The sequence below is a fragment of the Tachysurus fulvidraco genome, chromosome 4 (genome assembly GCF_022655615.1).
Source record: "Tachysurus fulvidraco isolate hzauxx_2018 chromosome 4, HZAU_PFXX_2.0, whole genome shotgun sequence".
In the NCBI taxonomy this organism is placed as follows: Eukaryota; Metazoa; Chordata; class Actinopteri; order Siluriformes; family Bagridae; genus Tachysurus; species Tachysurus fulvidraco.
This window is the reverse complement of record NC_062521.1, coordinates 13,821,943-14,065,735: the sequence shown is the minus strand read 5'-3', so window position 1 is coordinate 14,065,735 and position 243,793 is coordinate 13,821,943. Positions and strand designations below refer to the sequence as shown.

Here is a 243,793-nt window from a genome sequence, read left to right as displayed (position 1 = left end):
CGTAATGACCCGTTACTACTCACGTAGGCATCAGTAAGCAAAACGACGGAGAGATGACTTACTACATCTACATTCAGTTATAAATAACCCTTTAAGACTAGTGTAAGATACAACACATCCAGCAAGACACCGTCTTCCACAGGAATAGCGCAGATGTTTATAAAACTTGGTGAACAGTCAAATGACCTCCTTTTGGAGGAATTCTGAATGAATCCTGCGGATTTAATTCAGAGCTAAAAAGTTTTCCAATCTTTTCCAAAGGATTTATTAATTACTCAATTAGTGCCAATGCGTTTCTAAATAAATATATATATATTTTTTAATATGTCATATTCCAACCACCTCTGGAGCATATTTGGGGGCTTTTGCTCTATTTTGCCCCTCAGCAGCATCAGTAGCATGAGCCTGCCTCCATCGCCTGTACACTGCTACTGGCTCCAGTTTGCTATCCTTTTTTTTTTTTTGTTTTTTTTTTTTTTTGAGAAGAAGAGGAGCTCAGCATAAGGGCACAGAACACGGATAAGAGCAAGAATTGCTTGTGGGAGCGTCAAAAGAAATATTTGTCTTTTATATGTCGCGTTAAGTAGGAGACAACAGGTAAATTCCAGCAAATAATAACCGCCTGTGTGTTTAATAGGGTTGCGATACAGGGACTACTTCCACTTTCCGTGTGTGCAGATTAGAGCCTCGGTCCTACGTTACTGTACACGGTGGTGGCGGAGAAACAAAATGGGGGTTAGTTCGTGGGCGGAGCGGCTTTAAAAACAAACGCTTTGGCCTCTCTACAGCCTATCGCTTTGATCAATCCGATAGCGGACGGTGTTGTTTGCCATGTAAAGCGGTTAAGTTAATAGGCGAGGCCTTTTTCGGTCCGCGGTTATGTGCGCACATTTCAGCCGAGTTCCTACATGGCGCCCACGTAACGACTGCAGCTCGAGGAGGCGCCTTTTTCTGCAGCGCGCGCGGTTTTGGCTTTTTTGTTTGTTTTGTTTTTTGTTTTTTTTTTTGTTTTGTTTTAATCTTCTTTTTTCCCCTGGAGACAGGATGACACGATTTTTTTAGCGCGTTTAAATGCATTGGTGTTTTGCCGTTTTAAAGAGGCGATTTTCCTTTAAGTGTGTGTTTCTGTGTGAAGCCGCAATAGATGTGTGTTATTCGCTCGCGCATTAACGGCGTTGCACAGCTCGGTGCTTCTTACGCACGTTTTTCCTCAATAATATATATATGGCATTTAGACGATATGTTTTTATTGCATGTCGAACTGCTGATTTGTTGCGGCAAATGAAAGAAAACGAAAAAAAAAGCCCATATGCATACAATGTCAAGATCACTAATGAATTATGTATTGGCTGTAAGGAGAGATGACAGCTGATGTGCTGCTGCTGAGCTCCTGCCACTCACTAAATGTCATTTCTAATTCATTTAGTGAAATTACAAACATAAAGTGTCTCAATATTAGGAAGTCTTTTTGAAAATTTCCTTGTAAAATCATGGACTATTTGTACTCATGTGTATTATCATTTTATTTTATTTCTTGTAATAGGGAAAATTATAACTTGTGCAATGGAATTTGATTTTATGTATTTTGTTTTGATTATTGTTTTAGAATAGAAACGATTTCAGTATTTTGTTCATCCACTGACTTATTGCATGTAACCATATTTCAAATAGGTATTCATCCAGTGACACTGTGAACCAAAAAAAAGGTGAGGTCACTGCCTGATTAATGTGAATGTTCAACCAATACATTTACATTTGTGCACCAACCCTTTGATATTTTTAACCCTTTTATTGCATCTAAACCAGTATGTCAGCCAGAGGAGGAAAAAAGAAGACCACCAAGCTGTCACGCTCAGCCCGGGCTGGCGTTATCTTTCCTGTAGGGAGGATGATGAGGTACTTACGCACAGGGACTCATAAGTACCGCATCGGTATGGGAGCTCCTGTCTACATGGCAGCTGTCATTGAGTACCTGGCAGGTGAGAGCAGGCACACAGACACAGAGTTATCTTTCATTATATATTATCATTACACACACACACACACACACACACACACACACACACACACACACACACACACACTACTGCAGACACACACACACACACATATATAAGTGTATATAAAAAGGTGTTAATATAAATACAAATAAATAAAAATACATTCACATGGTTATTAATTGAATATGTGATTGTGCTAAGAATGAATCAATCACCTCATATTTAAAAAGTAATTCTCATATACTTGTCATCAATTATATAAATTTTATTAACCCCAAATATGCTGTTTCTGTAGGATATTCTTGGATGATCTTGGAGTTGGTTCAGAAAGATCTTACAAAGCATGTATGAAATCTTAATGTCAGATACTAATGAAGTAAGATGTACAAAATAATGTGAAAAAACATTAGGTTTTACCATAAAATACTGAGGACTTATCTGGAACTCCCAAGAGACCTACAGCAACATTAAAGGAGCTGCAGGAACATCTGCACGCTCATGAAAAAAGAAGAAAAAAAAAAAACGGAACAACAGCAGCCAAAGTACCTTTCTAAATCATCTTGAACTTTGTGGCTGTGCTATGAAACCAAGGTAGACGTTTATGGGCATAACTGTAAAAGTTGTGTTTGTCACAAAAATAGGACATTTTATCATCCAAGAACATCCTTCATGTCCAAAGATCATAAAAATCATTCTCTGAAGTACTGTATGATGGTGGCAAGATCATGCTTTTGAGGTTGCGTCTCTTCAAGTCTTCAAGCAGGGCTGAGACTCTACTAAAAATAGAAAGAATCATGGACATCTCCATACGACAATGTATTTTGGTACAAAAACCAAAGACGAAGGAAAAAATCACCTTCCAGCATATGTATGTATGTGTATATATGTGTATGTGTATATATATATATATATATATATATATATACATATACATACATACACATATATACACATACATACATATGCTGGAAGGTGATTTTTTCCTTCGTCTTTGGTTTATATATATATATATATATATATATATATATATATATATATATATATATATTGTACTTTTTTATTTATCTACCTACTTTTGGTTATTTTTTATCCCAAATTGCAATCCTTATGTTTGAATACCGGACAGATGCAAAAAGCATTTCACTGCATGTCATACTCTGTCTGTATGTGTATGTGACAAATAAAATTTTATTTGATTTGATTTTTTAATGTCTTAGAGCACAAATCCAAAACAACATAGGAAGAAGACCAATGTTTTTAAAGTATCTACATTTTTCTAAATCCTATCAAACCTGTAAAACAGACTCGATAAGGGCAGTGCACAGGAGATCCACGTGTAATATGACAGATCTGGAGCATTTTCAAGGAAGCATTGAATAAAATTGTCAAATCAAAATGTCCTAAGTTGACAAGCAAACAATAATTTGACAAAGTATTATTCGAGGATTGTACACAGTTGTACAACCAGGTTATTGTATGTTTATTTTTCATTTGTTTCCCAGTAAGTCATTTTTTTATTCTTGTGTTTTACTTGAATTTGTTGTACTTACTGCATCTGTTGGTTGATATATCACATTTATCAAAACTTGTCATTTTAGTTTATACAGTGCTGTATGAATGTTTATTTATAGTTGATATGGATACACAGAGATTAATATGAATACTTGTGTTATGTTTTCTATTTTTCCATCATTTTAGCTGAAATTTTAGAACTAGCTGGTAATGCGGCCAGAGACAACAAGAAAGGACGAATTACACCACGGCACATCAAGCTAGCAGTGGCTAATGATGAAGAGCTTAACCAGGTACAGTACACCTTAAAAGAGATGGTCTTAACTCTGGACAAAACATATATCCTCCCTCCTGTGAAAGAAGTGTTTATTTATTGCAGTTCTACTCACTCAGATTTATAATAACCTGGTTGTACAACATCCTGGTGCACAGGAGAATTTCAGGATGATGTAGGTTTTTACAGACAGACAGACTTTATTGATCCCGAAAGAAATTCAGGCATCCAGTAGAAAAATACAGAAAAACACAACACAAGCAACACACATTGTACATAGGAGTGTACAGATTAAAATGTCGACCCAAGTGAGTTAAAAACCTACAGTATGTTACGTAGTAGCATTGTCTATAAGGCACAGCAGTGAGTAGGTAGTGTACATTCAAGCAAGTTCTGTGCAAACATTGGGGTGATGGGTTCACAAATTAGCTCATTTAAAAATGTCCAGTAGCAGCAAGTAAAGACAGATGAAAAACTAAGATACTGAGTCACTCACTATGAAAGCTGTTAGTCATGATCTTGTTATATTTCTTTGTTTATTATCATTTAGAGTCTAAAATTGTATTATTATGGACAGTTCTGTCGCTGAAGGATTTGCAGGTGGTTTGAACAAAGAAAAAGCAGCATAATGTAATTTACAATTGATGATGGAGGAGAACATTATTGTTAAAATGTCAATCAATTCACGTATCAACAGATACTATTACATTGTATACGCACAGTTCACACTTAGCTTTGTAGAGATACAATTGTACAAGTCTCTTTATAAAAAAGAAAGGATTGACAGCATGTCATGTAATGTGTATGTAAGACAGTCTATAATTATAAGCTGGATGTCAAGGACATTAAGTGAAACAGGTGTCTTGTTCTTGTTCTTAATCACAGTAATGCTGTATACATACATACACACACAGATGTGACTGACTGAATAGCAGCAATATGCTTTTCAAGACAAAATGTCACTTGTATTTTGATTGTGCAGCTACTCAGAGGGGTTACCATATCAAACGGTGGCGTCCTGCCTCGTATCCACCCCGAGCTGCTCTCCAAGAAGAGAGGAGGGAGAGTGAAGGTGGACTCGCAGATGACAGCACCAGAAAAAACAGACAAAGAAGTGAAGAGCAGCAAGAGGTCCTCCAAAAAGAGCAGAGGAAAACCAGGCCGTAAACCAAGGGTCAGTCCAACGCTACTTCCTCTCAGCAAGACCATCTTTATATATGCACACTGGTGATTTCAGGAAACACTATTTATATTGCCTCATTCCATTTCTTCATGACATTTAGGCCTGTTGTGTTTTGTAAAGAAGACACTTGTGTCGACTTTGTTTGCAGAAGAGTGCAGAGAACGACAAAGACGGAACCAACAGCACAATGGAGGATGGACCAGGAGAAGGATTTACTGTTCTCGCAGCAAAGAGTTTGTTCCTTGGACAAAAGGTATTGAATTGACAGTTAATAGACTTTTCAGTTATTTACAATGTCATTTATACAGTGGCACAGTATTGGTCAATGTTTTTTAAAGAAGCTTAAAAACTGACAAAATCCTGCTTGCATAAGTATTCAAACCCCTTTTGTCATCTGTTACAGCTATCTCTTGCAGAAAGTGACATCGGCAAAATTGGAACCATTAAAGTTGAGGGAATTATTAATCCCACAAATGCAGAGATTGATTTGAAGGACGGAATTGGTAAGTAGATAACATGAAGCAGAGATGCCAACATCTATAGTTTAGCCGTTGCAAATTTTTTGATCCCTTGTTAAGATGCGAGAGCTTCTTCAAAACTACTCTGGTGTGCTGTTATTCCAATCAAGAAAAAAAAATCCGTCCATCAGAGAAGCCAATTCACTAAAGACTCAGATGCTTTTAGTTACTTTAGATTCATACCAGCTTTATCTAGGTTAACTTTGACCTGTAAGTTCATGAGGCTTAGAAAGTGTCAAATAAGGAGGAGGTCCTACTGGAGGAGCTGCTTAATAATAAGTAGAGATTACACCAGTCAGTCCAGTGGCACATAATGGGAAACTAGAATCCATCTCATCCTCTGGCGTTGCTTAAGAAATGTGTAATTCAGAGTAAAACATGATTCCTATTGATAGATTGATTCCTTTTTCTGTGTATTATTAATAATTTCTTAGATATTCTTTAGCACCAGTTTGATCTATACATAAATCTACTATTTACTACATAACACAGGTAATGCACTGGAGAAAGCTGGAGGAAAAGATTTCCTGGAAGCCGTAAAAGAATTGCGGAAAACACAAGGTCCCTTGGAGGTTGCGTCAGGTGGGATTTTAAAACCAGTGGGAGTGCACTGCCTATTTTTACTTCCCATCTACTGTTTCCTCTTTGGAAACTTATAATCTCTGACTTTTTGCTTTGCTTTCTTCACCCCAGTTGCAGTTAGCCAGGCCAGTGGGATGGCAGCACGTTTCATCATCCACTGCAACGTCCCTCAGTGGGGCTCTGACAAGTGTGAAGATCAGCTGGAGAAGACAGTGAAGAACTGCCTGTCTGCTGCCGAGGAGAAGAAGCTCAAATCTGTAGCCTTCCCTTCTCTACCAACTGGAAGGTGAACCTTTATACAACACGTTAAATTAAGTATTATGATGTACACATAAACTACAGGACTGTTGTGCAGCACTGGCATTGAAGAATTAGTTTTTATAACTGCGGCTCTATCAGTAGTGCAAACACCTTTTTTTTTTTTTTATTTAAATAACCACTCGTATTTGAATATTTCTATATTTTGTATAGTCTGTTAACATTTCTATTTCTCTACTCATTCACAGGGATTATTTGGTGGATGTTCCATGTAATTCAAGTCTTCTAATACACTTTAAAGAGAGTTATTTAACAAAAGTGTATCATTTAGGGGAATCTCCTTTTTAATCACAATGCTAAAGCTTCTTTTCTGCCATGGAAGAGTAAGAATGGTGCTGTTTTGTGGCTTTTCTGTAACATGACTAGCTGAGCGTTCTATATTATTAACTTCAAGAGGTAGAAACTAATACATTTAACACGAGTTATTTTGCACAACTATTAAACTAGTCTGTACTATTAATAGCATGCACTTCTTGGTTTATTCCTTATATAAGAACATTTACTGATTTACAAATGTGTTATAAGCTAAAATGTGCTACATGGAAATAGAAAGAAAATGAAACTATATAAATGTTTATCTTTAACTTATTTAGAGGAGGCCAAGTTATTTTAACATTTCATTTTGTATAAAAGTTGATTTAATCCTTTTTATTTTTATTTAAGCTAGTGTTCCTGTGTAGTTTCTGGTACACAAAACAAGTATTACAAACGTCACAATGTTACGTGCTCCCTCAGCATGCCTTTGATTAGAACTCTAATGTTCTATATTTATCATCTAAATAGAATCAAGATGACACTGTTTGATGTGGTCATCTCACTTAAATCAGCATGTGACATTCCTAGACAAACGACTCTTTGTCTTTTAACAACGTTCTTTTTCAATCTTTTTCAGAAATGGATTCCCAAAGCAAACTGCAGCCCAGCTGATACTGAAGGCCATTTCAAACCATTTTGTTTCAGCAACCACATCCTCTCTGAAGAACATTTACTTTGTGATGTTTGACAGTGAGAGCATTGGAATTTATCTGCAGGAAATGACCAAGATGGATGTCAAGTGATGATTGCACAATGGTTTTTTTGTTGGTAGTTTGCATAGCTCGGATGCTAGTCTGTTTTATCTGGTGAGTTCTGTGTAGGCCATTTTTTTTATGGAAAACTGAACTGACGGATGTTAGCATCCAGGCTAACAGCAGAATTTCGGCTCGTTTTCCAGCTGACGTGCTGTTTGACTAAAGATGCTGTAGTTATTTGGATATCAGAACAAATTTGGAAGGTATATAACAAGGGTATTTGTGAGTGACGTACTATATGCGTTTATGTTACACTGTTACCTTCATGACACTCATTTAGAGTAGGCCAAGATCATTTGTTCCATTTTTGTTCTTAGACTGAGCTTGTTTTAACATTCCTTGTTGTATAAAGATTTTAATCACTGTTTTTCAGCTAGAGGTCCTGTGTAGTTTCTGATACAGTTAGTTTATTAAGGGAAAAATGTGTTTGTCATTTTGATTTGAAATAAAACAGATGTTTTACACTGTATATCAAGGCTCATGTCTTCAAAAAGAGGGTTATATTGCAGTTCATTACACCATCATATATTGTACCATATACATTATATACGGTTTCTTTCATAAAAAATACTAATTAGATAATTATGTTCAACAACACGTATGCAAAATTCCTGAGACAAAAGCACGGCTACAACACAACCAGGAAAAGTCAGTCCTCTGAATAGAGAGAAGATAAGAGAATGCATTGCTTTCTGAAGTTTGCATGTAATTAGCTGTTTTCATTTTCTGAGTTTAATTATGTGAACCTTCCAATATAGAATTACGATACAAGTTACTTAATTTGTCATATATTTATTAGATTGTAAAAAGTACATTTTATTAATATATACACATTTGTATGTTATTCCTGTTGACTAGAGAATTAAAAGTCCATCATAATTTTAGGTGATGACTCATTTTCTGTCACAAGGCAGTGGCATCCCAGTTTCCAAAGTTAAAGCAACTGATTTCTGAATGATTCTGAACTTTAGCAGCAAAAGACATGGTCTTCATTACTCCAACATGTTCTATTTTCATAACTGGGCACCACTTTGTGTTTCTCTGCATTTGATATGAACCCCATTAGCAAAAAAAAAAATAAAATAAAATAAAATAATAATAATAATAATCCAGAAGTCCTGGAGCAAAAACTAGTCTTCTCTACACATATTTTGGGAAAAATAGGTACAATAATACAGAGCTCTTGTAGGTATAACTGATTTATTAAACAAAACAGACTTTTTTCTAGTCTTGTAGTATATATCCATTCTGAAGAATTGTCTTTGTATATATTTTTGAAGAAATGTGATTTTTAAACTAATTACACCATCATCAGAAACAGTAACACAACATGACCCCAAAACTCATTAAGACCCATCAGGACTAAAAACAAAATAAAACCTGGCATGCAGATTTCCATGGACAGCACATTCACCCATTTACACCACCTCCGACTGACTTGCCAAACCTGGAATGTTCAACTTGTGGTGTTCACTGAATAAATGGATCTCCTTTGTCTTTGGGTTACATCTCATCAAAAAGACTACATATTGACAGATATTTTCAAATGATGAAATGCAGGACATTTCCGAAATTATCACGGTCAATGTAGAACACAAAATAACTACGTAAAAGCCTAAGAAAGCAAATGTGTTTACATAAATTATATTTGTTTAATGTTACTATACAGTTTAAATTATATTGAGTGGCGTTGACAGTTAGTGCTAGATCCATTTTGATGGTTCTATTTTCTTGCAGTCCTTACACCCCAGAAATAAAACGCTATTCAGTAAAGATAATGTTGAAACTAATCCAGATAATATAGTGATCTATCTGTTCTAATAATTGTTGTGGTGTGGGTGTGTGGAGGGGTGTAAGACACTGTAGCTTCAATATATTAAATCTGCACAAACGGGTAGAAATATAAACCTGAATCAGTGTCATACCTGGTCCCATCACTATAGGGATGTCCTTCATGTTCCAGTTGTACATTGCTAATCTGAATAAATATTTGTGCAAACTGGTTTAATGAAGGCTTGCATGAGCAACAGCACTGTGTGTAATATACCTTAGTGTGGAAATGGGTATTTTGGGAAAATAAGGAGCAAGGAGTCAATTGTACTCTCTCCCTCTCTCTCTAGCTCGCCATCACTCTTTTCAGGTCCTGGCCTTATGTAAATGTATTCGTTTGTGCTGATTGTGCGGCAAGTCGAAGCATGTTAATGCGGAGAGAGGACAGCAGCATGAGAGGGTCTCCAGTGTCCTCTTCTAGATGTTCAAGGACAATCTTGCATGCTCTATTTGACCTCTGATGTCTCAGTAGGGTCAGTTGGACGAGGTGCAGAAAGCAGGGGTACAGGTGATGTGGCTTCAATGAGGGCGGGATTTAGAATGATTGGTAGTGTCATAGGGGGCACGCCCACCTGCAGTGGAGAGGCCAGGGGCTGCAGTATTAGAGGAGACTGAGCAAGAGTGGGCGGGGAGTCAGATGACATCTTAACTGGAGTGGGCATTGGAGGAGTGGAGGGGGGCACTGGAGATGATCTATCATGTCCTGTATCGGTTAGAAAGAAAAGATTTTATGCACGCTTGTAAGCACGATATTATATTCATTCAGTGTAACATGCATGGTGGGTTCTGTATGTAAAGCAGCAAGCATTGTTCCAGGCTCACCGTTGGCACTGGGTGTTTGTATCTCCTGAGGAGATGCAGGTCTGCTGGGGGTCTTTGGCTCTGTGGGGGCAGATGGCACTGCTGCAGGGGATGGCACAGGAGGAGAGGGAGAAGTGGGAACAGAAGCAGGAGCAGGTTCTACAGGAACACTAAGGACAGGTTCTGCACACAGTCAGGGTACAGTGATAATTAAAGAGTGACTATTACAGGAAGAAATACACAGAGAATCACTGAGAACCTGAAAACATAAGCACTCTAAAGACAGGGTTTATTACAGACTGTGATGTGAAACATTAAATCTCTGCATTGTGATACCTGGCATGACTGTTTGTTTAAAAAGCTCCTCTCGAAGGTGTGGCAGGAAGCAGTCAATCCTCTCCCATGTAATTTCCCACAGATCAGAGTAGCCTGTACGCGAGTCTGCACTGTGGAAGATCCCAGCTGTGTCCATTACCAAAAGCATGTTCTTCAAAGACTCAGGGATCGCCTCCAACTCAAAGCAAAAAAAAAAAAAAGGAATTACGGCATTTTATTTATGTCAACGGTGGACAATATGAAGATATTGATTATTTGGCTTATTATTAAAAAAACAAATCAACTTATGTAATGTTCACTCGTGTTAAATAATACATTAAATAATGCCAGATAATGAAATCTAAAAGTAAATGGCTACTAATAGGTACTGTGGCAAAGGAACAGAACATGATACAGTGCAGACTATGTAACAAAGTAATGCATACATTACTTCCTTTTTCCTTCTTTATAAAAAAGAGAAAACTTTTTGCCTAAAAACATAGTATAGCTGAAATTAACCCTATGCTTTTACCTCACAGGTACTGTATTTAAAATTAAAACGCGTACAGTGCACCACAAAACTGTGCCTTTGTTGGTACTTGCTTGCTTTATTGTGCACAATACAACGTCAGAAACTATGAATATTACTGTGGCCGTGTCTCACCAGGAGGTCACTGGAGCCAGCATGCATGTATTTGTCCATGAAATCAAGGATGGTAAGCCAGAGTGCAGCAAATGTGGGGAGAGAAAGAAGTGGCGAGAGATGCTGGAGGAACACCTGAGGAGGCCAGTGCACCAAGGGTCATTGAACACTTTAAAGCAGATTTGAATCATCAAATTCACTTTTTTTATTTACAGTTCACAAAATACTAAATCTATCAGACCTTAGAGAGCAGTGTGCAGGCCCTCATCCTGGTCTCTTCCATGCCCCCAACATCTGCTGGGCTGATATTGTCTAAGAGCTTAGTCAGCAGCGGAAACAGGACCTGACATAAAAGGGGTTAAGCTCTGAATCAGCATAAATTGGTGTTTGACTTGTATTTAACTACTGTGTCACATGAGATTGTCTCACCTTGTTGAAACAGGATTCCCACTCCACAGCATCCAGTGTTTGCAGATCATGTACAAGTAGCGCCCTCTGGAGGTAAGTGAGAGCGTGCGTCCGAACCTGTCTCCGAGCATCACAGCACAGCCAGGCCATACCTGCAGGGGTTATATCAGTCAGTGCTCTATTCTGCAGGCTGACACATACGTTATTGGCAGTAAAATACCCACAAACTCAGAAATGTGCTTCTTAAATGTTCTTCACTCAGATAGCTGATTCACTGCTTTGTGGCTGTATTAATATAAACGTAATATATTAATGTATCAACTGCATTTTATTAATTAATCTATCAACATTGCTTTAAAAATCCAAATGAAAAATTCTGTATGATCTCAGTTTGTGATCGCAAATTAGGCTCCACAGCTCTGAACCCTCTAATCTGAATATAACTACACCATGATTAGGTAACTGGAGAAGAAAGCACATGCTTGACAGTTTTTTAGGGCATGGGGCAAGGTATAGCAATGCTTCTATTCCATTTTAATATTTAGTATAAAAAAAGTAATGACTTCTTATACAATGTTTTAAATGAATTCTAATGGCTTAAAGAATTACAGATCATGCATACTTTAAGGGTTTTCTGTTGATATTTAAATCTTTCTCAGTCTGATGTGACAAAATGAGAGAAATAAAGTGGCATGAGTATTGAATAGGGAAACGACAACACAATCTACTACAAGAAAAACTTGATGTGTGACTCATGGCGTGGGAGCTTCATAATACAGCTCAAGAAAGTGAGAGATCTTTATTTTGTAAGACTGCTGTAAACCTGACCTTGAAGCAAAGGACACCAGCAGCTTGACCACAGCGTCTGAGAGTCAGCTTCAATCTTCTTTTCACTTGCCTCCAGATGGCGCTGTTCTTCTGCCCATGAGCTATAGATACTGGCTGCCCTCGTGTGCAGCGTATGCATCAGATCTAACAACTAGAGTGGAAAAGCACCATTAATTAAGTATTAAGAACTAATGCACTTGCCTTTACCATCAATATTACATGACAAATTCCCCTCTAGGACATAGCAAACTGAAAAATATACCGATATCTGCTAAGTTGATTAACATGCATCTTGTTTTATCTAAGTGGGTGAATGAGCTGCAGTCAACAGTGTGGAATACAGGAATACAGGCAGGGACAGAAATAAGCAGCAGCCTTATATTCCAAAGGAAATCTGGGTGGTGAAGAGGTCTGAATGAGTTGTAATGTATGTATTATTTTTCTGTGATTTATTAAACAGGGTAATTAATTACCTTTGGATTTAGATTAGCCATTCGATATAAAATGTACAGCAGTTATCACCAATTATTGTACCCAGTAATTTCAGCTGCAATAGAAAAAGAAAAACAAAGCAATACTCCTACCCCAAAGGACCTCACCATCACACAACACTACGGCAGCAGGCATGTACACAGCAAAGGTAGTAGGGAAAGGGCTGCGGTACTTACGTCCTCACTAACCTGTAAAGACACCGTATGGTAGCTGGCTGGCACCCCCTCATCCTCCTCATCGTCACTGTAGGAACGGGAGGGCCGCTGACTGGTGGGTTTGGCTCGTAGGGACATACCGTCTTTCTCTCGTGGCTTCCTCCGTAACCGACTAGCTTTTGAGTCATATTTGTGGCTCTTTTTTTTCTCATGGGTGCGATAACCTGTTTAAGCCACAGGAATGCAGTGAAACAAAAAAAGTTAACAGAGTTAAACCTCATTTTGTCAACTTGTCTACCAGTCTTTCCTGCCTTTTCAATCATTTGACATAACAGTAACCTCATCTTTTATCTTTCACCATCGGTGCATTTCAGTAACAAAATAGTTTCCCTTGGAAACATATCAAAATATTTTTTTTCCTGTTTCTTGATGTACAGAAAACAAAGAACTATACTGCATGTTTACAGCACGATTTCCATTAGCTTTTTACATGTTGGGACTACGCTCTTTGATCGAGCTGCTTTCAGAGTGAGTTCGTAAGCCCTGTTGACAGCAGGTATCTACGAAAGTGCATGGAGTGCTCTGATGAATAAGAAGCCCATGTCTAATCACAGAGCCAAAAGTGCTGAATGTCTTAACTAAGCCTACTGAAAATAGCTGGATTGAAAAACTGAGGGATAAAACAGAGCAAGGGTATATAAGTCACGCAGTTCGATTGCCCCGAGTTAAATGACTCACCCTTAGAGCACAGCTTAAGATACCCAACCAAAAAGCTTCCAGGCACTGACACATCCAATTACAGTGCTATAGAACCAGCCCACACAAAGTCTTCTTTAATCCCAAAGGAGTCAATCTGCACATACGAGGTCTGAAAAGGAGTCGGTCTACACACATAAGGCTTGCTATAGTGGTTTGATTAAGTGCAAACCCAAGGAAACAGAATTATGATGTCAGTTCAAAGTAAGACAGCACTAGTTTTGTTTTTTTTATTTCGTTTTGCTATTTCCACTACGGTTTCTCTAAAGCGAGGGCACCAAATCCCCTGAAGCAACATATTTTAGTGAGACTCAAAGTGTGGTTTAATAAAGGAGTTGACGTAAATAAAATACTTTTTGTTGTTTCGATATCTATGTCTTGTTTCTAAATAGAAAGCATGGATGTGATAAGTGAGCCAAAAAGAACAGGTGTGTACTTAAATTCACTAACCTCCATTAAGACTGGCTTCCACAAATACTCGAATGGCTTTCACACAAAGCTCAAAGTTCTCAGGTGTGACATGTGCAGCATCACGTACGATAAAAGAGAGTGACTCCACACACTTGATGAGGGACTTGGTATCATGCAGGCCCATGTCCTGACCCAATGTTAAACTGTACTGGTTTATAAGAGGAGACTGAGCTGGAACATGTGGTGCCCTACTGCTCTCCAGGTCATCCTTACCAACCTTACAAAAAACACAAAGACATAGTACATTAAGTGCAGATGACATGAATTCACGTTGTCTCCTCAGATGAAGAGTGTCAAACTCATTTAAGATTGACGGCCGGACCAAAAATAGAAATGTTAATTTAACCTTTAGCATGTTGAATGACTATGTTAAGCCTGAGTGTGCTGAAAATTACATTTATATTATCTGTACAATACTATATCGTTTACAAAATTAAAACTAGAACACTTCTATTAAATGAAAAACGTATACAAATAATCTCACAACCATTTGTTTTACTCCGCATAGGAACATCAACTATTTTCCCAACATTAGTAGTCACTATAGCCTGTTAGCTATGTGAAGAAAATACTAAAGATTGCATTTGTAATGAATTACCTAAAATTCATAAGAACTTGAAGTCATGAAACACATTGTGCTTTTAAATCCGTTCTGCTTTTAAAGCTTTTACATTTTTATAATGTCATTTAGATGTCCAGGTGTGAGTCCAGAGTACAGTTTAGACTTGTTAAAGTGTTATGGAAAAAGTCTGCTCACAGATATACTGTATAAGCATGAACATGTGAAGAATTTGGAGGCAAAAGCTGCCATTTTGGGGAACATCCAAGTCCTAGGTGTTAGTAAACTAATACTCGCTCATTATTGCAATTGTTCCAATATCACATCTGATGAGCTCATAGTAAACAGTGAGCGGAATAATGAGAAGCCCTTCCTTCCCATGCCTCAGGAGAGCTGTATCTCACACAGATCTAGTTTTAGCTAAAATTTGCAAGTGTATTCATAGCATTAAATAATGACTTATGTAGCCATGAATCTTAACATTTAGTGCTTGGTTATGTTAAAAAAAAAAAGGAGTATCAAATTGCAAATGCTTGAGAACCATGCTCTAATGATATGACACGTCTTTATCACTACACTGCTGACATATTTCGTTTCCCGGCTACTGCTACACTCCTTAATATACAATCATAATTTCTGAATTCTCACTCAATTTCATAACAATGCCTCTAATTTCCCCATTGCACCCAGCCTTAAAGCATCATTTATTTTTAAAAACTACATATAAAGTGTACAGCAAGCACTTTAGATGTCACGACTGTGTGATATCTGAAAGAGTTGAAGGGTTACACATTAAAGAATTCTCATAAGAGTGCATGATGTTCTACTGTACAAAAAAATTACAATACAAAACTGAAAAAGAGATCTACAGCAGATGTAATGTTAAATGTATGCAGGAAAAGACGAGGGTAGAGTTTTTCTATACTCACCACTAACCATCCCACTTCAACTTCAGTTGTAGAGCGCGGCATTCTGGGCTTGCTATGTTCAGTGTAGACCTCAGAGTCAGAGGTATAACCTCGATCCAAAGTCACTTCGCTCTGGTGGTATGAGCTCACTTCACTATCAGACTGAGCACCTAGAGAACCCGTGAATTTAAATTTCAGTTATCACAACACCATTTCACAGTCAGGGGTGTCGGATGCACGTCATATCTTTCAGACATACTCTTTTACCTGTGTCACTGTCAGGGCTGCTGCTGGTGATCTGCAGTGCAGCCGGAGGTTTGATTCCGGCACCGATGCACTCCAACAGCGTAAAAAGTGTGTACCAATCCTCAGTGCAGTGGATGTTGGCAGCATTGGTTTTGAGAAGCTCATGGAGACCATAAGCAACCTCTCGACTTACTCTGGACAACACATGAGGCTTCATCATCAGGAGCAAGCGCAAAGAGAGCAGCACCTGTGCAAGGAGTAAAGCAAGGGGAAAATCATGTTTCACACTTGGCTCTAAATTCACTATATAGTTAGTCCGGCGGCGTCTTTGTACGCTTTCAACAACAAGTAACTAATGTCACCAAGTTTCATGCATGTCCCTGCTGTTTCTGAATGATCATGTGTTGTCTAGGGTGTGTATGTGAGACTTGATGTCAAATATTTTCTATACAATTGTATGAGAAAAATAAAAAGGTACACTTGATTTTTTTTGAAAATTAAAAGCGATTGGACATACCTGTGAGCTGATGTCCTCTCTGCGCAGCAAGCGTATAGCAAGTCTCAGTAGACCCACTACAGCTCTTTCCACCAGGAAACAGCTCTCATTGGCATGCACACACAGGTGATATAAACGTGCACGCACAGTCTGCCACACACACGTCACCCGGTCCCTGTAGGTCACCAAACACAAGAAAAGTCAGTCGTTCTTTTCAATGCTTTAAAATATACCCAATAGCATCACAAGAACTAACGCATTCATACGTTAATCTTTGGAACTACGACAGTCCGCGAAAACATCTCTATGTATTAACATGATATTTTAAGTCATAGTACCTATTCTCTAGAACAATGCGCAGAAGCATCTCTAGACAGAAAGCAGCATCTTCTTCATCGTAGTTCTCTTCATCGGGAGTCACTGAGATGAGGGCCTGGAACATATTGGTATATCTATTATAAAAAATATAGATTACCCTATACATAATCAATCTATATAAAAAACTGGGCAGTATACTGGATTAAATCCTTCAATTTCATATGCTGATAGAGAAAGTTATTGTAAACAGACAATGACTAATGCTGCTGAAAAAACTGGCCTCACCTTCATAAGCTCTTGCAGAGATTCCAGCTGCAGAAACTTGCTTTCTGTGATCAGTTTCTCAGGGTCACAATGCTGTCAGACGGCGGTTAGAAAAGTGTAAGAAAAATCAAGAACTGAATTCAGCAGCAATAACAGAAAGAAAGCACAAATGAAGGGGAGATATTTCGTATGTACAACGTGCATTTACCTTTATACAGAGCAGAGCAGCCTGCTTGGCCTCCTGATTTTCAGTAGAGGGGCCTCGCTGTCCGGACTGCTCCGCTCCCCCACTCAGTGTCAGCCAATTAACAAAGCTCAACACAGCCGACTCTCCCCTGAGATAGATACGACCTTTAGTGAGCGTATTGATGCTGTAAACTGCTTTAACTTTTTATCAACTATTTCTCAAATGTAGCTTATAGTACTGAGAAAAACCCAGTTAATTTTATTCCAGATGTGTTTGTAAACAAAATAATGCTTATTTTAATATGTTCATGAACCCACATAGCTTCAAATTCCTTATTGTTAATTTAATCAGGATTTTTTTGTCTAAAATCTATTATAAGGACGTCAAATAAATTGACCTGTTTGATGGGGTCTCCTCACGTTGTAGAGAAATCTTTCCATTAGGTTCAACAAAGTCCTCGACCTTTGAAGAAAACAGGAAATGATTACTCTTTAAACAAGCTAAACTTTTATACTCGTATTGAGATCTGCATTACGGATATTTAATAATGAAGCAACAAACTTCAAATTCCCCCCGAAATTGCGTTTCAACTCTGTGCAAATGTAGCAAAAGGAGTAACAACGCATCTTGCTCTTTCTCTCACCTCTACCATGGATTTGGGTAAGAGCTCAGCCCTGAAGAGCTGCAGCATCGCATCCATGATGTTTTTCCAACCCTCTCGCAAGATATCACCATGGCGATGGGCGAGGCTAAATGTGGTCTTTGCTGCTATCTGAGCTTTGGCGTTGCTGCCAAAAACTGTGGGCAGGTTTTCTACAGACTGGCCACACAAAACAGACCGTCACATATACAGCATGACCTCAAATGGAGAACTAATTGAGACGGACATTGTACATTGTTATTACCTCACTGTTGAGTGTGGTAAACTTGCAAAGAGAGATGATTAAATTGTCAAAAACATCACTAAAGCCATAGTGTGCTGCAATCATTGCACATTTCCTGGAAAGGGTACAAAGTTCAACACGATTATTGTGGATTGATCATCATCAAAAGACATAATTCGTTAGTTTTCAAGATTAACATTTTACAATGAGACATCTTCTATTCTATAGCATGTACCTAAAACCTGCAATGGCTTTTTGGATTATGGTTTCCTCTAAGCTCTTGTCAAACACGTAGGAAAGGGCAGCGATTGTCGGGCCCCAGGTCATAGTGAACAGGTCGTGATCATAGCTGCCTGCAGGCACATTAAGGAAGATCCCTTCAGATGTGGCTCCTCTGTGCAGCAGCACACTCCACATATAGTTCTCTTTTACCAGGCCTTTCTGCTCATCAGGCATAACAATTTCTTCATTCCTGCAGGAAAATCACAAACACCAGCAACTTCATTTAAAAACACTTCTTGGCTAATGGTATGCTACAGTGTGAGGAAACAAAGATGGTCTGACGTACATCAAATGTAACTAACTAATTCATATAAAACTATATGGTTTTGCTATCTTACTTGATGGCATTGTAGATATCTTCCAGCATGTCCTGATCAAAATCTTGACCACCATTCATACCTTTCAGATTCTTCCTGAATTGCTACAAAAAAAGGAAAGAAAAAGAAAGAACCAATAAAATCCCTTCATTCGTGCTAACTGCAATAACATCTCTTTCTTATCGCCCTTCAGATCTAATATTGAGCCTCAGGGTTACTGCTTCTGCTGTCCCTTAAGTGTTAAGAGTTGGGCAGACAGGTCTAAAGCCAAACACAGCCCAAATAAACACACACATCCGCTGCTGAGTGATGGCGTTAGGCCACTGTTTTACTGCATGCCTTCTTAATGGCAGGTAAAACAAGGGAAAGCTAAGCTCCCTGGAGAGAGGGGTGAACAGAAAGAGAAATAAACAGTGGAGTAAACAGGGAGAATGGGGGAAGTGCCAGTTAGGCCTATGTTGTTCCACACTGGAGCTTTGGTCCAGACATTTACTATAGCTGCCTCAGAGACGGGACAGCTGCAATCACATACGTCAGACCAAACAGCACTACGACCTCTCAGCTTCAAGAGCTCCACTTTCACTTAGAACTCGGCTACAATAATTATCCCTGAAGTATGCAGTGTGGGCATATCCCAGGACTAACTTCCAAGAAATTGTGATCCATTTTACACGGTCTGTAGATGGATTTTCAAAATTATTATGGTACTAAAATATTATCGACACGCCTGGCTAGAACATAAACCTCTAAGAGTGTCAAATGCAAGTGTGTGTGTGTGTGTGTGTGTGTATACTTAAGTCTAGTCAAAAGTGCTTCTGAGAGTTGCCTAAAATTATACATTTCTGAGGGGGTTTTAAGAAGTTAGAGGTTTTAAGCTTTCTACATTTGGTAGGGTGGTAAATCTGAAGCAGCCATAGTTAAAAGCACATAGTTTTGTTGTCATCGATTCAAATAGAAATTACAGCTTTGTACAAGTTATGCAGTCAAGGAAGTCTATACATTCTTAGAAAGCAGACAAGAAAACACACGGTAATAATATTTAATAGAGTAATAGGTTTATAACGTACAAGGTAATAGAGCAGAATGCAGACTTACAAATAACATTCCACTGATGTATAAAATCTATTCTACTTTCATCATTAAACATGTATGGCAAAGATATAAATACATACGTCTGCTAAAAAGCTGTTAGTGGTTTACTGACAGTGAATGCTCTTAAAGAATTCCTTAAAAATGGGTAATTCTGTAATGTAGTGGAGATGTCCGACTCACCTCTATAGTCATGGGGATATTCTGCTTGCGCACGTTGTGGTTGTGTTGATCCGTGTTCAACATAATGACTGCATAGGCCAAAGCAAAACCAGCATCATTTGACAAGAAGGGATTCCCGTTCACTTTCTGCATACAGAAAACAGAACTATACAACGGGCACAGAACGAAACATCGAATACAATCTAGCAATCTACAATCTAGCAAGAGTAGAAATATTTTTGTAAATCCCTTTAATATAAATAGGTCTCAATAATTCCTCTGAGACATGCTTGTGTCTACAATAAGCTGATATAAAAGGGAAGGGTTTCAAACTTGTGTATCTATTCTGTGTGAAATGAGCTCATCTGCTTTTTTCAGACTGAGACTAAAAAAGACATTACTATGAATACTTTCCAGGTCACATACAGTGACAACCGAGCTTTTTTAAGGAGTGCATACTAAATGTTCTTTCTTTGGTTTAGCCTCGTCTCTTGCTGCAGGACAGATCGATTATGTCACATGTCCTGCTGCTAATTTTCCTTGTCCCTGATTACCTGCATGACTAATGTCCCTGTCCTTTATCCCTACTGGGTTGCTGTTCCATAGTCACTAATTACCCGATGATAGGGCCAGTTGGTGGTAAGGATTGACTTAGCATGTGGTAATGGAAGATGTGGTGTGTGTGTCCTAGTAATTGTGTGCAAGTGAGACAGCAGTCTACACTCTATTTACAGTATGTGTGTATGTGTGAGTATGTGTGTGTGTGTGTTACTGTGTCCCTGCCAAGGTGAATGTGTGTATGGCAGCTGACTCACATGCCAGTTGTCAGTGAAGGTCTCCAAGAGCCGATGAATGACCGGCGCTTCGCCAGAAAGTCGGAAAGCCTCCAGATACAAGCGCAGCGCCTCGTCTATGCGCAGCCCTTGGAAAGTGAATGTTCTGGAAAGAAAGAATGATTACATTACATATATCATATATAAGTAAATGTTAACACCTCCGGAGACTGATTATGTTGTCTTCACATTCAATTACAGAGTTGAGACGATATGGCTGATACGGCTAATCAGGGTAATATGATCACAAACATCAGGAAATATGTCTTAAGATCCGACAGAGAAAGTACAATATCAGCAGATAACAGTACAACAGCAGATGGCAGCACACTCTACCAGCAGCACTATTACTGAAGAGCAGCTGCAGCAATGTGTCTTAATGCAAACACCTTGCTGTTAATTATCTTACAATAACTGCTGAGCTTGAATATAAATCATACGCTAAAATAAAGTGTGATAAGCTAAAACCTGTCGGCATCATCTACTATAACCTGAAATGCATCTTCAATTAATTCTTACCTGACAAAACTATCGAGCAAATCCATATTGTTCCTTTCACTGATATATTCTCCAATCATCTTCTTGTCCAGTCGGGGGTTGTCTCTAAGCCACTGAGCCACGGCATTGGTGTCTGTAGGGCTACTCAAAAGACCTTTATCCTGCAGAAACTGGATGCCATTCTTAGGCTTCTGATTAAACTGCTCTGTCCCAGTGATGAGAAGCTACACATACAAAACAAATGCATTAAACTACTTACATATTCTGATTAAAAAAGCTTTTATTTTTCACCAGCATGCTTCATTTTGTTTGTTGCCACAACGTGTGACCATCAGATTTCTGAAAACCTTTAATTTTTGACTTCACTACAATGAAACAAATGCAGGTGTGTTCCACCGCTCTTACAGCTGCAGCTCAAATGATTACTTACTGTATAACATGAGCCGGTGGTTGAAATGACCCTTATACTCTGTTACATCAATACATTACGTATATGTATATATAAACGTTTGTAGATATTGTTTTTTTGCTAATAATTTGTTACCTTTTTCTTGTTTCTAATGTTCAGCAGTTCCTGGGAGTCTGGAAGACAACTGCTAAAACGATGAGGCTTTTTGGGACTTTTCTTTTCAGCTGAAATATTTTGGAAGAGGACAAGAGATTATTCCACTGCCAAACAAAATGGTTAATATAACTATTGTGTTCATTCTCAAACAAATGTATTATTTAGGTAATACAAAGTAAGTAGAGTACCCGAGTCAGTCTCCTCCTGGTCTTGCCTACCAAGTCTCAACTTTTCAGCCATCAGATGTCCACTAGTTGGAGGGCATATTGATGGCATTCCAGACTCTAGAGCAGTCTGTCCATTTGGACCAAGCAATGCCTTGCCAGCCTCTGTAAGCATAAACAATAGGATTAGCAGAAGCAGAGGAATAACAAATACTTTGTGACTCCTAAAATTCAGCTCAAAATGCATCAAACCTTTAACTGCATCCTTGGTACTGTCTATGGAGGCCTCTCCTTCGGCTGTTAAAGTTTCTGAAAGCTCTTGCTCAGCAGCTCTGTTCATCACTTTGGCCTGACAGTGGGCCTCAGTGCTGTCTATTACCGTTAACAGGGCTTCGAGTGAGAGAAGATGTGTTGTGTAGAGCTGTCCGGAGACGGGAAAAGCGTTCTGAAAAGCAATAGAACAAATCAAATCAACCCTGATTTCTAGATTACTGAAATATTTATTTAGTGATCAAGGTTGCAAAGGATCACCTTGGAGAGCAGCTTAGTGAGGTCCTCAAAAAGATTGGAACAGTAGAAATCACAGTCATAGTTAATATAGAGCTCAGTTACAAAGCTAGGGATTCTCCACAGATGCACAATCGCCTCAAGGGCCATTTCCTTCATTTCATAGGGCATCTTGGGGTTCTCTGAGGTAATGATGTCCATTAGCTTCTTCAAATAAATCTACAAGAGACAGCGTTAATTAGATCTTTCACACAATACTAAACCTGCGTTTAAATTAGAGAGAGGTCTGCATAATTGATACTAAGGTATTTAAATCTAGAAATTTAGAACACAAACCTCAAGCTGAAATTTGAGATGTCCACGCATGCTCTCAAACAACAGAAAGCATACTCGTATGGAGGCAGCATACAAATTCATTCGGTCTTCATTTAATAACTAGAAAAATGGAAATGCATTATTGCATTATGAATTATTTTACATTGTTTAGAAATAAATTCATGGTCAAAACTAAACCCAGAAAGAAAAGATGAACCTGTATGAGATGTCTACAGAGTTCATCTTTAACTAGAACCAGCAGGGATTGGTAGGGAGCGATGTGTGTGGCCTCTAGAGCCACGTTGAGCAGCTGCAAACCCATATGCTTCATCACATCCGAGTTGTGGCGGTCGTGAGGGTTGGTGAGAGAAATGAGAAAGCGGAAGAGCTCTCTCAAACATGGGAGTCCATAAGGGATCAGAGCGGCACCTGATGGAAAATGAATGTAGTAAGCACATTTTAGGAAACCGTTGGGCTTATTCAATACATTTATCAAATTGTAAAGAACAGAATTCAGTCTCTACCCTCTCTCTGAGTAGACTGAGTGAAGCGCACTCCTCTGGGATTAACATAGTCCATGTCATGCACCGATGCAGAGTCAGACTGATCCACTAATGAATCTCGGTCCTCAAGCACCTCAGGGATGGACTCTACTGAGGCAGACTGAGTACGTTCTACCTGTCTACCCTCACACTGTCAACAAAACACAGCACAAAACATACATATAATTTCCTGGTTATCTGAGCAAAGCTAAAACATATTTAAGCACAGCAATATCAGCACAGGTGGCTACAAGAGAACAGCATACTAATGTTGTCATCAGTTTTACCTGCGTGTCAAGCATGAGAGCATCAGTGGAGGCTGCTGTGCTAGGAGTGGTGGCTGTGGAGCAGCTCTCCAGGTCTGTAAGGTCTTCTTTAGATGTGGCTTTAGAGCAGTTGGCCAGTCCACTGTCTGCAGTAGGGCTAGAGATGGAGGAAGCTGCACTATCACCGTCAACGTGTTGCTCAATAAATGGAACTCCACCTGGAGACACACAGACACCAGTGTGGTAGTTTACAACTGTGTCTGTAAAGATGGATTCTGAATTGCCTCATGTTTTAGAAAGGAAAAAATGGCTAAACACTACACCACTTCACTCGTGACCCTCGCAAGCAGCGGCGTCTCTTTCATTTTATGGCCCGCACTTGAATAACAATATTTAGGAAAAATTTCGAAGCATTTCATAAGTTTCATAAGTAAATGAATATTGTATACATATTAAATAATTAACAGGTCATATTCATCTTTAGTTAGAATAAATGTGGGCTGTTAACTGGTCTATTAAACAGTGCAGTCTTATTCTATATTCAATTTTTTTTTAAGTAAAGTAGTCTTTGCATGGCAATTTTACAGATTTATGAATTAAAGTTAATATTCCTTAAGGAGTCTTTTGCCATCTATTAAACAATAAAACTCATGTACTGATGTACACAATAGTGGTGATAGTGTCTGAGCTAAAGATTTACCTGAGATGTTGTTGCTGAGCGTGCTGAGCTGGGCCTGGTCCATCTGTCCTGAGGGGCTGCGTATCATGTGACGAGAGGAACGAGGAGAACGCTTCTGTTTCTTCCACTTGGATGATTCATTTATTCCACCAGCACGCATTTTCAGCTTAAAAAGAAAGAAAGAAAGAAAGAAAGAAAGAAAGAAAAATTAAAAGGCAGAATTAAAGTGCGGCTACTAAAAATCAAAGAATGTCGATTGTTTCATCGGGAACACGTTCCACATGCACTCATTAAGATTATCTTAAGTTCTGTGTGGATGCAGTCTTCGGGTGATGGTATAAATTGTATATGTAAAACAGGAAGTGGCGAGATAGGAGCCAGTGAACATGCAATGGTAACATTTGTAACCTTATCAAGGATTCATCTAGAGTATATCTGATCACTGACATATATTGAGTCTATAAAGTAAGACAAACTTAAAGTTGGTGTCAGGCTACAGTGATGCACCATCTTTGAAGAGCCACATCATGAAACCACCTGCTATATAAAGCCTGTCGTTTTGTCATTTATATATTACATAGATTATGTCATTCACATACAATATTTGGAAAAGCTGGAAAATCAGTGGTCAAGAAGGAGATAGGATGAAGGACGTTACATTGATCATTGACTGCAATCTCTTCTCCTTACCTGGACTCGTTTGTTTTTCCATAAGATATTGTAAGCCTCGGGAGAGAAGGGGCATGCCCCAGGATTAGTGATGAACACATTACACATGCAGACAATACAGAAGCATGACAGCAAAGTGCACACCACCATGCACAGGGCTGACACACACCCCCACACCCCCACTCTAGAGTATGAATACTGTGTCATTCTATGTACTACATAGTGATACATGCATGCATGTTCTCATGGTCCATTGAAGAGACACATACTTTCACAAACACACACAGCTCTCTGGAACATAAACTGTCAAGACACTCTCACAAACACATACAAGGGAACCAGAGCAAACATTCATCATGTGCAGGCTATGACGTTTATATAGACAGAAAATATGAGCAATGTTCCTTACACATTATATAATTAATAAGTCAGCTTATACACATGTATATTCAGAGAAAGGTGTATTTAACTGTTATTTATGTGCATCTGCGATTATGGGGACTATCACTCTAAAACTGGTTATATCTTGTATCTTAATTCACAGACACAGCAACCAGAGGTCCACTGATGTCAGCATAATACAATCAAACCTTAAACCACTAGATAAACCTGGTTTAAGTTCTACTCAAGACATCAATACTTTGTATTATAATATGATGTAGAGTCTAGCAAATTATTGCCATCACATCGTTTTATATATATATTCTGCATCAGTTCATTTAAGTATTTACTTTTAAATTACAACTTATTTGCTACAGCCTTTATTTAGAATGTACTTATTAAAAAAAAAAAAAAAAAAAACATGCAGTCATTGCTTTAAGCCATGCCTCGCAGTGTATTTAAATGCGCTAGCGGTGGCCCAATCATTACTCCCACTTTGTATAAGCAAAAAGTACCCTGTCTAAACCACTCTGATTGGTGTTTCTAGGGTGATCTGCTTTATTAAGATCTTGTGTGTTCAGGATACATCCTGGGATCTGTAGAAAAGAACCAGCACAGAAAGGTACTATAGGCAAGGAAAAGAGACCCACTGCATCATAGCGATTGGGAGGGAATGTGGGAATCTCAAAATAAAAATAATACTAATAATAATCCACAGATGCAGTAGTCAATCATATTAATGTAACTATAATATAATAGGAGATTTATCAATGCCAGAATAAATGATTAATGGAAGAGCTGAGCGAAGGGATATGAGGATAAACGAGCTGTGTCTTTCTACAAAGCTGTGTAGGGAGAACAGATGTAAGGAAAGCCGGTCTGAGATTAAAGCGCTAGGGAAGAAAAAGACAGATGAGACAAAGTCAACTGAGACTGACTCAAATCACTCAACACATCTTTGATATTTACCTTCTTCATGTTGGCGCCCACAAAACTTTTAGCCTCCTCTTTAAACTGTGGTAATCTGTAATGAGAATAGAATAAGAGCAGAGTAACTGATAATTAAAAAAAAAAAAAAGAATCTTCATTCACTCACATAAATGGATCTAGACGTGTGTATAGTGTGGATTCTGGACACACACCATGCTACGTTTAGTACAAATGAAATTTTAAAGTTGAGATGGCGGAATGTGGTTCTTGCCCAGCCGGACCAAATTAAATGTCTTGTTCATTCTAAGGGGCCCTTCAAGGTCTGGTTGGAAAACAATATGTCAGCGGAGCTGCCATCTTTGTTCGAGTGTCATGACTTTTTGACCTGTGCTGCCGGTTCATTAGCTGAATTAGATGAAATGATGTTCTCATGGTGCGTTGTGTAGACTCTGCAGCTTTGCCTTAAATAAGCCATCACCTCTCACACAGTGGGAGAGACAAGACCTGATGTTAACTCTGCTCTGCGTTAATAGAGTGTTGTCTTGCTGGCTCAATTATTGGATGATCTGTGAGTCCAACAGATTAACATCCCTAATGCTTTCAGCAGGCTGCTTAAGCCTCCTCCTGAGCACTCAATAAGATCTGCTGTTCATTACTCCATCTCTCACTCTGCCACACACACGCATGCGCGCACCCCCCACCATCCCCCCAACCACCCACACCATCCTCTGCTCATTACTGCTCCTCTTCCCTTACATGTATGCATATACAGATACACACACATAAATACATACTCATTTTTAAGGCCTTTCACCCTTATTACAAAGACATCACGGACAAGAGGGTCTAAGCAATAATACAAGCGCAGCAGGAGCAAAGGTGTGTGTGTGTATGCATACCAAAGAGACAAAAAGGTGCTTAATTATATAGTCCCATCTAAATAGGTTACTGATGTCATATCAAGGACACTGGGCTTTAGAATATATTTATGTACTTACAAAACTGAACAGGAGAGAATGCTTTCACAGAAACTATGATTTGCTTTTGGTTTTTGTGTGTCTTAAGTTGTGTGTGTGTGTGTGCGTGTACAGTTCTCATCTATATGCAGATGGTAGACCAGGTTGCTTTGTACGCTCATTCTCTTGTCTGTGTGAGATGTGACTAGAAGCCTAATACAAGTGCTGTCTCCACGGATACGCACTTCTGATAAATGCCATCCCATAATCATGTTATTGCATTAGAGAAGCAGCACACTATGACCTGAAAGGCAGGACAAAGTGGTGCTGCACAAATTTGATGACATTCATTGCAGCACAATAGTGTACTAAATAAAGACGACAGATTTAAATCCAAGTTGTTTTTTCCTTAAACGCCATGCACAGTTAAAACCTCCACGGGAGGGGGCTTGTTCACATATATATATATAAAATATATAATAATAATAAAAAAAAAACGCAGCCTGAATCCGGCAAAGCATTTGCAGTGTCACAATCTCATTAGCGTATGGCTGGCAAAGAACCTTTTGTACGTCGGAAGTGGAAAATCTAGGGAATCGCCTGAGAGTGAAATTGGAAACCGTTAAGGACACAAAACAAGTTCCTGCTGTGTTTGGTCTCAGGTTCGGTTTGATTATGTTTACACCCAGCAGACAACTGGGTCCTTAATCCCCTCCAACCCCCTCACTTGCTGTCTCTCTCTTCCACACTCATCCATTCCCCTCTCTCTGGTTACCTGGAGAAGAGCAGCTGCACCATGTCCACCAGCGTGTGTTCGGCTGATTTCCTCAGCAGCTCTGTGGAGGGCAGACAGAGCACGAATGGAGTGAGCAGGAGGTTAGCTTAGAAAAGTGGGAGCAGCAGTAGCTCAGGACCCAAGGGTCCTGCTCTGTTTGGCCAGGATTAGTGCTAGGCTTTATTAGCACCCTGCTCAGGGACTGGGGGCAGGGAGCTGTGAACTGTAGTCTAACATACACTGGGTCAGCAGTGAAGGTTTAACTGTGCCAACATAACAGCTGAAAATGTCAATATAATAACCAAGACTGCACTGGTTGTCTTATTCACTTAGAGATATATGGTTGGTAATAATGTTTCAAGGGGACTGTAGCAACCTCGGTTGCTTGGCTCACCACTTAGTCTCATCTCAAAGCAAATGCGAAAGCAGGACTGCATGATCTCACACACAGACTCGTTCGTCAGATGGGCTCCCACTGGAGTCAGCAGCAAAGTCCTCAAAACCTGAAATATCACAACCAAAGTCCACAATCAATAAGACAATACTGAGTTCATAGTAGCAAATAGCTGCTGTGTCATTTTTGAGTAGGTATCACATGTACATCATACAACATTGTGTGCCATATCTTAAAAAAAAAAAAAAAAAATAGAATGCTCTTCAATAACTGCTGTATTCTGGTCAGGGATGTGATGGATCCTGAAAACACTGAATGCAAACCAGAACACATGAGGCCTGTCAATCACAGACCGTCTCACACACAAATTATTTAACACAAAAAGAAGGAATAAAAACTGAACAAATAAAACAATTTTAAATGTCCAATCAAATACAACTACACTTTACTACATTATAAAAGGTGTTGATGACTGTTATATCTCAGTAGAATGTACTAAGGCACAATAGATCATGCTACAGATCACCCAGCACTATTTTTGAACAATTTAGTCCAAGTAAGATTTTAAGATTTGTCAGGCCATTACCTGGAGGATTTTCATAAGTACCACTTCATCGCTAGCCGGGTCTGTCCCCACAAATCTTGCATGAGTGACCGCATCAGCCATGTTCTCAATCCCATCTGCTGCTGCTTCATGATTGGCATCTGTAATGGACAAGTGTTTAAAAAGGTCATTTGTTTTGGTAAAGATGCCAGGCTCTAAAAATACATATAAAAGGACTTTCATCTAGACAATCAGCATACAGGAGGTGCACTGACTATGGTGAAGCATCAAAATATCAAATAATACAATCACATACATTTAGCATTGTTCAACCCATCTCACCCTTTACATTCATAGTAACTCTAGGAGAAGGGTCTATCGCAGCCATCTGACATCTAATCACCAGATGTGTCCTTTGTGCACAGGTGGGTAAATTGGCTGTCTAGGCAACGATAGCCAGTGTTTTGAAACCTAAGATGGGCCAGAAAGCAAGCTGGAGCCAGGCTGCTTTTCTTTCCCAATGCCTTTAAAGACTATTTCATTAACTAATAAGCACAAGCTGTGTGGAATGGAAAGCAGTGCTCATGCTACAGGTAGAGTAGTGAGGTGAGAGGCCGTTTCTCTTATTATTAGCTACACAAAAGAGGACGCAGCTGAGAAAAGGTAGCCTTTATTCTGCTGCTTCAAATGGCAGACAATTTTCTGAGGTGGATTTAATCAGCCTAGAGAATAACAGTCTGCATCCAAAGATTTCCAAAGAAAACTGACATGCAAAATGACAGGATAATCAAAGACAAAGTATTTATATACAGTGTACGTCCAATGAGGTTAATGAGGGACGTTACATTTGTGAAGAAAATATGAGAAAACTCTTGTCACCCATTCTTGAGACCATTTATAGAGACCCCATGGAAAAAAGTTCCTGAGCACTAGAGAATTTAGCGCTTATATAGAAACAAGGGCCCCAATAAACATGAGACGCTTTTCTAAATGCCCAATCTCCACGGAAACCAGAGCTAAGGCCTATTCAGCACAACATTAGAAGTCATCTAAAATACTAATCCTCGCTTGGCACCGGCTACACAGACAGGCGGCAGGGTCCTTGTTGAAATAACAGCAGTATGGGTGGGGCTGAGGGACTGTGAGCTTGTGTGTGAGAGAACGTGTGTGAGACTGGGGATCAAACAGCTGTCGTGTAGTTATAGGCTAAGTCAAAGTACATTCAGACACCATCATATCTGAGAAAGCCACGTCAGGAACAATTTGTACGATAAACATCCTTAACATTAAGCCACAACTATGAATATGTTATGGATTCATTAGCAATAATAAAATCATTTCTTGACTGGGTGAAAATATAAATATTTTCTTTATTTTAAGCTCAAATCACCAAATACCATGAAAAGGTTTGTGTCTAATGCTTGTCTGTCTCACCTGCATCCTCATTCATAGAAAGTACCTTAAAATACACTGGGTGCATGATGTCTGATCAGCTTCTACAGTTAAACAGGAGCATGAAAATATTACCCTGATAAGATCAGAAAGAGAGAAGTAGGATTGGGAGAGCGGGAAAAGTGGGATCTGGAAATCTGTCAGTGCGGCCATCCCCCAGAGCCAGCCAACCTCAGGCCTGAGATTTAAGGGGAATTAAACCCTCGGCAAACGAACTCACTCTTACAAACACAGACCCCCCAGTGCACTAGAAGGGCTCATGTCTCACTGTACACACGGGGTGAGAGACAACGAGGCATGTCGTCAGGGCCTGGCTGATAAAAAGCACATGCTGTAAGTCTAAGGATACAAGAAGTAGCTAGAATGACCTGTAAACTGGGTGGACAAAAAAAAAAAAAAACATACAACTAAAAATTGACAAAAAAATAATAAAAATGAATTAAATGCCGCGAACATGCTGGTGCCTGATATGCAGACAAGAGCTGAAAGCAAATGGAGTTTCATTTTTGACCAATAGATGGCAGTCTTCTTTATGCACTGAATAAAGGTTACTGGACATTGAAAGCATCAGTAAGTCTACAAGCTCTTCACTTCAGTATAACAGTTCAGGTAAAAGTTGCTTTGGAGTCTGAGGTGAGGTGCTGAATTAGTGAGAGCAAAATCTGGAGCTCAGCCTGTACAGAGGCCACGACGGGCAGATAATTTTTCAGAGTCCAGTGGAAGAATAAAACAGTGAACTGTAGGAAGTGGTGTGTGTTTCATCTGTGGAATGCTAATTCGGAGTAATGATAATGTCACTCTTCGTAGCCGATTAGGACAGAGTGAATCAGCATAAGCTGTCCATCAGTGTAAAATCACTTGCATGCCAAAAGGTTATTTAATCACAAACACATACAAGTGCATTAAGATATCGAGCTCCTCGAGTGTTCATTACGAGTAAAGTAACTCTTGTGATCTTTGTGCGTGTGTGTGTGTGTGTGTGTGTGTGTGTGTGCACACAGACAAAGGCTGGGAAAAAAAACATGATTTACATAATTTCAGTAACGAACACAAAATGCAAATTAGAGACAATTGTAACTGGCACAATATGCCAAAAAATACTAATTAAAACCCACTTTAGTGTTATCTGTGCTGAAGTGTGAACAGCATGCAGGATGGACAGAGAAAACTTTAGTTTATGACAGAAACAGTGCCAGAGTGTCTCTGTTTATGATCCCTCCTCTGGCAAGACGGCCCATCTTTTGGACAGCCCCAGGCTGGTTGCCATAGAAACCCATACATGTGAACAGCCGATGAGATGATGGCTAAAAGATCAGTGTTGAATTTGGAGTGACAGCAGGCCTCTGGGAGTCCATGACTTATTTGTTAGGCATGTGCATGTGTGAATATTTCCTCTCCTGTGCCTATTGTTCACTTGATGCAATTCAGTTGTCATTTGGGGAAAACAAATGCATGTAACATGCCTGTGAATTCCAATGAACTACATTCATTTTTCTCGATTTAAACATCACACCGTGCTCAACCCTGACGTGTGTATGTCAGGGAAAGTACACTTTTCTTCCTTACTGCTTATTTTACCCAAAAAAAAAAAAAAGCTTACTAAATGATGGGTCATGTAACTCTTTGTTGCAATTGCAGCATTTCAGGTCACAGCAGGTCTCTCCATCTCTATTTTGTTGTGCAAACCATACAGTTGCTTGACAAGTGCTGTCATATTATTTATTCAACAACCCCCCACTATTTATGGGAGATTAGAGAAAAAATATGGATGCCTAACATCTGGAGCTGTGTGCTGGTTTCAGATATTCACTGGCAATATCACGCTATATTTCTCTACTAAGGCTACAGACTAGCTTAGCATAACTCTCTCTCCGGCTAAGGTTAGGGCATTTTATTCTGCAAAATCCACAAAAAAGACTGTATCTGTCCATCATTTTAGAAATTCCATTACACCTACACAAATATGTATATATTTATAAATCCTTATATCACCGTGTAAAAAAATTTACTTTTTTTTAGTTCACAGAAGTCAAAATGCTTCTTATGATTACATGAAATCCCATTTAAACAGCAACAATATATTTACATGGAAATAAGCTACAATGAATATTACCTATGAGTCCATAAGAGAGGAATTTGTTGACAGAAGTAAGAGCGAGGCCTGTGATTGGTCCAGTCGTGTCCTCTGAACGAACAACCTCCAAGAACGGCCGGAGGAACACATTGGGCTCAACTTCAGAGAGATCTGAAAGAGAACAAATGAGACATCAATACATGTCAAAACACTTGGCTTATTTAGGTCACTTATAGTTTAATAATCTAGGAGCACTTCCTTGCTTGACCCAAGCAACCTATAGATCCTTCATAGTAGATCAAAACATGCCGAGTTGAAGATCATGTTAAAAGTCTTAAACAGGGTCTCCTACAAGTTAAAACAATATGTTTCCACAGTATAGAGAGGGACACAAGGGAAAGAGTAAGACAAAGAAAGCAACAGCAACAGTGAGAGAGTTCAAAACGGCGAGCAAGATTTCCTGGGGCAGGTTTAATTCGCCAGCAGTGTGGGACAATTCAATTTCTAGAAGCTTTGCTAAAGCAGTGGTATAGAATGTAGGATTTAGTATTAATCAAATGTCTCAATTGTGCAAAAATTGTTCAAGAAAACAAACCCTTTCTCATGATACATGGGGATTTTGGTCTAATAAAAAAGCTTGAAAACAGCACTGAGGGCAAAGTTTAGGCTAAGATTCAAATAATATATATTAAAAGCTTTCAAGCATCAAAATGGCCCAACAACCTAATATTGTGACTGTTGTGTATCGTGTAAAATTTTAAGTACTCCAAAAAAGTAGTAAAAAACACACATACTGCCACAGCATTTGTAACCCATGAGCTCTCATGAAAAAACATCAGAGCCTAACGCGCATAAATCCCTGAGCTCACAGAGCCACTAAATCACACCAGCAGCACAGGCCACTAAACACTGCACGTCCAAAAAGTGACTCTGAGCTGCATGTGTGGATGGGAAAGCACCTCGGGCCAATCCACCCAGGAATGGGAAGCAGCCGTTCTGAAAGCAACAGCAAGGCGAGGGCGAGAGGTTACAAAACACAAACCAGGTAAAACAACAAGGGAAAAATTAGTCAAGTCACGAAAGGCGGTGAAAACGCTAAGCTGGCGCTCTGCTTGCCTTTTTAATTCGGCCTGGATTAAGGCTCTCTAGAACATTTATTTCATAAAAAAGTAACTTGTGACTTCAAAGCCAGAGATGAGCACATGGGACTACAGAGTATTAGTTGCGATATCTAATATCCCCGAGGCTTGTTTGGAAATCAAATATGAAACAATTTAGAAATTTCCACACTTTGTTTTTATCTTCCGCCAGGTCGCTCTCAGATCTTCAGCTGTGAGCCGTTTCTATGGGACCAGGGCTTTCTTCGCATTCTCTAGAGAAAATGCTGCTCAATGCTGCATATAGAAGAAATTATGCACTGAATATTATTTAAACAGCTTGTTATATTTAAGAACAGGCGACTTGAGTACCTCCTATTTACGTCCATGAGAAAAGCAGACTTGTATGACAAAAACAAAAGTAACTGAAAACTAGACAAAAAAAAAACAACAACAATTCTCTAAGCTTTCAAAATACTGGGTGTAATAACTATTGTGCTAAATCAAAATCACAAGAGCCAGGAACTTTTAAAGGTGAGCTTAGTGTCTATTACTTTACAGTGAGAGAGGGGGGTCTAAAACGAACTGTGCAGACATGGTCGAGGGTCCTAAAATGAATCTGTCAATAGAGTCTAATAAAGACTTCATCAGAGGCGATCACCCCATAAGTGCCACCATGGAGCTCCTGGTCTCTCAGGCTGGAGAACACAATTGTGTTGTATTGATCTGGAAGGCCATCAGCAAGCAGAGACATTCCATCACCAGCCCCCACCCACTCCCCAGGTCTCATTCCCCTTCTCTTGCTGTGTGTGTGTGTGTGTGTGTGTGTGTGTGTGTGTGTGTGTGTGTGTGTGTGTGTGTGTGTGTGTGTGTGTGTGTGTGTGCGCCAATCTCCTTAAATAAAGGATAAATATGACTCTGTACTTTGGAGAACTCTCCAGGGCCATGCAGGTAAATAAATAAAGAATGGAGGTGTTGGAGCATTATAGTGAGACAATCCCACAGTAATCCCAGAGTGTGACCTCTGGGTGACAAAGTCTAAAATAAAACGAGGATTAAAGTTGTTCTGCCCTCCATGTATATTTCATCTAAAGGCAACCTGAGCACCTGAATGAGTGCATGAACGTGTATGTGTGTACCCGAAGAACTTGCTGCCTGACATATTCTCCGTCCTACGGACTCACACAAGCTTCTCTTAATTCCATTGTAACTAGTGAAAATACTCTGTATTGAAACACAAAATTACTATTCATCAGCTAGTGCTAACCCTTAAATGTGTGTCCTATTAGCATCTCTTAGCCCATAATTTAAACCAGTGTACAGAATCTGCTAGTTTCCAACAAGAGAGATACTTTTGAAACACCAGAGCTGTGCATCCATGTGTGCCTTGTATTGTGGTCTAACAACCCCAGTGCACAGGAGAGCCTGAACCTCACGGGAGCACCTGTGGGAGAGCATTACAAATGTACATGTATTGGCACCGAAGCAGAAAGAGCTTCATTTACAAAGAAAGAGAGGGGTTTTATTAGCTATTGCCAGTTTTACTAGCAAACAAACAGGCATCTTTTCAGGCATAATTCACAATAATTCACTGTCACATCCTGCAAAACATAAAACAATCTATTTTAATAGCAATCTATATCAGATTAGCAGAATTCTGCAAGCCTTAAATGTTTTATAGAATTTTTTTGAACAATCTTCCCTACTATATGTATATAGATTATATAACCACCTCACACTTAACCATTTACACTGCTGGAAAATTTAATACTTTTACCATTAAAACATTTTAATTGTCTCACAGCTTTGGACATTAAAGATAAAACAATGTATGCCTGCAATTTTAAATCCTCAACTTTAGCAGTTCTGTCCAGAAGACTGACTGGACTTCTATGAAGTATGCAGGGATGTAATTCTAAATATATTTAGGGCAATTCAACCACAAAGGACCCAACGGAAGACGTTACAGCCAACAACGACTTTGAAAACTATTGTAACCAACAGACAGACAGTCAGACAAGAAATGTGTTTGCATGCATGATAGAGAAGGAGAGAGAGAGCGAAAGAGAGTTAGAGAGAATGTGAGTAAGTGTATGAGAGCTATTCAGAGAAGCACATGATTAGACTACAGCACCAGAAATACAAACAGTGTCTGATGGAGTACTGAAACTGACAGTGCTTTGTATTTGCTTAATTTGACCACAAAAGAATGAATAACTTCATTTGTCAGACTGCTGTGTCACATATTTTAGGCAGTCATACACTGGCTGCATTCACTTGTAGTGTAAACACCAGTTCATTTCAATCCCTCCACAAACCAAACCCTTATTTATTTATTTTTAATGATGTAATGCTCACAGCATTTACTCTAAACAATAAAACTGTTATGAATAAAGATAAAGAAAAAATATGATCTGAAAAATTGATATATTAATTCTGATTTTATAAGCAGCCAGAAATCCGAGATTTTGTGTTAGCACTAAAAATGTTCTCGGTTCTCAGGTGCTCAAGGAACTAGTATTACTTTATCTACTAAAACAGTCAGGGTTGTAAATACCTGACAGTGACCACTTGTATTACATCTGGGCAAAGATCTTAACGTGATTTATTACATTTCTCATATCAATATGTTATATCTGTATGGCCTGCTAATAAAACCTATAAATGTTTTCATCTGTACTTTGTCTATCAGTTAGCCTAGTGGCAGCTGGCTCTACCATTGAGTGCGAATTTCCCAGATTGCATCCTAATGTAGCTTGTATGATCAGATCTTAGAGACAAATTTCATGCAATTTCACACCTTCACTTAGTGCTCACCAATGACAAGCTTATCAACCAGCATTCATGTTAATACAGGTGTACACCAGGCACAAATGGCTTGGCCCAACGCTCTTCCAGCATAACAATGCCCCTGTGCACAAAGTGAGTTCAAGTCTAATGTAGAACCCTCATCTCAACCCCACTGAACACCTTTGGTATTAACCGAAGCCTGATAGTGTCTGACCTCACTATGCTCTTGTGGCAGAATGAGCAACCCCCACAAACCACACTCTAAAATTAAATTTGAGTCTGGAATGGGACTTTCAAAAAGCAGGTGTCCACAAACATACGGCCATATGGCGAAAATGCAGACGCAACTCTTTACTCACAATCAGCACCAATCAAGCTCTAATAAAATACTTCACAATATCACAGTAACAAAGTCTCCGAAGGGTTGCCTCACATTGAGGTGGGATGGTGAGAGGGTATCGGGGTTAGTCACCCTGTAAGCAGCCCAGCACTCATGCTTATTGATCGGCTACTGGAATTAGAGACAGCACCTCAGCTGCATTCTGCTCTGGAGGAGAGTGGACGCTCTAACAAGGCCAGCAAGGCAAAAGCAAATCCAGTGAGACCCCTCATCTCTGCCTGCAACCAGTCCAGCAATTCTCTCCTCTTTGGGGGTGTGGGAGTGGATTTGCTGCAGGTCATCGTAGCTCTCTCCCCCTTTTCCCTCTCACTCTAGCTCCTGAAGGAAATTGGCACTTGTCGAAAAGGGCAATTAGGATGTAACAGTGTTACTGAAGTCCATATGGTTGTCCCGTACAAGCCGCAGTGCTGTCTTCTGAACAATGCTCTGCACAATCTAAACAGGCAATTTTGAAAGCCCCAGAGAAATTAAAACTTTTCTTGAAGCTTCCACAATAACACAATGCAGCTTTTTTTATTTTTTTTTACATTGCAAGATCACAGTGGGCTTTCTTTTATCCAGGGAGGAAATTTTGTTTGAATTTATATACACTGGTTAGAGTCTTTAGTGACTAAAGACTCTAACCAGTGTATAGAAATTCAAACCAATTTTGTCTCTCTAAAGTTTAGTCATTCCTTTTAAGCATAGACAAAAACCACGCTCTGAATGGCGACAAACAAACATATACAGCTCTTGATCTAACTGTACATACTAAACTACAGCTAAATAGATATGTACTAGGACTCAAAGATGTATTCAGTAAAGATGAAAAGAAGATTCAATAGAAAAATGGTATACTGAAAAATAAAAAAGACCTTAAATACTTTGAATGAAAGTATCAGCTGCTTTGAATAAAACAGCTCACAGCATTCAAAAGTAATGTAGAACTTTACTGATCCCCAGAAGAAACTTTGATTGTTCACAAGTCAGCAGCATGTAAATGCCATCCTAGTAAAGGTAACAAAATACTAAGATGAATAGAAGAAAAGGATGATGGTAAAGAAGTTTAAATGACTAAAACCATTAAGAAGAACGAGTATGAATTTTTCAAAAGATAGAATGAACAGTTATAACAGGTACCAGATATACTACAAACAAATTACAAATAAATAAACATTAATGAAATTATATTTTCTTATGAAGTAAGTATTACAGCTAGAAATATGAAATATGACCAAAAAAAGTATTGTTAGAACAGAAGATATTTTAAACTAGCGCACCAGTATTCTGTTCGAGCTGGGTTGAGAAGAATCAAGGTCAGTTTAGGCTTTAATCCTTGCCTTAAATTTGGCATCAGTTAAACAGAGCCCAAAAGCAGAGAAGCAATGCTTATATGTTTACATTTATGGCACCCTTATCATTACATTTTAAACCAAATACATTTCTCATTTATACAGATTAGCAATTGGGGGTTAAGGGCCTTGCTATGGGCCGAGAAGTGGCAGCTTGGTGGCCCTGGGATTTGAACTCATGTCCTTTTGATCAGTAATCCATCACCTTAACCACAGAGCTAATACTTCATTATACAGCAATATATATAGCCTAGTATAGCAATACTTTATTTTTTTCTGATTTCTGCAGTCATATCAGCCACTTTGCCTCTTACAAGGTGAATAAACGTTGCTTTTGTTGCTTGAATCACCCGCACCAGGACATTTCCGCTTCAGGAACTAAGGGAAACCCTGTTGTTGCTGCTGGGGTAAATAATGTTTGCATAGACTACACTGGGCTACTATTGACATACAAGATAGTCACTGAATAAGTGCAGGGGAAAAAATGGCAATCAAAACCAGTTAGTCATTTGAAATATAATTTGCTAAGAATCACTGAATAAGTGCAGGGGAAAAAATGGCAATCAAAACCAGTTAGTCATTTGAAATATAATTTGCTAATCATATACAACATTGTATTTGTATTTATTTTTTTTGCATATTTTCATTGGTTGGACAGGATGTTTGAGCACATGTATGTATATGTTTCTGGCTCTTAGTTTAAATGAATTTGAATAAAATTCACTGCATGTTTTGTTTTAATAAATTATTCAAATGAATGAAATCCTTTTCTAAATCTCAATTATTTAACATAACATAACATAAAACAAAGAACAACAATATAAAATCACTAGAGCTTCAGATCTACTGGAGAGTTGAGACACTGCCCTCACTAAACACAGGCCATGTGGAAGAAAGTGAATGTAAGGGAGCGAGGGAGGGAGTTAGGGTGTGTGTGTGTGTGTGTGTGTGCGTGTGTGTGTGTAATAAGAAAGTGACAGAACAGCACCAAGTTTAATTCAAACAGATGAACTGGCATGTTTGGCGAGTCCTCTCCTCTAATCCAAACCCTCTTTTCTTTCTCTCCTGCTCTCGTTGCACAGCTCTGAAAGGATGGCTGAGCGGCAGAGGCTTTGTTTGCCACACCTTGAGGCTAATATTAAAAAAGGTGCTGAGCGAGAGTGCAAACAAACAAACAGCAGCACTGCACCTCACCTTTGACCTAAAGGGGCTTTGTTCAAATTGCCCTCTGGACTCATATTGACCAGAGATTGAAATGCTGCAGGATTTGACAGGGTTCAAAACTGCAGCTGGGAGAATGAACAGGGAGAATAAATAGTTTACATAGGGAATGAGCAGCATGTTAATCCACTGACTTCAGTGATCTCATTAGGTAAACTACAAAAAAAAAAAAAAAACACAGGGAAATTCATCAACTTAGTGATTGTGGAATAATCGTTTAATAAAGCCGTATATTTAAGACTACCGTTTCACTGCTTAACTACTATGTTTAGTTATCATTGAAATTCACAAATCTATGCAAAAGAGGTGTATTAAAAAGAAAAGGGATGTTATATGGTAAGGGATTGGTATATTAAATGTGAGCTCATAATATTTTTTCCTTCCCATTTTATTATTATTCATGATGTAGGAATTTATTCTACAGTTTTTAACTAAGAATCACAATTATATTAAAATAAAGCAAACATTATACATGGCACACACTTGTTTTACTATATACATTTCTGACTATAAAACAATCTTTTTATTGTTTAGAAAAATAAATGGCTACAACAAAATATTCCAAAACACGATGCATTCACTAACCATGACTTCATTAGTATCTGTGCCTCATGCAGCTCACACCTGTTATCCTGAAAATAAAATGTATTTTTTATGCTTCATTCTTTACACAGAAGCCACATTATTCTGGCAGAAAAGAGCATGCTGAGATGTACAGTAATGTGTTTCACAGCGTGCAGACGGCTCATGATGGATGGACTTCTGCACCGAAATGCGTTACGCTCAATCAACTCATAAATAACGGATGTTTTATCATGCTGAATTAAAACATTTGAGAGAATGGCAGGCATACACAGTTCAGTTCCGCTGGCCATGTGTGCGTGTGTGTCTGAGCGTGTGTATACTTCCTCAAGAATGTGTTACTGAAGGTTGCTTCCTGCGTTCACGAGGCCAGTGAGAACTCTTCAGCACGGATGTATAAAAACCTCTGTCTGATACTAAACTAAAATTATGCTCTCTAACTTCCGAAGGAATCCTGAAAGTTTGTTGATTAATGTAAATGTTCATTGTATTTTAAATCTGTACTAACAAACTTTTTTCACATCATATTTTTGGGACTCTTCCCCACTTTCTGGGAAAGCAATGCTTAAATAATGTTATGGCAGCCATTTAGAACAAAGTTAATGAACACGGGCAGATATTTGATAGCACATTAAACACAAAGTACCTTTGAAATGAATTTCAGAGCCATAATGGCTGTGTGATTAAACCCTCCCTCCTACTGCAGTTAATTTTTTTTTTTGGAAGAAGAAAAAAAAAATTTAAAAAAATGTAAGAATTCAATCCCATTTTAACACACAATACACATACACACACACACACACACACACACACACACACACACACACAATACACATACACACACACACAGACAATACACACACACAGTGACCTTCATTGGAGATTGCCTCTGCATTAGCACCCCTGATTAGAGGAAAACCAAACAGTATGAGCAAGACCATCACTTTCCAACTCCTATTTTGATCCTGAACAATCGGCGAGCTTTGAAGTGTTTTGAGTAGTGTGTGAGGGTCGAAGATGATCGGCACGTTTCAGTGGGGTAGTGTAAGGAGTTAAGCCTGGGAGAGTGGGCAGTGCTGCGGGATAAACCACCACACATGCTCTGGCTCTGAGCAGATTTCACACCCCGGATGATGACTACTACAATCCACAACAGCATGGAAAGAATGAGAGAGAGAGAGAGAGAGAGAGAGAGAGAGAGAGAGAGAGAGAGAGAGAGAGAGAGAGAGAGAGAGAGAGAAAGAAGAAAGAGTGAAAGGGAGAAAAGAAAAAAGACTGACAGAGGGGGAAGAAGAAATAAAGCAGGCCGACAAGAGACTGAGTCTGTGCCTTATTTGTTTCACCTGCTGCATTCCTTCAACTCTGCACTAATGGCATTCCCAGGGGCTATGAGAGAATCCTGCAACCATGCACTGTAGAGCTGGACTACAGGCCTCAGCTACTGTGTTAGTAAGACACAATACCCACAGACACGGAGGCGCATACTAAAACAAACCCTGCCTACAATTACACTGATGTTTGTGTCTGTAAAGCACAAAAAAACAAAAAAGAGGGAGGAGAAAGTGTGGGCCTGTGTTTGAAATCCTAATCCAAAAGGGACACCAGCAATAATTTACTTCAATGTGTCAATGAATGAAAATTAGGTGCTCTCACTGTTTTACTGTCCCATCGTTTTCCTCCGAGTATTTGGCAGCAAATGCATAACAGCAACTAAATGCATCCTTCCTCTTTACCATTTGGAAAATACAAAGAGATACAGAACATGATGTATTATTTTATTATTGTTAAACGGTCAACCAATCAACTAACCTGTCCGCCTATTTACTGGTCATGCTATGAAAAAAAATTGTTAAACCAGGTAAGATTCTGAATGAGTGAATGATTAACCAGAATGATGAAGAGTTTATTAAAATAACCTGCAATGCCTCCAGCTTCAGGAGCACAGTACTATTTAGCCTTAATCAGCACTTTCAACAGAAACATTTATGTTCAAGTCTCTCAGCACTAACAGCAAATCCTGCACGTGTGTTTTATAAAAGCACTGCAGTTAGCTGGGCTGGATTAGGATCAAGTCACCTAATGACTGTCATGAGCAGGCACATAAAAGAGGATTAATCTTAATCTGAGCTGTTTCAGTTTGCTATGAATGTATGATAGCGCGGAGGGCTAGAAAGTAGCAGGAATATGCTCCAAACAGTGATACAAAATGTTAAGGCAGGATCAGAGGTGAGATGTTATAATCATTTTTTAATTTCATTATAAGAAACCTGCTCAGAGCCTGTTGTTAATATTAATGTCAACTTTAAATTTGCAATCCATGTTGAGAGAACAGAAGTGGCACTTAAAACTGAGCCCTTAATGTGTACTAAAACACTCAGGCAAAATCTTAACAGGTTTTGCAGGGTAATAATATGGCCAGGACAAAAGGGTTGTGCTCCCAAGTGTCAATCTCAGTCTCTATGGCAACAGCTGATGACTTTGGACAACACAAGCTGAGGGACAACATTTCTGGGCGCTGATGCCGCAGGATCACTGCAGCGGCCAAACGCAGAGCGGATCGGGTTTAAACCCAGTGGGGCACTGAAACGTAACTCTGAGAGTGGCAAGCGATGCCCCGTGCAGCTTAGCAGACCAAGGCGACAAATGTCAAAAATGACTCCCCTGAGTGCCTGAGTGTCTACAATATAGTAACCGGCCCAGCGTGTGAGGGAAAAAAGATCTGAGAGAGCGCAGTGTACCCTCCACACTCTAAGTCTCACAGAGGGCCTTCTTCAGTCACTCTACTTAAATACAGTTCCAGTGGGGAAGGGCTAAATAAATAAATAAACCCACTAATTAAGCTGGACATGCCCGGCCTCGACTGTGCCTAAGAGTTTAAGAATCTGAAGATCTAACACTAAAGTACTTGAGCTGAATTCACATCCCATCCCCGTTCTTCCGAGTGATGTCTAAAGTGCACTTCCCTGGGGCTTGCTGTTTGTCATAAAACATCTCTCAGCACACAATTTCCCCAAAACTGGAGAGGCAAAAAAAGAAATACAAACACAATTTCCAGAAGTGGCGGAGGAGTAAAACTCTACAGTCGTTTGCCAGCAGTGTGGTAACTTTAAACCGTGCAGTGTTAAGTGGCTCCTCCAACATTATGTTTGGTAATGTGGGACAGCTGAGCACATGGGCCCTGAGCCAGGGAGTGCATTATCTTTATGAATTCATGACAAAATTCTTTTTAGGCAGCAAACGCCAGATAGGTGTTTGTAAACATTCATGCTCCTTTCACATGAGAATGTCTTGTACAAATGGAGTTCTAACATAGCATTACTTATTTTACAGAAATCGTTTTTTTTTGCTCTTCAAGCATTCTGCCAATACACAATGTTTTACTAAGTGCCAGCATTCACTAAAAGTACAGTGTTTGTATAAATCTTTGCTCTCTACAGACCCACACGAACTTGACTAGAGTTTATATGTGCAAATATTAGGAAAGCAATAAGCCAAACAAATAAAATATTCCTATCCGTCCACCGATGATAGAAAGCTTAGAAATTATTTTATTTTTATTTGAAGAAGAAGTGATAGAAGGGTAATCATTAAAGCGCTGTTGAGTTTTGAAAGCGTTTCTATGGGTTAAGAAATATTTTGGAATTTGTGTTAAAGGTTAAAACATTCCTACTGGTGTGTTCTATATGCAGTCAGGTCACTGAGTATCATTCAACAGTTCCATTCACTACGCAGGTCCGATGAAGATGAGTGTAGATACCTACCATGGTTGAAAAGCTCATTCTGAATTATAAGTTAGAGAATTTAACTCGATGTTCACACTCAGCTAGCCAGCCTACACTGTTGCATTTGTAAACTGTTCTAAATGAGGCAAATACAGTATGATATCTGCTCTTTAATTAACATAAGCAAGCTAATATAAAACCTCTTTGGCTTACAGATCTCTTCAGCCTGTAAAGTTCTCAGAAAACGTGAAATTGGACTCCATTAAGAGGTTTGCTGTTGTGATTATCAATAGGAAACCAATTAAAAGCTTTACTTTATGGATAATGAGTGATAATGACTAATGAGAAATAAGAAGCAGATATTTATACAAGAATTTGGTCTCCTAAAACATTTGGCTATACATTATAGCTTATTTGTTTTCCCATGCGGTCGTTTCACAGAACGCTTCCCATAATTCAGGTTTTTGCCGTCTGCTGTGTCTCCATCTCTCTCTGTTCGTTCAGCACACGCAAGGCTGCGCCTATCCAGTCCGACTGGCATCACGGTCATGGAATGCTGAAGTCCACATTTTTCCCATTCAGCAAGGAAAAACGCCCTTTCAAAACCAATCAGCTAGAAATGTTGCTTTGTTTTTATTTTTCGACTGAACTTCCTGGAACCCATTATGAAGCTGTCAGGGATGTATATTTAGCTATGGCAACAGTGCGTCTCCTCATACACTTGCGCCACTGGTCATGTCACCTCGGATAAACAGAAAACAACGGTCTACCCTCTTTGTCACCTTTAAAGAAAATAGTCCAGTGTGTATGAGAAAGGTTTCAAAAAGAGCATCAGTCACTTTACCGTTAACAGACATGCAATAGCATCAATACTATACCACTGATAACCACTACATTACATACGGCTGTGAAAGGTCAAATAAAGGTTACAAAACAGAGGTAAATAACCGAAAAAAATAACTTTTATATTTATTTAAGTTTAAAAATTACATTTAGCTACTTAGTAGTTATCGGACTCTCGACCCAATATTGTCTTTTTACACATTAGTTTAATTTGACAACAATAAACCCAGCTATTTCAAATCCAATCAGATTTTATTTGTATAATGATACGGCTCAAGAGCCTTAATGAGCTAAAGCAAACAAGAAAAAAAAACGATAAAGGAAAAATCTCCTGAAATCGCTTGCAGAAATACTTTAAAACTGACGAGCACTCAGAAATTCTCATAGTGACATGGGATGGTCATATAGTAGGAAAAGGCCACGTCAGACATAGCAAAGTCCAATGACAGAAAATGGTTTAAACACTGAACACTATAAGGAATGTTGATGATGAGCATATGGCAGGTTAGAAGTTCATGAGGCAGGTTAAAAGTTAAAAGTAGGCAATGGTGGAATATTAAATTAAAGCAGGTCTCTGGAGCATTTATATGGGGTTAGGAAAGGCCATATTAAGGTCAGGGCTGAGCTCTTTCTGGCCTTAAGTGACCCAAGGTGAATTAAAATCGCTGCTCGTGTTTATGCACTAAACACTTTTTTTAAAGTTAAAATTCAGAAAACTAAATTTCGACTATCCGTAAGAAACACAAGGAATGTACGTGCCTGTAAGAGAACATCCGATGTTATCCATGTATTAAAAAGAAGGCTATGGCAAACAGGGTGTTGTGTGAATAGCTGTTAGAAGATCAGACCTAGACATATCTGAATGCTGAAGAAGGAAGGACTTATGTTTTAATCCCCACGTTACCACAGCAACGGTGTTGTGTGCTGGTTTATAGATTTGGTGTGCTGTGACCTTGTGCCCGACTCCTTAAAGAGAAAGATGCTGTTACTCAACAAGTGCTCCCAGTTCATAAATTCTGGGTCAAGATTTCATCACTCATGGCGACCACCAGTGTGTCACTATAGTAGGAATTTTTACACTTTAAAACCTACGCAGGCTTATGTGCATAACTGAGATGGCTAGAATCCGTAGAGTGCATACAAGAACTGCTTAACAAGAAAGGCAGAGTAGAACAACCCCCTAAATCAACCACAACTTTGTAGAGACAAAAACTTTCTGATGGAATGTATCTAATGTAAACCACTACAGATCATCTAAAGTTTGAATAAAGCAAGTAATGTAATTAGCTGACTGACACGGGTATAAACAACCTTCAATTGGTTTAATTGGTCAGTATCTCTTAAGAGAGTTGTTAAAATGACACAAAGCGACAATGTGACCCAGCTAAAATCTTTAAAGATGAAAGAATCATAACCTACTCTTTTTGACTGGCAGTAAATTACCCAGCTAGCATGGCACCACATGAAGCAATAAAAAAAAAACTGTGAGCAGCCGTTGGGGAAAGGGGGGCTGCCGTAACTGTATATCGGCAGGTCTATTTTGCTTTCAGAGCAGTCATCACCTCCTTGTTGTCCTAGGTTGTTAGCATGTCCCCTGGTCAGCTGTGGGGGCCTCCTCTCTGCCAGCCTCCCGCCTATGTCAGCATAGTGGCTTTTGTTAAAATATGTAATCGCAGCACTGGTTCCATTCTATTTAAGAAGAACTCGTCAACAGGTTTAAAAGGCTAGCCACATGTGTCACGGTTCGCACTTGAATATTTATATGTGCTCCCCGAATGGCTGGCAGTTGTTTAATCATCTGAGAGCGTCTGTTCCTTTTCCACGCCCCTGACGCCAGCAAGAAAGTTTTGAGCCATGTCACCTTTACAATGGCACTCTGCTTCAAAACCAGCTGCTGCCCAAAAATAGGAACAACTTTTTTTGTTTTTAATGCCAGGCCACCACTTGAATGCTGTTGCCTTTGCCAGAGGTCTGTTATGTGCCAACTGTAGGCAAGGAGGACTTCAAAGGCTTTTGGCTGTACGGGCTAATTTTGTCATAGGATTCACTGGAGAGTAATTGAGAGTGAGCTGGACATGTTCAATGAAGAAGGTGATGAGCACAGAGACAACAGCGACTAAACACCTGAAATCACTAGTGAATATTCTCATACACAGGTGGCCTATTACCACTGGACTGAGAGTCAAGAGATAACTACCTTAATAACATTTAACAGAGATCTAATGTTACAGAGGATTGTATGGTGGGTTTTGATTCGCCCCGACTGTACGGACAACTAATGATGAAGCCAGAGAGAGGGACCGCTACACACAGTGTGTTTTGCACTAACGACTGATCAGTGACGTGTCATTCACTACGTATTTCACTCGCTGAGCCGCTTTTGTCTCGGTATAACTAACGAGCTGCTTGCCAAGGAGGAAAATCCCACACAATAACCTAAATGGGACAATTCATACATGTTGGCTGAAGAGAAAGTATAAAAGTAAAGAAATATTTCTACTGTCACCAAAACACGATTATTTATTTAATTGATTCATTTGCTACTCTGAGAAATTATACATTTCTCATACAATGATAGATTTGATTGCTGATTCTTATTGTTAGATAATCGACATCACCTCAAGGGAACAGAATAAGGAATCATTTATCACAGGTGAAGGTGCTGACACCATTTTGTTTTTCATTTATAAGGGTTTTTACACAGGAGTTAAATTAAGGTAGGTGACGATATTGATTATTACAAATTAGTTAATGTTATTGTTAACTTGACAGATCCTAGCTTAGCTTGTACTAAAATGTTCATAACAGCTGCTATCCAGTCAGGTTCAGGGAAATTATTTTTATTTTGGTTTTGTTTCATGAATCTTTCGTAAAGGAAACGTTTATTTAACAATTACGGAAGGAGTCTCCAGTATCAGCGCTTTAACAGTCAAAATAAAGAGATCCCTTTAAAGAAGGGAAAATATTAAAGGCTGAAGACTTTGCACATTGTTTACATCATAAATAAGAGATCTGAACATGAGCAATAGTCATTTTGAGGAAACAACTTTAAGCACTGACATCGTTACCGCCTTGTTCAAAGCGCAGACTATGTTTGTGTGTGTACATGCGAGTGTGAGAGTAGCAAACCAAGACTAACAATCTAATGCACAATTAGATCTGTGTATTAGAATGTTCATGGTCACAGGGTCCTCATGGGCCATGAAATAACAAGCAGCTGTGTGCACTGTGTGTGTAGAGTAAGGTTTATTAGTCCTATCTATAAAGGCAGTCTGGGATTCACACTAGGCCGCCCTAGGCTTAAGATCTCAACGTCACACGAGGCACTGCCTCTGCAATACTAATATTAGCCCTTATTTCTGCAAACCCCAACTCCTCTCCTCTCCCCATCTGTTTAGGATTAGCCTGCTATTGAGCCAGATTCACATCACAACCTCTGCACCTCGCAGCTCTGAACTGTCAGTACAAAAGCATTGGAAGTTCGGATGTAAGACTGCATAAAGGATTTGTGCACAAAACACGTAACTGTCTTTTTGCATTTCTAATCTTTCGCTGCATTTCCTTCACTTTATGCAGCCCATTATACCATTTGAAATGGTTTTGAATGTCTAGGTGCTTCTTGAAGCCTGAACAAGCTGCATCAAAGCTGCCAGTCGGATCCAACAACAGAGCTAGGTAGAGCCACAGTGGATCAGCGAATTTTATATTAGCAACAACGCGGTGTTCCAACAATCCCAGCAAAACTGAACCAGAGGCGTGTGTGGAATCGTGTGTGAAACTTTTTTTAATCCCAATTTTGACTACTTCCCCCAGAAAATCTGCCAGATTCCACCTAGTGCAGTTATTTACAATGAAATCAGTTGGATCTAATTCACTAAAATATACAGAAATTACTTATTTAAACCACAGTAACCCTGGTCAGGAGAAAGCAGATACAGAAGATTGGATGCAGTAAATACAATGTGCAGTGTTGCATACAAATATGTTAACAAATGTAGTCTTTTTTTGTAATTCAACTTTAATATCTAACCACCTGCTGCCACAAGGCATAAAACTGACTACGTTAGGTCCCGTGGGATCAGAGTCCCGATGCGTGCCTCATGGCTAAACTATTATTAACAAAGATTCAGTCAGACTTAATAGTCTTTAGTCTTCGAGGATTTCTTCTTATTTGGCTTTGTAAAGGATACTGTGGTCTTTTGTTCATTGCTGCACGTTTAATTGAACTTCAAGAGAGGAGACTTTATATTTACATTAGTGTAATATTAATTCAGAAAGCAGAAAGCAATTAAGCAGCTCTGTTTGCTGAAAATCATTTGGTGTGTTGATGAGGGATTACAACAGCCCTCACAACAAAAGCTGAGTGTAACTTGAGGAAATCTGCATCTCTTATATTTTGAGAGCATTTTAAGCCAAGAGGTACAAATATATTTCCTCCTCAAAGCGATGCATTGCAGTGGTCTATATTAATATGCTGATAACACAGAACATGGCAAGACGCTATCTGTTCGGCAAGAAAATCACACCAGCATTCAAATATGGACATTCCATATTGTAATGGATTCAGACAGATTTCTCTTAGTACTTGTGGACACAACAATCAAATCTGCCCTCAATGGTGCCTAATGTTCAAGACAGACTGTAGATTTCTCCCAACTAAAGAGCAGTTTTTATGCTGAAATATTGCAGGCAACTCAGTGTTTTAATGCACCATACAGGACAAAACTTTGGAAACGTTTAGAGTACAAGTGCACCTGTTTTAAACCTTACAGCAGGCACATCGCTCTACCTTACCATCAGCACATCCGGACCTCCCACCATCCTATAAAACTCCCACCTCTTACTCTCCCACTGCTCGCCTGCCACACCGGCAGACCATATGCGTGATTAATGGTTGCGCCGGGCCTCTCCATGCTCTCAGCACATTGTTGAGAGGCTCTGAAAAAGAACAACAGTTGCATCCTTTCCTCACACCAAACCTAAGTCCCGCCTGTCAGTCGCCAGTTAGTGGATTGTTAACCGGCCAAATTTACAGCTACTAACTAGCGCTGGGTGTCTGCCTGGCAGATAAAAAACAAGCATTCATCCTTACTGATGGAGTGTTTCACTGCTGTAGTAAGCTCAAATCGGTAATAAACCTGCCGCTGGACTCAAGTGTAAATGTAGAAAAACTCACAATTATCAAAGCAGAAACAATTTTTAAAAATGGTAAATAAATTGTGTGTTTCAATAGAACATCAAACAGGTTTTATCTTGAATTTTCTTAACAATACAATGAATATTATCTATGATGGACACATTTCTAACTATTTTATTTATAATTTACAATTTACACTGAATTTAAACCAGACTGGGTTAAAATGGCTGGTTTTGGGATGCAAAAAATGAAACCAAAATAAATCATATCAGAACTTTCTAACCTCAATGTGAAATTACAACCTACGAAAATTAAGAGAAAAACAAATGAGAACCTCATGAGCAGAAAAAAAGGAAACATAAAAAGCTTACAATAACCAGGTTGCATAGTTGTGCACACCCCTGAACTAATAGTTTGTTGAATAAACTTTTAAATTCATTACAAAATTGTTATAATAACAATGCATTGTTTTTTACATGCACAGTGTAATTTCAGAGAGTACTTGTCAGATATTCCCGACGCTCCTGTAATATTGTTGGCAGCCTCTCTGGTAAGTTTTTGTCTGGAGGAACATGCTGTCCGTAATGATGTCCCTGTGGGGCTCCAGTTTCTCTGTCTGCTGATGATGGCCTTTACATTGTTCCATGGTACAACAAGTGAGATACCATGCGCAGTTTTTCAGCTAGTTGAGGACCATGGATTCAGCAGTCAGATGAAACCAAGATGAAGAGAAAAGTCCTCAATGAATGCCCTCAATTTGAAATTTCTAACTATAAAAATACAGACATGAAATATCTCAGATCAATGTTTTTCTTTTACTTTACAAAAACCTGCCATTATAACAAAGGTGTGTAGATGTTTTCTATCCATCAGATTTTAGTTCTTCTCCTGTTTGCTCACATAGAGCAGATAAGAACTGTACTGTAACAGAAACCCTGGACTCTAGTTTTGGACCGACGGATAGGAGATCTCCCTCCTCAGGGGTGAGTAGTTGTAAATTCCTTCTGGTTAAACTCTTGTTACTCAACAAATCAAAGCCTGAATCCCGTCTCTCTAAAACTAACAGCAACAAACAAATAAAAAAAGACCTGAAATCCAAAGCAGAGTAAAGACTATTAAAAAAAAATGTAAATACATACATTGTACTACATTTATTGTCTGGTGCATTCACAATTTATAACTACATCAGGTTACATAAATAACCTCTTCGACAGACTCACACAAGGACATTCCACACTAGCGTATGCCACCGTGAGTAAACATATTTGCATATGATGTTGCCTGAATTGAGTTATGGCTCTTCTTCTTACACTGTGTGTGCCAAACTGCATTCTTGCTGTTCATTTGGGAAAGATATATGTGCAGATATCAAATGGCAAATGAGCAGCATAAGGCCTCCAGAGTGCAGGATATACCCACATACTGAGTGAAGGCCACATTGGGACTCTGGCATTCAGGCACAGCTGTGATTTTAAGACGACTTGCACTTGACCTTGGGCTTCACTGCAGAAAGCGAGACACAGAGAGTGAGAGAGAGGGAGAGAGAGAGAAGAGACACAGACTATACCACAGGGGTTCTAAGACAGCGAGCTGTTCTCATCTTGCTTGATTACCACCGTAATCTAAAACAAAACGTCTTCTATTCATATTTAAAATAAATTAACAGCAAAGTAAACTTCATTTTCTTGCATTGAAGCAAGAGAAGGCACTGCATACACACTGAGGCTACAACTTGTCAGCTGTTCACTGGCATCAAAAGGCATACACTCTGCTCTGAATAAAAAAAAAATTTAAAAAAACTCAGATTTGATCACTCTGAGGACCTTGCTAAGTGATCGCTCCTCTCTCCTTTGTTCAGAGGACAGGAGGTAATTCAAATTAAAGGTCAGTGATGAAAGAATCACCACGAGGTGAGCCCGACAGTTCGATTACATCCTCAGCCATAAGGTTCAAGTGTTTCTAGTCAATTGGGGTGGCTTGTAAATTTTCCCAGAATTAGAAATAAGCAAGGGAATAAAGGTGGGGGGGAGAGAAAAGCAAAGCTGTCAATCAGATAAAACCTGTATTTGTATGAATAAAAATAAGGGGATTTAGCTCCACACGTTCAACAGATTTTTCAGAAACCTGACGCTTGACGTATCAGACAGGGAGGAGGAGACGGCAGAAAGATTTAAAGATTTAGCAGGCTATGGTTGAGGATGGCTGGTGCATAAAGAGCAAAGAGAAATCATGTGAGCAGGAAAAGAGGACAGCTACATTTTTCTGTCAATCAATACGCCGCTTTCAAGCCCACAATCTTCTTCACTGTTATACTGCTTTACTGCAGAAGTGGCTCACAGAAATTATACAACTTGACACAGTTTATCCATCCCTAAAATCCAGAACGTTTCACAACAAATGCTAGGGATCTACTGAGCAGTCTGACTTTGACCTGAACAGTAGATAAGTGGACAAAGATGCCAAAGTCTATGCCTGTGCATTACAGATCATAACACCCCATCTTCCAACATCCATTTGTCACCTTAACACACTTGTTTGTGCTTCCAGGGAGGCTCTGGATTAGTAAACGCATGTCTGAGTGCCTACCCCTGTCGACAGTGAAAAATAATATGTGCTACAGAATCTGAATGATGAAAACTTGTGACAACTTTACACCAAGCTATTAGATCAAGACCAATGTATTTATACAAAAAAAAAAATAATAATAGTGTGTCCAAATTCCATGGGGAAAAATGTAAAACTAAAAAAGCAACCTAAACAATATAAACACAATACATGTTTATTTTACACATATTATATTTTAACATGCTCTGAGAAACACTACTGTTCCCTGTGAGCAAACTGCTTTAGGAGTCAAGGATATATAAAAACAAATAGAAAAAAAGAAAATAGGGAATAAATAAAAAAGGGAACATTTAATACACATTGGATTTTGATGAACAAAATATTCAAATGTAATTCAGTGAGAACAAAATAATGTGACAATGGTCAATGGAAATTTTAAATTACAGGCCGATCCAACTTGCACTTATTTCATCATGGCAACTCGTAATGTAAATCAGTAGTGTGTATGAACCCCAAATGCCTATATGCAATGCCAACATCATCTGGGCAGGTTCCCGGAAGGATCTCCTCCCAGACCTGGGTCAGGCATCACTGATCTCCTGGACAGTCTGTGTTGCTACTGGGACACTGGCTTCGGATGCCCCGATACAGAACATCCCAGAGATTAACAACTAGATTCAGTTGTGGGAAATGTTATGGCCAGTCACTGGCATCATTGCCTTCATCATCTTGAAACTGCCTACACACTCTGGCCACATGAGGCTGGGCATCATCATGCATCAGGCAGAACCCAGGACTGCATATGCAGAAGTTCTGACAGTGGCTCGGAGGACTTCTGAAGACCAAACAGCAGTAAGGCTACCGTCAGCTAGCATGTGGAGATCTGTGCAACCCCCCAAGGTTTCTACCCAGACCATTACTGACCCACCGACAAGATAGTAATGCTGGATGATGTGGGCTACCTGGATGTTGTCTTGCTGCTGCATCTCCAGTCTAACTGTCTTACTTGGTGTTAAACTGTGATGATTAGGTGGTCCCTTAATAAATAAATAAATAAATAAATAAATAAATAAATAAATAAATAAATAAATAAATAAATAAAAACAAATAAACACAATTTAAGAAAAGCAGAATACTACACCCAACATTCAAAAAAAGCATAAAAAAGCATGGGGGGGGGGGGGAGTGCCCAACATCTTGCTGTTAACAAGACCAAGGTTAAGTTAGTTCCTGTGATTTAGAAAGTGGACAAACATGCATCTGATGCTCAAGACCCACAAATGTACGGACTACACTTTGTTGCAGAAACACACACAAAAAAGATTCCTGCTCCAAAAGTGGAAGAAGAGACAACACTTCCTTTCCCAGAACAATCCATCTCCCAGTCTGACAAGTCCCTCTGCTATATTTACCCAACCAAAGCTGCAGATGATATACTTACAGCTGCATGCTGCCGCCATACAGCACATGCTCCCGTCAATCATACGGCTGGTAGAGTGGAAAGAGAACAGGACCTGTGTTTAGCTGAAGAATCTAGCGTTTTGTTCAGAAGACAACTACAGTCCATGCAGCACTAATCATCAGAGACACTAAACTAAAAGAAAGAACTAATAAGATAAGCTTAAGCAGTTCTCCTTAACCTGCCTTGTGACTTGAGTTCGTTTAAATCCAAAATACTGAGCTTAAGACATTTTATGGCAGAATTAAAAACAAAATCAGTAAGATGAAATTTAAGAGAGGACATTGGATTTCTGGTTAATAGGCATGTTTTCAGCCCCTAAATCAGGATGAAATGACAGAGTAGCCATACAAGTGCACCGGAGTATTCTCAAGATACCAGCAGCATCTAACTACAGTTTACAGGTCACCCTGGAATATGCACTGTACACTACTTATTACAAACAACATTTATAGATGAGCTAGGATTTATAGCCCAGCAGACAGTTACACTTCCAGAAAACCCAATTACAGATGGTTCTCCTACCTCAAACTATAAACCAGCATGTGAAACTGGCGTTTGAGCGCCAACTTGGAAGAGAAAGGGGGTTGTGGTGTGGTTCAGGGTGAAAAATCATGGTGGATTCCTCTCAGGCCCCAAACACAGGCGCTCCTGTCCATCTACCCGTACTCCCGAGAGATGACAGAAAGGGGGGAGTGGGAGTAAGGGAGGAGGGAGAGACTAAGAAAACTTCCCATGCATACTCTTTCACATCCCACAGACTCCCACAGATTCCATTCCCCTAACTCGCTCATTCTTTCTCTCTCACCGCAGCTTTGAATCGAGGCTGGCCATGAGGCTAACTGGGCTATCTGGGTTAAGAGGACACATTAATCATGAGCCATCAGTAGAATAATATCTGTACAATGGCATTCCAAAGGATGGATGTGAAAAGACATGATGACAATTTGGCAAATGTGAAACTCTATATAGAAATGTGTTGAAAAAGGCTAAGCTTTATTATATAGAATTATCTAAGCATCAAATTATTGTCCTGTCTAGACAAGTTCTGAAATGTACATAAGGCAAGATGCAGCTCAGATTAAACCCACTAAGTTAAGCAGCACGTTTCTGCTCCTTAAGTGAATTTAGCCAACATTTGAATTCAGCACAGTTTTTTCAAGATAACTAAGCATTTGCAAAACAGCTCTAGTATAAATAATGAAAAATAATCAATGTGTAGTAGAATGAGAATAAGAAACAGCTTTAGTCACAAGAAATGTATGACAGCTCCATAGCAGTGTAATAAACTGACAAAAATGAGTGTGCCACCCTGAATGAATAAATGATATTGTTAGCAAAATAGTTCGAAAGCACAAGATGCATCCAGAAATGGAAACACCTCTAACTTCCACTGCTATGTAAAAATTAACCATCTTAAAAATGCTTCACGGATGAACCCGACATCGACCTCAGACAACCCCTCCGTTGCTACTAAACAATCCACAACACGGTCATCACAGAACAATGTCCTCAAAATACACAGGGGACAGTGCGCAATGGAAGATGTGGAGACTAGCAACATATCTAGCCAAAAAATAGTATTCCACATAGCTGAAAAATCATCCTTTAAAAAGAACGTGATCTACTTGATCTGCAGCACTAGCTGGCTTGATTCAAATCAAAATGCTTGTATAATGAATTAACTTTCTGGCCATTGTAGCTGTATTGCTAAGGTTTCAAGCAGATATGCTTAGCTATGATATGATATATGTTTAGCATAGATTAGCTATGCTGGCTAACAAAAGATGAAGCCGTCTGCTGCAAAGGCATACAAGAGATGCTGAAAATGATGAGGTTGTAGAACATTTCTCTGCTTTCAGCATCACAGAGGATGTGGAATCATCCCTTTTCCTTTGGGGTGATAAAGGCTTGATCATAGGATGAGAAGAGTGTAGGGATCTAGAATCAGAAGGAGTGAGAACGAGAGGAGTGAGACAAGCAGGATGGACTTCCTAAAGTGACTTTGAGCAGTCAGCTGCAGGAAAAAAAAAAAAACAGATGTCAGTGAGCCTGTCTGGAATAGCATTTGAGAAGGCAGTAATATTAGTGATTTCTGTTCTCTTTATAAGCCAGAGTTTGCTATCATAGCAAATGTTCAGCACAGCAGGAAATGTTTGTTTTGTTAATACTTGCTCAAGCTAACAAAAGTACACTATTCAGGGCTTGAGTATTTGAGTCAGTATCCAGGATGAATTCTTAGCGTCAATTCTATATGCTTCGTATATCTCAAAGACATTGAATAATAATCAGGAAATGCTAATATTTATTATACATTATTTACTTATTATAATTATATGTTCTAAACACCAGACCATTATTTACTGGTGTACAAGAGCTCGGACGCCTGGACTATACCGTTTGATTAAAACGTTTACACTTGGTCAAACATAGCATGTGAACAGCAGTCTAAGACTCAATCTAAATTCAATCTAAACTATGCACAAACATGGACGAACACCAAAACACCCCACATGTGCACATCAGTCTCAATCAATTTTTTTTATTCTTATTTGCAATATAAACAAACGTAATAGAAGCAAAAAAACAAATGTGCTAGTTATCCAAGTCTGTACCACAATTTGTTCTAGAGGTCAGCAAACTGTTCATCATCTGTACATGATCAGGTCAAGGGGAAAAAGGACAGATGGCTAGCTTTATCACTCCTGGCAATGTGTGATGTGTGAGTAAGGGAGAAGAGCCAGCAAGGACCTGGTGTGGAGGGATTCACAGCGTGTGTGTGTGCGTGTGTGTGTATACATGTTCCTAAATATATATTGTTCCTATATATAACTATATACGGGAAAGCAGATCTTTGGCTTGTTCACTTCTGGCTGTTCTTTGCCATTCTTTGGGTAACTGCTATATTCCAAATACATCTCAGTTTGTGTAGTAATCGATTAAATGTCAAGTAAATAACTGATTTCCCTTTCACTGAATACAGTCAATGCTGCTGTTGTTTTCTACTGTTGCTTTAAAATGCTATCGACACTGTATAAAGACGAGAACAGCAATATGGCCATTGAGAAAAAGCCACATAGAATAAATTCCCATCAGGCCATACACATTCACGCCGCACGCTCACATAACGGATATGCAAACGTAGCCATATGCAAAAGTCTGATTTGAAAAGATTAAATACTTGTGTCCACACAGTCCTGAAAAAAAGCATTTAGCAGACGCCCTTATCCAGAGCGACACATTTTTATCTCATTTTTTTATACAACTGAGCAGTCTTGGTGTATGATGCCTACCAGGCAACAGCGTATTCACACAAATTTAGCACAAACAGTGTGAAAGAGATTAAAACAATGCATGGAGAAATGTTATTTCTTTTGGTGGGAGACCTTTGGTGCATCCTCTGTAACACTTGATATTTGAAGTTTGGTTGATGGTTTGAGGAAAGAAAAAAATTAAGTGAATACTACTCGAATCCAGTGCAGCTTTTTCCTTACCAATGAATTTAGGAGATAATTTTCACTATATTAAATAGAGGAACACTTGCACAACCTGCATAACATTTACTTTGGCAGTCGGGTTCATTATGAATCATTTAGATAACTAAATGAACAAACACTGACAGTTTCCATGGGACACCCTAAAATCATGAGGTGAAATAAAAATCCAACAATAAGACAATGAGAAGATAATATTGACTAACTTGAAAATGCCATCCCTTTTCTCGGTGGACATTTTGCGCACCTGATTAAATATGCTTGTAGCAGGGTGTACTTTTGTGAATGCTAAATAGGCAGACATACACTTATCTCGGTGCGAGCTGACAAGTGGCTCCTCTGTAGAAGACTGCTCTACAAATTGTTTAGACACCAAGTCACTACTGTCCTTGTGTGATGAATGGATTAGTCTACCTCTAATGGTATAGCAGGGCATACTTGAAAAAATGAAAAGCTTTTGAATTCACTACTGAAAATAAAGTGAAATAAAACCAAATCAAGATGGTCTAACTAAAGAAATGGAGTGTGTGATTATGTAGAACCTTTGATATTGTTGAGGGTCTCTTTAAGGTGACTGAAACTGCTGAGGAGTGGGTCCTGCTCTTCATCCTGCAAGAAGGTGAGCAAAATCAGTCATCTTTTTCTAAAACACACCGGAGAATTTTTCGTAAACCACTTTAACAAAACATGCAATTCCAAGAGGCAGTAATATAAACTTTGCATGAATCTAACCAATTTGACTTTGTTTACTTCAATTAAAAATATTTGACTGAAAAGAATAAATCTAGTCATGATCATAAAAAATCATCACTGAGAATAAAATTTACTTAAACAGATGCATGACATTTTCTTACTCTGAATGACTGACATAAAAGGTAAGAAACTGGATGGTCACAAATCCTAGCTGAACTAAGTGCGATAAACTAAATGAGTAGGCAAGTCTGGTTAGCATGGATGAGCATATTTTTCAGAAACAGCTGATTAATACAGCATATCATTAGCTTCCATTCACACATCGCATGAATAAAACACTGAAAGGAAACACTAGATACAAATGAAATATCCTAAATGTACAGAAAACAATGTGTTCAATCAAGACGGATGATTTATTTTTTTTTTTTATTCAGTGAGCACATAGACTAGGGTATAAACACATTACCACAAAATAAATTCTTCTATGCAAATCAAAAAGTCTTGTGATTTGCCTCAACAAATCATGTGATTGGAAAATTGGGTCAGAAAAGTAAAAATTGCAGGGGGCGAGCAGTATGTTTGGATGGCTGATGAGGTCTGAATATTTTTTAACATTGGAAAAGATGGCCAGAAACATTGGCCAGATCATGAAAAGCATCCCAAATGAAGGGCCAGAGAGATCTGGCTTGCAATATGAGATGACAACAACAATATAGGATTGTTGTATTTTGGAAGCATAAGACACCCAAGTAAGATTTTTTCCTACATTTAACATGTTCGTGTTGTATTTTCAAACTGTATTACAACATCAGGGCATTGTAGGACACCCAAGTAGGCTTTTTTTCTACATTAAAATCACACTCATTTAACTGAGACTTAAGAACACACAACAAAAAAGTTCACAATATTTTTTTATATTTTGTCAAAATAAATTATTTTAGTATGCCTATTTAAACTACAACAGCCATCTTGCAGGAGAGGCTGCTCACACTACTCACCTAACATCACGTGCTTTGTGCTGCGACTGCGGCTCGTGCTGAATGGAACAGACACGCGTCACCTCATAACTGTAGGGTCTGTGGTCAGACTGATCTAAATTTGATCTAGAGATGTCTTTCAAACTTGGCTACTTAAAGGGCCGGAATGAATTACCTTGCGGGCCGAATTCGGCCACCAATTAAATAGCCCGAGCTTATATTATGTTCTAATACGTGATGTTCCTCTGTGTTGCTGCGGTTTTTCCATCCATACATACATTCAAAGACATCCAATCAGAAGCCGCAGAGAAACGTCTGCAGGAAATTGATTGATTGACCGACTGTATTTAGCCTTTTTTGGGGACAAAACTCCCACAAAAAAAAAAAAAAAAAAAAAGTTTAATTGACAAAAAGCTGTTAGTGTTAAACATTTCTAATGCTGGAGATGGAACCAGAAATTAAACCCTACATCATACATAGCCAATTATATTGAATAAATCAATAAAGTCAATTAAAGATGTGTATCCCTAATTTCATTGTCTATCATTCTGTCCAATCTAGAATGCTTCACTATTTCCGTTAAACATTAAAAAGATGTATTGGCTCTTTAGCACAACCTTATAATCAAACTTTCAAACTGCCTCTTGTGAAACTTAAATCAAATTAAACCATAAATAAGTTAAACATTAATTCAGAGGCACTTTACCAGCGTTGTGTGTGTACTCCATCTGGAGTTTCTCTTGATGGCACCAACCACCGTTCCAATCTCCCCTTGGATGATGTATATATTCTTGTCCACCATTGCGATTCTGAAGATAAAACCAGAGAACGTTGTTAAGCCATGGATTAAAAATCAGAAAGGTGTGTTTTTACCCAAGAACCGTTTCCATATCGTTCAGTCTGATGTCATACAATGTGGCTTCTACATTCACCAATTTTTCATCCTAATTAATGTAACTAAACCAGCAGAACTTCTGTTTAATATTTGTGAAAGGGGTATGACAGATAACTAAAGATTTCTGGATTAGCAACATGATGCTGGTCTATGGCAGCAGAGATTCTATAATCCCGTATTGTTCTGTCTACAGAAATGTCATGCACATAATATTTTACTAAAAACATTCTTGCACACTTCCTGGCAATCCTATAAAAGTAATGATGCATAACTCAATTCCCAAACTCTGACCAGTTAAAAAAAACCTGACAGTATTTATTGTTGATCCAAGTTCATCTATTGATGTCAAATTAACACGGCTACTCACAGTTTCAGAATTCAATCAAGTATTTGCTGTAGATCAATCAACACAGAGACATATTCGCTTATTAAATCGATAACACTGACTATGTCGTTTGCCATTTTGAGGAGGTAAATAAACACCAGCCATCACACGTCGCTCTCTAATTTGTAGTTAACAAAAGATGAGCAGATCGGCATCCACTTTTTAACCCACTTTAAACACAATGAAGTCCTTCCCACTTCTGAGGTAAGCTGAATGCAGCATAATCCAGCACTGTTGCCGGTGTATCAAGTAAGATCTGGCCAGATGTTTGGTCACACTGTTAACTCCTGAAGTCTGCAGATGATACTACGCTCATCGGTCTCATCCAAGATGGCGATGAATCTGCATACCGAAAGGAGGTAAAGCGGCTGGTGTTATGGTGCCATCAGAACAGTCTGGAGCTAAACACCCTCAAAACTCTGGAGATGACTGTGGACTTTAGGAAAGTCCCCTCAACACTACTCCCCCTCACAATATCAAACAGCCCGGTGTCATCTGTGGAGGCCTTCAAGTTTCTGAGCACTACCATTTCCCAAGACATGAAATGGGAGTGCATCATAAACTCTAGCATCAAAAAGGATGTACTTTCTACGTCAATTAAGGATGTACGGTCTGCCACAGGAGCTGTTGATGCTGTTCTACACTGCAGTCATTGAATCTGTCCTGTGCACATCCATCACCATCTGGTTTGGTGCAGCAACAAAACAGGACAGAAACAGACTGCAACGCAGTTAGAACAGCTGAAAAAATAATTGGCGCCCCACTGGCCACTCTCGAGGACTTGTACGACACAAGAACCAGAAACTGGGCAGGGAAAATCACTACTGACCCTTCACACCCTGGACACAACCTCTTTCAGCTCCTCCCTTCTGGCAAGTGCTACAGATCTCTGCTTACTAAAACTGCCAGACACAGGAGCAGTTTCTTTCCCCAGGAAATCACCCTGATCAACAACTCACCATAATTAGTCACTGCTTATGATAAGACATTTCTGTCAGCTTCCTATTTAGCGTGTGCTTGGGTTGAAAAATGAAACTGATATTTGATTACTAACCCAGATTGTATCGCAAAAACATAAAACCACAGTTTCCTAACTCAGTCCAGAATTGAATACGCACATTGAATCTTGTGTTTCCACCAAAACAATTTGTCAGAAGCTCCATCAGGTCAATATTCATCGTCGGGCTGCTATAGTCAAACCTTTAGTCACTCGTGCCAGTGCAAAACACCGGTGTCAATAGTGCCAGTGGCAGAAATCTTAGGCTGTGTGCAATGTGAAACGTGTGCTTCTCGGATGAATCCACCTTCTCTAGACCACACTAAGGAATTATAGGTGTTTCAGTGGAACCTTGGACTTGATATGATTGGACAGAATATCACTAAATCCACAGCCCCACATGACATTGTTGTTTTCATTAGCAAATGAGAGACACTGTGCCCAAGTATCTGTGCTGTCAAAGTGACATCGGTCATCATCAAGCACAGTTGGACATAAAATACAAATTATGCCTCATGTTGTGACAGATAATCAATTTACAACAGAGCATTCTGTTAAGTGATTAGATCACGGGTTCCCAATAACGGCCCTGAAGTGCCTTCTCTCCTGCACATTTTAGTGTTATCCCTGCTATTACACACTCACAAGGAAGGGCTGTTAATTAGAAGATTAGTCAAGTCAAGGTGTCAGATACGGGAGATAAGAGAGATAAGGGCCTTGCTCAAGGGTCCAACGGTGGCAGATTCCTGGTACTGGGGCTTCAATATTCTGTTAGAACCCTGACCTTCTGGTCAACAACCCAAAGCCCTAACCACTTGACCCAACACTGCCCTATAAACACAGAATTGAGCTAAAACTGACCCATACACACCACGTACACATTTCCATTCAAAAGATACAAACTGACGGTACAAAAATATACACAAAGTAGTACCAGTACCAAAGAAACATACAATCTGGTACCTTTATTTATGAGTGTCAGGAAAATAACCTTTTTTCCTCAGGAGTTTTATGTAAAAATTATATGTATTATTTAGCCTGTCGGTCAACCGCCAGAAGGTTATACAAGTTTACAACATACAGGTTAAGAAAAATGCCAGATATAATGTATGTAGTGAGATAAATCCATGACAACATTCTTCAATGCTAACACAATGCTAACAGGGAGTTTATTCGGCTAACTGCAGCTCTACCGGCCCATTCCGACAGCTGACACGTAAATCTCAGCACTCACAAGTCTATTTAACATCTTCTGCAGCATAAACATAGTTCTGTTGTCTAATAATCGTACTTTCTGACTATAAGTGGCCTCTGTGTAAATACAAAATGAACGGTGTAGCTTCGTTGATTTCGTCCTAGCTTTCTAACGAGTCAGCTAGTCGGCATGCTAATGTTTAGCTGTAGCAATAACTTAATCAGAGAGCTACTAAACAATGTCAATACACAACAGCGATATTTTTTTCGAAACAAGTTCAAAGAAACACACGACGGTGTCCGTTTATTATGTACATACCTAACTGTCAAAGTGGACACAAAATACATTACCTGTACAGATGCGAATCCAAAATGGCGTTCAATCGCTAGCAAGCTAACTAGCTAACTTCCTGATGAATGTAAATGTAAAGGTTTGTTTCCACGACGCACATTAAAGAAACGACACTGCACAAATTAACAGAAATACAATCTTACATTTAAGTAATTTCACGTCATGCCCAGGTTATTCCGCTCGGTGTGACAGTTTAACGTTATTTAACGTCGCTACGGTTAGCAAGCCGGTCGTGCAAGTAAAACTTACTGACGTGGAAAATCGTGAAGTGCAAACTAGCTTGATGTTTTCATCTGACATGATCCACGTTTCAACCAATCGCATGCACCGATTCTCTCCTATCTGGCATTTATAACAAATCTTTTAAACACGTCTGTTCCTAAAGAATGTATACGCATGACTCAAACCCGTAAGAACATTCATTTTTTTAAACATGAATGAAGCGAAAATGTCAAATTATTTTATTTGTCGAACTTTAAGGTGGGTTTCTGCAACATGCCACGAATCCATGAAGCTAGGTTGAGCCTCAGTGACGAAGAGACTCACTCTGACGCCACACCTGCGTTCTTGTCAGTGGCTGGGGAGAGAGTCAGCTTGTTGCCTGTTATTTATGATATAATATATATAATATATATCATAAATAACAGGTTAAAATGATATAAGATATCTAGAGATCTACCAGCACCAGTTAGACTCTGCGATACTAAAGAGTAGATGCCAACTCCATGTGGTCTTTTGCATCATTAAAACATTTGTCGGCCTGTATATTTATAATCACACCCTCCGGTGTCAGACATATGAGGATGAGGTTCCCCTTTGAGTCTGGTTCCTCTCAAGGTTTCTTCCTTTAACATTCAAGGGAGTTTTTCCTCCCCACAGTCACCTGAGTCACCTCAGACTTGCTCATTGGGGATAAATACAAACACATTTAAATATCTCTAATATTAATCTTCAATTTTGTATCATATTAATCTTTATATTATTCTTTATAATAACCTTTTGTTCTATGTTTATGTTCTGTAAAGCTGCTTTGAGACAATGTCAGTTGTAAAAAGTGCTATACAAATAAATTTGAATTGAATTGAATTGAATATAAGCATGCTGTAGAACAGAAGCCAGCTTTAGTTTAGTTTCTCAGGTTATGAATGCTTGCAAATTCTCTTAGTATCTAATTATCTGGTTTTGTAATTATCTCGGATTTGAGTCAAAGGAGTAAACTGGTGAGCTGCCCGTGATACTTTCTGACGGTGGTGAACTCAATTCAATTCAATTTATTTGTATAACGCTTTTAACAATTTCCCATTGATTCAAAGCAGCTTTACAGAAGTATGGAAACAGAAGAGAGAGAAAAATAAATAAATATTATAATAGTAAGAAGAAGAAAAAATAAGGATAAAAATAAATAAATGGATATATACAATTAAAGTTGAAAATGAATTTAAAAAAGAATAACTTAAAACTTAAGATACTATATATCTGTCCCTATACCTATACCTTACCACCGGAGCCAACGGCGGTAAGGAAAAACTCCCTGAGACGATATGAGGAAGAAACCTTGAGAGGAACCAGGCTCAGAAGGGAACCCATCCTCATTTGGGTGACACTCTAAAGTAAATAGTGTAAATGTAAATAATGTTCTTTCTACAAAGCTTATAATAGTGCAACCGAGAGCTCCTGTGGAACTAATGGGTCATCGTAAACTCTGAGTTCAGCACAGACCTGATTGTTGATAAAGATAACTCATGCTATATCATGAACTATTTACAATTCAAAACCTTATTATTACAGTTATCATCAATAGCTGCTTCATCCTAGTCAGGGTTGAGGTGGCCTGCATAATACCTGGATGGGACACCAGTCCATAATATGGCATAATGCACACATGTATTTAAACATTCATTCACAGTTGGAGACTATTTTTGTAGCCAATCCACCTACTGGCATATTTTTGGGAGGCTAGGGGAAAACAGTCAACTCAGAGGAAAACCACATTGACACAGGGAGAACATGCAGAGCAACTCCACACAGACACTAAGCTAAGATCTGGATCAAGCCACGGACCCTCCATTCTTCTTGGAGTGCTTTCCACTAGATTTTGGAACATTGTTTGCATTAGTATTAGTTAGGAATAGTAGAAGGGAAATCATTACACTAAAGCCTTCAAAGCACTACATAATTGTGTGTTAACTTTGTGGCAACAGTTTGACACACAGGATCACATACTCAAATGTCCACATAATTGGCCACATAGTGAATATTTTTAGGTTTGTTCACATGTACTGCCCATTTGAATTCAGACCAAAAAAACACAGATTGTTGAAGCTTTTATTGTTTTAAACAATTTGACTCAGAATTTCTGTTGACGTTTGTATTCTGTAGTTTTCTCAAATACCCATCTGTGGCTGATCACCCAGTCCTAACTTTCTGGCAGAGGCAACAAGGTTTGGGCACAAAATATCCAAGAAGTGAGTGAAACTAGAATGCTGACAAAAACTGTACCAAATCAACAATATTTTGTGTAGCGTAGTTTTCCGTGCTAGGTGTTTTTTTCTTCCTGCATAGCCAGAAAAGATTCTTCTGAATTTAACTGACTTCAAAACTTCAAATTGTAATTGATCAAGCTTTTAGTTAAGTTGAGCATAAATATACAGTATTTGCATGCAAAGCTGAACTAAATAATTAATGCCAAAGTTTTGGTGATGATGATTTTCTTCATACTCATGGATATGTATTAATAATTGTCAATCTCCCTATACTGCTAATCAGATTCAAGACACAGAAACTGCTGATCTCCTGGGATTTTCACCTTGATTAACATGTATAATGCTCACACAGAGCAGCATCTAGCATGCAGAAGTTCTGTAGGTGGAAGCTCCTTGCTTATAAAAGCAGCCAGAAGAAAATTGACAAACTGGTTTGAACATTCTCACTGGTGAGCAGAAAATCATCTCAGTAGGCCCAAAACATCAAACCTTGAGGCAGATAGGCTACAACAGCAGAAGACCACATAGTATTAAATTCCTGTTACTTAAGAAGAGAAGTCGGAGATTATGTTAGGAATATGTGCAATGAATCTGGACAGATTGGACAAATCAGCAGTTATACAGATGTTCTTAATAAAGTGGGCATTGAGGGTATTGAGGGTAGCAGTAACGTACTGTTTAAGATGATGGATGACCGACTGAAAGGTTATGAGTTCAAATCCCAGCACTGCCAACTGATGGGCCCTTGACCAAGGCACTCAAATACAGTAGCAACTGCTTGATAAATCAAACTTGATATTTGTGGCCCTATGATTATTGTTAAATTCAGGGCCAATATTTTATTTGATTACGTATCATATTTACAATATCACTTACCCTTGAACTGATCTATGACAAATTCAAATGTTAACCCAGTTGGGGAAAGTGCATTTTTGAATAGAGTACAGAAAGCCCGTTGCTCCATTTTGAAGATATTCCTCAGGTACAAGGAATTACCTCAAAAATTACCAATATCACAAATTACCATTAGTTAATTGTCTTGCACTGATTGAAACATACATATAGAATGAGAATTTGCAAGGAAGACACACATTAATGCCCTGCCCTTAATAATCCCTGTGATAATTACAGAGAACAATATACTGCACATTATGTGAGAACTGTCTTTTATAGCATAAGGTATAAATGTCAAAGTCCTGGAGGCTTTCGTTGTTCTGCCAATAGTCTGAAGATTCCTACGTGTTCCTACATGTTAAGTCTTACCTTCTTACCTGGACTATTTGTACAAATGGGTATTTTTATAGTCTCAAGTTATACATTACATTAATACTGAAATGGCACATGATCTATACATAAAAAGGCTTTCAATTGTAATGGCAAAGGTTTCAGAAGCTAACAATATTATATGTTGCATGCCGTGTATGTCATAGGAGTGCTGTTGTGTGGGCTACCTGAGAGTTCTGGCTGAATACGCTGAATAACTTTTAGCAGCCCTTTGCAAATGAGTGTGACGAGAGGCTCTGAATGTGTGTGTGTACATGCTTTATCTTTTAATAGGGATCAAATATCTTTATAATGATATGAACCGGAGATTGTTTTGACCTTGTGTGAACATTTGGCAGGAAAAATGCTGTTTTTTCCCCTTCTTTTTCTTTTTTGACAAACACTTCAGGATATGTTTGGTGGTGGTGGTGGTGGTGGTGGGGGGGTGTTATATTTCTTTGACTAAAATTAGGTTAAGGGTATAGGCACAACAGAAATCTAGCTACTGTAATACAAAAGCGAGTAGAAACACCCCACAAAGAAATTACAATCATGTGTGTTTGTGTGACACACACAGAGAGAGAGAGAGAGAGAGAGAGAGAGAGAGAGAGAGAGAGAGAGAGAGAGAGAGAGAGAGAGAGAGAGAGAGAGAGATGTGGGCAGTCCTTTCTGCCTCAGACCTGTCGCACAAGGTTTTAGCATAAAGTCAGTCCCTCTCTGCGTGTGGAGATCGAGCCTTCACTTTTTCCAGCACCCTTCATGACAGACAAATGTCAGATAAGGAAACGTGAGCTTTCTCATCTTTTTTTTGCAGTCCAGGGAACTTTCTACATGACGGTTGATCGGTACATCATTTCAGGACAGCAGCTCAGCCACAGCAAAGTTCCATTTTTCGGGGATTACTTCCACCAAAGAGGTATTTAACGTAAGTGAAAGCTACATTCTAAATAAAAGTCCTCACAGTGTGTAGGTGAGGAACGCTTTTAAACACGCAGAGAGATGCGATTTTCTGTCTGTTCTAATATAAAACCTTTTCAATTCACCGCTACACAACACTAGAAGCGCGTATAGCCTGCGTATGATGTGGATCTGCACTTACATGGCCGTAAACCGGGAGCAAGGAAGATAAACTGCATGCCTTCATCATCTCTGTAAAGCAGGCATGATGAACCAGGGCCTGATAAAATGAGCACATTTTGTATGTACATGTACGCTATAATATTAAATGCATCATTTCAGCCTAACTCGTTTCAATTGTAAATCATTTTAAAGATCACAAATGGTAAAGAGCAGATTCTAAGACTCTGAATATGTCCAAACTTCTTCAGATGATGTCCGGATGCTGCTGAATTTATAATTAGAATCATAGTTAATTAGTGCGTCAGTTAATTAAAGTATTAAAGTATTAAACCCTAATAAATATATATTTCTGTATAGATCATATTTTGCGGTTTGTGTGGATTTAATCATGCGTATCCTACTTTGAACATATATTCTTGGATTTCTCTGTATAATCACTGCATCCGGATCTGCTTGTCAGAAGACAGCCATGATAGCATGATATGGACTACAACTTAATATGAGCATTAAAATGCTACACATCCGTAAACAGGTTGCATTTGGGGGACATTTTTGGCACAAACTGCATTAACATAAAAATTGTGGTCGGTACAATGACATTTTCATTCATCACAATTAAATGCCTCAATTCAAACATGTTTGTCCCTGAATCGCCTGCTGTTTGAGTAATTGTAAATTAATAACCGACTTCCACTAAAGCTCTTATCTAATCTATCCCGGCTGTGTTTGTTCTTGTTTTGTTAGTGTATTAATATAGTTTTAACCCTTAAAGATTCATGTACTGGTGCCAATTAATTGATATCCAACTTATGCTTTAGGTCTTATTACCGTCTAGACCTGCAAACAAAAATAATATATTAGATACATAATAATAATAATATATTGTGTAGCCTACACCCAACATTAGAAAAATTGCACACAGTTTTTGGGGAGTCTCTTTTTTATTTGGACTCTTCTGAACTGAATAATATATTGTGCAGAATATTCTAATTGTACACAAAAAGGCAATAATAATTTGACACGTGGAAAATATATGGAAAAGTATGCAATACATTAGTTTGTTTAATATAATGCAGCTTATATATAAAATGGCATTTAGTTTTCTGTTGTATTTTAAGAATTCATGCGAATTGTTACAAATCTTAGGAAAAAAATCTCCAAATTTTAGGAATTGTTTTTATGAAACAAATTTATCATCGAATTAAAATGTCCTTTAATTTGTAAATTATCTGAAACTATTTTACCATGGGTTCTAATACTTAAATAGGTCCCTTGAGTTTGGTTTAGGCAAGTTTTAAGCTTGTAGACAAAAGCAATGCTCTTTGTCTATTTAGCTAATTTGCTAATTATGCTTCATTATAATTTTAATGCTATTTTCTTTTACGAATATAAGAAATATTCCAGTTTAATTCCCGCAAACTCGTAAGCGGATGATACACGCACATATCTGTTTTGGGAAAGATGTCTTTTTTATAAATGACCTTTTACTAGAAGCCACAGGCGTGTGATTTTAAATGCAGTATAACTAGGGAGGCTAGACATAGTACTGTTTAAGCTTTCACGCGTGGGTTAAGCGACCTCGTGGACGTTATCACGCGTGACGTAATGAATAAATCCCTGTCAACTCGAGCTCAACTGTGGCCCATCAGTTTTCCATGGATTGGGATGCACTTCTCACTTGGCTATAAACGCTCCATTGTAAACTAGTAACTATTAATAAATTCAAAAATAATAACAATTTTACAACTAATCTGTCGTGACATCTAAGGCATGATCTTTACAAGCAATGCATAGCAATTTCTAAAACATTAGTCTAGAAAAACTTCAAGTAAACTCGTCTGAGTTTCAAGTTCAGATACAACAGAAAGCTAAGACAGGTTGCAAAACAGTAACAGTTTTGTGTAGATTATATTTCACTACCACTCAATCCATTTCCCATTAAATTTGAATTCGCATTTGCAATGTTTTGATGTTTTTTTGTGGGGGGATGTGGTGTTTAACGTCTCTACAGCAAAAACATCTGTATTGCAGCACAAAGATTAAAGCTGCGTGAATAAACATTGGCAGTGTTATATTGCTTAGCTGTGCATCTCCCGGTTCACGGATATGTAGAGCTGCAGCTTTAACACACACAGGCAAATGCAAATGGATGTTAGGAGGGTGGAAATTAACATCTACAAACATTGGGTAGAAATTCCATCTGCCGCCGGCTCGAGTGGGCCCTTAATAAGTTCTCAGACAGCAAAGTGACACACATCTTAATCAACTCTTAATCCAGGGAATTAATTCTGGACGCGTTTATGAATAATTCCCAGCCTAATAACGCTGCCAATGGAAATGTGCTTATTCTGCCTTGGCCGAACCAACAGATGGACTCAACAATCTCCAGAAAAATTAGAGGATTTCCCACTCTATTATCTTCACTGCCCTTATATATATATATATATATATATATATATATATATATATATATATATATATATATATATATATATATATATATAAGAGAAGATAATAAGTGAAGATATATAAGTGAAGATAATAAAAGGGGAAGTCCTCTAATTTATATATATATATATATATATATATATATATATATATATATATATATATATATATATATATATATATATATATATATTCCGCCAGATTTCTCGTATGGAAACTACTTGATTAATACATGTCATCAATATCTCGCTCTGAGATGTACGTTTTAAACCAAGACTCAAACAGCTGGGCGTATCGACTTCTTCGCTGCATGTTTATTTTCCATTTCTTTTTACGCATGCTGTTTTTTTTTAGTTAAAGAAGCAAACCAGTGCTTTGCTTATGCAAAGTTTTGTCAAAATACGTACTGAAAAGTGGTGAAAGAAAAGCACAAGTACCTTATGTAAACGCTTAGAACATTTATGCCTGAAGCTTTCTTAGGTTCAACACTTAAAGGTGCTGAATATAAACTTACAGTGAGTGTAGTAAGAACTGTATTACTGGCAAGTTGTAAAATGAAGCGTGAAACGAGCGCAAGCGCAGCTCAGTGGAAACCATTACAATTATTCTAATAAAAGTGGCCTGCTACTGAATACCAAATGGCGATGCGGACTATAACAGCGCCTATAAAATACTTGGAGGTCGGAGGGTCCTAACATCTTAATCAGGATATTTGTTTAGTGTTGGAGACACGATGCAATCATTTTATTTAGAAAACTATTTAACAAGGAAAATATTTAGCGTATTTTATTATGCTAAAAATCTTTTTCAATTATTATTATTATTATTATTATTATTATTATTATTATTATTATTATTATTATTATTATTATACATAATGCACATATCCTCCCCAAAGGGTCAGATGAACCAGATGTTAAAGATGTGAATGCTGTGTCTTATCCGAGGAAGTCCATGACATCTTGCTCTGTCAAAATAACCAAATTAATCAAATATAATTATTGACATGACATGTAATCTATTGAATGAAATATTCATTCATTCATTCATTCATTCATTCATTCATTCATTCATTCTGTCTAATCATCGAAATTCAGGTTTTGTATTTATATACCCCGAATGAAGCTTTCTTCATATTTTACTGACAATTAAAAGGCAATGTTTGTCTTTATGCTGTCTTCTGCTATAAACAGAGAATTATTTAAGTTTTAAATCCCAGTGTGTGACTGGGCTAGATGCGTTTCTGTTAGTGGTTTTTTTAGTTTGTTTTTTTTTAGTTGGTGTGTGTGTGTGTGTGTGTGTGTGTGTGTGTGTGTGTGTGTGTGTGTGTGTGTGTGTGTGTGTGTGTGTGTGTGTGTTTATGTGTGTGTAGCGAGAAAAAACTCTTGCCAACTGAGACTGAAACCAACTAAAAAAACGACTAACAGATTTAAAACAAATAATTCTCTGTTTATATCAGAAGATAGCATAAAGACAAACATTACCTTTTAATTGTCAATATAATATGAAGAAAGCTTCATTCAGGGTATATGGGCAGGAAGATATATTTATCTTCCTATTCACATATTCATTCATTCATTCATTCATTCATTCATTCATTCATCCATTCATTCATTCATTCATTCATTCATTTATTTATTTATTTATTTATTTATTTATTTATTTATTTATTTATTTAGATAGATAGATAGATAGATAGATAGATAGATAGATAGATAGATAGATAGATAGATAGATAGATAGATAGATAGATATTAAGGATTAAATCGTATAGATAATTATTCTTATTATTATTATGGGGCATAACGCCTTTTCCAAGTTCAAGATAGATCTATCTTGAACTTGGAAAAGGCGTTATGCCCTATAATAATAATAATAATACTACTACTACTACTACTACTACTACTACTACTAATAATAATAATAATAATAATAATAATAATAATAATAATAATAATAATAATACGTTTTCCCTGTCTATCATGTCTCATCACCGTTTACCCAAAATGAACGTAACCACAGTAATATGAATGAAATCTATATGAAGGAATTCATTTTCTTTACATTTTGCTGATCCATGTCTGACAAGGTGTTTGACGGGGGTATGTTTAGCTTATTATGTTTAATTTTGCATTTCTATTTGTACACAAGGATGCTGAATTTGTCTTCAGTAGTAAACAAAGTGTAAGGTGTAGGACATTCTCTATGCATCGTGATCACACAAAATGATTTTATTTAGCTGTGATATTTTGCCGTGGCTTATATTCAATCATAAAGCTTTTTTTGAATGTGCATCATATTCAAATATTCTGAAAGTCGAATTGTTTTGTAATGTTTTGATTTATGAAAGATATTTATTTGAATAGTAAAATTTCGTTTTACAGATTAACCGCTCCACAATTAAAAGACAAATTATAATGAATTGGATCCTGGCATTTAAATCCTTGAGCACTGGCAGAAGGAAGGACTGCACTCTAAAGGGATTTGTATTATTACTGTCTTCCAGTCTCGTTTTTTTGGAAGTTTATATGCGAAACTGGAACATTATGGCATTTCAGAGGTTCTAGCAGTTCACGTGTTAAATGGAAGGTGTTAACTGCTGTTGTATAAATAAACGAGCTGTTATTTTAGTTTCTATTACGGTGTCATGGATTTGCGCTTCGCCCCACAAAAGTGTTTTTAGACACATTAATTAGACAATATTTTCTCTTGTAAATATAAAGATAAATGTGTTTATAGGTTTGTTGGTGTTTGATTATGGTGGAGTTTCCTTAAAAGGTTTCCTCATTTGCAGCCTGGAAAATGGTAGCATCACTTAGATCTCTCTCTCTCTCTCTCTCTCTCTCTCTCTCTCTCTCTCTCTCTCTCTCTCTCTCTCTCACACACACACACACACACACACACACACACACACACACACACACACACACACACACACACACACACACACTCTTTCTCATGCTCTCTTTCTCATTCTCTCTCTCTCTCTCTCTCTCTCTCTCTCTCATTCTCATTCTCTCTCTCTCTCTCTCTCTCTCTCTCTCTCTTTAAGGTGGTTTATAAATGTCAACTTTTAGGAGACTATTGCCACGTTAGATTATAGTCTTTGTTTAAAGTATATAATTGCGGATGTTTTAGAAAAGTTTATTCTCTATTGTTTGTTTCACGTTATTTATTTGATATGATATAGTCGATGTGTGATTAATTATGCTTTAAGCCTTTACTCTTTAACTCATGAACATATTTCACACAGGTTGTTATATATTTTCGAGGTATAATCGGCTTAGATTGTAGATGATTACAGGTCAGATTTGATATTTTAGAGAAAACATTCAAAGAATTAAAATGATCAACACTGAGATATACAGGCTTAATGACAGGAAAGAGAGCTACAGTCAGGGAATAGTATAAATTAAATTAAATTGTATTTTTATTTTATTGCTGTTTTATCTAAAGTTATTTAATTGCGCATGTTTTGCGCTGTGACATCTTTTTTTTAAATTGCATTTTATTTTGGTTTATTTACGCCAATGTAAACTGTGTGTTTTGTGGTGTTTTGCAGATCCAGTGGGTCACGGGGATGGAGTTTAATCTTCTGGCGGACGCCGAGGCCCGCAGCCCCGCACTGTCTCTGTCCGACTCCGGCACTCCGCAGCACGACGCGGCGTGTAAAGGCCAGGACAACAGCGGTCAGTCTACTGTCTACAGTCTAATCAATACACACAAACACTATAACCAAGGTCAAAGCTGTGAAACAAAAGTATCCAAAAGTGTATATACAAAAGTGATCCAAGAATTCATGATGTATTATCATCTGCGACCAAATCTGCAATATACTAAATTATCACAATAAATATAATGATAAATTAGTAAAGACTAGTTCACATAAGTACATTTTATGCCATGCTGACCTAATAATATGGCACATATTTTAATGATCTATGGCACTATGAGCTTATTGACTATGGGTATTAAATAGACGGTTGTTAATTAATCAGGATTATTTACTGTCTGCATCCTAAGTTAAATCACAGAAATATACCAGATGGATGTTAGTGCATGACTATGATTGTTTTCTGCTAAATGAAATTTAGGTTTGAATTTAAAGTATTGCATTTTGTTTTTCTTTGTCTGATGAGATGTCTTCAGATGCTCGAATAAGAAAATGAAAATCTACTGTATATTCTGTGCTACTTTCTGCATTTTCTTTCTGATCTTTTGATGATCAGATGATTATCTTCAGAACAGCAGATTGCTTTTCTAAACCATTTTCAAGCAACAATCTCGACCCCGTTATTAACTTAAAATAGAACCTATTCACTTTCAGTGTTAGATTTTAATTTCAGTATTTGATTGGGGATTTGTGTCTCATGCGGTCATGTTCTTAGATTGGATTTAATGACACAAAGTTCATTAAATCCACAGCAATTTGGAAACAAATAAAAAAGAATGGTTTATATTTGAAAGCAGCATATTATATTGGATTTTCCCACTTATTTCCAGACAGAGATGGTAGTTGCTTACATACTGTAGGTATTTTGTTTTAACGACTTCATCAGCAGTGGACAAAAGTAAGACTGAACATATTAATCAAGAGCATTGCAGGTTAAGGTCTAAAGGGAAACATAATACTAGCAGGCAATGAAGTTAACTCACATTTAATAATAAACAGCAATGCGATTAATTCTTCCAAGAAAAAAAGCATCAATTACAAGTTTGAGAAATGGTTATAAATAAGTTGAAAAGTGCGTGTATTCAAATTGAACAATAAGATCAGCAAAAGAAGCTTTGGACTGTATATTAAAATTGCATTTTACAAGTAATCATATTTTCACGTATTTAACAAATTCATCTTTTATCTTATATTGTTATCTTTATCTTGATATTTGCTTTTTTATTTTGCTGGTTTTACAGTGTACCAGAGATACATATATGATATGTTATTTGTAACAATAATTTGTGAGAAAATTGACTAAAATGAAATGATATTACATTTCATCAAATTAAGCAAAAAAGAAATACATCAGGAAATATTTTGAATGTCCCCTAATTATCCCTATGCTCATTTTCATTGACTTGCATCCCAGTGCACATACAAAGTCTCTTAGGATGTTTTGGAGGGTTGTGTTCTTGTTTTATCATTATGTAGGTCAATTGAGAGGTTCAGACTTGCCCTTATGGGACATATATTCACTAATGCTGTAATCTGAAGGACAGCCAAGGGCCTGCAGATAAATTGCGATGCAGCACACGCATAAATGCACCTATCACAAGGCTTCAGACCTCAGAGCAAGCCACCAGTCTTCGAATGAAAGAGTTGGTGGTTCCTCATACAGAGAATTGAGTATTTAATGGGGAAGAGCCTGCTATAATCTCAGCAATGTATCACAAGAGCTGACTGGGTTATCGGAAGTCACGATTTGAATCTGTGTGTGTGTGAATCCTTTTAACAGTTTTTTTTATCTTTACAGTATCTCAATTTTAAATTCTCTATTTACAACAATGTGCTGAAAAAAATCATACTGATTTATGATGAATTGTGGTGTTTTGGAAAGTTTGCTGATTTAAAAAATGCTCCTGAAGTTAAGCCCATGCAAACAGCTCCAAACCTGCCCTGTCACTAATGCCTGATCCAGGGATTATGTGGCCAACTAATTTAGCTCCTTCTGTGAGGTCTTCAATTTGCAGAACTGCTCTGGTGAGGGAGGATTTTCCCCAGACATAACAAATGCTGTTTGGTCTTGCTGTTTACTTTGTTTTGTGTTTCTTAGTGGGGAACGTTTCATGACAAGACAATTTTCCCATGCCGTTTTTTTTGAAGAACAAAGATTAGGAGCTTTTTTAAAAATAATTAATAATAATCAAATAGTGTGAAAGCAACTTGAATTTCAGTGAAATATTTTTTTTAAACAGACACAGAGAAGTCTCATCAGAATCAGACAGATGAATCAAACCCTGAGGATGGCTCTTTGAAAAAGAAGCAGCGCAGGCAGAGGACACATTTCACCAGCCAGCAACTACAGGAACTGGAAGCCACTTTCCAAAGAAACCGTTACCCAGACATGAGCACACGAGAGGAAATCGCCGTATGGACAAATCTCACAGAAGCAAGAGTGAGGGTATGTGTCTGGTGGCACAGAAACTGAACACTACTCAATAACACTTACAGCTGTGTAATGATGTAAACAGGCATTTGTTTCTGTTTTATGATCAGAAACGTAGTGAAAATCTATATTTGCTAAGCAACCACTATATCATAGAGTAAAATATTTACTCTAAATACTTACTCTCCTTTTGTCTTTGATATAGAGACATTGATGTGGAAACACTACACTTTCTTAATTGTCAGGTTCTAAATTTTGCATTGTTATATTTCAGATCACTTACATGTAATTATAAAGTAAAAATTCTTAAGAAATCATAAATAAGTTCATACACTGTTTCAAATGATCAGAAATCACTTAAATATAACACACAGTGTGAACGCATACAAATGGCATACAGCATATGTTAATTAGATACTTATTACTCATATGCAAATTCAGTGCTATTCCTCTCAAATCTCAGCCAGGATTTTTAGTTACTGCAGCGTAGTAAAGAATAAAGCAGGTGGGCTGCTAGTCTGATGGATGACAGCACATTCACTGGCTTTATGCCTGCTCGACATCTACAGGATCAGATTCATGCTGGACAGAGGAAAGGTCACATAGCATGCAGTCTTGGCTATTTTGAAAGAACAACAGGGCTGGCGCTGTCCCTGTCCTAATGTCTATCAGTGGCCTCCTGAACCCTGTATGTATCCCACTAATCCTAGCAGGACATTCGCTCCTGCAACATATTCTGAATACTTCCTCTGTCATGTTGATTTATGCAATTGAATGACTATGTATTTCTAATACACTCTCTAAACCTAAATCATGACCCTGACCTGAAGCCAAGCTAACCTGGGCTACTTTTAAAGCCACTCTGGACAAAGAGGTTTTTTTTTTCAGGAAAATCTTTGTCATGTTACTATTAATGTTCGCTGGCTATTTTATGGAAGACTTCATTATCATATATTAAAAATAGCTGAACTGAACTATATAAAGTTTGTTTCATGAGATAAAACATACTATGCTTTAGTATCTTTTAGCATGCCTTAAATGTATTGTTATAACCTATAGGTATAACCTATAACTTTTTGCAGATACAACGTTGATTCAGTGAATCTTAAAACAGCTGAGAACCTAAATTAAGAGCAGAGAAACCCTGGCAATCCATATAACATTTGATATTCAGTTATTTCTTAAGTCTTAAACACCACTGATATCATTGCAAACATGTTTCAAAGAGAGGGGGATTCCACGTCCCTTAAAATAAACTAATGGCATAATGCAACTATGTGGTATATTACACCGTTTGTTTGGCAAATGAGCTTTTCATTACTACAGCAAGACCTCTGTAATGTCAGTCAGAAATATTAAAGTATCATATAGTTAACTTTTCTACTTGCACTTTTTAGTATCTAAGAGATGAAAGATAAAATCCATAATGTCATCTATTAGTGAGAATTAGACGGATTTCCAAATATTCACTGCTTTATTATTACAAATAGTTTTACCCATTAAATTTACTCTGCTATTAAACTGAATATATGCTTAAGAAAACAGATTTTGTGGAGCTAAATTCAATATTAGCCATTAAAATTAGCAATTAAAACTTTAATCCACCTAAAACCTCTAAAAATAGAACTTTAAATTTGACTAATGTGCAGAGTTCTCTCCCGACATTTCTCTCTGACCTAGCTCATATTGGGGAAATAAATTAGTTTAATTAATCATCCTTAATGTGATTTCAAAATGACTAGTAGAACTTCTAGTAGTCCTTCATTTACTTCTGCAATTTTCTGAAATATAAAAAAAAGAAAATATTTTGTCCTTGATATACATATTATTAAAATCCTCAGATCGACAATTTTATTTGTGGAATTGGGATAATTATTTTTAGTACAATAGTTTCTGTGGTATAGGAGTTAATTATACAAATTGTATGAATGTAGTTAAAAGGTGAAGGGAATTTAATACTATGCATAAATGCAATGGCTTGTACAACTGTATGTGTGTTTATGATCCGAATGTAGTGAATCAACAGATGAAATGTTGTTTGATTGAATTAAATTGATTGCAACCATATTCCAATGAAATTGAAATAGGAGGCTGTTTTTCAGTGAATGTTCTTGTGTGACAGAATTTGTGCCGCACCCCAATTCACCTTCTGTCTGAGTGATCTGGTGTGTCCCAAATTGAGAGGAGTTTTGTGATGTTTTCTCCACTACATTTCACATGTACAGTATTTGTGGTAAAATAAATCAAAAGAAATTGTAAATTAAATTATAGTGTAAATGATATAAGAAATATTGAATGAAGAATGGCTTAACTGCAAATAGCACTGTTTATGGTGACAATGTACGTAACTAGGCAACGACGTTCTCTTCTGTTAAATAATGTGTTAGTGTGTCCCAGTACTCAATGTACTGTACAGTATGTTCTTTTTCTTATATTTCTGAGAATATATATTGCTATATAATATGCAGTATAGTATGGTATAAATAGGCAAATTGGGACACAGCATTGGTTTAATGTTAATATATTTAAACTTAATGTAACATATTAAAATAACGTATTATATTTGGCAGTGTTAATAGTGATTATGAACAAAGCCAGTGGCTGTTTTTTTTTAGCTGGTTTTGGTTTTGTTACATATACCATGCAAAAAAAGAAAATACATTTTTCATTAAAAAAATATCAAATTAGATATATTGATATTGTGAAACTAAAAACGTATTGTATATAACGTTGTTTTGATCTTTTTTCTTTCTTTATCTCTTAATCCAGGTATGGTTTAAAAACCGTCGTGCAAAGTGGAGAAAGAGAGAGAGGAACCAGCAGGCTGAGCTGTGTAAGAATGGCTTTGGTCCCCAGTTTAATGGACTCATGCAGCCATATGACGATATGTACCCGGGCTATTCATACAACAATTGGGCAACCAAGAGCTTGGCTAGCAGCCCCCTATCAGCCAAAAACTTCCCTTTCTTTAACTCTATGAATGTTAGCCCCCTGTCTTCACAGCCCATGTTCTCCCCCCCTAACTCCATCCCCTCCATGAACATGGCTTCCTCCATGGTTCCCTCAGCAGTGACAGGGGTGCCGGGATCAGGCCTGAATAACCTGGGCAACTTGAACAATCTGAACAGCCCTACGCTCAACACAGTGGCAGTGTCAGCGGCCACCTGCCCCTACGCCACCACGGCCAGCCCCTACATGTACAGAGACACTTGTAACTCCAGCCTGGCTAGTCTCCGGCTCAAAGCAAAGCAACACACCAACTTTGCATACCCGGCTGTGCAAAACCCCGTATCTAACTTAAGCCCATGCCAGTATGCAGTCGATCGGCCTGTATGAATCTCATCTGCTTGTATGAGAATGTCCCCATCCTGTCCTTAAACCCACTACTGATCTAATCTGCTTTTTCATTCAAAGGCATCACCCAGCAACATGGACTGGCAAAAACACAAAACAGAGACCATAGGAATAAGATTTATGAGGAAATAACTCGAAATGGACCATGACTCAAAGGACTTGATCATGATACTTGGCTTTTTAACTGATCAAGTGGATGTTTAAACCTTTCTCTCCAGCATGACTAGAGTGAATTACAAACAAGACAATGGAATGCTTTTTACTGCATTGGTAGAAAAGCCTTGCAAGGAAAAGTGTCCAAAATACATTTGCCACAAGCCCACAGTGAGGCACATGCGTCTGCCATACAGGCAAAAGGATGTACATAATGGCTTTCTGTTTTGTATGTGACAAATTTATCTATGAAATGTAGTATTTTAAAGAATGATTTAAGCATGTTCCTCAAGAGCAGAACCTGGATAAATGTGGATTTTAAAGGAATTTTAATCTTTGTTGTGAATTCCATTCGCGTAGGGCAAGAGGTCGTGTCAAAGGTTGCTGTCAGACAGAAGAATTAGCAGTGCTTAGTTTGAGAGAAAGACAAATAGGTTGAAGAGTAAAAATAAGTTCTAGCTCTGCTGCAACATAGAACATTCAATTTTTTTTTTTTTTACTAAAAAGCCATTGAATATAGTTTTGTGTGGTGTTCTAAAAAGGGAGTCTATGACTGTAAAATAATGTATGTAAGAGTGCAGTTGTTGAAAAAAATCTTTTTTTTTCTGGTGTAGCCTGATTTGTCTCATTAAAATGAAAATAAAGAATTATTTGTTTTAATGAGTAACACCCTGAAACAAATATAGAGCTCAGTGAACCTATTAGCACTCAAAATATTTATCACTTCAGGACAAAATCTTACAAAATCTGTTCTCTCCTTGTACTTGTTGGCAATAGCAATGTTCCCTAAGTTACATTACAACATCATACAGCAGGAACGAGGGTGAAATTGAGCGGGAGATGGAAAGATATAGATGTTACTGGTGACTCCTCAATGATCTGTTTGACCTACACACTTGTAGAGTCCTCCCCTAGCTGCAAGCAACACTTTATCGTGAATACCATGTAATAAGAGGGTGGAGGGGATTCTTGGTGCTGCGCCTTGTCTCTCAGAGGGAACGTGGCCAACATTACGTAAACACATAAGAGGCATCACTCCAGAGTGCCACAGCGCCCAGTCCTCCAGCCACAGCCTAACTAAACCTGAGACCCTTCAGCTGTCCACAGAAACATTCCCTTTCAATTCAGTTTCTTCACTTGTTTACAGGGAATATTGTTTTGTGGGAAAACTTATAGTCATCTTATTTTAAATTAGAATATGAATATAAAGAGGAATATTGTTAATAATGAGACAAGATATGTAATTATGCTCTGTGCTTATATTTACTACAACTACATAAACTTCTTACTACAGACTTACTCTGGACTGGTGAAGTTCAGTTCAAGTGAAGATCAATTATGGCTTTCTTTAAGCTATTTGATGATATGGTGTTATTTTTTTACACAAAGGTGTCCGATATTAAAAAACAAAACACAAACCATGCAAACATATTAGCACAGTGTTACCTCATCTTTAAGATTTTCTGCATATTGATTCCTCATATTAATGTTACCAAAGTTACTTGCCAGCATCACAACAGCATAGCACAGACAATGGGATCAGAAGACAACGGAGCCCGATGTAATTAATAGTGAATGTGTGAAAGTGTGTGTGCAATTGATAACACAATAAATAGTGAAAATAAAATGAGAAATTAAGCTCTCTGTACTATTGGGAGATCAAGAAGGCAAACTCACTTGTAGAAAAATTGCTTGCAGTAGTTACAGAAAGTGTGTGCGTGTCTGTGTGTGTATTTGTGTGTGTTTGTGTGTGCGTGTGTGTGCATGTGTGTGTGTGTGTGTGTGTGTGTGTGTGTGTGTGTGTGTGTGTGTGTGTGTGTGTGTGTGTGTGTGTTTGATCTGTATTCTCAGACAAGGCTTGGTCACACTGATGATCCTCTCAGCACTCTGAATCAATATCTCACTGAAGGGTAAATATCCTCTCGTCTCCTATGTTTACTTCACACAGCAGTCTGTGAACTAGTAAGAAAACGCATTTAGAGTAGTCTTGACCCCTGGCCCAAAAAAACCTTTGAACTGCCACGAAAAGTAACGATCACCTCAGAGATCTGTCACCTTTACAGTTCAAATTTTTAAATTGAGCCAATGAGTAGAACTTGTTCGGCAAATTAGGATTAGAACATACTCATATTATATAGAGGAGGTATATAATGGAAGGTTTTACCTTGGGTATTATTCTAATTACATGATTAGATGATTAAATTACACGATGAACAAAATTGTGAACAACAATAATTATACCCCATTATACCTAATTAGCACTAATGTTTATTTAATCCTCTAAGACCCATTTCATAGGGTTATCTTTATTTGGCTAGCTTATTTGTCTGAAAGTTACAGATTAGGAGGGATGCCATTAAAGCTTACTCAAAGGCAATTTATTTTAATTATAACAACACAAGACTTGCTTTTAAATATACAGAAATATACAGTATTGCTAAATATACAGTATTGGTCTACTGCCCCATCAAAAGTAGACAAAACTATGCCCTGTAGCAACAAAATGTAGCACGTGCACACACACACACACACACACACACACACACACACACACACACACACACACACACACACACACACAAATATATATATATATATATATATATATATATATATATATATATATATATATAGATAGATAGATAGATAGATAGATAGATAGATAGATAGATAGATAGATAGATAGATAGATAGATAGATAGATAGATAGATAATCAATACTATAATATTATGTATAAATAATATATAAATGACTCTTCAGTATACAGATATTTTAAAGTCTAGTGTCAAGCACAATAACAGAAACACAAGAACCAACGCATTTTTCTGTTATTACAAACTTGACATTTATAACTGTAGCTGTTAGTAATAATAATATCTGAGATATAACTAGCTCAAAACTACAAGACGAGAATATTATGAAACTTGTTGGATGAAGATTTGCAATCATGGAATAATGAAAGCCTTTTATCAAAAACTCATAATCAAAGTAATATCTTACATAACACAGTCAAAAAGATATGGGGGTGTCATATGTAGAGTTAGTGCCCTAATTCACTAATTGCATGCATAGCCTAAGGTCTCACCCTAATTACATTTTTTTAATCAACGTTACAGTAAAATCGTGTCATGGGCCCAGCACTAAGACAAAATTAATATGAAAATTTTGAAAAAAGTTATTGAAGCCTGAACAGAGTGTCTTAATCATGATAATTAGTACTGAAAATAAAAAAAGAAACTGTGGAGGAAATGTAATTTCTTTTTATACAAAGTTCTAAATGAGGATTAAAGAAATGAAAGTCTGCCTGGATGGTTCTCTAGAATTATTAAGAAGACAAATTGATCAAAGGCAGATGAAACTTCACATTTGGTTCCATCTGTCTTCAATCAAGCATGCTCGTGCAAACAGTTCATAAAACACATATTACACTGAGACATGCTGTGTGTTTCCATGTATTTTTGATCAGTTTGTCTTTTTAATTATTCTAAAGAGATAGTTTGGCTCACTTTAATACCTTTAATCTTCATTTGGAACACAGATTCAAAAGAAATTTCATTTTGTGCACAGTGTTTTGGCATTTTTATTTTTAATAATAAGTAACATAATTAAGACACCATACCTCACAATGAATATCATTTAGACATCATGTATGTATTGTGCACATAGTCTAGAATTTCTTCTATGTAAATCTGTCTTGCTCCCATTACCTCTGGTCATCTGCAAGTCAGATCTTTCTTCTCTGGAGGCCTTGGTCAGATCTCGTGGGACCATCCTCTGATTGTAATGCACTGGCAGGATTAAAATTCCAGAGGCAAAATCCTGAGAAAGAACGGATCCATTTGAGCCTGCAGCCTGCTCTATATTGCTTGCAAACTCACACAAAAAGAACAAAACCATATGATAAATGTACAATTTCATTTTATATTATGATAAGTTACAATGCTGAACAAATAACCAGCAGGTTATTAAAAAGGCAGGACTGTAGTAGCATTCATAATATGTAAATATTTGGCAAAACACATACCTGCATTGGCGTTGGGTGTTAATGTTGAAATCTTCACTCTAAAACTCAGGGTTTGTGATCAAATTAAATATGTAAGAAAAGCCTTGATATAAAAGGCCCAAAATTTAAATTAAATTAAACAAATTTAAATTTAGACAAATAGCTTAAATGTTATATCAGATACCACAAACATAAATAAGATTAAATAGATAAATGAGTAAGTCAATAGAATAAATAAGCAGTCAAGTGAGAGAAAAACAGACTCTATTCTGCATTATAACAAGTCAGCCAAAAATATCCATCATACTGCTTTCTCTGTACTTAAACCTCTTGATCATGTACATTGTTTAGCTCACAGGTTCGTATAATAATCATCACTGTGGTGAGGTGGAAGAGAAGGCCTAAGGGAACCTGTTTATTTTTAAAGCCATACTACATAAATTGCCTCCATACAGTATATCACCTCTGTGTTATAGTGAAAGGTCAGTAATTCCTATAATACCCCATGCAGATCCTAATGCTCTGTGTGGCTTGATAAGGTTTATTCTGATCTGGGAGAAGTCTGGTCTGGTTTTCAGAGTGGAGCCTGAAGACCTCCAGAAGTCTCCATAACATTTTTTTTTTAGTTTGGTTACAGTGATGGAAATCACAACTCACTATTATCAAAACTGTTATACTTAGTCCTGAGTTCTAGTTAAGTCCCTGTTTGTCTGGTCATTTTAATTGAATATCGCAGTAATATCATAGTAACAATAACTAGTAGGCACAATCTTGGGCCTAATGTGTTCTCTGAATGGAAAATACAGGAACATATAGCTATCTTGCTTCAGTAAAAATATTCTTGCAAGCATTTAAATAATGTTCATAACATAATTCTGTGCTTAGGGGAACTGTGGAATATATTCTAAAGTAAAATGTGTACCTACATACAAAATGTTTAATATTTAATAATAAAAATCCTTATGTGTTTGTAGCTCATTGGAAATGAAAGAGCCCTCCACGTGATGTTCATGCTATTTTCAAACAGTATTAACCTGGATATTAAAAGTCCCAGAAGACCGTATTCACCGTTGCGTTGCAGTTTATTTAATAGTACATCGAATTAGACATTTATTCATGTACACATTTCCGTGTTTTAATCATAATAACTCCATATTATGAGAGACAACAGCGTAAAAAAAATGGCTACCCGGTTAGAAGTATGATCTGAACCTCTTTGCTGCCATCTGCTGGTAATAACGTTTATTTCAAATAAAACCTGGATTTCTTTTCTGGATTCAGATTCTGGAGGTGTTGGGCCTTTCCTACCTTTCCACGCCAGCCTGGTTTGAGTATTTCAGAGCTTCTGTTTCAAATTTTTCTGCACTAGAGTTTTCACAGAGAGATCACCTTAAAATAAACACCTTGTTAATATATGATGAGTTTTTTTTTTCTTAGTCTTCAGTTGTCCAGTTTTGCTGCGTCTGGGCCCCTGATAGATTCTTGATCTTGGCTGACAGAAGAGAAACATGATGTGATCTTTCGTTGTTTGATCCCATCAAGATTTCTATCACAACCTTCTATCCTGTCACAACAAATCTCATGGTTTGATTTATTGTGAATGCTGAGATGCTTTTCTGCTTACCACAGTTATAATGAGTGATTATTTGAGTTACTACACAAAAAATGCTCAGACCAGTCTGGCTATTTTCCTCTGATCTCTCTTATTAAGAAACTGTTCACACAGCACTGATGCTCACTCACTGTCTTTTTGTTTTCTCACCATTCTGTGTAAACTCTAGAGTTGTGTGTGAAAATCCCTTAAGATCATCAGTTTCTAATATATTCAAACCAGCCTATTTGGTACGAACATCCACACATATTCTTTTTGCATTGTGCCCTTCCCACATAATTGGCTGATTGGCCAGTTTGGCAGATAACATTCTGAATGTGCAGGTGTACAGGAATGTGAGTGTAGAATTTTGTGACAACTTACAAAAAACAAACATCAAATGTTGTTTCGTGAGAATGTCATAAATAGTTTCAAAGCATCAGATCCTTTCCGGAAATAGGACTCATGACAGACCTTGTCATTGTCAATATGTTAAGTAATATTGTCTATTTTTAAATCTAACTATCTAAGTCTATCTGGAGGACTGGCTTTTCACCCTAACAACTCGAGGACAATCAAATAAGCCAGCTGTAAATCATTAGCCCCGCAGGTGATTATTACTTGGGTGATCTGGGAACATTACCTTACGCTCCAACAGTGTCACCCTTTCTGATAAGATCAGTAGGTGCAGTTTTACATTCGGATGTTTTACTTGATATTATAGTTTCCATGGATTAGAAGAAGAAGAAGAAGAACAACAACAACAAAAATCAGGAAATATGTAATAATATTATTCAGTGGCGTTTTAAACATCAGTCCCGTAACTGGAGGTAAAATTTAGTCATAGCGTTAAAACATTTGCTGCATCATTGTCAAACTTCAATTGATGAAATCTTCAGCTAAATCTCCTGTGTTTTTATTAGGACATTTAATAATTTAAAAAAGTTTGTAATACTTAAAACAGCCAATTTGGCACCAACAAATATGATATGGTGAAAGTCTTCTGATAACTTTTTTTCCAATGTAAACATTAACTGAAGTTCTTGACCTGATTTCATACACATTGCTGCTGCCACATGATTGACTAATAATTTCATAAAAGAGCAGGTCCACAGGTGATTGCTGAGTGTATGTATATAGTCTCATAAAACAGACTATATATAAAGTAGACTATTGCAATGGATGTTATAGATAGAAAACCTCAATTTTGCCCATTTTTTAATAAAAGAATTTTCTTTAACAGATCCTTCAGTCAGCCAGTATCTCAGAACAGGACTTTGATCACATTTAGAATTCATTTGGGTAAAATGACTTTAGGTAACATGACATGTAAAGTCTTTTTTCTGAAATAGCATTCTCTGAAATAGAGCAGGTGTTTGTTTCTGCAGTGCCAATTCTTCACCTGGACATTTCCCACTGTCACGCCTGATAACACAAACACATATATAGGGAGCTTAGGAATATCTCAAGTTGCTGTCATCATTAAAGTACGTATTTGTAAAATTTGGATGCTAAAAAATAGATAGTATTTTAGCTGTATTCTGCTGAAGTATGTTTTGTTTTATGATTTCAGATGTGGCTTTTATGGATTTCAGGGCTTTTACACTGCCTTGTAGGGGCTGTAAATGGTAAGAATTTTGTATTGTACTGTAAATGTATTAATCTTCTGCATAATGTATTAATCTTCTGCATAATAAATCTTTAATTTTCATTTAAATAAATTAATTGTGAGGTGCGGAGGTATGCTATGACAAGCTTGGCTGCTTTTCTGATGAGAAACCATGGAGTGGCACTACTGAAAGACCCATCCCATGCCTTCCATGGAGCCCTGAGAAGATCAATGCCCGCTTTATACTTTTCACAAGGGAGAACCCTAATTCCTTTCAGGTAAGTCTGAACTTCTATGCAAATAAGCTCTCTGCCTTTCTGTATACCATTTAAAGTTTATGTTGGGGTGAAAGGTACAAATTGTATTTCATGCATAAGTACAAATACAGTATGTTGTGATGTCTAGAGCTCAGTAACAGTCTGTTCTGTGTTGAAGTGGGTGTGTTAATGCAGGGAAATCATTAACATGTGCAGGGCAGAGACTACTCAATTTCCAGATTTGACAACCTGTGGTCTAAAATATAAAGTCATTGAATATATATATCTTTTATGTTTGAATACTAAAGTGGTATGAAAAATGAGTTTCATAATGACAGGTAGCCTCACTATAAGATAATTAAAGGAGCAGCAAAAGCATACTCCTCTCAAGATCATATAAACATTCGGTTGATTTTTTTCCCAAGGAAATCAGTACAAACGCAGACGTCATCGCAGCATCTAAATATCAAGCAACCAGAAAGACTCGTTTTATAACCCATGGATTTGTCGACAAAGGAGATGAGAATTGGCTTTTTGACATGTGTAAGGTAAAACTAAAGCAGTTGCTACTGTGTTAAAGTCTGAGGTATTTTTTTTCTACTTATAGCGATTTTAGCAGTACTTTTTTGTTTAATTGTAATGCTTTCATCATTTTTACCTCCATATATGACACCCTTCTCTTAGCTTATGCTGAGCATTGAGGATATAAACTGTATTTGTGTGGACTGGAAATCTGGATCAAGATCGCTGTACACACAGGCAGCAAATAACATTCGAGTAATCGGAGCTCAGATAGCTTATATGATATCCATCTTTAAGGTAAGTTTGTTAAAAATAACCTACAAATGCTTTATGTATGACATTGTATATTTTTATAAAATATTTGCCATGTTTTTTGCCTTCTTTTTAACATCTTGTTATTCTTGAAAATTGTGTTCTGTCTTATTTTATTTATATACTTGTAGCATCCTGACTTTTGTTACGGTATATGTTGAGCTTTAGCACTTTGGTTAACCTCTTGTTTTGTAATAACTTTATTTAATGATTTATTTTAAATATCAGTTATACATATACTGATACATCTACAGGAAAATTTCCAGCAGGATCCTGAAAGTGTGCATATTATTGGGCACAGCCTTGGTGCACACTTAGCTGCAGAGGCTGGTCGAAGAACACCAAGGCTGGGAAGAATTACAGGTATTACATGACCAATGGGTACTGATACATAAATAATAAGGTTTTGTTTGTCATAATATCTACAGAATGTGTAAATACAGACAAGAAGAGACAATGTAGGGATAAGAAAGTTTGTAATGTTTCCAAAAACCTTGTCACACACTTTGGTTTTATTTTAAGGTTTGGACCCAGCTCAGCCTTATTTCCAGGGCTGTCCTGCTCTGGTAAGACTGGACCCCAGCGATGCCCTGTTTGTTGATGTCATTCACACAGATTCTCTTCCCGTGATCCCCTATCTTGGTGAGATTTTAAACAAGATTCTCAATCTCTTTACTTACTGCTTATAACAGATTAGTTCACGGTTTAAACAAGTCTGGTTTAAATGCCTTAACTCAAATGAAAAAAAATTAAGAAAGATATGCTAAAGTACATTTATTAATCTTGAATAAAAGGCTATAAACCAACCACTAATAATATAACATCACATTTTCTGAATATTTGACTAGCTGTTATTACGATAATTATGATTTTAATTTGTCGTGTTTATCTTCCTTTATTTTACCTCCTTCATTTTAAGCTTTGTACAGATTTACTTAATTTAGTTCTCTTTCTTTCTTTCTTTCTTTCTTTCTTTCTTTCTTTCTTTCTTTCTTTCTTTCTTTCTTTCTTTCTTTCTTTCTTTCTTTCTTTCTTTCTTTCTTTCACTCTTAGTAATCAGAGGACATTGATAAAACTGTGCATAATATCTTCATTTTAAAGATCAATATATACATAATGCATTCATATAGCTATTTATTCCTTTTTTTCTTTTAGGATTTGGTATGTCTCAAGCAGTTGGACACCTTGACTTCTATCCAAATGGAGGGGAAAGCATGCCTGGTTGTGAAAAGAATGCAATCTCACAAATTGTGGACATTGATGGCATTTGGGAAGGTGAGGCACGATATTAATAATGTCCCATTATTTTCTCATGAATAATTGTAATTATTCATGTAAATATTATTAGTAAGGGTGTTTTTTTATCCTTTGTAAGGTACCCGTGACTTTGTTGCCTGCAATCACCTGAGATCTTACAAGTACTACACTGACAGCATCCTAAACCCTGCAGGCTTTTTAGGATACCCCTGCTCTAACCAAGAGATGTTTGAATCTGTAAGTACACAGTCTTAAGATCATTTAAAGCAATAAAGCATTAAACGTATAGGATAATCCTGATTTAAATAGGAGAAATTGTCCTACAGTTAATGTCTGTATTTGTGACTGAAAGGCTTTGCTATAGCTATGTGAATCCCAGGGCTGCAAATGTTGGACTATTAAACAAGGAGCTTAAGCTGCTTAGCCTTGTTAATCTAAGAAACATCTGTAAATATTACTCAATTTTTTTTGAAGACTGTCTGGACATCGCAGGCTTTAGAGTTTGTTAAAGTGTTAGTGAAATGGTGAGCCTGTTACCACACATGCCAGTCATATGCTGGTGAACTGTTTCTATCTATTTAGAAGATGATTTGGGCAGAGCCTCCATTGTTGGACTCTGTTTCTGCAGCTGTCCTCGCTAATAGCACTTTATCCAAGGTTGGGAAAAGCAAAACATTCCAGCAGACACAGAACTGGATCTCATGTGACTTTGTCTCCTGAAGGACTGCTGGTTGCGCTCTTTGTAAACTGTAGCTATAAAGTTGCTTGTTCCCACACTGAAAATCTGTTCTGATTTATGGAGTGGCAATATCAGACACATGAAAGATGAGGATGGATTTAAAAAAAAAAGCGCAATGTGTTATATTTTTACAGTGGATTAGAGAAAGTTTTCCTGCTGAGGAATGAATCTGTAAATCATTTCTGAGTTTCCTTTATTATTTAGGAGACACTAGGCTTTTTCAAGGAGCATTTATTCTTGAAGATAAATGAGTTGTGCTACATTTATCTTTTAGGGTCATTGCTTTCCATGTGACTCCAGTTCATGTCCTTTCATGGGTTACCATTCTGACAAATTCAATGTAACCAAAGGAGTGGATAAGATGAAGTTTTATCTGAACACAGGCGATGCCCGGCCCTTCTCACGTACGTATTTGCGCAAGCCACCTACACTGTATATCTGCTCACATGTGTAATTAAATGTGTGACTCATCAACTGTAATCAACATGTCATGATTATCAACTGCAGAAATCTGGGAGGTTTTTAGCCCACTGACAGGTCAGTGGGCTAAAAAGGACAGGACAGGACATAAGGTTTACGTTGTCTATGTATTTTGAAATATAAAATCTAATACCCCAGTGCTAAATTGAACTTATGATACAAATTGCATTGTATTTCCTTATTACATTCTTTAAATTTTGAGTTTGACTATTATTTCATTTTTTTTATACATGGACAGTCATAAAAATCATTTCACTACATGTCGCACTTTGTATGATTGTGTCTGTGGCAAACAAAATCTGAATTTGAAAACAAAGAACTTGCATGCTGGTAGGTTTCACAAAAGCAAGTATATTTGCATTTAGTATATTCAATATATTTTATAACTTCAATTATTTTTACTAGGTGGCAGACAAGGTGAACTATTGTCAACTTTACTTTTAAAACCATAATATATAAAGCAAACAGGCAATTACTTAAAAATCACTCTATAATGGCTGAAACCAGTAATTCCTGTAGGACTGCATTTCAAAAACAATACTTGGCAGATGTCTGTTGACAGTAAAATTCTTTTTTTTATTAGGTTATCGCTATAGGGTGACAGTCACTATTGATGGCTCTCGAACCAGCTTAGGATACTTCAAAGTGGCTTTATATGGTGTTAATGGAAATACTCGCCAGTATGAGATTCACAAGTATGCATCATATGTCCTGAAACATGCTTTATTATGATTTATATGTAAAACTAATGCTAACATTTACAGAACTGACATATAAACCACAGTATTTAATCTTTGAACTAATTTTGAGAAATAATGGATGAAGACAGCTATGTCTTATTTGTTACAGAGGCACGTTGTCACCTGGTCGTACCTATGAGCTCCTCATCGATGTTGAAAAGGAAATTGATGAGTTGACATTTGTAAAGTTTATATGGAACAACAAAGTATTAAACCCTTTGCTGCCCAAGTTTGGTGCCACTAACATAGTAGTGCAGAGAGGACGGGACCGGAAAATGTGAGTCATTTGATATATTCCTATGACGTTAACAGCACAAGACTGGGGCTTACAGTAAAGCAATAACAATAATGTAACTTATGACACATGATGGATAAAAACAAACAAACAAACAAACAAACAAACAAATAAATAGAGGGACCCTAGCACAATAATTTCTTTGAGGAAAGCTCTCAAACCCTGTAAAATCCAGCAGATTACAGAATCAGTACATTAAGTTCTGAGGACAATCAATCAAAAACATCACAGAATTCTCATATCTGTGTTTCTCTTTTACAGGTTTAAGTTCTGTGGAAAGGATTGGGTGCGAGAGAATGTTCTTCAGACCCTGTCAACCTGCCAGTGATGTAAATTTAGATAATCACAATTTTTAGATATAACATCTGAATAAAGCATTATCTGATTATGGCATTGTATTTCTTTGTTAAGTTCATTTAAATGAAGTAAAAATGTATACACAAACAAAGAGGAGGGAATAGTGGAGCAGTTTGCAGGTAAATCACAGTTTGTAAAAGTTACTGTCTGTAATCCAGGTTTTCAACAGGTTCTCCAGTTTCCTCCCACATATGCAGGTAGGTGGATTGGTGACTAAATTGCCTATAGGTTTATTTGAGTGTGTAAATGTCTCTGCATGGTGGGTTGCTGCAGTATGGCGTCTCATTCCACTCATTGGTACCCTACTCATTTATTCCCTACTACATTTGGAAGACCCCCTTATCCAGAGCAACTTGCCTTTATCTAACTTATACAGCTGAGCAGCTGAGGATTAAAAGGCTCAGGAATAGCAGCTTTGTGGCCCTGGGTTTTGAACTCAGGACCTTCCAAGCAGTAGTCCAACACCTTTACCAAGGAGCTACCACCTCCTCTTACTAGTCAAGTCAAGAAACTTTTGTTGACATTTCAACCATATATAACTGACGCAGTACACAGTGAAATGAGACAACATTTCTCCAGGACCATGGTACTACATAAACCAAAGACAGAGCTAAGGACATAGTAAGTAGTCCTAGCCACATCAAGTGCATCTGTGTGACCTGGTGCAAACAGTGCAGGACAAAATACAAGACAATACACAAAAGACAATACACAAAAACAGCGCCGACCAGTGTAAATACTGTATGTTCAAACAATATTATGTGTGTGGAAATACTGGAATGAACACATTAGTATTATAGCAGCAATTACATGAGGTATTGTGCAAAACAGCAATCGACTGAAATGTGAGTCATCATGTGCAAAGAGCAGAAACAAGGTCTATTACTATTGATTACTATCAATACTAGTCAACTATGATGCAAGATCAGAAGCTGTCTATGACCCTAGCCCACTTTCTCAGCGTTTTGAGTATCCCCATATTTTTTGTTTAGCAGTTCCAGAATTACAATTCATATCATTAATCATATCATCATATCATTTATCATATCATCATATGGTTTACATTCACAAATACTGTACAACCATTAAATGGTGTTCAAAGTCGGCCGCAGAAAAGCAATTAATGCTGAGATTTAATAAATGTAGCATCAATACACTGGCAATATACAGTGTATCAATGTGGTATTGGTGAAAAGCATAAATAAATCTCTGAGATTGCAATTCTTGTGGCTAAATGTATGATATAAATTTGTTTATTTATATAGTTTTGTCATTTTTAAGTGTAATAAGGATTCTAGATAAAAAGTCAAAAAGCGTATCTGGTGGTTTTCTTAAATTGGAATTAGGATCTACACCTATTTAAGTAAGAAAAGACAGGAATAATTATGTAGTGCAATGGGTAGCATTGTTGCTGTCCCTCTTGTGTTTGCATGAAGGTTGCATGTTGGGTCCAGGTCAGGGGTCGGCAACCTTAAACACTCAAAGAGCCATTTGGACCCGTTTACCACAGAAAAAATACCACAGGGAGCCATAAAATTCTTTTGACATCTAAAATGAAGATAACACTGCATATATCGTTTTTTACTTTTACGGAAAGTATAGAAAAAAACTGTAGTGTGTTGCATTTATGAAATAAACTGCTACCGATTAAACGCAATTTTATTTCTGCAAGCAAACAAAAATATTTTGAAGGGTTGAAGTTTACTTTCAAATAAAATGTTTAATGTATAATTGAGTCCTTCGTATTCATGACCAGGGCTCTCAAGTTTTGAAGACAGGCAAGCGTGACATCTCCAACCCCTCGCTTTTTTTCATTGGATGTTGTGTTAAATCTTACCCAGATAGTGCTATTTTCTGATTGGCTATTGTGTAGCTTCTTATTTGATTGGCTGATAAGTGTCAGGCTCGACTAAGAACTGAGACGCGCTTGATTCCTGCCCGGTTCCACAGAGACAGCGGTGCGGACTGATACATTTTGGGCACTGCGGCTTATTAAATATATGATAGTTTTTCTGCGTGAGAATACGATGTGCGGCGGGAGAGCGTGAGAAAAGACCGAAATGCGTGACTGTCACTCTCAATGCGTGACTGTCACTCTCAATGCGTGACACTTGAACGCCCTGCATGACATAAAAAATTAAACTTGCCGGCTGCAGCAAACCAAAAATGCGCCTGCTTCTGTGTGTCAGATTTCGCAAGTCAGCGGTTATGACGCATATTTTGAAATAAATAAATAAATAAATAAACACGGTTTACTTTAATGTTACAAGAGCATCGTGATCTTAGAATTTATAATTACATTTTTTTAAAAACTAACTAACAAAAATAAAAAAATTAAATTAAATATTTATTTTCCAAATCTACAGGGAGCCGCAGCAGAGGGATGAAAGAGCCACTTGCGGCTCCGGAGCCGCGGGTTTGCCGACCCCTGGTCCAGGTTTAATTCATCTCATTATGTCCTGCACATGATTTCGGTGGACCGTTGTGTAAACAAGCACTGCGTAGACCGCGGTTCGTTTTGTCCCACTAGACTTTCCGTAGTCCTCGCTGTTGTCACGTGGTGCAAACAACACATTTTGCCGCGAAAACGGTCTCTTGTAAGACGTGTAGTGGCTTTATAGCAAGAAAAACCTGAAACCCAAACAGTTTATTTGCTTGTTATTTAGTGGGTAAACTTAGCAAAGGGGTGCTTAATAATGTTTTGTGAAAAGGCAGTTGAACTTATAAGAGAACTTCACCGGATGAACGACGGCCAGTTACCTGCTTTTAACGTATGTATGGGTGTCACAGGTCACATTATAGCTGTTATTATCTAACATCATCACATAGTGACTAGTCACATACTAATACAGCCAGAGGTGTAACTTATACCCTGTTTTATAGTGTGTCCTTAAGCATATTATTATATTTCAACATCTAATGCATAATAACAATGTGATGATCACTGCCAGACATTTCTAACCATGGTGTAACAGCACTGAGCTTGTAACTTGTAGTTCAGTTCTAATATTTGTGTAGCACTTTTTACAACTGACATTGTCTCAAAGCAGCTTTACAGAACATAAACATAGAACAAAAGGTTATTATAAAGAATAATATAAAGATTAATATGATACAAAATTGAAGATTAATATTAGAGATATTTAAATGTGTTTGTATTTATCCCCAATGAGCAAGTCTGAGGCGACTCAGGTGACTGTGGGGAGGAAAAACTCCCTTGAGGAAGAAACCTTTAGAGGAACCAGACTCAAAGGGGAACCTCATCCTCATGTGTCTGACACTGGAGGGTGTGATTATAAATATACAGTCCGACAAATGTTGTGTTGAGGAGATTGTTGTCTCACGTGGAGTTGGCATCTCCTCTTTAGTATAGCAGAGTCCAACTGGTGCTGGAACTCGAGAATTTCTAAATCTCTAGATGCTGTAGAGTCACTGGGTGAAGAGAGATTAATAAACCTTTAACATCCAGGTATGTGATCTGTCTTCAGAGGAAGGTAGCGACTACATGTTCACAAAGTCGTTACGTGTTAAATGACATTTATTGAATCGTCATGATCATTGGCGGGGTGTTATATATAAGTAATGAGATTTCTAGATTAAATTTAGATATAGAATAGACTTTTTATATAATGAAAGCTTTGGTTATGATTCCACAAACTGTATAGGTATAAAATGGAGTCAAATATTTTTTTTGTTCTCTACCATATTAAGTAAATAATGTCAGTAGTAAGGCTCAAGTGGCGTAACTTTAAACCATTGCCCTGTCATTCATCCAGAGGACGCGAGTGTTAATCCTGGTGATGCAGCAGCCATCTGTGGCCGGGAGTCCGAGAAAATAAAATGGCAATTCTCTCAGGGATACAGTGGTACCATACTGTCTGTCTCTCAAGAGTGAAGTCAGTTACGCTGACAATTTTGATCATGAAACTGAGTCAGGCTTTACACACTTGATTCAGGTTGAACAAACATCTCTTGACTTGTCACCAGTTGTAATATGCAGCGGTGATGTCATCTGCAGAGCTATATCGAGTTTTGGAAAAAGTGAAAAAGTCACAAAGTTAACAACACTGAATGTGTTTGTCTTTATAACTGTCCCAATATGGGTGTCATGTTGAACAAATGTGCCATAAGATTGTCTCAATCCAAATTTAATCAACTCAAGGCTTTTGTCTCTACAGGAAGATGGCATTCGACAAGTGCTTGAAGAAATGAAAGCTTTATATGAACAAAACCAAAGTGATGTGTAAGATTCATGCCAGTACATATCTCTCAAAGTTTCTCACTATCTGAAATAGAACCACAGTATTGCTTCATAAATGAAACTTTTATTTAAATTTTTTAAGGAATGAAGCCAAGACTGAGGGCAAAACTGAGCTAATACCAACCATCAAGTTTCGTCACTGCTGCTTGCTGCGGAACCAGCGCTGTATTGCAGCCTACCTGTAAGTCATTTACTTTAAATCCTGTATCTCCAAACTAAGAAATTCATCTTACCCATCTAGCATTTTGGCAGACACCCTTATCCAGAATGACTTACCATTTTATTTCTCTCCTTTCTTTGACAGATATGACCGTCTTCTGCGAATCCGTGCTCTCAGATGGGAGTACGGGAGTGTGCTGCCCACAACAATTCGGTTCCACATGTGTGCAGAGGAGGTATATTAATAAAATATGTTCCTCTGTTTAAAGCGATGCAAAGGATATATCTTCAACGTAAACACGATTTAGACATTAGGATGTTGAAGTACAGTAATGTTCTCATTGTGAACTTCAGCTAGTTGCTTTTTCAATCTTCTGTTTAGTTGGAGTGGTTTAATCAGTACAAGAAGTCGCTGGCCACTTATATGAGGTCACTTGGAGGAGAGGAGGGTTTAGACATAACACAAGACATGAAACCCCCCAAGAGCCTGTATATTGAGGTGAGTCATGGTTATTATAAATGGACCTTTTAAAGTAAATAATTTCTTAATACATTAGAGCGCACTGCTACTGTTCCACATTTCTTCTCTTCACTGTCACTTTTCAGGTGCGCTGCCTGAAAGATCATGGGGAGTTTGAAATCGATGATGGAACAGTTATTCTCTTGAAGAAGAATAGCCAGGTGAGACCATCAGTTCCTAAATCTGTTCATTCATATACTTTAAAGTCAGATTACGTATTGCATTTACACAGAGCTTGTTTGTCTTCACAGCATTTTTTGCCTCGATGGAAGTGTGAGCAGCTGATTCGGCAGGGAGTTCTGGAGCACGTCATTTCTTAACGTGACCCCTATCTAGCTGGTTATGATAGTTACTAACTAAAGTAACATTTGTGTCAGTTAATTGTATGTATTAGAATAATTCAAAGAATTCATCAAATCAGTATCCAGGTGTTCTGCTGTGTGAAATATTTACTATCAAACTGTGCAGTGATGTGTGCAACATCGCAATCACACTGCCACCATGTCTTAATCAGCCCCCCCTCCTTTTTAAATAAATGTAATACAACAATATTTTAGAAGAATCAATAAAACTACACTTTTGCAAAACTGTCAACACAATTTATGAACATCACAGTGGATTGAACAGTAGTGCATCATGATTGTGCAAGTGTAAAGGACAATCTGTGTAACAAAAGCATACACATGAATACTGGGAATTGAGTTGATACTTCTAAATATTCAAACAACCTTCAAACATTTTCTGTGCTTGGAATGAATGTTACAGTCCTTATCATTTAAGTTACAAATGAACTAAAAGGAATCCCATTCACAAGATGCCATTATGTTTGGCCTTTTACGATTCAAAAGTCCCCTTAAATGTTTTACTCACATTATTGCCTCAGAAGAGACATCATAAAAATGTCTATGGCCTTTTTTAAAAAAAAAAAAAGGTCACATCAGTCATAGAACCTGGTATAACACCAACAAAACTTCCTGTGAGAATTATACGCGTGTTGTTGGATTCTGATCACAGTGAATCAGCAAGTATTGTGCCGTGTCTTGCCACACAAGGAGTTTTCTGTCTTGCTTTAAACATGTTCCACTTTCGAGATAAGACATTACATCTAATATACATTAAAGACTGTTAATTTGTTCCAGACACATTCTAAGTGGAAAGAGAGAGAGGAGCAATTTTTCGCAGGAGTTTGTTGAGCGCGGTCACCTTCTCCTCCAAAAGGAACGATTTCTTCTCTGCACTTTTCTGCCGCTGCTCAGTTACCTGCAAGGCCTTCATGAGCTCAGCATTCTCAATGTAGAGGTCCTTTAGCAGCAGATCGGACTTAACGTTCTTAGACAGCTAATAAGTAGAAACAGTGGACATTGGATTGAGTGTCAATCTTACCACCATAGGCACAACATAAGAATGTAACAATGGTGCATTTGGTGTTAACATTATGGACCCACCTGCTCCTTCAGCTGGTTAACCTTCTCCTGCAGCATCAGACGTACCGCCTTTAGCTTGGTTTCCACATCGTCCATCCGCTCCTGCATGTTCTCCATCACTTTCTCATACTGCTCCTGTTTATATAGAAAAATGTCTGAAGTGACACATTTGCTAATGTTTACGTTGTCCAATTGATAATGTTTCAGAGCTCAATCATCAGCTTTACCATACAGAACCATGAACATGTTGCCAATACTTAGGGAAGAAATAATACATTTATAGCTTTATTTTTGTTCTGTACTGTGTTGTTAATCATTTCAGTGTACTGTTTAATTTTAACTACTGTAGTACATACACTTGCAATGTTTTTGTTGCACCATAAATCATCCTGAATGTCTGTACATTAATATTTATTATAGCAATATATGACCTGATTTAGAAGTGTACAGTCAGAATAACTGGTGATTAACCTTACAATATTTGTCCATGATAAACAAACTTTGCTTTAATATGCTGTTTAGAAAGCAACTGGAGCAAGATTTACAGCCATCTAAAAGTGCTAGTAATGGAGCTATACTAAAGTAAATAAGCATTTTTTTTTTACTTCTGCTTATTTCTGGCCACTTTATCCTAAAGAAAAAAATGGTCACAATTGTTATAATTGTAACAATTGTTATCAACCAAATGGTCACTTGGTAATCGCGGTCACGTAGACCCTTTGTAAGTGGCGATCCTTGATGTCCTGCTGCCGCTCCCATACTAACGATTTAATCGAGTTTATTCATATAGAGTTCTAAACGTATTACCCTATGCTACGCAAGCCTTTTTAGGAATGAGCTCTTTCTGATGTATATCTTGGAGTAGAATCTGGGTGCATTTATCTGTAATTCTTACAGTGTTAAATTTACCTGTTGAAGGTTCAGCTGAGTCTTGGCCTGCTGGGCCTGAGCATGCAGCTGTACCTCCAGCTGCTGATTTTTACTCTGCTGTTCAGTCAGTTGAGTGTGTAGGTTAGAAAGCTGCTGCTGGGTATTGAAACCAATCTGTTCCTGTAACTGCTGCACCTGACGAACATGCTGTGCTTGGCTCAGTGATAGAGCAGTATTTGCCCTCAAAGCCTATAAAAAGGAGCAGAAAAATTGCTAGGATTCTTTAAGTTTTTTTTTTTTATTTTGCGTTTTATGTAAGGCTTGTCCCATTTTATTATTAATTCAGCTACAGACATGTTTAGATTAAAATAATTTATATAGTAGAAAGGCTATAAAACAAAAGATGTAAGATCATATGTAGCATCAAATATATTATATTAAAATGCTAATTTATATGGTGCAGGTCTGCAGAGTATATCCATAGGTTATGACCAATGTCAGGTTTTACTGTAAAGGACCTTCACTTTTCACGAGTCAATTAAACACTAGAGATTTACAGACACTTTTGGGGATGATAATAGATGACAATCGATTAAAGAAATAGTACCGTTTAAATAATATATTTTGCTCCCACAGCCAATAGGTTATGAAATTCATCAAGGACGTCCTTACCTGCTCTTCCACCTCCTGCTTTGTTGTCTCCAGTTCAGCCTGTTTGTTTTTTAAGTCGAGGCTTTCATATTTAAACCTCTGAAGTTCTAACTCCTGAGCATGCAGCTTAGACTCTGACTCTTTCAACTACAAAAAAATGAACACAAACCCATATAAGATGGCTTAATATCTATGTACATTCAGTTAAAACCACCACTGCAGTTGTATTTGTTTAAGAACTAGCCTCAATAAGTGGCAGCATCCTCAGAATATAGTGCATTTATATTCTGGAAATAGCCCAGAATATGACTATCAAAATATATCTATGTTCATAGGTAGATAGATAGATAATGTAAGTATATATCTTGCGTCAATTTATGAGTTCAGCAACATTCACCATTTGTTCACATGAACCTGACTAACCTTGTCTAGAAGCTCTTGATATTGTGCCTGCACACTCCTTAGTTGTTCTTGTATAGCACTGACTGCAGTTTCTTCCTGCATCCTGTGAACAAGCTGCATGTGCTCCTTCTCCTTAACAAATTCGTGCATTCTGGTTTCAAGCTCCAGAACCTGTGAAATAAATAAATAAATGAATGAATAAAACAGTAATGCTTCCTGTTCCAGATAATACAGAGTCAAATAAGCTCCATTTTTAAGTGTTATTTCCCCCAGCCCTTACCTTGGTTTGAGATTCCTTCAGGAGCATGTGTTGTGTGGACATCTCCTGCAACTGAGCTTCCTTTTCCTTGCACATTGAATAAATCTGAGAATGAAGTTGTGCTGACTGGCCTTCAAGAGTGTTAAGTTTTTCAAGCTGGTACAAAAATATAGTTTATTAAGTACAAAATAATTGCCGACCATTTTGAAAGCATAAAGTATGACGAGACTTCTCACCTTTTTATTTCGTTCTTCTGCTTCTTTTATCAAGCTTTCTTTATCCTGCTGAAGCGTTTGGTTTTTCAGGGTTAGGCTGGTCAGGGCAGACTCAACCTCTGTTAAGTGTTGAAGCTATCAAGCAAAATGTATAAAGCAAATATATTTACAGCTGACATTTTTTGTGCTTGTTTATCTGTATAAATACATGACAAAATATAAGTCCAGTTATATTATATTTAGTCCAGTTAATAAAATACCTTGTCTTTGGCTTCTTTTAGCTCTTTCTCTAGTAAGTTTTTTTCATCCTGCTTGTTGGCTTGTTGTTGTATTTTCTGTTTTTCTAGATTTCTATTTATATCTTGGAGCTGTTTAATGAAGATTGTTGTCTCTTCTTGTTCTTGACACACCTGAGAAAGCCTTTCAGTCAACATCTGCATCGTGCTTTGGTCAGACTGGAGGCGAGAATTTAACTCAGCGTTCTCGTTACTAAGCTGCAAGTTTCGCGCACTTAACTCCAAAACCTCTTCTCGAACCTTAGCGTTCTGATTTTGAAAAGGGAACACAGCTGAATGAGGACCAGGGATCATACACAATAATGTGTTTATATAAGAAACTTAATTAAGTAAATTGTCTTGCCTCGTTGTGTAACCGCTCCTCTTCTTCCTGGATTTTTATGTACTCTCTTTCGAAGTCCTCGAGTTTCTTTCTGGAAGAGCAGTTCAGTATTAAAACCACAATAAGATTTAAATCTACATTCAACTGCACCAACTTGACCATACAAAAGGCAATTTCCATTCAAATGAAAGCACAGACATCCACAAGGCCATACACAAGAGCTGAAAGTGGAATGCAGTGAAAGAAATTTGGATATTTATCCTCCATTATTATTTCAATTCTGCAGCTAAACGGAATGGACAAGCATATAATTGAAACTTTTGCTTTGTACAGTATGTATGCTGTGAGTTGATGCAAGTTCTCCTCAAAAGGATATCGTTTAATAGAAGTTACTTCATGTATTTAAAGTCATGACAAGAAAGTAAAACTTTCAAGTAATATCATCTAATAAACAGAAAATGGAAAATCGAAAGGATACCTCTTCTTGTTGACCTCCTCTTCCAACCTCATAACATCCTGATGTAAAACAGCCAACCTGTCCTTCAGTGCACTGTTTTCAGAATTAACCTCATCAAGTTTGGCCCTGGAGGTAGAAAGAAAATGTTTGACATTTAATATTAGATTCCTTTTGTGTTTTTAAATATGGCCATGAATAGACTATATAAATGGAGTCACTAATTTAAGAATATGAATAAAACACAAAATTGAGAAGGAACGATAAAAGGATTAGCTGTGAGTGGATGCAGCACTGCACATTTTGCTACCAAAAAATGTGTTAGTTATTCATGTAAAATTAAACCATGCGGCAATTCAGCAATAATGCAGTAGTTAGTAAAATGCAAGTGAAATGCAAGTGAAATGACGACTCTTGTTATAGATTCATGAAAGGTTAATGCAGATGTGATGGGTTAAATGGAATTTCATTCATGACACATCAGTGGATCCTTTGCATCCATGTTGTAGAAGCAAAACAACAAATCAACACAGAGTGGATTAATCTGTTTTCTCTCACGGTCATTTACCGGGCCGAATGTGACAAACCTGTGTGGACTTGATGGGTCCATCACTGTTTCCAGAGCAATGACCAGTCTCTCCATCTCTAGTAACTGTCCCTTCATCTGCCCTTTCTCCAATTCAAATGCTTCCTCCGCTTGACGAATTTCTGCCTGGGAGTCCATCAAAGACTGCTGCAGCTGATTAGAGGTGTTGTCTGCCTCTTCTCTTAGGAAGCACAGCTCCTTTTCCTTGTCCTCCAGTCGCTGGGTCAAAAGTTGTACCTCACCAGAGAGACTGTTGACGTATTGAAACATCTCCATCTTCTGCTGTACCTCATTCCAGAGCAAGTCTAGCTCTTTGGATTTGGCATCCAGCTGAATCCTGAGTTCTAATAATTGTTTGTCTTTGTTCTGTAATTCTAATCTCATTTCCTTGAGATCTTCTGTAAGCTTGGTTGATTCGGTTTCCATTTCCACAATCTGAGATGAAAGTTGGTCTGTGAGTTTTCTATAACTGGAGTTCTCTTTCAGAAGGTGGCGTTTCTCTTCTTGTTCTGAGTTTAGTAGGGTTCGGAGTTGAGTAGCAGAGTCTTGCTCCTTGCTTAGAGCATTCTCTAGATTCTGTACAAGATCATTTAACTGATCCCAGTCCTCAGAGAGATTTTGAAACTTTGCCCGAAGGTCATTCACGACATTGCCTTGACTCCTTAGTTCCTCCATAAGTCTGTCTCTGTCCATCTCCACTGATCTTAGCTCAGAATCCTGTCTTGACAAATCTTCATCTCTGCTTTTCAATGCTTCTTGGGTTTTCTCTAAGTTTTCTTTAAGTTCATTAAGTTCCTTCCCTTGCTCTTCAAGCTGTTTGTGTTGGCTGTTAAGTGCAGATGTCAGATTATTGCAGTTTACCTGAATTCTTTCCTTTTCATCTTGTACCTTCTCCAAATCAATTTTCATGCGATCCCATTCCTCTGAAAACTGACAAAGTTTAGCAAGAAGCTCTTCTTCTCTCTTTTTGTACTCGATAAGACTCTGTTCAAGCCGAGACACCTTGCCAAGAAGAGCTTCCTCTTTGTTTTTCTCAAACTTTTGTGAAAGCTTCCTTTCACGTTCAAAATTAAGTTTGCGCTCTAGCTGAGACACCTTACCAAGAAGCTTTTGCTCTCTCTCTCTCTTCACGTCCATCTCCCTCTCCTTAGCATGCAGTTCTGAGGTCAGACTCTGGATGAAGGCATCCTGGGCTTTCATTGACATTGTGTTGTCCTCCAATTGAACGCACATCTCTTCCAGCTTGTCTTCCAACTGCCTCTGCAACAAGAGTGATTCCTCCTCTGCTCTACATTGTAGTTCAGCCTGATCTTGCATTTTGCAAATACACTCCCTCAGCTGCCGGGCCTCTTCCTCGTGCTTTTCCTCCAGCTTCTTCTTTTCATAAGCAGCATTATTGCAGATCTGTGCCTGCTCCAAACCTAAACGCTCAGCACTGTGTTGCCGTTCCGTGTGCACCTCTTGCTCAAGCTCTTCCACTCTGGCCTCCCATGCATCCATTTCCCTGCAGTGTTGCTCGGTCTGTTCCTGCAGCCGAACTCGCTCACCATGCAGCTGATGCAGCAGACTGTGTTGAGCCTCGCTGAAGTGAGCCTTGATTTGTGATATTTGTTGCTCCATCTCCTCCCTGGTACAGAATAAGGTGCTAACTTTTTATATTTGCATATCTGCCATGGTGGAAATGCCAGGGACACCAGTAAGGAAATAGATATAAAGTGAAATATAAAAAAATCAAAAGGGGGAAAAGCATGCATAATGTGAGTGAATTACATAAATAGGGAAAGGATTATTTGAGGGTTTTTTTTATTTTTTATAATTGTGACTGCTGTCTCAATAATTGAAGCTGTCTAATATTATTAAATATTATTAAAATACTAATATTTAACTAATTTTTTTTAGAATCAAGTAAGGATTGTGCAATTATGGTTACTGTTATATCATTTTTAAGTAAATTATTGTAGAGACTGTTGCGAAATATACTATAAAGGCCTAATTAGTTATCCAGTGGGCTAGATAAATGTGTAGGTTTAAATGATTAAACAGATTTTCATTCAAACTTAAAAGGTTGAGTGATGGGCATGTGCAAATAAGTATTTTCTGACTTTTTTTATTTTTTATTTTTTTTATAAGAGGTAAAAAGATGCTTTATGGTATTATCTTTACTGCTGTACCTCAAATTTGTCCCAGTGTATTTAAATTGTAATTCACCTTCTATGCATCTTTTGTTTCACCTGCAGATTCTGAGACCACAGAACATCTGGGGACACCCACCCAGTGTTGTAATGTAACGGAGTACAAATACTTCGTTACTGTACTCAAGTAGAAATTTCACGTATCTGTACTTTACTTCGCTATTTAAGTTTGTCAACTTTCACTTTTACTTCACTACATTTCCTAGATAAAATGTATATTTTTACTCCGATATATTTCCACTGAGCATCTTCATTACTCGTTACTACAAAATAAAATCAAAAGAAATGTACGACTGCAATAAGGGAGGTTTGGCGAATCACTGCTCCTAGATTGCATAACGCAGCTCCGCACACACTATTTTAGCGTAATGTTGCCAAAGGAGCAGGAAGCACAACTGAAACTGCCATGGAAGTGCATACTGGAGGAGCTCCTGTTATCATAGATGACCACCCCGACGATAGTGGTGAACTTGGTGAACAGGGTGAAGATAACGTTATACACCCGTGGCCGTATTTGCAGGAAATGTTTCTGTACATTGGAATGAAAGATTCTTCCTACCGGATGAAGTGCCTTTTATGCCTACCGAAAATCACTGAAATTTTACTTTTACTTCAAATACTTAAGTATTAGAAAATGACTTTTGATACTTAAGTACAGAAAATATCAGATACTTTAAGACTTTTACCTTTTAGAATATTACTCAAGTAACTTTCACTTCTACCAAAGTTTTGTTCCTAGTATGATACTTGTACTTTTACTCAAGTATTGCTTTCTAGTACTTTATACAACACTGCACCCACCTAACAAGTAGTACTTCCTGGTTCATTTTCAGCTCAAGCTCTGCCTCCAGCTGGTCCTTCTCTGAGGTAAGGCGATGCACAATGTTACCAATCTCACGGGCGTAGTTCTGCTCCAGTTCCGCCTGCTCCCGCTGAAATCGACGCTCCTGTTCAGGTCTCCAAGCCATGGCTTCACTCTTACTCTTCAGTTCCCCTTCCAACCTCCCCACACTCTGAATTAGCTGTTCAATCCGCTCCTCTGCCAGAACCTTCTGGTCCTCTAGTTCACTAATTTCTATCTTAAGTCCATGGGCAATCTCCTTACGCTCAACCTCCATGTTCTGCTTCATCAGCTCTATGGTACGTTCATAGAAGTTTACCTGCAAAGTATACAAAGCACAAACTGTTTCTCTATGTATACAACTTCATTCTGACCAAGATCATATTTAACAGATGCTTCTCCTTGTTTCATCATATTCATTTTTGTATCTTTACCTTGGTCTCCAGCTGGATCTTCAGGTCTTGGATCTCTTGCTCATATCTTTCCTTGAGTACCTCCATTGCTAGCTCGGTCTCAATACTCACAGTCGGGGCTATACTTTCCAATGAACCCAAAGCTGTCAACATATGAATTACATTGTAGTTTATTTCCCCACCATAATTTGAGAAAATAAATGTTATTTCCTTAATAACTTACCATTCTTTTTAGTGCATTTTTTTATTTTAGGAGAAGAGCCTCTTTTTGATTCCAGGTCATCTAGAAGTGTTATAGATAATCAGGTTTTTAACTGAACCATGTCTCAGTGTCTGGAATTTACTGTTGTTAAAAGACCTTTTTGAATATCTTTACCAGAATCAGAGTCGGTGGTTAGTGGCTTGCTGCTAGACCAGGTAGGAGCAGAAAACCTGTCCCTTGATTGTCTTGTTTTCTTTCCTGAACCTTGATTTTTCAGTACTTCCAGCTCAGAGCTCAACTCGTCATTCCTGTCTTGCAGCTCCTGTTGTACACAGATGGCATCATTCGAAGGATGTAAACAACAGCGAAACCAACAGCGAAACCAACTAAAACTGAATAAGAACACATTGTTTTAACTTTACAGCAGCATCAAAAAAGTTTAAATGGATACATGAACACAGTGCACTTCCTTTAGCAAGTGCTCACAATTAGATTTAATGGTACAGCTATATTACACTCAAAACAGTTTAAAGAATTAGCTATTGAGTATAATGTGTAGAAGAACCATTTACTCTGAAAACAAAAATTCCATTTGAATCCAAGGCATTTAAGCCTACAAATTGCAAACAAGGCACCATTTATTAAATATGTATCTAAATAGGTACCAATTAGCACACAAAAACAAACTTACCCTGCATTGCAGTTCATACCGCTTTATGATCCCTGAGAGATGCTCCTCTCGACTTATCAGTCCTGCACCATTTGGATCTAAATCCTCATACTGTCAATCATAGCAAGCACAATTATATCACTAGTCACAACTGTTCAGATCGTTACCTACAAAAAAAGATTAAGGCTGAGCTAGGTCAAACACCTGAGGGGAAACAAGAGACAAAACTGCTGACCTTGTCCTGCAGTACATGGTCTAGATCCTTCTTAAGTTTAGAGATGGTGCTTTCAGCTTCGGACAGCTTCCCTTTCAGGGCATAGTTCTCCTCCTCTAGACGACTGTTCTCCTATCAAGTGAGATTGCCAAATACTTAACCTGACACCACATCACACAGAAATGTACACCACTCACCATGAGCGGGCAGCTACTAAATGAAGGAAGCCAGAACAGTATGCAAAGAGTGAGAAGGGTGGGTGGGTGTATGTTGGAACAACAGACAAAGGGATATAAGGCTCTCGTTTTCTCCTGAGGAATAGTAAAATACTGAAAAGATAGAAAAGGTAGATAGAACTACTTTAACAGAACTACTTTAACTATAATCCTAGATCACCTTAATGGCAGTAGTGGCTTCTTCCTGCAAATTGGCTTCTTGCCCTTTGAGAAGTTCTACTTCCTCCCTCAGCTTGTCTCTCTCCTTCTCCAACTGTTGAAGTAGCACCTCGTTCTCTTGCTCCGTTTCGTTTCTCAGTGCACTTAGTTTTTCCCTGAATTCCTGCTCCATATCCCTTAACCAAAGAGAAATATGTGTCTTATATTTATAAATTAACAGATTTTTTTTCTAATGAATTCATTTTAAACTTGTATATTTGTCATGTATAAAAGCAGCTTACTTGATTTTAGACTCATTAAGTGACTCTATGGTGGCATGGCGGTCATCAATCTCTCCGACCAGCTGTAGGTTACGACGCTCAGTCTGTTCTAATTGTGCCTTGGCCTTGTCTCTCTCCTGACAGGCCTGATTTGCCAGCATGCTAAATAAAGAACAGATACAAGAAACACCCCATCAAGATATGACACAATGGACAAAGGACATCAAAAGATTTAATAAATAGGAGCCATTAACTTTCATCATCATCATATAAACATACTGTAGAGGTAGGGTGTAGCAAACATTACTCTTCCAAATTCAGGGTAAGATTTGCCAGACAAGTGGCAGATCAGCTATAGGTAAAGAAAAAGTCCGGCATAAAATGTAAGACCATCTAACCACTCCTAATGTATGTATGTTTACTCAACATCCCTTTTTCGATTTGGTGACAGGTTGCACAGTTGCACTTTATGTGGCTAAGACTACTTACATGTCCTTAGCCCTGTCTTTGTTTTATGTAGCACCTTGATCCTGGAGAAACATTGTCTCATTTCAACCATTACTGCAACAGCTATATATGGTTGAAATGACAATAAAAGCTTCCTGACTTGACTCTTTTCTGATAGAGTAATCTCATCTGGGAAGGCTTCTCACTAGTTTTTGGACTGTGGCTGTGGGGATTTGATATCAGGTGAGGAGGTCTGATGCACAGTCAATGTTCTTACTTCATATTTTACAAAGATTCGGGCCTTTTAGTTACATTTAAAGAAAGTTTTCTGCTACAGCAATCAAAGACATTCTAGACAATTCTAGGCTTCCATCTTAATGCAACAATTTACAGAAGGCTCACATTTAGGTGTGATAGAGGTCAACATAGTTTTGCCATAAAGTGTATTTATCAGTAATTTGTGGACAGTTTCCAAAAAATAGATGGGAGTTTCTGAAACCTACTGAAGGAACTGGATCTCATCCTTGTAGGAGAGGAGTGCAGCCTGGTGGATGCCGTTGCCACTGACCAGCAGCTCATTGTCCAAGGCAAGAGTGAGATCGGCCAGGCTAAGCCGTTCTTCCAAAGAGAAATCCAATGTCTGCATGTTGGTTTAAGAAAGTATTACACTGGAATTATTCTTACAATACATCTGGTTTTAAAAATATGGTTTTAATTTTATATGAGAACATTGACCACATTCTATATCTTACAGTTGCTATGTTGTAAAATACACAACTTTTAAAACCCAATATTTAGTATGAAATTAAAACATCCTAGATCACTAATTTCATCATGGAACACGCATTCACTTATGTTTGCCCGATATTTACAGGAAATACAGTGGTCATCAATAATCATACTAGCCTACATGAGCTTATCAAGAGTGAAAACATATCCTCATATTAGTTCAAAGACATTTAGTAGTCTAGAAAACCAAGTTGTTGCTTAAGTAATTTTACTCAAACACACATACAAAGACAAATATATAGACAAATCTAGTTCTGACCTGAAGGATATCTCTGCTGTTGCGAATTCCTTCTTCATTCCAAAAGGTGATGACACTCTCGGGACTGGTGCAGCCTGAGCCATCATCCAGCCGAGTGAGCAGTCTCTGACCCACTGTAGCAGAGAGCAACGAGGGTGAGGTGGAGCGCAAAACACGCTCCTCCAGGTCCTGAGATATCACAGATAATGACATTACAGACAGCACAGTTTCACTGTTTCTCCCCAAGAATAATTAAAATAAAAAATAAAAAAACACCTAAAAAGAACACTGAACAATTCAGGTTTGAGCTGTGGAGTTTCAAACAAGAGCACAGTTTTACATAGCACAAAAATGCTTGTGTTGTAAGCTGTAAGCTCCTTAAAATGGCTTGGCCTACTTTTAGAACAAATCAAAGCATTCATATTACATCCACAACATGAGTGAATTGCATTTTTTTTTAATTTAATCTTTTCTTTACTTTCATTTCTAATTTCATCATGTATTTGGCTTCTTATATTAAGTTCTGATTTTAGAAGGATCTGAAAATAAAAAGCATGTTGGGCCAATGGCTTTTGATAATATCAAAATATATAATATCAATATAAATCAATATACTATCTATTAACAAAATCACCTCAGAAAAGTCCAGAGTGCTATCACTGTAAAATTCAATATTGTCTTGAAGTCCCCATGGATTTAAATGGAGTCCAGATAAGATTCCTGAAGTGCAATACATTGTGCTCATGCTCCACATGATTGTGGTTATAGAAATCCATTCTTTGTTATGTTCAGAGGGCTACAATCCAGAGAAAACTCCACCTTCCCAGTTAACTTAATTACTTCCAGCATTTGCAGGCCTCAGTTATTTGGCCTGGTATTGGAGCTGTTTAAACAGTGCTATTTGGCTCAAGTAAGTATTTAGCTGGTTAGATTTTCTGCCTGTATAAAAATCCAACATACTAAGACCACATTAATATTACATGTGTGATGCTTTAATCACAGATTAATAATTTTAAAGGAGCATGTAGAAGTCATTAAATTGCCCTTTCCACTGTCTGTCATTTTTTAAAACTCATGTAGCAAATAGTAGAATAAACATGTCTAATTAATGCATAAAAATCTACGTATACATTAAAGTTATAAATCTGGGGCATTGTGTAAAACTGCATTACTCAACTCGGGCTTTTGAAAGCTGGCTGTAAGTGTACTGACCTGTGAGAAAGAGCATCGGGCATTGAGACGGGCAGGGGTGGATGCAGCTTTGGGTTCAGGCAAATCTCCATGTATAAACAAACCACTCTGGAACTCAGTAAGGCTCACTCTCCCATCCTGGTCTTTGTCTAGTTTCCTGAAGAGATTATCTAACTCCTGTGTACAGAAATATGAGTAAAACAAATTTGTCAATAAAAAAAATAATTCTTGAAGATTTGCATGCCATTATTTGCTTAAGACAGGTTATATTCTTTATATATTCTTACTATAAGATTATGAACAGCTGCACATTATAAGCCAAATAACATAGGTTTAACTTGATTTTATCAAATATTTTAGACAGTTTCCATTACCTCTTCCTTTATTCATTATCCCTATTATCAGCATAGGCTAAATAAATACAACTGAGGAAATTAACTTTCATATTCTGTATGCACAAGCTACCAAATACTTGGCATTGGCTCTGCAACTCTAAACAACAAGGAAAAATGGAATGCCATCCTACTAATCCACAGAGAGGGACTATGGTTGCTGTACTTTGTTCCACGGATGCTTGTGGCACTGCAAGGAATTGTTCTTGTAAACTAATATCAATAAGGCAAACAATTTTGTCTGCACAGGGAACTGGAGCAAAGCCTTTTATAAAGAAGTCACAGGAATGTTTATGGGACACAGAAGACACTGGATGGAATTGCAAAATAAGGTATTTACATTTACACAAGAAGGTATGGACTTGCTGGGAAATTCCCCATAAGTGTTGTGATGAAACAAAATCCTTTTTTGAACCCGACACATTATACATCATAGAAATCAGCATGGTGAATGTAAACCAAACCTTTTTTTTTTTTACTTTTACTATCTACAGTGACTTCCCCGCATTTTAGGTTGCTCTGGTTATGTACATTTGTTTGACTGTACCTCAGATTGTAGATCTTTAAGGCCAATGTGGTCACATACTAGCAACAGCTCTTGCTTGTTCAGTGAGCCTCCGGTGCCAACCCCCAGCTCCTTCCAAACCGCTTTCACCTGCTCATCTGTTATTTCCTGGCATGGACCAGTGGAGTGCTTCCGACTTCCTGAGCTGTCTGGCTTCCATCGCTTTAACTGGCCTGGAAGATGTTTATAATTTTGCAGTATTTAAGAATGACAGTAAATAACTTGAATAATAATATTCAAGATTCTGAACTGTTTCTAGGTCTCATAAATGAAAGCAGATCTGTGATATTGCCCACGCTTTGTACAAAAGGTTTGTCCTCATGCCTAATCTCTTCTACTGAAGCATGAGTTCAGATGACACTCTGATGGCTTTGATATAAAATGGATTATAAGGTTTTGCACAAACCTGTGTAGTCTGTGCCAGCTCGAAAGCACACTGTCATTAGAGCACAAAAGACATACCAAATACTAAAAAAATTGTGAATATTTGTGTAAGTATTTCAAAGATTCAACTTTTCACACAAACTCTTGTTAATCATATAGTATATAGCGATTTAACTGTCAAATTACAGATAAAACAAGACAATATGCTGAGACAGTTATACAATACTACAGAGAGTAACCATAAAACTTACCTTGTGCCTCAAAATGAAGTGAGTGATGAATGGCACTTTGTTTTTTCCCCCTGCTTGTTTCCTTGTTGCTCCCTGTGTCTTCATCAGACTTCAAACTCTAAAATATGTATGTAACAGTTTATCAAACATTCTTTCATAATGAAGTTTCATAATTGTCACTGCTGTATTAAACATTTTTGTTGGTGCCAATGAATCTGCACCATAGAGTTCTAGAGTAAAGATTGCAGCATCATGGATTTAATCCACTAATGGCATTAAATATAGTGCCAAACTGCCAACATTACTTTTGTTACAGTGAGCAAAATACCTCTGAGACAGCAGAATTATCTCTGCTTCATCATGCAGTCCCTGCAACCTTGAATATTGTTTTGTTCCTGAATGTCCCTTTAGGGTAATTGTTGGATTTAGGATGGAATAATGTAGGCCTTTGTCTTAACATGTAAAACATGTTCAGTGGGTAGTACCCTTTATGTTTCGTACACTATATGACTACAAATTTGCAGACAAGTGACAGTATTATTCTATTGTTCTTTTTGAATGTCACATTCCAGATTAAATCCTCTGGGAAGGTTTTCAGCTACATCAGGGATGTCCAATCTTATCTAGAAATGGCCAGTGTGGGTTTTCATTCCAATCAAACAGGAGCCACATCTGATCCCACCTGATTCATCAGTTGATCTTGGCTTTCAGTAAACTCAGATGTGGCTTTAGCTTGGATGGGATGATAACCCACACCGGCACTTCCTGTTGATGACAATAAGACTGAACACCCCTTCACTAGATTTTGGGGTGTGGATGTGGGGATTTGTCCAGTCAGAAACAAGAGCATTAGTGAGGTCAAGCACTTATTTTAGGGTGAAAAGGCCTGAGGCACAGACAGTACTCTATTTAATCCCAAAGGTGTTCAGTCAGTCTAGGTTCTGTGCAACCCACTCAAGTCCTTTTGCTCCAGACCTTGTCTTCACAGAGCTCATTTTGTGCACAGGTGGATTGTCATGCCGGAACAGTTTGAACCTTAATGGAAGCTGCAGTGCTACACCACAAATTGTGGGCTTCAGTTGTCTTCAGGGCAACAGTTTAAGAAACATATGAGTGTGATTGAAAGGTGTCCACAAACACTTGGACACGTACTCTATTATTTGCTGTCACCTTCCAGTGGTGTATTATAGGTCACTTATCTGAGAAATGTAATACCAACAGAAATATTACATCCACAATCAAGGAAATCACACAATATTCAGGAACTATTGTTGGTAATGGTGGGAGGTGATTTGTATGCATTTAAGTAATTTAATATGCATCTTTTATGTGGAAAAATGAAGGTGGTTGTTGACAGAATGAAGACATAACACAGTGACTTTTTTAAACTGTGGGTTTTACACATGTAGCTTAATCCCCGTGTCACTGCGGTGAATGGAGGAAACACTCATAGAACACATCATTCCAGTCACTGTTCAGCTTCCATCCATGCATGATAAAACACGCATTACATAACTGTTCACTAACAGTGTTTCAGCAGACAGTATGGAGTATTTGTCTTTTCTGTCCCTGCCATATACAGGTAGTTTCTCACTTCCTCCAACATCTGTATTCACCCAGTCCTGCAGTCTCTCTCTTCTCACTCACAATAACACTCTTTTTTAACTTTAGCTTTGTAGGTAATTCACAATGTTTGTCACTATAGAAACTAAAGCCTCTACAGTGTTGAGAACATTTTAATCTACATAATATATGCCATAACACCAATTATATCCACTGAACACAGAGAAATACAAACAATATGTAACTGCACATGCACTTGTTAATGCTGTTTCTACCCTCCTAAAAACAAACAATACTAAATTACTTCCAGCGTCTACTTTCTTCAATTAAATTAAATTAAATTAAATTCTATTTAGCTGCCTAACATGCTAAAACTGTATTAAATCTAAAGTGTGAGTTACAATAAACATAGTAGGCTGAAATGCGTCCGTTTACTCTAACTTACATGTTTAAACCACTTAAAACTGACAATAAATATATGATCTTGGACCTGGTAATAAATAAGTAAATAATGGTATAAAATGTCTGTGTATAACTGTTACATAAAATCTTATAGTAAATCATATTATATAAAAAGCCTTTAAAATTATTTCCCACTACAGTTATTTACATAACAAGAGCAGCTCCACTGAACATTCCAAGAAGATATGAAATCTCTGATTACTGATCCTGTTCCTCCACAGAAACTCACAGTATCGCATAGTTTTTACCCTTTATGCTTGTTTCTGATTCTTGTTGAAGTTAAACCCAAAATGGTGTAATCATCTTATGATTAAACAGCTTTGTTAGCTGTTTAAATGATCATGTTTTTGGTGAAATATGGCTTTGAATGTTCCTCTTTACCACATTACATATTATTCCAAAGAAAGTGGTTCAAAATCCAAGTTGTCCCTCATGCTGCTAGTCTGTGCCAGCTGGGTTACATAAAAGCCCTACATATTTCAAAAATGCAGAGACAGAGAAATGGAGGAACTTTGGTATGCAAATATGTGTTTCTAAAATGAGAGACCAGCAAACCTGATTACAGTGTATCACAGGCTTGTTACGCACTCAAAATGTGTCTTCACCCTGGTCTCCACCCATACCAACCAAACAAGACTTTTAATCTAAACATTTAAATCCAAATCACTATAACTAACAGATAATCATACAGCACTAAAATTACACTGGCTTAAATGAAGCCTGTTGTATAAACAGCAGACAAATGATGTTCCCTTTTTGCAATGTGATTGACTTGTGGAACAGTGTGTGTCCTGAGAGAAACTCCTCTCACCGCGAAAGACAAATTTTTCCATGAGAAAAGTGTTCCTAACGACCACTGTTGGGTTAAGAATGTCTTAACACCCTAAACAATGCTGTTGTAAGTCTCCCTCCCCCTTCACGCATTGACATGGCTGCATCTCATACAAAGAGGCTGTTACAGTTACCTCTAGCAGATAACACCTTTAGTATTTAGGGATTTGGTAATATAACGCCCACAATAAGATAATAGAGCTCGATTGCAGGACGGGTTCTACCACACATTTTTTCTTAATGCAGACTGTCAGTAAATAAAATATATCCAAGGAAAAATTGAGTAACACAAAGGACCCATTTTACCAGTGCTCTTGCACTGTAGATGCAGAGAGAAAAAAATGTAAACCATTCTTTGATCCAAAGCCAACAGCAACACTGAGGATTTGGTGAAGGTGGAGGTTGAAGAAAAGGCAGCCACTTGCACATTCCAAGTTACCACACTTCCTGAGTAGCGAGCAGCTGTGCTCACACTCCCGTTGTGCTTTAGTCAGTCAGAACTCTGCTTTTTACCCACACTTCTAAAAGAAACCTTGAGCATTATCCCATACAGACTCTAAAATTTTAAACCTGTATGACTACAACACACTGTTCCATTTTGAGACACACAGACCTATAAATATTTAAACAGTCTCTGATAAGATAAGAATAATATCCTTGAAACCAGACTGAGAGTGTGAGTGAGTCTTACTTCTACACTCTCCAGTGAGGTGGAGCGTCTGAGCTTGGCCCTCCTCACACCTGTAGAGGGGGTCTCATCCTTCTCCGTCTCATCCGTCAGCACTGAGGTTGTTTTATCGGGTCGTGACCTGCGTCCATAGCGTTTGGTCCCCTTCACAAACTTTGGGCTCACCTCCTCTACGACTAATATTGTTAATAAACATCATGCAGTAAAGACATACAAGATAAGAGGACAAGAAATGAGTTTTTATAAAAGCAGACTCTGGGTATAAAATAAGCTCAAGACGTTACATCGATTATTTTAGAGGATATCTGCAGAAAGTCATCATAGCTTACAAGATGTCATCTGTATCAGAATAAAAGTGAACAACTTAAACTCATCAATGATGGCTGGTTGAATATCTAATCATTTATTTTGATCACATTAAGTTGCACTTGCCATGTCACACAATAACAGATACTGACATGATCCAACCTCATTAAGAATATATTTCCTTTTATATATTATATTATATATTAACTGTTACACATGTAACTGCATGAACAAGTGTTTTTTGGAATGATTATTTTTTTTGTAGGCCAACACACTTTTACACTGTAATTAAATATAGAAAGATGTACCTGGCTCAAGGTAGCTGCTTTCCTCTTCAGATGTTGAAAAGTCTAGTGATCTGGAGAGCACAGCTACAAATCCCTCCTTGAACTCTTCAAAATTCACCTGGAACCATAAACAAGAGATTAGTAATATTCTTCTATACTATAAGCAAAAGTGTTTTTCAAAGTAGTTTTAACATTGGCTAGCACAGGTTTCTTAAGACGTTATGCATTATCACCCTTGCATAATGTTGTGGCCCAATCAGTATGTCCAAAAGAAGAGGTAGATGAGCATCCAAGCCCAGCTTGTGGCACAGTGCAGTGAGCTCTTCTTTGTCCAAGTAACCCGTGCCTGTAGTGTCACAACTGTCAAATTCCTCTTTCAGCTGAGTCACATAACGGTTCTGTTCATCCTCATCCATTCCACCACATACTGTGCACCCTGCTTAACCTATGGATGAAGGCAAAATATCAGTTTCAGAGATAGTTAGATTTTTGCAATGTCTTTCACTGTGTTACCTGTTATTATAGTATGACCGTGATTCTGTCTGTATGTGATGAGAAGAATGAAAATAACAGCCTAACTGACTACACGAGGTAGATAAATTGCAGATATCTTATAACTCATTCATTTTCTACCGCTTATCCGAACTACCTCGGGTCACGGGGAGCCTTTGCCTATCTCACGCGTCATTCGGCATCAAGGCAGGATGCACACCCTGGACGGAGTGCCAACCCATCGCAGGGCACACACACACTCTCATTCACTCATGCAATCACACACTACAGACAATTTTTCCAGAGATGCCAATCAACCTACCATGCATGTCTTTGGACCGGGGGAGGAAACCCCCGAGGCACGGGGAGAACATGCAAACTCCACACACACAAGGCGGAGGTGGGAATCGAACCCCCAACCCTGGAGGTGTGAGGTGAACATGCTAACCACTAAGCCACCGTGCCCCCCTTTATCTTAAAACTAAAAATGCAAAATTAAAACACAGAGTATCAGAGGTTTTCAAGACTCTAGTCTTTTGTAACTGCTTAATATAGTATATGTTAGGGCTAGTATATCTTTCCTTGCGATATAAACCCAAACACTTATAGAAACAGTTGTCTTACTACACTTCACCTGAAGTGATACTAATTAGGGCAGCTAGTTAATTCAATGTATGCACCTAAATTTGGACCTAGTCATCAAAAAAGGAATGAAAATGGAATCTTTTGGTTCTTTAATTACATTTATTTGTTTAACATCTGTGGGGTTTGTTATTAAGCCAAGTGTCCTCACAAAGATAGCTGGTTGACTCCAAGATAACATCATACACACACACACACACACACACACACACACACACACACACACACACACACACACACACACACACACACCATGAGAAAGGGATCAAGAGTGCACATATTTGCTTTAACACGTGTATGAAGTACCTTCGACAGAAAAGTTTAAAGCGTGTTACACACAACTATACGTGTATATACGTGCGTTTCCCATGATGTATTGCGCGAAGCCTGAACGCTTCACCATGGAAACGAGACTCGACTGTACCAAAAACAAAAGCCTGATCAGCAAGAAAAACTTCTTTTGTTTGAAACAGTTAGTTTCAGGAGCAACACTGAACTCCTCAAACCTCTCGGAGCAAATGCGTGGGCGATCTGTACTCGAAAATATGCACACGTAACTGGAACATAGTGAAACATGAGTCCATCTTACCGTGTTTACTGGACCGACCCGTTACTTTCAATAAAAATCCTCTGCTTTATCCCACAGCGCATCTCCTATAACTATAGTGATAAATTCCACATATAATCCACAGAAAAGTGAGCAGGACAGTGTTTACGGACACAGACACTGTACTGAGGCTCTCTTGCCTACAGTTAGATAGTTAGTTAGTTAGTTAGTTATTGCCCATTCAGTGATGCTGGTGTGCAAAAGAACACAGAAAACACACAAGCTGCTCAGCAGCCCCTATCGGCCAGGCGGAGAATAGTGTGGAAAGTCTGTGATCAGTGGCATTACACTGCATGGAGCACTCAGACATTGTAAAATGTGACGGAACAAACAGTTTTATACACCTTTACTGATTCTCAGACACTTATGTAGGGTAAATAGCTAACCTAAGTGCATATGATGAACTATCTTAGACATTTCATATACTTTCTGAAATGTACAAGCATTGCTGATTGTGACTGTGGCCATGTAAGATAAGATAAGATAAGATAAGATAAGATAAGATAAGATAAGATATACCTTTATTCGTCCAACAGTGGGAAAGTTTTTACGTTAAAGCAGAAAAGAAGAAATATGCAAATATAATGTAGAAACATAGTACAAATATATAATGATACGTTGTATAAATACAAAAGAATAAAATGTGTATTAGGGTGACTAAACAATATAAACACGTTATTTTGTTAAGCAATATTTACTATAAGCAGCCTGATATATGCTCAGTGCCATCCAAGTACAAATTAAGACGATTGTAAAGGAGCAGGACTATAATATACATCTGTCATAGTTGAAGTATGAAGATTGAATTAGCAGAGCAATAACACGGCAGTACATAAAATATTACATGGCGTCAAACATCAGAGATGAAAAAAAGACTAATTTTTGTTTTCTATCTATCACCTACCTACCTACCTACCTACATAACTACCTACCTACATAACCATCCATCTATTTATTTAGATTTAAATATATAGATAAGTAAATATCCATACTTCTATGAATACTTTTTATGACCTTGTTTTTGTATTTCTCCCCATTCTTATCCTTATATTATCTATATTTATTCTATTTACATGTACTTCCAATCTAATCTAAGTTTATGTACTTAGATATTATGTAGTCTCATTCTATGATTTTGCACCATATGACATAACAAAGCCAAGGTATGTTGCAAAAAGTGCTGACTCACAAAATTCTCATTAGCTCCAGGCAGGAAAACATGCACTGTGAAATTGCTTAAATTACCAACTTGTTTCATGATGCTGACTTCTACTAAACTGGAAGTAATTGTTTGCAAGTATCCAAAATTCGGTAATTAAAACACTCTTTGCAAAAAGAAAATAAAAATAAAAATAAACATAGACTACAACAAGACCTAAACCAAAACACGAGACACATACGGCATGGTTAACCGAACATATCAAAACATGGATAGAAAAAGGTGAATTTCAGCACATATACAGTTAACTGGCACTGCTGAACAAAATACAAGACTTTATTACATAGGAATTACATAATACTCATGTATCAAATGATACCAAAGGCAAGTTACAGTTAAATCACAGTCTAAATAAATTTCGGAGAATTTATATTTAATTATATAGCATCAGAGTTTGTCACCACATTAGTGAGTCATACGTCATCTATTATCTATGAACATAACAAGTACATGACCCTTATAAGTGAATATACATTATTTGTGTGCTTTTCCTGATATTGGTATTAGGAAAAAAGTGACAATGCATTTTTATTTACAGTTTTGTTCTTCAAATCATCATAGTATGGTCATTATGACTTATTTATTTCACCTGCATTTTAATCATGATTTTGACTTAACATGCATTTCTGTCCAATCCAATACTAACCATTTTCACACTGTTTTTAGCCTGGTGACACATGCAGGCTCCCTGTTGAGGTGGCACTAATGGTGCTTGTGTGCAAGCCGCCTCACTGTCCATTCGTGATCATTAGCTGCTGGAATGGATTGAGACATCCAATGCCTTCGTCAGTCCTAGGGAGGCCTGACCACTGTGATGATCTCTACAAATTCTGTAGACATGAGAACATGTCTGAAGCTATAGCTCAAATTATCATGAAGCAAGTAATTCAGGCTGAACTTCACTGTGAATTCTTTGGTGTGTTCCATCATGACATCAAGGAAGAAAATATATTTATCAACCCCCGGGATATATTTTCTCAGTAACTTCAGTTTATACCCCAGCTGAATGGGTCATTGGAAGAAAGTACAAGACAGAATCTACTACCTTCCCTAATTGTTTGTCTAGAGGTGAGTAAATACATACGCTTATACATATAAATGCTTTATATTCAAACCTGTACAGAAAGCTGGAAAAAATGTCTACTGCAAAGTAGTTAGAATAATATTAATAAAAATAAATAACTCACAGATAATAATAAATATGAACAGAAGTTTCCAAGTTACCACATTTCATTTTTAACCAATTACATTACTGCACACAGCTTCCTGCAGTCTGATGAGATGGTGCCTACAGAAAGACCATAAAAGCCGACCAACCCTCAAGCAGATGCCTGTGCATGACTGGTTCTGAGGCCAGGTCAGTGAACAGCAACAGAAAATACCTAAATAAAGAGAGTTAAATGAGTGTAAAATAATATGTTTTGATTGCACCTTATTGTACATGTCTAATTTCTTATAACACATAAGTTAAGATGAAACCTGTAGCATCTTGACCTTGTCTGAAAAAAAGGAAAAAAAATTGATAAAATAACTTTTGAAACAGTTTTGAAGATTTTGTGTGATCTGTTAGATTACCATGCAGTTGGTTTGACTAGTTTCTTCAATTCAGAAACATGCAGCAGAGAGGCCTGACAATTCACCATCAATCATAAAGTTTGTTATCTTCCTTATCATGATAGGAAGAGAAAATGTATGACAAGCATTTCAGAGACAACTGGTCGAAAGAACCTGTCTTTAAAGACTGGCTTCAGCCTGAAAATGGCTTTTTTGCAAATACTGTAAAGTTGTAATTCCTGGCAAGAAGTCACATTTAAATAAGCATGCATTGACCACAGTTAAACATTGTAAAATACAAACTCTAGAATCGCCTAGCTGACTGTGAACTCAACTCCATCCTTCATGTAAGATACGGACGTTTGGCTTGTAGCAAAACCTTTTGGAATTACAGTCTTCCACATCTTTTAATTCAGAAAGTTGGGACAATTGCATCATATGAGGTGAAAGACAAAATATGTAGTCATTATATAATATACATTATAAGACATATATTAATATACTAATATTCATCTCTTTCTAACAGGATTTGGATGAGAAAGAGAAATAAATTCTCACAACCACTATTTTATAGATTTACAACAGCTAGGAGAGTAACAGGAACAGCATCTGTAACCACAGCAAATCATGCTAACATAAATATGTTTGGGTTAAAAAAGATTTGTTTATGGAAATCTGGCAGCTATATATATGTATGGTGTTATTACATAGCAATTTATTACGTGACGTTTTTGTGCATGCGCAGTAGATTGAGACGTGCCCGTTGACGCATGCGCTATAAGAATCTAGCGGTGTCATCGTTACCTAAACAACGTACTCTGAAAAGTTGGTAAGATTCCTGTGTTACTTCTTAGTGATCGGATAGTTAAGGAGTTTAATAGTAGTCTGCACTTGATTTATACGTTTGTTCTGAACAAAATCACTTTTACTAGTCGACACAATCGACATGATATATTTTACAGCACATAAAAGACTTCCTATCTCACACTAATTAGTATCAGAATTAGTATCAGAGAGATTTGATTGCTGCAGTTCTTTGCTCGAATTGCAGATCGCGCATTAGTTATTCATGGTTATTAAAGGGAGCAAGAAGTCAGTAGTCAATATTTTGTATTTACAGCTATTCCAGATTAACTGGAAACAATAAGCCCAAAACTAGCGCATGCGCAGTCATGTAAGCAGTGATGTAAATCTATGGCTTATTGTTCTATTCTTCTATGGCTTATTCATCTATCACCTGTACTGTAAAAGTATTTTGTGTATGCATCACAGTCCAGCTACGAACTGTCTTAAATCTAGTTTCAATACTTTTTGTTGTGTTATTTATTTGTTTGTTTGTTTGTTTGTTTATATAGATGTTTTAAATTAAAAGTTATATGTCACTTGCAGATAAAATTGGTTCTGATCATCTGAATCCTTGGAGTGTGTGAATGTAAATAGCTACATCTGTCAAGTGGATGTTCACTGTAAACCTACAATCGTCTACGTTATAGGACTTAAAAAAAGATGATAGATGTTTTGACTGGTGTATGTTATTTGAGCTATTGTTTGATGTTTTTGCATTGCAGATTTATACTATGGGGGGTCAGGTGTCCTTTGATGAGAAGGTTCATGTGGTGATTGTTGGTGGCGGGTTTGGTGGAATTGCAGCTGCCCAGCACCTCAAAAGTCAAGGGGTTCCCTTTATTCTGATTAACCCATTAGACGCGTTTCATCACAACGTTGCATCACTTCGTGCTTCAGTTCAAAGTGGTATGCCAAACAACATAACTAAATTTATATCGTAATCTTACTAAAATGATTTAAATATATAGACCATTTTTGTTGAGTGTTTTATGAAATGTCTAACAATCAGTTATGTATGTTTGCATAGGTTTTGCCCAGCAAACCTTTATTCAGTACAAAAAAACATTTGGACTGAATTTCCTTCAAGGGCGTGTCATACGAATAGACACTACAGAAAAAATTGTTGTGCTTGATAATGGAAAGGTATTGATTGATTTCTTAGAAAAAGGGTTGTTGTGCAACAATGCTATTGGAACCTAAACAGTCTTTAACATTTTACAGGAAGTAAGATATTCACATCTCATCCTCTGCACTGGATCAGATGGACCTTTTCCTGGGAAGTGCAACATTGTGGATTCCTACCAGAAAGCGATTGAGAAGTATGAGGATATTGTGAAAGAGGTAGTCATTTCAGCTCTTATACTAACTTTATCATTATACAGATGTTTACACGCATGCCTTATTATGTTATCTACTAAACATGATCTGTCTAAACAGGAAGACAATTATGTGTTATGTCCTTTCTCAGATCCAGGCAGCTGAATCAGTGCTTGTGATTGGTGGTGGAGCCACTGGGGTGGAAATGGCTGCTGAGATCCGGACAGAATATCCAAACAAGAAGGTAATTATAATTGTTACAGAAAGACCTGAAATCAAACCACTCTATAATAAAAAAATTCAATAATAATTTATATATATTATATACAAAATCTAATATTTTTTATGTATGGTTAATGGAAGATAGAAAAAAATCTTTCAATGTTAAAATCCATCAACAGTAAGCTATTAGAAACACAAATTAAGGAATTTTCCAAATGCAGGTAATTCTTATTCACTCACGTGATGCTCTAGCTGATTCAGAGCTGCTCCCCAGTGTAAGAGAAGAGGCCAGAAAGGTACTGCTGGATAAAGGGGTGGAATTATTTCTAGGTAAATCTTTATTATGGCAATGATTTAGTGTAAATGCTAAGTACATCATGAGGAATATTCAGATTTTAATATCTTTTTTGTTGTTGTTGCCAATTTTGATGTTTTTTATGATCTAGAACAGAAAGTTTCAAACCTTGATGAGCTGGAACTGAATGTGACGCTGAAGGGAAGAGTGGTGAAGACGGATAAGAACAAGCAGTTTACTGTTGACCTTATTATATGCTGTACAGGGATCAAGATCAGTTCAGATGCATACAAGTCCAGTTTTGGTCAGTTGATTTTTCTGTGTGCATGAATGTATGCATATATATGAATGACATTAGATTTTGTATAAATGTGGCATTTATACTTTTTAGTACTTACTCGTTAAATGTAGGTGTTACTGAATGTTATTAACATATATTATGTTGTTAACATATATTTAAATGTATTTAATTTCTCTAATCTAGCTATCAATAAAGAATTCTAAAAAAAATCATAATTTCACCTTAGTGAAAAACTTGTGTAATGTTTGTGACCTGTATTGTATATAAAGTAATATTTGAAACATTTATTATTGACCGGATAAATACCTGTATTTGGTCTTTCAATCCCAGTACTAAAACTGGTATATTCCTCATCTTCACTCTGTTTGCTGTGTCTCTGCTCCTGATTTAGGTGGGTGTCTAGCAGAGAATGGAGCCCTGAAAGTGAATAAGCACTTGCAGGTGGAGGGCTTTGACAACATATATGCGGTTGGAGACTGTGCTAATATAAATGAACCCAAGATGGCCTATCATGCTGGTCTCCATGCTGGGGTGGCTGTGACAAATATCATTAACAGCCTGACTGGAAAAGCATTGACCTCATACAAAACGGGTAACTACATTTCACATTGCACATTAGTTATACATGGTCTCTGCTTGAAAATGGGTCTTTCACACACCAGTGAAATTATCTACACTCTTCAAGGAACATTTATAAAGCCAATCACTGTAATAATGTGTAAGGCTTCCCTTTACTCTCAAAAGTTTAGTTCTTTGTGAAGAAGGATTTTGCTTTGTGTCTCTGTGTATTATATGGTAAATTGTGGCCATGCACACAGTCAGCAGCAATATTAAAATAGGCTGTGGCTTATGTTATACGCATTGCACTGCTGACATATGATTGGCTGATTATATAATTACATGAATGTGTGTACAGGTGTTCCTAATAAAGTGATCAGTGAGTGTATATATTAGAAGATAATGCCATTGAAATACTTCAGGGAGAAGATGAACAGTAGGTAACTTAGTCTAGTTACAGAATCAATGTGGTTTAGTAATAGGACAGGTGTTGTTTTTTTTTTAGAAAAATTCTGAGAGAATCCAAAAAATATAAGTGGATATATAAAATGTGTCAGGATTAGGGTTATGTTTATGTAACCTGTTATTTCGGTTTTGTGTCTCATCTTGTTTGTAGGAAATGTGACAATGCTATTGGCCATGGGTAGAGATGATGGTGTGGGTCAATTTAATGGTTATAAACTGCCTCGCTTCTTAGTCACCAAGGGAAAGAGTGAGAGCCTACTACTCTGGAAGAGCTGGAGGGAAATGGGACAGAAAGCCCCCAGCTAGTAGGTATCCACATGCCCTGTTATTGTGCCATACACAAACAAAGATGAATCTACTTCTGAGAGCTTGCATTATGATGTATTGGGGATATGGGGATGTATGTTAAGCAAGCCAACTGTATAAATATAACTGAATAACTGTTAAAATATCTTTAAATCCAGATGACAGCCTCTGTTGGAAATTGCAGGGGAAATTAATGGTTGATTTTACTTTTCTAGTATTAGTGTTTGTGTTCACACACAGTCCTCTCCATATAACATTGGAACTTTTGTTTTGTTATATACTGAATACATTTGGGTTTGAGGTTAAAAGATAAAAAATGCATTTCAGCTTTAACATCTACATGTTTATATGTAGAAGAAACAACTTAGAACATGGCACCTTTTTGTTTTTCAATTACCAGGTGATGAAAATATTTTGACACGACAAACCTGGAAAACCACAAATGAATATTGACATGTTTTGTTGATGTCAGTGGGTTGTTGAGTTGATGCAGTTATTTCAAACAGGGAATATGTGTTGCTAACTTTAATTTACTTTAATTTACTATTTTCCAATACTGTTCTAATACTTACCTAACATCAGGTGGTATAGGAAAAGAGGTTCCATGTCCTTAGCTGTTTAACACACATGTATGTAAATTTAAGAAAATAAAAGCTGAGATTCTTCTCTATCACCTTCACTTAAACTTTTGATCTCAAACCTAATGTCCTCAGTGTAAAACAAAAATTATTGTCCTTGGTGATTGGTGTTCCAGTATGTTTTTAGGAGAATGTTAATAATGATTAACCAAAATCCCATAAATTCCTGTTTCATGTATTCTTTGATGCTGTATGCTGAAAATAAATTGTCTATTAAATAATTATATTTCTAATAAAATATAGTACGCATTTATTGTTAATGATGTATAGCCCAGGATCTCCATTTGTATTATTAAAAAATTCTAAGCACAACCACATGCAACAAGTGTTTAGTTTGACCCACATAATTTACACTGACAATTTTATATGTATAAAATACACAAGATCAATCTGAATGAAAGATCAATATGAGTCAATATAAGTTCAATATAGACATAAATAACTGACTAAAGTGCTGATTCCCTATCCATTACATATGCTCTCAATAATGCTTTAGTAAAAATACCCTAATTTCACCTCTAGATGGTGATAAAGGTACACAGCAAGACTGTAGAGGAAAATAATTTATGTTTACCTTGTCAGGGAGGTACTTTTGATAGTACATTGGTACTGAATTTAGAGAACATATACAATATAAGAAGAGAACATATATCTATACAATATATACAAGAGAACATATATCTCTTGAGGTTAATTTCTCAAGAGAAATTTTATTATACACTCATTAAAAAAGGTTCCTGAAGCTTGGATTGTATTCATGCCTAAGTTAGGCAAATTCAGTTTAAGTCAGATTTATTAATGGACATTGCCAAAAAGCAGCTTTAAGGAAAATTTGGTATAACATTTTAATTTAAACACCCATGGAATTTCATGTGATTTCCACAAAATCAGATGACATTTAGCTAACCTTACTGGCATCTAGAATGGGAGAGTGTGTGTGTGTGTATATATATATGTCATAATTTGCATTACTGTTAATGTCATGGATTCTAGAAATGGCGGAAAAGGAGTGCCTTTATGAATAGCAGCCACTTTACATATGGTATTGATATAGTGTAATGTAATGATATGATATAATGTCTTAATATAATGTCTTAAGAGATTGTTTATGAGAACAATGAAAATGCTGAAAAAATTCTTCAATGCTACCACATGCTTGTACAGTATACACTATACATACATTCATTCATACATACATACCTACACACATACATACATACATACATACATACATTTTTATACAGCAAACATGTTATTACTGTAAGAATGATTAAATGTAATCAGATTAAGTGCTACTTTATATATAACGATGCAAGCACTGGCTTAACTGAACCTGACACTAAAATGGCTTGTGTTTAATTACCTTTTTGCTTTTTTGGCTTTCAAAGACTAAAGGCCATATTATAATTAATAGCATTAGGCATCAAGTTTCATGTTCCAGGAACTTTGGAGCCAAATTTGACTTCCTCTGGTCGGAGAATAAAGCTGCATTTGTCATTTAATCTTTGCAACAGGATAATATTTCCCCAAGTTGGCACGAAAATGGCTCACTGACCCCAAAATAAAGCAAAAGCAAGATGCATTGCAAGATACTCTTACAGAAAACCTTTAGCCACACTGAAGATATGTAATTTACAGGATGCAAGTCATTTAATTTTGTTTAACCAGAATCAACCTGGTTGAAAGAATTTTCAAAGGTAAAATAGAATCAGACTTACTTTAGAGATCAGGTGCACTTATCACTTAAGTCTGTATGTAACTGCATTGTGCAAATGGCATAATGCAAAAAGGTAATGCTTACATCAGTGACTATGGGTAATGGAGATGCAGTGTGGTATCCCCTGAGAAATAGACTATGTAAAGTGCCTTAGTACCCTGGGATGAGTTGAGCATGGTTGATGACAATTATACATATAATGTAAATGACTCCTATCTTGTTTCAAAGACAAATTTCAGTCAAAGAGAAAATATGTAACAATAAAACTAAATATATTTATGTATATATTTTATGTTTTATTTTCTAAAAAATCAATATCTTCAAGCTACTATAACCATTAAACATTTCAAAGATCACTTAAGAATGTTAAGATTCTATGTAACATAGGTTTCTTTCCACGGAAAATATATACAATGGATAGAATATCTCTACAAACATTATTTTTGTGATTCCCCAAAAAAAAGCATGAATCATGTCAGAACTAAGTAGAAAAACAATCAGAATCTTTTTAGGGTAAAATAGGGATCAAATTATATTAAAGTAGTGGTGCGGTTGTATTGAGAATCAATCACATTCAGTCTTATGTTCAGTAGTGTCCATCATACAGCATATAAATGAAACTATTCTGTCTTAAACCACATTAAAATCAGCTCTGGATTCTCTTCACATCTTTTTGGTTACATCTGACTGCTTAATCCGTAGTCCACAAAGCTCTTAGAAATCATGCATGGTAGATCACATGTTGAATGATTAAGTGGAGGTATAAAAGCATTTAAAAGCATTAGTTGTATCGTAGAACAATGTACGCCATCAGCAGCAGCTGGAGCACCACAGTGACATCATTAAGGACAGCATGTTTCTCCAGACAAAAACTTACCAGGGCGGCTGCCCCTACAGCAAAATTACAAGAGCTGAATAACAAGTTCTGATTAACCTATAGTTGACAACAATCTCTCAACACACATGACAGAAATACCTACTGTGCTGCATGGTGGTGGCAGCATCATGTTTTGGCAGTTTTCTTCAGCCAGATTTGGGACTTTTATCAAGGTGGAAGGAATTATAAATGGCTACAAATACCAGTTTTATTTTGATGCAAACTTTTGAGTTTTTGTTATTGCAAGCTAGTCAATTATCATTAAATATTAAAAAATATATGCACATAGTATAAGAAATACAAATGTACTGAATCATCTTATTTTTAGATGCTATTACTATATATTAATGTTTGTTTTCAGTGTCATCTTCACAGTCATTATTTTTCATGTACTGGTATTTCAATTCTGAGAATTTAGAGACAAATCAAATATTAAAAGTTTTGGAAAATAACATTTTCACTGGCATATTTATTGAAATTCATGTTAAATAGATTTAGATGACAATAGCTATATTGTTGCCCTGTAAACATTCAATTTAACTAAATAAATTCTTATGTACATAGGAAATTAACTTAAAAAAAAAACCCTTAACTTGATATAATTATGTATAACAACTGTTTATCTCCCCAAAAAAGAATTCCAGGCATGCTAACCTTGTGCTGAAGGATCATTGAATCAGAAACATAGAACACTGGATTGATTCATCAAGCTGTGTTACTGGGTTTGTTCAGATTTGATGTAGTCACAGGACATGGAGGTTACAATGTGTCACTCACTGGGCAGAACACTTTTTTACATATAGCTACACATTAGGTTTTGGGTGGGTCAAGCTGACTTTAAACTTTACTCTTACAGTCAAGGTCTGTTTCACTATGGATACAAGTAGGGCACATAGACACTAATATTTTACCAGTGGACTGTATTTCAATATGTTCATGATTTGTGTGTTATTGCCTTATACTGCAAATGAGCTTTGCCTGTTTTTGTGCGTGTCTGCAGTTTTTGGAAAACTGCTGTTTTTATGCCGAATCTACAGAAATGTGTTATACAAATCTACATGGGGCACAGCACAAAGTATATATTTAACATTAACTGTGATGTGGTGGTTTCATTTTAGAATGATTTCGATTTAGATTGGATGTTTTTTTTCCCCAAGATCTGTGGTTTAACTGCATTTCGGTTTGGCAACCCGCAGACCTGTGAATATATACCTCTAGTGTGGCAGACTGATTACGTTTAACTATACCATAGATTTGCGATTGCAGTTATCACCTGAAGATACATCTGACCATCATTGAGGTGTATGTGAGTGTATGTGCTTGTGTATGTTCTCTTTTCCTTCATCTAATCAAACTATACAAAGTACCCTAAACATGCCAATATTAACATTCCTACAAAATAAGTTTTGTAGTTAAATCTAAGAAAGTTATAGCAGTGAAAGATAAGATGGAGAAGGTAGATGGTTGTTTTTCTGGACTACCTTCATGGATTTTAATGTGGAGTTGTTTTTTTGGGTTCGGGCCAAGTGCTAATGCAGTATCATCTTGCCACTCCCTGTTGGAAATGCAGAGTCAGAAGATGGCATGAGTCAGTTCAATAAAAAAAAATGCAAGTAAGGTTAAATATTTTATGTTATGTACCTTTAATGGTTCAGTGCATGAAATAAAAAATGCAGTATGCTCTTTATTCTGAAGGAGAACAAAATGGTTGCCATATTGACTCCTGCTGTGTGTCCTCTGCAGTGGCCTGAGCTGACATTCACATCATGCTCTTTTTTTAAAATCACTCTCAGTTTTGGGCAAGAGTCCTAAATCATTTAGCTTCTTGGGGTCAGCGTACTTCATCAGAAATTGGATTAAGCCAGAAACAGAGATGAATCACACACAACTTTCATATAGATGTATAATAATATAATAACCATTGAATGCCTTAGAACTTTTAAAATGTGCACCTCAGTTTATTATACCATTTCTCTGGTCAGAAAATCTGTTAATCTTATTAGATATAACTGTAAAATCTGTTAGATTTGTTATTCCCGCACTTATCTCTTTATCTGATCCAAATCACCTGATGTACTGCATCCTATGCTTGCCTCTTCTTTCTTAGAGACATGAAATCATGCTCTGTGCTGTGTCAAATTCAATTTTATATAGCCCATTTGCATGCTTTGTGCTATAGGGAATTTGGGAGTGGGAGGGGTGGGGATGATTTTTTTTTTCCTGTCTTGGCAAATCCATTGTCCCAGACTGTCCTGGGTTTTTTTTCCCCCTGTTGGTCCAACCGAAGAGGTGGGAGGAGTTAAAGAGGCACTAGACAGCCAAAACAGCCCACCCCCAACTCATGCTGCATGGGAGTCTGTATTTACTTTGCAGCATAGAAGACTAGAGCATCATTGCAGAGTGCACTGATACTTAGCGTGGATTCAGCACACACTCTCTTTCACTCACTAGCCTCACAGTCTGACTGTTTCCTGCTCATTCTCTCTCTCTCTCTCTCTCTCTCTCTCTCTCTCTCTCTGCACATCACCAGTGAGCAAGAGTGAAGAAGAGGTTGCGAGTTCTGCAGCTCCAGAAGGAGTGGAGGGAAGCAGCCTGCAAAGACGCAGCATATATTTGGGTCAGACATCACTGGACACCAGGCTTGAGCTCTCTAGCGGACAGCCACCATGTGTGACTGTTTTCATCTGGCGTTCCCCAACTGGCACGCACCAGCTGCGGGTGGGCATCATCACTCTGCCTCTCCCTGTCTCTTTCTTTTGCTCAGCCTTACCCGCTAACTTGCTTCATTCCTGCTATTTTTATCCCTGATCCAGCACTCAGCCCTTCTGCCTACCTCCTGTTTTTTTGCATTGCAATGACTCGTTGATTGTGTGCTTTTGTGTGTGTGTGTGTGTGTGTGTGTGTGTGTGTGTGTGTGTGTGTGTGTGTGCGTGTGGGTGTGTGTGCGCGCGCGCGTGTGTGTGTGTGTGTTTGTATGTGTGTTTTGTGTGTTAAAAGAAAGTTTTGGTTTGACCTTGTAAACAACATCATAGCAAAGAGCTGTTGAGGACTGACTGCAGTGCTTGAGAGTGATCTGGGTGTGTCTGCAGTAAAGTGGGTGTGGCTTAGTTGTAGGCGTGCACACCATCATGTATTTGATGTGAGGTAGTCTAAAGTAGGTGTGTCTGCAGTATTGTAGAGGGATTTTTAGGCTTTTGTGGCAAACTTACATTTGAGAAATACGGATATTTCACAACAGCCGCAAAAAATTATTGTAAAACTCATAGTGCCATAATTTCTGAGCAGTGGCAGTGATTGCGTATGTTTAGATGTTGAGTATATAGGTTATATTAATTCTAAATTTTAAGTTGTTTAGCACATTCCTAATTTCTGGGAAGTGTCTATTGTTGCTAACACAAACAAGTTACATTTAATAGGTAATATAAATATGTGAATAGGCCACAAGTTGCTCATAATACTAAGGTAAATAATGACTTGCATGTGTATGAGTAAAGAGGGCGTGTGTGTGCACGTTACAGATAGATCTGGTACCAGTATGATAGAAAATTTAAATTGTGCTCCATCATTGCAGGACTGATACCTGACACCACTGCGGAACTCGATGCATGACGCTCAGCTCAAAATAAGAAGAAAACTTGATTAGTCTTTCTATAATCATATCAGTTTTTACTCACTCTCTCTAAAAACATCTTGCAAAATTTTTTTAAACAGCTAAATGTATGTTAGGGTATACAGTATGTATGTATCTTCATATATATTAGAGTAAAGTGATTCATTGTGGGAGTATTATTATAGCACATACTAAACTACTGCATCAAAAAGCTTGTGTTTTAGTCATTTTCTTTTTATTATTTACACCAGAATGACTGGCATACTGTTAGATATTTATCTGCATCTTGTCAAGACACAGCATGAACCATAACAGACATATCTATTATACTGTAGAGAGATTAGAGGCATTAATCAAATTATATGTTTTTAATAACAAAACAAAAACAAAAGAGAATTCTTAGTGAGAATAACTGATCCTAATTAGCTGGCTGGAATTTAAAGTCAGACCTAATAACACTTTTAAATCCCTATGTATTTCCAACAAGGAATTCAAAAGCAGAAGTAGGAGGTATGAAACACTGGTGTATCACAATAAACTACTCACATGCTAGAATCTTTTTATGACTACTTAGAATCCATTTAGAAGGTAGATTACAACTGACCGACAGTTCCACATGACTTTTTTTTTTTACTATGAAGAATGAATGCTGTTAACTATGTTTGTGTTGAAATGTACTGAGAACACTGAGACATAAAGCATGTGAACATGATGAGGCAACTGATAGTTATCTTGTTAAATACAGCTAAGTGATCCTAGATCTTGGTTTTAAGTTCTGGTTTTCTAACAGTAACTGACAGTAGAATTATTATATCCCTTTTCCATTAAACTTTAACTCTTACCCTTTAAACATAAGCCCAAATCTTTTATTTTTCCTCTGGAACACTATGGTTTGCATCATTAAATGTTTGTGATTAATTGGAATCATGAGGGAATTGGGTCTCCTTATAACCTGAGGAGAAAAAGCCAGTTCTGTTTTCCCACTAAAATGTAATTATATGTTGTATGCAACCTTCTCCCCGTGAAACAGCCTTTTGAGCGTTCTCAATACACATCAAACTCTACATTTCAGCTTCAGTTCTAACTGTGTTAGTTCAATTAGTATGCATCTGAGGATTCTCTCAAATGGTCATGAAAACAGAAAAATGCCTGTAGTTATATCACTGCCATACATGTGCTGCTTGTTACATTTAGACATTTATGAAAAAGCCATTTTAATGTGGAATGTCATATTCAATTATAGTGATTATAGAAGAACTCTAATCACTCCAACAGGTATTTTCTTCACAGATTTTACAAAAAATATATAGTACAACATTTAGTACAATTTACATTTTTTCAAATGCATAGATGAAAATATGTGGTTTGGTTGAAGCATTCACTGATGTTTGAAAAATGAAAAAGATTCAACATGAGTATTTATAAATTGTAGTGCATATAAAGGCATATAAAGTGTTAAGCCTATTATAGACAAGATGTGGTAACTGCACCACTCTAGCAACACCTTGCAATCTTACTCACTGTTCATAATGTTCAACTGTAGTGAAAACAACACAAGTGTAGTAAGTAATTGTGAGTCAATGTTAAGAGTAGCAACTGTCCGACTGTTCAAGAGTAGCAACTGATGGCGAGCTGTTGCTGTTTTTGGTCCATCTACAGGAAATTTATGACCATACGCAACTGTTATTTCTATGCAATTGCAGCATTTCAGTACATTTAAAATCTGTTTTATCGACACGTATGTGGCTAGCTACATTTGTTAACTTACTCTCTGAATCTAATGCTTTCAACACAGTTGCTGCAAGTGCTTTTTATTAAATCATAGTCAGCTATTGACCATCAACCTCACAGTGAGTATGGTGTCTTGGCCGTCCACATAACCTTGAATGACATTTTTTTATAAACACTGGAAAACAGAAACCTAACTAGTTGAACTAGTTTCTATTGTAATTTTTATGACATTCTTATAATTTGCACTCAAAAGCTGTTATCTTTCAGCTTCTGTCCTAAGCAGTAAATGTGCTTTCTTGGCTTTACCCAGACTACTGAGGAAAAAAGCTAAAAGGACTATTTTCCTTTTGTTTTTTACAGAATCTAACTTTTTCCTTTCCAGCTAAAACCTAACCATAGATTGTTTTAATGTAATACTTGAGAAAGTTAAATTGAATAAGATTATATGTAAAAAAGCCTTCTGTCATGAAACTCTCAAAAATTGTCACTACTTTTTTAACCAATATGTTAATGACATCTAAAAAAAGACCGGATTTGTGGTAATTAGAGTATACTGAATCATGTCCATTGCATAATCACTGTGTGCATGCCTTTTCATGAAGAACAGGCATTTCTTAACTCGGACATGTACACAACCATACTTAATAAACTTAATCGGCCACTGCTTTATCATTTCAGTGGCACCCAAAAAGCAAATATTTGAGTAGGGTGGAACTGCATTATGAATTTAGCAGTGTTAGGATTCTCAGACCAGAACAAATACACAGAACTGATTGGACAATATATGTGTAGAATATGTAAATGAAAAGCATCAAATAACAAATAAAATTCAGCAACATGCATTACTATTATCTAGCTCACGTGTTTGTGTGATTTGTTTCTGATTTTTTCCAAGTACTGATCCAGTAAAATGGTAATGTATTTGTAATAAATAGGGTAAATAAATAACGTGTTTACAAATCTCACCTCATTATAAATTAGTAGCCAGTACCACCAGTACAGTAAAATTTTTATGATTACAAAGCTGATTTGTTATAAATGAAAAATTGTTCTCAGATTACAAATGAGAAGTTAAAACCTTGAACAACAATGTCTACTACTCTCACAAATTAAAGGAACACCAACCCAAATTTTTCTTTAATTTCTAGGTGTACATTTATAGTCATGTACACATAACTAATAACGATCATACATGATCGGTATCAGTTATGTGGACAGTAACTAAATACAAAAAATAGAAATTCTTATTGTGTGCATGTTACTGATATTGCCAAACCAATAAGGGCAGGGCACTGTAACTCCTCCTGTACTGAAATACAGATGAGAGCAGGAATGCATAGTGGATTGGGTAAGATACGGTAACACATTACAGACATATAATACTTACACAGAGGAAGATCTTCATAGACAATAACTCAGGTAAGTGCAACATTTTGATGTGAAGAGAATTTGATTACACACTGCTCATTGTTTAATGAGTAGGGATACAGTTGACAATGCAGTGTATTGATATTGTATTGTTGATGTTACAGCAATCATGAATGTGTGTTGTTTTTGCTGTAATAGAAATTCATCTGGGGTTAGCCAAACATTCTATTGTCTTTTCTGTGTTTATCTGCTTTTTTGAACGTGTTTTGTTTGGAGTTCAGAACAAGCTGCACTAAGTCAATTACTACTACAGTGTACGCTGCCTTTTAAACTAGCTCAAAAGACAGTAACCATTATATTTCTGAGAATGAGCTCAGCACAAAATGGCAAAAAATATTGCATTTAATCATGATAGTAACATATCATAATGCTGATAGATGTTAGTTAGCACAGTTTGAGTTTTGCACATTAGTGGTTCTTATGTACAATGAAGCACATTTTAATTTGAAACAGGTGCTGGGCGAAGGCTGACGGGACCAGAACAAGACGTGGAGGAGGATTCAGTGAGTGTCACTCAAATATTTATCATTCAGTTTCAGAGTATTTTTGGAAAACTTTTTAAATTTGTGATATTTGACCATTTGTCCAATTACATAAAGAATCATATTAGTGAAATACCAAAATCTTAATTCTGGGCTAATTAAACCTAAGGGAAGACATCTAGAGCTGTACATCTGTGAGTTTGTGTTAGATTTAGCTGCATATTTACTTTCACAAAAATATATTCTTATGCAGACCAATGACATATATGTGGTTTCTCTGATTTTACATTATTGCTGAAATTCGTAGGTATGTGCGGAACCTGAGATTTTAGAGAGTGAAAGACCTCGTCCTCAAGGTTCATCCCCAATAGAAGAATTTCCCATTGAAAAACAGGTAACTATAATTTAACGCTATAGTTAATATATGGTTAATATATTATTGAATGTCTTCAATACACATCTGTTCTTTTGTCAGGCTGAGGACGATATCTCTAATTTGGCACACAAGAGTGGAAGCAACAAAAAAAGCCGAAAAGCCGGCTTTGGAGCTCTGTTTGATAAGCGCACATCTGACAAAATGAATGAAGCAGAGGTCAAACTTAATTGAATGATTTGTTTTTCTTTATACATACACTTTTCACATATAATTATAGTAGTAGTTAAAAATTCTGAATGTTTTGAATGGATACATGTATGTACATATGCAGTTTGAAACGTCCCATGCCTACTTAAAGTTATAGACAAATTAAAGAAAAAACAAGTGGTGTCTTGCTAACAGCATGCCTTCCCAAAATCTCCTACAAGTGTTAAATTGGAATGTGTTGTCTGCCAAGGCATATGATTTAAATATTTTTTAATCATAAAACCAGGCATTAATGGAATACTGACCATTACTCATCTTCAGATAAAGATTTGGAGTTACACTTCCCTCTAAGGGAACAAATGGTCCCAAATCATGCAAAAAACATAATGCACTTGGAGCATAACAGTGCCACAGATTTTTCCTTTAAAGACAAAGAAATTAATTAATAATTTTTTTCATACATATGTTTGTAAAATCTATGTAATTAAAGATTACTGTTATATTAATTAAGATTTTATTAACATTCTCATCTGTGGTTTCAGGACATGCAGAGTGGTGAATCTGAAATGATTGTAAAAACAGTGAAAGAAGCATGTGTTGAGGGCTTAGTCGTGACAGGTGGTGGGAAAGAAGGGATCTTCATCAAAGAAGTGAAAGTAGATTCACCTGCTTCCAAACATCTAAGTGTGAAAGAGGGTATGTAAAAAAATGCAATCATAGTTAATGACCTCCTTTTGATTTGTGTCTTAAAATTTTTCACTTTTATTTGCATTCCACCAGGTGATCAAATACTAAGTGCTACAGTATACTTCGATAATGTGTCATACGAAGATGCACTTAAAATTCTTGAGCATGCTCAACCATACAAAATGGAATTCTGTCTAAGACGCCAAGTGGAACCAACCATACCAGAAAATGATGAAATTATACATCCAAAGGTAAATATAACAACTTTTTTTTTTTTTTTTTTTACTTTTTTTTTGTAATTAAACTTTTTTAATTTTGGTGTGTAAAGAATTCAATACTACGGAAGTCCTAAGAGGCCATGCATTATTATAAGTTTGTCCTTGTTTTGTTGCAATAACGACCTTAATTTTCTCATGTTCTCTGCATAACAACATGCTCTAGAGGCAGCAAAAGCATCGTGGATGATTGCATAAGTTTTTACTTTGATCAGGGACTCATGTGATTGACAACTTTCACATAAGTGTTCGACACTTAAGAAGAATCTTTATTGTCGAAGACAATATAGTGACCACACTGTGGTTAATCCAGCCGCTGTTTTCGAAAACTAACCGCAGGTACAGTAGTGTTTGCCCCTTCTTGATTTTTTATTTTTTTGCATGTTTCGCAAGTGTTTTTCCACACTTTAATGTTTCAGATCATCAAATAAATGTAAATATTAGTCAAAGATAAAACAAGTAAACACAACATGCAGTTTTTAAATGAAGGTTTTTATTATTAAGGGAAACAAAATCCAACGTACATGGCCCTGTGTGAAAAAGTGCTTTCCCCCTAAACCTAATAACTGGTTGCGCTACCCTTAGCAGCAAGAACTGCATTCAAGCGTTTGCGTTAACTTGCAATGAGTCTGTTGCCTGTCTGCTGTAGAGAAATTTTGGTCCACTCATCTTTGCAGAATTGTAATTTAGCCACATCGGAGGGTTTTCAAGGATGAACCACCTTTTTAAGGTCATGCCACTTCATCTCAATAGGATTCAGGCCAGGACTTTGACTAGGCCACTCCAAAGTCTCCATTTGGTTTTTCTTCTGCCATTCAGAGGTGGACTTGCTGGTGTGTTTTGGATCATTGTCCTGCTGCAGAACCCAAGTTCGCTTCAGCTTGAGGTCACGAACAGTTGGCCGTCCATTTTCCTTCGGGAATTCATGGTTCCATTTATCACAGAAAGTCTTCCAGGACCTGAAGCAGCAAAACAGCCCCAGACCTTCACACTACCACCACCATATTTTACTGTTGGTATGATGTTTTTTTCTGAAATAAAGTGTTACTTTTTTGCCAGATGTAATGGGACACACACCTTCCAAAAAGTTAAACTTTTGTCTCGTCAGACCACAGAGTATTTTTCCAAAAGTCTTGGGGATCATTGAGATGTTTTCTGGTAAATCTGAGATGATTAGACCTTAACTGAGGCAAGTGAGGCCTGCAGTTCTTTGGATGTTGTTGTGGGGTCTTCTTGGATCTTGGATTAGTCTACATCTTGGATTTGTCGTCGCTGCACTCTTGGGGTAATTTTGGCTCACCGTGGTTCGCTGGAATCCCAAAGCTTTAAAAATGGCTTTATAACCTTTTCCAGACTCAATTACTTATGTACTCATTTGTTCCTGAACTTCTTTGGATCTCAGCATGATGTGTAGCTTTTGAGAATCTTTTGGTCTACTTCACTTTGTCAGTCAGGTCTTATTTAAGTGATTTTTTTGATTGCGACCATGTGTGGCAGTAAGAAGTCCTGGGTGTGGCTAGAGAAATTGAACTCAGGTGTGATAAACCACAGTTAAGTTATTTTTTAACAGGTGGGCAAACACTTTTTCACACAGGGTCATGTGGTTTTGGATTTTGTTTTCCCTTAATAATAAAAACCTTCATTTAAAAACTGCATGTTGGGTTTCTTGTGTTGTTTTTGACTAATATTTAAATTTCTTTGATGATCTGAAACATTAAACTGTGACAAACATGCAAAAAAATTACAAATCAGGAAGGGGGCAAACACTTTTTCACACCACTGTATTTTGTAGGATCATCTTTTAGATACTTAAAGCTAATAGCACTGAAAGAGAAAAACGGACATCCGCAAGATCTTACATCACAGAACAATAAATTAATACAAACAGATCATTTTCAAGCCAAGTCAATTCAAGAAGCTTTTATTGTCATTTCAACCATATATAGCTGTTGCAGTACACAGTGAAATGAGACAACGTTTTTCCAGGACCATGGTGCTACATAAAACAAAAAGACAGAGCTAAGGACTTAGTAAGTATTCCTAGCTACATAAATGCAAACAGTGCAAGATAAGACAAAAGGACAGAAAGACAGTGCAGGACAAAAAATACAAGACATTACACAAAAGACAATAAACAAAAACAGCACCGACCAGTGTAAATACTGTACTGTATGTTCAATCAATATTGCATGTGCTGAAATACTGGAATGAACACAGTATTATAACAGTAGATGCATGAGGTAATGTAAAGTATTGCGTAAAACAGCAATCAACTGAAATGTGAGACAGCATGTGCAATGAGCAAAAGACAATGTGCAAAACAGCATGTAAACAGTTGATGAATGTATAATGGAAGATTGTGTAATTGGTGTAGGTCTGTGCAGTCTATAAAGTTGATGTGCAAGTGTACAGTGCCGTTCGGTTCAGTTACTAAGGAGTCTGATGGCTTGTGGGAAGAAACTGTTACACAATCTGGTCGTGAGGGCCCGAATGCTTCGGTACCTTTTTCCAGACGGCAGGAGGGTGAAAAGTGTGTATGAGGGGTGTGTAGGGTCATCTACAATGCTGTTGGCTTTGCGGATACAGCATGTGGTGTAAATGTCCATAATAGAGGGAAGAGAAACTCCAACGATCTTCTCAGCTGTCCTCACAATTCGCTGCAGGGTTTTGCGATCTGAGAGGGTGCAGTTCCCAAACCAGAAAGTGATGCAACTGCTCAGAATGCTCTCAATGGTCCCTCTGTAAAACGTAGTGAGAATGGGGGAGGGAGATGGGCTTTTCTCAGACTTTGTAGAGGTAGACACTGCTGAAAAAATATTATTAGAATATTAGAAAAAAATCTAATATATAATAATGCATGCCCTCTTAGGACTTCCGTACAGTACCCCTTGTTTTCTTTCCATAGGAAAAAGACCAAGGCTCACCAACAATGAGAAGTCAGAGAAAAATTAAAAAACAGCAAGAACGCATCTCATGGCCAAAGTTCCCTTCCTTTGGCAAGGGACCCAGAGTGCAATTCAAGAGATCTCACAGTACATCAGAAGCAGAGGAACACAGGAAATTAGAGATGAGCCCACCAACAAGTGACACTGAATCCCCACTAAAATCTCCACTAAAATGTGCAGATGGAAAAGACAAGAAAAAAAAGCACAAAGTTAATCTAAAAGTGAAGATGAAGGGCCACAGGAGCAAGTCAGTTGAAGAAGCCCAGAGTAATGAGAAGGAGTTGGTTTGTGACAATCAACAAGTGGATGATATATTAGAAGAAAAGATTCCAGAAGGACATGAGGAAAAAATGCTAGAGATCTCACAGGTACTGGATGGAAGTGAAAATAAGGTTTCTCCCAAGACTGTGAATGATGATTCATTTCAGAGTGTGTCAGTTATGGAACTCCATAAGGCTCATTTAATTAGTTTAGGCAACACGTTAAAGACTACAGATATTTCAGTTGCTCTTGCAGAGGAAGGAAAAATAGAGAGTTCAAAAATGAAAGTTAGATTTCCTCAAATTAAGAAACCTGATGTTGGAACAGAGAGCCATGCGGAAACTATCAAAGCTTTGTACACAACTTCAGATACATCTGCCTGTGACAATGTTGTATTATCACAGACAGGGGTAGAAATATCTCAACTTGAAAATGACATCAGCAAAGAGGAAATAGGAAAAGGTAGTTCAGAGAAACAAATGGAATCTGGAAATGCAGAACTTCTCATGCCAAATATAGATATTGGTGTAGGAGTAACAAGAACATCAGTAAGGGATGGCAATGAAAAGCAAAGGAAGGAGAAATCTGTGTTTGAAAATGAGAGTTATGGGATTCGAACCAGAGGTCCATTGGCAGACATGGCCACATCAAAAACCCACTTTGTGAGTACAGTAAATGGGCTTCAGTTCATGTCACCAAAAATGTCTGAGGAACATGCTGTAGACAAAGATATACCTATAGTGAAAACTTCCAAATTACCAACACAAACTAATGATTTCATTCTAGCTGATCTAGCTAAAAGATCAGAATCAGAGTTTAAATTGCCAAAGGTAGATCATTTTAAATTTGCAACCCATGAACTAATTAAAAAGACAGAGGTGGAAGAAATTAGAACGCAATTACCAAAACGAGAAGATATTGAAATTCCAGGGATGGAAAATAAAGAAATAAAACCGAATCTTCAGACACCAGAAATTAAGGTTCCAAAAATTGAGAAAATTATAAATATTACAAAGGAAAGAGTAATCCAGGATCCACAAGAGTTCAATGTCGAGGATGTTAAAGTGGCTGTTTCCAAATTCCCTGCTTTTAAACTGCCTGAGGGGGACATAACAGGAGTTCTTGTTCAAAGAGAAATTGAAATGAAGTCTGATAAGTCTACATTGACCCCTAGGGGATCACCACATAAAATATCCATCACAAGTACAGACAGTGGCATTATTATGCCTAAAACTAAAATAGGTGAAGAAATGTCTCTAGCTTCTGATGCTGTAGATAAGGACAGAGGAATCAAAATTCCTGAAGTTGAACTAACTTATATTGATGAGCAGACATCAACAGCTGTGATAAAAATAGCTTACACACCTCCACAGAAAACAGATTATGGAAGATTTGAAGATTTAAACTTTAAACTTCCAAAGCGGGAAGATATTGAAATACCAGGGATGGAAGCAATAAAGGAATCAAATTGGATGTGCACAGCAGATCTTGACCAAGCTGAAAAGCCAAAAACTAAAAAGCATGGTGACAAGAAATGTCATGAAAAGAAATCAAAGAAATCAAAAATAACAGTTGAAGGATCTGAAAGCACTAAACCTGATACTAAGTCTCCAGATTTTAGTACTGAATTGCCAAAGAAGTATTCCTCTAAAACAGATACTGGAGAACCAAAGATCCATGAGAAACAAAAATTCAAAACTCCCAACATAGGAGAATTTGAGAATATAGATGTTCAAATACAGGAAAGCAAGATTTTAGAAGACAATATGGACTTGCCACAAAAAACAGAAACAAAGTTTGTCAACACAAAATTTAAAATTCCCTCAACCACCCTGCCAGAATTTGGAACTAAAGTTCCAGTGGAAGAAGTAGATATCTCTGCAGTGGATGTTAAAGTGAAAGTTGCTGGAAAAAAATTACCAGGGAATAAAATGAAATTATCAGATGACCCATCATTAACATACTTAGATGGCACTGATGCAAATAAAGATGGACTGCCTGACAGTGGATATGACAGAGCTCAGGACACTGAAACTGAAGGGCAAGGAAGGAAGTTCAAACTGCCAAAATTTGAGCTCAGTTTTCCTGAAGTAAAAGCACCAAGAATGATTTGTACTTCAAAGAAAGATGATGACAGTTCTGTATCAGAGGAATATGGTATCGTGCCTGTTGTGCATTCACCAAAAGCAGAACCATCAACTGTAAAACATGAAGTGAGTGGAGACTTACCAGACACAGGCACTGAAATAACTGAAGTGAAAATTAAAAGGCCAGGATTTTCATTTCCCAGGTTTGGTATATCGAAATCAGAACATGCACCCTTAGCAGCGAATGTCCCAAGTGTTGATATGTCTTTACCAGAGGGACATACACAAATGGACAATCTAAACACAAATATTGCAATATCAGTGAAAGATGGTAAACAAAAGGATGCAACAAAGTTTGCTTCTCCAACAAAGTTCAAAATTCCTTCAATCAAGTTTCCCAATTTCGGAGTGAAAGAAAAGGCAACAATGGAGACTTCTGATGTGGCTGTTGATATTAAAGGACCTGACATAAGTCTACCGCATACTGAGCCAATTTTAGTTGATATAAAAGAGCCTGATGTAGACAAACAAAAGGAATCTGTCAGTATGCAATTTATTAATATGGACAGCCAAAGTGAGGCAAAAGGAAGTAACTTTAAATTTGGAGTCAGCCTTCCTGAAGTTAAAGGGCAACAAACATATATAAGTTCAGACAAGGCAGAGATTGACATTTCTGTACCAAAGGCAAAAGTAGAAATGCATCCACCAGATGTTGAATTGCAAGGCGTAACAGCTGAAATGAAAGCCGACCTGCCAGAAGTAGATTCTAAAGGTCTGGAACTGAAAATGAAGACACCAGTATTTACATTTCCTAAAATTGAGCTGAGTAAATCAGAACTGAAGGCTCCCAAAGCTGATGCGAGTCTCCCAAATATTGAGGTGTGTTTGCCTGAAGGAAGTACAGAAATTGAAAGACCTTCTACAGACTTGAACCTATCAATGGAAGATGCAGAACAAAAAGACCCAACAAAGTTTAAATTGCCATCAGTCAACTTCCCAAAGTTTACAACTAAAGGTCCAAAAGCATCTGTAGAGGTGTCTGATGTGGATGCAGATGTTAAAGGACCTGAAATATGTTTCCCAGGTGCAGAGATGAAATTATCATTTGATCCATTGTCTGTGGATATAAAAGGGCCTGATGCAGACAAAGAATTCAAACCTTTCAGAGTGGAAATGAAAGATCAGGATATCCAAATGAAGGAACAAGGGAGTAAATTCAAATTGCCAAAATTTGGAATCAGCCTTCCTGAAGTAAAAGGGCCAAAAATAGATATAAGTTCAGACAAGGCAGAGATTGACATTTCTGTACCAAAGGCAAAAGTAGAAATGCATCCACCAGATGTTGAGGTGCAAGGTGTAACAGCTGAAATAAAAGCTGATCTGCCAGAAGTAGATTCTAAAGGTCTGGAACTGAAAATGAAGACGCCAGGATTTTCATTTCATAAAATTGAATTAAGTAAATCAGAAGTGAAGGCTCCCGAAGGTGATGTGAGTCTCCCAAATGTTGATGTGTCTTTGCCTGAAGGAAGTATGGAAATTGACCAACCAACTACTGATGTTACCATACCAGATGTAGAGAAAAAAGGCCGGTCAAAGTTTGGATCTCCAACAAAGTTTAAATTGCCTTCAATCAACTTCCCAAAGTTTGGAACTAAAGGTCCAAAAGCATCTGTGGAACTCCCTGATGTGGATGTAGAAGTTAAAGGACCTGAAATAAATCTACCAGAAGCAGAGATGAAATTGAATGTTGAGCCATTGTCTGTGGATATTAAAGGGCTTGATGCAGACAAAGATTTGAAACTGCTCAGTGTGGAAATGAAAGATCAGGATATCCAAATGAAGGAACAAGGAAGTAAATTCAAATTACCAAAATTTGGAATCAGCCTTCCTGAAGTAAAAGGGCCAAAAATAGATGTAAGTTCAGACAAGGCAGAGATTGACATTTCTGTACCAAAGGCAAAAGTAGAAATGCATCCACCAGATGTTCAAGTGCAAGGTATGACAGCTGAAATAAAAGCTGATCTGCCAGAAGTAGATTCTAAAGGTCTGGAACTGAAAATGAAGACGCCAGGATTTTCATTTCCTAAAATTGAATTAAGTAAATCAGAAGTAAAGGCTCCCGAAGTTGATGCAAGTCTTCAAAATGTCGATGTGTCTTTGCCTGAAGGAAGTATGGAAATTGACCAACCAACTACTGATGTGACAATACCAGATGTAGAGCAAAAAGGTCGTTCAAAGTTTGGTTCTCCAACAAAGTTTAAATTGCCTTCAATCAACCTCCCAGTGTTTGGAATTAAAGGATCAAAAACATCAGTAGAGCTCTCTGATGTGGATGTTGAAATTAAAGGACCTGAAATAAATCTACCAGAAGCAGAGATGAAATTGTCAGCTGAGCCGTTGGCTATAGATATAAAAGGGCCTGATGCAGACAAAGAATTGGAACCTTTCAGAGTGGAAATGAAAGATCAGGATATCCAAATGAAGGAACAAGGGAGTAAATTCAAATTACCAAATTTTGGTATCAGCCTTCCTGAAGTAAAAGGGCCAAAAATAGACATAAGTTCAAACAAGGCTGAGATTGATATTTCTGTACCAAAGGCAAAAGTAGAAATGCATCTACCTGATGTTGAAGTGCAAGGCGTAACAGCTGAAATAAAAGCTGATCTGCCAGAAGTAGATTCTAAAGGTCTGGAACTGAAAATGAAGACTCCAGGATTTTCATTTCCTAAAATTGAATTAAGTAAATCAGAAGTGAAGGCTCCCGAAGGTGATGTGAGTCTCCCAAATGTTGATGTGTCTTTGCCTGAAGGAAGTATGGAAATTGACCAACCAACTACTGATGTGACAATACCAGATATGGAGAAAAAAGGCCAGTCAAAGTTTGGATCTCCAACAAAGTTTAAATTGCCTTCAATCAACTTCCCAAAATTTGGAACTAAAGGTCCAAAAGCATCTGTGGAACTCCCTGATGTGGATGTAGAAGTTAAAGGACCTGAAATAAATCTACCAGAAGCAGAGATGAAACTGTCAGCTGAGCCATTGTTTATAGATATAAAAGGGCCTGATGCAGACAAAGAATTGGAACCTTTCCGACTTGAAATGAAAGATCAGGATATCCAAATGAAGGAACAAGGGAGAAAATTCAAATTACCAAATTTTGGAATCAGCCTTCCTGAAATAAAAGGGCCAAAAATAGATATAAGTTCAAGGGCGGCAGAGATTGACATTTCTGTACCAAAGGCAAAAGTAGAAATGCATCCACCAGATGTTGAAGTACAAGGTGTAAAAGCTGAAATAAAAGCTGATCTGCCAGAAGTAGATTCTAAAGGTCTGGAACTGAAAATGAAGACTCCAGGATTTTCATTTCCTAAAATCGAATTAAGTAAATCCGAAGTTAAGGCTCCCAAAGGTGATGTGAGTCTCCCAAATGTTGATGTGTCTTTGCCTGAAGGAAGTATGGAAATTGACCAAACAACTACTGATGTTACCATACCAGATGTAGAAAAAAAAGGCCGGTCAAAGTTTGGATCTCCAACAAAGTTTAAATTGCCTTCAATCAACTTCCCAAAATTTGGAACTAAAGGTCCAAAAGCATCTGTGGAACTCCCTGATGTGGATGTAGAAGTTAAAGGACCTGAAATAAATATACCAGAAGCAGAGATGAAACTGTCAGCTGAACCATTGTCTGTGGGTTTAAACGGGCCTGATGCAGACAAAGAATTTAAACTGCTCAGTGTGGAAGTAAAAGATCAGGATATCCAAATGAAGGAACAAGGAAGTAAATTCAAATTACCAAAATTTGGAATCAGCCTTCCTGAAGTAAAAGGGCCAAAAATAGATATAAGTTCAGACAAGGCAGAGATTGACATTTCTGTACCAAAGGCAAAAGTAGAAATGCATCCACCAGATGTTGAGGTGCAAGGTGTGACAGCTGAAATAAAAGCTGATCTGCCAGAAGTAGATTCTAAAGGTCTGGAACTGAAAATGAAGACTCCAGGATTTTCATTTCCTAAAATTGAATTAAGTAGATCAGAAGTGAAGGCTCCCGAAGGTGATGTGAGTCTCCCAAATGTTGATGTGTCTTTGCCTGAAGGAAGTATGGAAATTGACCAACCAACTACTGATGTGACAATACCAGATGTAGAAAAAAAAGGCCGGTCAAAGTTTGGATCTCCAACAAAGTTTAAATTGCCTTCAATCAACTTCCCAAAGTTTGGAACTAAAGGTCCAAAAGCATCTGTGGAACTCCCTGATGTGGATGTAGAAGTTAAAGGACCTGAAATAAATCTACCAGAAGCAGAGATGAAATTGTCAGCTGAGCCGTTGTCTATAGATATAAAAGGTCCTGATGCAGACAAAGAATTGGAATCTTTCAGTCTGGAAATGAAAAGTCAGGATATCCAAATGAAGGAACAAGGGAGTAAATTCAAATTGCCAAATTTTGGAATCAGCCTTCCTGAAATAAAAGGGCCAAAAATAGATGTAAGTTCAAACAAGGCAGAGATTGACATTTCTGTACCAAAGGCAAAAGTAGAAATGCATCCACCAGATGTTGAGGTGCAAGGCGTAACAGCTGAAATAAAAGCTGATCTGCCAGAAGTAGATTCTAAAGGTCTGGAACTGAAAATGAAGACTCCAGGATTTTCATTTCCTAAAATTGAATTAAGTAGATCAGAAGTGAAGGCTCCCGAAGGTGATGTGAGTCTCCCAAATGTTGATGTGTCTTTGCCTGAAGGAAGTATGGAAATTGACCAACCAACTACTGATGTGACAATACCAGATATAGAGAAAAAAGGACGGTCAAAGTTTGGATCTCCAACAAAGTTTAAATTGCCTTCAATCAACTTCCCAAAATTTGGAACTAAAGGTCCAAAAGCATCTGTGGAACTCCCTGATGTGGATGTAGAAGTTAAAGGACCTGAAATAAATATACCAGAAGCAGAGATTAAATTGAATGTTGAGCCATTGTCTGTGGATATTAAAGGGCTTGATGCAGACAGAGATTTGAAACCGCTCAGTGTGGAAGTGAAAGATCAGGATATCCAAATGAAGGAACAAGGAAGTAAATTCAAATTACCAAAATTTGGAATCAGCCTTCCTGAAGTAAAAGGGCCAAAAATAGATGTAAGTTCAGACAAGGCAGAGATTGACATTTCTGTACCAAAGGCAAAAGTAGAAATGCATCCACCAGATGTTCAAGTGCAAGGTATGACAGCAGAAATAAAAGCCAGCCTGCCAGAAGTAGATTCTAAAGGTCTGGAACTGAAAATGAAGACGCCAGGATTTTCATTTCCTAAAATTGAATTAAGTAAATCAGAAGTAAAGGCTCCCGAGGTTGATGCAAGTCTTCAAAATGTCGATGTGTCTTTGCCTGAAGGAAGTATGGAAATTGACCAACCAACTACTGATGTGACAATACCAGATGTAGAGCAAAAAGGTCGTTCAAAGTTTGGATCTCCAACAAAGTTTAAATTGCCTTCAATCAACCTCCCAATGTTTGGAATTAAAGGTCCAAAAGCATCTGTGGAACTCCCTGATGTGGATGTTGAAATTAAAGGACCTGAAATAAATCTACCAGAAGCAGAGATGAAATTGTCAGCTGAGCCGTTGTCTATAGATATAAAAGGGCCTGATGCAGACAAAGAATTGGAACCTTTCAGAGTGGAAATGAAAGATCAGGATATCCAAATGAAGGAACAAGGGAGTAAATTCAAATTACCAAAATTTGGAATCAGCCTTCCTGAAGTACAAGGGCCAAAAATAGATGTAAGTTCAGACAAGGCAGAGATTGACATTTCTGTACCAAAGGCAAAAGTAGAAATGCATCCACCAGATGTTCAAGTGCAAGTCGTGACAGCTGAAATAAAAGCTGATCTGCCAGAAGTAGATTCTAAAGGTCTGGAACTGAAAATGAAGACTCCAGGATTTTCGTTTCCTAAAATTGAATTAAGTAAATCAGAAGTTAAGGCTCCCAAAGGTGATGTGAGTCTCCCAAATGTTGATGTGTCTTTGCCTGAAGGAAGTATGGAAATTGACCAACCAACTACTGATGTGACAATACCAGATGTACAGCAAAAAGGTCATTCAAAGTTTGGTTCTCCAACAAAGTTTAAATTGCCTTCAATCAACTTACCAAAGTTTGGAACTAAAGGTCCAAAAGCATCTGTGGAACTCCCTGATGTGGATGTAGAAGTTAAAGGACCTGAAATAAATCTACCAGAAGCAGAGATGAAACTGTCAGCTGAGCCATTGTCTATAGATATGAAAGGGCCTGATGCAGATAAAGAATTGGAACCTTTCCGACTTGAAATGAAAGATCAGGATATCCAAATGAAGGAACAAGGGAGAAAATTCAAATTACCAAATTTTGGAATCAGCCTTCCTGAAATAAAAGGGCCAAAAATAGATATAAGTTCAAGGGCGGCAGAGATTGACATTTCTGTACCAAAGGCAAAAGTAGAAATGCATCCACCAGATGTTGAAGTACAAGGTGTAACAGCTGAAATAAAAGCTGATCTGCCAGAAGTAGATTCTAAAGGTCTGGAACTTAAAATGAAGACGCCAGGATTTTCATTTCCTAAAATCGAATTAAGTAAATCAGAAGTTAAGGCTCCCAAAGGTGATGTGAGTCTCCCAAATGTTGATGTGTCTTTGCCTGAAGGAAGTATGGAAATTGACCAACCAACTACTGATGTGACAATACCAGATGTAGAGAAAAAAGGCCGGTCAAAGTTTGGATCTCCAACAAAGTTTAAATTGCCTTCAATCAACTTCCCAAAGTTTGGAACTAAAGGTCCAAAAGCATCTGTGGAACTCCCTGATGTGGATGTAGAAGTTAAAGGACCTGAAATAAATCTACCAGAAGCAGAGATGAAATTGAATGTTGAGCCATTGTCTGTGGATATTAAAGGGCCTGATGCAGACAAAGATTTGAAACCGCTCAGTGTGGAAGTGAAAGATCAGGATATCCAAATGAAGGAACAAGGGAGTAAATTCAAATTACCAAAATTTGGAATCAGCCTTCCTGAAGTAAAAGGGCCAAAAATAGATATAAGTTCAGACAAGGCAGAGACTGACATTTCTGTACCAAAGGCAAAAGTAGAAATGCATCCACCAGATGTTGAGGTGCAAGGCGTAACAGCTGAAATAAAAGCTGATCTGCCAGAAGTAGATTCTAAAGGTCTGGAACTGAAAATGAAGATGCCAGGATTTTCATTTCCTAAAATTGAATCAAGTAAATCTGAAATAAAGGCTCCCAAAGGTGATGTGAGTCTCCCAAATGTTGATGTGTCTTTGCCTGAAGGAAGTATGGAAATTGACCAAACAACTACTGATGTTACCATACCAGATGTAGAAAAAAAAGGCCGGTCAAAGTTTGGATCTCCAACAAAGTTTAAATTGCCTTCAATCAACTTCCCAAAGTTTGGAACTAAAGGTCCAAAAGCATCTGTGGAACTCCCTGATGTGGATGTAGAAGTTAAAGGACCTGAAATAAATATACCAGAAGCAGAGATGAAATTGAATGTTGAGCCATTGTCTGTGGATATTAAAGGGCTTGATGCAGACAAAGAATTGGAATCTTTCAGTCTGGAAATGAAAAATCAGGATATCCAAATGAAGGAACAAGGGAGTAAATTCAAATTACCAAAATTTGGAATCAGCCTTCCTGAAGTAAAAGGGCCAAAAATAGATATAAGTTCAGACAAGGCAGAGATTGACATTTCTGTACCAAAGGCAAAAGTAGAAATGCATCCACCAGATGTTGAGGTGCAAGGCGTAACAGCTGAAATAAAAGCTGATCTGCCAGAAGTAGATTCTAAAGGTCTGGAACTGAAAATGAAGACGCCAGGATTTTCATTTCCTAAAATTGAATTAAGTAAATCTGAAATAAAGGCTCCCAAAGGTGATGTGAGTCTCCCAAATGTTGATGTGTCTTTGCCTGAAGGAAGTATGGAAATTGACCAACCAACTACTGATGTGACAATACCAGATGTAGAGAAAAAAGGCCGGTCAAAGTTTGGATCTCCAACAAAGTTTAAATTGCCTTCAATCAACTTCCCAAAGTTTGGAACTAAAGGTCCAAAAGCATCTGTGGAACTCCCTGATGTGGATGTAGAAGTTAAAGGACCTGAAATAAATCTACCAGAAGCAGAGATGAAATTGAATGTTGAGCCATTGTCTGTGGATATTAAAGGGCTTGATGCAGACAAAGATTTGAAACCGCTCAGTGTGGAAGTGAAAGATCAGGATATCCAAATGAAGGAACAAGGAAGTAAATTCAAATTACCAAAATTTGGAATCAGCCTTCCTGAAGTAAAAGGGCCAAAAATTGATATAAGTTCAGACAAGGCAGAGATTGACATTTCTGTACCAAAGGCAAAAGTAGAAATGCATCCACCAGATGTTCAAGTGCAAGTTGTGACAGCTGAAATAAAAGCTGATCTGCCAGAAGTAGATTCTAAAGGTCTGGATCTGAAAATGAAGACTCCAGGATTTTCATTTCCTAAAATTGAATTAAGTAAATCGGAAGTTAAGGCTCCAAAAGGCGATGTGAGTCTTCCAAATGTTGATGTGTCTTTGCCTGAAGGAAGTATGGAAATTGACCAACCAACTACTGATGTGACAATACCAGATGTAGAGCAAAAAGGTCGTTCAAAGTTTGGTTCTCCAACAAAGTTTAAATTGCCTTCAATCAACTTCCCAAAGTTTGGAACAAAGGGTCCAAAAGCATCAGTGGAGTTTTCTGATGTGGATGTAGATGTTAAAGGACCTGAAATGAATCTACCAGAAACAGAGATAAAATTGCCAGCTGAACCATTGTCTGTGGGTTTAAACGGGCCTGATGCAGACAAAGAATTTAAACCGCTCAGTGTGGAAGTAAAAGATCAGGATATCCAAATGAAGGAACAAGGAAGTAAATTCAAATTACCAAAATTTGAATTTAGCCTTCCTGAAATAAAGGGACCAAGACTTTATGGAACTTTAGACAAGGCGGATATTGACATTGCTGTACCAAAGGCACAAGTAGAAGTTCATCCAGCTAATGTTGAAGTTCATGGTGTAACTGCTGAAATGATAGCAGACCTGCCAGAAGTAGATTCTAAATATGCTGAAGTGAAAATGAAGACTCCAGTCTTTTCTTCTCCTGGAATTGGATTTGGTAAACCAGAAGTTAAGCTTCCTGAAGGTAATGCGAGTCTCCCAAATGTTGATGTGTCTTTGCCTGAAAGAAGTATGGAAATTGACCAACCAACTGCTGATGTGACAATACCAGATGTAGAGCAGAAAGGCCGGTCAAAGTTTGGATCTCCAACAAAGTTTAAACTACCATCAATCAGCTTCCCAAAGTTTGGTACTAAAGGACCAAAAGCATCGGTAGAGGTCTCTGATGTGGATGTAGATGTTATAAAACCTGCCAGAAGTCTACCACATGCAGAGATAAAACTTTCAGCTGAGCCACTCTCAGTAAACATAAAAGGGCCTGAGCTAGACAAAGAAATTAAATCAGTCAGTTTGGAAATGAAAGATCAGGATATCAAAACAAAGGAACAAGGGAGTAAATTCAAATTGCCAAAATTTGGAATCAGTCTTTCTGAAGTAAAAGGACCAAAGTTTGATGTAACTTCAGACAAGGCAGAGATTGACATTTCTGTACAAAAGGCACAAGTAGAAGTTTATCCACCTAACGTTGAAGTAGAAGGTGTAACAGCAGAAGTGAAAGCTGACCTGCGAGAAGTAGATTCTAAAGATATTGGTGTGAAATGTATTATATCTGACAGTAAGACAAACAATGAAGTAGCCAAAGCAGAGTTGGATTCCCAAGAGGGAAAATGTGGCAATGAGGACACAGCTGTTGACAGTAATGCTCTTGATGTCATCTTAGAACCAACACAAAAGTATAAAGAAGGAGACAAGATGTCCTCCAAATTTATATTGCCAACACTTCGTGATGTGTTCAGTGGCTTTGAAGTTGAATTTAATGTACCTACATTTGATGAAATTGAAGAAACAAAGAAAAAAATTTCAGATCCTCCAGTTCAGATCCCCCTTCAGTTGCCATCTCCAATCAAAGACAATGAAAAAATAACTTTCCAACTCCGAAATAAAACTGAACATAGTCCACAAACCGACATTGAGTCCAGGAAAAGTTTTACAAGAGATACAAGAGATATTGATGAGGACAATGTCAGTCCTACATTGTCACTGAGTTCATCTGATGCTTTTGCTGATGTAAGTTCTGCACTTACATCTGAACAGATTGGCCTGTCGCTGACCAGCCCTACAAAGGTCAAAGTAAAATATTCAGAGCCCACTGCTAATGCAGAAGTAAGTGATGTACATGGTGATATCATTACTTCAACAGCCAGGACTCAAATAATATCTATGGAGCCTCATCAACCAGAGAAAGTAAACATTCCATTTTCTTCTGAAACATCATCTTCCTCAGTGGATACTCTGAAACAAATGTCAGGACACATAGTTGTCTCAAATGTACAAAATGTGTCTAAAACCGAACATGCTACAATTCTCACCAAAGTAGATACACAAACTTTGCCTCCAGAAAAAGCCACAGACTCAATGTTTTCAGTTGAGGAAACAATAATGAGAACAGGACATACAATAGTGGAGAAGCATGTTGTAAAGGAAATCTTTGGTGATGACAAAGAGAAAATATTTGTGACACAGAGAATACAGGTTTATGAAGGAGACTCTACTGAGCCTATCTCTGATGATACCGCATCCTCAATTCAAAAGTTAAGAGACAGTGTACACACTGAAAAAATTAGATTTTTTGAGGAGGCAGAGTCAAGTCAAACAATTTTAATGACCACTGAAACATTACTAAGGCATGCAGATTCCTCCCCAGATGAGAATGGGGAGAAATGATTTGAGCTGTCATGTTTACAATGATTAGAATATACAGAATTATGGCTGTGTAAACCAGTTAAATCAGTGTGGTCTCACAAATCCTACACATTTTCTGTAAGATTGGGTTGGTATTATACTTTAGAATTCATTTTTATTAATTGTGTAACTAAATGTGTTGTGAAAACATACCCAATTTAGGGATAGCATAATGGCATAATTAAATAAGTTTGGTTAGTTAATATTAGAATACTCAGTATAGAGGAACATGGGCATTCAGTATCCATTACAGTAAAACTATTCTCTGCTGAAATTGTTTACAGCACTCTCTTGGTCATATACAAGTAAAATATAACTGTGTCACATTTAGAGATATTTATGGCAAAATATATAATATATGTGACTATTGAAAAGTAATAATAGTACAATACGTTTTGCAAAAATATCAGTTTCATTTTATTATTGTGTTTCAGTGTGCTATAATCATGATTAAGCATCTTAGATTTTGCAGCTTTGTGGAGTCAAAGTGCATTTTTAAAATTTGTTCACATAAGGTCTCTTCCATGTCATACAGTATTGTAAAACACAATATATTTACATCTAAATGATTACTGTATTAAAATATTAGCATATGACAATAAATCTTGTAAAATAAAAATAGATATCTAATTGTTATCTTGAATATACTTGTTTTTTGTTTTGTTTTGTTTTTTTATGAAAACCAGAGACTTTGTTTATGCTCTCATTCTCTTCGTTCTCTGAATGTGCACCAAATATGTTAGATGATTCATCTAAAACCAAGTATCCTGTATCAGTTCTGTAGCAAATGCACTCAATGGCCAAAGGTATGTGGACACCTGACTGTCACACCTGACACAATTTCCAAAGTTTTGCCTCTGTTTACCACCATAAAACATTTGAAATTATATGGTTGGAGTGTAAACATTCAACTTTAAATCTAAAGGTTTAACAAAAATATTGTGTTAACCATTTAGTTTTTTTTAAATGGTCACACGGTTGCCTACGTTTCTTCTAATCAACAAACCAGAAGTAATTGAAACTCTTCTAATCTGATTAAAAAATTTGACCCTGACCCCTGTCAGCTGTCCTGAACTAATCAAACCTGAGTTGGAACACCACAGTTATGCTTATACCTACTGTACATAGGGATGACATTCATGAAATTTGTCATTTAGAATTTAGGACTGATCATTACACAGAAACAGCACTGGTTAAAGTATCAAATTACCTACTACTATCTAAGCAAAGCCAGATGAGAGGCACAAGTTTAATAAATTTGATGAATCTGTAAAAGGACAGCCTCGATGCCCGATGACACCTGAGATAGGCACAGGCTCCACATGACCCGAGACGTTTGGATAAGTGGTAGAAAATGAATGAATGAACGAATTAATCTAAAAGGACATTAGACATTGGATGCTTATCAACTTCCTCCTACTTAATTCTAATAAGACAGAAGGATAACATTCAGCTAGAATAAAGCTTTTTAAATTTCATAGGAACTCTGGATCATCAAATAATAGACCTTGGTGTGATTATTGACTCCAGGCTTTCACTTGAAGCTCATGTCCATAATATTACTAGGATAGCCATCTTTCATCTCAGAAATGTTGCTAAGATAATATACAATCTTGGACAAGCATTTTGTAAAAGGAAAATGTTTTTGACACAGAGAATATCTGTGATGACCTATCTCTGATGACACCGCATCCTCAATTCAAAAGTTAAGAGACAGAGTACATTAGATTGTAAATTAGATTTTTTTTTTAAACATTACTAAGGCATGTAAATTCCTCTACAGATGAAAATGATTGAAAATGATTTGAGCTGTCATGTTTACAAAGATTAGAATACATAGAATTATGGCTGTGTAAAAGGGTTAAATCAGCGTGTTCTTACAAATCCTACACATTTCTGTAAGATTGGGTTGGTATTATACTTCAGAATCCATTTTTATTACTTATTTAACCAAATGTGTTGTGCAATAACAATTAAAATATTAATGACATTAAATAAAAAAAATAAAAAACATAAATTAAGACAAGTAAGACCAGTCTTTCAATTAAGAAAAAATGCTGCTACAGCTTCGTTAGTGTGCAATTCAGTTCTATTTGCCACAGCATTTTCTTTCAGTGTTGTGCAGCACTAACTTGCAAATGTGACTGTTCTAGTAAAAAGGAAAAAAAAAACATTTCCCCATAATATGTTCACACATGGATATAATTTGTTTCTCTGTTTTCAGAACTAACTATGTTATTTTCATCTCAAGTAATTCATAGGTGATAAATCTTTTCTGTTATTTGGCTTCAGATTTTGGCATTAATTTGCTGATCTATGTGAGCTTTGACTATTATGGGTGCAAATCAGCTAATCAGCTGACCAAAAGCAAATAAGCTCTGACATGGCTGTGCCTGGTAATATATGGGTAATTGCTTTAATCAAAAAACTCATGTAATTACAAAGAAAATCAGAGATATTCTGAAACTTTTGTAAATTGCAATGGAATTTAAGTTCAAGTCAGCTTACACAAAGGTTTACACACAAATTAAAAGATTCATAAATGGGACCCAGTGTGTCTGTTAAAGGTTGAAGCAGGTCAACTGCTAGTCCATTTATACCAGCTGGCAGTGTTGTCATTGATATTTTTCTGGCACAGCCTTTTTTCCTTAAAAATGTAAATTAACCTTTGACATGTTAAATTTCAATAGTAGTACAGCATTGTTAGTAGAGTATCCAGTCAAATTCATTTAATTAAATTTAAAAGTACCTTTATTAAGATGATTTCCATGGCACAATGTTTCAGAAACATGAAAGAATTGCAACAATAAAGAAATCACCTTCAGAATGATATACGGTAAGTTATAATAGATCAAAAGAGCACCATATTACTTTGAAACTATTAGCTATAAGTCATACTGGATTATAACATGCAACAACTGCAGTAGCTTTCCATCTAGTGGCAACTAATAGTGATGCACAAAGAAAAATGTATCAGTTAGGAATACGAGTTTCATAAACGTATACAAAACCACAGTACCTGAGGATATATTCGTTTTTAAATTGACCTTAACATATAAAACAACAGAAATACAAAAACAGAAATGTATTCTGTTTAAATATGAATTCACAAATTTCAAACACACCTTTAACCCAAGTAGAATTACTTTTTAAAACACCCAACACCTCATATACTATGGTGTAAAGACCTATTTCACAAACAGAATTATTTCATATTCTCCTATTTGTCATCTTTGTTATTTATTAACATCTAGAATTTTCTAAGTATTCACATGTTGTTCTATGTATTCACATTCTATATATTCACATGTGTTTCCACTACAAACTCCATTGAACTGTGTTTCATAGTATAACATTTCCACACTCAACTTCCCAAAATTACACTCACTATATTTGATCATTGTTGCAAGAAGGCTGTCCTACTTCTGTAAAAAAAATAAAAATAAATAAATAATAAAAAAAAATTCAACAATTACTTTCAGGTAAGAATAAAAATGGACTACATAAAAATGTAGTATGCAGTAATATGTAGTAATTACTAAGTAAATAATTAACAGCAAGGTATTACTGGTGAAACACACAAGATTAATTGGTCTTCAGAGCAGATGTTGCTACTTATCATTCTGGTAAGGGTTATAAGGCCATTTAAAATTCTGTTTTACAGTGAGAGGGATTGTTTACAAATGTATTTCCTTCAAGACAGTTGCCAATATTTCTAGGATTAGGGGTCCAAGGAAAAAATCCGTCCAAGATCAGACACTTTAATGCTCAGGTAATGTAATGTAATGAAAAACCCAAGCACTATAGCCAGATAAGAATTTAGACAGTGCTTTTCGTAATATTGTTTGTGTACGAAGCAATCAAAATGTGATTAAAGAGTCAATTTTCAGCTTTGTTTTGTTTTACTGTTTTAATCATCTAAGAATTACATATATTTTACATAGTCCTGTCATTTTCACATTATCGAAGATAATTGGACATATGACTGTCAAGCAACTTAATGGTCATGTGTGACCTGTTTCCTCGCTATTTTATGACAAATTAAGAAGGCAGTAGTTTTGGAGTTGATCCAAAGAGGTTCTCTTAATATGACGTCAAAAGAGACATTAATGCAAGTAAAGAAGGCCATTATTAGGCTAAGCAAACCAGCAAGTCAACACCTGAATGTCTAAAGAAGACAAAAATTCAGGTGCAGAATTGCCAAGTCCTCATCCTGAATTCGTCTAAAAGGTGGTTCGACATGTTACTGAATTCTAGGGTTTAGTTATAGGGTTTAGTTACTTTTCCTATATGGTTTCTGAGTTTTGATTTACTTTTTGGGGAACAATTAGATCTGTTTAATTTTTTGTTATTATCACGAGATTTTTTTTTTTTTTTTGAGAAAAGTTGATAAGGACCACACGTTTGTAATTATGGATTGATATTAAAAACATAGATCTAAAGGAGGGTGTTCTTTCTTTTTTCCACAATTGTAAATTTTTTGTGTGTATGTACATATATACTTTTGGGGCTAAACATCTGAGACTTTTTTAATCCCTTAAAAGTGGAAATAGAATTTTATATTTTTTAAATATTTAAAACAAAGAAAGTACATTTTACAATATCTTGAATATTTAATTTTAAATCTTAAATTTAAATTTTAAAGGTCTTTATTAAATGTAAGCAAATTTGTGATAGTGACCATATTAACTGCTTTTAACAAACTGTTCAGTAATTTTATTAATTTGATACACTAGTGAGTGAAGCGCACTGAGGTCTCTGAATTAGCATTATTGTGTTTATCAATGTATAAATGTTTATAATTTGGTATGTAATGATGAGATTTTTTATCTGAATAGATAATATCTACTTTTAACAATTTCACAGCACCACTTGTTTGCAATCTCACACATAGTTTAAGCTCTTTACCTGAATTTATCTGAATTTTGCGTTGAACTGCTGCCACATAATTGCTTAATAAGATAATTGTATGTTATGCATTATATATACTGTACATAAGAAACAACACAAAAACATTATTCCTGTTGGCTATTAATAGTGATTAATAACCCAAGGCTTGTTTTTTTTTTTTGTTTTTTTTTTTTTGCTCTCACAGTTTTAATTGTAATATATTTGTTTCATTAATTCTTGTGTTTTCCCCTGTTAGGTGTTGTTTATTTATGACCTTATCAGTGGCTTGACTACATTTTTTTGAATGCTTTTTTGGATTGGTTTGTTTGTTTGTTAAATAAAATCTGCACTTGCATCCAACCCAGACCACCTTCATGACACAATTGATGTAATGATTAAGGTCATCAAGGCTTAGTTACTTTTAGAAGGCCACCAGGCTGATGTTTGTTTCACTAAAAATAAAAATAAAAATAATTAAAATACATCATAACACACTGAAAACTGCATACATGTGTTGTTACAGAAAAATATACTATTTTATTTATAAACATAATTATTATGTACAGTGGTAATTGTCCTAATAGCCTATTCATAACTACAGTATATGATTTATTTCCCCTTATATTTAAAATTATTTCAAAGAAATCAATTTAATATAGCATGTGATTTTTTCTTAATAAGTACCTTGATGTCGCTGAAGAAGGTGTGCTTTCCAGTATTTTCTGTTTTCCCATTGTCAGTGTGACGCTTAAGCTCACTGAAGCACTGCATGACTGACCTCTCAAACTTCAAAAAACCACTGTCTCTGAAGTATAGAATAGCTGAGAGTTGCTTTTTACTAGCGAGTAAAAAAATAATAAGAAGAACATGTTATCTTTATGTGCAGTACTGTTGGATAGACATGTCATAAAGAATGAGAAACTATGCTTGCCTTATGTCAGGGTAATTTTCAACCAGTGGTGTTAAGAAATTCTTTATATCTTTCTCATGTTCCTGTTCAATGATTTTACTGATATGACCTCCTAGTGAGTGAAGCCAATCTAAGGTTGATCCCTGAAATTCCAACATGCATAAATGTTAACATTTTAATACATAATGATGAGTATATGGATTTTTCCATTTGAACATATGGACAGAACCTCTGTCTTACCATTTCACTGAACAGTTTATTAAGCTCAGTCCACTGCTTATTAATTTTCTCGGCAGCCTCCTCATTCTTCTTGCCTTTGCAGGAATATTTATTACTCAGCATTTCTGATATGTACACTTTCACTACATGGTAATGCGCATCATTGGCAAAAGTCTGCAAGGCAAGCCAGTGTTTTCAATAACATGTAACATATTCTTTTCCAAATTAATTAACCAGCAGTTTAAATGATCATGCTCACTTGTGCAGATGGATGTCTCATGGATTTATTGTATCCAGAGTAAGTCTCTATTCTGTTAACTAGTTCATTGAAATCAGTGTCTGTGGTAAGCCATTTCTTGGTCATTAGCTCACCCAAATATTGCTGAAAAAGAGAAAGACATAGTTGTCCACATTAACTGGATCATTCAGATTCATTCAGAAACTCTGACATTCAGAATTTCACTTCAAATTCCCCCACCTTGATTTCTGCTTTAAATTGCTCCAGTAAAGCTTGTCTTAGATGGTCAATGAGTACATCCATCTCTATCACAAGCTCTTCCATTTGTCTTGGGCACTTCTTTCTATAGCCGTCCATGTGCTCTCTGGATCAGAAACAATCATTATAGAATATTTATCAAGTCTTGACTCAAAAGTAAATCATGTGGTGAATTACCTGCCCAAGCATATTTAACAAATTAATTAATTTTACTGAAGACTTACTTGAGCAAGCTAAAGCTGTTGATATAGGCAATGTGATATTCAGCCCACAGACAGCAGTCCAGTAAGTCTGAGCCCAACAAGGAGAGGCTCTGCTTTGAAAACTCATCTTCAAATCTTGACCAGAGAAAAAGTGACACTAGAAATGTGTACCTTGGTGGTAAACTAAATTTGAGTCCGGTTTTATATTTAGAGATTACAATAAATGCAATAGATGAAAGCTACATCTATCATGTCAGTATGTAAGAGCTTTGTTTACCTTTTGGGAAAGTGTTTCAGAACTTCCATACATTTGCATATTGCCATCTTTTCCAGATTCTCGTCGATCTTTGCACAATTATCAGAATATGTCTTGATCATCTACATGTAAAAGAGTGTGTTGAGTTTACCTTCAAATTTTATAAAATTCCACCTGCTATCTGTGTCAAATAGGTATTAAGATTTTTAAGAACTGAACTAAGATTTTTACATACTTCACAGACATTTGTGTGAACTTCAGAGCTGAGAAATATTCCGTCTTTTGTACTCTTGGGTGTTACTTTCTTCTTCCATACTTCCTCCTGTTCAGCATTCATGACACTGTCCAGTGAGTCATATAGAGTCTTCTGATTAAAAAAAAAGTTATACACACCGTTAGCAACAAAACAAAGCATTTTATTGCTGAGGTCAGTATGGTTGTTACTTACATGTAGACGGTCACAATATGCTTTCTTTATCTGGCCAAGCAAATCATCAGATATTGTGAGAGATTTCTGATCTTTCATCTCAGGCTGCAATGAAGGACTGCTGAGAATCATCTCACTGTAAGACACAATGTTAATGGTAAATTTCAATTAATTGTCCACCTATTCAATAGGAAAGTATTTAATACTCACTGCAACTTCTCACCTATGATAGCGGTTGATAACAAAATCCAGCATGTCATTATAATCTTTCAGTTCTGTGACCTTTCCCAGAAGTACTTTTAGGTGTTCACCTACATACTCATGACAAGCTGAAGCATAGGTTTCGAACACTAGGAAATTCTGTGGATACAAATTCAAAATTTCTGCCTTTACCTTCACCAGCAACTCCACAATCATTTTACCCAAAAGCTCCAATTGTACTCCAACACAGGGAACATTTTGCTTTAGATTAATCTTCCCAAGTGTCTCTTTAACTCCTTGTTGTATTGCAGCCCTCCAGGCACCTCTCCAATCCCCCACTCTCTCCACATCTCTTTCTCTATTTTCCTTATCTTGAATGATGCCAGCCACCTGCACCAGTAGATCATTGTTGCAAGAAGGCTGGACACAGGATTGATAGACAATATTAATAACTTTTTCCTTCAGGTTGTTGTAGAGGAAATTCAGGTCTTTCTTTTTATGGACTAATTTCACTGGAGAAGCTTCCTGCCCCAGTGCTTCCTGCTCACATTGAATCTCCTTCTGCAGAGTGAGTATATTAAGATAGGCCTCTTTTAAGGCTGCTTTTTCAATGAGACCATCTATCTCCATTACTGCACAAAGAGATATGAAAGAAAATGTTTAAAATTAGAAAAATATAACGATTGTTTGACACATTTAGAGATATACATCCTAACTGATTGATCCGATTGATAAGACTTTAGTAAACTTTATTACTTAATAAAGTACTTACCTGACAAAGATGATGACAAAATGTTAAAGGTGAAATCACAGTCGTTAGTGATTTCTTTCTCCATTACTGTACCAGTTGTGGCACCCTGTTCTAGTACAGATTCCTTCAATGTACATTCTTTAGACTTTCGCTTAAAACTTTTCCAACTTCTCCACCTAAAGCCATCTTCTGTTGTAGGTGACTCTAAACAACAAATAAATTCTTACCAACTGCACTTCTACACTCCTTCGAAAGTTCTTAAGACATTAATTGTAAGTGTAGATTTAAATATCTACAAATGTATTTTTAACTTTTAAATGTTACATGTAAAACAGCTCTGTTACAGCACTCTTTTTCATACTACATACTTTCTTTTTATACTATTATTCAGCCATGTAATAGAAAAGTGGTAGTAAAGTGAATTCAATTTACTTTGTGTGTCAGGAGACATAGGCCTGGTATTTGAGACAGTGCCATCTGCTGTTGCCACTTCATTTTCTCTCTTTTTATTTATTGAGAATTTCCTTATTAAGGTCATCATAGTCCCTGAGGCACTTGGGCTCTTTTTAGCATCATTTTCACTTTCTGCCATTCTGTGAGCACAGATATCATAGATGAGATTTGCAGAAGAACATCCATATCTATCTATCTATCTATCTATCTATCTATCTATCTATCTATCTACCTATCTATCTATCTATCTATCTATCTATATATATATATATATATATATATATATATATATATATATATATATATATATATATATATATAGAGAGAGAGAGAGAGAGAGAGAGAGAGAGAGAGAGAGAGAGAGTGAAAAAGACACAACGCACTGAAACACACACACACACACACACACACACACACACACACACACACACACACACACACACACACAAACACACACACACACACACACACACACTCACCGTAAGAACACTTTCCAAAACCTACGCGTTACCTTTTTAAAAACACACACCTACTGTACGTGTAATAGGTCGATCGAAGGACGGTACATTGAATAAAAAAAAATATCCCAAATCATGTGTTACTACACATATTTCTATGAATCCGACGTTAATACAACCGTTTTGTTATATGCTAGAACGTTTACTAACAATAGGAAATAGAAAAAGTACTTTATACGGAAAATTACTCACCTGAGCTTACGTGAAAACTGCAGGCGCTGTTACTTTCAATTTCTCCTGTCCCACCTACTGGGTAAACGTCACCTGTAAAAAAAATATCACCATGTCCTGAAAGAAAATATACGTTATTTACTTACTAGTTAGACAGTAAGTTAGTTATTTATTTAGTAAGTTAGAAGGTATAATTAAACATTAGCAGCACATTAAAGCACCGAGATTATGACTGGAACTGGACTTAATATTATTGCTAGGTAACTAGTCACAATAACACAAGTGACAATAAAGTTGGATCTATCTATCTATCTATCTATCTATCTATCTATCTATCTATCTATCTATCTATCTATCTATCTATCTATCTATCTATCTATCTATCTATCAGCCAGTCTGTCTGTCTGTCTGTCTATCTATCTCTCTGTCAGTATGTCTGTCTGTCTGTCTGTCTGTCTAGCTACCTATATATAGCTTTTCAGAGATATATATGTAGACATGCATGAATTTTACTGATACAACGTTTCACTCTACTATAAAATCAGAAAAATGGGTACATTTACTCTAGTTTTCTTTATTTTCTGATTTTCTTTTAATGTCAGCCACAAGTTATTATGTGGTTTATTTAAATCGGCTTTTTTTTTTTTCTTTTTTTTTTTTTTGCAAGCCGTAAGCAAAACAGTGTCTCCTCCCATTAAAAATCATTAACAGCAGCTCTGGTTATTCAGTAACACGAGAAAAAGGCATTTTAAACACATTTTCCCTTTACCGAGGTCATGGGCATATAGAGTAGTGTGTTTTCAGTGCATAGTATACATGCATAAATCTGTATAATTAGTATATATGTAGCTATATTTAGGGATTAGATCTGAATGTGCGCGAAAATAGGAAGTCGTTTCAACCACAGTCTGTATTTATGCATAAATATAACTGACGGTTGTGTTCGTCTTCTAAGCTACACCCATGTGCACTTACGGTAAGAACAAGGCTTGTTTTGTTTTGTTTTGTTTTTTTTTGTTTCGTTTTTTTTTTTATCAAACACCTGACTGAAGTGGTGTGTAGCTTTAATGACTGTGGTGTGCTCATACTGAAGGGCAGGTGGTTTCCGAAGGTGTAAACGAAAGGTAAATGTTAGATCAGGTAGGTTCTTATCGCGGAAAGGGAAAGGAATTGCGCATTTGAGGCTTTGTTGTCTCGTCACAACTTAACTCATCAATAGAGCTTATGGTAAGTGTTTTTTTAATTTACTGCATCATATGATATGCTATTTAACCACAATAATAGTGTTTTGCTAACTTTTTAGAGTGGCAACAGGGTTAATACTCTGTTATCTCTGTTATCTCTGTTGATCTGTGAAAGTCTTGTTTTGAAAGACCTGAAGGTTAAACAGTGTCTCTACAGTGTGGGAGAAGTTTGTCCTTTTGTGCATCTTAAACCTTACAGACTTTAAGGCTATTAGAAATAGTTTGCTGTCACTAAAATGTAATATAGTCTAAGCTCTTTTTTTTTTAGTTTTTTTTTTTAGTTTTCTAAATAACTGGTTTATGGTTAAAATGGGCAGCAGGTTTTCTAAGTGTAAACAAAGTTCGAAAGGTATCCAGATTTAAAAGCTGATTTAATGTTCATATTGTGTGAACTAACGTACATGCTAAAAATGTATTCAAGGTGCTTCTGAATGCATTGTTTAGATCAAATGTGCACTTTGAAATGCAGTGAAATGAAATGAAACTGCCTGGGTAGGATTTCCCTGACTCATTATCTCCTTTGTGCTTCTTTTAAATCATTTAAGATCAGTTACAATCAGATTCCATTCATGTGGGGCTTTTTTTGTGTGGATTTCTTGTCTTACTGGCTTGTGCATTGTGTTCTCATATTTGGTATTGTGCATGGAATTTTTTTTTTTAATTATCTTCAGTATCGGCTTTATCCTGGTCAGGGTCATGGTGAATCCGGAGTCTGTCCTATTCACATGGCCAATTTAGAGTAGCTTGTCCTATAATGGTTTTGAAAAAAACAAAAAACAGGGGAACACGTATGGACATGGAGAGAGCATGCAAAACTCCACACATAGGGTAACTACAGTTTAAATGGGGATCCTGACACTGTGAGACAGCAAAATTCAAGCTGTGACCATATACAGTACAGACCAAAAGTTTGGATACACCTTCTCATTCAAAGTGTTTTCTTTATTTTCATGACTATGAAAATTGTAGATTCACACTGAAGGCATCAAAACTAGGTTCTTCAATGTAGCCACCTTTTGCTTTGATTATTGCTTTGCACACTCTTGGCATTCTCTTGATGAGCTTCAAGAGGTAGTCCCCAAGTGAAAGTGTCCCCAAGTGCAGTCACAAAAACCATCAAGCGCTACAAAGAAACTGGCTCACATGCGGACCGCCCCAGGAAAAACTCTTTGAATGAGAAGGTGTGTCCAAACTTTTGGTCTGTACTGTAAATTACATAAAGCAGCAGGGGTGGAAAATATTAGGGTTATGTGTACTTTACTCAGGTGTTATTGAATAAATACTTGTACTCTTATAGCTACCTATTTTTGTCATTGACAGTCTCACACAACCTGAAACTCCTGTCTGCCCCTCTGCATGCATGAGATCACAAACGCCAATGATTGGCTAGTGTAGCTGCAGCCGATAGGGGAGATAGTGTAGGCTTCCCCTCCCTTCCACAGAGGCTGTGGTACAGTATAATTTATTTGCCTTAACATTTGCCTTGAGACACATGCATAATGTGGCTGAGGAAACAATTCTTCACTTTACCCGAATTTAACCGAGTCTCAAATCAGAAAGTGCTGAGTGAATTATTCCAGATAATTCTCCTGTTAGCAGAAAAAACTTTTAACTTGGCAAAAAAACAGAAGAAACACTGACAGTGCATTCCTAGGAACTACATGAAGTTTTAAGTTGCTTGATTTGTCTAGCAAATCATCTAGATAAAATTTGATTCTCATTAAAGTGACTGCATTCATGACTAATAATATAAAGCATTATGAGCCAAATATTTAGCATATTTATAAAGTTACAACTTTTTTACAGTCTTTCCAGCAGCATATCTTTTAGGTAAATTTTCATTTACATAAATCAAGAGCTGAAGTAAAGTAGCTGAATGTAAGAGTGTGTTTGAAAGTATTGCCATCACAGTTCTTGCAAATACGTCTGGTTTAAAACACTAGAGTTTCTGGGGGTGGAGGTTTGTGTGCATGAGTGGGCTCCAGGAGTTACAAAATAGTGTTCAAATCTGATTTAACTCTAACCTGTTGTATGTAACTGTTAGATACCTTAACTCGCATAATGCATTTTTACATGTGGATGCTTTTTGAATTTATGCCAGGTATGATTTATACTTTAATACAGTTGCTTTGTAAATTTTCTGCTACTGGAAATTCATAAGGACCTGAGGGATTCATTACTGGCACATATTTGTGTGGTTTTTTTTTTTTTGTTGTTGTTTTTTTGTTTTTTTTTAGGGTATTTCAGTGCTGTTAATCTGGGTCAAGAAATAGAAATAAAAAAGGTAGAATCTCGGCAGAGATTGCGGCATGGCAAAAGTGTGTGTTTTACACTCTTTCCACTCTTCACATTATGAGATTGGAGAGAGCACAACGCATAAGCTTTAATTCTATGCAATGCTGGACAAATTTGGTCTTATTAAAACTGTCCATTTCCCTGACATTCTTGTAGAACCCTTGGCTGATTTTCCCCCTTAAGGAGCACATAAAGTTTCTATGTACCCTATAATAAATTGTGGTTCCTAATCAGAAATGTGTAGTATTAAAATAGAAAGATTTTAGGAGGAAGACTTAATTATTCAATTTTTCTTTTAAGTGCATACTGTAGAGATTTTTAATAAAATATTTTTTCAAATATTCAAATTATAGGGCATCATAAAGGTATTATATTAATCAATTATGGAATGTTATTTAGCATTTCACATTACTTTGAAAGTCATTACTTGAATACAGCATTGTAATATAGTGTTGTTGTGGAATCATCTTCCCCCTCTCAGGGCAAATTATAAGTTTTCGGGTAAAAAAAAAGATCATGCTGTTGAAAAGAAAAAATCAGCTCACATTAATTGATTATTTTTTCAGTATATCTCCTTTAATTTTTGCTTTCACTCCCGTATAGATCACAGAGCTTTGCTTGGAAGGATAGCAGATAATGTAAGAGGTGAAGCTGATGGACTTAGTGACATTTAAGTATGTGGTGAGGACGCAACTGAAAAGAAAAAAAAAAACAAACAGAAAAATTCCAGAAAGAAGAACAGCATGAAGTCCTTCAAGAAAACTTTGCAACAAGTTGGAGGGATCAGTCCTCTGAAAAACAAAGAACCCAATACCAAATTAGAGAATACAAACAATGGAAATGAGCTGGGTAATTCCTCTGAAGATCCAGTACAATCTCCAACTTCACCAAGTAAATATTACAATTCCAAAACATTTCTTGTCCTGGTCTTACGATAGCTATATTTTTAATCATACAATGGTGTGAAAAAGTGTTGGCCCCTTCCTGATTTTTTTTTATCACTTTTTTATTCCTGATTTTGTCTGTCACACTTAAATGTTTCAGATCATCAAACAAATGTAAATATTAGTCAAAGATAACACAGGTAAACACAACATGCAGTCTTTTAAATGAAAGTTTTTATTATCAAGGGAAAACAAAATGCAACCTACATGGCCCTGTGTGAAAAAGTGCTTGCCCCCTAAACCTAACAACTGGCTGCACAACCCTTAGCAGCAAGAACTGCATTCAAGCGTTTGCGATAACTTGAAATGGGTCTGTTACAGTGCTGTGGAGAAATTTTGGTCGATTCATCTTTGCAGAATTGTTGTAATTCAGCCACATCGGAGGGTTTTCGAGCATGAACCGCCTTTTTAAGGTCATGCCACTTCATCTCAATAGGATTCAGGTCAGGACTTTGACTAGGCCACTCCAAAGTCTTCATTTGGTTTTTCTTCTGCCATTCAGGGGTGGACTTCCTGATGTGTTTTGGGTCATTGTCCTGCTGCAGAACCCAAGTTCGCTTTAGCTTGTGGTCATGAACAGTTGGCCGCACATTTTCCATCAGGATTTTTTGGTAGGCAGCAGAATTCATGGTTCCATTTATCACAGCAAGTCTTCCAGTTCCTGAAGCAGCAAAACAGCCCCAGACCATCACACTACCGCCACCATATTTTTCTGTTGGTATGATGCTTTTTTTCTGAAATGCGGTGTTACTTTTATGCCAGATGTATTTTTCCAAAAGTCTTGGGGATCATCAAGATGTTTCCTGGCAAATCTGAGATGAGCCTTTATGTTCTTTTTGCTCAGCAGCAGTTTTTGTCTTGGAACTCTGCCATGCAGGGTATTTTTGCAGGGCAAACACTTTTTCACACAGGGCCATGTGGTTTTGAATTTTGTTTACCCTTAATAATAAAAACCTTCATTTAAAAACTGCATGGTGTGTTTACTTGTGTTGTTGAACATTGAAGTATGACAAACGTACAAAAAAATAAAAAATCAGGAAGGGGACAAACACTTTTTCACTCCACTGTATATCTGAACAAATAAATATATCACTGTGCAGCCTGAAATGTACTATCCAAGGTGTAATTTACAAAATGTAGCATGTCTTATTTTTCATCTTTTTTGTTCATTAAATAATAGGATTAGCTAATTAATTGTAATAAATTTCTTATACTTGTTTTAAAAAAGTACAAAATTCACATTAGCCTGACAAACAGATATGCACTGAATGTCAGCTGCCAAATCCTGGTTCTTTGTAAACTCTATATATCCCTGTCTTTTTCTCCTTCCACTTTGTATATTGCTTTGCATTCTTTAGAGGATCTGTGGTGTTGTAGTCCTGTTTAAACTTGTCCTTTTGTTTATGACACAATAGAAGAAGAGTTTACTAAACAGGAATCTGGTAGATGGAGACTTCGCTTTGGGAGTAAAAAAGAAAACCCATGCAAACAGGAGCAGCTGGAGGTGTGCCAAGGGGTTGTGATGATGTCAGAGCTTACAGAAGAAACAGCTGAAGCCTGGAAGGTATACAAGCTACCTGAGATCCCCCTAGTACCTTTGTCAGGTAATTTTCATTTCAAGTTCATTTTTTAAAATAGTTTTTATCTTCCCTGTTTATAGGCAAGGGGAAGGGGTGAGCTTTAAGTCAAAGGTTTACTTTTTTGGATTGTGAGGCTTACATTTCCTATATCGATAGTCAATTTATTAAAAAAAAACTTAAACATTTTGAAGTTTGTCAAATATTCCTGTATATACATTATTGTGACTGATTTTTGTCTGTCTTGCATATCTGTTTGTTTAGTAATGCAGATTAGCAATCTCATTAAAAAAAATATCCTGGAAGAGGCCTATCTCAATATACTCTCCATGCGGGAGGAGTTCCAACGTGAGCTGGAAGCATTGGGTGAAAAATCTTTACCGACTGAACTTTTAAATAAAAAGAAAGACTTGAGTCTACTCAACAACAACTTGAAAGATAAACTTTGTGAAATTGTCCAGCAATCCTCTGCCGAGCCGCCTTGCCATAAAGAGCTGCTAGTGCAGGTGGCTGTCATTATCGAAGAGGAGGAAAACAGAAAAGTTGCAGGGCAGAATGAGGATTGGAGAGAGGTCTGGAGGACTGCAGTAGAGAAAGGTCTGAAAGAGACACTCAAGAAGATTCACCTGGACAGCCATGAGCAAAATGTTTCCTGGTTGGCAATACATTTAGGACTAGTGGGAAAAGTGATTGTTGAGCAGTTGAAGAAAGTAAAAGCAGAGCTTATAAACTCTTACCCACCAAGCTTTAATGTGTTTGAAACATACGTTTCAACCATTAATAAAATTGTTAGAGAACACCTGAAATGGCTTCAGGAAAAAGTGACAGAAGCGAAGGACTGCTACGCTCTTCTGAATTTTATTTTGAACCAGTACCACAGGTCAGGAGCCGGTTTATATTTCCTTCTTGAGTAATTTCAGTCACATTATATGATGTAATGCATGGAGAGTGTCATTATCCATGGAATTCAAAGCTTTTTACAGAGTTTACATACTGACTTAATTATTTTTCAAGCAGTTGGTAAAGAGTTAGTATTATAATGATGTTACTAAAGAACAGCCTTCCTGTTTTTAGACACAAGAAGAAATCATTAGCACTTTAAATTTGCTGAATTAGCTTACTTTTGTAGTAGGTTTATATTCAACAGTTTTGAATACTGTTATCATGCTTTTTTCCCCACATATCACTTTATGCTGGTAAACAATGACCCCATTTGAAGGTTTAGTTGTGAATGTTTGATTATTGTTAGACACTGTAATACATCTATACACAGTTCCCTAACACACCTTAATACTTTCAAATACATAAACAACTCAAATGACAGCAAATTTACTTATACACAATCCAGTATCTTAAAAAAAACCTTACCTCATCTTATAAAGACTACTAACATATTATGCTGCTATAATATTATATTACTGCCTTGATAAACAAGCTGAAACTTATTTTAACATTTTAAAACTGTAGAGATGATTATTCTGACCATGTTACAGTGAAAAGATGATGGGAAACACTTCCTTGCAGCCAGAATTAAAGGAGGACCTGAAAACTCTCAAACTAGAGGATGATTTTCTAGATAAGATCAAGAATGCATATTGTAATTACTTACAGGTAAGATACAGATGTACAGTATACAGATACTGCTTGAAGTTTTGTACCACTGAAACAAAACTGCTGCAAACAATTAACACACTCTGAAATGAAAGATTCCTTGTTTTTAACAGGTAGATGTGAGATCATCTCTGGACAACATAATTAAGCTAGAGCATGATGAGATGTGGAAGGAAAAAAATAAACCACAGATTAATGAGGAACTTTACCTCTCTCACATTCACATGGACATCTTGATGGTACATGCAGATACAAGCAGTACATGCAATGTATCTTTATTACCAATAGGGGGCATATATATCCAACATTATAATTTTTTTCTTATTTCCTCAGAATATTAAAGGACCAATCCAGGCATCAAGTTTGCTTGATATGAACTTGGAGCACAGAGTTATTTGCTGCTACCTTAATGAGCTCAAGGAATTTCCAAAAAGGTTTGCAATTCACTAAGAGTATATTTATTATGAAAATTTAAATGCAAGCTATTTATTATGGAGACCCCCCCATCCCACCAGCTCAGCTTTTCATACCATGTATGAACTGTTTGACAAGTTCAGTTTGTGTGAACTGTTTGACTTTGCCACTCAAACATAGACCCATTGTGTTTACTGTCTCACTCTGTGAAATTGTGGAATTCACTGACTCTTTTTGTCCTATCACTTTCATTATCTGTCAAATTTTATGTGGTGTTGTAAGATCCGAGGGGCTTTTTTTTATGTCAGAGTTCTTCGGAAACAAAAAATCTCTGTCTTTGTTGAAATGATAAGCTGAGGTTTTAAAATCTTTAGATTTCAAGATACCAAATATTGATTAATTTCGCTCTCTCTCTTCCTTTCCGAAGGTTTGAGTCAGCCTTTGTACAATGGAACAAAACTCTTCTGGATCCCTCTCTATGGACTGCATATCATATTACATACATCAACAGCTTCAGAGACTTCAAGTAAGTAGTTTTTTTTAACACACTGTGAATCTCTAACCCAAAATGACGTCAAAGCATCAAAGAATGGAACATGTATTCCGTTTAGTCTCTTTGTCTGGCAAATATCTAAAGTGAAACACAGTAATTAAAGTGCAGTTTTTTCCCAAACTCCCACACACTGAGTTGCTAATGTTTAGGGAGTAAGTAACTCTATTTTGCTATTTTAAAGGTCATATTTTGGAGGTTCCTCCGCTGAATCAGGTGATCTGAGCATGTGGCAAAAATTTAAATCTGCAAGCATTTAAAGCAATTTAATCAGATCCAACAATCTTACTATGTTACTATGTTTTATGACATCTATTACCTGGAGGTCCTGTAGCAAGAGTGCATTTTATTTGTCCTGTCCAATATCTTACAACCCATTTCTGAATTATGTGGCCCCTCTATTTTATTTTATTTTATTCATAAATAAATAGTTACCACTATTAAATGGCATGAATACACATGTTCTATACAATATGCTATAAGTTGTTACTTTAACCACTGAGACAACATCTGAGACAGCACCGTACAGCTATCTTTATTTTAATGTTAACTAGTACATAGTTGAATTATATGTGCTAAATTTATTTGGCTTTATAAAAAATATATGAATTACAAAAAAATGACAATTCAGGTACACAAATTAAAATATAAAAAAGTGTGTGTGTGTGTGTGTGTGTGTGCGCACGTGTGTGTGCACATGTGTGTGTGCGCGTGTGTGTGCGCGTGTGTGTGCGCGCGTGTGTGTGCGCGTATGTGTGTGCGTGTGTGTGTGCGCGTATGTGTGTGCGTGTATGTGTGTGCACCTGTGTGTGTGCGTGTGTGTGCGTGTATGTGTGTGCACCTGTGTGTGTGCGTATGTGTGTGCACATGTGGGTGTGCATATGTGGGTATGATAAGTCATGTGATTTTATGGAAGCAGCAGAGGTTGCACAGAGAAGACTTTCATATAGCTCACATTCACTTTCTTATGGGAAGGTCCCTATAAACTCTAAAACAAAAACAAGCAGAACCAGTCATTTATCTTTAGAACACATTACAGGGCAAACAGGCTACAGTCTGCAAACCAGCTAAGTAACATGATGATAAATAATTAAGAAATCACATACAATGCAAAACCGACATATGTTTATTCATTCATTTATTTTTTTTCTGGTTGATGAAAAGCACACTGGCAACAGGCTGAGAGAATCCCCAGCCTTAGCCCAGACATCTCAATACAAGGTCGCAGATGCCAGCTCCCCCTTATGGGAGATTCCCAAAGGTTCCTGTCAACTGTGAGATATTATCTCTACAACAGGTCCTGGATATTCCAGGGTTTGTCCACCCTGTGGAATTTTTTTGCTCTGTGACATACACCTTTAGTGAATATCCAACCAGGCATTTATTTGTTGCCTGAACCACCTTAACTAAGATCTCTCGATTTTCAGGAGCAGTGATTTGTACTCCAGTGCTCTCCCAGATTGCCAAACTTCTCAACCTTTCAGAGAGATTTAGCCTTCAATTTAAGAACCTCATTGTTGCAACCATAGTCTTTTGGTCACTACCGACATCTCATCACCATAGGTGACAGTAGTGATGTAGCTTGATCGGTAACCATACTGCTAAATCTAGTAACTGAGCTCTTGTTTCAGCACTGATGCAGTAACTGTAACTGCTACCACTGTTCTGATCTGTTTATCAATCCATCCCCTTAGTTGAAGTAAGTGTCCCACTCATTTCTGGAAGAGAATATTATCTGTGTTGATTTTAATATTTAACACTCCCAAAGGCACACACTGAGGCCTGGCTCTAATCTAGGATGGCATAGCTCACTCTTTACCTTTCATGAAATCTTTGTCTGAGGGAAGAGGTCAGAGGTAGTAGTGATATGCAGTAGTGATATACTGAAGTGAAGCTTGTGTGCTTACCAAAATGAGAATCACACAAGCTTCACTTCAGTAGTGTGTCTGTGTTTATGTTAATGTTCAAGCTAATAGAATAATTATTTTTAAAACAAAAAGCTCTATCTCTAAGCTAACAGTTAACCCTAACATTCTGTCTGGATTACATTCTGTCTGTCCATAATCTTAGATAGTTTCCATCAATATACTGGCAAAAATGAGCAGACTAGAATTATGGTCAGGAAAGAATCAATATTTTAAAATGCTCAGTGAGAGCAATATAAAGTAAGCAGCATGGGTGAAAATCCAATAATATTCAAAGAACCCATTTTCAATACATGATGGTATTTGTTTTTGATATCAAGCATAGATGAGCTCTCTATGGAAACTGCCAAAAATAGTTTACCACCCAAACAGCTGCTTTTCACCATGGCTAACCATGCAGTCAGTGTTATAGAAGTGTTGACAATGGCCACAAGGTCTCCAAAATGCCACTACTGTTGTGATTTCTTAGCCAAACCCTAGAAATGTTCTTAACATCATTCATTGGTGTGTGTGTGTTTGTGTGTAATTGTGATTGTCCAGAGAGAACATTGAAAGCTACAGACAGAAGTGCCCAAGTCAGGTAGAACAACTAAGCAAGGAGATAAATGGGCTGGTTAACAGACTGATGCACGCTCTTCTAGAGCATTTCAAAACTGACACTAAGGTAAGGAAAATCATGATTGGACTTCTTTGAGTCATGAATGGACTTTTTTGACTCTTTTGACATATATATATATATATATATGTATTTTGATCATTTAATTTGTGAACTCTTAATACTCTTTATAGCCTCTTCTGAAGATGATGATGACAAGGACGTGGATGTCCACTGAAGAAGACTTTAAAAAATTGTACAAGAGAATTGAAACGCTGTCTCAACAATGCAAACACATGTGTCCCCAATATGTACAGGTAAGGCTGCTTACAATATATATAATACATGTATTTCCCTCTCGTGCTCTCTCTCTCTCTCTTTCCTTCAGGCACACAAACACACACACTGTTATGTAATCATCCAATCGTACAAGAGCAGCACAATTTATGCAGATCCAAATTAAATTATCCAGGCATGCAGATACAAATTAAACGCTTCAGCTGATGTTTTCACCAATGATTAGATCTGAAAATGATTTGGTGTTGATGCCAGAATTTTAGAAACTGATCATTATATAATATTTTAGAACAGATACCCTCAGATTTTTATACACAACAGTCTCACAATGGTGTATAAAACAAAAGACACATCCTTGTTCATGAGAGAGATCAGACTGGTCTGAACTGACAGGAAGTTTATAGTACCTTAAATTATCTTTCTTCACAACTGAGAAAAGTTGAGCAGAAAAGCATCTCAGAATGTGCAGCACATGAAGCCTTGAATAGATTTTGTTAAATTGACTACAACAGAAGAAGACCAGATTAGGACCCACTCCTATCAGCCAAGAATCTGTGTGGTCACAGAAGCTAGACAGTCCTGTTTTAGTAAAAGTGTGCCAATGATGGCCTCAGATTTCTGTTCTTGTCTGACCGAATTTGAACCTCTGCTGTTTCAGCCCATCCACCTTTAAATGTAATTGATGATACTTAGAATTTATTTTGATATTATTTTGTTTCACAACTTGCAAAAAGGGAACACCAGTTACTTACATGTGTATATACAGTATAAAACATATATAATATTTTAATAATTTATTATTTAATACATCACTTTTTTCAAGAAATCTGAATTAAGATCTCTAACTTAGATTTCTTAACTCAGATTTATTTATCTTAAAGGTAATTGGCTCCTCCACTATTAATCCTTGCTTTAACCCATAATTATATGTAGAAAATATTATAAAATACATGTTCAATGTGATTGCAATAGCAGAAAACAATTACAGAAGGTCTTGGGAAATCCTACAGATGACCAAGTAGTCATAGAATAACAGCTAAACCCACATAGTTACAGAAGCTACACAAACATTTCAGCCATTCGCAATGGGAATATTTGTAGTTCCCTATTTTGTTGCTAAAATGGTATTCCCCTTGTGTAACAGTGATGTGAAATTTTTGCATCTTAAGAAAAAAGTGGTATTTGTCAATAAAACAAAAATGTTTTCTTGTTCTTTGTTATCTGTGTGTATTTTGTATGTTTTACTACAGGAATTTGTGAGTGATGTGCATTACTTTGTGGTAAAGGAGTATATATCTCAGTTTATGAAGTATAACTACTCATGCAAAAACAGGAAGAATGAAAAAGCTGCTGCCACTGTAGGAGTGCAATGGGGTGAACTCTGTGAGCTGTTCCAGGAAATGGTACAATAACCACACTTTCTTTCTTTCTCAGGGCATTAAATCATAAAAACATTGTCAAAATATCTGAAGAATTATACCCAGAATCAGAATATTACACATACACTCTTGTTGTAGTTTAAGACACTTTTTGCTAATGTGTACTTTTACAGGATGTTAATGTGTACTTTAAGTTAATTAAGCTTTAATTAAGCTTCCACTATTGTTACTATTGTTGGTGTTTGTGAGTAGCTTTGTACAGTTTGTGTCTTTCTGGCAGCTCAGTCGGTAACTGTCAAGCAGAAAATAAGCATCCTATATGTACTTAATGTTTGGGATTTTATATGGCCCAAGCTTATAATATAGTTCTTATAAAGCTTCATTGTCTTTTGTATACGAAATGAATAAACACGTTCACACCTTTTAATGGCTTGTTCTGAATTAGCAGCAGAATAAACATCAGTGAACTAGATTACTCATGTTTATTTCTTATAGCAGATTTCATAAACATCATATTCATATACTTTAGTAATTTTGCATGGCTGTGTACATTTAAAAGTCATTTCCAGCTGAGCTCTTGCGTCGGTTTGCATCATTTGATGGTTTTTGCATCAACTGTAAAAAATATATATATAAAAATCCCCAGAAGTATTTTCTTCAGGGGATTCAGAAGAATGGGATTTTCACATTTAAACTCATTTTTGTCCATAATCCAATTATTTGACACTCCATATCTCATGACACTGAACTTTTTAATTGTTTTTTTAATTAGCATTTTTTTGTTTGGCTTGCCCCAACTTTGTATATTAGAACTTCAATATAAAAACTAAGTGGGATTATTTAGAAGAAAACAATATAATTTATATTTGTGATAAAAAGAAACAATACAGTCATCAAAAAAAATCAGCTAGGTTTGATGGTTATATGTAACTTACTATGAATAGACAACTTTTCCAGGCAATACTCATACTGTACATCCTAAGCCATGTGCACAATTTCCCGGAGGTTTGTCTAGTTTGTTTAAGACCTTGCTTCCTTCCCATCTGAATAACTCTGTCATTTTGTGTTAGTGGTCACGGTTAATTATTATTCAGTTACTGATTCAGATAGATTCAGATTCTTTTTTCAAACAGTAAGATGATTGTGTACAGGACTAGATTACTACATTGTCTTGCTGTTATTTCTCCACAGAATTCTGTTCAAAACTGGCTCTATCCAGTAGGAGACCATCTGCAAAAGATCATTGGAGAGAAAAAGAGTGAAATAAAGAATTACCTCCTGCCATTTCTTGATGAGTATCCGGATTTCAGGTGAGGTCCCTTTTTTAATCTAGCACCCCAGCTTTCAATATTGTCGAGTTTTAAATTATTTAAATCAAATTGTATACTATAAGTATTTTATTAAAAAAAAAGGATTTTTGCTCTGTAATTTCCAAATAATCCACAGCTCTTATTTTTCAACAGCCCTTATTTTTCAATTAATGAAACAGAATGAATATAACAGTTAATATGATTTTCTGTGCTAATAGTGAACCCATTTTACACAATCAGAGTTCTTTGGCAGAAATTAATTTCCAAATAATTTTTTATCTTATTATTCATACTCTTTATTCGATAAATGTGTGCAAGCTTTAATGAGTCATGCATATTAGCGTAAATGTTATAAGATCTGTTGTTTTAAACACAGACAGGATATTGAGGAGGAAAGGATTTAAAAGGGAGGGAGATGGAATTTCCAGTCATGTTCCCAGAAACCTGCTGACACTGAAGCTACTGTATCTCTATCGGAATCAATTCAGTTTAATTCAGTTTTATATCAATTAACAATAGAGCTCAAACAAAACAGGTTTATACCCCATATAAATTATATTTAGATCCCTAATAAGTAACCCAGATGTGAAAGTAGCAAGGAAAAATCCCCTGAACCAAATGTGATTTAACTGTGTGTTGTTTCCCCATTTCTAGCCAAAAGCATCTCTTGGCAGTACTGTATTTTCGTGGCATTAAACGGGGCAGGCAAAGACAGGTTATCCTGCAGAAGTTTTCTGACCTGCAGCAACGTGCCAGGAATGCTGGAAGTACAAAACATGCACTATTCAATGAGATGGAGGTAGCAGCGAGCCCAGACTGCCTAGTCAATATGCCTTTCTGTTCTTTCTTCTAATTATCTGCTCACAAACTAATCCAAGTAATGCTTGGTGCTGCCAAAAACATTTTTGTTGTATAATGTTTAAGTTAATATAAAGTAATATCAGGGCTTTTAAAACTCACCTGCTAGGGTTTTAGATAAACACATAAAACAGTGGCAGCCATAGGACCTGATTTGCATTAAAGCTGAAATTATGAGATTAGAGCATTTTCGGGTTTATTAAGACATAGAAAGAGCTCATTTGGAAAGAATGTGTAATGACATGGGATAATTGTGTATACAATAAATATTTGGTGCAGGTATAAATATGTGTTCTTCTACAATAATATCTATTTTTAAATGTGAATTTTAGGATTCATGTACTTAGTTTCATGTCTAATAATTGTTCAATTTTATAATGTATTTCTAATTTATTTTCCAATCATGTGACGATAATTGATAAAGATCCTGTGGTTATACTGTGTCTGTTGGAAAAATAATGCTGTATTGTGTTCTACATTTGTATTTTTTTGAAAATCCCCAGCAATGTCAATCACAGGGAAAGATAAAACAGCAATTTCAGATTACAGTATATTGGAACACAAGGGAAACACAGAAAGGAAATGAGAAGATACTGTAAATGAGAGATATCAATTGGGATAGGTCTTGGAATAGAACGAAAATAAAAATTGGCAGTGACAGACTTTACTCACTGTGTAAAGTATTTACAAGAGGCTGTATATAGGAATTTTTTGTGCTGTTGCAGCAGCTTGAATCTGATGACAGTGTACACCTATGTGTGTGGCCTGACTGCAGGAAAATGTGTGAAAATAACCAGTAATTTTTTTAAAGCCTAAAATATTTAATGTATTATTATTATTATTATTATTATTATTATTATTATTATTATTATTATTATTATAGAAACAGTCTTTATTTATGAGGAAATGTGACTTTGTGTCTGTATTTATAAGTATATTGTTAAATAGTTGTTTAACAATATACTTTGTCTATGTTAATTATTAATTATTGATTGTTTATCATTTTTCTGTGAGAACAACCCTCTCATTGGTAAAAATGAAGCTGGGCATTTGATGAAGCAGAACATCTTTGGGTATTACATAGTATACAATCATCTAAATCTAAAATGAAAAATGTAATATCCTTGTATATTCATCTCCATATAGATTTAAAAGAGCAGAAGGCTGGAGAATTAAGGCATTTGGCATGTATACAGTCTAATAAAATAATGTGTCTCTCCTGAAAAGTCTTTCTCGTGGGTGTTTTTTTTGCTACCATAAGTAATGTTTCAGTTACTGAGAGTGTGTCATGTTACTGCGAATGCTTTGCCTCCCATACACTAGCCTCTGAACCCACCGCTACCAATCACAAGCACATGATACTCACATTAAAGCTACAACATTAGCAATAAATCACGATGCATTAGTGGTAATACAAAGTGACATGTGCCTGATTTCTTGTATAAGATTTTGTAAGACTTGACATGTCTATATCTCATATAAATCAAAGAAAACATATAAATGGAAAGTAGTGAACTTATTCACTCATGCCTTTCTTCTTCTTCTGAGCACAACATACACACACATCATCTGTATGGACTGCACAGACCCTCACAAAACACACACACTGTTTTGCACACTTTTCTGCTGTTTTTGCACATATTGGACAATATCTCAGTCATCTGCTGTTTTTTGCACAACTCCATATATAATCCAAAGGACCTGCTGCTAAGAACCTGCTGCTGTTCATTCTTTTACTGCACAAAATACTGTTTGAACATTCAGTATTTACACCGGTCGGTCGGCGCTGTTTCTGTTACTGTTTATTGTCTTTTGTGTATTGCATTTTTTGTACTTTTTGTATTGTCTTGTAACTTAATGTCTGCACTGTTTTTTGTCCTGCACTGTCTTTTGTCCTGCACTGTCTTGCTTGTCTTGTCCTGCACTGTTTGCACCAGGTTGCACAGTTGCACTTTATGTGGCTAAGACTACTTACATGTCCTTAGCCCTGTCTTTGTTTTATGTAGCACCTTGATCCTGGAGAAACGTTGTCTCATTTCACTGTGTACTGCAACAGCTATATATGGTTGAAATGACAATAAAAAGCTTCTTGACTTCTTGACTTCATGTCAGCCCACAGTATAAATCACATTACAGTTGCCATTATGTAAGAATCCTGAGTACAGTTCCTATATCGTTTTGAATTGTTTGTGTTCGTGCTCTGGATGAGTAATAAGTTGAATTCTGTAAATGGTTTAGATAATACACCTTAAATACTTTTAAGCAATGCTGAAATTAAACATGAATGTTTTAAGTCTGTGAGATCTGGTAAGCAGACATTATATGTAAGAACCACAATCCACATCCTTCCTTTCTAAAGCTACCTCACATGATTTTCTATGTCGTACAAATGCAAGTCCCCTGTTCCAATAACAAAAATTACATTACTGAAGCTCTGTGCTGTTATGGCATCCAATGCAGTCTGCCGGAGGTTACAGAACTGTTTTCGTTATCTAAATGGAGCTGAGCAGGACGGTAAGGGTGCAAATATTCTAATAATAATAATAATAATAATAATAATAATGATGATGATGATGATGATGGTGGTGGTTTATAAAATGACTTTAAAATAGTTTAAGACCTTAAATTTTCAGCTTTCGACCATATAAAGAAATCCGATCGATTTATTCATTAAGCATGTTTTTTCCACTAATCACACAGGAAAAAACTCTTCCTACTTTAACCAGCAGCGTTTTATAACTCAGGATGTTGGATGTTATGGGAAGCCTTGAGCTTTTTGTATAATTGTAGATGGAACAATATAGCTGTAGATTAATTTAATCATTTCACATAATACACAAACATTTAGATTTTCATATAATTTGGGTTTGGGTTTCTGCAAATAAATAGGCTACTATACTATAATAAATATAGAGCTGAGCAGCTCTATATTTACTATATACTATACTAAATACTTTACCAGACCATAGCACAGATGTGTCATAAACACCTCTGCCTGGAAAGTTTACGTGCACGGGAAAGTGCTTGACCAAGCGCCAGCTCCTCCCCAGTGAGTTGTAGTGGAGGAGGAAACAGTGTATATATAAGTCTAGAACAAAGTAATAAACAGAACAACCGGAGTGCATGAAAGCTGGTAAGTTTTTGAGTTTGGTAAACTTCACACAAAATATTTAAAGCCTCAAAGGTGAAGTTATTTCTTTATAGGGCTTGTTGTTTATAATAATCTCTCTGTCTAAGCTATGTATTTTTTACTAGATCAACTTTATAACACAATGATAAACCTAATTTGTTCTTTTCCTAAAACCTAGTAAGACAGCAAACAAATTATATCTATGTATTTAGAAATGCCTGTATTAATTTTTAACACTGCTTGTGTGCCCCAATTACTGTACCTATGAACTATGATTTCTTTCTGTCTCAAAGAAACGATGACTGTTGGATCATCATCCCCCATAGTCAGAAGGGTATCACCTTCTAAAAGTAGATTTTCCAAATTGAAAGCAAGACTGTTCAATTTTAAAAGAAATAACCATGCTCAGGAAGACAACATGGCAGTAGGTAAGATCATTTTAGTACCTAATTACTTGTTATTAATGAAATATATTGTTACTGTCATCTTCACATTTATTTTCAGCACACATTATATATAGTTAACTGGTATATTGTGCATTATCTTGTACAGTGTATTTGAGTATTTGTGCTGAATGTGAATATATGTTGTCCTGGGGTCTCTGAATTTCTGTGCTTCTCTCTATTTTAGAGCACCTGTTGACTTTTCAGCAGAACCTAGAACAGCATCACTTTGCAGTGGCAGCGAATCAGCTGATATGTCGAGAAGAGAGTTTGTTTGCACTAAACAAGAAACAAGAAGGGATGAACACAAGCCAGAGCATGTTGGAAGAAGATGATGAGACAAAACTGAATAAAGACTTTGAAGAACTTTTTAAGAAAGTTATGTCAACAATTAAGAACTCTTTTGATGTGGAAACTAATGAGGACATAGAATTTCTTAAAGAGGCAGTCCTAGCCATATACCAAGATGAGGAACAGGATAGGATATGGGAAGGGGTTGCGAAAAATGAACGTCCTCCATGGAGGCCCAGGTGTTGCAGACTGGCGCATGACCACCTGCTTCAGAAAATGGTTACACAGCGGATGGAGGAGGCAAAGTTAGATTCAAATGTGAACATTAAGTCTTCAGTTCAATTAGAGATCACAGCCAAGGCTAAACAACTAAAAGAAGACCTGCTAAAAATTGCAAGCAATGTTAGAATCTGTTACCCAAAAGATAACATATTCCAACTATATGCCAAAATATACCATAAGGTATTTAGTGACAAGCTCAGAGAAATTGCTGACTATGGACTCGCTGATGATGACTGCATACATGTACTTCAGTGGGTGAACAATCTTTACCCTGAGTAAGTGAAGAAAGCCATACCAAGGCATTTTCTATACTTTTAAATGCTTTCAAAGTTGCTTATTTAATGACATTTTGCTTCTCAGGATTCTGAGGAAAAGAGAGCTCTCTGAGCTGATTGAATATGAAAATCTTGAGCCATTGCTCCCTGACGATATCCTTGAGCAGTTGGAAGAGCAGTTTTTGATCACTAAAGAGGTATATGTTATTGTGTTATTGTTAACTCTCAAGTTATAGATAGACTCAATTTTAAGTACTTTTAACTGTGGCTCTTGCAGCATGACACATTCAGATTGTGTAGATGTTTTTGTGCTTATCCAATAAGATGTCTTTCATTCTGTTTTTTCTTTAATCATGTTCCCAGAATGAGCTGCAGACTTGGTGTCAGACAGCCTTGAATAGAGAGAAGAGCACTAATCCTGAACTGGTAGATAACTGCTACGTAAGCCATCTTGCCACTGATTTGATTCAGGTAGAACTCCTAAAAATTCAGTCAAAGCAAAATACTGGAAATTTGTGAATGTGTGATATTCTAAATGCACATGTTTCTTTCTTCTGCAGTGTGTCCACGCTCTTCTAAACACTTCAAAGGTTTTGCTGGGCTCTTGGTCAAAAATTCAGAAACTCACACACCAGTTTAAACAGTTTCTTATTAAGTGAGTTTATTACAAGCTGGTTTTAAAATACTTCTTTTTTATTTAATGTTCATTAAATATTTCATATTATGAAGTTGAATCATAGGTACAATTATGACAATTATAGCATGAATTGGCCTGTTTTCAGCTACCAGATTTTCCTTGAGAAAGTGATTGATGATAATCAGGTGAATGCTGATGCTGTATTGAAGGCCAACCTGCTGTGTATCACAAAACTCAGGTAAGAATCTGGAAAATTTATTTTGGAGTTTTGCAGCATTATATTGTATATTGCTCTTTAAGGACCCATATGTAATAGTTGTTGTTTCTCTAGGAATTACATAATGATGAATCCAGATCCCTTCCCTCAACACATCAGAAATGACTGTATAGATCTGCTGACAAGGACAAGAGACACATGCCACAGTTATTTCATCAAACCTATCCACAAAGATCTCAAGGTAACTCAGACACAGGTTTATTTCTTTTATTGATTATTTTACCAATCTATTATTATGTTAATGCATTGCATGAATCTATATAGCATTAAATGATTATCTACTCAGTTTCACATAGTATTTATGCTGATAAAAAAGCATGATTTTGATTCTCCTGTTAAACCTATGAGATTAATGAGAGTAAAACAAAATTCCTATCTTTTGTGTGCTTCCACAGGGGACTTACTCCAAAGTGGGTACCCATGAATGGATTAAACACAATGAACATGTGTGTTGTGAATTACTTGAAGGGGTGGACAGACACATTCAGGAATTCAGAAATCTACATGAAACAGGCCTTAAGGTACAAAGTGCATAGATTTATTATCTGATGGATGTTTTAGTTTCTGAATTTTGGTATAAGCTGATAGTGACCTTCTGGATTACAAAAATTTGATCTACCAACAGGAGTTGGTAAGCAAGCTTCATGAAGAGGTTTTGGCTGAGTATGTAAGAAAAATGATGAAAAAGAAGATCAAATTTAAAGATGAGAAGAAACAACAGCAGGCAGCTGAAGCATTATGCAGAAACAGCCAGAAAATACATAATCTGTTTACTGAGGCTGTAAGTTTTATTTTATGTATTATTCTTTGGCCTGTTGTTGTGTTTCTACCTCTTTCTCGACTTAATTCATCTGATTAATCTTTAATTGTCTTTTTTCAATTGTGATCATGTACAGGGATCAAACATGAAGGACCTAGAAGACATCCTACCCAAATTAGCTGAACTGCTTACACTGAATGATCCACAGTGCATTGAACTTCAGCTGGTCACGCTCGCAAATTTTTACCCAGACCTCAGGTAATGCTCTTTTCAGATATTTATGTACACATTTGTGTAAAATACAACTTTACCTACCAGAAACTAATGTAACTTTTGTTTTTAACAGTGAAGCCCATGTATCTGCTTGGCTACACCTCAAGGCAAACCTCTCTACCTCAAACCTTAAAAGAATTAAGAAGACCTTCTCTATGTATCATGTTCAAACAGCAGAAAGTACAGTAGATGGCCAGAATCCCTATCATTCATGCAGGAATTTCTTCTCCAAAGTTCTTATTAAGTGATTCTTTGTAATATTGTAAATTATTATATGTTTTCATGCTGTATGTTGTATTTATATTGTTTAATGCAGTTTTATATCCAATGTGAAACGAAAAGTACTGTAATTATATAAATAACTATTTTAATGGGGTTTTTTAATGTAAATAAATAAAATATACATTTTACAGCATGTTTTTGTGCATTTGTGTAATATGTTTTCTTGAGCAGGGCATTAGTTACAGGCCCCAGTAATTATTAATAGAATTCCCTGTAGTCCTTCACATAGGAAGGAACAGTAGTATGCTTGATTTTTATAAACATTATCTTCCTGTTTAACTGCACTGTATAATGACACTTCGCATTGTGTTAAACAATGGTTACTAGACATTGACTCTTGGCTTAACACTTGTTCTGGAATGTGACCAATATCCAGTGGAAATAGCTTCAAAGAAGTGCCTAATTACTGGAAGATACAGGATTTGAGATTTCCTTTCCAACTAAACTATGCTTATGAATGAAAGAATATCTATATCCTTTACTGTTCGATTCAGGGGGCTCATTAAATAGAGCAGCTTGGATAAAGTTTTTTACTATTGCTTTAGTACCAACATGTGGCTTTGTATAATAATAATAATAATAATAATAATAATAATAATAATAATAATAATAATAATAATAATAATAATAATAATAATACATTTTATTTAAAGGCTCCTTTCAGGGCACTCAAGGACACCATACAGTTGAGTGGTGATGATAAAATTAATACAACAATATAACAAACAACACTTATTTATATGTTTGTATCTAATATTTGGTTCCCAATATCGTATACTATGGGAACCAGTTCTGAGAAATTTTCTACAGTCACATCGAGCTCCAGTTATTGTATGAAGACAGCAAGGTTTTAGGGAGTTTGCTAATTTAGACTGGAGATGCTGAGTAGCTTCAGGAAAACAGGATTTTTATGACTGTAAATAATCTTCAAAGGTATCTTTGTTGGTTTGGTTTGAAACTATTTTAAGTCAAAATATACAATGCTGCCCTCAAGTGGACACTGCTTCCTAAAAATTTTTTTCTTTATAAATTCTACATAAAAATCAGACACAACAAGCTCTAAATATGAATGTAAAAATAATGTAATGTGATTTTAACATAATCACACCAAATGTTGATACATGACACTTCTGAACTGAACAATTATACACATTTCATGTATATATTTCAACAAATAAAATCAAAACAAATCACTGTTTTGATTGTCAATTAGTTAGACAGACACAACAAGTTAACAAGTTCATCATGATGAACCTAAATCATGATGATAAATCACGTAATACTGTAACACTGTAAAATATCATTGGTGTAAATTGTACACCAAACAAACAATACTGAGACCTAACTTTTAAACAGTTAATAACTGGACTGGCAAAGTCAAAGTAATTGAAAGCAATTTCCCATAAATCAGTGTCAGGTGTTTTTAGACAAAACCCTGGGTAGGAAAATGCTGGATGTCTGCTTTGTCTTTATAAAAAAAAAAAATCTGGTCATTTGCTTTTCCCTTACATTTTACAAAAACAGCACCACCAGTATATACAAGAATGGAATCTGACATGGTCTCCATTTCTGAAACAGCCTTCAGTGTCCCTACTTACATCAATTACTTTCTTAATCTTGCTTCGTGAAAATGTCCCTCTCCAGTGCAGTAGGGCAGGTATATACTCCTCACTACAAGACATTGCAAATGACATGTTGTACAATTAGGACTTTATCCTTATACAGAAATGTAACAAAATTTAGAATGATTAAAATGTGAAATGATTTCATTGTTTACGCTTAAGACTGCACGAGTTTACCTCTCTTTAGGGAATTCCATGTACAGTTCTGAGCAAAGAAGCTTAAGAGTATCTAGCGTACGGCACTGTACAATCTCAACCATTTTCAACAGAAGTATTTTCTGCTCATGATCACTTTCGTTCTGTTAAAAAAAGTACAGTTGTTGTGAACAGCATGTTACAGATGAAATGCATGAAGAGTGTGTAAAATGAATGACAGCATACAAGTTTGCCATGCTGTATATAATATTCTGTTTTGGCAGTTAATGTATGGTAAGAACTACATTTATTATCATGGCCTTTTATAGACAAAATTAAGCACTGTAAAAAAAACATTTATTTTCATTTATATATTTCTATTTACAACATTCAAAAGTCTTTATGGTGGTTTTATGATAGTTAGGTGGTGATAAGTGTTTCATTACAGAATGTAGAATATATTAATATTTGCGTTTCTCACCTGTTTTACAAAGTTGTAATTTAAATATTCAGCATCCATCTTTATCCTCATTTCTACATCATTCCACCTCTTTTCCAATTTTTTGTACTTTCTCTGCATTAAACACTGCAGGTATGCTTTTGTAACACTGTGGTATGCTGCTTTTACAATAAGCTACAAAACAGAGAAAAGAAGTTGAATGTCAGATTGTGCAGAAAATAAACTGGGATAGTTTAAATAGTTGAAAAAAAGTAAAACTTTTTCTATAATATACAATATGCTTTATAACATATGTGTATGGTTTATAACATGTTTATGGTTTATAACATATGTTATGTAAGTAGATTATCACTGATATATAACTGAAATGTGAAAGTATAACAGTATACATACCTGTTTTGTCTCCACTCCTTCTTGCACTTTGGGTAAAGTTGCAAGCATGTTTGGAATTATGTCTATTATATTTTGTAAATGCCCATCCTCATTGTTGAAATACTTCTTTAAATTGTCCTAAAATTGTAAAATGTATAAACTTTAAAATGGAATAAATACATTTATTGTAAATCAGATAACATTCTAAAAGTCCAGTCACAATACATTGTACTGTATATGTTTATTTTTGCATTACATTTGTCATACATGTTACTTGTTGATTTCCAGTACTGTACTTTTTTGGTAATTCATGAAGGACTCACCTTTGCTAATTTTCCAAAACACTGCTGGACACTGGATAAAGATTGAGTTTCCATGTTTTCTAACATCTTGATAGTGGAGGTGTCTGTGTTATTGTTTGGATCAACAATGCTCAAAGCATAGGACCTGCAGCAAAGAAAAATTATTTTAACCTGAATAGGCTAAATTGTTTATTGCATGCTCAAGATACATACAGACCAGGTAAATCAGAATTTTTGTCTAAAAGAATGTAGGCTGTTTTCCTAGCTCACTATATTGTTACATGCAAACCATAGTTAGGATCACCTTTCAAACTCACCTGAGTTGCCTACAGGTATAAAGTCTCTTAAAGTGACAGAGTAAATTTGACTCATCAGCCCCCTGTGCATTCATATACCTGCCAACACACATTTGTTGTTAGAAAGGCAGTTAATTTTATAATACATACAATTAAAAAAACTAAAGTCATTGCTGTTTAAGTAGGGAAGAAAATCTGAAAAACTCACTTCTGTATGAAAGTGTGAAGTTCATCGCAACAAATTCTTTGTACAGCATTTTTAATGGTGTGGCTGATTGTTTCGCTTGCCTGAATGAAAGCATTTAGACACTATAGAGAGACAGGTTTGGCGAGTTTTAATGATGGAGAGATTCTGAACAAGAATATTTGTATTCATAAATGGAAATTCCAATTGGCCTAGTACCTGTATAACATCTATTTGGACTTGAAGGAAAGCCTCCTCGTTGCTGTCTTCACCAACGCTATTAGGCTGATCATGTTGTAGGATATTGTGCAGGGTAGTTGAGATATTGCCCTGAAAGAGTGTGAGGAGTTTCTGCTTTGAATACTGCAACCAGTCAGCAAGCAAGAGGGGGTCCGATACATTAAGTACACTGTTCCCTGTAATCATACATCCCTTATGGTCCTGCCTGAAATTATAAATATTCAAACAAACCACCAGACATCATTTAATATGTTTATGCACTATATCAGCATGTTGGATTATGATAATTATATTGGTAAAATACCTACCTAAAATATGTCTTTTTCACCCATTGTAGAAGGAAGAAGGAATCGTTTACTGATGAACTTTTATCCAGTAACAAGAACAACATGCCAAACAGTCTCTTATTATAACTGTCAAGTAAGTAATTCACTAGTATTGAATCATCCAAGACTGGCACTAAGCTAGTCACCATGCCACATATCAGACCCATAGCATCATTCAGGTACTCCTCGGTGGGTGTCTGTGAGTTTGTTGGCATTGTAGGAAAGTTGTTTTCTACAAATATTTCTACTGTCATGAGGAAGTCTTTCACCGTACACTGAGAGCAGGTGCCAGAGCTTGTATTTCCATGAGGTGTGGTGCCATTCTGATTTTTCCACTTTTTCACCTTCTCAGCTGCATCTATTAGCTCCTGGATATGTTTGGCTCCTTTAAGTGCATCTGTAAGAATTGGAATGTTTTTCTCTCGCCCGTGCAGGCACGGATCTTCATCAAACTTGTCTTTTGTCTTCATGAGCCAACTGTTTTGACTGGGATTTTCTGTAAATTAAACACTGGTATATAAATGCCATCTAAAAAATAAAACTGCTCCGTGAAGGTTGTTATACATATGGTCTCATATAGATAAATACAGATAAATACATAACATATAAATTAAAATTCTACACCATTCTCAACTCAGTGGAAATACGTGGCTATCAAATCAATGAATCAACAAACCAAATCAACATTCTTTTGGAAAAATAAGACTGATAAATCCTCTCTTGTCTGCATTAAAGCTTGAGATACCTGAAAATCTACTAGGAAATACAACTGATTATGAAATGCTTCTATCATAAAGTTTACAACTACTGAATTGGAATATTACTTACCAACTCCAGGCTCAGAAGTATCTGAGCAGATCCGGCTCACCAAACTTTTGTTTTTTCTATCTTGACTTTTTTTTTTAAACAACTGTTTCCAGGTTTTCCTCAGCATTTTTCTTGTCTTCCCAGATGCAAACATCGGAAATGTATTCACTGCTTTTGTGAAGCTCAGCAAACATCCATTGTTGTCCACAAGATTTGAGCAGCCAGATATATAAACACCTATGGCTGGTATTCCCCAGCCATTAATCAACCAGTTTCATCCCGAGTGTGAAAGTAACAGCCACAGCAACAGTACTTCCCCATTACCTCAAAGCTCTTTCATAATTCAGAATTCCGAAGAAAAATCCCCAGCTTTTCCCTTTGGTTTTAACATATTTTATAACATACTCAGTACCTAAAAAAATTTTCATGTTCATGATGTATCAGGTAAAGGCAATGAATGACTTATGCACAAGCAATTTGCCAAAAACTGCAGACACATCTGCAAAATAAATGCTTTAACAGGAATAAAATAAAAATAAATCAAGATTTCACACATTCACACTGTAAGTGCACAAAACAGATTACGAGGAAATGGCATGGAAGAGGTTTCAGTGTTTTATTATTGTAAATATGGAACGTTTAAGTGCAGTTGCACCGTCAATGTGCCACTTTTGTCACCTTAACCAGGAACATGCCTGACAACGTGCTGTATGAAAGAAGACGAGGCGATGAGATTGTGATTGACATTTTAGACGAGCCAATCACAATGTAGAAGGTGCCACAGTAGGGTCACTCATCCAATAAGTCTCTTGCAGGGGCGGGGTTACTAGTGCACTCGTCATGCTCATCGTCTTGTTTCAGTTGTGTTGCCAAGGTGCTCCGCCATTGCGTAGTGGCGCAAGAAGGAACAAGGTGGGTAAGGATAGCAGTCGATAATAATAATAATAATAATAATAATAATAATCTCACTCACTCAAATTTGTATTTGGCTGATTTAAAAGAAAAATAATCTTTCGTTTGTTAATCATAACAAAGCATGTTATAATATTTTAGACTTCTTATTAGTCTTTTTTCTCAGCTAGCTAACCTGCTCGTTATGTAAACTAACTGGCTACTAGGTCATGACTGCTGCTATAAATCTCAGCTAGCCGTATTTAGGTTTTTTTTTCAGGGGCTCATACGCGTGTTTTCGTATCATTCTCAGATTCCTGTATCGTTTGGACCTGCTGCATAATTCTGACCCGTTTTTCTACAGCCGTGTCGGGTTCTATTCTTGGATCACGACCTAACATCTCGACTCCAGCTCGACTATCAACCCTTCACTGCGTCGTTGGACGACTAGCGTTGTGTTTATGTCTTTATTTTACGGAAACGGTAAGCGATTCAACAATGTCTCTGATCAAAATTGTTAATACTGGTTACCCGTATATATGTCGAAACGTGCCTGTATACACAAAGTGTCTACCGTTTAACCGATTTTAACCAGATACTATCGTACTGGGTGTGAATGACTGGATCAAAATGGCGCCGTATGTACCGTGGTGGCGCACGTACAGCGCAATTAGCTTAGCCTAGCCATGACGCACTCTGCACCATGGTGGAAAACGAGTCAAGTTTGGCGACCGATTCCAACAGTTTAGCGCTTCTATATTCGGAATATAACTTCTTTAAGAAACCTGGCATTTCGTGTTTACTTTCTGGATTGGAAAAAAAATAGACGTTGACATAGTCAGCAAAGCGAGAACGATGGGTAGGTCGATCAGTGACTGGAGTAAACTGGAAGCACAAACATTGACTCACTGGGGCGAGTCTTAATACAGTAGGGAGATTGTTCTCCTGCGTCGACACTCACATACATCTATAAACCTCTTTAAACGATTCGGTATAATCTTACACGCTTTTTAACGTTTAAATATGTGTATTTGAGCACTGGAATTCGCTAAACTTGAATTAATTTGCTGGAAACCGGCTATGAGCTTTGGTAAGGTAATTAGTTAGGCTTAACCCATGTGTTCTGTGCTTGTTCTGTTGTAACAATATATAATATATACATTTTAACTATTGCTATTTAGCTATATTTGCATGCATGTTCTATTTATCTATAATTTTTATAATCTATACATTTGTTTGTGTGTGCTAAAAAATGTCTTAGCTGCCCAAAATCGATATATGGGAATAACCTTTGAACAGTAGCCGCCCCCACTGCTAAGTTGTAAACAGCACAAGGTTGTTGTTTTTTTTTTCTTCTCATTCTCAGTAACTCCACACGGAGGTACTGTTTTCAGTCTGTTTAGATTCATTCAAGTCTGCTGATGCTAAGGGGAAAATGAATCAATGATGTTTGGAAGCTAATCATTGGTGGTACTTTAAATATTTGTGCACTCCTATTTGAGTAATAAAATCTATATATTTTTTCCTACAGAGCTGTTGCGCAGCTGTTGGGACGCAAGCGGTGTTAACCTAGAACACGACCAAGGAACTTGCAGCCTCTGTGGCAAAATCTTTTTCATGTCAGAGACCGAGCACGCTTGCAATCGTTTATGTCATCCCGTCTTCTCCAGACAGAAGATACCCAAAAATCCCCATCCAAGATCTTTTTATTTTGCTGATAGTGCCACAGGTCACTCAAAATGTCTGTTAACGTCAATCGCAATGTGTCGGACCAGTTCTACCGCTACAAGATGCCCCGTCTGATTGCCAAGGTATATTTTCCATGTTGGGTTTTTATTTTATAAATGCTAGAACTGTATCTCTGACTTTTAGTGAACAGTGTTTTTGCTCATTTTTGTTAATAATAAGTCATTAATTTTTTTGACCAGGTGGAGGGCAAAGGGAATGGAATCAAGACAGTCATTGTCAACATGGTTGATGTTGCAAAGGCATTGAATCGACCTCCAACATGTAAGGTTTTTAGTGATGTTTTTTTTTTTCATTTAATATAGTCAGTTTATGAACAATACAGTGTTTGGATTCATTACAATAAGGTGCTCCATGGTGATTTGTTAAGTCTGACAAAATCTATCTTTTATACCTTTAAGATCCAACCAAGTTTTTTGGCTGTGAGCTTGGGGCACAGACCCAGTTTGACTCAAAGAATGACCGCTACATAGTGAACGGCTCCCATGAGGCCAACAAACTACAGGACATGCTGGATGGATTCATACGCAAGTTTGTGCTGTGCCCTGAATGTGATAATCCTGAGACTGACTTAGTAAGAATGATAGGATATGTTACTTTCAAATATATGAATGAACGAATAAATGATTGTATTGTATTACATTTGATGAGGTGCATGGTTTTTACAATGCACTGGTTTTTTTTTTTTTTCTTCCTCAGTTTTTAATTTGAATTTGTGTCTTTCAGCATATTAATCCAAAGAAACAAACTATTGGAAATTCTTGTAAAGCTTGTGGGTACCGGGGTATGCTAGATACTCGCCACAAACTGTGCACATTCATCCTTAAAAATCCACCAGGTGAATTCTCTTTTCTCTCTCTCTCTCTTTTTTTATTTTTTTATTTTTATTTTTTATTTATTTTTTTTATAAACCTCTAGAACTGCTGCCAAATTAGATTTTCATCAATGCACGTTCCAAAATTATTTGCTTAATACATTTTTATTGCCTCCTATAAATCCTGTATAATCACCATAACTGTAGAGAGTGATAGTGGGTCTGTGAAGAAGGAGAAGGAGAAGAAGAACCGAAAGAAAGACAAGGAAAATGGCTCAGGCAGTGGTGATTCTGGGAACCATAAAGACATTGATGCGCCGGATGCTGTGGTGGGTGCCTTTTTACCCTTTTATCACTAATGGTTATTAGAATAGATATTACCTCAAGGAGACATAATAGATTGATTACAGAGACATGAACATTTGACATGAAATGAACTCTTCAGACAAAATGTGCTCTATGTTTAGGATGGTAATGAAGACGATGAGGACTGGGCAGAGGAAACCACCGAGGAGGCCCAGCGTCGGCGAATGGAGGAGATTAGTAATCATGCTCAGAACCTGACACTCTCCGATGACCTGGAGAAATCCCTAGAGGATAGAGTCAACATGTTTTATAATTTTGTCAAAGTAAGTATTTGAGGGTGTTTGTGGATTGGTACTGAGCATATAAAACAAGTTGGGGAACAAACTGCCTGAGCAGTGCTACACAACTGAGCAAATATTTTTTCTTTGTTGTTCTCTGCCTAAATAGTATTTCATGCATTGCTTTTGAGGTTTGTGACATGAAATTAATGAATTTAAAAGGCTAATTATGATTTATTCTTCCCTCATGTTTCACTTATAGCAAAAGAAAGAAAATGGTGCAATACACACTGCAGACAAGGAGATTTTGGCTGAGGCAGAGCGTCTGGATGTAAGGGCCATGGGGCCACTTATCCTGAGCGAACTACTCTTTAATGAAAACATCAGAGATCAGATCAAAAAATATAAACGCCACTTTTTACGTGTAAGTCTTTAAAACCTCCGATAATGTGGTTAAAATGATTGCAAGACAAGCAACAAAAAAGTCTATTTTTATCCAGTAGTTTACTTTTTGAATTTGCTGTTATTTCTTGTGAATTTTCCAAAGGCTTTTAGACAATACAATGGATTTATGTGAAATACATAATGGAGATTTTAAGATTTATTTAACTAACAGAAAATTGATAGAGGATCTAGCAGCCCATTTGAATTATCATGTATCTAGCCTACAGTGTGCTTACTCTGCAAGTAAGCATTACTTGCTCAGTTTAGGGAAGAATTTGTAATGTCAATTGGTTCAATTTTGGTTCAGTAAACAGTTTATTAACATGAGGAACCAGTGTGCAATAGACTCAGTCTGTGATTTCAGTAAACACTTCATTCAAGAAAGAGAAACGGTATTTTGATTCCTCTATGTCTGTACATTAATCATTCTCACTTGTTCCATCTCTACAGTTTTGCCATAATGATAAGAAGGCTCAGAAATATCTGCTGGGTGGCTTTGAGTGTCTGGTGAAGCTATACCAAACTCAGCTGCTGCCAAGAGTTCCAATCATTCTAAAGGACTTGTATGATGCTGACTTGTTGGAGGAGGATGTCATTCTACAATGGGCTGAAAAGGTGTGCACTTAAAATTGATGATGAAAAATTACCTTGTTCTATGTTTTGTTTGGTGAGGATTGTGACACATGGTTTTATCTTTAAGGTGTCCAAGAAATATGTATCTAAAGAGCTGGCAAAGGAAATTCATGCTAAGGCTGCTCCTTTTGTCAAATGGCTGAAGGAGGCAGAAGAAGAGAGTGAGGGAAGTGATGGGGAAGATGAGAATGTAGAGGTAAACCAGTTTAACCACACAGATTTTTTTCTTTTTATTTGATGCATCGGTCTATAGAAACAGCAGCCTGATAAATGTGAACATCTCTGCCCAACTTTAGCATATATGAAATTCATAGTTCCATGTAGTTCTTTGTGCAACATTTTATCATTGCGCTAATCCTAGTGCCCTGTGTCCTAAAATGTTGGGTGATGACAGCAGTTGGTTTACATTTCAGTCATTTTATGAGTAAAATTTAATTTTAGTTAATGATTACCTACCAGAAGTTTATAAATTCCTAAATGTTTTAGGGATTGACTTGGTGTTTGTCATTCTTTCTTGATTATACAAATGCAGATTACGCAACCCTGTCACCATCTTACAGTAAACAAAAATGTAAATCTGTCTTTAAAGTCACCAATGCAGGCTGAAAATGCTTTAATTAAGCCAAAACCACTCTTAGCTAAAATAGAAGTTTTTGCTATATTGTGCTAAATGCTTCTATCCACACTGACTGGTGCACAATAATCATTAGTTGTGTTTTGTTTTGTTTTACCATTAGCTTAAAATTTAGACTTTCATTTACCGTGGTCAGACTGTCTTAACATGTCTTTCTCTCCTTCCTTCCCCCTAGGTTGTTTACTCTCCTTCTGCCCGTGAGCTTAAAGTGGAGTCTGTTCAGCCAGAGAAAACTGAGGAGGAGGATGACCTTGACATTGATGCCATTTAGAGAAATAACACATGGGCAGCCGATGCAGATTATCCAGCTTTCTTTAATGATAAAAATGATCAAATTAATATCAATAGTCTAATTTTCAGCCCCTCTCTTCTATGTAATAATACATACATGCATTGCTTTATCACTAGTTTATTCAACCTCTGTTGCTGAGTGAGGCATGATTATGAAATGGCGCTTTTTATGTCTTGCTGCTAAGCTATTATGTTTGTTCTTTCTCTGTACTGACAAAAATATAATGCAACTTTGATTAATGGATGTAGCTAAGCTGCATAGTTGGTGATTGTTTTAATTTCTTTAATCAATAAAGAATGTTTTCATGTTATCTTGAATTTATGTAATGTGGAATAGAGATTTTGTTTCTAATTACAGACTTATAAAATAAAGTACCAAGAGTATGTGTGCAAGCACAAAAAAACTAACCACATAATAGCTATGTAGTGTGTTCTGTCTGCCAACCTCATTTCCTACATTCATTTGTAATTTTTAAACAATAGCATCTGTGGTCAGGTTTTTTATTTTGCTTCTTTACAGTTTAGACACCCTGTACTCAAACTAGTTACCACTCTTGGATGGTTTATTTAATTTCACAAAGACTGTTGAGTTTAATATCTTACAAATGTCACAATCTAATATTCAAATTATTGCAGGAGGACAATCTAATCGCATAGATTCTTTCATAAATTTGAGTGATTTTTTAAATTAACAGAAGAAAAAAGCAGGCTACTAAGTTAGACTAAACTGCAAGGGCCCCAAAGTTGTGTTAAAGGGCATACCTGCCAAGGATTTCTCATAATGTCACAGTGATATGCAGCATCTGCACCAAGTACAGTAAAACCAAATTTTTTGTTTCATTCCCCCCATATATCTACCATATTAATGTATCTTCTTAACAGTTTTTAACAATGGTTATTCCCACTGTTTACTGCACAGTCTTTTAAGTTGGTTGGATATGCTAAGCAATATTCTTGTGCAGGAGTTTTGCTCTGTTCCCATTTCATTTTCCATGCCAAGTGACTTCCTTCCTAGTATTGTACACTCCATGACCTCTCAGTTTTTCCCCAGTGAGAAATGAACAATTAATCTGATGATTCAATTGATACGGGCAAGATGGCCAATTTGGAGCAACTCTGTGGTCTGACTGCTGAATTCTGTGCAGAATGAATGGTAGCAGAAATGCATAGAGAATGCTTTTCTAAGATGGTTAGTGCTGGCACAGCCAAGTTGTTTAGACATTATGAATCCTGCATCATGACTTTTTAGTCATGCTGAAACTGTGTATAGTGTAAATTGGCTAACTTGCTGGTAAGCTATGAGAAGCCCACACAATGAATTACTTACGCTAGCAAACATTACAGGCCTGCTAGACCTGAGGCTTGTTGAGAAGAACCTGCCCCTTCACCAGCTCACTACTGTAGAGCATTGTATGGCCTACGATGCCTATAGCCATGTGTCAGACTGAAGAATTCAGCAGTGCTGGCAAGTGACAATTAGTCTTTCAAAAAATGCTGTGGCCATCAGGTGTAAGTATTTATTTATGAGAAATATTTCCTTCGTTTTGATAGACAATAATAGATATAAAAGAAAACTAGAAACCTTTTTAAAAATGTGCAGGTTTGTATGATGTAAAATATGGTTTTGTACCTTTAATGTGATATAGCAATCAAAGCAGCCCCAACACATAATTCTGTCACAACAATACTTCAAGTTGTGTGTTATTCTTTGAGGGATATTTTATATATGTAGTTGAGCTTGGATGTTTTTGTTTGCTTTATCTACCTTATAACCCAGACAAAATATATTGCCATCACACTCAGGAAGTGAGCTGTACAGCTGGCACCGATGGCGCAATTAACCACAAATAAAGGTCTGCTGTTTCTGTAGGATATTCTTGACATCATCTCGGGGGGTCATCCGACTGCTGAAGCCATGCTGACACAAAATACTAACCAATAGTGTCATTTACGATATTAGTTAGTATTTTTTTGTCAACATTCACCATTATAGGCTACATATATGCTTTCAGTGTTCCATGTAATAAAGACACGTATTATTATAAGGGCACTAAAAAGCCATAGACCTGCAGAAATCGTGTTAAATGTGTGAAATTTTACATTTAACTTGTGGAGATGATTGTTAATTATTCAAATGATGGTTTATTTAGCTTCCCTACAACTTTTATAATTTACTTCTATTAATCAATCATTTCTGGTTAGCATGTTTAACTCTGTTTCAGGGGGTTCTTCAGGGTATTCTGGATTCCTTTTCTACTCCAAAGCCTCTGTAGAATGCGGATGAAGGCAATATGTAGAACAAGCAGCGATGGAAAAATGATGTAATTATTGTGAGGTAGAGCTGAATTTTTACTGAACTTTTGAAGGCTTTACTGATATTTCTGTATGACACAAAGTGGTGCAAATTTCTCACGTCTCCATTTCCCAGAACTACCCTGAAAGTCTGAAAACTTTCCAAGCAAAAAAGTGTCCGAAGGATGTACAGCGAGCACAGAAACCAGAGTTTCCTCATTTCCTGTGCTGCTTCCAAACACCGCCTTATTTCCACGCCTGTATTTCCACAATCCCCCTCCTCTGCTCCAGGAAAGAAGAGGAGATGCTATTCGCTGTAGATGTCCACGGTGCTCGCATCCAGCCTTCCGATTGGACCGCTGACTTCTCTCCAAGCTGATAGAGATGAGCGGGGAGGGATTTGTCAGAATAGGAGTAAGGGGGGAAATAACGCTTTGAGGTCCTGGCTTGTTTGCCATTGGGTGGCCATCTTGGAAGGAAGGAGCTTTAACCAAAAGCTACAGGCAGAGGTCGGAGGAATGAAGCTGTCAGTGAAGGCACCTCGTTCGGGTTTAAACACATCGAATGATCGAAAAGCAAAGTTTTAGTGCTTAACTGTAGGCATCTGCTTCACAAAAGGACCGTGGTTTGGATCTTCAGGGCCTTGTGGGTGATTATTTGTTCTTCAGTACAGCCGGACATCCGAAATGTGAATCAGAGACACAGGCAAACTGTCCGTCGTTCTGCTGATACCTGGGAATTCAGTTAAACTAGCTAACCAGCTAATGGCTCGACAACTACGTTGGATTATAACACCATTTTCACCTCAGGGACACAATCTGTAGCCTGGACGTTATTCTAGTGTGAAGTTTTTTCCACAAGTTTTCTCAGGCGGTGTCTTTATTATCTCAGTAACGTAATGGTTTAGACGGTGTTAGACAGTACGGTGTTAATTTCACGTTCAAAATCGGTGCGAGAAAAAAACCCGTTTGATTCAATCCGTAACTCCGAGTCGATTCAGCGATACGATACGATGTCAACAAAAACAGCACTACCTTCCGTTAACGAGCGGAAAACTGAAAATGTAAGTAGCCGATTTATTTCTCGGTCATTTGAATAACGTTCATGGATGTGTTTCTTGTGAAACAGCTAGCTTTTGGACGTTCACTGTATCTGAAATGTTGTGTTTATGATCCTATTCTCTAGCAGACAAGCTGGAACTTTTCGTTCACTCACCTACAGCACGGTATTAACGAGTCCTTTCATTGTTCATCACTCTCTCGGATATGACTTAAAAAAAATAGTCCGACTCACTCAAATGGTGTACTAACATTAACGTTTTGTACATGGACAATTCTGTGATTTGTTCCTGCTTTGCCATACGATTTAGTTGTTTTCAGACCGATGGACAGATGGACACTCAGCACGATGATGATGATGCATCCATGGGGTCTGCAGCATTAGGGAGAGGACTTTTAATCTACCTAATGTGTGCAGCATATGTTTAAACAAACTCTGTCTCCGAGCAGTGTGTGTACAGCACTGTTTTTTATGATATGTCTCCGTATTTTAGGTGTATAGAGATGTTCATTGTCACTTGACTGATAAGAACTAATGCGCATTGGCGCGAGGTAAGTAAGGTAGGGGGTTAGTCAGCTGTCTGCCTGGTGAGTCACGACTAGGAACTGCAGGTGAATGCTTATTGCTGCAGTTTCTCCAGACATTCATATCCAGCCTTGTACATCTCTAAAATGTCTCAAACAGTGTGTCTTATGTCATGTCTGCGTCACAGGCTTGTTCGCATTGTATTTAGGTGGTTGGATGTGATGTGATCAACACTGACTGCAGCTTGTCATTGGGATCAAGTTTGCTTTGCATCGAACCATTGAGTCATTAAGAACCAATGCATATATGTATTTTTTTTATTATCGTTCATATATGACCTTTGCAGTAAATGGAATGCCTTGCACCTATAGATATATGCTCTAAGATCAAGCGGGTTTCTGATCGTCACTAAATTCTCGTATAAATCGATGCAAGCGATCTGAAGAACATCGACGTACATGCACTGTATATAAAATAAACCTCAGACAAGCATTATTTAAATACCCTCTAGAATCCAGTCCTGAAGGACAACAGCACTGCACATACTGTAACACTAAACCTGATGTAACATATCTGAACAAATTTATACACTTAATACATCAAAACAAATGTCATTTATTAATCTGTTAAAACAGGGGAATCCCAAATCTCTGTGGAGCATGACACCACAGACATAGATAAACATATTAATGGGAGGTGTTTTATCAGCATTGGTATTGATACATTGACTCACGCCTGTTACACAGATTTCAGCCCAAAAGTAACCTGTCTGTTGAGTATCACCAGAAGTGAGTATCAGTGAACCCCCGCTCAAAAGAGGGACAGCGGTTTGCTTCCAAAGTGCTTGGTTTGATCCCAGTGACCCATCATAGTATCATGATACCCATATCATGGTATTTTAAGTACCTACATTTTAATCACCCTGTCCTAATTAATCTTACCTCTTTTAATATTAGTGTGTTAGTTTTGTTTGATCATTGCACTTTAAAATATTTCTTATTGCTTATTATTGCTTGCCTTTATGCTGTGCAGTATAAAAAAAATCCATTTTCAAAGCCACTCAAAAAGCACGCAATGCCATCAGTTTAGATTAGACTGTCCCGATAATACTAAATCTGTCACAAGAGACAGTCAGTCTGGTTTAGTTAAAACTACCCATTGTGCAGGGTCAGCTTTCTGTGGAGACAGTAGTGTTGTTTTTGTGTGTCACACCAATGTGCTATGTTATTTTCTTTACAAATTAATTAAACAATTGTGTCACTTCAAATATGTGTTTTGTCTGTAAATAGCATGTTAAAATGCATATGCACTAGGTTGTTAATCTAGGAAACAAAATCAGTGTATTTTGCTTTCACATCTTTACATTTAATACATGGCATGCTGCACTCCATTGGCTTTGCAGACTGTTGTACCTTTTATTTGTTCAGGTCATACAAGAACAGAACTTGCTACTTCACCATTTCATTCTTGCAGTTATGTCATCAGATGTTGAAGATCTGAAATGCTTTCTCACTGCTTAGTGGCAATGCGATTGGTTATTTATGGGCTTTGTGCTCATTTTTCTTTTGTCGGGTAAAAATGGATAAACTCTTTAATTCTATAACAAAAACTTAACAGCAAAGATTTGTGACATCATATGCTGAATTGAACTGAGCTATCTATAAATTTTTTTTTGTGGTTGTTCTTGAAATGTCCTCTGTGTTCATTTGCATATTGCAGTCTTCTGTACCATCAGTATCACAAACAAATCACACAGGTCTTAATTCCTGTCTTTCAGAATGTTTGCCATAAACCTAACACTATAATAAAGTTATTATGCAATATGTATTATTCTAATAGAAAAAATTATACAATTTACTGTATATAATATAAAGTATTGTACATATTATACAGCAGCCCTGGAGCTCTGTACCTTTTAGTAATTTATCAATGTGGGGAAGTTTAGGGAATACTCAAATAAAATTATGTTTAACTTCAACCAGGTAATCAAACTTTTTAGAAGAGGGCACACTGTGGCAAAAAAAATAAAATTGCCCCCATGTACAGTAAGAAATATTGTTAGAGAGTTTGAGATGAGAGTTGAAGATGGCAGCATTTGACAATTACTGCATTTTAGCAGATGCCCTTATCGTGCATGACTTACAAAAACATGGTAGTTCACCAGGTCAGGGACTGAGAATATCAACAATCAACCTAAAAATGCTGTTAAGGGTTAGTGCAGCATCACAGGAAAGCACTCATAACAAGGGGTTGTTTTCCCCCACCAAGTGTGCAGGACTACAATTAGGTGCTACCTCAACACCAACAAACTTTTTGAGCAGCATGTCGGAATAAAGGCTTGTGTTTAATCTGTCCACAAACATTAAAGCCTGGAGTTCACTAGACATTACTGTGAAATGGTGGTCATATGAGACTTGGGGGGAAAAGTTTACCGTGGGTGCCAGTAATTCTGGAGCTGACTTTAAGCATGCATTTAATTTATTCTGTACATATCAGTTACCCTAGTACACAATTTTTGCAATATTTGTTTGTATTTATATATGTAAGATGATCTGAACCTTGTTGTTTATCTTAAAAACAAACATGATCATGATCATAATTTGCAATTTCACTTTCACAGCACACATCTAATGGCCACGGCCGTATGGAGGGGGCCTCTCGGTCTGTAAGGTCAGGTGGCCGAAACCGTAGTTCAGGCAATTCAGGTTCTGAAGACCAGAATCCTCACATTGGGAATTACCGGCTCCTGAAAACTATCGGAAAAGGCAACTTTGCAAAGGTTAAACTGGGTCGTCACATCCTCACTGGCAGAGAGGTGAGTGGTCAGCAGTGTCCTTCCTGTTGCAAAGCTTTTTACTTCTACTGGAATGTTACAGCTAGAGATTATTAAAAAGATTAGACTGTACATGCAGATTGATGTTACACCCAAAGTATACTTTGTTAAATCAGACAAAGAGGAAAAGAGAGAGAAATTATAATAATAAAATACTAAACTCCATACTACTAATGCAAATATTGTCATAAAATTGTAAGGACTTTTATTACTGGCATTACATAAAAAATGTAAATAGATCCTTGGTTTTTACAGGTGGCAGTAAAAATTATTGACAGGACCCAACTGAATCCGACAAGCCTTCAAAAGGTGAGCTACATTTTGGGTTTAAAGGTGTAGTTTTTGTTTTGGGTATGACTGTAGCTTGTTTTTATTTCATCTATTTAAATGGACATTTGGAGAAACTACTAATTTGCTCTTTGAAACTTTAGGCATTGAATCACAAGGATTGTGTTCTTGTTCTTAAGGAAATAATGCCATCCATGTCAGGAAGGGAGGTCACTGTGGTCTCGGAAACGTTGTTTAAGTCTGTGGGAAATGATGTCCATAGGGCTTTGATTTGGTTCAGATCAAATCAGGTTTGATCCTTTAATTAGAACATCATGTCAGAAAAGCACTAGTTTATTGTATTAGTGTTCACTGAGCTAAGCAGTAAAGATGGTGCATATAAATGGCTATTTTATGCCTTTATGATTTTGGAATAATTAATAAAATGGAGGCCTGGTCATTTGAGTTAAGGCCCGGAAAGACAAAATTATATTCTTTACACTGGTCTGGGATCTGCAAATTTTTTTTAGTGCTACTGACATAATCCCTCTCTGTGCGTTGGCATTGTTTTTCTAAACAATCTGAAGAAAATCTGCATTATGCTTGTTCTCTGTTGGTCTGCACTGGTGCAGTGGGGGCTCTGGAGCAATGGCAGATGGACAAATAGGTGGCAGATAGGAGTGATGTGAGACTGAGACCAGCAGGAAGATTTTTCAACAGGAGATAAGGAGAGCCACAGAAGGGCCAGTGTTGTGGGCGGTGAGAGATTCAGAAGAGGCCCATGAGCATAGATGAAATTAAAAAAAAAAAAAAACAAGCCAGAGAGAAATAGAGTAGAAACCACTCTCATGTTTTCCTTCATTCTGAGACATGCTTTCAGAGACCCTGTCTCTATTATTAGCTGGGCACAAAAGCGCACTGCAGTTACCATTAGATTTTCCACAACACCACTGTTTTGGATTCTGCGTATATTCTGCATCTCTTGCCTTCTGGTACTGAGCCAAAAAATAAAAGCTCTGACTCATATAGTGCTAATCAACGCACAGAGAAATCATCAAACTAACCATGCATGCCTATTTTTTTTTTTTTTATAAATATCTTATATTTGCTCTGATGTATTGCTAGTGCACCTCTTCTGTAATCCCCCTGGCTCTTTTTTATATTTCTGTTTTCCCCTGCATCATCCTATTCCCCTATGGGTATTACTGTAGCAGTGACCTTGCTTTCAAGAGTTATTTATCCAAAGCTCACATTTGTCTGGATGAATGTGTGAGAATTTCGTTGCCACTAAACGGTTGTGTAATTGTGCGTGGGTGTACATGTTGCACTTGTCCCCTGACTGAAGTGAGTTGTCGTGCCGCAGTGTTCTTTAGCAATCATGTAGGTGTTAAGATTTTCGATCAGGCAGACAAGTAGAGGGCAAATAGAGAAAGATGGACTGACAGACATAGCGTTCGGATAATATCTAAATGTTTAGAACACTTGCATTGTAAAACTAGCATTGCCCCCTCCCCTTGATGAACACTGTCCTTGTTGCCATTTCCACACCATTCTTCCCCTCCCTGCTAACTTCTATAATCAGATGGATTCACAAAGACACATTTATATCTATTCATTTGGTATACATCTGGCTGAATCAGTGGTGTTCATTAGATTAAATGCTAGTGTCAGATTTATATATAAAGCAGGCAGATTACTTTTTAGGGTTGTATCTTTTCCATATTAAATATAGCCTTAATAAATATGTGTGCTATTATTTGTGTAATAGTTTTACTACTATTACTATTACTAATAATAATCAGGTTTCATACTGTACCTTAGCAAATGTACTTTTTTGCTGCTGCCTACTTTTTATGTTTTGCATGTAAATAGTCGTAAGTGTTAACATCCTTCTTCTTTTTTTGGTGCTTTAACAATTTATTTATTTATTTATTTATTTATTTATTTATTTTTCTGCATAAAAAACTATTTTACTGTATTGAGATATACAGTATTTAAGATATTATTACTATACATGCTTGCCTAAAACAAACATTTCTCTGTCATTCTTTCCTGATTGACTGATTTTCCATGACATGCATGTCCATGGAGAGATGAGCTTTGTTTGTTCTGAGGTTAAGGAACAGTGCACTACTGCTTGTACTAGAAAGTCAGCATGTGGACACAGTCTCAGAAATGTCTCTTAACACTTGCTCAGTGTCTTTAGCACTCTGTCTGTGAAGCTGGTGAAATGTCTGTGGGTTGTGCTCCTTACCGAATTTGTTGCTTAATACCATGTCCTTTTTTTGTCCATCAGCTCTTCAGGGAAGTTAGAATAATGAAGATTTTAAACCACCCGAATATTGGTAAGTTTTAAAGAAAATATATTTTGACAGTAAATGGTGTGTGCATTTTTTCCCTACTTTTGTCTCCCTTATAAAACCATGCCATTCAGGATTGGGATACACTGGTTGATCCTCTGCATTTCTTGTGATTTGCACAAAAGACAATGAGTCGGGAAAGCAGACGTATCCTCAAGTGTACACAGAAAGAAGCTCTGTCAGTGTAGACTGACTGATTTAAATGCTTATTTCTCCTGAATCTGTGTGAGAGAGTGCAACACGTTGCCTGGGAGACATTTCCTTAGTGCTGCCGTCTCTATTGCAGAGTGTAACGGCAGAACGATGGAAGTACAATGGCGTACTTGTCTAACCATTTATAAAATTGCAAACTCTGCCACATACCTAATGGTCTTAAACAAAATGAATGCACAAATTGTCCAGACACCGAGAACTGGCACATTGTTTCAAATACAATACATATTGTGATACAAGTGTTATTTGCAGATTAAAAAAAAAAAAGATTAAAATAAGGGTCAACAAGGAATCGTTTTCATATCAGTGACCTCACAATACAAAAATTTTAATGCTAATTATGGACAATGTGAAACTGACATAAGGTTGCAAACATTTTGCTATTTTGGTTCACTTCACCTAAAAACAGATGTAGACTGCAAAGTTTTGTGCTCCATAAAATAAAGGAAACAAAGAATATTTGCTTATTTGTATATTGAACATATTTCTTATACAGATGTCAGATATGATTTAAAAAGAAAAAAGATTGTTCCGTTAAGAATGATAAGAGCAAAACCTGCTTAAGTAGACATTTGAATTGTTAAACATTTTTGCTCATTTTTAGGACCAAGTGCACGTCAGATCTATATGAAAAGACATGCGCTATAAAATTAAATGAAGAAATAACCATTTTTACATGTTAAATCTAAGGGTAGGCAATTCAACATGATAAATTATAGTAGCACCATTGTTGTTGTTTTTTAATCTATCTGACATTTTTGTTAAAGTTTCAAACAAGAAACAGAAGAATGTTAAAATCATTTAACATTTTTATTTAAATAAATGTCTTTAATTGTAATGAAATTACATGTTTGTCATACCGCCCATCCCTAATTAAATCCTTCACTTGCAGATGGTTTTTTGAAAAATAACTATTGTTCATTGTTTCCATTGAAAAAAAGGGAACGAATTTTCCTGATTATTCAGTAACCGTTTCATCATTTTCAGGGTCACATTCAGATTAAACATTGGAAGATTATTCACTTGGAACGAGTAACATTCACATTCTAATTGGTCTTGTGTCTCCTTCTCCCTTGCAGTTAAGCTGTTTGAGGTGATCGAGACAGAGAGGAATCTGTATCTTGTGATGGAGTATGCCAGTGGAGGTGAGCACATGGACATCCGTTTGGCTTGTCAGACATTTTTTTGATTTGTCTTGATCTCATTGGTTTCATTTGTTTTGTCTGCAGGTGAAGTGTTTGACTACCTTGTTACTCATGGCAGGATGAAGGAGAAAGAGGCCAGAGCTAAATTTAGACAGGTGTAGTGTTCTTAACATCTGTTTTACTTTTACAATCTCACATACAGTCTGATCAGAGTGAAGACTTGACTCAACCGTTTATGGCAAAGATTTAAAAGTTAGTTATGATGGCTCTTTAAACTCTCATTTTACACACACACACACACACACACACACACACACACACACAATGCATTGTCTGGTGTAATATTAATATTAAAAACTTTGTAGCCATACATAGTTCCAATTAATTCCCTGCTTTGCAGTCCAAATCCTCATTAGGAGCTATTCAATCGAAGCATTCTAAACACAGCAACATTTTTGTGCACATTTTTGGATATGGTTTAAATGTAATATTTGCAACAGTTTGGTTTTTGAGTGTTGTTGCATCTGCAGATTTAAGATAAAGAATGGTAAACAAGCTTTAATAGTAGCCACATTCATTCTGGGAAATACAGGTCTAGCAAATCTCTTCACTGGAATGAAAAACATTACCCAGTTTTTGAACGCAGATTATTCCTCCCTCCTGTGCTGCTCAGTGCACAGTGTACCTTTTTCAGTTTAAATTACAAGCCTTCCTGAAAAGTGAGTGTACGGTGTAATAGACAATAAAAGGAAGTCTATTTAGACATCGATATGTCTAGAATTTAAGTCTGCTTAATGAAAACATTTTGTTCTTCTCAGATTGTATCAGCTGTGCAGTACTGTCACCAGAAACACATTGTTCATAGAGACTTGAAGGTAAGTGTGGATTCATGTGCATGCTTTTGTGGCTTGAGGGTGGATATGCTCATATTTATGGCGTGGGTATTTTTGCTCTGTGTGTCTGTACTGCATGCGAGAAAGCACAACATGTCCTGTGGCGAGCTCACTTATTATCTAGTTTAGCCATGCTGTCATCCTTCCCTTACTTCAGACTGCCATGAATAATCCATGAGAACAATAAGAGGGCTTTTGACTACACGTATGCATCCATATAAGTGAAAGAAAAAGACAAGAATGGTTGGCTCCGGGGTAAATTATTGGTTCCGGCGGTAACTAGTAATATGAGTGATTTGTCATGCATAATAGTATCTAAGTTGAGTGAGCTGAAACTACTAGGGAATGGAATATAATGCTTACCTGAAGAGCAGATTGTAATTGATCCTCCATCCATCCATCCATCCATTTTCTACCGCTTATCATGCTTCTCTAAAATATGGTGGTTGGGCCTTTTTTTTTGTACCCTTCTCCTTTGAGCCTACTGTTGCCTTTTATTCTTATTTAAGTTGGTAACTCACTATAAGAGTTTTAGCTTAGTTTGCACTCCCTGTCAATTTTTAAAAATCTGCAATTATTTTCCATCTTAATTTTTTTTGCTTTTTGTGAATGAAAACTGAAGTATGCAGTGTATGATAGTGAAAAATTTGCGAATAATGGATTTAACATGCAAAGGTGATGACATTTTGAGAGGAACAATGAAGTTTAGGCAGATGTTGTATGTCCAGCTCCTTCCTTTTTTGTTTTTCTTTAAAACAAAGAGTGATGTGTACAAGATTTTCTGTTTTAGATCCTGTTCTGTTTTTTGTACATTGTGTAGTGTATGCCCAGCTTTAGGTATACACTAACAATATGCTTTTATCATTAACTGAATTATGATTGTTAATCACTGCATTGGATTTATTTTTAAATACTGCAGTTGCAAGCATAAAGCTACTAAATGTTCATCTCCGTGTCATTTGTGATTGAGGAGACTTTTTATATGTTATCTGCTTTATATCTGTTTTGCTCTCACAGGCTGAGAACTTGCTGTTGGATGCTGATATGAACATAAAGATAGCAGATTTTGGCTTCAGCAACCAGTTTACAGTGAATAATAAGTTAGACACGTTCTGTGGCAGTCCTCCATATGCTGCTCCTGAGCTCTTTCAGGGCAAGAAATATGACGGGCCTGAGGTGGACGTCTGGAGTCTGGGGGTCATACTGTACACGCTGGTTAGCGGATCACTTCCTTTTGATGGCCAGAACCTCAAGGTCTGAATTCCTGTTCTGTGTACAGTCCTGTTTGTAGTTTCTAGTTAAATAGAGATCATTTGTAATTTCTTTCTTTCTTTGTGTGTGTCGTGTATGCAGGAGCTACGTGAACGTGTGTTAAGAGGGAAATATCGAATTCCCTTCTACATGTCTACAGACTGCGAGAATCTCCTCAAACGCTTCCTCGTGCTGAACCCTGCGAAGAGAGGAACACTAGAGGTTGGTATCTCTGGCATCCTTTTTAAACTTGAACCTAGTCCTGTTCCCATAGAACAATGGATAATGCTGCAGCAGTTTGTGGTATGTACATACCCTGTAGGCTCTGTGAGTGTGAAGAATAGTGAGGCAGTGCATAAAAAGCTTGGACTGCAGCTTACCGTTTCCTAGTTGCGAGACATAAAACATTCCATTATTCTCTTTCATACTCTTCTGGCGTAATCACAGTCCTACAGTGTATTCCAACAATGACTATGTCAATATTTGCCAACTTTTATTTATACATTGGTGCTCTTTCATATTTAAGAACAGAGGCAACAGTTTGAAAGCACTGTTTGTTTTATTGTGAGCCCTCTGCTGCTCTTCAGACAAATTGCAATGACAATGAAAACAAGCCTCTTCCTTGGATTTCTTCTTGACAAGAATTCCACTTGTTTTTTTTAGACAAAAAAAAGAATTTGTTTTACTATATTATCAATGTAACAAAGTGACTTAACCTTTAAGTCGTGTGTCTGTTGTTGCATTACTTTACCCAATGTGTAATTCTCTTTGACAGCAAATCATGAAGGATCGTTGGATCAACTCCGGTTCAGAGGAGGATGAGCTTAAGCCATACATTGAACCAGAGGCTGACATCTGTGACGTGAAGAGAATAGGTATGCAGCAAAATTGGTCGCTGCTTCCAGTTTGCTATTGTCTGTGAAGGTCACAGCCTTTATGGAATGTCAGATCTGCCTAAGGAACCACATGCAAACAGACATGATTTTCCTCCTTTTCCTCAACTAAGGCTTTCCTCTTTATTTCATGAGCATCATGCGCATAGATACTCGTGGACTTATTGGGCACACAGTCCACTGTGGAAGACAAGTTCAAGTTAATTTTGAACCGAAAGCAAGAAGCTATTACATAAAATTCTACAATGCTTGCATAATCTAGACATTATAATGATTTTTTATCAGCAGACCAATAACCATCTTTACCAATGGATATTACTGAACGCCTATAAAATTACCTGGAAAAAAATCCCAGGCATACATATTCTATATGTCTCAAGCTATGTAAACATCTTAACCTTACGTCATCATCTTGATTTGATCATATTTCAGAATGGACCAGCTTAATCATGAAGAGGCATTTTAATATGTACTCTTTATTCTGTAACTGATTTGTCACATTTCTCTGTTGACTTGTCCAGATGTGATGGTTGGTATGGGCTACACCAGGGAGGAGATTCAAGAGTCTTTGTCCAAGATGAAATATGATGATATTACAGCCACCTACTTGCTGCTAGGCAGAAAGGTTAATGAGGTAAGAACCTGTACCACTAAAGTCATGTCCTCATTGGACATTTTCAGTACATTCTGTGGATATATCCACAGAAAACGATGTATAACCACTAGGGTTGCAAAATTCCCGGAATTTTCAGGCCGGAAACTTTCCATGGAAATTAACGGGAGTATATGGGAATTAATTGGGAATTTGAAAAAAAAAAAAATGCAGAGTTGCCTATAACAAGGAACTTAAATGTAGTTAAATCTTAACAGCATAATTTTGTTTAAAACAACAAGATTTAATGCAATTTTAGGTTGAATTTGTACCCTTCATTCCTCGGCCACTTGCACACAGCACACTGCTTACTGGAGGGCCATTAAGGCCAAACCCCCTGCATGTACTTGCATTTTTCCATAACATGCACAGTAACACTTTATTTTAGGGTCATTTAACTAGTTGCTTATTAGCATGAATTTTTATAGAATATTGGCTATGTATTAGTACTTATTAAGCACATATTAATGCCTTATTCTACATTCTTAATTGTACCCAATACCTAAACTTAATAACTACCTTTCTAACTTAATAAGCAGTAAATTACGAGTGTTACCACATGCACAGATAAATTGATGATTTAAACTCAATCCCCCAAAATAAAATTTCCTCTATAAAAATGTTTATTACAATTAAGTTTATATTTATTACAAGCATAATAATGTTTATTATTTCATCGAGTAACAAAAGCATAATCAATTAAAGTTCTACTTACAATTAAATCAGTCACCTTGCATACATGTCTGCTTAAAATGTTTATTTATGTTTCTATATAATATAGTTTATACAAATTTCCCTATATTTCTAATTAATTGCCATAAATTTCTGTAAATTCCCGTAAATTTCCATAAATTCGCGTAAAGTTTCCAATTTTGAATATTTCCAAAATTCCCCAGATTAAGTTCCCGTTGGAAAGTTTCCGGAAATTTACCGCCCCTTTGCAACCCTAATAACCACAGCGGGTCAAATAGTACATGACGAGCAGAGATTTTTAGGTTACATTCTGTGGCTGTTTTTTTTTTTTTTTGCAGGAGGGGAATGACTCCAACAGCACCACCAGCAATCTCTCCGTGGTGAAAAACAGGCCTGCTAGTGAGATGAATGGCCAATCTCCAGGTCACCAGAAGGTCCAGAGAAGTGTCTCATCCAATCAAAAAACTAGACGCTACAGTGACCAAGGTGGCACTCAACTTGACCTTTTTAATTCACCCAATTCAAATAGAAATTCCACATTACTGTTTAAATATTTAAATGACATAGATTACAAAATAATACGGTTTAAAAATTATTATTCTAATTCTAATCTCGGTTATTCTAAACCCTATTTTTTACTTTTTTATTGTAAATGGAAGATTATAAACATACAGAGTTGAACGCGTTGGTCTCTTTTCTTTTTGACCTCTCTCTATCTCTGTCTCTCTCAGTGGGCGGTGTAAACACCGGATTGAGTAACGTTAAGAGGCCCGTTCCCAGTACAGCAGACGTTAACACTAAGCAGGATGGAGGAGTTGTAGTCCGTAAGGCTCCATCACAAAGCCCCCCCAGCCCATTATTGGGAAATGCAAATAACCCTAACAAAGCAGACATACCTGACCGCAAGACAGGCAACTCTCTCACTCCTAATGTGAGGGCTTGCTTTAAGTATATTTTTTTCATTCTTTTTTTTCAGCAAGAATAATATTTACTATTTTAGTGATTTTGCATTATGTGATGTGAAAATGTGTGTATTGGTTTTACTCAGAATAACACTGGAGGATCTGGAGGAATGGGTCGGAGAAACACATATGTGTGCAGTGACAGGAACAATACAGATCGCCTCTCTGTTGTTCCCAATGGAAAAGAGAACAGGTACAGTCTGAATGGACACTGTCATTGCAGCCTAACTGATTTGAACTTAACATTTATATTATAATATTTAACATTGTATTAGAAACATTAGAAGCACAATCCGCAGTCGACATTTTTTCCATTAAATAAATTTGACAGTTCCATGAAAGCATGTTAATAATTGAGGAAAATTATATCTTTATAATTGATCTATCCTGATCCTAACAGGCAAACACTTCTTTGATCTATTGAAACATTGAATTCGAATTTCAAGCTTTATATATTATGGTTATAATCAATAGGATATTTAAAAATTTTTTTCTTCCCCAAAAACAATTTACACTATGATTACAGCCCTTCAGTATCTCACAAAAAAACTAATGTGTCCTGGGATTAAGACCCGTTCTGTATTGCTGAATTGATTTCATTTGTTGTCATTGCAAAATGTACTAATATTAAAAATGTCAGTGTTTCAGTATTGTCTTGTGAAGCTTGTACTGGGATATGTCTCATAAGCTGGGTTTAGTGCATCATCTTATAGCTGTTGGGTAGGTTTGTTTTATTGCAGTTGAAAGTTATTTGCTTTGCAGGCAGCAGAATGCAAAAAATACTTTGCTGGTTCTACAGGATGTTGCAGACAAAAGAAGAGAGACAGGAAAATGTCTCTGACCTCTCACCATTTTCCTTCCTGTATTTCTACAGTGCGTCTTTGTCTCCTGATCAGCGCAACCCAGGGGCCTCCACTCACAGCATCAACAATGCTGCTACTTCTGATAAACTGCGATTCCCACGAGGTACCACAAGTCGCAGCACCTTTCATGGGCAGGTGAGGGATCGTCGCACTGCAATGTACAACGGGCCGCCGACCTCACCCACACAGCCCCGCAGCCGTGCAAACACCAACAACCTTCTCACTAAGCTCACCTCTAAACTCACACGAAGGTAAACACACAACACCCCAAACTCTGAACACTCTCAGAGACAAAACTGCATATATGTTTATACCAACAGTAGTCACTCACTACTAACACGTATAAAGTACGGCTAATTAAAGATAAGACTACACAAACTGAAGAAAAATATTTTCTAATTTCAGATGAGTTGTTCAGAATGTTCGATTGCAGGTTCTTTTAGTTAATTTTCTCATTTTGTCCATCTTTGTAATGTTGCCTCCTTTGTTTTGTCATCTTTTTGTATTGTAGAAACATGTCATTCAGATTTTCCAAAAGGTAGGACTTCAAGTCTGTTGGGGTAATGAACTAAAATGAGCTGGAATACTAACATCTAGTGCTTAGTGATTTTCTTCGATTGCTGTGATTGCATTCATTTATCTCTGTATTGATTTAAGCATGCCTTAAAGCTTTATCTGCATGCTAATATGACCAAGTAAAATCAATATCTTGCTATGGATTGCAACTAATCAAGTCTATCTGCTTAACTGGGTCTACCTGGTGGACTTGACTCATGTCTTCATGGCAACATAAAGTGTAAATCTCCTTTTATTTTTTCCCCCTGCAAACTCATACTCTGATAATGAGTTGTAGCATGATCCATCCATGAAATGGTCATGGATCAGTAACGTTGCAATCATGTGAGCTATCCATTTTTTTTAAAAACCAGTAAATGATAAAGAACTTTTTTGCTTTACAGCACTCCCTCTGATAGTCATGATGGGGACACCTTAAGGGCTGAAACATTTAGTGATCATGCAAGCGTGGTAATTTAACTGGAGTTAGAACCTGACAGCAATTAGTTAATTATATCAATGATCAAGTTTTCCTAATAAAGTCATTATTGAGTCTATATTGTAATAGGGATCATGTCACTTTACAATGTATCTCCTTAAGTAATTAGTATTAAACAGTCATTTGGCCTGCGGAAAATTAGATTACTTATTACCAGCCGTGTAAACATATCTACTATATGATTGTAATTGTTTTAGCTTAATTTCGTCCAACTCCATAATTGTCACTCATTTCTGTGTAACTGTGTATTACTACTGTGTGTATATATAATCGGGGGTTATCATCTTTGCAAACTTCATCAAAAGAAATCAGTGAATTTAGTTAACAGAACCAACAATTGATAATCGAAATGGCACATCTTTTGGTCATCCGATATATCAAGTAACTTTTATTTTCTTAAAGAGGGCCGTACTGTGAGGTTCATGTTCTCATCTCTTTGTTTGCTTTTTGCCTCCATCACTCATGCATTCATCTTCTCTCCCTGGCATATGTAGCTTGTTTTTGATAGTTTTTCTTTATATTTACAGGCAATTTAATAGGAATATACTAAACAATTTAGGAATTTTCATTACCATTTCTCCATCATTTTCTTTGGATTCAACTTTGTGGGTATTTTTCAAACTGATACTAGATCCACAGATTTATACTGTTGTGAATATACTTCAACACTGACAAAATGGGCTCTGTTGTTTCTTCTGTCAATTCCAACCTTCCCCTCTTCTTCTTCTTTCTTCTTCTCCTGCTCTGGTTGTCTTTTCTCTCTTTCATTTCTATTTTGCCAACCTCAGGGTCACTTTTGACCCGAGTAAGCGGCAGTGTGCTGCTAAATCAGGGACAGGGGCCCCCTCTGTGCCCCCCACCCTGTCAGCCCCCTCCAACCCTGCGCCAAAGACTCTTAGTAAGTCTGTACTCTTTCTTTCTTATTCCATCCTTCCTCCTGACCCATCTTCCTTCTCGTCATCCTTTTGGAAACATATTATAAACGTATATTCTATTTGCAAATTAAGATTTTAAAATGAGAAAAATATTATTATTATATATATAAAAAAAATTTTAAACAGTCAGTAGAAGTGGCTATAGGGAGTTGTAGGAATGCACAGATGAGTGTTTAAAGTAAATGTGGGTGTGTGAGTGAGATGTATATGGCTTCAGTGTTGTGTAGGGCATAAACATGGTATGTAGCCTATACAGCACCATGTTTAAGATAGTGTCACTAAGCTCTTCACTATAACCATTCTATTGGCAATGATGTTAGTTTTTTATGTACCAGTTATTAAATCAATAACTAAGTGGGGTGTCGTATACTTTTGGCCACAGTATATATTTGAATGAGTCCTTCCCAGCTTGTCTTTAAATCAGGGACCTCCCAATCCATCATCAGAGGATGATGATCATTGTCGGAGATTTCCACTGGTGTCTGATGTATAGCTTTTCTACATTTGGATCTCTAATCTGCATTTTTTTTTCACTCATTTATTGTAATCACACCATTCTCCTCTCTTTCATTTTTCCACTTCTCTAACCAATGCTGACACACTGAGCTCAAATGTGCTGTCCTTCTTTTCTTCCTTTTTGTTTTCTAATCAAATAACAGAGTCTCAACCAAGTTTGAGAGAAGCGGGAGATTTGAGGGCACAAGGTGAGGTGTTTGAGATTCTCTACACTGGTTCATACATGTCTGATCTCTTTCTCAGTTGTGTCTGACCTGACCTATAGTATATCACCACCTCATCATGCTTGACTGGTCTTTATTGTGGCCTGTGAGACCTTTGATCTTATTGAAACGGAAGTAGAGTATTCTCATTATGGTTGTTTCTTTTGCATGTGGCTTTTTCTGTTGTGATTAATGTATATTTTGTTATGTGGGCTGTTTTGTGGGGTTTGCATGCAATTGTGGGTTGCTGACTAATGTACATATTTAACTTACTGGGTTGTGGATTTACTTTGCCTTCATTACAGGCTTGGTAAAAGTATTTTACAATCAACATATCAACAACTCACTTTTTTTCTTCTTTCAGTCGCAATGTACCTGGGGATCAGCAAAAAGATGAAGGGAAAGATGGAAAAGACGGGAAACCCCGCTCTCTCCGTTTCACCTGGAGTATGAACACCACCAGCAGCATGGAGCCAGCCGCCATCATGAATGAGATCCGCAAAGTTCTAGATGCCAACAACTGCGACTATGAACAGCGTGAACACTTCCTGCTTCTCTGTGTCCATGGCGATGGACATGCTGACAGCCTTGTCCAGTGGGAGATGGAGGTCTGCAAACTACCCCGCCTCTCGCTCAACGGTGTCCGTTTTAAGAGGATATCTGGGACATCCATTGCTTTTAAAAACATTGCTTCCAAAGTTGCCAGTGAGCTCAAGCTATGAATGTCTATCATCTATTCATGTAGGAGAAAAATGAAAGTGTTAAATGCTATATAGAGAAACAAAGCTGTACAATCACAAACGTAGCAGTTTGCAAATGTATGGGTTTTTTAACAAACCACTTAACCTATGTATTTCAAATGTATAGACTTTAATGTTGCTAAAAGCAATAAATAATGTGCCACAAGTTGCTAAACCCTGTAAAAAAAGAGAATTCATTTGAATCTTTTGGTAAAGAATGTGCACGTGTAGACACACTCTATAGCCTCTAGAATGACACTCAAGATGTGGCCCAAAAGTGTAAAACCAGAGATACTTTATTCCTCTTCAGGCAGTGTTGCAATGCTATAGATATTTGGTGTTTTGAACAGCCTGTGTATAAAGGCTATGTAAAAAAACTTTGAAGAGCCAAAATGCTTTTAAATTGCTTGTTATCCTGCACCTCAGTCAAGTTTGGTAGAGTTCTGTTCTTGTACGTGAATGTGATCGAGCTACCCAGTTTTATTTCACCTTCATTGTGTGAATGCTGCAAGACTGAAGTTTTATTTATTTTATGCCCATTTCCCACTTGTAAATAATGCACCTATTCATTTAATTACATTGTTAATTCCCATACTCAAGAGCTCTAATGTTTTAAAGGGCTACTGGTTATTGCTTGCAGTTATGGATTATATTAAAACAGCTGTACAAGATTGCCACTTGCAGGCTTAATTGTTCTTTCATACCATTCATTACTCAAAGTGTCCATTCTTCTGCAAAGTGCATGTTTGTACTCCAGCATTGTGAAAAAAATACATGCTTTAGCTTGCCTTGGTTATTGGAAGGTAGACAAGGGCACTAAGCAGGCAAGTAGAGTACAGCTCTTATTCCTAGAATAGCACTGTACTGAACATTTTAGATAACCACTTCCACACCTACAAATGGCTTATTTATGCAAAGAAGGATGGTAGAACACATTTGTGGTAACCAATCGAGAGCTTTCGATACGGATTTTGTGACGAGAATAAAATGAACTGAATTGTAATTAGCTTCAAATACAATTTCAAGGGAAAGTTTGTCTTTACAAATGAATAGTTACATTTATAGCTTCTTTATGGTCAATATTTATTTGAACAAGACATTCTTTCACATTTCACGTACATTCTTTTATTAACCTCATAGGAGTTGATTTGGAGTGGGGATGAAAAGGGGCATTCTGGAGGAATGAGGTAGAAGGATAGTTGCTGAATTTACTTTTGAGCAGGTATTAGGTCATCAATGGCTTTGCATTTTTCCAAACAATACAATTTGAATACAATTTTAAACTTCGATCAAACCTGGCCATATACTTCACAAAGTAAAAACAGAATTAAATACCAGGCATACAAATATGGTTATAGGATATAAAGCATAATAGTGCATTGTGTATTGCATAATCGCTGGTAATACTACCTTCACACAAATGGCAGCAGCCTAGTAGAAATTCTGTACTATGGGTTCTCAGTCACTTACCATATTCCCCTGGCATCAGGCCAATTTGAAACATATCTTTGTTACCATTAATGCAACAGAAGTAGGGGAGAGATGGGGAAATGCAAGCCAAAGTACAAGAGGTTTTATATACATTCTGTAGCTTAAACATCGATTAAAAATTTTAATTATGTTAAATTATATTAAAATATTTAGTGGTTTAACATAACAGATAATTAGACATTTCAGTGTTGGTGCATATCAGTTGGTTACAGTTGCAAGCATCATTTATAATCAAATTGAAAATATTATGCTCCAAATACACTAAACCATCATACAGCAGTTTCCCCACTAGGTAGAGCCATGGTCTGCTGAAGAACTATACCTTCCATGGAGAGTTTTTCAATCTCTCTCCTCTCTCCACGACTGCAGTGTGGTGGCATCATGGTCCTGGGGGAGCGTTGTCTCATTTCACTGTGTACTGCAACAGCTATATATGGTTGAAATGACAACAAAAAGCTTCTTGACTTCTTTTTTGACTCTTGTCCTCAATGACCGGGTCAAGCAGCTCCTTAAACACCTCATAGGTCTTCTCATCTGCAGCCACACAGCCCACAGTCATAATGAAGGGGTTGGCCTAGGATGTAGACATGGAATCAGCTCTACATGCAAATGGATATGGTTATGTTGTTATGTTGTTTCTAATTATGTTGGCTTATAGAACATTGGCTTGTAGAAGCCAACATTCTGTTTTGCTTATTCTTCTTAGACAAAAACCGTTTGCCAGAATATACCCTGACCCTCTTAGGACTTTCGAGCCACATACATACCACAAAATCGGATATGAAGTTTGGTCTGAAGTTTGTTGCTGTTACTTTAGTAAGCGATCTGAGTACCGGTAATCACGGTACAGGGTCTCAAAATAGCCTTTTTTTGCCATAATCACTCATTATAAATTTAATGGTTTATAACTTGGCAAGCTTTCTACACCAAACTCGGTCAGCTTCTTTAGGGTGATACTCTGGACAAAGTTTTACATTGGTGACTGGCCCCCAATATATGCAAAATCGAAAAACTTTCCACAACATTGACATGTGACATATCAAAACACTCAGAACAACGAGGGGAACTTCCTCACGGGCATTCGGATGACGTCACTTGAAGTGACATCACGTGCAGGAACCCCACCCCCCCACCCCACCCCCCAAAAAAATTACCACAAAATGGACGTGTATTTGGGAGGAATCGCATCAAGGGTATTCGGATCACGTCCAGCCCCGCTCCAAGATAAAAGATTACCACAAAACGGCCATTTAATTAAAACAAAAAAACAAAACAAAATGGACATTATATATTTATATTTATATATATATCTCAAAACACAGCACAATGACGTGAATTGCGTCACGGGTATTCGGGTGACGTCACACGCTCGTATCCACTCGCTTTAAGAGTTTTTTTCACCCTAGCATGCCGGCCTTTGGGAATACCTACTTTTACCAGGATTATCTACTCCACTCTGAGTGACTGACTATCTATGGTGAATCTGTTTGGAGTGGAACGCTCACTGAACTTCTTGTACAAATCCAGTGTCTTTGGCTATATGGTTGCTGTGCTGTCTGAGGTCTGGGTATTTATCCTCAGCAGACAGCTTCTTGATGGCAAGAGTGCTCATTTTTTATTGCTACACAAATACAAGACACAAGAACACAATCTGCAGAGAAGTCATCTGAGATTCATAAATGTCATAAATATAACTCAGTCACGTTTTACCTGCAACACCCCACTGCTGTTGGAGAGCCAAAAGAGGACTCTTGGACCTTTTTTAATTATTTAATTCCACAAGTTTACTGTACAGCATGTCTAAAAGTATTCTGCTGTATAACACCCAGTTGCATTCACCATCAGAAATTTGGATATGCCTGGATGTAGTTTGAAAACAATTTGTAGTTTTTGCTCCAGATGGTACAAGGACATACAACTTTAAAACTAGAGCAACTAGTTTGGGTTTTGTAATGCAAGACAGTGGTGCCCAACTCCAGTAGCTTTCCCTACTTCAACACACCTCCTATAGACAGACCATGAAGATGTTGCTCTATTGGTCTGAGTCTGGTTTGTTCGTGATAAATTACTCAGTGACTTTTGTTGACTGGACTGTGATGTTTTGTTGAATGTCTATGTTTTGAAATGCATGTCATGTAACCAATAATTATAAGAAAATAAAAAATTTTCTGACTACGCATATGAATGGGTCTCAGAGGCACATGGAAATTTCACAAAAGTTGCAAAGAATTCAAATATGTCGTTCAATGCTGAGACAGACCCACGTCCTTCTTCATCAAAACCAAGCCCTTAGTGTTGTAAAATATATTAATCTTGTTTGATCTCCGACTTGCCTTGTTGTAGTGCAATCTAGCTTCTGTCGTTTTTATTTCCGTATGTTGGAAAAAATATACATGGTGTCACCTGTGGACTTATGACGTGTTAGACACAAAATTCCTGAAGTGTGCGCCGAGCTCCAAAGTTATCCTACTCACCGGTGAGGGTTTGGGAGGGAGAGTTTAATTTATAGTGTTCAAGAACGGCTATTGGCTATTTGTAGTCCATTTATTTATCTAGGAGAAAGTGAGGCTGAGGACACACCAGAATCAGAGGGGGAGCTTTATTGTACATACAAGGAATTAGTTTTAGTATATATATATATATAAAAACCAACCCAAAATAATAGGGAAGGATAGTTTCTCAAAGCCCTACCATTAGGCAGGGTGGGCCTAGAAGGAACAGTCAGAGAATACCGATAATATAACATATAATATAAATTACCTTTAAGAGCGGTTAGCATGTGAATGCTGAGAATGTGAGACTAATTGCACACAATTAAGAATCAGAATCAGAAACAGTTTTATTGAAGGATCTGTATATTATAAAGTTTGTTTTTATATAAATGAACAGGTAAATTTTTTATGGCTATTACTATCATTAATATTTGTTTGAACAAGACAATAGACATTAAACTGAGTGTTTAATTCTTTTGTCACTATATTAAGGGCATCTTAAATACAATATACATTCTTTTATTTTTCTCTATTTTTAGGAGTTGATTTGGAGTGAGGATGAAATGGGCATTCTGGAGGAGTGAGGTAGATGGGTGATTGCTGAATTTACTTTTGGGCAGGTATTAGGTCATCAATGGCTTTGCCTTTCTCTAGTCGCTTTTCCATCTCCACCAGCAGCTTCACTCCATCTACCACCATCTGAACAAGCTCCACCTCAGAGAAGCCCAGCCGGTCAGCATTAGAGATATCAAACACACCACCCACTGCAGCAGTGTCCACACCACCTGACACATTAAATGCAGCCATTAGTATTACTACCAGAACCATCAGCCTCATAATGACTTACCCACACCATACTGAGGGCAGCACTGTGTGCTTTATAACCTGTTACCCTCTTATTTGAGCTTTATAACATTTACCTGTTCCACGCTTTTGAAGGCGTAATCTCTTAAGCACATGTTCAAACTTCTTGTGCCTACTCAGGTTGGGGAGTTTGACATGCACACCTGCACGCAGACCTGTACCCAGGTTAGAAGGGCAGGTGAGGATGTAGCCCAGGTGTTCATTCCACATAAACTCATGCCCCTTACTCTTGAATAGCTCCTCAATCTGAAAGGGTACAAGTCAGTAAGCATCAGTTATGTACAGTAGACAAGTTACACCTCAACTACTTTACTCTATGAAATAATCCCACTCCTGAACATTAATGAGCAGATTACCTTTGTGAGGCCTGTGCAGAAACGATTAAACACTTCCTTCATGTTGCCACCTTTCTGCATGGAGATGACACGCAAGTGATCCTCCTCATTCACCCACACAAGGAATGTTTTCTTGTCATTGTGCCTGGAAAAAACATTAAAATGGTGTGACCAACAAATGGAACAAATTTCTTAAAAATAGCCAGGGTTATCAAAATGATCATCTCTAGGTCATGTAGCATAAAGCATAAGTTCTCTGAACTGAGAATGATTCAACATGCCTAGTAAACGGTGACAACAAAAGCTATTACTTAGTCTGCAGTCTATATGGATCTACCACCACACTTACAAGTCCAAGAAATTTAAACAAGGCTCATTTGTAAATGTAGCTCACATGGGTAGCAATTACTGAACTTAATGATGCAAGGGCATGTCTTTCATAAGACCCATAAGTGCCCAGTGGTATTAACCAGGACCACTGCCCTCAGTACTGGCAAAAACTGTTCAATGATCAGAGAATCATCATTTTATTTACTTCATAAAGGGGATTATTTTATTATCCAGGTAAATCCTGCATTTTTTCTGTATTTTGCATTATTAACTCTAAAGCACAGTAGCACTAGCTAACAGACGTTGTAAATATCCAACACTTGGTGTTTTTTTATTTATTTAAGTAGCATTAAAAAATGTCCAATAGTATATATCCTCTGGGTACTCCGGTTTCCTCCCCCGGTCCAAAGACATGCATGTTAGATTGATTGGCATCTCTGGAAAATTGTCTGTAGTGTGTGATTGCGTGAGTGAATGAGAGTGTGTGTGTGCCCTGCGATGGGTTGGCACTCCGTCCAGGGTGTATCCTGCCTTGATGCCCGATGACGCCTGAGAGGCTGCACAGGCTCCCTGTGACCCGAGGAAGTTCGGATAAGCGGTAGAAAATGAGTGAGTGAGTGAGTGAGTGAGTGAGTGAGTGAGTGAGTGAGTCCTGTTGGTCAATTAGTTAAATAAACACCAATTTTAAATACATCTGAGGAGTTGGATTATATACACATATGTTTTTCTGGCTTACTAAATTCTCTCAAATCTGTATTCCCACTAATCTATTCACACACAGTTCTATTAGAAATAGTTGCCCAATTTCATCAAAACAATGTATTTTCTTTTAAATAAAAATTTGAACTTAAATCAAACTTGGCCATATATTTCATTAAATAAATATAGAACTAATTACTAAACATACAAACGTTGTTATAGAATATAAAGCACAATAGTGCATTGCGTATTGCATAATTGGCAATACCACCTTCACATAAGTGGCAGGACCCTAGAAGAAATTCTGTACTGTAGGATCTCGGTCACTTACCATATTCCCCTGGCATCAGGCCAATCCCGGGCCATTCCAGAGGCCAACAGCAGGGGAGATACAGGTTTGTCAAACAAGAAGTGGTCATCAATCAGCTGCTGCTGTTCTCCTTCAGTCATATTTTTCAGAGCATAGTATTTCCCCTTCAGGTCTCCAGTCAGGGCACCTAAAGCTGCAAAACAGACTGTTTTAAACATTTCCCCTTTGTTACCATTACAACAACAGATATGCATACTCTTAAAGCAACAAAAGAAGAGGAGAGATAGGGAAATGGAAGCAATAAATAACAAGAGATTCTATATACATTTTTTACTTAAACATCAATCTAAAAAAAATTAAAAAATTTCTAAAATTGCAAATTTTAATTGCAAAAGTTTTAGTGGTTTAACATAACAGATAATTAGACATTTCAGTGTTGGTCCATATCAGTTGGTTACAGTTGCAAGCATCATTTAGAATCAAGTTGAAAATATTATGCTCCAAATACACTAAACCATCATATAGCGGTTTCTCCACTAGGTGGAGCCATGGTCTGCTGAAGAACTATACCTTCCATGGAGAGTTTTTCAATCTCTCTCCTCTCTCCACGACTGCAGTGTGGTGGCAGGCAAAAACCACGGATGCTCCTGCCAGTTCGCACACGAGAACTCAACACATAGTTAGGATCCAGATCATCCCCACCCTTTATATTTGAAGAGAAAATAAAAACCTGAATAAAACCACAATTCAACCACCAATATATAAGGCTACATCAATGTATACAGTCATCTTAAATATTTACAAGTCATGACTGTACCTTGAGGTTGTTTGGGTTTAGGTCAGTTTTGTGTTTATCGCTGGGCTTGTATCCTCCATGCCTGTCCTCAATTACAGGGTCTAGCAGCTTCTTAAACACCTTATAGGTCTCCTCATCTCCAGCCACACAGCCCACAGTCATAATGAAGGGGTGACCTAGGATGTAGACATGAGATCTGAATGACGTTATCTATGGTGAATCCATTTGGTGTGGAATGCTCACTGAGCTTGTACAAATCCAGTGTCATAACTTTGGCTATATGGTTGCTGTGCTGGCTGAGCTCTGGGTATTCATAATAACTCATATAATATAACATATAATATAAAGCAACACTCTACTGCTCTAAGAGAGCCAAAGCTTTTAAATTGTTTATTCTTGGACCTTTTTTTTATTATTTAATTTAGCAAGTTTTTTTATCACTTCACTTTTATCAATTCAACAGCAAACTATTCTGCTGTAGAACACCAAATTGCATTCGCCATCTGAAATTTGTCTGTATATATCTGGATTATTTTGTATTGCATGACAGTGGTGCCTAACGTGTAGTAGCCTTCCCTACTTCAATAGACCCTAAAGATGTTGCTTTATTGCTCTGGGTCTGTTTTTTTTTTGGCAGTCGGGTTTAATTTTCCCAGTGAAGACATTTGTTGACTGAACTGTGATGCTTTAAGCAGATGGATTTGGGTTTGTGCTCAGGCAAAAGCCATTTAAGCAGCTTTACCTGGATTATCGACTCCAGTCTGAATCACATCATCCAGCGTGAAGCCACTGGATGTCTGTTTGCTGCGCAGGCGCTCATATATGGCAGGGGTGAGTGCTTTAGCCATGTGGTTGTTGTGCTTGGTCAGATCAGGATACTCTGCTTCAGCCGGGTACCTCATCTTCATCTGGTTGTGTGTGTTTCCCATAGTGGAGGCTTCAAAAAGAACAAAGGCCTGGTTTTGTTGAATGAAAAATAATGGCAATAATAATAATTTGGCTAAATAGCTTAAAAACAAACTCAAGAAAGTATCTAATACACTGACGGTGGAGTGACTATTACTTATCAAATGCCATATACCTCTATGAAAAAACGTCCATGTATTAGAGTGCAGGTAGTGTTAAAGCAATCTAAATGTACAGCTTGTCCTAGGAAAACTATATACATGTAAAACTATGTACCTCCCCAACTGCAACTAAAAAAACAAACCAATAAGAATTTCTGACTACACATGTGAATTGGTCTCAGAGGCACATGGAAACTTTCACAAAAGTCACAAAGAATTCAAACATGTTGCTAAATGCTGAGATACACGTCCTCCTTCATCAAAACTAAGTGTTGTAACGAAAAGATTAATATTGTTTTATCTCTGAATTGCCTTGCCATGCAGTCTAGTTTCTGATGTTTTACTATTCGTTTCTGTTGGAAAAAATATACATAGTCTCACCTGTGGCGTTTGACACAAAATTGTCGAAGTGTGCGCCGAGCTAAAAAGTTATCTTGCTCTCCGAAAAGAGTTTGGAATAGAACGTTTATTTTATAGCGTTCAAGAACAGGTCCTTTTGGCTATTGCAGTTAATTTATTGGTCTAGGAGAATTTGAGGCTGAGGACACACCAGAATCAGAATCAGAATCAGAATCAGAATGAGCTTTATTGCCAAGTGTGTTGCGGATACAAGGAATTAGTTGCTTCCAGTACACAGAGATGACAACACACAGACTATAAAAATAAACTAATAAACAAACAAACAAACAAACAAACAAATAAACCTATGTGTATTTTTATTTATGTATTTGTCTCTTTGTATCTACATATGTGTATTTGCATTTATTTATATTTTCTATTCTATATATATTTACACTGCAACTGCACAGCGTTATAAACCTCCAGGATAACATAAAAACGTCTGGGGCAGATAAAAAAAAAGCGTGTAGCTGGACAGGGAGTGGTGACAGGGTAGATATAATCTGGTGAAAATATAAATAAGGGGTAAGTGCAAGGGGACAGCTTGTAAATGTAAATATACATCCCGATCATATATATATATATATTATGGCATGTAATTTATGTAATTTAGGAAATTATTCATGAGACTCTCAGGTTTCATTCAATATATTCAGACTTTTCATTCAATTCTCTCATGATCAGAGAATTGAATGAAAATCTGAATATATTGAATGGAACCTGTCATCAAGACGCACCCGGTATCTTGTACTTTAGGCACAATGAGTGAGTCAGCGAGAAATAGCGAGTTGCTGCAATTTTAATAAACGAAGAGATGGTTAACACGTTTAACAGTGTGTACGGCCCAAAGTGGTGCCGTAAATCAGTATCGGAGTACGGATGAAGAAATGATTCGCTATTTCACCGAGGAAGGTGAAGGAAATTTTCACGAATTTACATATCTAGCAGACATGGATCAAGATCACTAATTTGGATCTCTTTTTGTGTCCACTACACTACTGTCTGACTATAGTCAATATATTGTCAATATATTGTCTGATGCTAGGTAGGTGGAGTAATATGGGTTTGTAGTAGCATATTTGGTTGTAAACAATTTTATTGTTATAAACCTTCACATTACATTAGGTAATCTCACTGTATCCAAAAGACATATATTTGCAGGTTTAAAGAAATTTACTTCACTGGATGTGACCGCGTTCCTGCACTGGGTTTCTCTCCAAAGACAACTCTTGAGTTCATCACCCATTCACGATTTCCATTGGCCAACACTTGTGAAAATATTCTTTGCATACCAATCCATGTAGAATATGCTCATTTCAAATCTGACATGAATTTTGCTATACACAACTCCCCAGGTTTTGGAAGGGCTTGAGGGATTTTTATCTTGGAGGGCTTATAGTGCTTTTCATTTTTAAATAAAAATCCCAAAATTCAAGATAACAATCCCTCAAGCCCTTCCAACTCCCCAGGTTTTGGAAGGGCTTGAGGGATTTTTATCTTGGAGGGCTTATAGTGCTTTTCATTTTTTGCTTTTTTCAATTCTGAAGTAAAAATAATGGACTGCAGTTTTTGTTCAGACCATTTCCCATAATTATTTTTTCTATAAAATAATATATGAAAAGTTCAACATCATAAGCAAATGTTCAGTGTTTAATTCATGCCAAGGTTTGAGGTTCTGAAGTAGCTCAATTGGACTTAACTGTTTTGGTGGTCATTAATCTCAGATGTTGCTGGGCACTAAAACTTTAGTTAAATTAGTTTAATGGTTGGGTTGTTATATAGGAACTTTTTTTTTTTGGGCAACAGAAATGATTAGTATTGTGACACCTTGATGTGTAAATGTTGCTTAGGCCTCAGTAATGGCTGAAGCCCTGCAAATAGTTGTTGTTTCTATTTTGGACATGCTCATTCATTGTCCTCTGAAAACATGTCCGTAAATGACAAATCTGGCCGAGGTGACTCAGAGCCCACTATAGTCGATCCCGTGAGCTTTAAATGATCCTTGAAAATCAATGCATAACTTGCAGCAAACTTGGGGAAGAGATTCATCTGTAAGAACTCTACATGCAATCATGTTTTTGTCTTTGCAACAAAAAGTTCTATTCCATGATTTCCATAATCAGTGAAAGGATTTATTGGCTTTAACTCCATATCCATTCCTTCAAGAATGACGTGCAAACTTCTTTCTGCATTGTTTAGTTGAACATGATTACTCATATCCATAATGAACATTGCAATAATAGAAATATGATCCTCAAGGTGATGTGAGAAATGCTCCAGATGGTTTATCTCCCTTGAATTACAATCAGCTGTTGCAAAAAAATCTTCCAGTTCAATATATTTAGACTTTTCATTCAATATTTTCAGGATCCATTCAATATATTCAGACTTTTATTCAATATATTCAGAAATCATTCAAAATATTCAGGATCCATTCAATATATTCAGACTTTTATTCAATATATTCAGAAATCATTCAAAATATTCAGGATCCATTCAATATATTCAAACTTTTCATTCAATTCTTTCATGAATAATTTCCTAAATGGCAAGCCATAATACACTACATATTTCATCATTTAGCATAACATCATTTAGTCATTTGTGCTCATCATAAGAACATTTCTCATTGCTTTGATCAAATTGGAAATGCTTTGGTACATCATTTAATTGATTGTGTACAAGGCCACATTCAGACTGCAGGTAAAAGTGGCCCAAATTTGATTTTTTTGGGGTCAAGTGACCAGGTCAGACTTCTTCAGGAGTAGTGTGAACACTCAAATCTTGCCCAGATCTAATTTTTTCAAATCAGATTTAAACAACTTCCATGTGGTCCTGAATCAGACCCAAATCTGATTTTTTCCAATGTGGCCGCAGTGTGAACAACCAAGGCGGAAATGATATGACTTTTACGTCAATCTACATCGAAATTCGTCACAATTATGTGCCGGCGAGTACGCAAACTGCGTCTCTGTGAAGCTATTCCCATCACATTCCCACCACTCCTGGCTTCATCTCCACATCCACACAGAGACCTCTGTAGTGAATTTGCAGCCATAACCCCGCAAAAGGCCAAAATAGCTAATTTGCTCTCTTTCTCTTCATTCTTCTCGTCCTCAGCACCTGCTCATTAATGTTACGGCTGCCATTACACAAACATTTGGAAAGAAAATCGAAAATGCTTATATCCTCCATAACATCGGCAACTTTTTAGCACAACAGCGTGCTGTGTGTGATGTCATTGTTATTGTTCATTTGCGTATGCGGGTCAGTTCGAAAAAGCAAACAGTTCACACTGGTATCTGATATAGGCAACATTTTAAAAGGTAATGTGAACAGCCAAACAAAAAAAAAAATCAGATCTGAGCAAAATATCAGAATTGAGCATTAAGACTTGCAGTGTGAACATGGCCCAAGTGTCTGCTGTTTCCTACATTATCAGTTGTTTATGTCATGTTGATCAAAATGTATTATACTGGTTTCACCTAAATGGTCTGAACACCCAAAACATTTAGGCATCAGTTCATTGAAAGTCATTGAGTGCAAAATAGTTAAACCAGTTGTCAAAATTTGTCAAGCGCTTCTTCTTCACAGTTCCCTTAAACCTTTCTTGTAAATGTGTCTTGAATTGATGAATTGTGCAGATGAACCTTGACTGTCACTAATGAAGGGGCGTGTACACCTTCAGATCTACCAATAATCAACTAGTTCTCTTAAATAGGTCAAGGCTGAAGCTTGTGAACCTTTAATTGGCGAGTGTATGTAATAAAAGCAAAGCACAGATTTACAATTGTTGAAAATGGATGAACAACTGGGAAACAAACATGGTCAAAAGCCAAGAATAAGGATCCATGCTGGAAGGGTAAGGAGGCAAAATAGAGGAAGAGGAAGAAGAGGCCAGAGACAGACACATTTCAGATGAAATTAGAGCCACTATTGTGGACCATGTCGTCAACCATGGCCTCACAATGGCTGAGGCGGGTCGGAGGGTGCACCCGAATATTGGGGGATCACTGTGTCTTCAATAATTCAAGCATTTCATGAGAGAAGAGGTATGTAATCATTCTCTAACACATCTAAGTATAAATGTATTGCATTGGTGCATTTTTTCCACACAGGACTGCAGGATTACCTTATAGGGGTGGCAGAGGACCCCATTTCACACCCCAACAAGAGGAGGCTATTTGCACCATGGTCCGAGCAAACAATGCCATTAGGTTAAGGGAAATACAGAAGGCTGTTGTAGAAGATAATAATGTATTTGAAAACATCCACTCTGTTAGCATCTCAACTATTGATAGGGTTTTAAAGACACACCACATGAGCATGAAACAGCTGTACCGTGTACCATTTCAAAGGAATGGTGACAGAGTGAAGGATCAACGGTACCAGTATGTACAGGTAAAACATCTATTGGCATACTTTATCTAATTTACATAAACTTCTTACAGTGACATATATATAATACAGCATGTGTGACCTACAAATGTATGTACATTTGCTATAGCTGTAGCAAAAAACCTGCAATATGTGTACATCTGATAACTGTATCTTGTGAAATGAAATGAATGCATAACTAATTGGGTATCTTCTGAGTTGTAGTGTATAATGGAATTGGAGTCAAGTTTATTTTTTGTGGATGAGGCTTGCTTCAATCTGAGCAAAAGCAGAAGACATGGTCGAAATGTCATTGGCCACAGAGTTACTGTTGATTTGTTAGGCCAGTGGGGGAGGAAATTCACTACGTGTGCTGCTATGTCAGAGCAGGGTGTGCTATCTCATATTCCCTTTATAGGCTTATACAACACACAGCATCTCCTCACCTTCTTAGAGACCCTCTATAGGGCTCTCAACCCTGACGATGAGAGGGGTCCATTTCGAGGTGATTTACCAAAGTATGTGATACTTTGGGATAATGTGAGTTTCCATCACTCAAACACCATCAGGCAATGGTTTCTGACCCATAACAGCATGCTGATGCAATTTTTCCCACTCTATTCCCCATTCCTCAACCCAATTGAGGAGTTATATTCAGCATGGAGGTGGAAGGTCTATGATTGCCAGCCACATACACAGATGACCCTGCTGGCTGCCATGGATGCAGCATGTGAGGACATCACAGTGGAAGCCTGTAGAGGCTGGATAAGGCATTCCAGAAGATTTTTTCCATGCTGTATTTCAAGGGATGATATTGTGATTTGGATGTAAATCTGTGGCCCGACAGACTGGGATGTCAGGGGTAGACATTGCAATGTATAGTGCGTCATGCACAGTTCTGCCTAAGAAGTGTTTCCTATGTTTACCTTTTGAAATTTGTTTGTGTTTTTTCATTTTCTATCACAATGACATTATATTGTAATTTTTTTAAAGAAGTAAAGCCACTAGTAAAGAAAAATAAAGTGTGAATCCTGTCCAGTCTCTTAAAATCAATATCCCACATACAGTAATGTGTAAATTTGTGCTGTTGAAATTCATAGTTGCCACTTAGAAGAAATTCAGCCTCATGCATTTTCAATACTTGTAATCCAAAACATAGTGTACATCAGGAAATACTAAAATAAAGCATTGTCATATTGAAAAAAATGACTAAACATTTTCACTATCTTGTTCATAACCAATGATAAAAGGACTTGTTATTTTGATGGCAATGATATGTTCATTGACACAAATACTTACTTTTGGGAGAAGTACTAAGGATTTTGAATAAAAAACAGGCTTTTGCAAGAAATCCAATCTATTGTGCTGTTTGTATACATTGTTTTGAGAATGCACTTACTTATCTGCAAATCTTAAGGATGATTCGAGAAATGCTCCAAAGCAACTGAGAAAAACTGTAACAGGGAACTCCAGAAGCGGATGTTACAGTACCCCAACTTTAGGAACGGCCCCATACGTCCCCATGCTTGCTGCTCGGTCTGCCCTAATCAGCTCTGGGTCCAGGATGTGTCACGCAAGGACCCAAGAGCGATGCTTCGGACCATAGACCTCCCAATCAACCCAAGTACTGGATGCCCCTTCTGTGACGTCGGGAGTCTAGAATCCACCCGACAGTAAAGACCTGGGCTCCGTTGACGAGACGGGGTGGGAGTGAGGCTTGATCAATTCCTGGTGCTAGGGGACTACAGAAGACTGTCTTCGTTCTGGAGACATGGAACGTGGGGTTGGTCTCCATGGACTGGGAGAGCTGCAGACAGTACGCTGTGAGATTAATCCGCCACAGGATCTCATAGGGCCTGTAGGCCAGTGATGAAATCTAGTGTTAGGTGCGACCACAGGTGGGACAGTATAGGCAAGGGCCGGAACAAGCCCTGTGTGTGTATCTAGGGCTCTTTGTCTTGGTCCTCTGCTGGAGGGTTCCACTGGAAGGACAGGGCATCCAGTTTGGTGTTCTTTGAGCCAATTTGAAATATAGAGCAAAATCAAACCTGATGAACTTCGGGGACGCCACCTGGCCTGTCGTGGGTTCAGACTCTTTGCCTGCTGGATGTAGGTCAGGTTCTTGTGTCCATCTGGATAAGGAATGGGTGCTTGGCCCTCTCAAGCAAATGCCTCAACTCCTCCAGAGCCAATTTAATGTCCAGGAGCTTATGATCCCCTCCGGAGCAGGGGCCTGGGCGTCTCTGAATGGGACAGGCCGTTGTGCTTACTTAGGCCTGTGGAACCCAACTGCATGGGTTCTGATTGGGCCTCCTGGAGCTTCGGGTACTCAGAATGCACATAAATATAGGCATGTTCACATTGGGGCCATTGGAGCCTTGGCATATGTGGAGCATGGATGAGGTTAGTGCCCCTGTCCCAGAAGGGTGGACAAAAGTGTTTCGCAGAGAATTGATAATTAAGCCAACAGTAGTGTAGTCAGCTAGACGGCCCTGCCAGAAGGCCATAGCTTAGGCCAGCGCCCTGCCCTGCCTGTTAAATGGGCGATCATATAAGCAATTTTGGCGATATATATAGAAATATATATAACCAACCAAAAATAATAAGCAAGAAGAAGTGCTTGTGTTAACAGGAAATGCCTGAAGAGGGGATCGATTCTAGGAGGCTTTGCTCCCCGATCATGTGACACAGTAGGGGAATACACCACCCTGTTGGGCTAGAGGAGAAATTACCTCTCAGGGTGGTTAGAATGTGAATGCTGAGAATGTGAGGACACACTATTTAGAATCAGAATCAGAATCAGAATCAGAAACAAGAAGTTTTATTGAAGGATCTGTATATTATAAAGTTTGTTTTTATATAAATGAATAGGTAGTACATTTGTTATGGCTATTACTATTATTAATATTTATTTGAACAAGACAATAGACTTTAAACAGTGTTTAAATTTTTGTCACCATATTAAAGGCATCTTAAATACAATATACATTCTTTTATTAACCCAATAGGAGTTCATATTGAGAAAAGGTTCATTCTGGAGGAATGAGGTACAAGGATTTTTGCTGAAATTACTTTTGAGCAGGTATTAGGTCACTAATGGTCTTGCCATTTTCTAGTCGCTTCTCCATCTCCACCAGCAGCTTCACCCCATCTACCACCATCTGAACAAGCTCCACCTCAGAGAAGCCCAGCCGGTCAGCATTAGAGATATCAAACACACCACCCACTGCAGCAGTGTCCACACCACCTTTTTAGTTAGTATTACACACACGTGTAAAAGTATGTACATTAGTATTACCACCAGAACCATGAGCCACATAATGACTACCAATATCATACATGTTACCTTCTTATATGGGCTCTGTAACATTTACCTGTTCCACGCTTTTGAAGGCGTAATCTCATAAGCACTTGTTCAAACTTCTTGTGCCTACTCAGGTTGGGGAGTTTGACATGCACACCTGCACGCAGACCTGTACCCAGGTTAGAAGGGCAGGTGAGAATGTAGCCCAGGTGCTCATTCCACATAAACTCACGCCCCTTACTCTTGAATAGCTCCTCAATCTGAAAGGGTACAAAATCAGTTAGCATCAGTTATGTACAGTACAGTAGACAAGTTATTCCTCAACTACTTTAACTCTATGAAATAATCCATGAACATTAATGAGCAGATTACCTGTGTGAGGCCTGTGCAGAAACGAGTAAACACTTCCTTCATGTTTCCACCTTTCTGCATGGAGATGACACGCAAGTGATCCTCTTCATTCACCCACACAAGGAATGTTTTGTTGTCATTGTGCCTGGAAAAAATCATTAAAGCAATGTGATCAACAAATGGAACAAAGTTCTTAAAAATTTCCAGGGTTACCAAATTGATCTGCTCACATTAAAGATAAGTCATGTAGCATAAAGCACAAATTTCTCTGAACAGAGAATGATTCAACATGCCTAATAAACTGTGACAACAAGCTACTACTAATTAGTCTACAGTCTATGTGGGTCTACCACCACACTAACAAGTCGAAGAAATTTAAACAAGTCTTTACTCCATTTGTAAATGTAGCTCACATGGGTAGCAATTACTGAACTGATGCAAGGGGATATCTTTCATAAGAATCAGGTATTAACCAGGACCACTGCTCTGAGAACTGGCAAATACTTCTTTCTGTTCAATGGTCAGAGAATCATCATTTCATTTAATTCATAAAGGGGATTATTTTATTATCCAGGTAAATCCACTCTGCATTTTGCATCATTAACTCTAAAGCACATTAGCACTAGCTAACAGACTTTAAATATCGAACACTTGGTGTTTTTGTTCAAGTAACATTAAATGTCCAATAGTATATATCCTGTTGGTCAATTAGGTATATCCTGTTGGTCAATCTTAAATACATTTGTGGAGTTTAATTACATACAAAATATGTTTTTATGGCTTACTAAATTCTCTAAAATCTAGCAAAAAATATGCTGAACTGATCTATATTGTATGCACTTAAATCTGTATTCCCAGTAATCATTCACACGCAATTCTATAAATAGTTAAAGTTTTAAATACAACTTTGAACTTAGCCATATTCTTCAGAAAGTAAATTTTTTACTGTAGGATCTCGGTCACTTACCATATTCCCCTGGCATCAGGCCAATCCCGGGCCATTCCAGAGGCCAACAGCAGGGGAGATACAGGTTTGTCAAACAAGAAGTGGTCATCAATCAGCTGCTGCTGTTCTTCTTCAGTCATATTTTTCAGTGCATAGTATTTTCCCTTCAGGTCTCCACTCAGGGCACCTAAAACTGCAAAACAGACATAAATAATTGCCTATTTTAAACATTTACCCTTAGTTACCATGACTCTTAAAGCAACAAAGGAAGGAAAGATATAGGGGAATGCAAGGCGATTCTATATACATTATGTAGCTCAAACATCAATTAAAAAATTAAAATGTACAAAATTGCTAAAAATGCTCATTTTAATTGCAAGAGATTTAGTGGTTTAGCATAACGGATAATTAGACATTTTAAGTGTTGTTACATGTCAGGTGGTTACAGTTGCAAGCATAATTTAAAATCACTTGAAAATATTATGCTCCAAATACACAAAACCATCAGAAAGCAGATTCTTGTTCATGACAATTTTGAAATGGAAGTCTTAACATACCCAAATGAATTTGTGGGTTTATGCTTTAATGGTGCAATTGGTAAGAAAGTGTGGCAAATAAACTAATGGGCCAATGGGCAATGGGCTGATGAACTATACCTTCTATGGAGAGTTTTTCAATCTCTCTCCTCTCTCCACGACTGCAGTGTGGTGGCAGGCAAAAACCACGGACACTTCTGCCTGTTCGCACACGAGAACTCAGCACATAGTTAGGATCCAGATCATCCCCACCCTTTATATTTAAAGAAAAAAAAACATAATTCAACTAGCAATATATAAGGCTACAGCAATGTGTACTGTACAGTCATCTTAAATATTTACAAGTCATGACTGTACCTTGAGGTTGTTTGGGTTTAGGTCAGTTTTGTGTTTATCAGTGGGTTTGTATCCTCCATGCCTGTCCTCAATAACCGGGTCCAGCAGCTTCTTAAACACCTCATAGGTCTCCTCATCTCCAGCCACACAGCCCACAGTCATAATAAATGGGTGACCTAGGATGGAGACATGGAAAAATCAGCTCTACATGCAAATGAAAATTTTCACACAAAAAAATTAGAGCACACAAGACATGATTACACTAACATGCAATAAACAATGTGACTGAAAATGGAAAAGGAAAAGTAGGAAAAGCAAACTTCTAATTCTAAAATTGTTCTTTTACCAGGATTATCTACACCAGTCTAAATGAGTTTATCTATGTTGAATACATTTGGCGTGCAACCCTCACTGAGCTTTTTGTGCAAATCCAGTGTCATAACTTTAGCTATTTGGATACTGTGCTGGCTGAGGTTTGGGTATTCATCTTTAGCAGGCAGCTTCTAGATGGCAAGAGTGCTAATTTTTTCATTACTACACAAATACAAGGAACAAATTCTACAGAGAAGTCATCTGAGATTCATAAATGTCCTTAATATAACTCCGTCACGTTTTACGTGCAACACTCTACTGCTTTTGGAGAGCCAAAGCTCTCAGAGTCCTTACTCTTGGACCTTTTTTTATTATTTAATTCAGCAAGATTTTTTTCATTATTCAATTGCAAGACAGTGGTGCCCAACTCTATTAGCTTTCCGTACTTCAATTGACCATGAAGATGTTGTTCTGTTGGTCTGAGTTTGGTTTGTTTGCAGTTTGTTTGGTTTGATAAATTACCTGCTTTAAGCAGATGGATTTGGGTTTGTGCTCAGGCAAAAGTCATTTAAGCAGATTTACCTGGATTATCGACTCCAGTCTGAATCACATCATCCAGCGTGAAGCCACTCGGTGTCTGTTTGCTGCGCAGGCACTTGTACATGGCAGGGGTGAGTGCTTTAGCCATGTGGTTGTTGTGCTTGGTCAGATCAGGATACTCTGCTTCAGTCGAGTACTTCATCTTTTTCAAATTGTTTCCCATGGTGGTGGCTCCAATAAAACAAGGGTCTGGTTTTGTTGAATAAAGAATGATGCCGATAATAATAATTTGGCTAAATTAATTAAACTTATGAAAGAATGTTCTTTGAGATATTTGATTATATTAATCTTGTTTGATCTTCAAATTGCCTTCTTGTGCAATCTAACTTCTGACGTTTTCATTTTCGTTAGTTTCGGTCGTTTCTGTTAAGACAAAAAATTAATTTTCTCACCTGTGGACTACTTAATGACGCGTTTGACACAAAATTCCTGAAATGTGCACTGAGCTCCAGAGTTATCCGAGTCTCCGGTGAGGGTTTGGGATAGAGCGTTTATTTTATAGTGTTCAAGAGTGGCTCCTATTGGCTCCTATTCTCCTAGACCAATTCTATTATTGGTCTAGGAGAATGTGAGGCTGAGGAAACACCATTTAGAATCAGAATCAGAATCAGAAGGAGCTTTATTGCCAAGTATGATTTTACATACAAGGAATTAGTTTAGTGTCATACTCTTCCAGTACAGAGATGTCAACACACACAAATAAATAAATAAATAAATAAATAAATAAATAAATAAACACATCTTTAAATACAAATAGACATTTTTTTAGTCTTTTGTACAAATTTGTCTATTTGTATTTACATATGTGTATATTATTTATTTTTGTATTTATATTTTTTATTTTATATATCATTACACTGCAACTAACATAGTATTGTCAGCAGGTCAACCCGCACTTTTGTGGCCATGTCCATGTTGGCAGCCATCTTGATCGTGGCTCTTCTGAGTTGGACACCATTTTATACCCTTTCTTTTCTATTTAAGGATGCCGCCGGTGAACACACTTAGCCAGATGGTCTTTGCTAATATCCCTGCACCCATAGATGCCTTATTCCTTAAGTTCTGATTTTGTTTTGCTTACTTTTTGACGGGCCTTTTTTCTCTGCGGCTGATTTTTTGCCTGCTCTTATTTTCCTGTTGAAGATTTCATCTCCCGGCAGTAGTCTGCTGTTTTGCTGTTTTGTTTGGTGGATTACAATTTGACTTTTTCTTTTTCTTGTGACATTGGCCTCACTTTATTTTCCCTCCTTGGATATTCGGAACTATTTCTCCCGGCAGTTTTCTGCTGTTCTAAGTTGTGAGCCTCTGCCGAGTGGGAACGGCAGTCTCCCATCTGCTCCTCCTTCGATGCCTTCTCCTCAGAGTTGCAAAGAGTTTTTGATACCACGGTCCCGCAGCAAAATGCAGTGAGATCCCTGATTGAGATGGTGCAGGTGAATCGGTCGGTGGCAGAATTTGCAGTCGTGCTCCACCCCGCAGTGGCAGATAGTGGGTGGACCCCAACAGTTCTATATGAAGCCTTATATTGGGGCCTTTTTCAAGTGAAGGACGAACTTGCCGCTTAGGAATTACTCCTCGGGTTAGGGGACCTTATCTCTCTTGCCACCCAAATCGATCAACAGATCCAGGAGTGGCAGACTGAGAGAAACCCCTACCCGTGAACCACTTCTTACCCCTTCCGACCCTTGACCTTGGCTCAACCCATGGAGATCAGGCGATGACACATTTCATCCAGATGAAAGTAGAGGAATAGGGCCAATGAATTATGATTTTACTCCGAAAAGGCGGGTCATACTGCCTTCAACTGCCCAGCAAAAGGTCGAGCTCACCATTGAGAAAGGGGCAGTCTTTAGTTCCTTCCAAACCTGTCCTCAAGCTTGAGATCACACTTGGCAACCAGACCCATGAATTGGTGGACTTCGTGGATTCAGGAGCCAAATCTCAGTTCGTGGACCTTGAGCTGGTGTGTCAGTTATGCATCGAGGTTGAACCCTTGCTGGTTGCTGTCCTTGCCTGGGCCCTGGATGGTCATGTCCTTCATCAGGCCACTCTTCGTACCAAGCCGCTGCAAGTGACCATCACTGAGCATCATCATAAGAGGATGTCTTTTCTGATCATTTCCTCACATGGTAGACAGAGGGCACAGATCGGAGATCAGCTGAGGTATCCATGCCATGTTGGCAAAGACAAGATGGTCTTTAGTAAAGCTCGAGCCTCCTCTTTTACCCCTTAACAATCATTTGACTGCGCCATCGATCTTCTACCTGGTACTTGCCCTTCCTTTGGCCACATACAGGAATTGTTACCCGCTGCCACTCATGTTATCGGTTTTTGAGCCACTGTCTTTTCTAAACTTGACTTCTCTAATGCTTATCATCTCATGCGCTTCAGGAAGATGAATGAAAGATGGCTTTTAAGACTCCCACGGGCCACTACACAAGTATTTGGTCATTCTGTTTGGCCTTACCAATGCGCCAGCGGTATTACAGGCGGAAGATGTTGCAGGAGATGCTCAATTATTATGTTTTTGTTTATCTTGACAACACTCTTATTTTTTCCCATTCTCTAGAGGAACACCAAGTGCATGTTGCCTGCTAGAGAATCATCTGTTACCGAAGGCAGAGAACTGTAAATTTCATGTCACTGAGACTACCTTCCTGGGTTTCGTCCTTTCTGTAGGCAACATTCGGATGGATCCGTCCTGAGTCACAGCTGTTTTGTCACCCCGGAATGCCGAACTCTGTCTATTTTGCAACAGTGTTTCTGGTGGGCTACTCTCCGTAGGGACGTCCATGAATTTGTAGGGGCATGCACCACCTGTGCCCAACAGAAGAACTCTAAGACTCATGTTGCTGGGCTCCTTTGCCCGCTCCCTATTCCTAGATGTCCATTGCCCACATTGCCGTTGACTACTTTACCCCTCATTGGCCGGCCAAACAGCCATCCTCCTGGTTATAGACCGGTCCTCCAAGATGGCGCACTTCATCTCCTTACCCAAGCTCCCCACAGCCAAAGAGACTGCCCAACTCCACCTCCAGCATGTGTTTAAAATAGACAGCCTCCCCAAGGACATTGTCTCAGATTGCCCAGTTCACATCTGGATTCTGGAAGGAGTTCTGTCAGCTTCTGGGAACCACAGTCAATCTGCCATCCAGGTTCCACCCCCAGACCAACAACCAGGTAGAACATTGCAATCAAGAATTGGAGATGGGCCAAACAACCTGAATCCTGGTCCACCAAGTTGATTTGGTTGGAGTACGCCCAAAGCTTCCTGCCCTCCTCAGCCACAGGCATGTCCCTATTTCAGGCTGCCTACGGCTATCAGCCACCCCTTTTCTCTATTCAACAGCCCAAAGCATTTGTCCCCTCCGCTCTCGCCCTAGTCAAGTGTTGTCGCCTCACATGGATTAGAGCCTGGGAGGTGCTTTTCAAATCCTCTCAGGACTATGCTTGTTGGGCCAACCACAAGCGGTGCCTAGTGTGCCTGTCATGTCAGGCGAAGGGTGTAGCTTTCTACCAAAGATAGATTTCCCTCTCAAGGTGTCTTGCTGCAAGCTCACCCCCCACGATTCATTAGACCCTTTTCCATCTCCAAGATACTTCAAGTCAAATCTGGTCCACTACCACCAGGAACACACTCATTTCCTGGGAGCAAGGCAGGTCGGTGATGAAGTCTGGGGAAAGGTGTGACCATGGGCGGGACGGTATTAGCAAGGGGCAGAGAAAGCCCTGTTGGTGCGTTCAGGGCTCTTTCAGATTTGGGCGCACGTCTGGCAGGCAGCCACAAAAGGCTTGAAGTCTCGATCCATAGAGGGCCACTGGAGTTGGCGCTGCGTCAACTCCTAGGTTCTCACGACTCCCGGGTGCCCTGCGAATGGTGAGGCGTGGCCCCAGGCCAGAACCTGTGGTCAAACCATGGTTGCAACGTAGAGCCTGTTGAGTGGACCTTTGCCTGGGACAGGCTCCTGTCGGAGTGCCCGGTGGACCGTTTTCTCCAGGCTCCAGCGTAAAGGAGCCACTATCTGAAAAGGTGGAATTATTGGTTGGAGCTTGGTGTCTTCTGCCAGAGGGTCCCACCAAAGCCAGGTTTAAAAGATAGAACAAAATCAAACCGTGCAAAGTACAGGACCCACCTTTCTTGTTGTGGGTTCAGTCTCTTGGCCTACTGGATGAAGGTCAGGTTCTTGTGGTGCGTCTGGATAAGGAATGGATGCTTGAACTCCTCCAGCGAATGCCTCCACTTATCCAGCGACAATCTAATGGCCAGGAGCTCACAATCCTATACATCATAATTTCTCTCTGGTGCCATCTGCCGGCAAGAGAAATATGTGCAAGAGTGCAGCTCTTTCTTAGCTTCTGACAGCTGGGACCGCTGAGGCCCAAGAAGCCTTCAAGGCCTTGAAGGAGGCAGTGGTCCCAGCTGTATTATTTTATGTTAACTTCCCCTGAGGCTTGCCAATGGGCTGGCCAATTGTGCACAAAGCAGCAGAAAAAAATCGGCGAGGCCCAGAAAGCATCGGACTGCCTGGACAAAGAAGAGCTGAGGCCATTCCATGGCCACCTTGGTCCTAAGTGGTTCCATGCTCAGACCGTCCTGAGAGACCACGAGGTCTAGGAAAGAGATGGTACTTACACAAAACAGCAATTTCTCAAGCTTCCCGTATAGGTCATTCTGAAGAAGAAGCTGCAAGACCCAGCAGACCTGGATGACGTGCTCTTTCAACAAACTGTTGGAAGAATGATGTTCAGGTACACAAAGGCATAGTGATTCAGTGTCTGAAGACCTTGTTGATGAGGTGTTGGAAAACTGCTGTGGTGTTCATTATGCCAAAGGGCATCACCAGATATTTGTAATGCCCTGAAGGCATAATGAAGGCAGTCTTTCAGTCATCCCCTGCCCTGATGCAAATCAGGTTGTATGCACTGCAGAGGTCAAGTTTAGAGAAGACTGAGTTCTTCAGGGGAAGGGGTGGCGGTCCTTCACAGTTACTGCATTTAAACCCCTGTAGTCATTACAAAAAAGCATTAGTCATTACAGGGAAGCAGACCCACCGGTGACGTGAACAGACAGATATGTCCCAATGATAAGGCCTCTTGGATATATTGATCCATGTCTCTAAAAGGGAAAAGGGAAAACAGTCTGCCCCTGGGGGACCAGGTTAATGGCACAGTCAAAGGGCCGGTGAGGTGGCAGAGTCTGAGCCCTCTGCTTAGATAAGACCTCGTTGAGGTCTATGTAGTCCTCTGAGACCCATACAGGCGCAGAGGGAGTGCCCGTCTGAGGCAGTTCTGGGAACACTGAGAGCCCCAGACCACGACTGACTCTGTGGCCTGACTATTTCCGGGTTATGCCACAACCAGGGAAGCCCAAGATAAAGTGTAATTCAGAAGCCCGAGTGACATAGCGAAAGACGCTCTGTATGATGGCCAATGTGTAAGGTGAGCAGATCTGTCTTCATGGTTATGGGCCCGGCAGCCAATCAGCACCCATGAACAGAGCGTGAACCGGTAGGGGTTGCGGAAGTGCCTCCAAACAGAGATTCAAGTTGCGGGCCAAGCCCTCATTAACAAAATTTTACCGGTTTACGTCCCTATAGGTGGTGGGTGGCAGAAAAGAAAAGGCCAAAACTTTGAGGGTTCACATTTAGGCCCCTCTACCTGAGAGGGCCCCTGCCATTTAAACAACTTGTTGGAGTGAGTGCTCTGGAGCAGGGGCCTGGGTGTCTCTAAGTGGGACAGGCCATTGTGCTGCGTTAGCCCTGTGGAACCTGGAGGCTCTGAGGGGGAATGCAATCATAGGGCTGCGGGGGGCAAATGTGTCTTGGGAACTGTGGGAGCAACCGGCTTCGCCCAAGGGGTTGTCTACAGCTGGGGATCCTTGTGGCTGCAGTAAGGCCTGGATCTGCACTAGCTGACAACAAAACTTGCTGAACTTTAGTGAAGAACATGGCTAGGGCCTGCTCATACTTGCCCAGCGCTGTGGCCTTTCAAGACACAACCTGCTCTCTACTACTCTCTCTCTCTCTCTCTCTCTCTCACTATATGTATTATATGAAGAGCTCTTTTCCAAAACGCGATAAATGGCAAAATAAAAAAAAACAAGTTTGTCATGTCATTTTGCTGTGTTGTGAACCTATATACTGCTCCATCAATGTTTCATGCCAAAACGCTATATTTCCTTGTTTAAAATGTACTGCAAAATGCAGTTCCTTTCCAAATCGCGATAAGCGCCAAACCTGTCCTCTCGACCAATCAGAATTCAATGAGCGCTCGACGCAATCCAACATGGCGGCGGTCTGAGGCGAGAGATTTTTGTTTGTGCACACTCTTCAAAATGAGTGTTTTAAACTGTAATAACAATTTTGATGGCAATTTATTTTTTTTTATATTTATTTTTTACTATTTATTTTATGTTACTATTTATTTCATTTGGAAGTTATTTATTTCCCTGATGTCATATGTTGCATGTTTTCTTGTTGGTTTATGTCTCTTTTTATTAAAAAACAAAACAAAACATTTTTAAAATAAAGGATGGATTTATAGTGTTTTAGAAAAAAATAAAAAGAAACTTTGAATTAATATTCAACAAAATTGTTGTTTCATTTAACAATCACTGTTTAACATGTTCAGACTGAGCCAACAGACCATTTTAACAGGATAAATTGAATATAAACAAAATGTGTGGGTCTAGGTAAAAAAAAGTCTTTTACATAAAAACTATTAAAATGGATTTATAGCGTTTTGGAAAAGAGCTCCTCATATATATATATATACATATTATTTTGTCACCATATTAAAAGCATCTTAAATACAATATACATACCTTAACTAACCTCATAGGAGTTGATTTGGAGTATGAAAAGGGGCATTTTGAACGCAAGAAATGTTTTGTTGTTATTGAGCCTGGAAAAAAACATTAAAATGGTGTGGCCAACAAATTTAACAAATTTAGCCAGGGTTGTCAAAATGTTCAGTTCAGCCCATTCGATCTAGGTCATGTAGCGTAATGCAGAAGTTCTCTGAACTGAGAATGTCTCAACATGCCTAATAAACTGACAACGAAAGCTAATAAGTAATAAGTTCTAATAAGTCTAATAAGTCCAAGAAATTTAAGTCTTTATTCCATTTGTAAATGTAGCTCACATGGGTAGCAATTTCTGAAGTGATGCAAGGGCATGTATTTCATAAGAACCATAATTGTCCAGTATTAACCAGGACCACTGCTCTCAGTACTGGCAAATAATACTGTTCAGATGGTCAGAGAATCATCATTTTATTTACTTCATAAAGTGGATTCAGGTATCCAGGTAAATCCACTCTGTATTTTGCATCATTAAATCTAGCAAACATGTTAAATTTCCAACATTTGGTGTTTTTATTGAAGAAGCATTAAATTTCCAATATTATGTATTCTGTTGTTAATAAACACCGATCTTAAATACATTTGAGGAGTTGGATTACATATAAATATGATTGTGGCTTATTGAATTCTCTTAAAGCTAGCTAAAAATATGCTGAGCTGATCTAGATTGTATACACTGAAAACTGCATTCCCAGTAATCATTGACATGCAATTTTATTAGACATAGTTGCCCAATTTCATCAGAACAATGTATTAAAAAAATTAAAAAAAAAATTAAATAAAGATTTTTTTTAACATACCTGGCAATGTAGTGGCAGCACCCTATTAGAAATTCTGTATTGTGGGTACTCAGTCACTTACCATATTCCCCTGGCATCAGGCCAATCCCAGGCCATTCCAGAGGCTAACGGCAGGGGAGATACAGACTTGTCAAACAAGAAGTGGTCATCAATCAGCTGCTGCTGTTCTCCTTCAGTCATATTTTTCAGAGCAATATTTTCCCTTCAGGTTATCACTTGATAAACCTATGTTCCAAATACACAAAACCATCAGAAAGCAGATTCTTGTCAAGGCCAGTTTTGAAATTTAAGTCTTAACATACTAATTAATTTGTGGGTTTATGCTTTAATAGTGTAATGGGACCAATACACTATTAAGTCAATATAGCAGTTTCTCCACTAGGTGGAGCAATAGGCTATACTATACCTTCCACAGAGAGTTTTTCAATAGCTCTCCTCTCTCCATGACTTACTGTGGTGGCAGGTAAAAACCACGGATGCTCCTGACAGTTCGCACGTGAACTCAGCACATAATTAGGAACCAGATCATCCCCACCTTTTATATTTAAAAAACCCTGAATAAACACATAATTCAACTAGCAATATATGAGGCTACAGTATGTACTGTCATCTTAAATATTTACAAGTCGTGACTGTACCTTGAGGTTGTTTCTGTTCAGGTCAGTTTTGTGTTTATCAGTTGGCTTGTATCCTCCATGCCTGTCCTCAATGACCGGGTACAGCAGCGTCTTAAACACCTCATAGGTCTCCTCATCTCCAGCCACACAGCCCACAGTCATAATGAATGGGTGACCTAGGATGGAGAAATAGAAAAAATGGCTCTACATGCAAATAAATAAGGTTTTACAAAAAAAATGAGAACACAAGCCATAATTACACTAATATGCAAAAACAATGTGACGTTTGAGAAATGCTTCAAAAAACTGAGTCGGGCCGACAAACAAAACAAACGTGTAGCCAATGAGCAGAAAGGGGCGTGTCCTGTCAATATGCGGGTGTTCAGTGCGCATGTCTGACATGCAGATAAAAACAAAAAGCGAAAAAAGGCTTACAATAAGGCAAGAAGCAGGACCCGTGTTAATATAGGTTCAGCTTTCAAACGCTGGAGAGAACTGAATGTCTTCCGCATGAAACGGAGCTAAACCTTTCACAGTACAACACACAGTACTACAAAAACACATTTGTATTACCATAGTATTAGTCATTGAGTTCATTTATTGATAAAAATATCCCCTCAGCCAGCTGCCACAGCAGGTCCTGCCATAATAGTTGCCTGGGTTACGTATGTATGTGTAGGGCGGAGCTATCAAAATAGGGGTGACACCCATTTGGGTGCACCCCGCCTTTAAGCTTTCACTGCAAAAGACTGTAGTCCTGGACACTGATTTACTTATTTTTGTAAGAAACTTCTAATTCTGAAATTGTTCTTTTACCAGGATTATCTACACCAGTCTGTATTACTTTATCCATGTTGAATCCATTTGGAGAAGAATGCTCACTGAGCTTTTTGTACAAATCCAGTGTCATAACTCATAATCATAATCATAATCCAGCTAAATGGTTCCTAGCTATCTGGTTACTGTGCTGGCTGAGGTATTAACTGCCTTTATAATCCACTGTACATGCAACTGCATTTATTATACTGTATATGTGTTCATGTCCTATCATTGCCATTCTGTTTACACTGTG

General features: G+C 37.3%; 16 protein-coding genes across 49 annotated transcripts; 10 read left to right on the top strand and 6 right to left on the bottom strand.

The window, feature by feature from the left end:
• The first annotated feature begins 465 nt into the window (after window positions 1–465).
• On the top strand, window positions 466–7,926 carry LOC113639879 (core histone macro-H2A.2). 3 transcript variants are annotated; one of them, XM_047812783.1, is made up of 10 exons: window positions 466–597; window positions 1,672–1,703; window positions 1,805–1,979; window positions 3,699–3,805; window positions 4,769–4,960; window positions 5,118–5,222; window positions 5,373–5,472; window positions 5,980–6,069; window positions 6,181–6,355; window positions 7,280–7,926. In XM_047812783.1, the coding sequence occupies exons 3-10, from the start codon at window positions 1,808–1,810 to the stop codon at window positions 7,443–7,445; spliced, it is 1,107 nt and encodes a 368-aa protein (XP_047668739.1). In that variant the 5' UTR covers window positions 466–597; window positions 1,672–1,703; window positions 1,805–1,807; the 3' UTR covers window positions 7,446–7,926. The 3 variants fall into 3 exon arrangements, with proteins under 3 accessions (XP_047668739.1, XP_026997905.1, XP_026997906.1); XM_027142104.2 differs by having other exon boundaries at window positions 1,672–1,706; window positions 1,807–1,979; XM_027142105.2 differs by lacking the exon at window positions 466–597 and adding an exon at window positions 621–735 and having other exon boundaries at window positions 1,672–1,706; window positions 1,807–1,979.
• A 307-nt stretch (window positions 7,927–8,233) lies between these two features.
• On the bottom strand, window positions 8,234–63,128 carry gbf1 (golgi brefeldin A resistant guanine nucleotide exchange factor 1). 7 transcript variants are annotated; one of them, XM_047812781.1, is made up of 42 exons: window positions 62,690–62,836; window positions 62,546–62,604; window positions 59,430–59,532; window positions 57,596–57,662; window positions 32,452–32,583; window positions 28,929–29,047; window positions 28,343–28,451; window positions 27,949–28,009; window positions 26,257–26,311; window positions 24,928–24,963; window positions 24,259–24,403; window positions 23,580–23,776; window positions 23,275–23,443; window positions 22,968–23,179; window positions 22,772–22,870; window positions 22,460–22,654; window positions 22,181–22,373; window positions 21,953–22,093; window positions 21,744–21,832; window positions 21,221–21,423; window positions 20,684–20,807; window positions 19,890–20,015; window positions 18,639–18,721; window positions 18,254–18,490; window positions 18,040–18,133; window positions 17,778–17,954; window positions 17,532–17,596; window positions 17,156–17,282; window positions 16,969–17,040; window positions 16,704–16,798; window positions 16,387–16,540; window positions 15,891–16,116; window positions 15,645–15,793; window positions 14,136–14,373; window positions 12,951–13,153; window positions 12,283–12,433; window positions 11,476–11,606; window positions 11,288–11,389; window positions 11,068–11,181; window positions 10,425–10,602; window positions 10,110–10,271; window positions 8,234–9,990 (listed from the first exon to the last, which is right to left on the bottom strand). In XM_047812781.1, the coding sequence occupies exons 3-42, from the start codon at window positions 59,523–59,525 to the stop codon at window positions 9,734–9,736; spliced, it is 5,583 nt and encodes a 1,860-aa protein (XP_047668737.1). In that variant the 5' UTR covers window positions 59,526–59,532; window positions 62,546–62,604; window positions 62,690–62,836; the 3' UTR covers window positions 8,234–9,733. The 7 variants fall into 7 exon arrangements, with proteins under 7 accessions (XP_047668737.1, XP_047668734.1, XP_047668733.1 ...); XM_047812778.1 differs by lacking the exons at window positions 62,546–62,604; window positions 62,690–62,836 and adding an exon at window positions 63,021–63,079 and having other exon boundaries at window positions 10,425–10,599; XM_047812777.1 differs by lacking the exons at window positions 62,546–62,604; window positions 62,690–62,836 and adding an exon at window positions 63,021–63,077.
• A 3,849-nt stretch (window positions 63,129–66,977) lies between these two features.
• On the top strand, window positions 66,978–79,758 carry pitx3 (paired-like homeodomain 3). 3 transcript variants are annotated; one of them, XM_047812785.1, is made up of 4 exons: window positions 66,978–67,208; window positions 73,383–73,509; window positions 75,734–75,939; window positions 78,694–79,758. In XM_047812785.1, exons 2-4 carry the CDS (start codon window positions 73,401–73,403, stop codon window positions 79,258–79,260), a joined length of 882 nt encoding a protein of 293 aa, XP_047668741.1. In that variant the 5' UTR covers window positions 66,978–67,208; window positions 73,383–73,400; the 3' UTR covers window positions 79,261–79,758. The 3 variants fall into 3 exon arrangements, with proteins under 3 accessions (XP_047668741.1, XP_047668740.1, XP_047668742.1); XM_047812784.1 differs by having other exon boundaries at window positions 66,979–67,217; XM_047812786.1 differs by lacking the exon at window positions 66,978–67,208 and adding an exon at window positions 72,889–73,073.
• Window positions 79,759–85,151: 5,393 nt separating this feature from the next.
• LOC113639772 (pancreatic triacylglycerol lipase-like) lies at window positions 85,152–91,625 on the top strand. Of its 6 annotated transcripts, none has more exons than XM_027141871.2 (14): window positions 85,650–85,856; window positions 86,399–86,513; window positions 86,600–86,654; window positions 86,759–86,913; window positions 87,318–87,440; window positions 87,577–87,711; window positions 87,981–88,089; window positions 88,249–88,368; window positions 88,882–89,001; window positions 89,102–89,220; window positions 89,997–90,126; window positions 90,786–90,897; window positions 91,052–91,219; window positions 91,499–91,625. In XM_027141871.2, exons 3-14 carry the CDS (start codon window positions 86,600–86,602, stop codon window positions 91,563–91,565), a joined length of 1,413 nt encoding a protein of 470 aa, XP_026997672.1. In that variant the 5' UTR covers window positions 85,650–85,856; window positions 86,399–86,513; the 3' UTR covers window positions 91,566–91,625. The 6 variants fall into 6 exon arrangements, 5 of the variants coding, with proteins under 5 accessions (XP_047667905.1, XP_026997674.1, XP_026997672.1 ...); XM_027141872.2 differs by having other exon boundaries at window positions 85,656–85,856; window positions 86,415–86,513; XM_047811949.1 differs by lacking the exons at window positions 85,650–85,856; window positions 86,399–86,513 and adding an exon at window positions 85,152–85,277.
• Window positions 91,626–94,097: 2,472 nt separating this feature from the next.
• gins1 (GINS complex subunit 1 (Psf1 homolog)) lies at window positions 94,098–97,121 on the top strand. Its single transcript, XM_027142163.2, has 7 exons — window positions 94,098–94,365; window positions 95,773–95,837; window positions 95,938–96,036; window positions 96,160–96,250; window positions 96,397–96,513; window positions 96,621–96,695; window positions 96,786–97,121. Exons 1-7 carry the CDS (start codon window positions 94,291–94,293, stop codon window positions 96,852–96,854), a joined length of 591 nt encoding a protein of 196 aa, XP_026997964.1. The 5' UTR covers window positions 94,098–94,290; the 3' UTR covers window positions 96,855–97,121.
• Window positions 97,122–97,391: 270 nt separating this feature from the next.
• ninl (ninein-like) lies at window positions 97,392–117,503 on the bottom strand. 5 transcript variants are annotated; one of them, XM_027142162.2, is made up of 29 exons: window positions 117,297–117,503; window positions 115,807–116,018; window positions 115,595–115,691; window positions 114,984–115,156; window positions 111,458–111,554; window positions 111,229–111,258; window positions 110,805–110,995; window positions 109,887–110,042; window positions 108,696–108,863; window positions 108,151–108,287; window positions 107,222–107,362; window positions 106,942–107,116; window positions 106,567–106,677; window positions 106,353–106,442; window positions 105,836–105,983; window positions 105,683–105,742; window positions 105,481–105,602; window positions 105,007–105,365; window positions 102,015–103,640; window positions 101,452–101,556; window positions 100,995–101,064; window positions 100,616–100,900; window positions 100,377–100,490; window positions 100,162–100,296; window positions 99,903–100,052; window positions 99,501–99,626; window positions 98,868–99,077; window positions 97,980–98,093; window positions 97,392–97,872 (listed from the first exon to the last, which is right to left on the bottom strand). In XM_027142162.2, exons 2-29 carry the CDS (start codon window positions 115,987–115,989, stop codon window positions 97,681–97,683), a joined length of 5,565 nt encoding a protein of 1,854 aa, XP_026997963.2. In that variant the 5' UTR covers window positions 115,990–116,018; window positions 117,297–117,503; the 3' UTR covers window positions 97,392–97,680. The 5 variants fall into 5 exon arrangements, with proteins under 5 accessions (XP_026997963.2, XP_047668754.1, XP_047668756.1 ...); XM_047812798.1 differs by lacking the exon at window positions 111,229–111,258; XM_047812800.1 differs by lacking the exon at window positions 102,015–103,640 and having other exon boundaries at window positions 117,297–117,497.
• A 3,310-nt stretch (window positions 117,504–120,813) lies between these two features.
• Window positions 120,814–125,347, top strand: aifm2 (apoptosis inducing factor mitochondria associated 2). Of its 2 annotated transcripts, none has more exons than XM_027141831.2 (9): window positions 120,814–120,916; window positions 121,656–121,839; window positions 121,961–122,076; window positions 122,155–122,274; window positions 122,402–122,494; window positions 122,694–122,802; window positions 122,919–123,071; window positions 123,460–123,660; window positions 124,243–125,347. In XM_027141831.2, the coding sequence occupies exons 2-9, from the start codon at window positions 121,665–121,667 to the stop codon at window positions 124,395–124,397; spliced, it is 1,122 nt and encodes a 373-aa protein (XP_026997632.2). In that variant the 5' UTR covers window positions 120,814–120,916; window positions 121,656–121,664; the 3' UTR covers window positions 124,398–125,347. The 2 variants fall into 2 exon arrangements, with proteins under 2 accessions (XP_026997632.2, XP_026997633.2); XM_027141832.2 differs by having other exon boundaries at window positions 120,838–120,912.
• Window positions 125,348–130,003: 4,656 nt separating this feature from the next.
• LOC113639966 (neuroblast differentiation-associated protein AHNAK) lies at window positions 130,004–153,591 on the top strand. Its single transcript, XM_027142255.2, has 7 exons — window positions 130,004–130,347; window positions 134,852–134,901; window positions 135,188–135,274; window positions 135,356–135,472; window positions 136,006–136,159; window positions 136,244–136,401; window positions 139,331–153,591. The coding sequence occupies exons 1-7, from the start codon at window positions 130,296–130,298 to the stop codon at window positions 152,603–152,605; spliced, it is 13,893 nt and encodes a 4,630-aa protein (XP_026998056.2). The 5' UTR covers window positions 130,004–130,295; the 3' UTR covers window positions 152,606–153,591.
• Window positions 153,592–155,356: 1,765 nt separating this feature from the next.
• Window positions 155,357–162,524, bottom strand: si:dkey-45k15.1 (tumor necrosis factor alpha-induced protein 2). 2 transcript variants are annotated; one of them, XM_047813040.1, is made up of 14 exons: window positions 162,140–162,524; window positions 161,409–161,569; window positions 160,998–161,180; window positions 160,248–160,857; window positions 160,046–160,160; window positions 159,833–159,961; window positions 159,619–159,719; window positions 159,363–159,476; window positions 159,121–159,244; window positions 158,902–159,024; window positions 158,664–158,816; window positions 158,445–158,566; window positions 158,198–158,351; window positions 155,357–157,965 (listed from the first exon to the last, which is right to left on the bottom strand). In XM_047813040.1, the coding sequence occupies exons 2-14, from the start codon at window positions 161,566–161,568 to the stop codon at window positions 157,963–157,965; spliced, it is 2,091 nt and encodes a 696-aa protein (XP_047668996.1). In that variant the 5' UTR covers window position 161,569; window positions 162,140–162,524; the 3' UTR covers window positions 155,357–157,962. The 2 variants fall into 2 exon arrangements, with proteins under 2 accessions (XP_047668996.1, XP_026997614.2); XM_027141813.2 differs by having other exon boundaries at window positions 159,833–159,964; window positions 162,140–162,522.
• Window positions 162,525–162,847: 323 nt separating this feature from the next.
• exoc3l4 (exocyst complex component 3-like 4) lies at window positions 162,848–178,343 on the top strand. Of its 3 annotated transcripts, none has more exons than XM_027142120.2 (13): window positions 162,853–163,094; window positions 166,261–166,548; window positions 168,017–168,205; window positions 168,443–169,058; window positions 169,672–169,789; window positions 169,903–170,028; window positions 170,123–170,223; window positions 170,631–170,729; window positions 173,219–173,342; window positions 173,468–173,590; window positions 174,821–174,973; window positions 176,141–176,259; window positions 176,914–178,343. In XM_027142120.2, the coding sequence occupies exons 2-13, from the start codon at window positions 166,401–166,403 to the stop codon at window positions 177,110–177,112; spliced, it is 2,115 nt and encodes a 704-aa protein (XP_026997921.2). In that variant the 5' UTR covers window positions 162,853–163,094; window positions 166,261–166,400; the 3' UTR covers window positions 177,113–178,343. The 3 variants fall into 3 exon arrangements, with proteins under 3 accessions (XP_047668681.1, XP_026997921.2, XP_026997920.2); XM_027142119.2 differs by having other exon boundaries at window positions 162,853–163,345; XM_047812725.1 differs by lacking the exon at window positions 174,821–174,973 and having other exon boundaries at window positions 162,848–163,345.
• Window positions 178,344–179,487: 1,144 nt separating this feature from the next.
• Window positions 179,488–183,900, top strand: tnfaip2b (tumor necrosis factor, alpha-induced protein 2b). Of its 2 annotated transcripts, none has more exons than XM_027142121.2 (12): window positions 179,488–179,631; window positions 180,541–180,675; window positions 180,878–181,538; window positions 181,624–181,735; window positions 181,902–182,009; window positions 182,099–182,193; window positions 182,321–182,413; window positions 182,507–182,633; window positions 182,848–182,973; window positions 183,078–183,233; window positions 183,349–183,470; window positions 183,559–183,900. In XM_027142121.2, the coding sequence occupies exons 1-12, from the start codon at window positions 179,496–179,498 to the stop codon at window positions 183,731–183,733; spliced, it is 2,046 nt and encodes a 681-aa protein (XP_026997922.2). In that variant the 5' UTR covers window positions 179,488–179,495; the 3' UTR covers window positions 183,734–183,900. The 2 variants fall into 2 exon arrangements, with proteins under 2 accessions (XP_026997922.2, XP_026997923.1); XM_027142122.2 differs by lacking the exon at window positions 179,488–179,631 and adding an exon at window positions 179,731–180,250.
• A 486-nt stretch (window positions 183,901–184,386) lies between these two features.
• si:dkey-196h17.9 lies at window positions 184,387–188,796 on the bottom strand. 2 transcript variants are annotated; one of them, XM_047812976.1, is made up of 10 exons: window positions 188,533–188,796; window positions 187,687–188,200; window positions 187,358–187,583; window positions 187,163–187,242; window positions 186,976–187,053; window positions 186,680–186,803; window positions 186,378–186,494; window positions 186,006–186,158; window positions 185,567–185,688; window positions 184,387–185,438 (listed from the first exon to the last, which is right to left on the bottom strand). In XM_047812976.1, the coding sequence occupies exons 1-10, from the start codon at window positions 188,663–188,665 to the stop codon at window positions 185,273–185,275; spliced, it is 1,713 nt and encodes a 570-aa protein (XP_047668932.1). In that variant the 5' UTR covers window positions 188,666–188,796; the 3' UTR covers window positions 184,387–185,272. The 2 variants fall into 2 exon arrangements, with proteins under 2 accessions (XP_047668932.1, XP_026997924.2); XM_027142123.2 differs by having other exon boundaries at window positions 187,163–187,263; window positions 188,533–188,795.
• A 494-nt stretch (window positions 188,797–189,290) lies between these two features.
• LOC113639887 (eukaryotic translation initiation factor 5) lies at window positions 189,291–194,859 on the top strand. 4 transcript variants are annotated; one of them, XM_027142125.2, is made up of 12 exons: window positions 189,291–189,423; window positions 189,716–189,885; window positions 190,934–191,213; window positions 191,331–191,412; window positions 191,550–191,722; window positions 191,875–191,986; window positions 192,170–192,291; window positions 192,430–192,591; window positions 192,809–192,970; window positions 193,441–193,605; window positions 193,691–193,819; window positions 194,433–194,859. In XM_027142125.2, exons 3-12 carry the CDS (start codon window positions 191,142–191,144, stop codon window positions 194,526–194,528), a joined length of 1,275 nt encoding a protein of 424 aa, XP_026997926.1. In that variant the 5' UTR covers window positions 189,291–189,423; window positions 189,716–189,885; window positions 190,934–191,141; the 3' UTR covers window positions 194,529–194,859. The 4 variants fall into 4 exon arrangements, with proteins under 4 accessions (XP_026997926.1, XP_026997927.1, XP_026997928.1 ...); XM_027142126.2 differs by having other exon boundaries at window positions 189,350–189,427; XM_027142127.2 differs by having other exon boundaries at window positions 189,385–189,423; window positions 189,767–189,885.
• A 1,540-nt stretch (window positions 194,860–196,399) lies between these two features.
• mark3a (MAP/microtubule affinity-regulating kinase 3a) lies at window positions 196,400–215,568 on the top strand. 4 transcript variants are annotated; one of them, XM_027142112.2, is made up of 20 exons: window positions 196,400–196,507; window positions 196,771–196,883; window positions 196,977–197,903; window positions 201,045–201,239; window positions 201,513–201,566; window positions 203,821–203,869; window positions 205,177–205,242; window positions 205,327–205,397; window positions 206,061–206,117; window positions 207,153–207,389; window positions 207,489–207,608; window positions 208,162–208,261; window positions 208,801–208,913; window positions 209,963–210,110; window positions 210,356–210,555; window positions 210,673–210,779; window positions 211,461–211,700; window positions 211,961–211,987; window positions 214,098–214,142; window positions 214,522–215,568. In XM_027142112.2, exons 3-20 carry the CDS (start codon window positions 197,853–197,855, stop codon window positions 214,877–214,879), a joined length of 2,238 nt encoding a protein of 745 aa, XP_026997913.1. In that variant the 5' UTR covers window positions 196,400–196,507; window positions 196,771–196,883; window positions 196,977–197,852; the 3' UTR covers window positions 214,880–215,568. The 4 variants fall into 4 exon arrangements, with proteins under 4 accessions (XP_026997913.1, XP_026997915.1, XP_026997919.1 ...); XM_027142114.2 differs by lacking the exon at window positions 214,098–214,142 and having other exon boundaries at window positions 196,401–196,507; XM_027142118.2 differs by lacking the exons at window positions 214,098–214,142; window positions 214,522–215,568 and adding an exon at window positions 214,198–214,511 and having other exon boundaries at window positions 196,401–196,507.
• A 3,641-nt stretch (window positions 215,569–219,209) lies between these two features.
• LOC113639861 (creatine kinase B-type-like) lies at window positions 219,210–223,823 on the bottom strand. 2 transcript variants are annotated; one of them, XM_027142059.2, is made up of 8 exons: window positions 223,663–223,823; window positions 222,957–223,151; window positions 222,236–222,390; window positions 221,989–222,121; window positions 221,440–221,611; window positions 220,101–220,224; window positions 219,801–219,990; window positions 219,210–219,665 (listed from the first exon to the last, which is right to left on the bottom strand). In XM_027142059.2, exons 2-8 carry the CDS (start codon window positions 223,141–223,143, stop codon window positions 219,487–219,489), a joined length of 1,140 nt encoding a protein of 379 aa, XP_026997860.1. In that variant the 5' UTR covers window positions 223,144–223,151; window positions 223,663–223,823; the 3' UTR covers window positions 219,210–219,486. The 2 variants fall into 2 exon arrangements, with proteins under 2 accessions (XP_026997860.1, XP_026997861.1); XM_027142060.2 differs by having other exon boundaries at window positions 222,957–223,170; window positions 223,663–223,815.
• A 7,033-nt stretch (window positions 223,824–230,856) lies between these two features.
• Window positions 230,857–235,033, bottom strand: LOC113639862 (creatine kinase B-type-like). 2 transcript variants are annotated; one of them, XM_027142061.2, is made up of 8 exons: window positions 234,835–235,033; window positions 234,425–234,631; window positions 233,552–233,706; window positions 233,315–233,447; window positions 232,680–232,851; window positions 231,734–231,857; window positions 231,432–231,621; window positions 230,857–231,304 (listed from the first exon to the last, which is right to left on the bottom strand). In XM_027142061.2, the coding sequence occupies exons 2-8, from the start codon at window positions 234,603–234,605 to the stop codon at window positions 231,126–231,128; spliced, it is 1,134 nt and encodes a 377-aa protein (XP_026997862.1). In that variant the 5' UTR covers window positions 234,606–234,631; window positions 234,835–235,033; the 3' UTR covers window positions 230,857–231,125. The 2 variants fall into 2 exon arrangements, with proteins under 2 accessions (XP_026997862.1, XP_047668769.1); XM_047812813.1 differs by having other exon boundaries at window positions 234,425–234,613; window positions 234,835–235,004.
• Between the last annotated feature and the right edge of the window lie 8,760 nt (window positions 235,034–243,793).

Coding starts and splice junctions, on each gene's coding strand:
- aifm2 (XM_027141831.2), top strand. CDS start 121,665: ATGGGGGGTCAGGTGTCCTTTGATGAGAAGGTTCATGTGGTGATTGTT. Junction 122,275..122,401: donor ATGAGGATATTGTGAAAGAG/GTAGTCATTTCA, acceptor GTCCTTTCTCAG/ATCCAGGCAGCTGAATCAGT. Junction 122,803..122,918: donor AGGGGTGGAATTATTTCTAG/GTAAATCTTTAT, acceptor TTTATGATCTAG/AACAGAAAGTTTCAAACCTT.
- pitx3 (XM_047812785.1), top strand. CDS start 73,401: ATGGAGTTTAATCTTCTGGCGGACGCCGAGGCCCGCAGCCCCGCACTG. Junction 73,510..75,733: donor TAAAGGCCAGGACAACAGCG/GTCAGTCTACTG, acceptor TTTTTTAAACAG/ACACAGAGAAGTCTCATCAG. Junction 75,940..78,693: donor TCACAGAAGCAAGAGTGAGG/GTATGTGTCTGG, acceptor CTCTTAATCCAG/GTATGGTTTAAAAACCGTCG.
- gbf1 (XM_047812777.1), bottom strand. CDS start 63,043: ATGTTGCAGAAACCCACCTTAAA. Junction 29,048..32,451: donor CCTCTCTTATGGACTCATAG/GTAATATTCATT, acceptor TGTCCATTACAG/ATGCCAATCATGAAGCAGCA. Junction 22,374..22,459: donor TCACTAAGCTGCTCTCCAAG/GTGATCCTTTGC, acceptor ATTGCTTTTCAG/AACGCTTTTCCCGTCTCCGG.
- LOC113639966 (XM_027142255.2), top strand. CDS start 130,296: ATGTGTGACTGTTTTCATCTGGCGTTCCCCAACTGGCACGCACCAGCT. Junction 134,902..135,187: donor AAGACGTGGAGGAGGATTCA/GTGAGTGTCACT, acceptor TGAAATTCGTAG/GTATGTGCGGAACCTGAGAT. Junction 136,402..139,330: donor ATGAAATTATACATCCAAAG/GTAAATATAACA, acceptor TTCTTTCCATAG/GAAAAAGACCAAGGCTCACC.
- LOC113639772 (XM_047811949.1), top strand. CDS start 85,167: ATGCTCACTCACTGTCTTTTTGTTTTCTCACCATTCTGTGTAAACTCT. Junction 87,712..87,980: donor ATATGATATCCATCTTTAAG/GTAAGTTTGTTA, acceptor ATACATCTACAG/GAAAATTTCCAGCAGGATCC. Junction 90,127..90,785: donor CGATGCCCGGCCCTTCTCAC/GTACGTATTTGC, acceptor TTTTTTTATTAG/GTTATCGCTATAGGGTGACA.
- si:dkey-45k15.1 (XM_027141813.2), bottom strand. CDS start 161,568: ATGGCAGAAAGTGAAAATGATGCTAAAAAGAGCCCAAGTGCCTCAGGG. Junction 159,477..159,618: donor CTGAAACACTTTCCCAAAAG/GTAAACAAAGCT, acceptor TCTCTGGTCAAG/ATTTGAAGATGAGTTTTCAA. Junction 159,025..159,120: donor AATTTAAAGCAGAAATCAAG/GTGGGGGAATTT, acceptor TCTCTTTTTCAG/CAATATTTGGGTGAGCTAAT.
- mark3a (XM_027142112.2), top strand. CDS start 197,853: ATGTCAACAAAAACAGCACTACCTTCCGTTAACGAGCGGAAAACTGAA. Junction 197,904..201,044: donor ACGAGCGGAAAACTGAAAAT/GTAAGTAGCCGA, acceptor TCACTTTCACAG/CACACATCTAATGGCCACGG. Junction 210,780..211,460: donor CCCAATGGAAAAGAGAACAG/GTACAGTCTGAA, acceptor GTATTTCTACAG/TGCGTCTTTGTCTCCTGATC.
- LOC113639861 (XM_027142059.2), bottom strand. CDS start 223,143: ATGGGAAACACACACAACCAGATGAAGATGAGGTACCCGGCTGAAGCA. Junction 220,225..221,439: donor CCTGATGCCAGGGGAATATG/GTAAGTGACCGA, acceptor TGTTTTTTCCAG/GCACAATGACAAGAAAACAT. Junction 219,666..219,800: donor CCTTCAAAAGCGTGGAACAG/GTAAATGTTATA, acceptor TTAATGTGTCAG/GTGGTGTGGACACTGCTGCA.
- tnfaip2b (XM_027142121.2), top strand. CDS start 179,496: ATGTCGTACAAATGCAAGTCCCCTGTTCCAATAACAAAAATTACATTA. Junction 182,634..182,847: donor CTATCCACAAAGATCTCAAG/GTAACTCAGACA, acceptor GTGCTTCCACAG/GGGACTTACTCCAAAGTGGG. Junction 183,471..183,558: donor AATTTTTACCCAGACCTCAG/GTAATGCTCTTT, acceptor TGTTTTTAACAG/TGAAGCCCATGTATCTGCTT.
- exoc3l4 (XM_027142120.2), top strand. CDS start 166,401: ATGAAGTCCTTCAAGAAAACTTTGCAACAAGTTGGAGGGATCAGTCCT. Junction 166,549..168,016: donor ACAATCTCCAACTTCACCAA/GTAAATATTACA, acceptor ATGACACAATAG/AAGAAGAGTTTACTAAACAG. Junction 168,206..168,442: donor CCCCCTAGTACCTTTGTCAG/GTAATTTTCATT, acceptor CTGTTTGTTTAG/TAATGCAGATTAGCAATCTC.
- gins1 (XM_027142163.2), top strand. CDS start 94,291: ATGTTTTGTGAAAAGGCAGTTGAACTTATAAGAGAACTTCACCGGATG. Junction 95,838..95,937: donor GAACAAAACCAAAGTGATGT/GTAAGATTCATG, acceptor AAATTTTTTAAG/GAATGAAGCCAAGACTGAGG. Junction 96,037..96,159: donor CGCTGTATTGCAGCCTACCT/GTAAGTCATTTA, acceptor TTTCTTTGACAG/ATATGACCGTCTTCTGCGAA.
- LOC113639879 (XM_047812783.1), top strand. CDS start 1,808: ATGTCAGCCAGAGGAGGAAAAAAGAAGACCACCAAGCTGTCACGCTCA. Junction 4,961..5,117: donor AACCAGGCCGTAAACCAAGG/GTCAGTCCAACG, acceptor CTTTGTTTGCAG/AAGAGTGCAGAGAACGACAA. Junction 5,223..5,372: donor GTTTGTTCCTTGGACAAAAG/GTATTGAATTGA, acceptor CATCTGTTACAG/CTATCTCTTGCAGAAAGTGA.
- LOC113639887 (XM_027142125.2), top strand. CDS start 191,142: ATGTCTGTTAACGTCAATCGCAATGTGTCGGACCAGTTCTACCGCTAC. Junction 191,723..191,874: donor ATAATCCTGAGACTGACTTA/GTAAGAATGATA, acceptor TGTGTCTTTCAG/CATATTAATCCAAAGAAACA. Junction 193,820..194,432: donor GGGAAGATGAGAATGTAGAG/GTAAACCAGTTT, acceptor CCTTCCCCCTAG/GTTGTTTACTCTCCTTCTGC.
- si:dkey-196h17.9 (XM_027142123.2), bottom strand. CDS start 188,665: ATGTTTGCATCTGGGAAGACAAGAAAAATGCTGAGGAAAACCTGGAAA. Junction 187,054..187,162: donor CTTCACACTTTCATACAGAA/GTGAGTTTTTCA, acceptor GTGTGTTGGCAG/GTATATGAATGCACAGGGGG. Junction 186,159..186,377: donor AAGGAGTGGAGACAAAACAG/GTATGTATACTG, acceptor TCTGTTTTGTAG/CTTATTGTAAAAGCAGCATA.
- ninl (XM_027142162.2), bottom strand. CDS start 115,989: ATGGATGAGGATGAACAGAACCGTTATGTGACTCAGCTGAAAGAGGAA. Junction 110,996..111,228: donor AGCTGGCACAGACTACACAG/GTTTGTGCAAAA, acceptor AACATCTTCCAG/GCCAGTTAAAGCGATGGAAG. Junction 100,901..100,994: donor AGGAGCGGTTACACAACGAG/GCAAGACAATTT, acceptor TTTCAAAATCAG/AACGCTAAGGTTCGAGAAGA.
- LOC113639862 (XM_027142061.2), bottom strand. CDS start 234,605: ATGGGAAACAATTTGAAAAAGATGAAGTACTCGACTGAAGCAGAGTAT. Junction 233,448..233,551: donor TAAACCCAAACAACCTCAAG/GTACAGTCATGA, acceptor TTAAATATAAAG/GGTGGGGATGATCTGGATCC. Junction 232,852..233,314: donor TGAAAAACTCTCCATAGAAG/GTATAGTTCATC, acceptor TCTGTTTTGCAG/TTTTAGGTGCCCTGAGTGGA.